General features: G+C 44.7%; 9 protein-coding genes and 1 non-coding gene across 11 annotated transcripts in view; 4 read left to right on the plus strand and 6 right to left on the minus strand.

Moving 5' to 3' along the window:
* LOC118791748 (B-cell lymphoma/leukemia 11B-like) overlaps nucleotides 1-16083 on the minus strand; it is a 36693-nt gene extending 20610 nt beyond the window's left edge. The window contains exons 1-2 of the mRNA XM_036549174.1: nucleotides 15710-16083; nucleotides 3626-4000 (exon numbers count right to left, since the gene is read on the minus strand). Coding sequence (XP_036405067.1) covers nucleotides 3626-4000; nucleotides 15710-15773 — 439 coding nt within the window. The 5' untranslated portion in view covers nucleotides 15774-16083. The remainder of the gene's footprint in view (nucleotides 1-3625; nucleotides 4001-15709) is intronic.
* A 12962-nt stretch (nucleotides 16084-29045) lies between these two features.
* On the plus strand, nucleotides 29046-36626 carry LOC118792487 (cyclin-K-like). The gene is made up of 11 exons (XM_036550344.1): nucleotides 29046-29155; nucleotides 30464-30722; nucleotides 30989-31070; nucleotides 31211-31342; nucleotides 31898-32003; nucleotides 32276-32333; nucleotides 32498-32667; nucleotides 33458-33651; nucleotides 34551-34587; nucleotides 34751-34822; nucleotides 35486-36626. Exons 2-11 carry the CDS (start codon nucleotides 30526-30528, stop codon nucleotides 36133-36135), a joined length of 1698 nt encoding a protein of 565 aa, XP_036406237.1. The 5' UTR covers nucleotides 29046-29155; nucleotides 30464-30525; the 3' UTR covers nucleotides 36136-36626.
* Nucleotides 36627-38425: 1799 nt separating this feature from the next.
* On the minus strand, nucleotides 38426-84264 carry LOC118792197 (coiled-coil domain-containing protein 85C-A-like). Of its 2 annotated transcripts, none has more exons than XM_036549964.1 (6): nucleotides 82902-84264; nucleotides 52522-52601; nucleotides 45621-45725; nucleotides 40722-40814; nucleotides 39797-39895; nucleotides 38426-39422 (listed from the first exon to the last, which is right to left on the minus strand). In XM_036549964.1, exons 1-6 carry the CDS (start codon nucleotides 83602-83604, stop codon nucleotides 39333-39335), a joined length of 1170 nt encoding a protein of 389 aa, XP_036405857.1. In that variant the 5' UTR covers nucleotides 83605-84264; the 3' UTR covers nucleotides 38426-39332. The 2 variants fall into 2 exon arrangements, with proteins under 2 accessions (XP_036405857.1, XP_036405856.1); XM_036549963.1 differs by having other exon boundaries at nucleotides 45621-45728.
* Nucleotides 84265-86070: 1806 nt separating this feature from the next.
* Nucleotides 86071-91658, plus strand: LOC118792198 (HHIP-like protein 1). The gene is made up of 9 exons (XM_036549965.1): nucleotides 86071-86445; nucleotides 87089-87735; nucleotides 87851-87994; nucleotides 88375-88703; nucleotides 88945-89071; nucleotides 89671-89816; nucleotides 90159-90240; nucleotides 90708-90790; nucleotides 90905-91658. Exons 1-9 carry the CDS (start codon nucleotides 86155-86157, stop codon nucleotides 91459-91461), a joined length of 2406 nt encoding a protein of 801 aa, XP_036405858.1. The 5' UTR covers nucleotides 86071-86154; the 3' UTR covers nucleotides 91462-91658.
* A 1938-nt stretch (nucleotides 91659-93596) lies between these two features.
* On the plus strand, nucleotides 93597-93669 carry trnat-ugu. The gene has a single exon. It is a non-coding gene; the product is annotated as a tRNA-Thr (tRNA).
* A 1597-nt stretch (nucleotides 93670-95266) lies between these two features.
* Nucleotides 95267-103450, minus strand: LOC118792521 (cholesterol 24-hydroxylase-like). Its single transcript, XM_036550393.1, has 15 exons — nucleotides 102919-103450; nucleotides 102441-102518; nucleotides 101979-102060; nucleotides 101743-101816; nucleotides 100026-100112; nucleotides 99111-99249; nucleotides 98690-98803; nucleotides 98441-98597; nucleotides 98066-98128; nucleotides 97859-97931; nucleotides 97651-97735; nucleotides 96864-96974; nucleotides 96277-96365; nucleotides 95692-95758; nucleotides 95267-95574 (listed from the first exon to the last, which is right to left on the minus strand). The coding sequence occupies exons 1-15, from the start codon at nucleotides 103065-103067 to the stop codon at nucleotides 95422-95424; spliced, it is 1521 nt and encodes a 506-aa protein (XP_036406286.1). The 5' UTR covers nucleotides 103068-103450; the 3' UTR covers nucleotides 95267-95421.
* A 12011-nt stretch (nucleotides 103451-115461) lies between these two features.
* Nucleotides 115462-126779, minus strand: LOC118791835 (isthmin-2-like). The gene is made up of 6 exons (XM_036549316.1): nucleotides 126750-126779; nucleotides 122954-123199; nucleotides 121398-121689; nucleotides 117261-117401; nucleotides 116801-116869; nucleotides 115462-115979 (listed from the first exon to the last, which is right to left on the minus strand). Exons 1-6 carry the CDS (start codon nucleotides 126777-126779, stop codon nucleotides 115462-115464), a joined length of 1296 nt encoding a protein of 431 aa, XP_036405209.1.
* Nucleotides 126780-127331: 552 nt separating this feature from the next.
* Nucleotides 127332-143760, minus strand: LOC118792291 (serine palmitoyltransferase 2-like). The gene is made up of 12 exons (XM_036550114.1): nucleotides 143507-143760; nucleotides 140454-140648; nucleotides 138836-138990; nucleotides 138364-138512; nucleotides 137650-137774; nucleotides 136214-136307; nucleotides 135441-135546; nucleotides 134248-134467; nucleotides 133437-133563; nucleotides 131676-131811; nucleotides 130390-130519; nucleotides 127332-129525 (listed from the first exon to the last, which is right to left on the minus strand). Exons 1-12 carry the CDS (start codon nucleotides 143663-143665, stop codon nucleotides 129406-129408), a joined length of 1716 nt encoding a protein of 571 aa, XP_036406007.1. The 5' UTR covers nucleotides 143666-143760; the 3' UTR covers nucleotides 127332-129405.
* Nucleotides 143761-160833: 17073 nt separating this feature from the next.
* Nucleotides 160834-162010, plus strand: LOC118792670 (SRA stem-loop interacting RNA binding protein). The gene is made up of 4 exons (XM_036550565.1): nucleotides 160834-160915; nucleotides 161537-161595; nucleotides 161683-161790; nucleotides 161873-162010. Exons 1-4 carry the CDS (start codon nucleotides 160849-160851, stop codon nucleotides 161939-161941), a joined length of 303 nt encoding a protein of 100 aa, XP_036406458.1. The 5' UTR covers nucleotides 160834-160848; the 3' UTR covers nucleotides 161942-162010.
* Nucleotides 162011-162235: 225 nt separating this feature from the next.
* On the minus strand, nucleotides 162236-173470 carry LOC118791836 (uncharacterized protein T27F2.1-like). The gene is given in 6 exon segments (XM_036549317.1): nucleotides 162236-162477; nucleotides 163137-163247; nucleotides 163817-163947; nucleotides 163985-164100; nucleotides 164233-164298; nucleotides 173312-173470. Coding segments are annotated over 6 exon segments (825 nt in total).
* Between the last annotated feature and the right edge of the window lie 89628 nt (nucleotides 173471-263098).

The following is a 263098-nucleotide window of genomic DNA, read 5'->3' on the forward strand; positions in this document are numbered from 1 at the left end:
TCTGTCTAAAGGTAGCAGTTTCCTGACCTAGCGAGCCTTGTGCTGATCTCAGATCAGGAGCGTTACTTGGAGAAAATGCAAAAAAAGTGACAAAATGAAAACTTGCTTGATCCTCATCATGTTCTCAACATTATGAACTAAAAAAAAGCACAGAAAACAGCGTCTAAATTAAGACATGCGTTAATCATGAAAATAAGTCCTGGTAATTTGATTAAGGCCCATTAAAGAACAACGCTTTTCCCCTGCGTCTCATGGTTATGGATGTCACGTGTTGTCGGCCACACGGGTCGGGAGGGACGCGGGGAGAGTTTACGAGATGCGAGACCGCCCGCCGAGACGGAGCGCGGCGAACAGGCTGGAGGGGGGCCCGCGCCGGCGGTAAATATCTATATAAATACAGCGCGTCTCATGAAATATTCACCGCTGTGATCTTGCGTCCGGGATGTCGGGAGTAATCTCCCCGTCGCCGCGCCCGCTCTGCCCACGGAGCTCCCAGCGAGAGCTGGAAGTGGAGTTCGAACCCGGGGGCATGAGGAGCAGCGGCCATGGAGGCCAAAACCTGCGGGGCCAGGCGTGGAGTTTAGCACTCGGCTGGGTGGAAGTGTGCTGGAGCTGTCTTTCCTAACGTGTGCTCTGGGAATTACAGTTCAGTTAAATCCGCCACTCGACCATCCCTGACGCCTCCTCAGTGCTGATGCAAAAGGGGAAGAAGTCCACGGGCATAAACAAGGCTGAGCGGGTCCAAACAGGTACAAACAGGTCTGAACCGGTCTGATTAGATCTGGACAGGTCTACATTTTGTTCAGCTCACTGTGGTGAGTTGCTTCGGAGGGGATGTGTTTGGGTCTCAGAGAGCAGTTTTGAACAGTGGTGTCGTGAGACAGACAGACTGATCTCTGTGTTACACTGAAAGCCTTCCCCTGGGACCCCCAACTGCCCCTTCCCCAGAACCAACCCATCAGAGAACCAGACTCAAACTCACACCAGCTTCAACCAAACTCAACCTTATTGCTCAAGGCCACCAACAGTGTCCATGAAATTTTGCGGGTTAGATGAGACCCCTGACCAAAAGTGGCACTAGCTTGCCTTTTATAAAAGCATACGAACACAAAATGAGTCAGAGTATGACCCTGTTCCTCCTGCAGACCTCGGCTCTGTTTCACCCCGGCACTCTTATGGCTGAGTGTGCAAAGCGAGAGCCTCACACGGGGTTGCTGCGACGGCAAACATGGTGACCCACGGTCGCAGCGAGCTTGCGTTCTTTTACATCGGCTAACCCGAGGAACGCCGACCACATCCTCAAAACGGTCTCTCATCAAAAACACCCTGCATCTGTCACCTGCTCCAGCACAAGAAAGATATCCTGAAAAATACAACATCCTTTGCCCTTTTCAATCAATTACAAAAAACACAGAGAACTGGATCTACATTTTTAAAACCTGTAACTTATGTGGTCATTCGTCTGGCCACAGCTCAATGTGTGAATTTTTCAGAAAACATTATGAAAAAAAATCGAGAAAGGACAAGGCTCATAGGTGGCCAGTAAACCAGCAATTTTAAGATGCCCAAATGCACCTGACAGCATCCATGTGACTATAAAGAAAGTCTACAGGCCGGACATGGCTGTTTGGACTCGATTTTGACCTATTAGCGACACCCCTGTTGAAAACCCCGCTGCTGCCTCCCCTCCCCTCCTGTGTCCCGTGTCCCCTTCACCTCACCATTCCCTTTAAGCGGCCGCTGCCACTCGAGCCTGGGGATAATGGGGATCGCACAGAGGGGGCCTCTGTTCGCCCCGCGGCGCCGCGCCTGCCCTGCGGCCGTGCCGAATGTCATGCTGCACTTAATTAGGCCCGATAAATGTAATCCAATTTGGCCGAAACCTGAGAGCGCTAAGCGGCGGCGCGGCAGAACACAGGGCCATGCTCCCACCGGGGGAAATTGGCGCCTGTCCTACATACTCGGGGATAACCTTGACTTTTCCCTCGGGCGGAGAACCAGGAGGTGGCGCTACCATGGAGCGAGGTTTCCGGTGGCCTGAGGCAGCGCTGCCGACACCCTGCTTAGGGAAGCATCCCGTCGTTTCTGTTTGAATTTTGGCTCCAAAACTGACAGCAACAGTCAAAATGTCTAAATGTCTAAAATGCTAAAACGTGAGCCAAAAGCTTCAGCACTGGTCTGCTTGTCCACTCATCACCAGACAGCAGTACAAGAAGCGGCTACTGTGGCACTTTTTTCTGGTTGAAAGGCTGTCAGTCATCGTAAACTAAGTAACCCATTGGTTCATAGAAATGTGTGGTTCAATCGGGTACTAAACGTCTATCACAAAGGCATTGCTTTACAATAAGTTGTAGTACTTATGAGGACGGTATATGAGGAAAAATGTATTTCTTCATCAGTAAATGCTCATACACATTGGCGCAGCCAGTATTCACCCAAAACCTCAACAAGAGCTACAGTAAACCTCTCTGCCATTATTAAATCTATCTGCGATCAAAAGCATGTCATCATAATTACTTTCAATCCATCTTCCCCCAAGAATATGTTTTCACAAGAAACCTCAGGCACTGAAGGAACTCCCAGCTCTGTGTTGTTCTTCTTCCACTAGGACAGTTTCCCATCTGGGACCTGACCGCGTGGCACGTTTGCAGTAATGCCACTAGGAGTAATTAGATCTCAGCACAGTTTTACGGATTAAGTCTTCTGTACCCATGTCACTGAAAACTTGGTTACCAGCTACGAAATCCGGAGCGAGGAAATACGAAATTAAGATGACATGCTGGTACCATCAGCCGTTTCGCAACGGCTCCCCCGTAGCCCCACGGTAACTTCACCCATGCCTGAACGTTATTTCAGGGGGCCGATATCCCAGCATCCCCCTGGGCTCCGTGTTCTGTGACGGCACTGTTTTCGAAGATAACTCGGAGAGTTCTCTCCCTGCAGCTGGTCTAAAATAAACTGCCTCTTAACACTACTGAATAGCTGGCATTTTAATCCCTGTCCCCCCCAGCCCCCCCAAGAGTATTTGAATTTTAATGAGCTTTCCACCTTTCAAGCAGATGGTTACGGCTGGATTTCTTCAGAAACACTAGGTGAGATGGTTGTCACGTTTTTTCACATTTCCTTTCGGCTGTCGGGGGCGGTTTTGGGGGGGGGGGGGTGGTGGTTGGTGTTCAGAGCTTGGTGCTCTGGGCGACAGGCTCCTCTCAGATGCTTTGCGACAAGCTCTCGCGGAGGTCTGGAACAGGTGTACAACAGCGTTTGGACGCACACAGGAAGCTTTGCAGCCAGCAAAAGACGATGCTGTTTCTGCGTGCGTATGCGCTATGCACGTGTGTGTATGTGATGCGTGTATGTGTGTGTGCATGAGCAAGAGAAGAACAACTTACCCCTGGTTACATTTTAATGCTCATATTCTTCTCGACATGCATATTAATGCAAGTTTTATTTTTTAATACAATTTTTTCATGCATTTCAGTGATTTGCTGAACATGCTAAAGTGTGTCTGGGAAGAATAGCTAGTGGCTCTTGCAGTTAATTGTGAGTCTAAGGAGCCATGTTGATTGAATCCAGGGGTCAGACCTTTTCCTGCGCCAAACTCTCACCCCATTTGCCTTTGACCCACCTGCTGGAACTCTCTCCTGCTTGGGACAGACCCCTCCTGCGGGCGTCAGCGTCGGCCGTCTCGCGTCCTCCTCCTCATCCTCGGGCGTCACCTGGATGCCCACCTCCACCGGCTCCTCCCCCCTCCGGAGCGAGAGGCGCGGGGACGAGGGCGGGCCGCCACGCCGGTCGCCGGCCTTGTCGTAGCAGCCGGGGGCCCCCGTCAGGCCCTGGCACAGCGCCCTCTTGTGCTCGATGAACACCAGGATGTCGCCCAGCGGGAAGTTGGTCTGGCACTGCCCGCAGGTCAGCAGGTCACGCTTGCCCAGGCCCTGCGCGGGGCTCGGCGGGGTGAGGTCCAGGGCGTGGTCGCCCTCCGACACATGGTCCGCTTCCGCTGTCAGGGAAGAGCAGGGACAAGCTGTTACTCATGATGTCACCACTGAACAGCAACCACCAATCACAGCATTGCTGTCTCCTCCAGTCTGACTCCATAGTAACTCATCCTGCATTAATACTATTGTTACTGATTACTATTACTACTAATAATTACTAATATTAACATTGACTGCAATTACCAATTACTATAACTGTTTACTATTGCTTTTGCTGACTTCTATTACCAAGTACTACAACTGATTACCTTTACTGACTTCTATCACTAATCACAATGACTGATTAATTTAATTGACTTCTGTTCATGATTAGACTTCAGACTTTTCTGTTCACCATGATTGACCTTTGCTGATTAATATTACTGAATGCCGTTTCCTGTTGCTGTAAGTGATTACTAATGCTGATTATTTCATGAGAATTGTGTGCTTCTCAGACAAACAGGATGTGCAGTGACCCCAAAAACATGTGGGGGAAAAACAGCAGCTATCTGCGGCCGAAACATCTCAAATTCTGTTTCACAACCCCACAAACCTGCTAGCAGGGATGTTTTTTTTACCGGCCATGTTCACACTTGCAATCTTTATTAATAATCTCCTCCTCTTGTGGCCACTGTGCAATTCTGTTCATTGAACCTTGAACTGCGACTGCCTCGTCACCAATTTTAGGTCAGTAGGATACCATTCTTCCCACAGCGTGGTATGCAAAATGATTTTGTATTACAAAACCAAACACAGAATCTTTCTGCAAGTACATTTTCCACAACGCGTGAATTTGGTTTCAAATTGTATGCACTGCCTGCCACACGGGTCGGGACAATGGCATGATCATTGCTCCAGTCCTTCCCTTGTACTTTTATCAAAAATACCCAGCACTGAGATCATAGCCTTAAGATTCACCATTTTAATTTCAGACAGTCAGTTGTTGAAGTTGTTGAATTTTTTTGTCATCGTTTCTCCACGAGAGACCAGAAATAGACATCTTTTTTTTTTTTTTTTTAACTCAGTGCGCAGGGACACTGGCAAGATCAGAAGCCGCTCCGAGAGTAAACACCTGAAGCGATCCTTATCGGCAGAGATCTGAGCCGAGAGGGTGCAGCCCTCGCAGCTGAGAAGCGCTCGGCGCGGTTTCTGCGCTTCCGCTCGTCTCTGCGCCTGCACACTCTGCACAGGGCGCCGGGAGAGAGGAGGCGCCCGCCAATATCGCATCGCCGGCATCACGCGCCGCCTTGCGCAAGCCCCGGCCCCAGGCGGTGCGGGCGCGGTGCAGGTTTGGGGGTCGGGGGCAAGAGAGAGCAGCTCAGTAGCTTCGCTCTCAACCGATCCGGGGTCAGTTTACCCGCCCCTCGGATCGACCACCGGTGTTTCTGGGTAGGAGGTAGAAACTGGCCCAGGACCAGTCCTTAAGAACAGAAACTATTAAAAGTCATGTGAATGCAGCAGATCCCAAAAAGAGTGCAGTGGATTATGGGAGTTATTCCACTGCAGACCCTTGGCAGTACAGTCATTAAGGGGACTACTAGTACTAGTACTGATAGTTGTTGTACTACTAGTAGTAATTGTATTAATATCAGTATTATAACTTGTCTTTGTTAATGAGCTCTTCCGGTGTGAATAATGCAGGTTGTTGGTCCTGGAGATGAATGCATCTTGACTGAGGCACATGGTTCCCTGCTGCCAGCCCTCTGACACTGCTCAGAACTAAACACACACACACACACACACACACACACGCACACACACACACACACTCTGTACACTCTGTGCAACAGCAGCCCATCAACCACCATCAGATAAAATTCTGCATTGGCTAAGTAAACACACACACAGTGGCAGGGATAAGGATGCATAAATGAGCCTCTGTGCTGCACTGAATTGGCGTGACGACTCCCCTTTATCCTGTACTTTTTCCCACCAGGTCCTGGAAACTCCCCGGCTGCAGGCACCATAGTGACACCCTCTTCCCCATCTGCTACTCTTCATCACGCCGTCACCATAGTGACACCTTTCTCATCCGCCAGTCTTCACCATGCTGTCGCCACAGCGACACCTTTCAACATCCGCTCCCTATCACCAGGCTGTCGCCATAGTGACACCCTTTCCCTTCAGTTACCCATCACCACACTGTCACCGTGGTGACAACCTTGCCCATCCACTACTCATCACCACGCTGTCACCGGTGAACCCCTTCCTCAGCTGATACTCACCACTCATCACAGCAACACCCTTCCCTAACTGCTACTCACCACCACGCCGTCACCTAGCTGGATACACCCTTCCTCCCACTACAGCTCATTCTTTCCTTAATGCATAAATAAACATGTCTGTCACTGAACAGAGATGTCTTTACTTAGTTCTCTCTGGCAAGATAGGGGGAGAGAGAGAAAGATTTACAGATGTGTGTTGTAAATAGTGAGCTTGGTGTTTGATCCAATAGACTTTAGTCTCATCTCAAAGGGACATCAAAATTTTTTTTTGGAGACAAATCTATGTGGTTTCCCATTATAATCAGTGTTTTACGATTTGTTGCCCAAGCACAGCGAGTTTAGAATAAGCAACAGAAGAAAGACATTTCAGGGGATTCACTTTTCTGATTGGGAAAGTTTACCCGCTCTTCAACTCAGCCTTTGGATCTTTTTTTTTCGTGTGCTGAAAAAAAAAAAGCATGTGTTTAAAATGCAGCTAAAGCCCCTTAACGGGAGATAAACTGACTCCGTTAATTTTGTTGGAACATGACCTTTGGAGTGAAACAAAAGATCGCCTCAGTCGTGCCAATCCCTGAGTTCACCCCTCAGTGGAGCGTCTGGTATTCCGTGTGTAGCTCAGGCCAACGAAAGTGACGCTTGCGGGAGACGCATCTGACAGACACATGGCCCGTTGCAGACCGCTGACGTCCTGCCGCCCCGCGAGAAAGCCAGACAATCGCTCCACACAGAGCGGAACGTGATAACGTTTAAACCACGGCGCTTTTCAATTATTTTTACTGTCAGACTCGGGGGCTAATTAGACAAAACACACAATTTTACTGATTTCATACCGTTTTTGAAGTGTGACCGTAAATTCTCCACTTAAATCTCGAGAGCCTTTATAATTCCGTCCAGATATAAATATTTGCCCGGCGTCAATTAAAGCCATCCACAGGGCGAATGTGTGCTTAATGTGCATTGAGTGGAAACAGGAGGTGCGCGTGAGACCGGGCCTAATGGTGGACTCTAAAACTCGGAGCTCACAGCCATTTCTGTCCAGCCTTTCTCTGTGAATCCTCTGGAGCTGTGTTCAACCTGCATCTGCACACACACACACACACACACACACCACCAACCATCTCACTCATCATCACTCAAAAGAAATCAGACACCCTCTCAGAAAGAGAAGGGATGTGGGTTAGTCTGTGGGATTTGCTTTATTAATCTGTGTGTATTATTTACCAGCTGACTTAATTCAACTCATTGTATACAAGTTTTTGCCGCTGTTTTTGTCATGTGCTTTCAAATGGAAAATCAATAAACATATCTGTCAACAAAACAAAACAGGTAAAAGTAATGCCCCACCCTTAAGCCTGGCCAAAATAAGATGGGGAAATTCAAGCTTCTTCTCTGAGCTCAGGCCAGTGAAAAGCCTCACAGGAAGCACCTTCACAGAGCCATATGATTGGTGGGTCCATAAGAAATAGGTGGGAAAAGAGGTCTCAATCAGGCCCTTACTGTCCAGCTGTGTCTCTGCCCTTTCCTCAGAAAGGATGACTTTATACACGCAGTCTGTATACCCTCCTGCCCCTCTCTGTGTCAGAATGAAAATCAAACCCTTTAAAAATTAAAACATGAAAATGAAAATATGGACCCTGCATCTAGGAGAGTTAATACAACAAAATAATTAATTTAGGATCATTTTTAAATTCAGTAAATATGGCATAATATCGATCTTTAAGAATATCTGTCAGAAATATGGTTGTAAAACTGTATGCAGACTGACACAACTGTAGATAACTAGGCCACCACATTACCCTTGTTAAGTAACACAGGCTCTAAAACAGAGGTATCTAATCCAGCTCCTACACAGCCTGGGTCTAGCAGGTGTCTTTTACACCCAAACCCCTAAGCACTTCAGCCAATCAGTGCTTTGCCTGAATGACGTGAGCCACGCCTACCTGATCTGCGATTGCAGAAGTTTCCCATGAGCGCTGATGTTGCACTCCTAATGGTTAAGGTTAGAATTGTGACTGGGGAATCTGGTCCTAGATTAGCACTTCTTGGGCAACCACCACCTCGAGCTCTGAGATCCTGGCTCATTTAAAGAAAGCTGGGAAACCTGGACTAGGTTCACACGGTCCAGGACCAGGACCAGGACCGGCCCTGCTGTAAAGCCCAGCGTCAGGGAGCACTGGCGGGTAATTAAAAATGAGGGATGGGAATCCTGGTGCAGCTGTAACAAGATTAATCCCACCCAGCATCCACTGAGCAATAGGCCTCTATCCGAAAATCTCATCAGAGAAACATTATCCAATATTTTCATTTGGAGCGTGGGGGGTGTGGGGGGGGGGGGGCAGGTTATAATGCAGCCTCCATAATCTCTGCACTGTATACAGCGTGGCGGTGTTCAGCTGTTTTAATGCCAGGTGCTCGCCTCTAATAGACATCCAGCCCCGCTGACTGCAGGGACGTCTGCAGCCCGTCTCTGTTTGACAATGGGGGGATTATTTCAGGATTATTCGCCACGATGAAATGCACACGTTTACATGCGGGAGCGCAGCACACGTGTGTGTGTGTGGGCGCACGGTGTCAAGGGTTTGCAGGCAATTCTCTGCACAAGGCCCAGAAACTGGGACATGTGTGCACGCGTGTGTGTGTGTGTGTGTGTGTGTGTGTGTGTCTGTTTCACTCCCTCTCTCTGTCTCCAATCAAAACGCATTTCACAGAGACTGGTCATGAAGCCACAAACGTCAACGCCATTTTTTTAAGCTTCTGCGTCTTAAAAGGAAAGATAAACAGTTTTGCTGCCATGCCAACAAACACCTATCCCTACACCCCCCCTCCTCCCATCCCACCACACAGAAAGATCCTGCCAGTTTTAGGTGTTTTCGAAGCACCTGGGCACACCCTGCAAATAATAAACACACACACCCACACACAAAATGAGGAGTTCTTGTTTGCATGCTCACAAAAGCACTAACAACACAATTGGCAAAAACAGGCAAGAGTGATCAGGAAGCACACATTTCATCATTTTACTGTTAATACGACATATTACTGTTTCATCACTTCATCACTGACTGAAGATTTTACCTTTCCTCATCTGCCTTTTCTGTAAGCTGCACACATGGCTTTTAGATAAACTTCAATTTTTAAAAATTCAAATTTATTTCACACACATCTGGACTCCTGTCAACACAAAAATATCAAATGTATATATTCCCAGGAAACTTGAGAACTGCTTTAATATTTTTATACATGTATCATAAATGTATACAGATGGAGATTTCTGGCAGCAAACATTCTTACACAGAACTGACCCTACCATTTTTGGGTTACAAGCCCATGCCTTATCCACTACTCCAGCTTCCATATACACTAGCACATGATCGCACTGATCACAGCCAAGCAGTGTCTCTGGCACTTCACTGGCAGTTGAAGAAGAGACTCCTCTCAACACTGCGACAGCGTATATCCTACAAGATTATCCACAAACCCAGGTCTGTTTGTCATGCCCCCTGGCTTCACAACTCTAATAAGAAGCTAATTAGATGGCTTTTCTCTCCCAGGTGAGAAGCGTTTTGATATATCTCTGAGAGCACGTTGGAGGGAGAGGCACAGAGAGAGGCAGGCAGAGAGAAGGAGAAGCTGTTTATACCATGCACTGGAGATCACACGCTGATGTGTAAAAAAAAAAGTCTAATGAGGCTACGTGGACCAGATGCAGTGCGGAGGTACAGACACATTTACTCCACACTCGAGATGCTGCTGCTGATATTATCTAAAACACCTGGGTGGAAACCTGTCAAAAGCCGCTGCCTTGGAGTTCCTGTACCCCACCCCACCACCGCCAAACCCCACCCCACCCCCGGACACAAACACAAACACACACACACAAACACACTCCAAACACATGACAGCATAGATTTTAGGACGCAAGTTTGCACAGTTTTACGACGGCAGACTTTCCCCAAACTCATAGACTGAGAGCGCCCCCTAGCAGGCTGAACAGAGCACGTCTCTTGTGAGATTCAGCTGGACCCTCTGAGGCAAGGAAGTTGCAACGGAGACACATTCACACACAAGAAGGTTAATAAATACTAAGGGAAACAAAGCTTTCTGCTTGTGAATAAGTTCAAAAACATTCATATAAAACATCTAGGTTATTGCGCAAAAGATGAAAAGGGAAACAGCACAAGGGAGCTCTGATACTCTGAGACCTGAGGCATTAACGACCGGAGGAAAATGGCCCTTATTTGAGCAGAATGGATTCAGGTTCAGACACGTCGTTTCATTCCTTTGTCTTTAGCCTCAATTATTCACTGGGCCAAGAAGGCTGCGCTGGTGTCTTTCTTCACTATGGCACAGTGATAGTGCGTTTGAGGGGCTGGAGGGTGAGATTTACGAGGAGAAATGACAGGGAGCCGAAAACTCTGAATACAACGAAATAAAACGTGAGGGTAGAATGAGTGTTGGTGCTCAAATGTTAAGTGCTTAAACCTTGGTCAAAATTAAACAAATACAAATATATTGCATTCTCATATGCCAATCACCTCCACTCACATGTCCTCATAACAAATGAACAAAGTTAAAATACTTAATTTCTTCTGCCTGTCCATGTTCCCCAAAAGGTATTAGCTGTTCAGAATCGCATGGAATCTTACAGAGAACTACATTAATTTTATAAATACAAAACAAGCCTGTGTTTTAATTATTAGATTAACTAGTATTAGATTCTATCTGTTCTTTTTCTTCTTCCTCTAATGCTATTAGGAGACTTGAAAGTGTTTTGAACAGTGAAAAAGTATCTTTTCATCGAAGATGTGGTGCATTTATTCAAAAATAAATGTACTGTAAATGCAACATGTTAGTTGATTGTAGAATCTGGATTATTAAGGGAACTCAGATATATTCCACTAGGAAAATTATTCAAATGAATATATTCCGAATTAGGTAGGAAACGGCTAAATTTATCTTTAGATTGTTATGCCGCGTTCGTTGCAAATTCTGACAGAGCGGATCTGTGAGCATCTCCGAATCTGTGCACCAAATGTGAGATATACCCAATCTAAGCAACGTGATTTACGTGAGCCTTCTCTCGCAGTCTTGCATATCATTTCACGTCTAGAGGTGCATCCACGAAATTCACAAAAAAGACCAAGGATAATCATTATCCGCCGGTGCGCTAAAAACAGACAGGTACTTCCAGAGCCGCTCGCGTCGAAAATCCGATGATATTTTCCACGTCAGGGTGGGCTTAAAGAAATAGCGCTGAATGATAATGAGACACAGTCTCTCTGGTTGCTCTGCCCAATAAAGGAGCTGCAGAGCGACGCGAATAACTCTGCAGCCGTCTCGACCAAGGAGTACATCCCCTCACAAACGAACTTCTGCTAACAAGCTTTACAAGCAACCGCCTCTGAGGCAAAGAGGCCTAACCCGATGACGGCACGAGTGCTTAAAAAACCCTACTCATCACAAAAGGCACGATGATCTTTTTTTATAAACAGCTTTAAAAATGCTTTCACTCAAACCTGAAGTTTTAAGGAAAGCAGGTCTGAACTTTTCTGTCGATTTTAAAAAGGGCACATTAACTGCAGGAAAAACCTCTACATGTCATTTTGACCATTCTGACGTGTGAACCATTCACATGAACAATTCTTACATATGCATATGAATGATACTGAAATTTAAGCCTGCCAGAGGATCAAAACTCATAAATGTCCGAATATGTGCCTGAATGTTGAGAATGAATAATTGCCTTCTTTCAAAGGACCACCACAGGCCTGCTCCCTACATACTGCCCCACATTATCAACACACTGTCCAATACAACACCTCCACACAGTTCAGGACAGTATCAACACACTGTTGAAAACACTGCGTCAGATGTCAAATGCACTGTTTACTAAATAGGTTAACACATACTCTCCTGTATAATGTACAGATCATTGCCCAACACACTGAGCCACACACTGTCTAACATTATGTCCACTCTACTGTCCCACATAGTGTCACAAGGTGTCCTACATGCTGTTTATGTGCTTCCTAACTTGTGCTGTTCCTCAGAGCAGACAGACTGGTTCTCCCTCTTCACCTTATCCATGAGTTTAGAGTATCTGCCTCTGGGTGAACCTGAGGGCTCCTATGTGCTTTCAGTCACCTCATGTTCACATACACGCACATTCTCTCTTCAGCACATATTCTCACATATGCACGCATGCACGCACATACACACACAAACATGCATTCACTCGTCAGCGCTCATTCCGCCAAAAGCACGCACACACACACACACACACACACACGCATTCTCTCGTCAGCACACATTCTGCCAAAAGCAGGCGCGCACACACACACACACACACACACACACACACAAAAGCACATACATTCTCTCTTCAGCACACATTGTAATGGACCCATGCACACACACACACACACACACACACACACAAACACAACAAATGTGCAAACATGCACATTTCCTCTTCAGCATACATTCTAACATACGCAAACATGCACACTTAATTTGTTAACACTTCCTGTAACCAATAGGTTGCAGGTTTGATTCCTGGTGAGACACTGCTGCTGTACCCTTGAGTATGGCACAGGATCAGTAAATATTCAGCAGCGTAAATGGATTTTACAATCAAATGCAAACTGTGCAACTGAACCTGGGTCAGTCCATCTGCTGGGAAAATCAGTAATGTAATGCACCTGCACACGGTGCAGGAATGGCAGGCACCGCAGGGAGACCCTCTCAGCTGGCGTGCCACTGCCCCACACCACCCCAGCAAACCAGAGTTTGGATGCACTGGTATCGGATCACCAGTGCATCATCCATGGCGCGATCGTAACATTCTTGCTGAAGCCCCGGCAGAACCTAACGTATATGTACAAATTGCACAGGAAGAGAGAAAAAAAAAAAAAACCTCAAGCAGACTTTGTGTGTGAATAATTTCATTTCATCGCATCTAGGAGTCCTGACCCATGTTGTCAGTTGCATCTGTTTGCTCTGGAACAGAAGCTGTGGGGTGGGGGGGGGGGGGGGGGGGGGGGACGCAAATAGAGGAATTTGCAATTAACAATAAAGCTAAAAAAAAGGTCAAATCTAAATTCTTCCCATATTAGAAAACTGTATGTCCAGAATGGGAGATGGTGGTCTGGTCAGTACAAAGGAAAAGCAAAGAAAATGATTACACTATAAATGAAAGGATGGAGGGGAGGACAGAATGTGCTGAACTCCGCTCAACGCGAAACAGATTTGTGAGGGATTACATCACACACTTCTGCAATGAATTAGCTGGATTAGACCTCTATAAGATTGCCTTTCGGCTTATGAGAACTGTGGGGAAAACTGGATTGATTTAATTGATTTAAAGTTGGATTTATGCTCGAGTGTTTTTGCTCAAACTCTTTCTAAAGCTGGATTAAATAATGATTTATAGCTAACTGGTTAAATGGTAGCTACACCAGTTAGGCAATAGTCACTAAATGCAATAAAGGTATACTATGAGCATAGTCTCATTTGCGTGTGTGTGTGTGTGTGTGTGTCTGTGTGCTACAGCAACAGATGCATGTGAATTCTGATATTAAAATCCTCGTTTGGTAAATGTTCATTGTTTGATTAAAAAAATGCATGCGATTCTGCTAGGGATTATGAGCTTCGCCGTGATTAACAAGGATGTTTCATATCTCGAAGTATGATAAAATGCCTGCGTGTCCTGACACCTTTTGCTCGTGCAACGACCTTAAACGCTTGCAAGGCCCTAGCGTTTATCCACGCGGCAATTTGGCTCTATGTCGGTCAACATCGCTTACATGCACAACTGGGGAAAGCAAACTGTCAATGCGTTTTTACAGATGTGTTTGGAAAAACAAAAATTAACTGATTTAACTGTAAGGGCACCTTTTAATGACAGTAAAATATGCATGCTGTTATCAGAATGTTAAAGTATTCTGTTAACACTAATGGCAAGCGTGAATGTGTCGCAGTTGAAAAGCAACAAACTGAAAAAACTAGTTTCGTTTTTAAAATAATATATATAGTGAACACAAATATCTGGAATCTATATTGCTCTACAGTGCAAGATATTCCGCAAGCCACGTTTTTATAATGTAAACACACTCCGTCTTAATTGATAATCTTATTCAGAATGAGAGTAAAGCATCTAAATAAATATTCTCAAATATATAAAGAATATGCTAATCGATATGCGACGGGCTGTGACGATAACTACGTTAATAAACATTGGACGAATATATCTTATAGGCAAAGCTATAGATAATGTGACAACAATACTGTCACTGACAGCCAGCAGTGAGCTTTTCTGCAGTTTTCTAAAGGGGCTATTTACGAGTCAAGATGAACACATCGTAATATTAATGTATTTAAATCTTCGTATCAAATAAAACATTTTCGGAGATACAGAATACAGAAGCAAGAATTCCCCAAACTCCATGCGCCCTACTCAGAGTAAGTCTGCTTTTCTCTGTTGCCCAGTGTTATTTTGTTTGGTTTTCTCTTTCTTTTGTATACCAGTGTTAAATATGTTTCCCGACTATCGTTTAATAAAATACAATGTGAAATAAATGTTCATGACTTACAAAAACATGAATTTCAAGTGTTTTAGGAAGTGCACGCAACGCATCGGCTGTCAACTTTAAATACACTTTGTAAGAAACCTCTGACATTCAATGGAACCACTGCATTCATTAGTGTTGTATTTCAGCAGCGTGTATTTGTGTATGCGCCTTAAATAGTTCATTACTGCATGCATACCCTGATAAAATATGAACACATATGGAAATGTATACCTTACAATGACAGCTATAGGCCCACACGCGTCTACTACACGGTCATCTGCAGCGAGAAAAAATCGATAGAAATGTGCAAAAGAATTAATCTCTTAATATGTCTCGCTCACTTAAGCGCTATTAGTTATTTTAAGTTCTATGGCATCATCAGTTATTTAATATTGACTAGAACTCATTATGTGAATGCAGTGCATTAATGTAAAGCTTTCACAATGGCCGCTTATGGCCTAATCTTCACACAGCAAGGTATAACTGCAACGTATTTTTACTAATGTCATCGTCATTATAATTTGAAATGTTTTCAAACTTTATTTCCCCTCTGTTAATTATTTTACAGGGAGTTAATTATCGATTTCTCCTCCCATAATAATGCATTCCAAAAGAGAGAACAAGGTTTCTCAAATACTAATACATATTTTCATATTGAGAAAACGGTGCTTTGTTCTCTTGAATTTTTGCAAATGATTTCACTTTCTGCAGATCATAACACCTATGTCCATCTTGTGCTCATAATGTGAATATGTTTACAACGCACGCAGAGTTAAAACGCTACGCGTTATAATTAACACCCGGACACCGTGAAAGTGTAATATCAGGTAAAGTGAATACCGTAAACATGATAAACTAAAATTATAGTAATCCTCCATTTCCCCCTGGTGTTTCGGGACGTGCTTGGCTGTTAGTCGTAATCAACGAGGGCACTTACGTTTTATTCTCTCTCTCGGTGACAGTGTCAAGTGCTGCGGGTTTCCCTGCTTGCGACGGGACATTGCCCCTGCATTTACACTCGCATCGCGCGGAGACCTGCAGTTGGACGAATCGGCTTGGTTCCCCGTTTTCCTTCTTTTTTTGTACACCCCTTCCCTAACTTTTCCTGGGACCTCCTCGAAAACTGGCAGTACTTCGCTGCTTGGGTGGCCAGTCGGAGAAATAAGGTTTTATCAGCTTCCTTGTGGGGGAAAGATCGAGTGTCCCGCGCCAAGCCTCTATGTCAACTCCTGTCCTCTTGCTGACCGGACCTTAGGTAGCCCGGCCTCCCCTCCAAAAAGTAAGACCATCTGACAAAAAATAAGTAAGAAAAAAATCTTCCCAGGTAAAAAAAAAAAAAAAAAAAAACGCGCGGAAACACCCCCAGTGTTTCACTTCTGTGAGTGACAGTAGAGAGAAGACCACAGTTTCACCGCTTCCTTCCAACGATTAAAACGAGGTCCCCTTAGCAGATCTTTGACATCGGGGGTACGTGGAATGCCACTGTATGTCCTGTCCGCAGCTCTGGCGTTTGACGGTCAATTATTTTCGGCAAGAAATTTTAATTAAAAACGTTAACTTATAACATCAAAATTCCGTGCTCTGTCGGCGTTTGGGTTTGCCATTTGATGGGCGTCAATCTCTTTTGGCACTGGCACTCGCGCGTGGAATGCCAACACTTGGCGTGCACCCCCTTGTGAGGCAATAACGAGATAAGGGGACAGGGACTGCCCCCTCGTTCCCAAATGGAACAGGACCAGATTGATTTTTTTTTCTCTCTCTTTAAACGTGAAGATGGCGGAGTCCTGTGTCTCCCGGAGCTCTCCGTGTGTGTGTGGCTAGGGTTGCCTATGTACAGTGGGATAACATTCAAGTTCAAGTGCGGACGTGACGTTAAGTCTACAGTGTGAAAGAAATATTGGAGACGGGGAGCCTGTTAGAGCACTGGGGGCGACTAGTGGTGGCGCTTCACAACTATCGGATCACCAGTGCATCAGCGCGGAGAGAGATACAGAACGAACGCACATGGACACCGCGCGCCCCTGTCGGGACCACAAAGCGCAGCGGTTTCACTACCGAGTTTACAGATGATATCAACTATTCTGATAAGTCAAGTCACACACCCCCTAATTGTGAGGTGCCCTTTCAAAGATGTATCATTGCGCAAGGTCACAAATTAGAAGCGATACGTGTGCGAAAACAGTTCAGAAGCGCAGCCCATTCAGATATGGTTTACATACTGCCTGCTGTTAAACGTACGGAGTTGCATGGGTTTTGCAGGGTCTAGGAACCTGCGACGTTTTGCATTGTTCTTCTACCTACAGGCACCTGATTTACATAGGAGAGGACGTTAGTGTGTTTCGCTCACTTTGGCGCGTTACACTATTAGCCTAGAGTGAGCAACGCCATGGAAATCACCGCCGGTCTTTTCCTTTGAAAGTCGTTTTTGTATAGGTTGTGACCCACGATCACCTTGTACGGGAGTGGGCGCGCGTTAGTGTGTAAGGAAACTGTGAATGACAAGTTTTGACCTTGTCTCTAAAATGTCTAAGTTGATGAACTCGAAAAAAATAATAATCCGCAATGTTGTGATAACAGTGGTAATTATTTCAGATGTACAATTATCGCTTCAAAGAGATGACAACATGTCCCTGGTGTTAAGCATATTGTGTGATAGCAGGGGAATATTATTAAAAATGTGGAAAACTGGGGTCTCTGCCATTCACCAAAACGTTTCCGCGAGCCTGTACTTTCTACGTAAGTAGAAAACCTGGTCGACCGCTTCGAATTTGGGAAATTCTGTGATGCTTAAAGACGTGTGGCTCAAGACAGGAGAAACAAGACATGAACGGAACCAACGATCTGTGCTTTAACGGCTGTTTATGAAGGGCGGAGTAGGGGAGCATTTCACGAGGTTCCGTCGCCTCAGAGTATAACAGGGGGCTCAGACATCACGCACTTGTCTACATTACAGATTTTTCCATAAGATGCCATGAGAAATACACAGTTGCGCGTATGAGCCAACATGTGACAGGTCGAACTCAAATGTCAGATCCTCTCATCAAGACCATGCCAGAACATGAAAGCATTTCATTTGAATGCTACAGGCACATAATTTGAAATCCACTGACTAAGTGGGGAGGGTTACTGGGCGTAGGGGTGTGGGGGTTGGAAGATGGGGATGAAGCCAAGCGTCAAGGGCGTGGAGCTTGGGGTTATGGGAAGGACTGGGTGTGGGGGCTGCTGGGTAGGGAAGACTGGAAGCAACAACCACTGCACATTGATTCATGAATCAGGTTTAAGAGGTGCCTATGGAGCTCTAACTGATAGTGGCCTGAATGAGTCAGTCTTTGACCATCCTCTAAAGCCCTTATTTCTTTCTCTCTCTCTCCCTCTGTTCCCTTCTTCCTCTCCTAGGCTACATGTCTCCGTTCATCCCTTTCCTCTGCTTCTTTCCCCTTCCCTCTCTCAGTTCCTTTACTCCTCTCTTCTGCACTGGTCCTAACTGCATCCCTCGCTCCTGGAACCTCCCCTGGCCATGTCATTAGGTTGTGAACACTCCACCTCCTCCCCTTTGGGGCACAGTCATTAATCCATGACACTGATAAGGAGAGACTGTGTCCCATTCTGATTCAGCTTGATCTGACACACCACAAGTCTGGCCTGCTGGATGCCCGACACTGAGAAAGACTGTGATCTTTGGGCTGACCGCTGTCCGTCCCTACTATTTCAGATTGGGGCATATCAAATAGCTCAGAGGGGCTCCTTTTCCTCCAGCTTCTACAGACACACTCAAACTGCTTGTGCTCACTAGTGCTGCCACAGCTGTCTGCCTGCATATTGACCCATAGTTTTTTGCAGGTCAAGCCAGGTTCAACGGTTTATAGGGCAAACTTGATGGTTCAGCCTCCGAGTCTGAATCATGGTGGACAACCACCTGGTCTTCCCGGTCTCGAGATCAAAGCTTGCAGCTTTCCCAGGCACTCACGGACCTGCAGCACATACCCAGAAAACCGGAGCGTCCGGAGGCTATCGCTGTTTTTCATGAAATGACTCATTTGACTAAGTTTCCCACGGCGGTGTACCCAAAAAGCCGCTTTCCCCCCTCCTTTCCCGCCTGGCAGGGAAACCCGGCTTCCGCTCCACTCGGAGCCGCCCGACCCACTCCGCGCCAGCAGCCGCGGCGGGCTGCAAACAGCGGCGCCGCGTTCGTTCCCGGACGCACGGCGCTCAACAAAAAGGTGGATCGTCGTCTGCCAAACGACGGATTCGTCACGCGCACAACAGACACCCACATCCACTCGGTAGAGAGTTTGGGCTGCTTTGTCCTCTTGAAAATTCCCATTAAACTCTGAAATTTACATGCAAATCCTGTTCTGCGCTGGGACATGAAAATTTGGTCAAATATATCCAGGAGAGAAAAGGAGATGTGCTCTGCAGCACATCTGAACCGGATGACAGTGATGTGAATCTACTCCCCAGTACCTGTGCACCTGCTCTCTGGAAGGGAGGACATGAGGGACGGCATTTCATCAATCTGCAGTTCTTTTGCATGCAGTTGAACCTGACACCTTTTAACACTGTTCCTGCATACTCCCCCTCTGTCACTTCCTCTGCATCACACAGAACCACGCAGGTTGGAATCTCTGCCCATGTTTCAGAAGCAACACTCCCACTAATGTCTCCACCACTACTCTGGGGGCCAAGTTCCCTTTGTGATGAGTGTCTGTTTTGAAACAAACAACATAATAAGTAGGAGGCAGAAGTCATTTTGGTACAATTGTATGACTGTGTTCATGTCTTTTTGATTTATCAGTTCGATAGTCACTATCATGTTTCAGTTTTGAAAGGCAGAGGGTTCTTTTTTCAGTTGGTAATTGGTTATTAACAGTTAATTTGTAGTTTTATGAAGTGTGAAGTTCTCAAGGATATGAATACGTAAACCTCACAGGAGTCGCATACCATTTAAATCTACAAACGGCATATGGTTTATGTGACGTTTTATACAAAGCACAGCCCACAACGCAACATGTTTCTAAATGTGTAATTGTATGACACAGTGCACTGTAAGGCAATGGCAGAGGGAGAGGCTTGGGGACGCATTGACTTCAGGGAGTGTTTAAGGTTTAAGTGAATCCAGCTGAGCTGGCACCCTGCTCACTGGCAGGGGCGTCACTGATTAGACGTGTTAATTTCTCAGCCTTCCTTCGTAATGCCACAGCACCACCTGTTGGCCAGTAACCGTCACATGCAAATTATGGTCCTGCGTTTGCCTTCGTGCTGAGTGGAGACAGAGCACATTGCACTGTTTCCTTTAACTGTTAGTGTAAGGCTATTCAGCCAGTAGCACAGGCGACAAATGTGGCCAGCTGTGTCCCCCGATGCCTCTTTGATAACTGAGAAGCAAAGGAAAGATTTATTAAGGTGCATAAAAACTTGTGACTATGTGAAACCCGTTATTGCACTTACCTCCTGCACACTGGCACCAAGTGTAAGTACTATCACTAAGTTTTCCAAATGGACCAGTCACTATACATGCTGAATAAATGGTTGGTGCTGATTATGATGAAAGTGATAAATTTGTACTTTGTATTTGTACTTTGTATATTTTTAAAAATGTGTTGACATCATACAAATACAGTTTGATATTTGTACATTGTTTTATAAATAGATATTGATAGATGCATGACCTTGGCAGCCTTGTCTTGCAGCCCCATATGGACAGACAGACATCCGAAGAAAAAAGGACAGACCTGCAAGCACCTCTGATGAGAGACTGTGCCAAAACTCTCACCCCACAGAACTAAGATCCATGATAGCTACACCAATCAACATACACAGCCATCTCTCCCTCATACACATGTGGACTCCATTTCATGGGTTAAATGTCACACTCAGAGAAATGGAGACAAAGTGGCCACATGACCAGTTTAATGAGCCCTGTTTCTGTCTAACAGTTCTTAATGGAGGTCATCCAGAACTAGACCCCTGCCCAACCACCACAACCCTAAAAGAAGGATTTTTTTGGTTACTACATTTTTTATCTTCAGACACATTCATTACATCTGTGGAGGAGGAGATTGTGTCTCTGATACTAAAAATCCACAGAGTTAAAAACAGCTGAAGCAGTCCCACAACCACTCACTACCCACATCAGTGCATGCAGTGAAGAGCTTTCTGGGGATTCTGAGGAAACGCAGGATATAAAGTGGCATGAATAGACGATGGAGAAGACTTAAGAGCATCAGCCCAAATCCTTCAGGCAAGGCTGTGGGAACTATCCAGACATTAATTATTTCTATAAATGAAATGTCATATTGGCTTGTGTATACACACACACATACACACACATACACCGAAGGAAAGGAAGGAGACACCTCATATTATCTTAGTTTACACACCGAGGAGACTGTTAGAACTACACCGAGCTAATTCTTCCCCACTGGCTCGTCTTTTGTATTGTAGGTGTGTGCAGTTGGTGTTTGCAGGTCTTCTACGTAGATTCAGTTGTGTTTAATAAAAAGTAAGTGTGAGCTGGATTCTACAGGGGTCTGCTATAGCTGCAAGCTTTACCGCATGCCCTGTGTCTGTTTAATTGCATCTCTGTCCCCCCCCCCGGAACCGTGAAACAACCACAAAAACACCCCCACGCCATGCCCACAAATTAACCAAGGCAGGAGATAAATTATACATGTGGTGGTTTCGCTGTTGCAAACTTTCAGTTGGCTAAAATACAATTAAAGAATTGAAACAATATTGACTGACAAAAATGATGAATATCTTGAACGTCGAAAGTTTCAACTCTACAGCTGGATGGCTCATGCCTTCGAATTTCGAAACCACCTTCCACGTGAGAGCTCTAAGAGTGGAATGGGGCTGGTCTTTCAAAATGTTTTCAAACGTGGATCATGATCTGCAATCATCTGCATTTCACGCTTTAACTAGCACTGCATCCCTCTCAGAGTGCCTGATCTGAAGAGTGCTGTGAATGTCCAACACACTAACACAGGTCATTGGCTTGTGCAGTCTGTCTCATATCACTCTCGGGCCCCTCTGCAGGTAAAATCACCCAGGTGCAGCTGTGGACGTCTGGTCCCCCGTGGTCCTCTTAAACAGCTGCAGAGCACTTAGGAAACCCTTTGAGCGAGAAAACACTGTTCCCACTGCCCCATTTATAGTGCTCCTCCTTTACAGCATAGCAGTAATACGTAGGCTTCTTCCTTTTTCCACTATCTTGGTTTTTTTTTCCCTCCTTTTTCCTTGTCGCTTTCATGCGATGTTAGCTCGTGACAGTTTTAATGTGGTCACGCTAAGTCGGAACCCCCCCGCGCCTTGCCCCTCACCCCTCGCACCCCCCGGCTCCTGAATAATACATGGGCAGCTCCATTCCAGGCCACGTTGCTGCCTCTAGGCCGTGCCACTCTCATGCGAGGCGGTGCCGCTGGCCAGCCTTGTCCTGCTCCCCGACACAGAAAATGTTTTAAAACTTCAGCGCCGCTTCCACCAGGCTGGCTGCACTTGTGGCCTGAGGGCCCACTCCGCCAGGGTGATGAGGCTCGCCCACTCTGTGGGGACAGAACACCTCTCCACCTCTCCAAACATGGAGCAGGGAAATGGCCCTTTCAAAGGGCAGTGGAGTAAAAGAGCAGCAATCAGGGAGAAAGGATCTATACTCCAGTGGGGAAATGAACAGAAACCTATGAAATATGTGGAATGTGTCACAAATACATCATCTTTTTCCACAGTCATAAACATTGCCTCACTTCAAAACACATCTACAGTACTGAACATGCATAGAATTGCCAAGTGTCAATATTTGACTCATCTGTATGAAATCTATGACATTTTATCAGATATGAACATGCCCCTTTTTCATAACAAAAACATGAAAGTTTCTAAAAGTAGGACCTACTGCATTTTCTGAATGGCACCAAAAGACATGAGTGCTTTAGAATGCTTTAGAAATGATCATTACGAAGCCTCAACCACCAACACACACGAGAACATATGAAATAACCTCAAATATTAACACTGGCATTTTGTGTGAATTCTTAAAAAAACCTGTTCACTTTCAGCTTTCCCTCTGGGATGTGTCACACTGTTACAGCCATGATACAAGCTGTCTGGTCAGCGGAGGCCACCAAGCTACCAAAAATATAGGTGCACATTCAAGCTTATGATAGTTGGCTGCATTTGACTGTTTTGCTCCATAAACGAGCTGTAATAGCTAACCCATTAACAGGTGCTTCCCTTTAACTTGATTGCATCAAATTTAATGGCATTACCATTAAGCACTTAACATGAAATCCTTAGTTACATTGGGAAAAAAAACTGATGCAATTATTGAACACAACCTAATCTATCTGTTCTAATTGAAGTTATTTCATGTTAAGTGACTGTTGTGCTACAGCCATAGCAAACACGATCAGGTAAAACAGCAGCTGATCAGTTATCTTTACTGAAACTGGCAGCTTTTTGATCATGACAAACACAGGGACCAACGGGGAAGGGTGCCTCACGCACACAAGCTAAGGGCACACCCGCACCTAGTTCCTGACTAGACTGCTTGATTCAGATGTAAGTGAGAATCTGTGTACTCGGAGCCTCATGTAAAAGGTTAACAGTGAGAGCAAGTGCTCCTGGATGCAAATTAAATCTACCTTTTAGGGACTGAACTTGCGTGTTTTCTAAGTTTGGCTCACTACAGATTAGCGCAATCTGAAACTGAATGGATTTGGGTTGGCTCAAAAAAGTCACCAGACTGTTACACTCCTGCCATCACTTATGCCTCCTGTGCCTCGGTTCATTAGATATGCATACAGTGCCAGTCAAAACTTTGGAAACATCTACTCATAGAAGGGCTTTCCCACTGTTACACTCCTGCCATCACTTATGCCTCCTGTGTAATCTGTCAAGTGCCAAAAGGAGAGACAGGTGTGGTAGTTTTTACTATGTTCCATTACCGGTTCAACTGTGAAATAGCAGCGTAAAAGCAAGAGTATTTAAGGTGTCTGCATTCTCCATCACACCAGAAAATTCTTCTGAGAATCTCCGCTGCAGGTGAACTGCAGGTGAACTGAGCACTGAAAAGTTGCAATGTGAAACCAGTTGAATCCCAGCCCCTGCGCGAGTGCAAGGGGACAGAGCAGACTTGAACTGTCCCCTGAGCGAGTGCAAGGGGACAGAGCAGACTTGAACTGGCTTGCCGATTGATGTATGCACTGCTTTTTTGTAGACCTGAAATGAAACAAATCTAAACTGGAATAAATAGTCACTTTCAAGGCGGATCCAAATGCAAATCAATCGTAACTGAACTCGGTTTGAAAGTGCCTTGTAGACAGTAGGCCTACACTTGACCTCTCCTCTGACTCCGTTTTAAGTCAGTTTCAAGTTCTCTAAACCAATGTAAGCGCCGAACATATGTGTGCAGGGCATATGTATCAGAAACCAATTCTCAAACTTCCTCAATCAAAAAACAAACACTCTTCCATAGGAAAAGGGACACCAGGTGACGCTGGTAAATACACGGCTCACAATAGGACTTCCTCTCCCTCCAGGGCCATTGTATATTAATAAATGCAGGGTGCATTATTCATGGTCTGGATTACTCCTTTCTGTTGGAGTGTCCTGGGCCTGGCCCCCCAGAACTTGCCGCTGCTTTCAGATGCAACGTGTATAATCGTAACAGCACCGGACATGTGCTGGCCCCCGGCGGCCCTCCCCCCTCCCCCACGGCAAGGGCCATTGTAATAATGCATTCGCCAATTTGGGGCTTTTCTCCTGGAGTTAATGAATAATGGATGCAGGATCTCAAAATTTAATTATGCCGGATTAAATGATTCAAGACAATGTTTCCTGTATAAATTTACAATGTGGCTGGTGGGCTTCGGCGGGCTGAGGAATGCAGGGATACTGTATATCGGACCAGAGGGAGGGGACAGAGTTCATAAGCTTGTAATTCTCAGGCCGTGCCAGGACTCACCCATATGCATATCTACACAAAACACAGAGGAGTACAGTGGCAGAAAGCACTGGTGCTTATGTTGCATTAAATGTGGACTCCTGAATTGCGTCCTTATGTTCGAGCGGCATATAAATGTCAAATGGAAAAGATTTAAAGGAAAAAGCATTAAAATGGACATCTGAAAACAATTATAAATGTTTTATACAAAGTGCTTTTGCAACTGCAGCTCAAATTAAATGCTCATGACTGACAGATACACTGGACGACTATTTCTTTTTTCCTGCAGTATTGTACACCACCTTTAGGTGTCTGTCACCAGCGCATCCTATTGTAGCCTCATACGCCTAGCTGGGACAAAACATGGGCTGACTCAGGCCCATAAAGTACAATCTTAAAAGGGAGCCTGGAGTTTGGAACCAGAACTAGAAGTAGGGTTTGTAACTTTGGTTTAACTAAACTTTAACTTAAGGTCTGGTTTGTCAGAACACTCTGTCTGGGCACTTTTCTTTGGCAGAGCAGGCATCTCTGTTGAAGGTCATTCACATAGTCTCAGGAAGCAGCTGACCAATTACTCAGTAGAGTCACCCACTAGGGGGCACCTCTGCTTTGCTGTACACACATTCACTCCATTCATTACAAGCAGATAAAGGCGCACATCTGCTCTGGTCATTAAATTCACTGTCACACACACACACAAACACACCCACACACACGCACACACACACACACACACACACACACACACACACACACACACATACAGTCAGTTCATGAGATACACACAGAAATCCTCTCAATTCTTTGGACACCTCCTGCACTCTGATTAGTTAATCAGTTACATACATATGCACTCAGTTCATTAGATACGCATACAGTGCCAGTCAAAACTTTGGAAACATCTACTCATAGAAGGGCTTTTCGTTATTTTTACTATTTCCACATTTTAGAATAATAGTAAAGACATCAACACTATGAAATAACACAACTGGAATTATGCAATGACCAAGTTAAACAAATCAAAACTATCTTATATTTTATAGCCAAAGTAGCCAAAAATATTTTTTTTTCAAATTGAAATTTGATTTTGGAAAGAAATTCATACTTAGGCGTCAACTTCACCATTTATATTTGCCTAACAAACATTTCAAATCTTTATATCAAGTAAATCTTTAGATCAAAATGTGTTTAAATGCTCGTTTCCCATTGTCTTAATCAGGTGTATCCGAACTTTTGCCTGGTACTGTACATCTACTCTGGTCATTAGATACACACTCATTCACTCAGTTCATCACATGCGTATACATCCACTCAAGTCAGTGACCATGCACTAATCTCCATGCTGTAAACCAGCCATGCATATAACCTGCAGGGACCTGTATGATCACAGCGCCGCGAATGGGATTGGACAGTTTGAAGAGAGAACAACACTACATCCACATTAAGCTCTGAGTCAGAGCTCTAAAAAGCTCTGGTGCGGAGGGGATCAAGCCGTTTCAAAATTAACATGAAATCTGAATATTATATCACAGGCTCGCAGACCTGGCGAGTTCTTGCAATGTTTATGAAAACAGCCTTGCTCCAGTGAATTTTATGACGCAAACGCATTCCGCACGTATGTTTGTGAAAGTCCAAGGCACAGGGAGTCGTTTTCCTCACCGCGGCTGCTGGGACTGCCACAAGATGTTCATCACAGTCACGGAGCGAGTCTTCTGCAAGCGGCATAAACGGCGCAAAACTCCTCTCGAACGGTTGTATTGAAATCACGCAGTGCAGTCCGTCCTAGGACGCTTTGATTTTCATGAATGGAGGTGTTCCAAATGAAGGGGTACGACTGACACTTGTGAACGTTGTTTTTTTTTTTTTTTCTCTTAATCGAGTGAAAAATGTCCATAGCCAAGTCACTTCGACACTTTGCTGCACTGCACGACGTTGTCCCAATGTTTCACATTCGATGTGTTCTGGTAAATAGCGCAAGATAAGAAACACGCTGAATTCATATGCTAATAGCTTTTTAATTAATTGTGCTCCTCTGAGTATTGTATTGCATGTTGTGAGTAATTAAGTGGGTTGCTCAGTTCTTACAACCAGATTACCCAAACATCGTTGGTATAGGAACGATTCTGATCCTGTGTTTTTGATCACTATATGCAGCATATGCATATATGCATATGCAGCTAATTCTTATATGTCTTATAACTGGAGGGCATGGTATTTCATTATAAAAACAGAGGGACATTGTTCTAACAATTTAAACAACTATCAATGCGACACAAGGTCATCAAGGATAATATTGTATGACTAAGGCTACACAACCAAGAGCACCGTCACCAACGGGCAGGTTTTAAAAAAAAGCACTTTAAAAGAATGCCTTTTTTTGCTTTCATCTGATTTACTACCATTCATCAAAAATGGCTTCAATTTACTTCATCTGCTGTCTCATTGCTTAGAACTATGATAGTGGAGGAGTAGTGCAGGTTAAACAAAGTATACCTTCCAGACTGGAAATAAAATTCACCTATGACTTCAGTCCCTGCATACAACACTAATGTGAAATCCAGCAGTGAGGTATTACTGCAACCACCTCGTCTGCTGAAATACATCTAGTATAATGTAATGCTACAATCCTGTATGAAAACAGGTTTCCTTTAATCTTTCCAGCCTCTCGGGGAACTCTTGGAAACAGACAAATAAAAAGATATGTGCTGACCAGAAGGCAACACAGATACAGACACAGCAAGACTTAGAACACAGAGCGATCAGAGTGGGCCTAGTGATCCCATGGCAACTGTGGCAAAAGGACTGCTGGGTTTGGCCCTGACACCTCAAAGGAAGGTGGCCCATTCAGGATGTTCATTATGTGGCTGTTAAGTGGCTCGTTCCAAGTGCAGGCTGACCCCTACGGCATGGGTTCGAACCCAGCTGTGTCATCACAGCAAGGATTTGTCAGACTTCCCTCATGTCCCACAACTCGTTCAGACAAAGTACAAAATAAAAAAGACACGTGTCTGGGGCCATGGTTGGACCATCTCACACAAGGACTGAATCTGTGCAAAGGTAATTGGCCTCCCATGAAAGGAAGGGACTCGTTTCAGAGCGTAGCCTCTGCATTGCAATGGGAGGGATATAAAAGCATCAGACTGACTGGGATAACTATGGACACGACCCATCATTCGCAGTCAGAAAACTATACCAGAATATTACAGTATAGTAACATACTGAATAGCACAGTACTACATCACATAACTCATCTGTGCAGGCTTTCGGTAACCTATTTACTGCAGCTGAATTTCACCACGGGAGCTTCTGTGGAAAAGTCGCTTCACCCATAGCACAGTAGATGTTTGCTCCACAGCCGCTTGGTTCCAGGCCTCAACCACCATTCCATTCTGTGTGGCACAGACAGCAGAAGAGGTATCCAGACATCAACATGCATGTGTGTCCAAACTGGGAATAACAACCTCTCCAAATCAAAGGATGATAAACGGGGGTGTTATTAGATATATCAGGCAACCCCTCAGGTCTGACGTGATGTTTGCTTTTAGTCAATGTATTATCAACAGTGTTCAGCATGTAAAAAGTCTTTGCAATCAGGAGCGGCTAAATGCCTCCCTCTCGTGGACAGTGTGTGCTAATGCTTCACACAACACTGTTTTTGGGGTGCGAGCACAAGGTAGAGTTAGCAAGTGAGAGCAATTTTCAAACTTTGCGTCCAGGGCTGAAAAAAGAACGATGCATCGATTAATTTATGGTGCAAAAGGCAATCAACCCAAACAATCCTAAGCGTTTATTTATTTTTTTAAATAATTTTTAAAGGTACTACCAAAAATCGTTATTATTATTTATGATAGTGATTGCTTGATTGATTTAACAGATGCTCTTATGCAGATTCTTATGCAAACTATTAACAACTAATTAGTGTGTTTGACTTCGTCAAGCTTGTTGGTCTACTGAAATGACAACTGCATGTTGGCTGGGTGATAACGTTTCTAATCAAAACATTCAAATATTCCATATTCTTTCTTACTGCTGTACTGTTACTCAACGTTTGTTGCGACCTACACCTCTGGATCTGCGCAACGTCGGCTGAATGCTGGGTTGTTTTCGTGCTTAAGAATGTGTTGGATATTCTGAGGGAATAGGTGAATCAGCACCTTTAAATTTCAGTGGATATATGTACACGAGTGTCAATCCACCACATGGGCTGATATAAAATAGCGACCAATCGGATGACGCATCCGTTTACTATGCAGAAGGGCGCCACCTGCTGTTCATGCTCGCGAACAACCAAGAGGACCAAAAAAAAAAATCTAGGCGTGATGACGTAGCTCGTCCTAATAATGGCGGCGCCTGTGGTGCGATTGGAAGTTGTGCTGAATTAAATCGCAGGGTTTTGTAAATACTTATTTTTTGTTGTGGTTTGGCGAGATCCACGTGATACAGGTAGGCATGTTTTCTTTTCGGCTTCTTAGTCATAAAATGTGCGTTCGTTAGCTGGCTAAACAGTATCCTATTCCAAGTACCCTTTCTTTCGTTTAGCTATGATTGAGTTCGAGCTACATAGTCAAGGCGCAAATAGCTGGCTTAACGGTTGCTCGCTAGCTGGCTACGTCCCCCTAGCAAGCATTTTAGTCCCGTCCAGGTTTCATTCAGTGTGCAGTGAGCTATTTATTCATGGCGGGTCGTGAATCATACTAAATCGTATGAAATCGCTGATTAGTTATCTTACTTGACACATGGTAGCGGTAGGCGTTAGCTATCTTGCTAACAGGCTACATTTGCTGTCTGTAGATCAATCGCTCGTCATCTAATGCAGTGATATGCTTCTGTAAAAATACGCCTCGGACTGCTCGGGGCTGATTCGGTGCTGAACAGTTGTGAAATTAAGAGAAATGTACCTGTCTCTTTATCGTCAATAACGTTACATTATCCATGTGCTTTGTGTACCAGTTGGGGCGCTCGACCGCTAAAAGGTTATTTAAACTGACACCAGAAATGTGACCAGAATAAGTCGTCTGCTAAATCTGAAACTAAGATTTTACGATCCTTTGATTCCTGATCTGAATTAATTTTTATATTCGAGTAACCTAGTCCCATCTTCAACAGAGTTTCCAGAGTATTTGAGAAATGTATGCAGTTTCTCTGCATGACAGATTAAAAGTGAGCATTTGAATTTAATTGAACTAAACTTGAAAAAGGGATCTTTTTTTATGACCTATGCTGGTAGTGGACGGAAGGGATTTGATTGATGCATCCAGACAATGTAAGGGTTTGTGGGTCTTTGTGGCACCTGCCAAAAACCCTGACCAGTCAGTGGGCGATATAGAATAGGAGGTTGTCTCAAATTGGGTCTAAGGATTGAACTTTCCAAAAGAACTGTGTGTGGCATCTTATATACCTTACACATTATACATAACTTAAGTGGCATCTCTTAATATGTTGAAAATGGGGATAATGTCTGGCCTGCTAACTGCAAGGTTACTCAGAACCACCCAGCTATACGTTGGCCACAGTAGCTTACTAGGGTTGGTTACCTGGCAGCGCAGCACCACTTCAGGAACTAGATCCTGTAAGGCCTCACCCCCTTGAGATAAGCTGTGCTCATTTGCTGTTTTGCTAGGACCAGATTTTGCAGAACAGGGGGTAAATGTCACTTCTTAGACACATAGTGCTCACTGTACTGTTTATTTCGGTGCCGCCTGTGCCGCCAGCTACCTCACCCTCAGCAGCTTTCCTAACTGCGTGTTTCAGGGCTTCTGGAAAGTGTAGTCCTGACGGTCTGTCCGTCACGCAGTGCTGCCAGCCTTCAACAGATGAAGGAGAACAAGGAGAACTCAACCCCCCACAATCCCACCGCAGCCCTGGACCACATCAAGCCCTGCTGGTACTGGGACAAGAAGGACCTGGCGCACACGCCGTCCCAGTCAGAAGGGCTCGACCCTGCCACGGAGGCGCGGTACAGGAGAGAGGGGGCCAGGTTCATATTCGATGTGGGCACGCGCCTGGGGCTGTATCCTTTCCTGTCCAGTCTCATGTTATCAGTGTACCATGCAGTGGGGGTGTGGCTTATTGCATCAGTAAATATTCAGCTGTATAAATGTGGAAGAAGCAAAAACATCAGCCGTGAAAGTTGCTCTGTGATAGGCATGTCTGTGGAGTGGATGCTACATAATAACAACCCAACGCCTGTTTCAGTTCATTTGCAGGAAATGAGTTGTGCTCACTCTGATTACCTTGCTGTTATGTGCAGGTGTTTCTCCTTAACTCAGTCTCCAGGCACTATGACACCCTGGCAACCGGAATCATTTACTTTCACCGCTTCTACATGTTCCATTCTTTCAAGCAGTTTCCCAGATATGTGAGTATTGAGTGCCGTAAGCCGTATGAAAAGGGAAACAAAAGAGGTGCTGTGGACATCACTGCATTGACGCGCAACGGCTGGCAGCTGCAGTCGACGGGCTCCTGCGATTGGACTGACCCTGCGTGGTCTCTCTGCAGGTGACGGGGGCGTGCTGTCTCTTCCTGGCGGGGAAGGTGGAGGAGACCCCGAAGAAGTGCAAGGACATCATCAAAACGGCCCGCAGCCTGCTGAACGACGTCCAGTTCGCCCAGTTTGGGGACGACCCCAAGGTGAGCAGCTCTCCGTGAAGCGACGCACAGTCAGTTGCGAATGACTCTCAGCGCTTTCAGGGATCACCACCACCACCACATTAAATGATCCCAGCTCCTGCGTTCACAGTTACTGTCAGATCCCCCTGGAGCAGTGGTGGTTGACCGCTTCCATTGTTTTTTTCTTACTTTTAAATGCATAAATATATGAATAATTTTTTTAGCTCTTTGTTGAATGAAGCAGGTTAGATAAAGTCAAATCTATCCCTTTCTCTCTTCTTTAATTTCTGTCTTTCATTTTCATTGCAGTTATCTGTTAGGATTCGTCTGTTTCGTTTTTGTCGTTAGTCTCTAAGAACACCCAGCCCGTCTCCCTTTCCCTCGGCGTGTTTTCGATGCAGTGCTCTTCCGCGCCGTGCTTGTGTCTCAGATGACCTCTGACCTTTAGGTTCCTTTGGAATTGATCTCAGACTCTTCTTTATGAAAGGATGTCAGCCTGTTGTTGACAGCACAGTTGAACATCAGAAGTTGCGCTTGGTACTGGAATCTTAATTTACTTCACTTGATCCTCAACAGGAGGAAGTGATGGTGCTGGAGAGGATTCTGTTGCAGACGATCAAATTCGACCTTCAGGTGGAGCATCCGTACCAGTTTCTGCTGCGCTATGCCAAACAGCTGAAGGGTACAGTAACTATTCATGTATTCACTTAGTTATAGTTACGGTTACTTCTCAAGATTTCAGTTTGTCAAAGTTAGTTACAATTCAAGGATTCAGTTAGTCATAGTCAGTATTCAAGAATTCAGTCACAGTTACTGTTTAGGAATTAGTTGGTTAGTTATTATTCAAGTATTCAGTTAGTTAGACTTTTCAAGAATTCAGCTGGTTACAGTTACTAATCAAGGATTTGATGTTTTATTACAGGTTGTTTGATAACGGGGTATTGTCTCTTTCAGGTGACAAAAATAAAGTCCAGAAACTGGTTCAGATGGCATGGACCTTTGTAAATGACAGGTGCGATTTATATATTTTCTTATCTCGCTTGTTTGGTTAGTGTGTGTGTATGCGTGTGTGTACTGTATCACCTGTTCTCTCTCACCTGTGTTTGTAATGCACTGGCTGCCTGCACGCGCGGTGTCACCGTCCCGCTCTGACCTGTCCCCTGTGTCCGGCCGCAGCCTGTGCACCATGCTGTCCCTGCAGTGGGAGCCCGAGATCATCGCTGTGGCTGTCATGTACCTGGCGGGCCGCCTGTGCAAGTTCGACATCCAGGAGTGGACCTCCAAGCAGTCGTCCCGCCGCTGGTGGGAGCAGTTCGTCCAGGACGTCCCCGTGGAGCTACTGGAAGGTGCGTATACAGCATTTTCCTGCGTGCCGCACCTATAAGTTTCCACTGGGTTGTTTCCAGCAGATACACTAACCTGTAGGTTGACAGCCCCAGTAGATATATCGGTCTAGAGGACAGTCCTGTATTTCCTCACATTACCCAGCTGCAGAAGGATTTGAGGTGTCTGCTCCTTTCCATCCTTTTACCCTGGTAAATACCTAGCAACCAGTGCCAACCACTTGCCGGCTAACTAGCTATCTAAAACAATAGCTCAGTCACTTGCTAGCAGCGAGCCCCTGCGTCATTGGGTCTGTAACTTTGGAAGATCAGTAATTCTATTTTCCAAAGCTTTGGTTGTAAATGTAGGTTGGTTGTATATGTAAATGGCACGTTTAGCATGGCCATGTGCTGTGGTATAAACTTGGATATGTGACAGTGGAAACAAGGTAGACGTGTAGTCATGGCATTTGAGCTCCTCACAGAAAAATTGTTTGTTATTTGATTATTATTGTTATGTAATTGTTGTTTAATTTTTAAAGACCGATAGGGAGGTTAAATTTGGACAGGTATTTTGTTTGTGTACAGGTTTGTGCATAGTGTAAGAACTGAATTGTTTCATTCCATCAGTAAGCCGTTATGCTCTAAAAGAATACCCAGTGATGTTGTGTGAAGACCGCAGTATGCATCATGCCTGTACAGTAATCCAGTAAAGCCCTGTGCATGTGGTCACATTGGAGCCACCGAGCTTTGCTAGTTGTTAATTTATGTAACATCCATGTCTTGCCTCCTCTTTTTCGGCTGTCTGCTGCAGACATCTGCCATCAGATCCTGGACCTGTACTCGCAGGGCAAGCAGCCAATCCCCCAGCAGCCCCCGCTGCAGGAGAAGGAGAAGGCCCCGCCCTCGGCCCAGCCCCCGCAGCAGTCCCCAAACCCTCCGGCCCCACCCCCACCCAAGAAGACCTCCCCCCAGGCCAGCTCCCCCCGGCAGCTCAAACGGCCACCTGTGAGTTTGAGTCATCTGGTGGGGGAATGGCATACAACACACATTACAGCATGAGGGAGGCTGATATAGAGATATGAGATAGGGCGGCAGTGTAGCACAGTGGTTAAGGAGCAGGACTCGTAACCGAAAGGTTGCCGGTTCAATCCCTGCTGGGACACTGTTGCTGTACCCTTGGGTACTTAACCCACAGTTGCCTCAGTAAATATCCAGCTGTATAAATGGATAACATTGTAAAGAACTGTAACCTATGTAAGTCGCTTTGGATAACAGCGTCTGCCAAATGAATAAATGTAAATGTAAATGATATGACAAAGAGGAGGAAGCCTGAAAACCAGCAATGGTTCAGCTCAGCTCAAAATATACTCAGCTGTCCAGACTTATGTTGTCACAGGTTATGAGATCACCAATTTTACATAAACCGTATTATCATACAAAAGTGTTTTTTGGAAAAGACAAGTTAAAGCTGCATAGTCTGGCTTTGTTTCTGGAAGGTGAAAGAGCGCATGGTTTGTTGCATTTAAATCAACTTGATTAATACCGTTGAGATTTTTATAATATTTGTGGTAATACATATAGTTTTACGGTATCCTAACAACTCAAATGGATGAATCAGTTGTATCAATGAATTGATTCAAGTGCACACCGGGTGACAGGACCATTGGGTTGCATTCTGGGTAACTTATTCCTAGGACGTTTCTTGCCTCTGAAAGTGCCACAGGTATGTGCAAAGTGCCACTGTGGCTGGCTATGCAGTTATGTTGGAGGTAATTGGTGAAGTTTCTGTAGTTGACAGACACAGAAAGTGACAGAAATTGGGCTGCCAAGTTCTGCTTTGACATGTCGTATTCACCACTGAATGCGGGTTGCCATATTTTGACTTGTTTTATTTGTTTTTGCAGCCGGCTGCATCCCCAAAAGAGGAGCCAAAACCGCCAGGTAGAGAATGCTTTTGGTTAACATTTCACTGTAGTTACCAAAGGTAGAACATGTGATCTAGTCACTCCAACTAAGTGGGATAATAATAGAAACCATTTGTACTCCCCCTTCCTTGGCGTTTTGCTCTCTGACCAAAGGATGGTTTTCTTTCCTTCTCTTCCAGAACAAGTGGGTGCCAAAATCCCTCGTCTGGAGACACCAATGCCTCCACTGCCCACAGCACAGCCCCCGCCTGGTGAGCGCCCCCTACTGAACAGTTTACTGTATCCTAGTAAAGGAACTAGCGAGGGTAGCTACTACGATGTGCAGTGATTACAGCGAGCAGACTAGCATGCTGGTTAACATGTTCATGGAGACACATTCTGGGAGCTTTGTCATTTCAAGGTCGCTAAATAGCTAACCTGCTATTTTGTTCAGTTTAGAATGTACACCTTATATTCATGTACAACATCTTTGTAGTGGATTTGCAGACAATCAGGCTTGTCGGTTTTGGACCCCCTTTAACCTGGTGAGAGGGAAGTAGTGTTCAGAGCCAAACGTAACCGCTGCTGGCTACACTACTGTGTACTCAATGGTCTTCCCCTGGACAGCTTCACCTGACCTCTACGATCAATGTGATAATCACATAAGCTCCTTAAAAGCATTCTAATACAAACCGATCTAGTGAAGGGCTTTGCTTTCAGCCTTGTTTGTCTGTCTGTGGGGACATGGAGTGTTTGTCTGTGGGTATGCGTACCCGTGCATGTGTGTGTACAGTGCGTGCGTGTCATTGTGCGTGTGTTTGTGTGTGTGTGTGTGTGCGAGTGCACGTGTGCGACTTTGTTGTTTTGTGTGTGTGTGTGTGTGTTTTTGCATGGATGGCAGTGTGTTTAAGGGTGTTTCCTCCTCCTGCATGCAGACCGCAAGCCCCCACCCACCACGCCTGCCCCGCCTGCAGAGGTAGAACCACCGCCAGCAGCAGCAGCAGTATCAGGGGGCGACTCCGCAGAGGTGCCCAAAGGTCCGGTGCCCCCTCCGCCCCATACGGCCCCCGTCCACCAGGCCCCGCCCCTCCCCCACCGGCCCCCGCCCCCGCCCCCGTCCAGCTACATCCCCCTGGGGGGAATGTCCACCTCTAGCTCATACATGTCCGGGGAGGGCTTCCAGAGCCTGCAGTCCATGATGAAGACCGAGGGCCCCTCCTACAGCGCCATGCCCCCCTCTTACGGCCCGCCCCTGCAGTACCATCCCCACGTCTATCCACCCAGCGCCCCGCCCCCCTCCTCCTACCCCCCGCCCAACCTCCCGCCCCCCTCCCCCGCATACCCGCCCCCAGGGTACAACCACAGTTTCCCACCCCCTCCGCCTCGTATGGGTCCTGGGATGGGCATGCCCCCCACCAGCTACCCACCCCCTGGGCCCCCAGGTCCTCCCGGCCCCCCTGGCCCCCCTGGTCCTCCTGTCCCACCTGGTCCCCCTGTCCCCCCCGTGGGGCAGACTCAGGTACCCCTCCCCCCGCCTGGCATGCCCCCTGTGGGCGGCCTGAACCGAGGAGGGTGGATGAGATGAAACCGCAGTGAGAAAGTGACAGAGAGAGAAAAGCTGGGCTGGCATTCGCTCCTCCAAGAGAGGACCTCACCCCTAAACCCTCTCTGGATCTGAAAGCGGGACAGGAGCGAGGCTAGAGTATCAGAGAGAGGGTGAGGCTTCACAAACCCCAAAGTGGGTGTGGTCATCACTCCCTTTGCTGGGGAGAGCAAAGCCTTCTGTTCAAAGTGAGTGAATGACAGCACATGGTAGTTCTGCCCATCATGGGATACATGAAGCCTCAGTCTCTAGAGAAACACCTCACCAGATGAGGGTTTGTTAATTCCACACATTTGTCAGTTCTCAAAAAAAATGTCAGTTCCATCTTTCCACATTAGACTCCATGTCTGTTGTCATGTTTGTCAGGGCCCATCATTCAAAAAACAGATTTGGAATTGATTGAAAAGGTGGAGATGCCCGATTGGCTGATACATGTTCTCTCTTTAAGTTGTTGATCACTGCTGGTCCATGAAACACACACAGCTCCAATTTCTGGAGAAATGTGAAAAAAGTGAGTTCTGTACAGTGTAAAGTGTATTTTAATTTGACTTTTTATTTTTTTGTTTTTTTTTTTTAAACTAGTCGTTGAGAGTTTTCTTAGCCATACTTATGCCTGTTTGCAGAAGAAAAGACACATGGTTATTTGTATTTCTGGTTCAACTGTTGCAATAGAAAGCACACATGACTAAAACCATTGTTACCATTTAGATGTAACTAATTTACAATCAGAAAAGGGCAGTCTTGTTAACAGAAAACAGTGAAAATGAGAGATGAATTTTGCATGGCTCCTATGTGCCTTAGCTAGTGTAGTTTGTCCTATAACAGGTCATTTGGGGGACATTAAGAGGTGTAATGTATAGTTATTCAATCCAGACCACTTTGTGTCTGCAAACAAAGGACCTGGGATAATAAAACCCTTTTCTGCTCGTAAACTGTGTGTTGTGGTCTGTTGGCAGAATGTGAGGACATGTCCATTAAATAATTATGTATAAATGTATGTATGTATGTATACACACACATATACATACAATCACTAATTGTAAAATTCTGATATATTGTCATAGTATGGCTCTTGGTGCAGTTTATGATTTCTTCAAAGAGCTACCCAAACTGGCACAATGAATTTGTGCTCATTCTCACACTTGCCAGCAGGAGGTACATGACAGTTTTACCATGGATATAAATCAGTACCTCTTAATAAATAAATATAGTAAATAAGTACAGTTCTGTCTCTGTAAATCACTTTTTATTTTCAAAATCATCTAAAAGTGGCCCATTACATCTTTTTCCAAACTTGCTAAAAATATCAATCTGCTTTCAGCTAGAAACAGCTTATGAAAAAGGTACATAGGCATGCTATAGTTGCTACAGGAGGTGGGAGTCTATTTACAAAGCACTGCAAACTCTATGCATTCCATTTGAACACGTAGCACATGTACATATGATACAAAACTTTTCATTTAATCCCAGTTTTATAATCAAAGCCTCACCCACAAAAGAAGCAGCATAGGTCAAGAGAGTCACATTTAAATATTCGAACTTAATTGTTATCCAAATCTGTTAATGGAAAGAAAGATCAATGGTAATGTTTGTTATCCATTATAAGGAAGGTCACTTTTTTCCGTTATTAGACTTTCTCAAAACCCACATGAGTAAAAAAATAGCTGGCCTTCTTTGTGATGTATATAATTGTTCCAATATGTGCCACATTATACCTGAAAACTGCCCTCTCAGTAATAAACAGCATATAGTTTTAGCCAGCATCAGGGGATAATGTTTTCACTGTGGAAAATAAAAAAACATTTTTTCTTTAATGATCTCTGCTTATTTTGTTTGGATGTCCCAACACAGAAAAGTCAACCTAAATACACACAAGGTGTCGCTTCCGAAAGCCACTTGCTGAATCCACAATTTCTAATTCGGCACTCCCTCCCCAAAATGATTTCCAGGTGTCGTTTTGTCTTAAAAAAATCTGAAATTTGTTAACCTTAAAACATGGTTTGGCACAACTAAATTCTCAAGAGGCAAAACAAGTTTAGAACAACACCATTTAGCCAATGGCATCCCAGAGAGCTTGAATGGGCCAGCACTATCGCTCCAAATTATGGAGGGCAGCTCCCAGGAGAAAAAGATGCAGCAAGTGTCTTTGGCCGTCTTTGACCTAGAATACCCAGAGTTTGAGGCCGTTAACACAGAACATGCAGATGATTGGCACCTGTCAATCATCATCAGAAAAAAAAAAAAACATGACTTTTTTTTTGCAATAATTAAAAAAACCTCTGGTCAAGAGTCCTTATTTTGTCATAAACGACATGGCCTTCACTTTTTTGCACATTTTTCCATACAAGACGATAATTTTTTTTATCTTTAGAAAATAAAATCGGAACCTCTGTCATCCAAAACCCTGCATACGGTCAAGCGACATGCTGTACAAACATAAAAATACCAAACATAATTGGTGTGACACATAATATGGCCGATCTAAAACAGAAAACATACAGTGACAAAAAAAAAAGAGCAGTGCTACAGTTTGGAACTTAACCGGTATTGCCACTTCAGTTTTCAGCTTTCAGCTATATGCTACAACGCTCGGAAGCGATCTCTACATTTATAATACACGTCTTTCTGAGGCAGAGGGTACTATTAACAGTAGGTTTCACAAATCAACCTGAAGCCATTTAGCTTTACTTTTACCCTGGAAGACACAAACACAACTGACTGTAAAACCGGGCCCGCATAATAGCATACTCCAAACCCGCAGGTGACGTTCTCACAACGTTGTGAGAACGTTCTGGTTTTGGCGCAAAGACTGTACAAACCACAACATGTACTGCTAATTAGAAACTGTTCAACACAAACAAAAAAGGTGTAAGTCCAAAAATACTTTTCAGCACTGGTATGTACCCAAATTCAACACAGGGCGTGGCAAAGAGTGAAAACTAGCTGCCAGTCGCAAATACTTGGTAAGTTCAAAACAAAAACGAAAGGATGTGGTTGGTCGGTTACAGTCCAGTGAGGGAGCTCTGGGGATGAAGCTGCCACCCCGTTCCGTGAGGGGGGCGTTAGGGGGACCGGCGAGTGGGGCAGGACAGGTGTTGGTTTTGGTTGAAGTCGCCCGTGTTGTTGAGGTTCGCGCGGTTCTTGCGGGTTTCCCCCGGACACCCCCGGAGGGCCGGGTCCTACAGGGGCCCTTTGAACTGGTTCCCAGAGAGGTGCTGCCGGATGGACGGCTTGGAGCCTGCTGCATCTCCCAGCTTGCGCCACACCACCTGCACACACACATGCACACGCACAGCGATTAGGAAACACACAGGGGACATTCACTACAGATCCCTGTACATACTGTAACGTACTAATAATAAAGGCTTATGCACAAAGGGCATTTTCACGACAAAAAACAATGCAATAATGCACTTAATTTATATGCACATTTACGTAATTATGTAATAAATCCATAGTATATGTAAAAAATAGATGTGAGAGAGGGTGAGTTTTGGAGCAGCACTCTATTCCAGAATCAGCGAGTGAAGCCATAAACATAGAGCATGAATGTTTTATAAACTGTGAACACTGAGAGCCTCTGGTACTTCCCTAGCGAGGCACACCTGTTGCGTATGACAGAGAGAGGGGGGTAGAGACTCACATTACACATCTCCCTAACGATGGCCTTCTCCTTCTCACTGAGGTCCTCTTCATAGTCATCAGGAATCTGCTTGTCCAGGTTTTCGTGAACTTCAAGGACCTACACAAAATAAATCACACGAGGAACATAAGCAGGTTTCACAGGGGCTTTAATTAGATCTGTTCTTATAAATCAACTGTATAAGGGTTCGTTCTATCCTTAAACAAAAGCCTTGTGTCTCTGGAGTTGCAGGGGTTATGACTCTTCGTGACTTATACTAACTCAGTTTTATCTCAAAAGTTTACGCAACACGGTGTACGTGTGAAATCTGTAAATGTAATTCCCTGAAGTGCCACATGGTGGCACTACATGTATGCTGAGAATAGCAAGCAATAATTCATATGAAAGAGACATTTCATTTCATTCTGTTAGAATGGGTTATATCAATTTGTTTACACACAAGGCAGATATATCCACAGTATAAATGTGAACATTAAATTCAATAAAAAGACTTATGAGAAAATCAATAGGTCTTATTTACTTCTATCCAAATAATGAGACATTTGGTAATAAACAAAATGGCTGGTCTTACATAAAGCGTCCATTACAAACATCGCTGTTCTTGAAACATCAGCCATAAATACATACATGGAGCTACATAAGCCTGCAATCAAACAGAAATTTACACAAACCCAAATCCTGATTCACATCAACATGTTCAAAAGTTCAAGTATTCTCGAAAGAGCATCTAACTCCCGCTGGACAAAGACCTCAGCCTCCAAAGGTTTAACGTCAAGGTCAAAGGTCAGCTTTCTCTAGTTAAGCTTGTATTATGGGGGGGGGTATATATATGCAAATACAGAACAGAAAGTGTTGAAATAGAAAATTCTTCAAAAACAAAGCTTTGAGCGAACTGTGTGAATTGTGGGGGAGGGTCCAAAAGTACCTTCATGGCGTGGACCACCGCCTCTGGCTTCTGCACTGGGGGGAGGTACCCTGCCGTGGGGGATGAGTCACTCGTCGGGATTCGGGCGGACCCCTGTGGACAGACAAAAAGCAATGGTCACACTTTGCTCTGGCAATTGGGACACTTCTCTACGTATGATGCTAACAAGCTACCACAGCAACAACACAGCGTAATATAGTAATACACTACTGTGTGATACAGCAACACACAGCTATGTTATTACAGTAGCACACTGTACAACACCGCTGTCAAATCTCAAATGAAATATGAAAGATTACAGGGGAGAAAAATCTCTGGGGCGCATCCACGATCTGAACTGATAGTCCAATCTCTAACTCTTGTTTGTTCCTGAAGCCAAACTGGGAATAAGGTAAAAGTCCGTGACATGGCCCAGACGCAGTCTGCCAGAGCAACCTGTATCCAGGAAGCAGCCCTCTCAGGCTCTGCATCAGCCTCCCCCTGCCAATCGCCTGTGAAGATTCCCGTCACTTTTCTGAATGGCCTCAGCGCTGTGACTCATTCTGCTGGCCGTAAACGGCACGTCCTCGTCTGATGCAGAGGATGCTGGGACACCGGGGAGGGGGAGACAGCTTTCAAGGCCAAAGCTCTGAATCTCCGACCGGGCCGGGGTGGATCCGCGCCAGGGCCGGCTCCCGACATCCTGTGTCAGTGAATTCCTCTGTGCCTCTGCAGTGCTCAGCAATACCGCTACACAACAGCCAGGCTCAGGGTAATTTCTGCCCCCAAACTAGCAATCCAAATCCCTAATCCTACATAACCCCAACCATTATGCAGGGAGGGAAAAAAAGCTGAAACTGATCCAGGATCAGTGCTCAGGGGAGGGGGGCTCTATGTCCACAGCTTGGGGGAAAACAATGAGACTGACGTTAAAAAGGCGATGCTGTTCCTGTTGCTTACAGCCTGGGCCAGGACCTCTGCTTCATCGGGAGATTGTTCGTGACCGTCTCAGTGTCACGGGCGGATGGATGCCAGCCGCCTCCCCCACCCTCTCGGCCCGGCCACCAGCGTCATGTTCTAAGCTGAATTAGAGGCATGTTTACATGACTCCAAACGCAGGCTTACAGATGTACAATCTTCTGAATGCACAAACACACGCGCGCATTTTACAAGCCTTCCTCTTGAGGACCCAAGTAAACACCCTTTAAATCGCCTCAGTATGTGAAACTGAACTCTCATTTCTCTTGTCACCAAAAATTAAGAAGAGGACACTTTCCACAAACACACACACCATTTTAGACATTTTATAAGCCATAACGATGTGGAGCCCACATAGATGCCATGTGTTTTGCGGCAGATTAAAATGAAAGCAGCAACACTGCCACCTGCAGGTTGAACAGTGCTACACGGCACAGGCGGGCCAGCCTGCAACGTAAGCAATACAACATTAAAGATTGTTCACGGGATAAAATGGCGGGAAAGCAAGAAAGTTCAGGGCTCGGCGGTCCTGTCCTGATCTTTGGGATCAGAGGACCCGCTTGCGTAATGGCAATAACGCGAATTCCGCGTCTTAAAGTATTAGGTCAAAGCATTAAAGTGCATGAATGAGACAAAAGGAATTCTGAGGATTGGAGTTGTGCAAGCCGCAATCTCCAGCATCTTGGGATGCAGATGAACGCTCTGTCTCCACATCAGATTAATCCAGGGAACTAATGAGAGACATTAGTGCTGAACAGCTGCAAGAGCTGTCCATTTAGGCATAAGCATGCCCATGAGATGTCTGTCCTGGCAAAAAGCCTCTACTCTGCCTGTACGTGGCCTTCCACTCAAGGCCAAGACCACATTTTTTATGTTCCTGACAGAAGTCGGTGGCCAACAGACTAGGTGTAAGAAACCTAAGAATGTAAAATATAAATTTCTCACTGGTCGAGGACTGAGCACAGTTAGGCCAGGCAGAGGCGTTCATCAGATCCAGTGAGACCTATTGCGGTGCCCTGAGGGGAGGGGGGTCAGGGTTGAAGAGGGACTAAAATATCTGCTTCCTGCTAAAGACTCTCAGGTTACCCCTGACAACTCTGTGAGGAATGGGTATCATCACTTCACTTGTTCGAGGGTATGGGTTGATAGCAGGTAACATGCGCATAAATTAATTCTCATTTCATATGGATGGGTCAATATAATCATCTCCGCCCACCACCAGACCACCCAGATACAATAAAGATCAATGAATGTACACAGCGCCCCACCCTACGCAGTCAGACCAGGGATATCAACGCTCAATGAGGGGTGAATTCTGAACACAGCAAAACTAATTTCACACATTATGCTAGGGCGGCAATTCTATTTATGCAAGTGAGAAAAGACAAATCGAGCTAATAAAATGCTTCTGTAGTGTAAGGCCGTCGTCTTTCACCTGCACATTATGCAACGGCTGCGTCACTGAAAAGCATGTGGCCTACAGATGGGCTCTATTCTTAGGTTCACTGCACACTGGCCCTCTCCATCAACACGAGCATACGAATGAATTCCTCTACTTCCAGAGGTAAAAGGATAAAAAAAAAAAACAGTCAGGACTCAATAGGATACCCTGTTGGCTGTAGCAATTCATGGAGGTCAGACACCTTTAGCCTAGCTGGAGAGTCAAGTCGAAACCTGCTTTAGCAGTGCCCAGAATGTCTGTAGTAGAATGAACTCCCTTCAGCCAGAGCGGAGGGCTTGTGCGCTCGCTACGACCCTTTCAAAAGACAATCGAAGATCTGTTTGGAAGGGATTTCATCTCAGAGAAGAAAGACTTAACATAATCGACACGAACAGCTCAAGTGCAGGGTAGCAGCATCAAATAAGTGTCCCTGTCAAGAGTGCTCAAGCAGAAAATATTCACAACACCTGTCTGTGCACTGTGCTGTGGTGGCTCCTCAAAGCGCTTAATAAATCAAACTTTAGCTGCCAAGTCTGATCACACACAGAGACTCCACGGCACTTCCTGCCCTGTCATGTCCCAGCTGCCACTGAACGGAAAGTTCCGGAACCTCTGCTAAGTCCAGACCAGGAAGGACGAATGATCTGGGAGTAATGTATTGCACTGTAATGTACATTGTATTGCAATGTATTGTACTGTAATGTACATTGTATTGCAATGTATTGTACTGTAATGTACATTACATTACATGATATAGCGTAACGTAAGTTACTCTGTTTACAGTTACTTTGCGCTGCAAAGTAACTGTAAACAGATGGGGGGGGGGGGGTGGAATCACTTTTGCCACATAAAACGGCCGCCCGAAAACACGAGGAGGGAGCGCCGTTTTTCGTCAGTGATTAGAGCGTAATTGGGTGACGCAATGCGGCTCGGGTCCGCGGCTCGACCTCAGGTGTCGTTAACGCGGGCCGTAAATCAAATCGCTTTGTCTTAATTGCGGCCGGCGATGCTGCAATCGGTCCCCTGCTAATGTGCGTTTCTGGAAAACAGGGAGGGAATTGTGAGCGAGAACGTTTTACGGGCGTGTTAAGAGCTGTGGAAGTGTCAACGTGGGCCGCGCTCGCTCCCGTGAGGGAAATGTGTGAGGCATGGCACACAGGGGGTCCCCCAGCCGGGACCGTACGGCTTTCGGGGACTGGTGTTTAACTCCGATGAAAGGAGCTGGAATGTGGCGAGCAAACACCGTGGCTCCGTTGAGGGAACAGGCAAACACCCCCCCTTTTCCCTCACTTCTCTCCAGCTGTGAGTAAACACACTCGCGGCGCTTCAGTCCAGAGCCGTTTCAGTCTAACACTACTTCCCAAATCTAGCCTAAATGCGCCTGCTCAGCGAGATCTCCCAGTCCTCTGAGGGACAGATGAGTCCACAGCCCAAAGCACTGATCCTGGATCAGAACCGGTTTTTAAATGAAATGGTTAGGATCTGTGCTGGGTAAGATGACCCTGGATCATGTGCTGGGGGGATAAGTGACTGCTGAAGAGAGGCTGCTCCCCGTGTACTGATCCTGAATCAGTATCCAACTCTTAACACAAAATGGTTTGGATTAGGATTAGGGGTGGATCAGGCAATCCCGGATGGGTTTTTGGGGATGAAGTGATTGGAAGCTGATACTATATTAGCAGGCAGCGAGTGAATTCTGTCATGCGCCTGTAAGCCTTTAGGGTTCGAGGAGACCCCTCGGACTGCCGGAAAACGGTTATCACCTTTGCCAATAGCCCCTGTGTAGCCGCAGTGACGGGATGCCAGAAAGCACAAACATCAGTAACCTGAGCTCTCCTGACGGACTGATCTCAGAGCAGTCGCGGCTTCCTCTCTGCTCTGACACATCGATTTTGTGAAGTCTCTCCGCCACCGGCAAGGTTCGCTCCTTTGGCAGTTTGTGAGAGAGCACAACTGCACGTCTCTCTCCTGCCCTCCCCCTCTCTTTCTGCCTCTCTCGCTTTTTCTCCCTCTCTCTCTCCCTCTCTACAAGCATCTGGAGGGCCAGCGGTGAGGGGCACTCTGTTTGGACGTCCATGCTAATTGCTCTTAAATTAAAATCAGCTCCAAAGAGATAAATCTTTTTAGGACTGACGGTTCTTTTTTTAGCCGCGGAAATTTACTCTTCAAAAAGCCCTTGAGGAAAAGACAGTGAGTTTGGTCTCAACCGTCTGATCGGTTACTGAATGGCTATCCTGTGGCAGTGTAGCACTGTGATCAGGGGGCTGCACCCACTAACTACAGGGTTGTAGGTCTGAAACCCAATCAGGGAATTTTCGCAAGGTACTTAACCTGAGAGCAAGCTGGATATAAGTGGTTACTTTTATCAAGCTGTATAATTGTAAGCTATATAAGCGCATGGACCATAAGACGTACAGCTCCATGTGGTGAGAGGTGGGGTGCAGAGAGGGTGTGATGTACAGTAGGTCATGAGGTCTAGGCTCCCCAGTTCGGGTACATACGTTGTGGAGGGTGTCCTGGTGCGGCGACAGGAGGGATGAGAGCTGTGACTCGGAGTGGTAGAGGGTCATGCCTTTCCGCAGGGTCCTCAGGTCTCCAGGGTTACACTGCTGAGAGGGGAAAAAGCACGTGAATGAAAAACGAGATCCTGAAAGCGGCCACACAGAGGACTTCAGGTCTGTCGCTGCAAATTACAGGCATCACGCTGCACATCTAAATACACATAATGACAAGTAAGAGCTGTGGCCCTGACCCCTCCAATTACTTTCCCAGTCAGGAGGTCGATTAGCGGACGGCTGCTCTCCTACAGGGCCCCAGAGTAATGGAGCTAATGGAGTAAACAGCCCATAAACAGCCCATAAACCACAGGCCGAGCAGGGATTTACACACAGAGTGATCTCTAAGAGCCCTAGAACCTGGGAGTATGTGTGTGTTTGTGTGTGTGTCCTGTACCTGCCTGTGTGTGCTGTGTATGTATGCTTGTGTGTTTGTGTGTGTGTGTGTGTGTGTGTGTGTGTGTGTGTGTGTCTCTATCACTCTCACCCCCTCATGCCCTCTCCTCACTGGACCCCAGTCACACAGAGCTGTCAGCCTCTCTTTAAACTTTTCACACCATCAGCCATAAACCTCTCAGGCAAATGGTAAACACACAGCACTCATCAGCAGCCTTCACACCCTCAGTCACTCATACACAGGCCAGCTTTAAAACTCTAATGCTCAGACCAGAACACAGGTCAGTCTTCAGCCTCTAACACTGAGACCAGCATCACAACTGTAAAGTTATCACACACAGGTCATCCCTAAACCTCTAACACTCAGACCTGTGTTACCTCCCTTAGCCACCCACACACAGGTCAGCCTTAAACACACAGACCACAAGCAGATATGCAGCACAGCTGTCTTTGAGGGGGGAAAAGGTGAGGTCAAAAAGATCTGCAGAGTCCTCCTTTATTAAAGTTGTCAGTATCGGCAGGCCCTGCGAACACAGCCCAGCTGAAGCCAGGAAATGAAACCAGCACTTTTCTTACAGCATTTCAAATGTCATGCACTTGAGCTTGTCCCCGTGAACCTGTCTGGTACTGACTGAGCGTAATACAAATAAACCAAGGAGAGCTCTGTTAACCAAGACCTCCACCCACCAAGAGCTCCATCCACTGAGAGCTCAGCCCAGCAACAGCTCCACCCATAAAGAGCACCACCCACCAATAGCTCAACCCACCCACCATCAACCCCATCCATTAATAGCTCCACCCACTCAGAATTCAGATGTGGGTTGAAAGAAATCTGCTTCATTCTGTCTCTCAGGTATGCTTTGTCCACACCCATCTCCTTTCACCTGAGTTACAGGCACAAAGGTTGGGGGCCGGGCTCATAACCAGAAGGTTGTGGGTTCAAATCTAACACTAAACAATGATGTCGAAAACCCTTCAGAAAGGCACAATGAGATGGTTCAGTAATTACCAAGGCTGTTCAACTAATTAAATGCAACAGAAAAATGTTTCTGGATAAGGTCACCATAGATAACTCTTGGCTACATGAAAAATAATTTATCATTAATAAAAAAAAAAACAGCATATGAAAATGACCAAGAAAGGGATGGTAGCTGTTTGTTTTGTCTTGTCTTTCAATACAAAAAGAAATGGAATTCTACATCCTAACGCACTCCCAAGTCAGCAAGGGACTACCATTTCCTATAAGTCTGCCGTTTTCTTATTGCTCAGGCATCACTAGCCGATCCTGGATCCAGCAGATCGCAGTCCCGGCGTGGGGGGGGGGGGGGCAGCAGTCACACGGCCTGTTTCCAGATGGCGGCCCTCCGCCTGGGCGCGTGGGGTGCAGCAATGCCTCCACAGAGGTCACCTTGCGACCGCGCTCCATTCATCACAAGGATGGATGGCGGAGGCCCCCTAACTCATTTAGAGTAATTGAATATTTTAATTATGAGGAATCGGCTTATCGGGACAGCCAGCCGGACGCTGCGAGCTGCGGTTGCGTAAGGTAGGCGCGCTGACGCTTCCGTTACAGGCCCTAACGCATTGCGCGGCGTCCCCCACCCGCTTGGGGCGACAGTGCACCATAGTGGTGTCTCCTAAATGCCTATAAGATAATGTAACATATAATGTCTGCAAGCTAGTTAGCCTTTTCTTCACAGTGCGGCTCATCGCAGTCAGGTTAGGAGACTTCATCAGCAAGCACCAGAGCGGTGCAAGCTCAGCATCAGGACCTGGAAAACGAATGCCACTCTGGTTTTTTAAATAGACCGATATGAATCCTTTTCAGAGAGCAGTGCCATGCGGTCTTAACTATCCCAGGCAATCGGCCTAGAAGCAAACTCCTACTGTGAGGCACACTGACAGCGTGTGTGCGGAATGCGCGATTCAGGCCATCTTTTATTTGTTGCAGGCTGGCCGGCTCCTCACTCTCCGCTGTCAGGAGACCTCTCCGTAAGTGGCAATTAAATGTGACCCAGCAGACGAGGTGCCATCAGTGATAAATTTCAAAGGCACATCTTAAAGACTGCTCTGGCCACGGAAGCACTGCAGAGTGCCTGTGTGTGTGTGTGTGTGTGTGTGTGTGTGTGTGTGTATATGTGTATGTGTGTGTGAGAGAGAGAGAGAGGCCCTTTATAATCAACCCCTGCATGCGCTGATGATATTGATGAGATAGTGGTACTGAATATGTGTATGCGTGTGTGTGCGTGTGTTCATGTGTGTGTGTACATGTTGTGTACACGTTGTTTGAGTATGTGTGTGTGTGTGTGCGCGCGTGTCAGTGAGTGCCTGAGTCTCTGGAGGCACACACACTGTTCCTCAGATATGACTCCTGACGCACAGACTCAGACAGGCAGCAGATGCAAAGTGTGCCTTTTATTTCTTTATTTAGCTGTTTCTGTGCTTCTATTTTCCTCACTGCTGAATCCCCTCTGGCTCTGCGCTGGGACTTGGAGGAGTCTGACTCAGCCTGCACTACTGGGGAAAAAGTCCTATCTGTAAAACAGAAACAGCAATTACACATGGCACAGAGAGAGAGACCCACTGACAGGGCCAGCCATGTCTGACACGCACCTTCCCCTCCGAAACTCCTGTCTGTGTCTCCGCCCCGTGAACTCGTTTGACTCGGGGCTCCAATGAGCCGTTCGGGACTTTGAACAGGGTGTGGGATGACCCGGGGATTGGTGGAAGGTAAAAAAACCCGCATGGGGGTTGGGTGGTGTGTAACTGTCCCCGATGGCACGCGCTGTCACCCTGTCCACTCCTGTTGTGTTTGCTGTCCCCCCTGCTGTCCCTCAAAGAGCCACAAGTGTGTTTGTGTGTGAGAGAGAGAGAGAGAGAGAGAGAGAAAGAGAGGGAGGAAAGAGACACAGAAAGGGAAAAGATACAGAGAGAGAGAGCAAGCAAGCAAAAAACAGTGAGAGAGGGAGGGAGACAGGAAGAGAAAGAGGCAGAGAGAGAAGCAGAGAGAGAGAGAGCGAGCAATCAAGTGATGAAAGACAAAGAGACAGAGCGAGAGAGAAAGAGAGACTACCCTGATGGCAGCTTGTTTTTCCTTTTAACCACAGGGCCAGACTTTACCCATAAACACGCCAGCCCTTTGTAAAGTGCATTCCACTGAGGATCCGCTTATGCGCTCTGAAATGCTGGGTGGTTCTCCTCATTTTCCTCTGCCTATATTGTTCCCTTCTAAGGATTACAGCTAACGTGAGATTAGACCACTTCATGAATAGCTCTCACGGTATACAGAAGCATTAAGATGCTATGTTATATAAACGCAGCATTGTACATTTGGCGATGTCTTCGTGACAAGAGCTCATTGTTGCATTATTCAGATATTTCAACAACTGAAAGCCATTAAAGCAAAAAAAAAAAAACATCTAAATGTCTGTTGTTGACCACCTACCTCTTTTAGCATTCTGAGTAACGTGAAAATTTGGCATTGGAGGACTGACTTGCAGCCCACATTAATGAACAACACTGACTATGACACCAAAACCATTTTACAAATAGACTGAACTGGTTCACTTTGTCAGAACCTTCCAGAAGCTGCACCAGACACATAGATAGGAAGGAGAGAGACCTGATGACTTGCTGACCAAGAGGTAAGGGAATTATGAGAATAAGTGTTTTTGTGACAACATAAATGAGTGCTCCTCTGAGTCTGTCAAAATTTTGTTTGGCAACCATTCTGTTTAACACTCTTTTAGATTAGCAAGCAAAAATAACCATTTTATATGCAACAGTAACAATAACTACTGTACATAATACTTAATGGGAATGGGAAGGCTGCTTGTATAAATGACTGAAAAATTATCCAACAGCAGCTGACCAAAGTTAGCCATTAGCTTTTGTGACATTTGGCCTTCCTACTTATCCACAACAAAATACAAAACCAAACCAGGAATTCATATGTAACATGAGGATGCCATCTGTACATGCATCATCGTCTGCAGTCTACACGGAGTGTGGAGATGGAACTGTGTGGTGGATTGTGGGAAGACGACATCTGTGTGAGAGATCCGTACTTATGGCGGGTCGCACGCGGCGGGCGGGGTTAAATCGACCCCGCCTTCTGTTCTCAAGGTCGCGACCTCCACCATTGATGGAGGGTGCTGGAGTCTGCCTGTGTTCCAGAGCATCTGTTCGAGGTCCCCCACAGAAAGAAACCTTCTACCAGCTCTACACCACAAAAAACGACTGTCAAACTGAAAATGTTCTCATTTCATTTAGCAAGTTCATTAGCATTACCTAAAGGGAAGGTGTGAGACTGTTTCCCTAAGGATTTTTTTTGTCAGAAAAATTCTTTAGTATGAGTTTCATTTTCCTCTCAAAAGATTTTTTGTCTCAGTCTTTCCTCACTCTGTCATGAGAAAAGAAGAATCGCCACCTTGGAGTCGACAGTCGATGGATATATGCCTCGGTATACAAATGTACCGCATCAGCATTACTTTTCCACTGTGAGAGGTATTTTTTGATTTTCAAGTTTGAAGCTGGACCAAACTCACTTAAAAATTTTCACCCTCAGACTTAAAAGTCATTAGAGGAAAAGACATCCTGACAAAGACGGTTTAGTTCAAGGAGACTTCTGAAATACAAGACTACATCTTCAAAAAAACACCCCCCTCGTGCTGTTCTGTGGCTGAAGCGTCTTTGTTCTGCGTAGAGTAATGAGGGGCTGGCTAACACAGCTCTGCACCAGCAGTGTCATGCTGGAGGAGCCTCTCCTTTTTAACAAGGTCTTGCCTCCGGTGGAAAGGGCCGGCTCGGCCGCGTAAGGCCGTCTTCTCCCCGGTCGGCCCTTGCAAACCGTCTCCAACCGCCCCTCCAGGGGACGGCACCGCCGCCTTTAGGATGCTTCTGAAGAACAAATATTTGCATCCCTTTCACGCCTGCGCGGTGCCACGCTGCACTCTAGATGAACCCCCGGTTCTCTCAAATATTAATCTGGGCCCGTCTATGAATTATGAAGGAGAGTGTCTGATCCTTCAAATGTAAGCAGCGCTTTGCTCAGCGGGGAGACGGGCCTCGTGGAGACGGGCGGGGGGGCGCTTGCTGGGGGGGGGCGAGTTGAGCGGGCACCTCGGGTGCCTCCAGAGTCAGTCGGCCACCAGGGTATGGCGTGTGCTAACCGGCTAAAGTCAATGTGTGCAAACGCACTGTCTCTGACAAGAAAGTTCACTTCGGTAATTATGACTAACAAGCTCGCCATTATCTTTTATAGAAGCGAGGCAGAACTTAAAAGGGCTAACTTTTTGATCATGCTGAACAACTCTGCCAGCCACTTCCCTGAAAGTAATTCTTAAGCGAGGGTAAATTATAATTGCTAAAATGAAATACCAGTAGGCGATTTCTACATAGTTCTTGAGAAGAATTAATAACACTGCACTTCTTTAATTACACATATCATAAAGGTTGCCAGGCCCTGCCTACACGCAGGCACAGAGGGACTGGAGGTAATTAGAGGCAATCAGAAGTGATGCCAACACAAAAACGCAATTATATTTCGAAGCTATTTTAGATCTGAGCTGAAATGTGCTCGGTGGATCTCTGTGCCTGTCTGCCCAGATGACCCGAGTCATACTAGTGCAGGAATATGTTATCACAAGAAGTTTTTCACATCCGCAATCGGTGCTGAAATTCAGCACCGGAAAGGTGTTTGGATCGAATCCGATCAAAGATGAAGGGTAGAGGGAGGGGGGAAACGAACTCACGGGGGCTTGGCTATCTTCCATTCGCAGAAATCACAGAGCTCAGCGGACGGGGTGCTGTGGAAATGGTCCGCTCTGCATGGCCCGAGGCAAGGTCACGCCAAGGTCGCTCCAGGTGTACTGGCACACCGCCAGCACCACCAGGGCCATGTTCCGTCTTAGTATTGCGGACAGACCGCGCCGCCTTACAGAAGAGCTGCTCTTTCAAATGACAGGACCGCACCCCACTTTCTGCTGTTCCTGAATCAGTTTATCCTGCGGTATGTGCGTAAGCCACAGGCGGCCACCCTGTCCTTTGCGCTCCGATAGCTGCGTCGTCAGGCTCTCTTCACACGGCCGGCTCTGCTTCATCTCGGGCTCTGTGCAGTGAGTCCCAGCACCGTTACATGTGTGCATTCCACATGACAAACACACCGTGTGCCTTTAAACTGCTAACAGTGACAGGGGACCAGCCAAGCTGCAGAGCCCACCCCACACATCTGCACGTGTGTGCGCACGTGCACGGACATGTGTGTGCGTGTGTGTGCACGTGTGTGTATCTGTGTGTGTGCACCTGTGTGTATCTGTGTGTGTATACACTCGTCTGTTTGTGTGTGTGCGTCTGTGTGTATACGTTTGTGTATGCTTGTGTGCGTGTGTATGTATCTGTATGCCTATGTGTGTGCGTGTGTGTGTATGTGTGTGTGTGTGTGCGGCCTTACCTGAGATAAGAGCTTGTTCTTGTCATCCTCTAAGATACGGACCTTCGTTTCCAGCTGTCGGATGTAATTTGATGATGGATCTGGGGAAGACATACAAGGAAATAGGTGTCAGTTTCATATTTGCAAAGAAAACATTTGGAAACTCATAATCCTCTTTTAAACTGATAAGCAATACCACAAACCAGTTCCTCTTTTTCCTCTGGTCAACAACTAAGAATGGTTTTGCTGCAGACATGAAGGTCTGTTTTAGTAAGTCCAAACATTAAATGACTTTATACATTTAGCAGGCATTCTAATCCAGAGCGATTTATATAGGTTACAGTTTTAACCATTTGTACAGCTGGTTAAACCACCAGAAATTATATGACCCTGACCCTAACCCCACGACCCTGACGCCAACCCTAACCCACACCCTGACTCCAACCCTAACCTCTAACCCCAATCCTATCCCTGAAGGGACACTAAACTTAAAAACAACATTATTTTCATGTTGCTCCTTACCCTCCAGTCTGATGTTCAAATGAAGTGCTCCAAATTGTCTCGGAAGCAGAGAACCCTCCCATTGGCTCCGCAGTTTCTACCTAAAGGCATCTTCATGCAATGTTCTCCCCTTCCAGGAAGACAAGTGAGTGGAAACCTGAGTTCTGACTACCTGTAATAAGCCAGTAATTATCTGAAACCTTAATCTGAGACCCTCAAAGCATGTTTAGGTAGCCTGGACTACACATATTGCTTTTATACTTTTACATGGAAGTTCTTCAACACTGCTGCTCTCTGCCTCCAGTCCACAGCAGACACATCAGGCTAGTCTGAGCATTTTCCTTTTATTGAAATGCAAAATGCATTCTGGGACTTTGATTACAACAGAGTTGACCATGAAACCATGGAATAATTGAGGATTATCCTTACTCGTTTCATTGTTTAATGAAAAAGGTAACACTCTTTGATGTGGTTCCACACTACGGTAAAGGTGAAAAAAAATATTTGTTTGCAAAACCGCTGCTGAATTATACTGTAATCTCACTGGGGCTAACTTGGGCTGTCTTTACAATCGTATAACAAAGACTAGCGCAGAGACTACATGGACGTCATTCACTGGGACAGAACAGGTAGGACGAGGTTGTTTTTTAGGACAGATCTGAGGCCAGCATTCATTGCAACAGCTGTAGACCATTTCTGGTCCAGTGTAAACCATTTCCCCCCTGGTGGCGGGCCTCATAACACTATGACCTTGGCTTAACTTACATGAATGGTATAGATCTCCCCTCTCATGGCAGCTTTCACTTTTAATCTCCAGTTATTTTCCATTGTCGCCGACCTCCCAATGCAATGAAAGGTGTCCAAAGCCTTAATCCTGAAACCGCTTGCTGTTCAATTAGCCACAAATCCGACATTTAATACCACTACCCAGCATGCACCGCTCCTGTGAAAGGTTATGCGAAAGACATGTGTCCAACTGATGACCCATGCATGCTTCAGTCCAAGACTGTCATACTTTTCTGGAGGCTGTAAAAACACAACAGGCGTTCTGGTTCACACTTTGCATTTATAGTGTCATTGGGTGTTGTGGCTTGGAACCAGGATTCATTTGTGTGTGTGTGTGTGTGTGTGTGTGTGTGTGTGTGTGTGCGCGCGCATAAGTGTGATGCTGTGTTCAGCCTCAGTCTCAGAGTGCAATAAACGTTATAATGCTTTATCTTCGTTCACTCTAGCGAAGCATTTTCCTTTTCTTACGTCCCACAGCCGAGGTAAAGATCAGAGTGCAGCTGGACGGTGGTGTCGAAGGCAGTCTGTCTGACACATGGGAGACATACACATCTGTGAGGAAAGCATTCAGGCTCAGAGAGGATCCTGGGCCTGCCTGCCTCCGCCACGGTGTGGTGCGACTCTGTTAGCATTCCCAGCATGCCTTTCTACCGAGTTATCTCAGGGTAATAGAAACCCTGCTCACAGAACCTCTCGCTACCCAGAAAGCCTTTGAACTGGCGAGCGGCGAGGAATAGGAATGAGCCCCGCAGCCTTCCCAGCGTGTGCCCAAGGAGAGAGGCACCCCCCCCCCCCACGCCCCCCCGCCCCCCTCCCGAAAATCACCGCCGAGAACCGGCCCTCTCTGAGGACGGCAGCACCCGGATCGCCGGCGCGGCTTCAAACAGCCTAGCCGCGCGTCGAGGAGAGCTTTCAACCTGAGAGGCTCCTTTGGAAACGAGACGGGCGAACAGGCGCGATAGGCAGAGCCTTTCAAAGTCTCTCCCCCCCCGGAGAGAGAGATTTGCAGGCGGGGGAGAGAACGCACAGCGCAGTAGAGCAGGGGCATTTCTTTAGGGAGCTGAGGTACGAAGGGGATAGAGGGAGGGACGTGCGGCAGACACACCTAACACAGCGGGATTACCTGTGTCACTGAGAGGAACAGAAGCAATGAAGGAGGGATGAAGAGAGGGAGGCAGAGAGAAAGAGAGGATAAGATGAAGAACAGAATTAGGGAGGAGCTGGAGGGTAAAAAAAAAGAGAGAAGGCGGGAAGTACATGTACCTCATGTTGTAACGCGGTGTAGTAGTAAGGAGCGGGGGCTCATAACTGGAAGGTTGCCAGTTCGATTCCCCACTGGGGCACTGCTGTTGTACCCTTGAGCAAGGTACTTAACCCAGAACTGCCTCAGTAAATATCCAGTTGTATAAATGAATAACACATAAAACTGTAACCTATGTCAGTTGCTCTGGACAACAGTATCTGCTAAATGGCGATAATGTAATAATACAATGTAATTTCGTCATTCAGCAGGCATGACTTCCTTAGGACATTTATAAAGCGCACCTAATAAAGCGGCAGGAAAAACTGAATGAAGTGAAATGAGTCAAATTCAAATTCTTATGAAACATAATAAAACGGCATGGAAGAGAAAACGAAGTGGCATGAAAGGCAGGCAGAGGAGGGTACAGACAGACACAGACAGGAGGGGGGAAGGAGAGAGAGGGACAAGAATGGGGGGGAAAAAGAGGTAAAAGAGAGGGAAAACAGGGAAGGAGGTGAAGAGGGAGGGGAGGGAGGGAGTGAAGGACGATGAGGGAGGGAGGCTGGGAGCAGCGGAGGGAGGGATGGAGGGAGTGAAGGACGATGAGGGAGGGAGGCTGGGAGCAGCAGAGGGAGGGATGGAGGGAGGGATTGGACGCACAGTCGCCCGCGTGATGGAGAGGGGCGAAAGCGCCCACAGGGGAATGAGTCAGCGCGCGGCACACGCTCCAGTGGGCACTGTCCTTCCGCCAAATGAGCACGCTCAGCCTTCAAACAGATCATCACCCCGCCCATTCGCTCAAACAGGCCCCTGCTGAAGCCAACACATTCCAGCAGCCCATCCCCACCACCAGGGGTCGCTGTTCTACAACGGAGTATTCCCAGTGCTGGACAGGCAGGCCCACCGCAGTGCACAAAAGTGGCTGTTCACTTCCTAATTCACCCTTTGAAGGTAATGACAGTGGAAAGAGGCTGTTCCAGTGAGGAGAACCCGGGACCGTTCAGAAGTAATGGCCCAGCGATCTGAGGCTGGCGGCCCATAATCCTCTTTCCCTTCCTTGTGACCCTCTAATCCAACTACATCTGGTCACCTGACCCACAGCAATCTCCCAATCCGATTAGGAGGCAGTTCCCCATGACCGGGCCCACCACAACCGTGTCAACAACAGAACCACGGTATCATCGCCAGCCAGAAGCGCACCCAGAACCACAACATGGGCCCCGACCAGAACCACAACCTGACCCACAACAAGACCACAATCAGGCATAATTTAGATCAACACCCCAGGTTACAATCCAGACCATAACCACAACTCTGGGTGTGTACCTAGTGTTGGTCTAGTGCAGCGTTTCCCAAACCTCTCCTGGAGGACCCCTTGTCCTACATGTTTTAGATCTCTCCCTGCTCCAACACAGCTGATTCAAATGATCAACTCGTTATGAACTCCTGAAGCTTCTTAAAAACAAACTGATCATTTAAATCAGCTGTGTTGGAGCAGGGAGAGATCTAAAACATGCAGGACAATGGGGTCCTCCAGGAGAGGTTTGGGAAACGCTGGTCTAGTGGGACAGAGAGGCAAGTAGGTCAGTAATGAAGCTTCACCTCAAGAGGTACTGAACTTCAGAATTTCCTCTAATGAACAAATACCCTCTACCCCCAGTCCTCACCAGGACCAAAGGCACTAGACCGAAATCCTGCTGTACGCTGGGACCGCGAGGCTGCATGTGGAAAGCATTCTAAAGGAGCTGCGTAGTGTGCAGGAAGGCAGAATCCAGTGAGATGAGCAGAGATTCAGACAGGGGATTATCTGCACATTGTCTAAGTGGCTCTGCTGTGCAGAGAGCTTAAACACACCGAATCAAGCTGAACACTCCCTCCAACCCATGCACACATGCATAGAACATGCACATGAATGCTCACACACACACGTGCACTGGTGCACGTACACCCTCATGTACACGGATATGCACGCAAACATTCTAATATATACATGCATATATAGACACACATACACTCTCATGCACACATGTATGCAAGCATGCATACATTCTTATTCACACACATGTACATGTACATACGTACACTCCCATTCACGCACAAGTACACACACACACACACACACACACACACACACACACACACACACACACACTCTAATGCATACAATCTCATGAATATATGCGCACATATGCCAGTATGCCCTCACACACACACACACACACACACACACACACACTTTCATATACATATACACATCCACGCACTCATGAACACATAAACACACACACCTCTGACACAGTCACATACTATCAGTGTGTTTTGAGAGGAGACAGCCTGGTCCCACCATCCCAATGCACCTATGGGCATTTAGCCCAGTAATGAGGTTAAACGCCTGATCAGTGTAACACCTTTAATGCCTTATGCCAGTAAGAGAACCAGACATAACGCAGCTGGCCAATCAACACTACCCCCCCCCCACCCCAAAGCCCACCCCACCCCAACCCCATCACACACATCCACACCCTGGGGGACCCCCACCCTTATTTATTTACTGAGTGCAGTCCTTTAAGCAGAGCTGTATCTGGAGAAGCAGCCCGTGTGTCAGTCGCCGATGTTCGTGGCGTGTTTCTGGGCGGACCACTCAGGCAGCATGAGGCAGCCGGGGGGGGGGGGACGCAGGACCGAGCGTGACAGAGCCCGACCCTCACGGCCTGTCGCTTCCGATCGCATCACCGCTGCCGCGGTGACCCACTTCTCTCGGCCGAGTCGTGAGCTCCCTCTCTCTCTCTTTCTCTCTCTCTCCCTCTCTCTCTGTCCTGGCTGCGGGATGGGGGGGGGTTTGAGGCCATATGGAGAGGAAGTGTTAAAGCTCTTCGAGGGGCGTCGGCGAGCCGGTCCCCGCACGAAGACGGAGGCGCTTCGAGACGGAGACCGATTAGCCAGCGGACCGGTCTGTCGCGCCCGTCTCAGGGTCTGGCCAGCTCTCGTGCAAATAATTACAAACGCAAATCAGCTTGTCACCCGTTTCTGAGGAGCGGTAAGATCTCTCACGTAATTAAGAACACAAATGAGTCTGTCGTCCGTTTGCAGGGCTGTACGTTTTCATATATGTAATTAAAACACAAATGAGTTTTACACAGGCATGGCCACACACACACACGCACACATGCACACACGAAAACATGCGCACACACACACACACACACACACACACATAGACACACACAGAAAAACCTTCACCCCCTCTGATTTCAATTAATGCCAGCTGTGAAGGAAATTATAAGACTACAACAGAATATAACGACCACACCCTCAAACAAAAAAAAAGATAAAAATATGAATGAATCCCCTGGCTCATACAAAACAGCATGATTGATTGAAAAGAAAGCCAATTCTATCACAGACAGAGGAAGCTCATCTGTAAGAGTGAAAGAATTAAAAGGGGTCCAAAGGAAATAGAGTGGATAAAGTAGCTTTCTTGACTTCCAAGAAGCAGATGGAGTGGGATTTGGAGAGTCTGTGAAAGGCAATTATTAGGCATTATCGTCATGATTATAATATTGTGCCAGATGTCAGCGGAGGGTTGACGTTCCTTGTGTTTGACGCACGTGTGGCAGGAAATGGTACTCTTTCAGCAGAGCGGAGAAGAGCTCTCTTGTGACATCATTAGCGTGCTCAGCCAATGAGAAACCCAGCAGCACACCCAAGACTGGTGAATGATGAGCGATTCTCTCCACTTATACATTCCTCTTTTAGATTCATGTTAACGCACATGCTATGTGTGTGTGCGAGTGTGTGTGCGCGCCCATATGGGTATAAATGTGGGTACATTAACCCCTTATTCACCAAAAACGCATAATTCTTCATCACATACAACATCACCAGTACATGTTATAAGTATCACAGTATTTAGCTGCAGAAAGAGAAGAGCTTACTTCATCAGTCTTGCAGGGAGATAGCAAGCTCAGTCATCTCTAATCGCTATTTATCATCATCACCGGTGACAATGGGTGTGCCTCAGCATTTGTCATTGTTAGGGACAGTGGCCATGGTCCGCATTTATAACTGTCATTTGTGACCACGGTGGGTAGGCAGCCGGTGCAGTGATGAAGAGATGCTCTTTGTGGTAATGGTAGAAACATTAGCATTACATTATAGCATTTACATTAAATATTAGTGTTAAAGGTGGCTTTTAGCTTGTAGTGTTACAATTCACGTAACTCTCTTTCATAACTGTCTAAACCTTCACATCCCTGCAAAAGTGATATTCTGCCAAATCAGCTTGTCAATAAAGATAAGTGCTGCACTATAGGTACTCTACAGTCCTGCAGCAGGCCCAAAGCCGCCAACGCGCCCTGTAAACACGGCCCACGCCATCAGGGTGAGCTGTTTGTTTCCGAAAAGCACGAGGCACGCGAAGTACCGCCCGCACCTCAGACGGCGCTTCGCGGGGGCGTTTTCCGGCTCACGGGAGAGGGGCGCGCCGCGTCGCGGATGAGCCCAGGGTGTTACGCTCTTTCATATCCCATAAAACTATCCGCCGCAACACGGGGGCGGTCACAAGAAGCTTAGCGGCTTGGAGTGGGCCTTGCTTCTGCCAGGGGAAATGAAAAAAAAGGGATTTAAACACATTCTTACACATTAACAAAAGGCGGAGAGCGTTTCTGCCGTTCAATCTTTAACCCGGTTACGTGTGCGCCTCCCTGGATCGACCTTGGGCCTCTGCTGTGTGGACACCAAAAGGCACACAAGAGGAGAGAAGTGACCATAACCCAGGGCCTGTCTGTTAACCCAGGCAGGGCTAATATAACAGGCAAGAATAACAGAATCGACCGAGACTACTGTCCTAAAACACTAAATTAGAAGAGGTAACTTTTGTAATGACGAATCTATGAAACGACACCAATGTTAGAGCGTTAAAGTATTTCTGATTACCCAAAAAACACTGCCTGGCCACTTTCTGTATTTATTCAGTGCTCTCAGAGAATATTTCTGATTCTGGTCAAAAACTGTTCTCTAGGGAAATAAACGACAATGCCTTGTTCTTCTGTTGTTTTGTTTGTTTAATTGGTTAAAAACTGTAATGGCGGTCCCTTTGCCTTCCACAGCTGTGCTTTTTTGTACTTTGTACTCAGAGAGATCTAAAAAAAAATCTCCTACTCAACAGTAAAAATGCATGGGATTTCTACAAGAACATCAATAGCAGATGTATGTAAAAAAAAAAAAAAAAAAAAAAACTACATGTAAAAACACAGCAGCAACGTTCAGTTTACTCGTCTTAGGCTCCAAAATAAAACAAACAGAATAAAATCCATACTGCGAGCGCCAGGATTAGCCGCACAGGATTGTAGGCTGTCCAGAACGCGGCATTTCCCTCCTAATCAAAGGATTAAGGACATGAGAATAAAACCGAAATGTGGTCTAAATATCCACGGCCGTGCCACGCGCTGCAAATCGCTTCGCCCCAGTCTACCTGCGGCGGTTTCCACGCCGGTGGGGAGAGGGAGTCACGCGGTTTCGTTTGGCGGCGGGAAACGGCGCGGACCTGTGGGTGTGTGGGGGGGGGGGGTTGTTTTGGAGGGGGCATACTCGGTGTGTCTGGTCGTCTTCTCTGGGACCAGATCACGTGACACCTTCCATGGAAAATTTAAATGCCTGCTCCACACTGCGTCCATTTCACATTGTGAGAGACGGGCGCGGCCGATCCCCTCTCAGCCTTGGGAGGCAGCTGCTGGGAACAGCGTGCTCCTTGAAATCGTCGCAGTATTCGAGCCCCCCCACACACACAACCCCCTCCCACCCCCTCCCCAGCCCTGTCTCTTCACGGTCCAATCCGATTTCACAGCTGAGATGCCATGCTCGCCGTACGCCGCGCCCAAGCGGGCAGTCAGTTTGTTTCCTTTCCCAAAAAGCCAGACACCGAGCTTCACGCTGTGCCAAGGCTCCCACTGCCCTGACAGCGGCAGGCCCTGTAATACGGGCCACAGCTTGACCAGGTGGCTGGAGACTCACCGACTCGCACCCAGAGGGTTGTGGGTTTGAATCCTGAGGAGCGAGACGCTGCTGTTCACCAGTCAAGTAAGGATGTTGCTTCAGTTAACACCTGGCAGTATTCAGGGATGATATGGAATATGTGTGTTATATAACTCGTTCTATATAAGGGTGTCTGGTCTGCCAGGCGGATGAATAATGCAATGATGAAAATGAAAGCAAAACGTTTCCCCCCGCAGCTCCTCTGGCTTCACCGTTCCTGCAGCTGGGAGGGGGGAGGGGGGGGGGACGAGAGTCTCGAAGCTCCCGGCCCTCCGCGGAGACAGTTCCTCCGCCATCCATCAATCGTTTCGGTTGATGAAGTGCCTGCGGCACAAGGAGACTAGGCTCGCCAGTCAGCGGTGACGCCCTGAACCCCCCCCCCCACAGCACTCCCCCCCTTTCTGAGCAGGACCTTCCCAGTCCGAGGAAAACGGCCTCTGCATGATCACGGTCTCAGATCCTAATTCGAGCAGCGTGTCTAATGTCTGCGTGAGAGGTGAGGGATCTTTCCACTGCTGCAGGCGCAGCTTCTTAGCATGTGGTGGGGGTACGACAGAGCAACACCCGTTTAACCCCCATTTTCTGATCTGTGGGGGGGGGGGGGGGGGGATGAATTATCTTGTTTAACACCCATTTTCGGATTTGTGTGTGTGTGCGCGTGTGTGTGCATGCAAGCGTGTGTGTTGGGGTGGGAGAATTGGAGCTTCATCTAATTTAATCCCCATTTTCTGTTTTGTGTTTTGTGTGTGTGTGTGTGTGTGTGTTGGGGTGGAAGGGATGGAGCTTCATCTAATTTAACCCCCTTTTTCGCTTAGCCTGAAACCACTTGGAAAAAGCTATCTGAACACATTTTCACCTTGGATAAATCTGTCCTGGTGCTGGCACTGTGCTGCTTATGTAACCACGATGTAAATGCATGCTGCTGACAGGGAATTCTGGGAAAACAGCAGCGAACACATCCGCTATTCTTAGATGATTACAGCTCGCGCATCCTTAGAGCCGCTGTTACATGTAATAAATCCCATTTAAAGGGCGCAAATGTATGTCACGGCTGCGCCCCTCAGCCAAAACTCTCCACCTTACCTCACTCTGTGACCTTCAACTGACCACCTTCCCTGCATGCGTCCCATTCTCGCAGCTTGCATTTTAACCGATCCAGCCTCCCTACTGCTGACGCACCACTGACTCCAGAACAGCTTCAGAGTCAAACTTTTCCTTTCATTAACAAAGAGATGGCTTTCAGCATTTGCGTGGTTGCTGCCTGGCTTGTGAAGGAGGAGGAAACCCTGACGCCTGCGCTGCTGCTACTCCTGTTTCGCAGGCACTGCGATGAAGGTTGCGGCGAACACTGCATCGCATTACATTATCTTAGATTATATCACGTTGCAGTACATTGCGATGTATTACATGACGTTACATGTTCGCTTAGCAGATGTCTGTGGTGACTAAAATAGCTTGCATTCCGACATATTATCCATCTGTACAGCTTGAATGTTTATTGAAACAGTCCGGCAGCATGTTGCTCAAAGGTGAAATGGCAAAGCCCCACCTGGGGCTCCAGCCCAACCCCTCAACCGCCACATCACACTGCGCCAAACAACCTACAGAGACTGGCCAAGACTTAAGGATAAGGCGAGAGCAAATCGCTTTTTTATTGCAGACCAACTCATAAAAGGAGCTGGGGGTTTGGGATCTCGCATAATTAACCGGAGAGAAGCTCTGCTCGCGCTCACTGAGTACGAAGGGCAATTAAATTAAAGGGAGGAACGGGAACTCAAAGAGAAGCGAGCGGCTCGGACCACCCCCCTGTAATTTACGCCACGTTCAGACAGCAGCCATTTCGGTTTAGGGGTAAGTATTCTCTGCCCACTCATATGACAATCTGAAATTACAACAGTGGAAAATTACAGGGGCGAAACTAACGAGACCCCCCACACCCCACCCCCCCACCCCCACCTCCACAATGATGAGTCCCAAGTAGCTACGGGAAAATATAGCCTACATTTTAAAATGTTTCACATCATACCCACCAGTCTAAGAAAGTCTTCCATCTTAACACCAGTTTAACAAAGTACCAGTCTCCTGTTGCTAACAGCTATTGGCTGAACAACCAAAATCAGGACCTGTGTGAGGCAAAGGGACTGGATCAAAACACAACAGCATTAACAGTGCAAAATCAAAGCACTTTATGACGCTATAATATCAGGCTTTCAGAAACCTGAGTACTGGAATGTATCAGCCATGTTTGCAGGAAACCGGGTCGGCAGGCATTTTCAGCAGAATACATTTATAAACACTTAGCGGTCATTTGGCACATATAGCTATAGCTTAGTTATCCTCTGCTTCGTAATCTGGTCCACCCCCTCCATCAGCAGCGCGGCTGCACATGGCAGTCACAGGCTGAACAGCGGCCCCTGACAGCACACACAGCACATAAGGACAGCATCAGGTAGGCTCGCTTCATAGGCGTCATTTTTCTACGCTTTTCATCATTTCGGACGCACGCTTCCGCTCAGCTTTTCACAATCCTGGCGGCAGTGAGGTAGATGCACCCCACTCCCCGCCTCCCGATCGCGCCGGCCCGCTCCCCCCTTTCCTTCGGCCTTCGAAAGGTCCATCACCGAGGGGCCCGAACGATTGGTCACGTGCCTGGAAATGAGGCGTCCCTCTCTTTCTCCAAGCGGTGTGCTGTACGTCTGACCACAATGACCACTGAGACCCCTGCAGGTGCAATGGCCTGCGCCGATACGCCCGCCTTGCAGGGGGAATTCACACCGTTCACACAGTGAATGATGGGCTGGCAGTCTGCCGCAGTGGCGAGGGACCTGGGACCAGAGGGCTGCAGTTTTCAAATCCCAGGCACACCTCTGCTGTTACACTGCTGAGCAAGTCACTTAGCCTGACTCGCTTCAGTAAATATTTGGCTACACAAACTGACAATATAAAGTGCAAGCTATATTACCCCAAGTTACACAGCCACGTTACCCTGGATAAGAACATGTCCTCCACAAACAAATTAAATGCTATATAATAATTTTGGCAACATGATAATGTAACAATAATAATATGGTTGGTACACTGCAGGGTTGTAGACATGACTGACAGCATGATTAGTAGGGACATGAATGGCAGTTCTTTGAAAGTCAGCCTGTAGTCTACTGCACAGTTGACATTAAGCAAGTTTATCTTTTTGGATCTTGATTAAAAAGCTCAGCATGTGTTTCAAAAAGCAGGAGGAGTGTTTAGTTGGATGTTCCAAGCACACGCCATGCCAGCATCCCTCGTGGGGGAAAATTTTTCAACATGTGGTACGTCCAGCAACCAAATGCTTTCCCTGGGTTTTAAAGGACCTTCGGGATCCTGCCCATGTTCACCTCTCTGCTCCCTGCTCCTTTCTGTCCTCCTCTTCAGACAGTCCATCTCTTTTTTTTCCCCCCGTGCTGACGGTTCCCTTAAGTATGGGGATCAGCAGAATCCCCTGGTTATTTTCCTTTCTAATTGCCCCACTTACAGCAGCCCGTCTGTAATTAATGATTCATGTGGTCAGGCTGTTCCTGGGATTGGATCACAGAATGCCCCAGTGACGGCATCTTTGGGTGAGTGGCCTGCCGCGACGGAATCATAGCGTAAAGGGGGATTCCGCTTACGTCCTACAAGGTCACGCATGCATCATGTGAATATGGAACTCCACACAGAGAACAAAACCAGCCAGGGGGTCTTTCGCTTAATACCTGCAAAATCATTACAGGCATTAAAGACCATTAACGATCAGTTATTGAACTAAAGTGGGGAAGAGGGGCTTGGATATTTATGGCTTTAACAGTTCACCTTTAATTGTATAAATTGTACATATCAATTATTCGAGTCATAAGGAAGGTCTTGCACATGAAAGCCATTTGTCCTTGTGAATCAATACTCCTCACTCCCACCCCCACCCCCCTTGTATTTCACAGTGTTACAGGAATTTCAGTGTATTTTTGCATTAGACTCCAACAATTCCTCTCTTGAAAAAGTTAAACACAGGGAAAGTGTCTGGTGGGGCACCAATAGATTTGACCTGCGGGAGTCATCAACTTGTTAAGCGCTTAGTACGCGAAAAACCAATCGCTCTCCTCGAGTTTTGTTTCCTAACACTCATTAAAGTACCCCAGCGGGCCACTTACACCTAATGACAATTCAGAGTGAGGCAAAAATAATGAGAAGAATAATGCTGGAACAACAGCTCAGGGGCACTCTGGGGCCCCCCCAAATCTCCACCGCCCTCTGAACGCCGAGGAGTGGGAGATGAAGGTGGTGGCACACCGGCTCGGGGACAGTGCCTGACAGCATACCTCAGCGGGAAGGCACGCGTGCAGACCCTGTTAAAACGAGCCCTCTCCAGTGGCCGCGCGGCGAGATTGGCCTAACTGCCGTCGGTAACTGGCTTTGGCCCGCGCTGCAGCCGTTTTAGCTGGTTTTCCTCCTAACAAGGCCTGCGCTGGCTCTCTAATCACCTTACAGTGAAAAGCTGTGGATTAAACGGGTGAGGCATATGCTCCTGTCCTATTCGAGTTTCTCGCTTCCCTCTCTCTCTCTCCCTCTCTCTCTCGGTCCATCTTACGCAGCTGTTGCGGTCTCGTTTCTCAAGGTGGTTGCACAGTGCCTTGGGTCTGTTCGTTGTTTCAACTCGGAGGGAGAGGAGAAGGTGATTCCTGTGCCGATCTGAACTCCAGGTACTGCTGGAGCTAATGTCTCCTTAACAGCAGGGTTCTGCCCCATGGTTTGGCACTCCTTAGATATGGCCCGGAAAGCTATGAAGGAGTCTGCATTTTTTGTTTCCTGCTTAACCCTCCATTATCCTGATGAAGTAAATCAAATCTCTCCCTGCAAGCATAAGGATTGGCTCCTAACCAAACATTACATCACATTATCTTATCTTATCCAGAGTGACTTACAGAGCTAACAATTTTTTTCATTTTATCCATTTATATAGCTGATTATTTGCTGAGGCAGGTGGGGTTAAGAACCTTGGGCCAGCTGGAATCAAGCCAGCAACTTTGGGGTCAGGAGCCCTGCTCCTAACCACTAGACCACACTGTTGTCCCCAAAGCATATTTCTGAGATTCACCACAACGTCCTTCGGTTATGTGTTGTACATGACCAAGCGCAACCCCCCCCCATGACTAACACTGACATACAACTGGAGGAATATTCGTGTTGGCTGTATCTTGTGGAATTACCCTGAAATGTACACATTCTCAAGGATCTTTCTTACTGAGAGTATGCAGAAACCATTTGAGGGACCTCTATAAGATGGGTAGGTATACTAAACATAAACACAGCCTGGGAGTCAGAGGGAAATATTAGTAAGTATTGAATTACAGGCCTCGGTCCTCTCTTTCCATCCCATTTCATTACACACCGTGCTTGTTACAGCTGTGTGCTGCTTTGCTGTAGTTCACTCTCTCAGGCTCTGCGATAATGTGTTTGTTAAGACCACCATACTGAGTGTATATTCCATTGATTTTTAAATCGATAGACATGTGTAAGGCATCTCTTTCAAAGTTGCTGCTATCACTATGCCTATTCAACTTAGCACAACTAAACCAAACACATAACCCAGAAAACTCTGTCTCAGAAACAAACAGCTACACAGGCATCACAGCATTAGTATTTTCCATGGATGATATACACTTCCTAGATGGGGTAGATGTATGGAATCGTTTGGTGGTTTGCGTGAACAGCAAAAAGTCCGGGCCATGAGGGGAGGGGAAAAAAAACAAAGAAAAAGTCACTGAAATGGTCCAGTTTGGTTCAGTGCTCACGTTCTTCTTTGATCCAAAATATTATGAAAGATTCAGTTTGCATGACTACATCAAAGCAACTCCACTATCACTGCTAAGACACGCCTTCACTTCATATCACTTTTACGCCTGTGCATGCATGCACAAACACGCACACGCATACATGCACTCACGCATGAAGGCACACGCAGACAGTCATATATACACATACACACGTGCACAGACACATGGAAGCATCCTTCTCTATCTAGTTACACGGAGACTGAAAGCTGTCCCTGTTGTCACTCAATCAGAAGAACATTCTGTGCTGGGCACAGCTGAAAATGTAAATGTACCCTGGCTGGGTTCCTCTCACTCTCTTGCCATTTGCTGGCCTTCCTGCCAGCAAATACTCTTTCCACATGTTCCTCAATGGCCTTCTCCACAATCATTCCTGTCAGCCCTCACCCTAATCAGTCCAGTGAAGCTGTAGCCCTCTTGAAGTAACTACTGAATGATGCAGTTTAACAGGAACACATGTTCCAGACCTCAGAATCTCTCTTTTCCATTGTTACTTTACTGAAACAAGGAAATTCAGGCTAAGGGTGTGTCTAAAACAAGCCTATGCTTGCTTTGAAGTGAAATAAACCATAACAGGACAGGGGGGAAAAAGTGAAGAGAAACTTGCGGGGGAAATGGAACGCATACCAACGTTGTAATAAGAGTGTTTCCTAGCAACAAGCTACTCTGTTTGTCTGAAATGCCTGCTTCTGCTGTACCTTCTCTTCTCTACAATCCAAGAGTGGCTCTAGACCGGGAGAGGCCCTAGAGGGGAGACCAGGGCAGCCCTTAAAGAGAAGCCTTCAGTGGCCCTAGGGGGGAAAAGCAAGAAGCGGCCCTGCAGGACACAGCAGGGGTGGCCCTAGAGGAAGGCCAAACAGCAGTCATAAAAAAGAGAGACCTTGAATAGCCCTAGTGGAAAGGTAAGGAGTAGCCCTAGATGAAAAGACCGGAAGTGTCTCTATTAGAGACGCCAGAGAACACCACAGTGTCCATCATTAAACAGATTCTAGAGGCCCAAATATGTGTAACCATTTGAGAAAAATACAAGGCCAACAAGCCATTAATTGTTACCCAAATAAAATTGCAATCAGAGCAAAATTACATTCATGAGCACTCACCTTAGTTCCTATCCAGAGTGACACAGATTAACATTTTGGGTTACAAGCTCTCCTCGCTACCGGTACACCACACTATTGCCCTTTTAAAACTGCAGCCTTCCTTCTGCTTTATCTAATTTAACTTCTGATTATGTATTCTCTGAGACTGTGGAACCAGATTCAACCACTGTATTGCTTCAGGGCTGATACCAGGTATATTAATGCATATTAAAAAAACAGGTATGTGGAAAGGGCAGAGCAGTCACCCACACGGAGACATTAGCACACAAAAAGCCATCTTGCAGCATCTTATCCTGCCACTTCAGATAAACCCACATTGCGCTTGGGACCACATCTGTATCTGTGTTTTTTTTAAAGCTCTTAAGAATGCTTTAGCGTCAGCGGCCAGACGTAGAAAAAACTGGCAAGAGGGCTGCCGATCAGCGTATCAAATGCACCGCAAAGCGTAGCTAAATCACGCGGGATCCGGCCTTCTTTCGAGAGGATCGCCCCTCAGCTCTGTCCGCTTAAGAGGGTTATCGTTTAGGAAAAAAAAGGCTCGGCTTTTAACAAAAGCATAAAGCATCGGGATCGCTAGCCTTTAGATAAGCTCTTTTGTGGTTTTTCACAGAAATTCGAGCCAAACGTTTATGTTAACACGATGCAACACTGCGCTTGCAGCACTCTACCTTAACGGTAAAAAAAAAACTAAAGCTCTGTTCAAATGGCATGTCCGTCGGTGACACCATTTGGATTTGCGCTGAGTAGAAGCAAACATTAGCCAACCAGTTTGTTTCCTCGGCATTATTCGTCTGAACTTGCACGACTCAGGTTCGGTTGTCTCGTTCAACTACAGGGTCCCAGCACAGATCTGAGCCTGCAATCTTAATAGCACACTCCTGGGAAATGATTAGCGGCTAATGCTATTCAATAGGGGCCCGCTAATGGTTACAGCAGCATCTTCAGGTTGTAGCACATTTTTTTCGTCCTTCTCATCAACTGCACACAACCTGTCTGTTAGTAGCACCAGAACGAACACTTATATATATTATATAGTACATTGCCAGCCCATCCCATCACCAATAAGGCCAGGGCGACTGACTGCATGCCACCGCGAGTACAGACACAAACACGAGACCTGCTGTCTCCCACTCCCATTTCCTGAAGCCTGCCGTGGTAATCCGTTGACAGCTTTCTTTGAATCGCACGCCCTCGGATCGCTTTAAGAGAAGGACAGGTGATGCGAACAGACAAGCTGGGATTGCCTGTGAAGACAAACCCATTTCCTGTATAAAACACGCGCCCCGATGTAACGTCTAATGGATCGCACTCCATCTCGGAGCCGCACTCCAAATAGCTTAAATGGCTCGTAAAACTTTAATACGGACGAATAAAAGGAGGCTGCAAACTCTCAAGGGCTTTGGCGAGGCAGTGAACACTCTGAACTCTCGTTAGGGACCCCACTTACCCCCAAATGATGTCACGCAAGTCAGAGGTCAGATGCCTGTTGGGAATAGATAATGGAAGGCTATACTGTAGTTTCTTGCACCACAGTCAACAATAAAAATTCCAGAATTTCCCTGTAACTCAGCACTTCTCCCAGTCAGTGACGAGCCTACATCCCTCGCACCAGGGCCTTTCTGGGTGACATGAAGGTCCCATTCATGGCTGAGGTCTTTAAAGGACCCTCAGCCCCTTTGTGTTGCTAACAATACTGGCGGACAGATGGCTCTGGGTTCACAGGGCTCTTACTGTCACCCCCCATACAATTTTTTCAATCTAGATGGTAGTCTGAGCAGCCCTGTAACCCCCCCCCCCCCCCCCACCCAAACACACATTCATACAACCCCCCCCCCCCCCCCCCCAATGCTCAACCTCTTGAAAGAATACTAGAGTATCTTGGAAGGCTGTGCTGAAATACTGCCAAAGATTGTACTTTGTACATTCTCTTAGCCTCATTCCTCATCTCAACATTCTTCTGCAATGCTGGACAGGAAGGAAGTGCTGTTCAGCAAAGCAGGATAAGACTCAAAGGTGATGGAAGTAAGCATGCTGTGGGCTCACCGATTCTCTATTTTATAAATTAACATGTCTAATGACTGCAAAAAACACAACAACGCATCAACAATCACTTATTTACTTCAGTCATTCATATTTCAGCCTCTGGCCTTTATGTGTGTTAAGCTTTGCAGCCGATTCTACTTCGAGCTCTCTTTACTTTCAATTTCCACCACAACAAACCTTTGACAGAGCAACACACCAAAGATATTTAAAGTATTTGAGAGCAGGAGTTTGAAAAATAGTCAGAAACCTAACGATACTGCTGTCCGTTAGACTGGGAGGTTTACATTCTCAAGGTATTCCCCCTGAGGACCAGTGTGACCTGTGTCCTACCTGTAACCCCTACTCTCACAGGATCCTGCTGCTGGGTGAATGTTTCACAAGAGAGAATGGTCTCATGTTAACCCCGGTCAAGGTGTGTGGACAACACCGCTAGGTGTTCCACTACATGGCAGGAGTGGCCATGGCAGGTCAGGCCTTATGGGAACCCCGTCATGGGGGGCGTGCCTCCGGCGCTCCACCGGATTGCTTACCAGTCCCGCTTGGCCGGTTCCTTCTGGAGGTCACGCGCCGCCTGACTCGGCAAGATGGGAGACGAGCAGTACTGCTGACACGGCCCTTTTTGCAGGAACGTCAGAGCAGCCACAGTCCCGGGGGGCTTCACGTCGACACCAGCGCGCTCTGCGAGGATCATCAGAATTCCCACCAGGGGTGCGGCAGAGCTCAGACAACTTCCACGGGCGAGGAGATTAAAAGCGCACGGGCGGCGAAATAATTCAGCTCAGGGAGAGCTCTCTTTCAGCATTGCCAACTGGCTGCACATTCGCAGCGCTATCCTCTTTGTTGCCTTCATTCTGAAGGAGGTAACATGTGGAAACAGAATGACTAGAACGGGTCTAGTCATGTAATGCAATGGTCAGAGGCTGTTGAAGGGATTTTGACATGGCAGACAAGTGGATGCTTTACTGAGTGCGGCCGAGTAGCCATGCAGAATTTACATGGCTGACACGTGCAAAACACATGAAATAACTCATCAGAGCATGACAAAGATGTTCCTGTTTGACTTCTCAGCTCTGATATCTAGATTATCATAAAAAAAGGAAAATGTGCACTCCAGTTACCAAGGAGAAGACTGGCAAAGCCCTAAAACATATGGGGTTTCATAATGTGGTTTTGATCTTTTTGAGCATGTAACTATCTCATTTGAATTTTTGAAATATGCAGCCATTGAGCTCAGCACTAAGAGAAGTTTGAGGCATATATGTTATTCTGTCTGCAGCTGGCATTTACACCCTAAGAAAGTGCTCAAAATAAGTGCATCTTTCACGCTACCATCCGAACCACTAATCTCTGCTGTTCCTGCAGGCAGGAAATTGCTAGCAGTACAGATGGAGGTATTTTTTGGATGGATTCCCACCACATCCAGAACACTGCTTCCCAGAGCTAAATCTTTCAGAGACACACAGTGATCTCTAAAGGGACGTCGCTTTTCACAAAGCTGTCCTTCGGCTATCCCCAAGCCCTGGTCACCCCCACAGCCCGCTTCTGCTGCCTCCGCTCTCCACGCGGCCGCCGCTGGCATGCTGCACGTGGGCGGGATCGATCGATCGATCGGACGAGAGCCGCTGTTGCCATGGCTCCCGGACCCATCCCCGTAGCCCGGGCCACTCGTCTCCCCAGAGGGCGGGCCAATGGGAGCGTCTCTCCCGTCCCAGGACGAGGGACTCACCCGAGCCTCACGTGGATGAATAATTCGGTGCACCCTGCACATCGTTCATCCACAGAGGTCACACTTGCGTCCGAGTTATGCTGGTCAGCAAAGAGACACATATTTAATACCAATCTCGTTTTCCATCACACTGACTCTTCCCTTATTGAATAAGCAGCTCATCAATGCTTAGCTTTTCTGCACATGCTGCAAATGTCCAGCCCACTCAGGCGGCTCGGGGACAGTACGTCCTGACCCCATGGGCCGTGATTTATGCATACCATTCATGTCGAAAGTGCCCTACTTCTGCTATTGTTTGTCCAGGAATGTGGGAAGTCCTGACTGGCTGGCTCTCTGAAAACACACACAGCTGCAGCATTCCCACGTGGTACCTTCCTCATCCCCACAGCCTCCAGATGAGACCTTTTAACAGCTGACAGATGCTGAATATGACACAGAAATCCCTGGTCGTTTATCCTTTCACTTATCAGGCTGAGACCTTCCAGGAGAATTCTCTACTTTGGGAAAATGTGGTCCTTAAAACGCTTTCTAATCCCCTCCCATTAACAATCAAACAAAGCAGCTATACTGAGTTTCGAAGTGACCCTTTAAAAATCTTAACTGGTTAAGTTTAAGACAGGCTACATAAGGGAATGAGGTTTTTCCCTCAAGGCTGGTGAGCTTCTAAACTGACACCTGCTCGTTGCTAATTGCAATATTATATTTGACTCTATTTTTACTCATGAACAAGTTCAAACTGTGGGTAACTATGCCATAGACTATACTATCCCATAGTCAAGCCCTCACATACTGATTCAGATGATCATTATCTTGGTCAAAAGAAACAACCCCCCCCCCCCAAAGTTCTGTTTGCCCTGGCGTTTCACAGAGAGCTGGATAACCAGCTGGACTTGTCAGGGTTAACTCATTTGTACTGTAAGCCACGCTAGATCTGCCAAATTTCCATTGAAAAACATGAGGCTTAATTATTTCACATGCAAAACACAGTACATGGTCAGGGTGTCAATGAGGTCACCAGGTTGGAAATATTTGCCTTTTCCTTGGAAAAATGTTCGACTGAGAAAAAAATGTACCACAGAAGTGGTACGGATTCCTGCATGGGGAACGTGGTTCATGAGCTGCAGCTGTGGCACAGATCCGCTACGCTACCAGGTCACGGCAGAGGTTAAGGGACCCTCGGGCAAAAGGAACATCTTCCCCCTCGCCCTCCCCACGTGACCAGGTCAAGTGATCAGTTCCAGTGCGTTCATGCCCTGACTGGCCCAAGATTTACTTCCTGGGAAAACTTCCTGTGAGGGGTGGGGGGGGGGGTGGTGTGGGAGACGTAGAGCTTTGGCAATGGTGGAATGCGCATGCCTTCATTATCTTAGCAATGTGACCTCGGGGAGCATCATTTGAAACCCGCCCCGCCCCAACCTCTCAAACCCCCGGCTGCTTTCTGTGGCTTTTCCGAGGGGGGCACTGTAGGCTTGGTTTGAAACAAGAAGGGGAGTGTGGGGAAGGGTGGGAGGGGGGCCTGTCTGGAGTGAAGCTTTCCCTCCATTCACACTCAGGCCACAAAGACCCCTCTACACTTCCCCCATTAACATCACAAAGGATGGTCGGCTTTTCTTCTGTCTGACAGAGGCACGCTGGCAAGCGGAGCGCTCCCACACCGACGGGGCGAGAGAGGGGCCGCATCGGCACGTAAACAGGCCTCAGAGGGGGCGGCTGAGAGCTCGTTAATTAGGCAGGGAGGGGCGATGCGGGCCCGAGTAAACAAGCGATCAGAACAGCAAACTCCCTTTTCCAGTCAACTCACTCACGGAGGCAGGGAGTGGACGAAAATCTCCATCTCCTGTCGGTGCCCTGCGCCGGTTCCAGCTGACGTCAAAGAATGTGGCAACATAATGAAGCGGAGGTCACGCTCCTCGGCTGGCCTGGTTTCAATGGCTTCCGATAAAAGGGTACCTTTACAAGATGGCATTGTGTCACAGATAAGCGAGAGAGACGCGGCCAGGGTGTGACATCGGTACGAGGAAGTGCGAGTGAGGCTCCGTGACCCTTCTTTCAGGTACCCAGCACTCCTTTATTCAGACAGTGAAAGAAGCAGGAAGAGCATCACGCATTCCATTACCTCCCTGAAACACACTGACTCAACGCCTCAGAGGGAAAGAACTCTACACTCTGTAAAACAGGGAAATCCGGTTTTACAGTATCTTTCAAATTGACATCACGGGTGTCTGCTTCACCTGTCTTCACAAAAGGAAAACCTATCCATTATAAGCCTTAGACCCAGAAAGCCTCTGGACCAGAATGGCACTGCTAAGATCAAAAAGAAAGCCCCATACTGCTCACATTGACTGTAAGAAGACAGAGGAGAAATATCACCTGAATGTGGTGAAGGTTGCATCAAGGCCGCAGCAAAGCTATGTCAGGCATTAACGGGGTATTTTTGTGTGCCGATTCAGCAGAAAACCACTTAGCAGTCTGAAAAACAATGGAAAATTCCATTTCACTTACATTTTATTAGTGTATTCAGGTGCCGGGGACACTAGGGATGGATAAAGTGAACTGGTATGATTTTATATAAATATTTTGACACTGAAAGTTTCACACAGTTAGGGGTGGTGCTAAACATAAGCTGAGAGAGCAAGCACCTCCCCCCACCCCCTCACCCCCACTCCATCTATGGAAGCTGCTACACAAATGCAGTACATCATTATCACAAAATTCATAACAATGATAATGTGAAAGGTACTAGAATATAATACTACTAGCTACATGGGGCTAATGTAAACCATTTACTCTTTCATTGACTGAACCCCTCTGTCTCTGAACCTCAGAGGGCACCTACATCTCTACTCTGCAGCGGTATCAGGATGACCTGGTGGAGCATGTTGCGGAGGAGGTGAACAGTCTCTCCGTGCCGGGGGTTGTGGGAGGGGTGTAATCTATCACTGTTCCTGACAGGCCTCTGGGTTCACTCACACCCCTGCCCGCTCCAGGGTTATCTCTGCCCTCCGCCATGCTCACAAAGGCTGATAACGTCCTGCGGAGAGCGCGAGAGGACACACCCCAGGACTGAACCTGGACGGGGGGAGGTGTCCAAGTCCTTTAAAGCTCAAGCAGGGTGACCAAGGAGCGACCAAGGGCAGGAGTTAAATACAGTTCTGCCTCAGCATGTCTCGTGATGTGGTGTTAAAGGTCCATGTCAGGGCAGTACTATGGTTCAGGGATAAAACCCTGTTCTGTCTAATGGCAGTGTTGCAGTTCTCTTATAGGGTAGTGCTGTGTTTCATGTTTAAAGCCCTGTTCTGTCTAAGAGCAGTGTTGAGGTGCATGTTTGCAACCTTGTTTCATCTCAGGGCGGTGTCTCAGCTCCGGGGTTAAAAAGCCTGGATGTGGTGTTTGTTCAGCCAACGCAGGCTCCACCCACAGCCAGGATTCGGGTGGTCAGGACCGCGGGAGGGGAAGCTGCCATTCTAATTAGCACATGTAATAACGCCGACAGTGACCAGAGCCGATAAACAAACCCTGTCGCTCGTTAACTTTAAAGCACGCTGCTCCACATCCATCTTCTCTGAAAAGAAAGACCCCACCATCTCCTTTACTATGATCTTTGAAGATGCATTATCTAATTGGGGCATGAAATTAATTACGGGACCCCATTAATTCATTACGAGACCTCATTATAAGTTCCATTCAAGGCTGCCTGCTCCACGCATGGCATATGTGAGCAACGGTTAAGAACTCCACCTTTATTAGGGTGTTGAGTTGATGTAGCAGCGGCACTACAAATGAAGCATTTTTTTAAAAATCTGAAGCGTTAGTGCATGGCAAGGGATCTTGAGTTCCCGCTCAATTCAAAAACAGTGATGTCACTTCGTTAAAAAAAAAACACACTTGTGTTTCAGGAATGTTCCTGAGGTGAAGTTAGGCCAAGCTGCATAACGTGTTAGAGGAGCTGTAACTTTTGACTCTTAACTGCAAACAACCGAATACAGACACCCGATCCTAAAATAGCCACAGGTCACAAACGCCAGCATCAGGGATGAAGCTCTCTCCTCTGTGCGACTTCAGGGGGTTCTGCGTCCGTGCTGTTACGGCTTGACTTTCGATCTGTGCGTGAAGCCGCTCCATCCTGCCCTCCCTGCCCCCCCATGGTGCGTGGTACCAGCTTTGCTCTTCATTGATTGGCTCCTGAGCACCAGCAGTCAGCACAAATCCAATTACTCAGACCGCAGGATCCACCAGCACTGGCCAGCCCCACCCCCACACTCCTGACCTGGGCTGACCCTCTTTTTTTGGGCCTTTTGTTTGACTCTTTGCTTAGCGGCTCTACGCTGGGAACCAAAAATAACCAAAAATACATGTGGGGGTGTGTGCCGGGTCAGGGGTGGGTGTGTGTTTAAAATACTGGTAGCTGCAAAGAGGGGGTGCAGACTGGAGCGGGACACAACACAAAGGACAACCCCATAACTCAAGTGTCTGGACCAAGGACACCAAGGCCAGAAACACAACCTTGCAACGAAAGACCGGGGGAGCACTCTGCATTAGGTCAGGACCCTATGTAACCCGATACAGTGAGAGTTCAGAGGAGGGTCCTGCTTCAGGTCTGGACCCCGTGTACACCACCAAGAGGAGAGTTCTCGAACTTACCTCCACACAACCAGGGGTAATCTCATGAGTCCCAGGCCCTACAGAATGGAAGCATTCCTGCACTCAACACTGCCCTGTCTAAACCCCTCTCAGCCTGCAATCATTATACAGTAGAGGTACGGTTAAAGACACACCCACAGGCATGTCGGGTGGCAGAGTAGAACAGCAGTTAAGGAGCTGCAGGTTCTATTCCCTGGTAAGGCACTGTGCAGGCTACCTGAGCGGAAAGCTTTCAACAAGCACATACACAATTTCAATGCAATCTGCAGCCTTTTGCTGGAGTTACTGCAGCGGTATGAAAGTGACATTCATTAGCAGATGTGGATCAGGATTTTTGTTCTGACATCACTGCCAAAAGTAGCAATTACCTTAATATCATAGCACTCATTGTTTGAACAGTGTTTCTCTCATACAAAAGGTTCTCACTGCACTTTCCAGTGTGAATTATACATGCAGGCACGCAACTATAAACAAAGTCAGAGCCAAAACACAATTTTAAGATTAAGAGAAAATTATGGAAGAGCTACAAAGCAAGCATAACGGCTTCACGGAAAGGGCTGGAGAAGACTGGGCAGGGACACTGAGAGACAGGTCCCAGTAACAGTGCATAAAACACACTGCCTGACAGGAGGAGACTTTTATTTTGAAAGAGCTGCCGACCAGCTACCCAGCCAAGACCAATGACCCTATATATTTTTTTCCACCCTCTGGTAATCAATTAATCCTGGGGATTTATCGTTTTGACAGGTGGTAGCTTGTCCCTGCTTGTGCATATCCATAATTAAACCAGTCAGACCGGAGCAAAACGAAACAATTTTCCTCTCATTGAATTAATCATATAGAGTGTGCAGGCAAATCACACTCACGTGGACGCCTCCCCTCTCACGGTGACATTCGCCCCCTGACGCCCATGTCCCTTTGCGACACGGTGACGTCCAAGGCATGGACGCCTCGTACGCTGCCGTGAGGAAATGCAACCTGCGCGGCCACTTCAGATCCCCGGAGGTCGAACACCTCGTTAAAAAGGAGTCACATATTCACGATTTCTGTGCAGGGGGGCTTCAATCAGCCTCTCTCGACAAAGCCGCTTTTCTTGGCAAGGGTCGCGGAAAATCCCAAGCCTTACCGGCAAAGCGGGGCATGTAAAGGAAGGGGTGGGGACACCGCAAATCCCTCACTTCCACTCGGTGAAGAGCAAAGGAAAGTAAGGATAAAACACACATATACACAAGCCTGCCTGATTACAACAGGACAGGAGGAAAAACAGAGAAAAGAGGCCATGCACGCTCTTATCCAGAGTGACTTACATAGGGTACAATTTTGCATGTTATCCATTTATACAGCTGGATATTTACTGAGGCAATTGTAGGTTAAGTACCTTGCCCAAGGGTACAGCAGTAGTGTCCCTGCAGAAAATCAAAGCAGCAACGTTTTGGTTAGGAGCCCTGCTTCTTATCACTACGCTACACTGTGACACTATGACCTAGGGATTGCAAGTTTGAAAATTGCAAGGTTGAATTCCAAACAGGACACTACAGATGTACCATTGAATAAAGTTTTCCTTACCTCAAATAAAACTGTTTGTTTAAAAGGCTGATTAAAAGGTTGGATGAGGTGCACCTCCTAAGCAAACAAATAGTAATCACGTTCTGTAGTAATTAAAGAGGGTCCTAATCTTTCCTGACCCGGTCTTGAGGTGAGAATGACTGAAATGTTATTCTCTGAGAGTGTGGGTGCAGCTAAGCGCCTCAACCTCAGAGGACCGGCCCAGGGACCCAGAGAGCGTAAATCCCCCCATCAGGTCTGAACACGTGCGGCAGGTCGGTGGTAATCATGGCAACACCATCTGTGCAGCCGAGCTGCCGGGCGGAGCCAGGTCCAGGGGTGGCGGGAAAACCAGGCCCGGCGGGTGAGGGGCGGGAGCCCGCAGGGCGTGGCAGTGCGAGGGGCTCACGCTGTGCGCTGATCCGGGATCAGCTAGCGCTGCCTCTATTCCAGGGAGGGTCATGCGCTCTGGGCACTCAGCATTTCACCAGAGACTGAATCGCTTGCATTCATTTAGCATAGTAACTGATCCAACTGCCTCACTAAAAGCTCAGATGGAACAAAACTGGCACTCCAGGGCCAGGGTTGTCTGCCCAAGACCTAATCCAAACCCCAATCACTACGCAAGACAAAATAACAACTGATCCTGGGTCAGCTGAACACACATATTTCAGACAGTGCTGTAATCGGCAAGTAATATGTAATCATGAGGTAGTATTAGGTTTATGCTCAGAGCACACTGTGCCCTAAGGCAAATAAGTATTTTACCAGGGTAAAAAAAATGGGTTTTAAAGGAAAAAATTGCATTCTACTCTAGTCAACAGCGTTGCAGACACTAAACTGCTGCCATGTGATTCTCTCTCAGCAACGTGATCGGCCTGTTTGGTTTGACTTTTGTCGCTTGGCTTGGCAATTTGGACCCTTGTCAATTTCACCCTGCCCCAACTTGCTGCTCCAATTGACTGTAAAAAAATATGGCAAACAAAAAACTACATCATTCAGAAAATAAATACAGAGAGTACCAATGTCTGTAGAATACTGCAAAGTGACAAACTATCGGTGACTGAAAACAGTGCAGCCTTAGTGCTACTGTGCAAAAGGAAATGAAGCACTTTGTCCTGCCGGCCCTGCCCACGGACCCACCTTGAAAACACTTTGTATTGTGCAATACTGATAGGGACACAAAAGTGAAAATCAAAGCCAGAAAAAACAAATCACTGCATGTTGACTTTGGTTTTGAGGCCTCAAAGGGCTTGCAGAAGACAATTAGCAGGTCCGTGCTGTTTTCGGCAAGCGTCTGCAAACTCTGGGCCACCCCTCATGGATAGGGATGCGGGGGACGGTCAAGTGCATTCAACTGGCACTGCGCTACATTCTATCTCCATGTCCTGGAGATCGAACTCCCCTCCTGAGGGCGAATGAGAAAAATTGTGATCGATTTGCATTTTGCCATTTAGCCCTCGGTCACACTGTGTGTATGTATGTGTGTTGTGGGGGGTGGTTGGGGAGGAGATGCAACACAGGATATCAATAACTCCCCCAGGGGGACGTTCGGTGGTGTGCGGGGACATGTAGAACGCTTAAGTGTGTGTGAAACCAGTTCAGAGGTCAGGAGGGCAGGTGTGGGGAGGAGCTCGTGAGCCCGCAGGAAGTTCAAAGTCCGTTTGACAATGACTTTCTCAGCTGGGCTTTCACGTGTCCCAGCTTACGATGTGAAACCACTTCAGCAGTGGCTGAGATGTGAGACACCGACTGCGTACCACAGCAGGCAAACAGGTGCATCTGTGTTCAGATTAAACTCTCAGAATCTATCTCCCGATTCTAGGAAAAGCAATAGATTTAAGATTTCAGAGTTCCTGGAGTTTCTGTGCAGGCATCAATTGTGCACTACAGGGAAAAGGTCTTCTGGAAAACAGGTCACATAACAGCATTAGCATTACAGCTACCATCCCTTCTCTATCTTTTAAATTGCTGCTGTTTTATACCCTTCAAAAGGAAAAGACTTTTCAGAACAGACTAATATCCCTGATCTCCTTTTTTCATATCTGTATCTCTGTTATAAAAGCAGACTCATTACAAATACTCATTACAAATATATTGATTTTGTTTGCAGAATTTCTTTCAGGTTATACACTCACCTGCATATTACAGACCAGGAATGAAAGCATTGACTTCCTACTTGTTAGCATTAAAAGCTTCTCATCCAAGTCAGGTAATCTCTTTGAAAGCCACAAAAATACTGACCAGCCACACATCCAAAATCAGTTGCTTGATTTTGTTTTGAATGAAAAAAACTAAGAAGTTCTTCCTTAAGCAGCACAATACAAGCTCACCCCATTAGACTGAAACCTCAAATCAATCTTGGAAAAACAATATAACTAAAAACTCTCTGGTTGAAAACCAAACTATAATAACTTAAGTACAAAGCACACTGCGGATAGGTACCACAGAGACTCTGATCAAACTGTTTATGGAACATATGCGATATCATCCCAAACATTGCTGCCCGGAACTTTCATAAGGGGAGAGATGCCAAAACATTTATTCACAGGGCTGTCTAGGGAAAGCCATGAGACACAAATCAGCTGTCCCAACAGCTAGCGCTAAGCACTCACTGCATTCCACAGTGCTGTCTGAGACGTAAGATCACACTTTGAAAATGAACCACATAAAAACGAGTCTTTATTTGACTGTAACATGCCACTTTTATCTTGGCACTTTTATCATGGCACTTGGTCAGTGTACTTATCCTTGCCATATATATTTTAATTTCCATGAATGAGATTTATGGTCTAAGTAAAGTTTAACCTAATGTGGACACAAGAACAGGGCCAAAAGAGCCAAGAGAAGCCTAAATCATACAATACAGCAGGCCAGAGAATCCTTTAGGCCACCTTACTAAATCAACCTAATCTGGGAGTATGTTCGCCTGTCCTAAGGGAGGTACGTATACACAAGTACCAGACGCCCATGGTAAACACAAAGGGGTAAATTCAGGACGGTGCGATAAATCTGATCGCAGGGCAAATTGGATCAAACCTGGTAGCAGTTAGACCGGGATCTCATGACCGCTCTTCAGTAGGCAACCACAAGATGACCGCTTCACCTATGCGGTTGCCATCCTGAAACCACAGGTCTAAGTTCCTCCTCCCACTCCTACTAAATTCCAGCACATTCCTTTCTTTTGATCAAAGCAACGCCCTTGTGAAGCAACACTTTCATTTTCTATGCGTGGCCATGAGAGGACAATAAGGTGTGCTACTCGTTAACTCTTTGGTCACCGCCACGGTGTAGTGGGTGTTCTGAAAAAGTGAGGCATGGTGCATGTTTGACAGTCATGGAGGTCCCCTATTTAACAGTGAATGGGGACCTTCAGCGGGCTGTGCAGAGGCCATCCATCCTATTCCTCAGCTCCTGTTGTTTCAGGGGTGGCTTGAAAACGGGCGCATGGCTGGGCTTTGCCGCCCAGCTGCATTCCAGGACACAGGAACCTGCCCCCTCCGGTACAATACAGCTCTCAGTCAAACCTCGACCCCACCGCGGTATCTGCCCCTCAGGGCACGCCAAGGGGTCAAAGCACGCTCTCACCCCAGCAAAGGTGAGGCATTTCCACCTCACGCCCCCCTTCCCCAACAACAACAACAAACACAATCCACACCCAGCACTCCTGTGAGGATCCAACAATCACACCTATTCCAGGTAACTTATTAGTAAGTCATTGCCTCAGGTGTGAGTGCTGTGGCAGTTTGTCTGCTCTGCCGTGGATTTTTTTTAAAAGTGGCGGTGCTGCATGAACAAATTGAGCATAACTTTGTAATCACTCTTGGTTCAAACGACTGCAGTTTTATGAAGCACACAGCAGCTAGTATTTGCATGCAGTAATTCAGCCTCGTGCTATAATTATGGCAGCTCTGACACAAGGACCTGAGAGCTTCACCAGAAGGTCAATGTTCAGCTGTCACCCTGTCTGTCACAGGGAACCTTTGGTGTAGATAAGGGCAGTGGTTCAAAATTTTCCTTTTCCAACTGCTTACTCTTTGAAGGAAAGCCTTACTTTAGTTTTAATTTGTAGAAGTAAATCAAAGTATTATTAGTTTGTTCTATGGGCCAAAAGAAATAGAAAATTAAACTCACGTGATGAGATAGGAGTTGAGATGAGATAGGTCATATCTTGACCCAGCCAGCCAGTCCCACTGACCTGAACATCTCATTTGACCTCAGACCTTTCCTCCCTAAATAATGAATTGAATAAACACACTCCCCCAATTGCCTAAACCACTGATTCTCAATCCTGCTTCTGGGGCCCCCCTGCTCCGCACGTTTTCCATCTTTCCCTGCTCTACCTACCTGACTGAACTCATCAGTGGCACTTTTGATTAGCCGAACACACCTGATTTAATAAAGAGCATGTTAATTATTTCAATTAGGTGTGTTTGGAGCAAGGATAGATTGAAGATATGCAGGACAGGGGGGCTCCAGGAGTAGGATTGAGAAACACTTTAGGCCCTAAACCTAACTGGACCTTGTGGTCCTGGCCAGAGGTGGATGCCCCCCCCCCCCCCCCCTCCCCCCCACCCCACCCCACCCTTTGAGCTGGGTTCTGTGCAAGCTTTCTTCCCTTTAGTTATGCGTTCTTCCTTGCCACTGTCACCTTAGGTGTGCTCTTGGGGGTTCAGGCTTGGGATCTCTGTAAAGCTGACTTGTGACAATATGCTTTGTATAACGCACTACACAAATAAAATTGCATTGAACTTGATTCCATGGTTAAACTGAATGCCTCCAAAAGAGATTTGAAAGCCATCGCAATGATCACCGCCCGCTCCTTAAATGTTTTTTTAGGCAACCTTACTGAATTCCTCGGGTGGCCGCACTGGCAGCATCCCGCTCACGTGCGATTCAGGTGTGCCAGAGGTAAAGGCTAATTGGTAAGTGAGACTCACCGTTAAGTCCGTTGGGGATGCTCCGGTGGTGGTGCGGGGCTGACAGATCATCCATAGACCGCCGGATGGTCCCGATCTTCGCCTCCGCCGGCTTGTGCATATGGTTGTTGTGGTGATCCGGGCTGCCGGCGCTGCCGGTACTCGACGTACTGCTGCCGTCCCCGACATCCCGAACGGCGCCGGTGCCGTTAAGATTGGACAGGCTGGACTGGCTGTCGATGGAGCTCCTGGATCCGGCACCGTTCCTCTCCTCGTCCAGCATGAGCACGATCTCCTTCAGCTCCATGTTTTCGCGCATCACCGTCTCCTGGTTGGCCTCCAGCTCCTTCAGCTTCTGCTGGTACGTGCCCACCTCCTTCCACATTGCGCTGGCCGTGTACCTTCCGAACCGCTGCCACTCCCGGGACAACTTCTTGCCCCTCTGTCTGTCGTCGTCCAGGAAGCAGCACAGCTCCCTCAGCTCGTGGTTGTCGTCCTGTAGTTTTTGGTTGATCTCCTTCAGGCCGCGGATCTCGTGGAGGTGGACCTGCAGTCTCCGGTTGACGTCCTTCATCATGTTCCCGTGCTCCACCATCAAGTTCATCCGCTCGTTATCCGCCCTCCTCAGTCTTTTGATTAAATCCTCTTTGCTGCATTTGAACAGCTCCTCGTCTGAAATCTGACTCAAATCATCATTATGTCCGTCCAGTGAAATTTTTGCCATCTCTCAGCGTTCCACCTTTTTTTCCAATTTTACAGGAGATAATTCACAGAAAATTTGCTAACCGAGCCTTAACGGTGTTATATTCAAATCTGAATGCATGATAAAGAAAATAACTCCAGTGACACATGCGTTTAAATTGGCAGACTAATTAAACGGGAAAAATACAATAAAATGAAAAATAAGTGGAAAAAACGCTGGCACTCAAGCGGGCACGCAAAAGATGAACTGCTAATCTCTCTGAAACGGCAAATAGCAAACAGTGCCGTTTCGATGCGTTTGCTTTTATGAAATTGTATTATACGGAAGAAAATAAATTCAAAATACCTTCAATGTATGTGATCCCTTCCTCATAAGAACAACACATCGATGAATGATGAGAAATTATCCCCGTTCACATGCAGCGAAAGCTGCTATTTCTCCACTGTCCCGCGGTGATGTAGCTAGTTTACCATGAAGGAAAACTGCGAAGGCAAGTGCAATCCACAGTGATTCAGAACTACAGAGGTTTCCAGATTTCATTCAACGGAGATCAGATTTCAATCCAACTTTTAAAAATCCGATAAAACATGAAAGACCCAAGTCTGTGTTACACGTCGCTCTGATCCAGTCAGGACTGAACCGCATACGAACAAACACGCTGATCCGGCGAATGGATTTTGTTAAGCGGTTGTCGGATTGAATCCTCTCGCAGGTTGAAATTTGCTCTGCCCTCCTCTCCTTCCACAGGCTTGCCTCAAAAATATTCAAGAGGATTTCGGTCAAGACGTCCAATCAAGACGCCGGAAAACGGACTGGGCAGGTGACTGTATGGTCAAGCCTTTCAGGCGCGAGGCACTGCCCTCTTAAAGGGCCAATAGCAGCGCAGCTCTCCCAGAATCTCCGCATAAAAAGGATTTTAATTAGCAATTTGCCTGTGTAAATATATATTTTAGGAGCGAAAGGAAGCTAAAACAGTTATACAGAAAACAACATGGATTTATGAAGTTAGTAAATTACGGCACAAAATGAGAATCTTTGATTTACAATGACAAATAACAAACCAGTCTTATTCTGAATCATCGTGTACCCTAATAGTTTTCTGTCTTGATAAATATGTATTACATATATGTAATTTATATTTTTTAAAATTTAAAAATACAACGCTATGTATGCATTTCTGTGTTTCGTGTGTCCTATCCTCTTGCAAGGGAATCCTAACACAACGAATGACGAGTGACTTATCAATCTGATCATTTGAATATGACATGTGTGCTTCCCTTTGGCGAAACCAGGTTGCAGCTGGAAGTAGTGTTGACGAGCAAATATAGAGCAGTATTCTGCACCAAGTAAATTCAGTGCCACAGTGCAATAACTGGGATACAGTGCTTTGGGAGGTGCTGTCTTTTGGATTCGGAGGTCCTGACTCACATGCAGTCATTAAAGCAATATAGCACTTTTGGAAAGAGTTGGGTGTTAACACCAGTGTCCTGGCCAAATTTCCAGTCTGCTCAATCTGGTCAACTAATCACCCTCCCCTCTGGGTAATTGGCAATGTAATCTAGTAAAGAGGTGGTGTCTCTGAAGGCAACTGGGAGAGGGCCATGGAAAACCATGCTCAGAATGAGAATTTCTGCCATTTCGACTGGAACATTAAGCTAAAAAATGCAAATATGCAAAGGCAAGAGAAAGGACGCGTCTTGGTTGCATTTGTGAACGACTCGAAGACAACAAACTCGGAACCACGAACCATGAGCACCATCTTGTGGTCAAATAAAAGCAATCCTCGCTCTTCTTGACGAATCTGTGTATTCGATCATAACTCTCTGTAGGCTCTTGGTCGGGCTAATAATGTAACAGAGACCAGAGAATACACGTGAAAAAAATCTCAATGTCCTACAGTTATTAAAGCAGTTATAATGGGCTGCGTTTCATGTTAACCAATATATTGTTGCCTGTGTTGTCGTCTTGTTTAAATCTGTTGAAATCAGATTTAAATATTTTTCACATGTTGAATAAAATACGTCACCAGTACTTCGGTTGTTTGTTGCGATTTATTTAATGGTCACCTTAGTTGATTGCCACGACAGAAGCACTGCTTTACCACATTAAGTGTAGAATATTCTACTTTTCTTAGTTTCAGAGACGTTTAATGGAAGTACCGGTTCGTAGTCTGCAAAAATTGCTACAAAACAACAGACGATAGGGTTTTACTTTCCACTTCGTCTGGTATCCTGATATGAAATATAATACTGAGGTGAGCATGATGTGCGGAAGGAGCTATTGCTACACAGCAGAATTCGCAAATTCCAGGCGGAGACATCCTTAACGACTGGATTTCGGTACACAATGAATTACAACATATCGGTGCGCTGTAGCGCTGACTTGAAATACGTGACAGTATATAAAGGCCTAGTCTGTTGCCCGAGGACAAGCGGTTGATGATTTCAAACTGGGCAAAGTCCACAGCTCAAAGATCAAAAACAGGAGGCAGCAGCAGGTCCCCTGTTGGTCGATTTACATAATTTACGCGCAAGTGAAAGTTGTGACAGTTCTGGCAGTCCGAAAATAACAATGCGGTATAGCTACGACAGTCTGAGACGTGTCTGGCATGCTCCGTTTATTCTGTTATTCTTTTTGGGGGTTTGGATAGGACCCGTGCGTTTACACCCACAATGCCTGGATTTCAAGCCCCCGTTCCAACCTGCAGAGGAGCTGACGTTCTGTGTTATGTACAAAGATTTCGGCTGCTGCGATTCTGCAAAGGACCAGGAACTGATGTCGAAATACTATCGGATCATCGATAATTTTGATGATTACGGGTATGCCACCTGTGCCGGCTATATACAAAATATCATCTGCCAGGTATGACGGCTCGACTGATGTTAATAGTGGGTTGATTTTGCACTTCACTCTGCAGTCCTATTTATAATATCTGCACAAAAAATAACGCTGTCAGTGCTCACTTTCATTTACTCTTTGGATACTCTTTTAAGCATTTATTCTTTATAGGTTTGTCGCAACAATGGCAAAATGAAGTCAAGTTACACTAAACAAGCTTGGCCTCGTGGCCTCACAGAAGGTCGAAAAAGCATCACTCCAAAATAATGCTACTCGTTTTCAAAGCTTTTTTATGATACTTTTTCTTAACCTTACTATGTTAAGAGAATGTGATGTGATGACGGAAACATTTGCATGCTTATTATATGTACTGCAGGAGCAAAATTTAAAAAAAAAAATTAAAAAGAGAGACTGACAGTATTCATTATGGACTCTGATATTTTAGGTAGTGTTTTCACACATATGGTTTAAAAGTTCTTTCTTGACATTTTTTAAAATGTGCAAATATTTCAAATGCACCAATGCATCCAGGCTGTCATGGTGAGATGAGCCTGATGTTTGCAACTGGCCATCATCTAATGTTTGGTGATAAAAGGAGCAGAAAATGCAAACAGAAAACTAAAACAAAAACCGTCTCTTCCCTCCCTCCCATTTTGGCACTGTTCAGGAGTGCTCCCCTTACGCTGCGCACCTCTATGATACCGAGGACCCCAGCACGCCCATCCGAGCCCTGCCGGGGCTCTGTGGAGATTACTGCTCCGACTTCTGGCAGAAGTGCAGGTCGGCCATCCCCTTCCTTACCGACGACAGGCACCTGGCCAAAGCTGGGCGGGACCGGGGCGAGTTCTGCGGGCGTGCGGGGCTGGACGACGCAGACTACTGCTTCCCCAACCTCGTCAGCAACGAGCGACTGACCAGGAACCTGGGCCGCGTGGGCGCGGACTCCGAGGGCTGCCTGCAGCTGTGCCTGGAGGAAGTGGCCAACGGGCTCCGGAACCCGCTGGCCATGGTGCACGCCAACGACGGCACGCACCGCTTCTTCGTGGCCGAGCAGGTGGGCGTGGTGTGGGCGTACCTGCCGGACCACTCCAGGCTGGAGAAGCCCTTCCTCAACATCACCCAGGCGGTGCTGACCTCACCCTGGGAGGGCGACGAGCGCGGCTTCCTGGGCCTCGTCTTTCACCCCAAGTTTAAGTACAACAGGAAGCTGTACGTATACTACTCGGTGGAGGTGGGCTTTGATGAGAGGATCAGGATCAGTGAGTTCCGGGTGTCGGCCAGCGACATGAATGTCGTGGACCACAGCTCGGAGAGGTACGTGTCCCTAACTTAAGGCAGTCTACAACCCCAATTTGCTCATATATTTCCTCTGCTGTCACCTAATCCAGGAGTGTTTGATTGCCATTTCCGTCCTACCTGCTCCCTCCAGGATTATTCTAGAAATCGACGAACCAGCATCCAATCACAACGGTGGGCAGCTGCTGTTCGCCGATGATGGATACCTGTACATCTTCACAGGGGACGGGGGAATGGCAGGGGATCCGTTTGGGAAATACGGGAACGCACAGAACAAGTATGAACGAAAACCGCTTATAAAATATGCCACTATCCACCTGCCACCTTTTCCCATGTGTTTTGTAGAAGAAACCCTTGCTTTTGTGACACCAACTCAATTGGCTGATATGATATGGTATTTGCCTTTTTCATTGAACAAGGGCTCAGTCATTGATTTAGAGCAGGAATAATTAGTGTGGAGGAATCTTACTGTGACTCCCTCTGTTGACTTATGTCTGTGACTTCTCCAGTTAGAGTTTCACTGTAACTTTGCTGCCTTTTATGGTAACCGCCTCTGATGAATTCCATGCCCACAATTTCCAGGGTAGCTTTGCAGACATTCATTGTGCCTTTGTCGACTTTCACAGCAACGTTCTCTGTTGAATTTCCTCATCCCAGGTCTGCCCTGCTGGGCAAGGTGCTCCGCATTGACGTGGATGACAATGACAGGGGCCCGCTGTACAAGATCCCACTGGACAACCCGTTTGTGCACGACCGCGAGGCGCGGCCCGAGGTGTACGCCTTCGGGGTGCGGAACATGTGGCGCTGCTCCGTGGACCGGGGAGACCGCCACACCAAGGAGGGGAAGGGCAGAATCTTCTGCGGAGACGTGGGGCAGAACAAATTTGAGGAAGTTGACATCATCGAGAAAGGCGTGAATTACGGCTGGAGGGCCAAGGAGGGGTTCTCGTGCTATGATAAAAAGCTCTGTGCCAACAGCTCTCTGGGTGAGTGGAATTATGGCTTCTAATTAAAATAAACCCCTGTAAAAAATAAATGTTCTTTTTCCACCATCAAAATATGCATCTTTATTTTCAAACAATAAAAATGTACTTTTTGCATGGTTTTAAAGAAATTAAAAAAAACAATCTGTACCCTTTGAAAAGACAACGATCAACTACTAACATATCTAAAAAAAAATAATAATAATAACCAACAATGCTGTAACATAGTGCCTCTCTTTCACAGGTGATGTGCTCCCTATATATGCTTACTCACACAAAATGGGCAAGTCAGTCACAGGGGGGTACATCTACCGTGGCTGTGAATACCCCAATTTAAATGGCATCTACATCTTTGGAGACTTTATGAGCGGGTAAGACTCTGTCCATACTCTTGTGGTGTCTGTTATTCTGGAGCAGTGTTTCTCAATCCTACTCCTGGAGGCCCCCTGCTCTGCACGTTTTCCATCTTTCCCTGCTCTATCTACCTGACTGAACTCATCAGTGGCACTTTTGATTAGCTGAGCACACCTGATTTAATCAAGCAGCAAGGACAGATAGAAGATATGCAGGACAGGGGGCCTCCAGGAGTAGGATTGAGAAACACTGTTCTGGAGAAATAAAAGGACTTGCATGCCACCTAGTGGAGCAACAACAATCAACATACTTCAGTCCTACAATATCTGTGTTATTGCTTGATGATTCTGAGTTTGATTCACAGTATTGTGGGAATTCACCATTAGAGGTCACCTTGGGCTGCACTCAGAAATTAAGCAGTGCTTTACCATACAGTTATCATTTAACAGGCACATCTGAAAGGACCGTGAAAGAAAAGTTCAGCTCTGGGAAAGTGTATAGCTGGAGACACCAAGCACACATCAAGCTAGCAGCTTTTACAAAGCTCACTTATAAATCTTTATAAATCTCCTGTGCGTGTCCTCCCTACAAATACCCTTTATGCACCCTTCTGCAGGAGAATGATGGCACTCCAGGAGAACAGGCGCAAAGGGAAATGGGACTACAATGAAATATGCATGGGCATGGGGCAGACATGCGTCTTCCCAGGGCTTATCAACAACTATCACCCCTACATCATCTCCTTTGGGGAGGACGAGGCTGGTATGGCAGGATGCTCAAACCAAAAAAAAAAAAAAAATCAGCAGGAACTCACCATTCCAGAAACCATCAGTAGTTTACCATTACTGCAGACTTTTAGATTTGTGTTAGAAAGAATAGAGAGGATATCTAAACTTATGTGTTTTAAAGATTGACATTGGGCATTGCTAGTCTCAGCTTCGTCCGGGTTCATATCCAACCAGGGGCCTAACAAAGTGCATACTCAGTCCCAGGAAGAGTTAAATCCTTCATGTGTCCATGTTCCATGTACCTCCATCTCACTGTGTATTAGTATGCCTATGGGAATTACGAACAGCTCACTGGCAGAGTTGCTGTTTTTAACAGGAGAACTTTACTTCATGTCAACCTCATTTCCAAGTGCAACGTCTTCTTCTGGTGTGGTGTACAAACTTGTGGATCCTTCACGGTAAGGAGCGATGGTAGTCACTGATTGTTATAAGGACCAATTGTAGACAACTGCTGAATGGTAACATGGATTCATGTTGTTGATTATATGGACACAAAACAGCAGAACAGCATTTGGCGCCTTGGTAAAGATTTACAGCTCTTAGTTTACACTGCAGAAAGTACAGATCAGTAGAACTTTAACACAAGAGTGAAACTGTGACAGACACATCTGAGGTGTATTTAAACCCCTCTAAAAATGAACTGAAAGAATAGTAGCCATGCTAATGATTTTTTGGACGGACTTTGTTCTCTGCCAGTCATGGGAGATGGATCACATTACATTGGAGCAATCCTGTTGAACACTGTCAGAGATTACAATCAGCATGTCTGTAGAAATCCCAGAATGTAGACTATAGTGATATAAATTATGTTTTTTTCTGGTATTGCCTGATTAAATGGCTAATTACAGATATATTTGTTTTATAGACGGGCACCACCGAGACAGTGTCATTATGACCCACTGCCAGTCAGAGTTAAAAGCACCCTGATCAAATTCCAACCAAAGGAGAGTAAGTATATATTTCTTTTGGACTGCAGTTCTACTCCAGGCTTATTTCCTAATCTGAAATGATTCCTTCCATGCCTTACAGCCTAAAGTCAAATTGATATATTTCATCCAACAGAATTGATAGGAGTTGAAATGTCACACAAGCAGCCAAAACTGGCCAATAGGCAACAGACAACCAGTTCTAGCTCGACAGACTGGCTTCAGGACCTGATGGACCTCCTCGGGGTGCAAGTGAGTGCCCTAGGAGGAACCGCGCCCGCGCCCAGCCCCGCCCCCACTCCTGCTCAGCCACATACAGGTCAAAGGAAGAAAGGCAAGCACGGCTCCAAGACCCGGCCCCAGAACGGGGCCCTGCGATTGGCCGGGGACGAGGAGGGGCGGTCTGACAGGGGCAGGGTGGAGATCTACGTCGACGGGGAGTGGGGGACGGTGTGCGATGACCTGTGGGACGAGAAGAGTGCGGGTGTGGCCTGCCGGCAGCTGGGGTTCCACCATGCGCTGAAGGCCTCCAAACAGGCGGAGTTTGGAGAGGGCAGGAGCCTCAGGATACTGCTGGACGACGTGCAGTGCGAGGGGGCGGAGCAGACCCTCCTGGACTGCCGGCACACGGGCGTTGGCATGCACAACTGTGCACATTACGAAGACGCCGGTGTCATCTGCGGAAATGATTAACTTCAAGAGCTGAGCCATGTAATTAGTGTAGTGTAATTAAAGCTTTATTTAAGTGAGGAAAATAACAAAACCTATAGAGAGTGTCCTCTCTGATTTTTGCTGATACTGGCATGTAGGACTACCTCTCCTGAAATTTAAAGTCAGACTAATTGTTTTGGTTTTACATCTTATTTCTTTTGACAAATAACCCACTTAGATACTGGTCCTTAACTGGTTTGTCTGGTTAATTCACTGGAAATTCTGGAAACAAACTATAACTTTGTCCACAACTATTGCTTTAATAATATTTATTATTTTTAAATGATTTAAAGGTAAACTCAGTGCATGTCTCAAAAATAGGAAAAAGGCTGTATATTTTAAAATCTAAACACTTTAATAAAAACTCACGGTAAGTTAGTGAGTTTGTATGTATGTTGTGTGGGACGTCCTTCTTTTTTCAGTGTTCTTAACATGCATAATTGCTCCCAGTTCACTCTCATTCCTAATGAATGAGGCTTATGATAAGAGAAAAGGATGCACACACACAGTAGAAATACTACAGAACTAGGCATTTTTCCATGTGCCATTTCATATCTCTACAGTTCAGATCATAAAAAGCATTGTTTTAGTAAAAAGAATGTCACTTTCGACAGACGCAGTAGGTGAATCATTTCTGGGTAAGTTACAGTCGCACTAATGTAAACCCAATCGTAATGGTATTTTCACATCAAGTTCACTTGCAATTCATATCCAGGGCGCCTTAAAACAAACTTGTCAATTCGGGTTTTGTTCACTCGCATTTTCTGTATTCTCTGCGGTATTGTATTGTCCATCGGGCCATCTCATCAGGTTTGCTGGAGAACCGATACACTGCGTGCTGTCTTCTCGCTTTCCCTGCATGGATGATTTCCTAAAATTAACTGCCTTGGAAACTGAGCATAGTTAACATTGCTTCATCTGTGTATGATGTGTCTGTTTTTGAGGGACAGGGACACGCCGCAGAAGTATGAAGTAAAGAAATAAAAAAAAAAGTTGTATCTGGTCCTTTTAACCGGCCCTTTTTATGGACCAAAGGACCACAAACACCCCGAGATCAGTTCCAAACGATTGTGTTGTTTTAATTCGCGTCCTGGTGTCTAATGGCGCACCTCAGAGGCGCAACAGAGGAGCACCTCTTTCAATCGATTTGTCTAGGATGCCCCCTTCAGTGTTCTTTCTTTTTGTTGTACGAATGCTTCATTGTAGACCATAAAAATGCAAACTAATTTAATGAATTTACGTCCCCGTGTTATGTCTGCTTGATGCTGCATTCTTGAGCCTATCGGTTTTATGCTGCGCCTTTTACAATGAGCTCGGTTTGCTTGTCATTTACCTTGAAGGGAGGTGTGTCGCTCTAACACTCTTGTTGTCCTGTGTTACTTTGCACTTTCACCGCTTTATAGCAGTGGAACCTCAGCGTTGCTGCCTTTTGTACAGGCTACGTACATGTCCTTGTAGACTCAAACAACACAAAAGACACACATCTCCACAACAATCGTTTGCTACTGTTTCTTAGCAATTGGTGTTTAAAGTTGAATGTGAATGCATTTTTTTCGTAGTACAAATTGCAATTGACAAAAGTTGACCATTAAAAGGTCTGTTTTTGGCATCCTGGTCTGATTCCGTCATAGAATCACACCAGTCAAACGAAACCAATCAGTCAAACGAAATTTATGTGAAGGTGCTCTATAATGGACTCGCTTGGTTCGGCTGTTTGATCCGCACAGAGGTGAGATTGGGCTCCCTTGGACCAATGAAACATTGACAGTGAATAATCAGACCAGGACGCGAATTGAAACAACTGAACCGAGACGTCGGACGATTTGTAACTGAGCTCGGCTCGTTTTTTTATTTCTGGTATGCTTTTGAGCTCGTTGCTGTTGATATTAGCGTCCTCACCCTGGCCATTTTGTGGGAGTCTTGACACCGATCCTAAGGCTGGCGGTAGTGGGAACTACTACCATCTGTACCTGTGCAAGCATTTGAATCATCGACGCGGAATTAAAAACTTCGGCAACATCAAATGTCATCTAATATTTGACGATATTTCATAGATGAACTGGTATACTGTACAGTATGTTGTATTCGTAGTTGAAAACCGTCCATGTTACCTGCATGGCTCCATAGCTCAGTGGTTAGAGCACTGGTCTTGTAAACCAGGGGTCGCGAGTTCGATCCTCGCTGGGGCCTCGTTACTTCTTTGTCATTTTCAAATGACATAGATCATCAGACATAAATTTAGTCAAGCATATTATAGTAAATTTGATTCATAACCTATATAACATACGTCTACCTTAGCAGCACGATTGTCACGGTTAACAGGTAATTGCCTTCAAATACATATAATTATGAAGTGTTCTACAAACAACAATACATTTTGATTAATTTTCATTGTGTCGCCTTAAATCTTCGCTTTACAGCCTCGGCTGAGTTTCTCTGCGTGTTGAAAATGCGTTAGGAAACAAAATTTTGAAATGCTTTATTCCAGAAGAGGGTGCTACAAACCAATCGCTGCAATTTTTACAGCAATCATTTGCATACCAACAAAGCACATTTTCAGAGATTACTTTAGTTGTGACACGTTGTCTTTGCTGTTTGTAACACTTAACAATTGACTGTCTTTTTGCTTTATATTACGAGAATGCACAGTCTAACACAAACTCGTGTGTTTTTATTCCTGTGGAATAAAAAAAAAACATCATTGTACGGTACATGCATTAAAATAGCAAATTAAATTGCAGAAAAATGAAAGTGTAGCTATTTATATACATTACTTTGCCAATTCACTCAGTGTTAAGTATAGATAATTTATGTCTGAATAACATATGGCATCAACATGTATCACATGTATCACTGTCCCAGCATCCTGCTGCTCAGTTGCAGAGTTCGACCCAGAGAAACAGCGTTACATGCTTATAATCATCTCTGCCATGTAGAACAAACATGTGAAATTAAGCAGGGTGTGATTTTAACTGGTTTCAAAACAATCCAACCTTGCTACCATGCAGGAGAACAAAAATGTGAATCTTATATTACATTTAGTTATCTGACAGACACTTCTATCCAGAGCAACTCTGAATCCTATGTGTCTAGTGTGTGCATTTTTCAGGCGAATAAAGACAACTCATTAAACTGAACATATTTTATTGCCATACATTACAGTATTATATGACAATTTATTACTTAAGTCCTATGACTTCAATAATTATGTAGTGTGCTCATCAACTGTTTCATCATCAATTATTTACATACAGCACAGAACTTAAGAGCAAGTAATCATTTCTCAGTCTAAAAAGCTTTAGGATCAAATAAACAAAAAGAAAATACAATACAACTGCATATTTATTGTAAAGGCAAACAGAAAATAGACCCCTACCAATAGGGGCACTGTTTAAGCTAGACTGCTTGTAATTTTGAATGAAACACAATGCTAAAAAGTAGGCAGCACCATAAACTTATGAAAAAATCACTGTTATGTGTTAATTTAAACTATAACTGCCTCTTTTGAGCTTGTTGCTCTATTTTCCCATATTGACCCTGTAGATTCAATTGCAAGACGACTGAAAGACAGATTGCTTTGATTTATCAAAATGTTGTTCACAATGTTTATATATATAACTATGGCATAATTGGTTATATGTTTATATATATATATATATATATATATATATATATATATATATATATATATAAAAACTATGACATAATTGGTTAAATCATATGGCGTAAAACCATATATTCATAGGTTAAATGAGCTATAATTGACTGCTCAGAAGATGACAGTAAAGAAGCGTACTGGTGATATTAAATTGGTCCAATTAATACTGAAGCCAAAAGTGGTTTAGGAAAAAAATGTGTCATTAAGAAGGCTATTGTATTGAGCAAGGTAACGTTAAACTGGTTTATATGTATGCAAACATTGTCTCCCGCTGGGGGAGGCTATCAGTCATAACTCTGGCAGCGAGCTCTCACAGTGCAGACCACGCCTCCCCGGGGCCTGAGGGTTCCCATGTCCTGGACATCAAACAACTGTCCCGGCATCAGCTGGAACTCAAACCTCTGCAGTATTTTAGCCACCACAATCTTTGCCTCCATCTGTGCAAGGGATAACATTTTATGCATATACTACTTTGCAAAGGCCTTTTTGTGTGTCCATCTGTGTTTGTGTGTGTGTGTGTATGTCTGTGTGTATGCATCCATGTTTTCTCTCACCTGTGAGAAAGTCTTTCCCAGACAGGACCGTGGGCCCAGGGCAAAGGGGTAGTAGCTGAAATATGGCCTACAGAGAGAGGAAGGACACATTTCCACACCTCATTTAAACAGCACATGAGGCTACAACAGCAAGAAAAAACCCTGATTATTCACTCACATTATTGATCTTCCAGAATGAAAGTGTGACTGAATCCACTGAGCTGATGTTTACACAGAAAGAAGGGAAATACACTGGCTAAAGTGCATGCCGAATAGCTCAGTCAGCTAAGGAACTCGCTCCAAACACAGGCTGAGAAGCACAGCAAACTGGCCTTGTTGCTAGATAGGTTGTTATGGTGAGATGAGCCTGAAGTACAACTGGTGATATCCAACATTTGTGGGAAAAGGGTGGAAAATACATAAAAATAAAAAAGATAAACCTCAGTGGGGGGTTAATTATTGTAATATTTTAATGAGAACCATATATTATTGTAATATTGTATTAATCAAATGCTTTTCGCCAATCGTCGTTCCTCCACCCTTTCTTTGTCACAGGTGAATATAAACTGGTCCAGGGACTCAAGAGACTTAGAACAGGGGACTTACTTCTCAGCATCGGGGTGGAATCTATCAGGGTCAAACTTCAGAGGATCTTTGAAAAATCTTTCCATCCTTCCAGTGACATAAGAGCTGACCTGATTGATCAAGCAAAAATCAGTTATGACAGAGCATTACAATGACAAGAAAGCATCAAAGTGCACATCAGCCAATCACAGAATCAGATACGTTATGCCAACCAATTACAGAATCAGAAATCTATGCTACTCAGCAACAGAATCAAATCACCACCAACCACCACGTACCAGAGTCCGAAGAACATAGTAAGTCACCAAATCAGAAACATCAACCAATAAATTAATGAGAAATATACAGCAGCCAAACAATGGGGCTGCAGTGTAGCATAGTGATTAAGGAGCAGGACTCATAAGGTTGCTGGTTTGATTCCCCACGGGCGCATTGCTGCTATACCCTTGGGCAAGGGACTTTATCCATGATTGCCAGCTACCAGCTGTATACATGAATAACACTGTAAAATCCTATAATTGATGTAAGTCAGTTACAGGTTTGCTAAATTCCAACAATGTAAAGTAATCAGAACACAACTCAGATATTGAACAAAATGAAAAACATACAAAAACTGCCACACCACCCGGGACATGTATCCCATCGATGACCATGTCTTCACTGAGCCAGCGAGATGTACCAGGAGCTGGGGGATAGAGTCTGAGGGACTCCTTTAAGACCTGTTAAAGTGAAGCCCATTAGCCAGCTGCACTGTAACATGGGAGATAATTCATCAATGCTGAGATACCCACTTTGCTGTCCTTCCTGTCCTGGTGAAAGAGTCTTGATTGGAACAGACAATGGATATACTCATGACAACATCACAAAGTGCTGGAGACACTTGAGCATGCTGGCCATTTAGGTATGGACTGGCAGGCTACATCCTTTTGCAGTGAGGAAGAAAGCATTCACAGTTTCGTAGACGCAGGTGATGGTATGATCTAGCATTGAATCAAACCTGAGTTAGCAACGGCTGCTGAGAATTCACTTCTCTATGGAATCACGTGATGCTGTCAGGTGTCTGCTTAAATCTCTCGTCTTGACAGCACAGATTTACCATTCTCATTCATGAATACTCACGAATAGGTGCACACTTTACAAAGGAGAGGCTCTTAGAAAAATACTCCACCCATATCTACCCATATCATAGTGACTGGAATAAAGCACAAAACACAAAAGGTTCCTACTTACACGTATCAAACAGTCACCACTGTCCTTTAAAGATTCAACAATGTTGAGACAAAAAATTAATTGTCAAGCACTGAGTCTCTAAAACCTTGTAACTAGCCCATCTGTGTGTGAGCAGCTCATATAATAAAGGTGCCGTATTAATGCTTTGGTTCTTTTTTACAGCACCTGAGATAAGTAGGTCAGCTTCCCAAGATCTTCATACTCAATCTCCTGCTTCGACCCAATGACTTCGTCTACCTCCTTCCTCAACCTGAAAGACAAATCCTCTGAGGATACCATGACCTAAACAAACAAAACATCTTATTTTTCAGATGGCACCAGTTTATTAGTGTTCATTTCAGCTGCTCCATTGTGATCCATCTTCTTAACTTACTTAGCTAGTATTTCTGGATGCCTCCCCAGTTCCATTAAAGTAAATGCAATCTGATTGGCTGTTGTCTCTTGTCCTTGTAAAATATAAAAAAAAGCATGTGTCAGGGAACCCCACAGGTGTTGAACTTGGGCTGCTAATTGTCGGTCCTGTTTTTGTCTATGCTCTCATTTAACGCTAAACTCTAAATGAACTTGAAGGATGTCTCACCGGCGATGAAAAATGTCACAAAGTTGTCCAGCATCTGCTCATGGTCATCGTCCTTCTCCTCTTCTGTAAAGATCAGTTTAAAGCATGGCCATGACATAACTTCACACAAATCCAGAGTTTACCTTGAGTGTGTGTATGATATATATAAGTATAAAGACTAATTGTACTAAAAGTACAAACATCTCAACTATTTTGGACAAACTGTTTTGAGTGGACATATGAGTTGGCTCTCTCCACAGAGATTCTATCTCTAAATCCAGAGACATTTAGAGCCACCACATACATAGATGTTGTCAGATGCACTTCCACTGGTTGAAAGCCCATGAACGGCTTGAGGTTCGCTCAAATTTGAGCGCAGACAGAATGTGAGCCTACCGGCGCATTGGAGGATCTTGGTGAGGATGTCCTTGGGCACATCCTCCCCCTGAGTGATCGTCCTCTTCCGCTCCGCGATGCATTCCGCCCCGGTCTTTCGCAGCAGCTCCACGGCCTTCTTTACTTCCTTCCTGAAGTCCCAGTTCCAGGGAAACAGCTGGACATGAATTGGCAACGCGTGTCTACGTGTAAGCGGAGTTGTCCACTGTTGCTTTGCATTCTCCAAGGAAAGGAGATGTCTGTGCTTACCTCCATGAATGGATTTCTGAGGTACTCAACCATCCCCTTCAAACACAGGGTTATGGCGTTGATAAAGGGTGACTCAGTTTGGTTCAACAAATCTAAATCCATCCCAAAAGCCACCTGTAAGAGAAGCAGGAATTCAAACATCCTGTCAGCTTTGAGTGGGGTTAAAAACCCATCCTGGCGGCAACAGTCCTTGCAGGGCCACTCAGACCTGGTCCTAGAAGGCCTGCAAGGCTACTAAATCCTAGTCCTGGTGGACCACAGTGTCTGCAGGGCCACCCAGACCTAGTACACAACCAGTGTTTCTGCTATCTACACTCCTGTATGAGTCATTGCTGTATAAAGTTCAGGGAATCTTGCACAGCTACAGTCAGCCAGGACTACATCTTAGCAATACAAAGAGGAGCGGTGAGGGCCAGGACACCTTAGCGATGACATCGAGGGTGACGCAGTTGACCAGATGATGCAGTTCCGCAAGCTCCTTGCTCTCCGCCTTCTCCTCCAGCTTCTCCATCAGGCGATCTGCTCTGTCATTGAAAGTGCCCACCAGCCCGCGCAGGTACCTGTCAATCACAGGATTAACCAAGCTAGCCTGTGAACACTGGATGCACATAAACACGTCAAAAACATTTCCACATATCTTTTCTAATGTCTCAAAACATTCAACCAACAAATAATAATCACAAGAAATAGTCTTACTGAGAACATCTTTTCACATTTCAGGTCAGTTGTAAGTGTGTGCCATTTTAAAAAATGAGGGAGACTGGGGCTATAACATCTAAGATTACCAATAATTTGAAATCTTTTTTTTTTTAGAATTTCTGCCCAAATCAGCTGAGTAATTTTGTATTCAATGTGTACAATGATCTAAAAATGTCACATCAATGAATAAATGCATTGGGAAAACTCATATCACAGTGATATTACAATTGAATATTTTACTATTAACTATTCACAAACCTGTCTGACACCCTTGTACATTCTAAAATCGACGTATTCCCAGGATTTGTCAGTTCAGAACCATATCATTATACTTGTTGTGGGAATCTCCATTTCCCAGAAGTCTGTTCTACAATCTTCAATGTGTTGCACAATCCACTGGACCCATATTCATAACAAGGAAATCACTCTGATTGGCACCTTGGATTGTTTCAGGATTTAGCTGCATGCCTGATACTCAACAATAAACAATTTGGACCTTTTCAACAATTATAACTAATGATTACAATAATAACCACAACAATAATAATACCGATAATAATAACAACAACATAATTAAAAAATAGGACTTTTTAAAGCAATTGAAGATCACCTCAGGGAAGATTAGATCATCACTTACGAGTTGCTGAAGGCGGGGTCCATGATGCGGCGCTGTCTGTACCAATGGTCATGGTCTGCGTCCGTCACCAGGCCGCTCCCCAGAAACCTCAAAGAAGATGTTATCGAACACAATAATTAAGATAAAATACAACATGAAATAAACAAAAGAGTACGAAATACATCAAAATACACACAAAAACTACTCCACCAAAAAATTATTATTATTAAAGCAACGGAATATATTTCAGGATGAAAACGAACCAGACACAAAACCTCTGTAGGCCTGATTGGCTTTTGTCTTCATGCAAACACGACCTCCTTCTTGTAACAAAAAGGAGTTCGCGACACCTTTGTCCACATGAAAACACATGATACAGCATTAAATGGAAAAGTTCACAGCAAGTTTGGTTTGGAGTCCAAGGAGGGGTCACACTTGGGCATTTAGTTGAGGTGGTTGACCCTGTTCCCCAGAGGCCATTAGCAAACAGGTATGTGAAGAGGACAGAGGTGGAGACAAGAAGAAATAAAGAAAAGGTGAACATGCGGAAAAGGACAGATAAAGGGGATATGGAGATGGGGAACAAGATCGATGGGGGAGAGGTGGAAGTGGGGAACGGGATTGACAGAAGAGAGATTTAGATGAGGAACAAGACTGATGGATACTAGGATACAGTAAATATGGATGTAGATAGTGGAACCAGCTGGAAGAAGTCAGTGTAAATGTACTTTGGTGACAAAACCGGTTTAGTTGGTTCTAAGAAATTGCGTGAGAGAGGACAGACTGAAAACCTCTATAGAGCTTTGGTTACAAATCCAGAAGTGTCTCAAATCAGCACCTGCCTGCAAGTGCAACACACAATTTACAGTTAGACCATGGCTAAATTAAACTTCAGAAAACTTTTAGTCAGGAAACTCCTTGATGGCACTTCATCTCCATGGATCCACACCGATACACACAAGCCCTTCTGTGGGAGGGAATTCCTCCTTACTCTCAGTACTGGCACATCAGGCACCGAGACGTGTGGGCACTGCCAACTCGCACATATCCGTCTGCCTCCTCCCACCAGTCTCCCAATGGGCGTCCCTATAACTTCGGATTCCACTTTTTCCGGTGCTGCGGGTCACGTGTTAATGTGCCAAGATAACGGATACGTCAAACGGTGCCTCATTCGAAATAGCTATACGCCTACAGTGCTAACAACTCAACAAGGCGCAAGCTTATTGTCAACCAGGGAGGCTGATTTGAACATTAGCTTTCACAGCACGGTGCTTCTTCACAGATTTAAGCCTGCGTTTCCCATTGAAATGACTGCACGAAGCACAAGGTGAGAAGGGCTAAATTAATTCCACAGGAGCAGAGGCTCTTTTGGGGAGGTTTATTCCACATATACCATGAGTTGATGTTAGCCTTAATTTGATTTACTGCATGAAAAAGTAATATAGTTTTTTTTAATAATTCTAATGAAAACAGTTCATGCACTCTTTACATGAATCCGCAGATTATTACAAACTATTTTTAATGAGATGAATCTAAATCTAATGTGGGAGAGGCTGTTTATTGGCTTGTGACGGTAAAGCAAACAAATCAGTTTTGATTAATTTCTACCTCAGAAATGCCTCTCTTACATTCTTCCACAGGAAAGGAGGCTCCATTTAAACTCTGTATGAGTCATGATGGTGATGTAACATCAATGTCATCACATTCTCACCCCTCACAGGAGCTACTGAGGAATTACCTTGTCCCAAACATGTAAAAAAGGCGTTTGTAGACTAAAGGATCCTTGGGGTACTTCGGAGACATCAGGAACTCCTACAGGAGGTAACAATAGAATGAATTGGTCACAGGCTTCCACAAGATTTCCTGTTTCATGCATACAACAATCTTGATATATATATATATATGCAAAAATATCTACATGATTCTGAAGTTCATGTTTAAAATCATGGACAGCAGCACAAGTTTCCAATATACTTTTGTGGCCTCTGGACATGTGATGAGTAACACAACAAAATGCAGTGAGTTGAGCCGACAGACAGGTCCATATTTTTCAGCCCTGTCAAAGAAAAACAAAACACAACTCACATTAAAAACACTTATTCAGGTTTTCTTAGGCAGTTTTTCACAGTAGTTTCCTGAAGTCCATCTGCAGTAGAATTGCAATCTACAACCAACTGGGTTAAAAGTCCTGTTCTTTTGTCACAACACAATGATGCAGTAAGCTTCCAAACAATCTAAAAATCTAAGACATCTAAAAAAAAACCCTCTGTCAGACCTTTTTGGTAACAGATGGTTATTTAAGATGAGAGTGGCAATCAAAACCCTGAATTTTTAGGTGAACTCAGTAATTTATTGAAATGTAGCTGGGTCTATGAATGACGTATGTGGGTGCTTCTGTATTAAAATTTGAGTCCGTGGAGGGGTATAACTGCTCACCATTCCAAAAATTTGTCGTGCACGACTCGGTCTTCCCGCATCTCTCTCAGGATCGAGGCTGAATGTCCGAACAGAAAACTACAGAACGTTCAGATGAGTTTTCAGTCACAGCAACGCAATACGATGTTTGTTTGATATTTCTTAAAGTCTTCTTACATAATTCTTTACCCTTCTGTACTATGGTCTCTGTACCCGTGTTAAGGGGTAACTGGGCGAACTGTGATCTCCTCAATATCAATTTTATCATAAACCTTCGACTGCACTATAACAATCAAGTACCCTTCATTTGAATGTTTTAAATTCAAATAGATTTGATTCGTGGAGGTAAGTGGTAAAGCAAGTCCTTCCATGAGACCATGTATCATTCAGAAAAATCTAAAGACATTTAAAAACAATGCTAACTTATATGTTTGATTTTTTTACTTTGATTGATCATATCAAACTCTAAATACTGACTGCTGAAAGAATATTAACTTACCTGTCTCTCGGAGGTCCGGGTATATGATCATACTTCATATGAATATATTTTATGTAGAGACAGTAAACTACAAATGCAAGCACGAACACAATCGATATACCGTACAGCGCCAGGCCAGCCCATCCAGCAAGTGTATACAGCAGGGCCATCTTTTCAACAGATTCTCTTTTTTAACCGAAAACTGCTGTTCTGAGAACTGTCTTAGAGGGAGCAACACAGCACCACGAAACGTTTACCCCTTCCGGGTTCTTTAGTTGTCGAGCTTTCTGTCACAAAGGTAAAGCTGACAGATCACGTAACGGTAGCCAGGTGCAGTGCCCACGAATCCCAGCACTCCGATGATCGCCAAAACGAAAGCAAATAAAACATTAATAATTAAATAAGACCTAGTCCATGTCGCTTTAACTTTTTGTGCAACACAGTGGCGCTATATATGTTGCATATCTTCAGATTGTACGTAATCTCATTTGTGGCGACTATTTAAGAAACAGGCCTACGTGCGCTGTTGAATTGTGTTGTCTAGCGAAGTGTATTAAACAACAGCTAAAGTTTGTCATTCATAGTTTCGGGTTTTTCCACCAGAGGGCAATATTGTAGCAATGCAAAATATGCTCTACTAGTTTTGGCAAGTACAAAAGTCCAACACCGGTATCTGGGCTACAGTGCAACGTAATGAGGTAGCTGTACCTCTGAGGACACGACCTCGGTTATGTTTAGTGTGGAATAAATTTGGTTCGATTTTAAGAACGTCTTTATTAGTTTCTGTGGGTCAGAATATACTTGCGTATAAACCAATTAATTCAAAGACAGTTCCCAAACTTCCTTATTATAACATAGCATAACATTATCAAGCCTTACCATGTTTGGTCTTTAAAAATTTTGTCAGCACATAAACAGCAGACCAATAGAGTGTAATATCGGAAGCCCGACTACCAAATAACTAATTTATCAAGGTCTCGGTATATCGGTAATATTTACGGTTTCTGTTTAGGAGGTGCAGCCTAAATGAATTAATGCAAATGTAAATTTGTTTTCGGGGAAAAAAATCAAAATGATAGATATCCATCCCCCATACGAATCTTGTCAAATTTTAGCCGGCCTAGCGGACAGACATGATGTATAGGACATTTGTCCTGTATAGGATAGTGTAGTGTAGGATATACTATACTGTAGGATAGTATAATATAGGATGCTTTGTCCGGAACAATTGAGCCCCATCCTCAGACACTGCATGGTAATAATGCGCACCTTTTGAAACGATCGTGTGGCTTACGATTCCCTCTAGTGCCATAATGCTACTAGTTGTCTCGCCCCCACACCTCTAAGAGCGTGCTGCGGAGGTATTTGTGTAGGCCTACACTCTTTGTCCGTGCCACATTAGTTGTAGCAGGTCCATTATCAGCTGCCTGAAAACCTTTAATATTTCATACGTTTCAATAACGTGTAGTAAACATATAGGATATTTTATTAGTTATTTGGTGATCAGGTTCAAGTTGTGAATCATCGACATAGCCTGAAGAGTGCCATGGTTAGAAATAATTCCTCATCTTGTCAGAATGTCGGCATCTATCAAGGGTACTCATCACTATGTCTCTCTGAACCAGATTACTGATGCTATCCTGCTTCCAAGATCCAACCTTTGTGTTCTCAAACTTTGGTCAGTTAGAGTACACTTGATATTAACAGCATCTGTCACCTTGAACTGATCCTGTACCTTTGAAACTGACCTGCTGGGATGGTAAGCCATTTAATGGAAAGGGGCATTATGATTTAGTGTATTGTGTAAAATTACCATTTCGTCATCTTTGCTGAGGTGATTTGGGGTAAATACCATGCCCAAGGCTGCAGTGGCTCACCAGGGATTGGAACTGGCAACCTGACACCTACTACCATGCTATGATGAGATGTGTAAATGCCAGATGGCTGCTGATAGCTGGTGTTGAGGCTACAAGGCTCACTGTTCATAATTACCCAGAAATAATTAGTTATGCAATTCGTATGAAAAGTAACAAATAGTACTTGATGAGTTAACAATTATTACAAAAGTATCAGTCAGCACACATGTCATCGGAGGTGTTTTAGTGGTGTTTTTGAGCCTAAAATGTTTGAGACTTGTAGCATCAGTAAGTAGTACATTCTGTCTTCTGTGTATTGGACAGGATGAGGGAATGGGTAGAATTTGGACTGAAGGAATGTGTTCTTAGAAACTAGAGCTATTGTTGTGAGATATTATTCATTGTGGTTTTGATTGATTGATTTGGCAGATGATAAAAAATGACAGATGCCAGGCAAACTTGCAGAGTATTAGAGATTTCAGTGCAGGATACAGCATACCCCATAAGAGGCAAGCCTCTAAAAAGCAAAGCCAGATCATTCAATTACAATACAAGTGTATTTTGCAAGTGTAACTCTGGCATAAATCATTATTGCAATTAGTTGTGGCCTATGAGTGCAACTGATTTGGTGAGCAGCTGGACCACACCATAACTCTCTCCATCTTGATTGTTGAAGCTAAGCCAGTGATGGGTTTGGCTTGTACTTGGATGGGAAAGACCAGGTTCCTGCTAGAAGTGGTGTTTGTGAGCCAGTAGTGGGCAGTCTTCCCTCTGGACCTTACAGGAGACGCTAATTTTCAGATGAGATCTTAAACTGATGTCCTGACTCTCTGTGGTCATTAAAGTTCCTGTGGCACTTCTTGCAAAGAGCAGGGGGTTGTGGTTGTGGGGTACTGGTGTCCAGGAGAATGCAAATATGACCATTTGCCCCAGCTTAATTGGCTAAATAACTCCCTCCCTCTCCACCTCAGCTGATTTGTATGTGTTCTCATACAAAATGGCTGCCGTGAATCACCTATGTGGATGCTACACATTAGTGGTGGTTGAGGTGCCCCCCCCTTCACTGCGAATTGCTTTCAGAACATTTAAAGGTGTGATATAAATGTAATCTGTTGTTATTATTTTTCATTACCTAAAGAGTCAACAGGCAGGTGTGTTGCAGATGCCAAAATACTGACTCTAAATAATGACTCCAGTGCTGAATTTAAGACTGATGATACATATGCGCTCAGAAGTGCTTGCAGTGAGGAGGAGGGCAGATCAGAACATCGTTCTTGTATAAACATTACCATTGGCTGGATAACCCCAAACGCTTGGAAACCCATGTCTCGAAGGATTGCGGTCTATCCATTGACATCAATTGCCATACGCTTGTTTAAATGTTCTAATCATCCTGATACTAAAAATACAGTTGACGCACATTGTTAATACAGTGAGAGGCATAGAGAGCAGTGACGCATTTGTTTGGTTTGAATCGTGTACACAGAAAGCCGTCATGGACGCAGTCTTATGATTGGCTCTAATGAGACACTAACAAACATCTACGCTGCCTTCTAAACCAGCATTGTAAACGGTGCATGTTTTCTGGATGTTGACTCCAGTGGAAAAGGCCATGAAATGATTGACAGAATTAACCGCATTCAACTGTTTAATAGGCAGAATGAGTAGTTATGCCAACAGGGTGGAGAAACCTAGTGGAATGACGATGTCTGTCACAGTAGTCTTGAATCAGACAACACAGTGAACCTTACATCGGTCACTGTCAACGTCTGATTTTTCTTGCTGAAATGTTTCATTACCGGGACGCTGTCTGAGGCTGTCTAACAGCAATGGAGTATTATCATCAACATTAGATGTGCTGACCTGAACATTCCTTTCCTCTAGAGACTAGTGACGTGGCATATAAGTAAACATACGCACCAATCGGTCACTCCACAGGACATGTAGATAAATTTTAGCCCCTCTTTTTTTCCATCTGATCTTGCTTCAAGGGACAAATTGAATCATAGACCACAAAGAGAATTAGCATTGAACTTTTTGATATCCAAGGAATTCTGGAATAAGCAATTGCTCAGACAACCCTTTGATTGATGAATTTCAATGCAAAATAGTGTGTGAGTCCCAGAGCAGAATTATAAAGGTGTAGAAAGGAAGCTCTATCACTGACATGCAAAAAAGTGTGTGAGTCCTTGAGCAGAATTACAAAGGTGTGGAAAGGAAGCTGTATCACTGACATCCCATACAACCTTCGTGTCCCACATAAGACAAGACCCAGAAAGCATTATATTGGACTTCAATGGCCATGAAAAGTTAAGGACATACAGTTTCTGAACAAAGACAGCCTTGCGCTAACTTGGCAACCTCTTGCTCGTGTTCAATGAAGAGCTCTCAGCCAGAACAATCGTAACTTAAACTTGTTGCCTTTGTCACTGTACCATACCATCCAAATTTAGGAGGTGAGTCATTATCAAGTAATGATCTCTATCTGTCCATACAGCGAAAAAGAAACAAAAGCTCACTGAGCTTTTCGATCCTTGTATCGAAATGAGTTTCATCGCTTTTTTTAAAATGAATTCGACCACTCTGAAACTCCTCCACCGCTCGTCCCTCTCCAGCCTGACTGAGGTCCTCGACGTTGTGATTCCCAGCCGAGTGAATGACTGCTTCTGAAACTGTGCACATAGGGAGGGGAAGTAAAACAGAACAGTGTATCGCTGTTCAGAGCAGAGAAGTGTGGCCAGCATCTGGAAATGGATGTTTGTTTCTTGTTTGTCAAATCGACAGATCTGTTTCCAGCTCAGCCGGATGAGGTGTTCGAAGGCTACGCTCTATGTCTGAAGACGGTGGTTAGCAACATGCTAGCGGGTGGGTTCTGGGGGTTCATATTCATCTCCCCCTATTGACCTGCTCCACGATACCCTGATACCATATTGGGCCAATCAGGGGTCAAGTGAAGAGACTGATCGCATGACTGACTGAATATGATAGCATGACATATTATATATGTGGTAACAGCAGATGGCGCTGTATGTAACTATTACTTCCTCACCTTCTTTGCTGTGCTCCAGATCTGCTATCTGCTTGCCTTCTCCTGGTCCTAATCCAAAGTATGTAGAGTAAAACAGTGATTGTCATCCAGGATCAATTTTCTAAGAGCAGAAAGCTTCTACAGTAAGTTTCTTCATTCATGGCATGCATCCTGCAGACAGTGATATAACGTGTCTTTGAAAGACACAAATGAACTAAACAGGAGCACTCTTTGGGTGTCATCTGTGATTAGCGGGAATGTATGTTAGTTGAATGCACTCTTTTCCTGACTCGCAACAGGCAAGCTCATCATTTGGCGCATTTGGAAAAGGCATTTCAAAAGCTGAAAAATGTGAAAAGGCGTTTGATTGAGCTCAGATTTTCAGCTTTTCAGAGGGGGGATTTTGGTGACAGTCCTGAAAAATCAGTCTCATCTGAAGTCCCCTTGTCCAGCACCTGTTGTGCAGAAGGTAAAAATCTTCAGCATTGTCATTTATCTCACCAGCCTGAAAAAAATTCTGAAAAGACCAATCTGTATTTATGTATCTTTTTTCTCAGTACATGCAATATTCTACATTCCTGCAGAAAAAAGAGAAAAGATTTAACATGAAGAGGACTTGGCTCGCAATAAAAGACAGAAGATATGTCCTGTTTATTTTTCCTGGCTGTGTGCCCTCCCAATGGCAAAATCTTTCCTGGCAAATTTCCTATTGATGGCCAAAGTTATGTTTACATTGAGGGGAAAAAATGAATAATGCTAACAAAACTGCAATTGAGGAAAGTTTTGCTCTCCAAAGTCGACATAAAGAAAGAAAAAATATTCGTTTTTTAATGCTGACAGCCATTGTTAGTAGACAAGTTCACTTGTCCAATTGTCTTTGTGCTTTTAAGATGTGTCTACCATGGACAGAGGCAAGTGGTACATCTGTCATGAATCCAGCGCTCTGTTTGTGATGTGTTTTAGGATCATGTGAGGGAAACTATGTCTCACAGTTATGTCATTGAAATGAGGATGAAAAAGTTAATGTTCTGGTGCTTAGTCAGCGGCACACAGAAGTGAACTCTGACTGTGGAGTTAAAACAGTCCAATTGCAGTCACATTTATGTCTTTTTGCACACTCTGGTGGAAGACTTTTGAGTCCTGTCATGAATCCTCTGTATACAACAGAGGTTTTGGTATACAACATTGGTTTCTGATGTTGAGAGAAGAACTAAGTGATCTTTTGCTTCTCTATGTGTAGGGTGTGCAATGAACTGTTTGTAAATGCTTGCTGTATATACATTTGTGCTGCAACTTGAGTGCCATGCATGATCCAAGTCAAGAGGCGACACATTTCTGGGGGAGATAAGTTGCTGCACTCAATTCAAAGCAATGTTGTGGGAGGAAAGGGATGAAAATCCTTATATAGATACAATTCCTGCATTCTGTAATTCAGAACACAATGCACTGACTGTAACTAGCCAGCAGAAATGAACTTGTGGGCCCAGCACTGATTGTGGCAGTGAGAACATTGGCATGCTGTCATGAATCCTACTCTAAGCTAGATATGATAATGACTTGCATGGCCAGTTTTATCTGGGCACAATTCACACTAGTAGCAGAGCAAACCCTGAACACTCTGACCCAGTGTGGAGGCGAACTTTGCCATGAATGCACTGGGACAATTCAGCCAATCGCCTGACTGTCTAGTCTTATAATTCACCAATGGGAGACCTCTGTCTCCCAATGGAACAAGCGGTGTGGGAATGTGGTCAGTTGTGAAATTTGCAGAGCCTAAATCTGACCTAATCAAGATGAAACCTCATGTATGGTTAAATGCATACAGTGTTAGTTGGCCAAGCACTTGCATATAGCATGCTGAGGCAAAATACACATCTGCTAATTTGTATCTCCTTTTGCATTGAACACTATGGCTGCTAGTTATTGTATTGTGCTCAAAGGATATTGCAAGAGATCTATATAGTGTCATACATTTTGCTTTTGGTAAAAAAAAAAAAAACGCCCAAAGACAGACTGATTCTAAGCCCTTTGACATTAAAAAAAAGAGTTTTTTTGATTCATTTTCCACTTTCCATTTCCATTTTCACTTTTGAAAATTACACACTACTCTGGAAAAAAACAAAAGCCCTGGTGTGCATGGATTTAGGTGGATGAATTGCAGGAGTTTAGGAAGTGCAGTTGGCTGAGGGCACATGCTGTGGCCAATCAGCTGCCCGGTTTAAGGGTTTCGACAATGGGGCTTGTTACCTGTGATCCCTGTATGAAGTGGAAGAGATGAATGGTCAGTGTATGTATGTGTATGCATGCATGTAATGATATGCAAATGGTGGAAGCATGTGAACATACTCCCCAAAGAAACAAAAGAAAGACACAGAGCATCTTCCTTTTTCCATTCTTTTTTGTTACAGTGAGTGTTCCCCCTCACTTGGTGGGGGCCAGTGTGTCAGGACCATCGAATCTCCAGTGTGGAAAACTACAGTAGAAGCAATGAGAGAACCCTCCAGTGGACCACATGTGGCCCAGTGTAGACAGCCGTGAATGGCCCAATGTTATGGTCCCTTCTGGCACTGGCCCTTAGTGGGTCGGTGCCGTGGGGTTCTACTGTCACCGATGTGAAAATCTGGCCCGGTGAAGTCTGGCTGTGTTGAAGCTATGCTATGGCTGCCTTTGAAGCCTGTCCTCATTAGGCTAAAGCTATACAGCACGCATGACTTCAAAGGTATTGCACCGGACCAATGCTGTGAGGTCCCTCTGGGGCGTCCTGTGCTGGGCCGATGTTGCGGGGACCTTGTGTCCCAGAAGTGGAAAAATGCAGAGGCCCAATTAAGCCTCTTTATTTGGGGCCAATAAGTTTGCCCACAGCAGCCCCTTCTGCGGGCCCATACGTCCCTGCTTGCGGGGGACCTGCACGTTAACAAATCAAAGCAGAGCAAAGCTACCGTGAAAAGATCTGTCCCAAAATGGAGCCAAGAAACAAAAAGCTTTTCCATCCCACTGAATTCTCATTCAGTCCGGTGAAAAGAGGGGTGCTCTCCCCTTCATTCATTTTTCTGAAGCATGGTGTTGGCTAAACTGAGTCAGAGATCACTCGGTCAGAACTGCCTTCCTAACCGGCATTGAAACACTGGACCGCACAGAGCTGTCGACACTCCTACACAGCTGCCTTTTGGTGAATGACCTGATGCCCGTGCCGTGAAGTTTTCTCCAATGGTGCTGTCTTCCCTGTGAGAATGGGGGAGGGGGCAGCAGGAAGTAGGTGGCCAACTCAGGATTCCTCTTGACTAAGAGGCGTGTTATTTGCTGGTGTCTCGCAGGACACAGAGGAAATCTGGTATTCATGTCTGCTGGGGAGAGCACACAGGGCCCTGACCAATGGGAGCTGGCATAAAGCCTGGACAGCACTGTGCAATGGCCAGCACTAAACCACAGTGTTCCTCTCTCAGGGCAGCGTGTCGTCTCTGTCCTTCCTGTCAGGGGGAGAGGGGGATAGGAGATCGAGATGGAGAGAAAGACAGAGAAAGAAGATGACAGATAGAGACAGAGTGGGAAGGAGAGACAGACGGGGGATAGGGAGGGTGACAGATGTTAGCTTATAGTATGTTTTCAATGTATGTGGATTTATAATAATGGCAATGACTGATTTACTCATTATCAAAAAGGGCAAATAAAATGAATAACTAATTTTGTCAGTCATTGGTAAGGTAGCAACTTATTCCCATTGCTTGACACTGTAAATAATTGCCTTGGAGGACTGTTTGAAAGGCTTTTTAGTTTTTTTATCCAATTAGAATCTGAGAGTGTTAACTACATGGATTTCAATTTGTTGTTGTTTCAATATAAAACATGAGTTTTGGTAGTTATTTATCTATTAGTAATGCGACATGCGCGCTAGCCTGCTAGCTTGTTAACCTTGCTTAACAACAATAAAGACGAGGTAGCACCAGTAACAACCTTAGCTTGTAATGTGATATTTGATGGCTGATAAGCACTATTAAACATTCCAATTAAGGGTAAATAGCAAAAGAAAATATCTCTAGAATTACCTTGGAACAGATGTAGAGGAGTTTTGCTGAAATGCTTTGTTGTCTTTCCCGGATTCAACTGTGAATGCAGTCTTCCACACAGCTCAATCCACTGCAAACATTTCTCTAAATTTCTTCAAACAACACCCTTCCCAAACTCTGGGTACCCTGAGTCACTTTTGCAAGCATCCCAGCACACTTATCAAACACTTTTTCTGATGAGAAGTTATGCCTTGGTCTTTCACTTTTTTTGACCATGACCAAGGGGAAGCTTAACAGCTAAGCATTCTGATTGGAGAAATGCTGTATGTGGGCAGGGCTTTGAAAAGGGTCATTTATGTTGTCCCCAATTCATGATAGAGGACAAAGCAATGGCATTCTTAAATACATATTTCCTGAAATGACATGTCATTTTAAATATATTCTAAAAAAAGAAAAATTAATGTTCTTGAAGCCCGCTTTGTGTCCTCGGCTTGACATCTTCCGCGATTTATGTGTTCGCGGGTATGCTTGGTCAACATGTGGTTGGGCATGGTGTCCAGCTTGAAGCCGATGTCCCATAAATAATGTAGTTGCTGGTCCCTCATGAATTAATAATGCGACGTCAGCGGACTTCTACCTCACTGCCACGTCACTAGAGTGCCCACTCTCAGGTTCCCTTTTTACAGCACTGGTCTTACCACTCTAATATTACACAGACTCAATTCTGGATTGGTCACATTTGGTAACGAATAACAATTGTGTGCTGATGGGAGATAAACAGGATATCAGTGTTTACCAAATTTTTTTCTGAAAACCCAAGACCCATCCTTCAAAGATTGTCATGGTATCATCACTTCACTTTTTCCTACTTAACTAGGAAAGCTAAGCTTCTATATGCATTTCTCGTCTCAGACAGAACAATAGGTCAAGCACGTATCCAGAACATGGCTGAATACTTCGCACAGCTGTCCTGGTTAGAATGTCAGACTAGCTAATAGCTGCATGACAGAAGTGAGCAGTGAGTCAGAGTCACATGTTGAATCATTTGGTTGAAGTGTTACATCCAAATATAGCTCTCTTTATAACGGCTGACCAGGTGCCAAAACTAGAAGAGTATGTCATAGGGGTTCTGATGTGGTATAGCAGACTGAGCAAAGAGTAGATAATGCGGCTCCAATTTCTCCATTATTTTTTTTTTTCACCAAATTCTTGCCATACTGAAGGCTTGCATTATTGAACGCAGAATGATATAATAGACGAGTTGCAATCAACCATCATTACAACTTGAAACAAACACTACATCAGTGGAGTCACACAATAAAAGCACAGGCAAGTGTGTCAAACATCTTTATATTGTTTGTCACAGATTTTTTTCAGCTTGCAGAAAAGATTGAAATACAATTGAAAAGAATACATTTTTACTGGGTATTGTGGTGAACTGCAGATGAATTCCCTTTTGACAGAAGAGAGATCCCTTTAGAGATGTATAGGTCGGTTTTAATTGAGCACCTTCCGTATCATTGAACTATTTGTACATTTCTTTCAAAGCTTCAGCAACAAGCAAACAATACTTATAATAGACAATAAATACTGTACAATAATATATCTAATACCAGTTTTTACAAAATATCACAAAAAGGTCATGCTAAACCATACTTGCTTTTAGCATTTTTTGTATGTGATCCCTTTACAATAACAACACAAACACAAATTACAAAATGTTGGTACAATATATATTTATATATACCATATATTTATCCATATATTTTTTAAAATAAAGTGCCATTCTTAAAAATGTGATCTGCAAAATGTGAGACGTTACCGCACACATTTTTAAAGTTTTCCTGAAAAGAAGTTTGTGACGTAAACTTTCAACTTGAACTCAGCTGTGCACATAGCACAGAGGCCATGTTTTACAGAGGCAACACAAAAAGTTTCAGAGTTGAGAAACAGGGAATTAACTAATTATCAGTTATACACACTTAAATAATTTGCCCAAAAGAAGCACCACAAATGTTTTTTATATCTTAAATATATCATAACTATACGTTGTTTCATTGTTCCTTAGCCTTTGTAGATTACGGTTTATAAACTAACAAGTCCTGAATTTCACAACTCCTTGTTTTAATGTCTATTGAAAGTCACACTGGTAAGCGTTACCTGCTTGGACATGTGGCTATGTGAAACATGACACAGTTCCACTTGGACTTCTGTACAGGGCAGAAAAAGAACCACCATCCACCTCCAATTCACACCTCAGCAAGAGAAATAAGGACTTTAGCCATTTGAATGCTGTCAAACAAGAGCAAGTATAAATGTGTACGATGTAGGACAGATGTCTTCACTACAATCCCAGACGCTTTTCTGGGTTTGCGGTTCTGGAGAACAGAAACACCAGCCCTCTTAGGAGAGACAGCATGAGGCCTTCTCTAGGGGAAAGGGGGAAAGGGTTACAAAACAGTCGCTTTTGGAGAACACCGGCCATCACTGAAACCTGTCACTATATGCGGGGAGAGCAATGTCTCTTTCCCCCCTACGCAGCTTAATCCCTCGCTCTGAAACTTGAAGTAAAAGTTCACTCTCAGTGTTGAAGTCAGCGTTAGAGTCATCTCAAAATCAGTGTTCGAATCAAGAATCAAAGGTATCAAAGTCATTTTCTGAGTCAGAGTTAGTTGTCACAGAGCTGGAGTCACTGTTGGAGCTATCTCTAAGTCAGTGTTGGAGTCTGACTTATCAGAGTCAGTGTAACAGTTAGAGTCAGTCATCACAGGGTCAGTGTTGGAGTCAGAGTTGGAGTTATCTCAGAGTCAGTGTTAAGAGTTAGCCACATTTTTCCCATTGTCCAGCATGCCACATGTAACACATCTAATTTCAAACCCGATGCCCCAGTTACACAAACAAACACACGAGAAAAACAAAACCACATTTGATCTTGCTGGAACGAACTCTGCTTGGACTGGAGCAGAGCCAGGGGGGCTTTAGGTCTGGGACAACCAAGCTAGCATTCTGTTCGAATTCATTGAAATTTTAGCAGTTTAACCGGAAATTCCTTTCATAGAACTTCAGGGTCTCTGAAAAAAAAAAAAGCAGAAAGCGAAAAGGCCCATATGAATCAAATAAATACAGGGCCTGTGTTCAAGAGAATGCACCTATCCCTCTCACCTCCAGAACCTGGTGCAGCAGCACACATACACAAATATGGAGAGAGACCATCTGGGAAGCACCTTACATGTTGTCTGTTCCTGGGTTGTTAACCAGTATCACACATTTATTGAACATTACTAAGGTGCTGAGCCCCCAAACAAGTCCAACATATCTGATAAAATCAGTCTTGTATAGATCCGCACCATAGTCTTTCCAATAGAATCAAATGAGGGGAAATATGGTGCCACTGTCAGCCACAATAGAGCTCGAACACAGACACAAAAGCCTTCAGCAAGACACAGCACTTTCACGTACACAGACAACAGCAAAGGTCTGGTCCCATGCTGGATGATGTTGAGGTTGGTAAGCATTCGGAGAGCGTTATGCTGTGTAAGTGTGTATATATGTGTGTGTGTGTGTGTTTGTGTGTGTGTGTGTGCTTGTTTTCCTGTCCTGTGCTGCATTCGCCTTGTAGGACAGCAGACGCGGGTAGGCTTGGTTGCGGTTCTGGTCTGGTTCGCTCCGAGCGGGCTCAGTACTCGCGGGCCTCCTCCAGCTCGTTCATGAAGACGTCCTGGTGGGGGTTCTCCGTGCAGCGCCGGCCGTTGTTGGGCGGCCGGACGGCGTGGAAGCGAGTCCAGTCCCCCTTGCAGAGGATCCAGGGCAGGATGTCCACCTTGAAGTGCAGCTCGGGGGAGAACTCGGTGCTGATGAGGTCGGGCGTGCCCGCCCCTTTCCCGCGCGTGATCAGCCGCAGGCGGTCGTCATAGCAGCAGTGCTGGGCCGCCAGGGTGCCGCTGTCGACGGCCAGCGAGGAGCGCACGCAGAATCGCGCCGTGGGCTTGTAGATGTCCAGCCGCTCCTTCTGGGAGCTGGCGTCGCGCCAGCGGTAGGTCTTCCGCAGGGTGTCGTCGAAGATGTCCACGGAGCCGTAGGCCACCTCCGAGGGGAAGGCGCAAGGGCAGCTGGGCAGCTCCGTCAGCACCTGCTGGAGGTAGCGCTGCAGGAAGTCGCTCTTGCAGTTCAGCCATTTTTCACAGCTGTCCACATCTGTGAAGGATTATTTTCAGATCACAGATCAGATCATGATTTGACTACTAAACAGGAACAGGAAAGCAGAACTTAAAGTGGAATTATATGGATGTGTTCCACGCAGTGGGCAGCAGTGTGGCTTAGTGGTAAGGAACACAGCTGTAAGTAAAACTGCTGGTTCTTCACTTGGACGCTACTGTTGTACTCTTGGGCAAGGTGCTTAACTCAAATTCCCTAAATAAATATCCAACAGATAGATGAATAACTTTTTTTTTAAGTAAGCTATGCACGGTGATCTGGATAAAAGCATCTGCTAAACAATTATTACACAATTCAAAATTCATTTTCTAAAACGTTCATAACAAAATAAGTGCTTATGAGAGCACATTTCATAGTTACAATGTGTTATAGTAGATACAATTTGAAAGAAAGAGGAAGATCCTTTGGTTATGGAAAAAAATCACACATAATGACACACTTGAATAAAGAAATTAGTCTCGAGAAGGTGGAAAAACTCACATAACTAATTCTTTAGTGAAGAAAAAAGTGTAAAATGTCCATAAAGACAAGAAAATCCAATGGACTTTTTGGTATGAAAGTTGCAAAAGACACATTCAGTCATAATGTCATCAATTATGAACAGCTGAAGGAGAGGACAGCAGGCTTTGATGTACAGCCACATGTTTTGGCACCCTCTTAAGAGGGCCCTGTTCTGCTTTAGGTATGACAGCGCCCCCTACAGATTGTGTTACAGAAGCAACGCTTCTACACATTGGTGGTCACCTATAGTCTGCATGCAATTTGAGGCGAGATGCTTCACAGAAAGACACTGCACCTACCTGCGCTCAAAATCTCTGTGCCATTCTCTGTCTCATAAGGAATCAGCTCCGTAACAGCATTCGTGTCATCTACATGGTCAGCCAAAGGAAACGAGACACGGAGGTTATGACTGATGCAGTGCATTGAGTGAAAGAGATAAGCATACAGACTATGGTCAATTACTGAGATATTGTAGTTTATGATGGATATTCAGACATTTTATTGAAAGATGGAGATTACTGTGATTAGTTTAAATGGAGATTAGCAAGATGTTTTACAGAGATGGAAATTACTGAGACGTTTTAGGATTAAATGGAGATTTGTAAAATGTAAAATGTGAGCAAAAATGAGCCGAACAATGAGATTAACAAAACATTTTAGTGAAAGAATGAGTGAGATGTTTTAGTGAAAGATGGAGATGAGTGAAAGCAGTTTGAGAAGCTAGGCAGGTGAGAGGCGGAGTCCAGACAGAAGCGTCACCTGGACATCGCTGAACGTCACAGGTCTTGGTCTCTGTCGCTATGCAGGAGTAGCCGCATGAACGGGTGCGCTTCTGGTTGCCTTGACCACAGGTGGCGCTGCACGGTGACCAGATGCTCCACTCCTCTTCGTCCTCATCTTCTGAGAAGACCAAGAGCACGAAGTTAAAATGGTGACGTTCAGCCATTAAAGGGTCAGCTCCACTTTCATCCAAGACTAGCTGTCTTCAGCTGGTAGGTGTGGTATACAATAATGCTACAGTCACAAATGAGTTAAGAGGATCAGATCAGGTCTAATCAGATCAGGTCAATTCAGTCCAGAATAGATCAGGTTATATCTAACTTAGTTAAACAGTTTAACAAGACTCTGAAGAGAAAAAAAAATGTAAAGAGGCTGACAAGGGTGTAGAGAAAGTCTCCACTCCATACAAAAAATTAACCTTCAATCATGGTGCAGTTTGCTCGCTAGTACACTATTTGGCATTTTGGCAGGACTAGTGTGTGAGCTGATGGGACAACAACTGCAGAAGCAGACACCTTGCCTTGGAAGGGCAATTTATCTCCACCACCTCGAACCTAAAGTCAGCTCTCTTCCATCGGCTCCAACCTACAGCCTACTCTCCCCTTAGCACCTCCAATCTAGTCTCCTCTTATGCATGAACTCCAACCTACAGTCCGCTGCACTAAACCAACTCCAACCTACAGTCTACTGTCCTCCACCAACTCCAACCTACAGTCTGCTGCACTAAGCCAACTCCAACCTACAGTCTACTGTCCTTCACTAACTCCAAGCTACAGTCTACTGTCCTCCACCAACTCCAACCTACAGTCTACTGTCCTTCACTAACTCCAACCTACAGGCTACTGTCCTTCACTAACTCCAACCTACAGTCTACTGTCCTCCACCAACTCCAACCTACAGTCTACTGTCCTTCACTAACTCCAACCTACAGTCTACTGTCCTCCACCAACTCCAACCTACAGTCTACTGTCCTCCACCAACTCCAACCTACAGTCTACTGTCCTTCACTAACTCCAACCTACAGTCTACTGTCCTCCACCAACTCCAACCTACAGTCTACTGTCCTTCACTAACTCCAACCTACAGTCTACTGTCCTCCACCAACTCCAACCTACAGTCTGCTGCACTAAACCAACTCCAAGCTACAGTCTACTGTCCTTCACCAACTCCAACCTACAGTCTACTGTCCTTCACTAACTCCAACCTACAGTCTACTGTCCTTCACTAACTCCAACCTACAGTCTACTGTCTTCCACCAACTCCAAGCTACAGTCTACTGTCCTTCACTAACTCCAACCTACAGGCTATGCTCTACCTCCAACTTCACCCTACACTCCTCCGCTCGTACAGTCAAACTCTCCTTCTCCAGCTTGAACCTACAGTCTACAGTCTTTCACCAACTCTAACCTACAGTCTCCTCTTCACCAACTGCATCTTACAGTCTGTTTTCCTACACCTACTCCAACCTACAGTCTCCTCTTTTATCTGCAAAATGCTTTATTTCCAAACAGACAGTATAATGGAAGCATTTTTGACTCAGTACAAGCCTAAGGGCATCTGGAACCAGTCAAAGCTTTGTTCTGATTCTGTTTGCTTCACGTAATTCAGCATCCAGTTATTATTAAAGCATTTATTCAGTTCATAGGGACGATGCTGCCCAGCTGTCGAGAGCTCGATATCCAAAAAGCCTCCAGTCCTCCAGGACCCCGTCAAACAGCGCTGGAAGTCATATCTGCTTATCTCTCTGCATATCAAATGCATTTTCTAAAAGCTTTAAAACGTGTGTAAGAGGAGTGCTTACACAATGAGAGCAGCTCCAGCACTGTATGCCAATTTTGTGCGGAATGCGAGCGCTGGCCGAAAGTAATGATGGATCCAGCTTCTGTAATGTCGCCATGACACACGGGCATTGTGTTCATGTTTATATGAAAAATTCTACCATGGGAATGCTGACCTGCATCTACATTGCCTGTGGCTGTATGAGACTAACCCAACCATCCATTCAGTTCTAAAACCGGGATTATTACAGCAGGGAGAATGGCATGAAGATTAGAGATGTATGTCATATTTTAAAACAAAAAAAGACACTAATGGTGTATGGAATAGAAGCATCTACACTGTGTTATATTCTCGTCAGACAGAATGTCTCCCTTAGTCCTTGGTGTGGCTGCCAGTCTGCCATGTTGGTCACATTGGAGCAGACTCTCAGAAGAAACATAATTATAGGAAAAGGCAAAGCTGCAATAAAAGCTTTATGTTCTCCAGGCTTTCAGCCTCTCCACTTATGAGACACTGTCCCTTCCACTCTGCCACAAATGTAATTCATTTGCACACACTTGTGTGTGAGCATGTTCATGCGTTGCAGTGACACTTACAGCGTACTCTCATTCATTTTGCAATCATACCCAGAATTCCCCTGGGATGGAAAATGGCAGAAACCAATTTGTAGTGACTCTGTTTTTATTATCTCGGGCTACTGGACCGTGAGCCGCAACAAAGCAATAGAGACGCGGTGTTTGCAAGCGCGATCAACCCCCACAACCACTGTAGCTCTGTGGGCCACTCTGGATGAAAGTTTCTCCCTGGCTGACCAACCTAGTAGCTGAAGTCTATAAATATAATGCAGTGTTTTGCAGTAGAGATATAAAACATAAAGAACACATGGCTGCGTATGTCTTCGTGTGTGACTAACGCAGAAAAAGGAAAATGATCTCTAGCACTGTGCAGAGTCTTAGAGCCTACTGCCCACGTGTCTTGTGGTGAAAGTATTTATAAAGACTCAGAGAAACTGGAATTTTGTTGGAGAATACTGCACCACATTGTTAGAGACCTGTGGCAGTGATGGTGCTGCTTGGCAGTGGGTACAGATGGCAAGGACTGACCCCAGGAAAGAACATGATCTATAAAATTGTTAATGACAATGTGTATAATAAATCAGTGAACGTGATCAAACAAAATGAACTTTAAACCATATAATCTCTGTAAGCTCCTTCTTCAGACAAAGATTTTAATGCTTGTATTTTCCCTTAATGAGTGCGGGGCGAAGTATAGGCTAGCAGAATTATGCGGGCTGGATTTTCCAGTTTAGCACCCCTTTTAATTTTGTCTGCTGTTAATAAAACTGCACAGCCAGAAGGCACGATGCGCTTTTCCCACCAGAGAGAGAGAGAAAAAGAGTGCCGTAATTTTGTGCGCGGCCCTTTAAAGGCCCAGGAATTCTTGAAACGGCTCAAAAAGAATGGGCTGCACAGAGCCGAGCGCTGCCAGGATCTGGGGGCTGGAACGAGAAGAATAGCTGAGGCTTCAACTGTCCGCCCCGGTCAGCCACTGCTCCTAATCTGTCCTCTAATTGAACACAAATATGAGCTGTTTATCCCCAAGACCCGCCCCATGCCGCTATTAGCGGGCGACTCAGCCGGCACTTCAAAGGGGCAGTGTCAACTTCAAACGGGATGCGTACAATGCCCTGACGGTCGAGTGCGCTCTCTCTCTCTCTCTCTCTCTCCCTCTCTCTCTCGCTCTCTCTCACTCAGAGACTAATGCAGAGCAGCAAAACCTCATTCTCTCTTCCTATCTGTGGCTCTCGCTTTCTCTCCCCCCTTTCTCTCACTCCCCCCACTTTTTTTTCCCCCTCTCTCTCCCTCGCCCCTTCCCCAACTCACTCTCCTGCACTCTCCATCACTCAAACCCTCTTTCTCTCACTCCACTGCTCTTTCTCCCCTCTTTGTACATTCCTGTCTTTTCCTTTCAGCAATGGCATTTTGTGTGTGATGGGCATGTAGAAATCACCCTAACACGCTGGTGTGGGAACAGCGGTCAGTTGTCTCCCTCTGATGTTAATGACTGAGCCGGAGAGGCTGCTAAAGGAGGTCTGTTATCCCCCCTGTCCCAGAGCTGTGACTGTGAGGGGGAATGCTGACTCAGGAGGGCATCTCAGACTGACCTGCAGCGGTAAAAAGCATAAAATGTGGAGAGAGAGATAGAAGGAAGCCCCAAGAAATGGCAAAGAGAGCAAGGGGAAAGGAAGAGAGGGAGCAAAGGAGGAGAGAAAGGGGGAGGGAGGAGAGAGGCCTGAAAGAAGCTGGGGCAGGGGGGAGGAGTTTGCTGTCTGCTTACCGTAGCTGTCCTTGGGCTCCCACCCCTTGTTCCACTGTCTGTCCCAGTCTCCGCCCACCCCGCTCAGGGCCGACTCCTCGCCGTCGTACTCCAGCGTGTAGTCCTCCGCCGTGTCCTCCAGGCTCATGCGGCCCGTCCCGTCCTCGCCGGAGTCCGAGTACCCCCAGAACAGGGGCCAGAACAGCTTCCTGTTCCCCACCCAGAGCTCGGACGAGCGCGGCCGGTCCCTGCGGCTCTCGAGCAGCTCCATCCCGTTGTCCGTCTGGGGCTCGTCCACGACCTCGATGGTCACCTGCAGGAAAGGGGAGATGGGTCACATTGCAACGGAGGAGCTCTCAATTGGCGTCGTGTGAACAACACCTGATTCCAATGACACGTATAGCACCTCATCCTGTTGGTCTTCTCCACCCTTCTTCAAAACTTATGCAGTAGTGCTTTGGTAGTGCTGATAGTTTTACAGTGCACATGGGTTTGGCTATAGACAAGTTGCTACTGAAACTATTGCCAAGGGCCATATAATTTGCAAGTCACTACCCCCCCCCCCCCCCCATGACAATACTGCCAGAAATGCCTGTATAAGAGGCATGATTTTGGCCATCACAGTACAATGCTGGCAGCCACAGGAAGGATGAGAGGGGGGAATTAAAAATGTTGTAGAGTTCTGTTTTCAACCAGAAAGTCATACATATATGTTTGTAGCAGCCTGATTTCTGCAGCGTCTACACAGGTGAAGCATGACTCCAAGACAGGAAGCTCTGATTTATGAACATTGCAGACTACACACTTTATGTATGAAGCTGAAGAGATTCTTTGAAAATCTCACTGTATACTGCACACCACGAAGCTGCTATAATGCATTCTGGATCTTAACCTATGAGATCAATCCACTTCCTATAATATCAAACAGGCACAGGGGAAAAGCATTTTGTGACAGCGACCATGTGCTGCTTGTGAGCAGGAATGCGTGAATCTTGCATATTAAATTCTGTTAGCCACATTTTGACACTCAGTCTAAAACTGGGTAATTGCCAATATAAAGTTAACCTGAAAAGTTTTAAGTTTTGCACAGAGGGAGGTTATTACAGCAGCCACTGAGCCCAGAGGAAAGATTTGTCTGTTACTATCTGTGTCTATTTCATATGGGTTCTAATTCTCACTGTGTCTCACAATGTTGTTTGTAAATATTTGACATAAAATATCTATATCTACAAAAATATCATATCTACAAACTATAGCTTATTTGGTTTTGTTTTACACATTTATACAGCCAGTTATCTATGGAAATGATTCAGGAGAACTACTTGGTTCAGAGATCTGAACCTGCAATGTTCTAGGTAAGACCAATTTCAATATACTAGTCAGTAAAACTGAAAATGTTCCTTTTGTAGGCAAACCTCTTTCCCCTTTGGAATACTCTGGTGTACCATCCCAAATGGTCAACAACAACACTCACAGTAATGCCACCATCCCAGCTATGCTTGCCCCCCTTTTCAGAGGTCAAGACAAACAAGTGAGCATTTCACGTTTGCGTGCAGTTTGGGTTCCCCTCGCCCTACCTGAATGTTGGGATTCTGGGAGCTGAGGTCTGCACTGGTGAGGTCCGGAAAGTTCTTGAGGTCCAGGAGGAAGGGCTGGGTTTCTTCCTCAGGCTCGGGTTTGGGCAGAACCCCTGCCGGCCGCTGGTGGGGCCACCTCCTCTTGTGGCGGTGCAGGGTGGAAAGGGCGCTCTGCACCTGGTTTTGCTGCTGGAGGACACCCAGCCCCTGGTGGACACCCTTGGTGGGAGTTTGGGCTTGCGTTTGCTGAAAAAAAAACACAATACAAACAGACACATCAGACCGTGGACTAAACCATGAAAGACATGGGGCCGTGAAGAGAGGCACTTTATTTTAACTCCTCAGTATCACACATTTCCAGAAAATGTACCTTATGGCTCATGTTTGTGGTCTGTGGCACTCACAGCCAGTCTGCACACATATACATGCTGTTGTGCCACAGATAGACAGGAGCCTCACAGAACCTTATCTAAAGCCTGGCGACTGAAGCCCCTTTTCAGTCCCCTGGTTACATAAGTGCCTATTAAAGTGCTGTGCGACCCACAATCAAATTCCAGCTCTTCTTCATCTCACAGATGAAAAAAAAATATGCACGGTCACTGATGTGCTGATTTAGCTTTTTCTTTTCTTGCTGCAGCAGTGTTGCTTAATTTTGCTACTGTGTCAGAATATACACCAACCCTGACTCAGTATTCATTACATTAATATTATCAATCACCTGCCAGAGAAGCCATACAGGTGCCATACTAAGCTTACATCATACATGCTCTGATATCGAATTTTACAGCTTGGGATTTAATGAGACAGTTAAGGCTAAAAACCTTGCGTAAAGGTAGAACTGCAATGAATCGATGGCGAGTCAGGTCCAGCATTTCTGCTTCTACCGCGCCTCCAGAGATGTCCCGCACTGTTCTTTCCCTGCGGCTGGCTTCATTTCGCGGCTCCTTTTGATGCCGCGCGCTGCGCCTCATTTGGTGGCCTCGTCTGATCTTATCTGTCCGCATTAACGGGACAAACACCCACTGTGTTCTGCCTTAGCCAGGGAGATGGGGCAGAGACCCTAAGAGGCAACAATGCTGAAAGACTCCCAAAGACAATTCGACGTCCTAGCGGCCATTCAGAATCCCACCCGCTGACCCCAGCACCACTCGGAGCTGCGGGGAACAGCGACACTAATGCCTCCGCTATATTTGGAAACAGATTTCTCTGCCGCCTTCACATTAAATTACTTTCCTGCCCTGAGACGGACAGAAAATGGGATCCATTATTGTAGAAAACTTAATGGCCATTCATAATTTCATTAAATACACGGGTCAGATTTTTCACTGAGAAGCGGAAAAGCCAAGTTCCCCCTACTGCTTTGTATTTATAACTGTATCAGATCCCTGTACTATTATTTATCCGCTTGGCAAAGGGTCTTATCCAGGGCAAATTACACTGCGTACATGCATGTATTTTATGCAATATCCACGTACAGGTGGTTATCTACGATACGTTATCACGTTATCACATATGGATGGGTATCACTTCAAAAGGATTTCGTTCTTGGCTGGGATACCCACAAACCTGAGTTCAGATCACATTTATTATGTGATCAATACCAATCATCCTCTGCTGACTGGAACATTGAATTATCTCTTAATGTCCCTAGTTAAGGAGAGGATAACAAGCTGGTGAGGGAAAGCTTTTGCTGCCGTTTTCACTCAAATTTGCAATCTGGACACAGAATCTGATGGTCATGCTACGTGAATTACAATATTCCTCTCGTTACATCAGAGCAACCGTGTACAAAGACCAGTAGTATTGTAGGGACATTTCTGTATGTCAGTCATACTGTCCAGCGGTAGCGTACCGCGCTTTGGAATACTGACTCCAAAACTATCGCAAAACAAACAGAAATATAGATTTGCACTGCATTTACAATTATCCAGCCCTCGCAGTCCTTGTCTAGACCTGCATACGCGTAGCCTACTTATTCAACAAGAAAACGTAGGTTAATCATTGTGGCTTCTCTTGTGTGGCACTAGATACGGTTTAATAAGTAAAGCCGTTGCTTTACTTACTGATACCACACGTAGTAATTTACGCATTTGAAGTGTCTTTTATTTATTTATACATAACGCGTTATATCACACCTAGTCTGTCATAAAGCAATGTAAGCGCATGTAACATGTTTACCTGTTTGATAAACTACTGCCCTTCATAACTCAGCAAAGTGGATGTGAGTGGTCTTTGTAACGCACCTACACTAATGAATATAGCTGGAATAAAGTTTCACTGGGAGGAAGAGCGACTAACCATCCAACATTCAAAGACTCGCGTGGACCTAAGAAAAACAGTAATTCAGGTATTCCACTACTTTGGTCTGCAGACGTTAAGTGTACGAATATAGAAGAAAACTTGACCTATATCAAACAGCACGCACTTGTACGTGTGCATGTGGCTGAAATAGTGTTGAATGATAAGCAGTGCTCCATTACGAATAAACTTCACTTGCAAGGTTATGACCAATACGCGCTGTTACACATTCAAAAGAAAGACAAGTGGACCAGCGGTTCAATTCTGACTTACCTCCAAAAACACACCGCTCCTGAGTTGTGGAGGACTGTTCATGTGCTGTTTAGCCGGGAACCCGGTGACAAACACCAAAATAGGTGTCACTGAGGCTAACCACAGAACCAGCGCAATTGCCCGGACTTTTATCATTCTTTCAAAAAATCAAGAAGCTCGCCTACAAGTGATGTCTCTTCGCGTACTCGAACCAGTCCTATGCGAGTTTGTACCAGTAGTTTGATATCTTCAGAGCTGTTACTAGTCCCTGTTCTTTTTTTGCAAAGATAACGCTGATGGGGTTTCCAAACCTTCGGGCGCGTTTTGTCCTCCACACTTCCGTGGCTTCGTTGCTTGTGGCAGTTCTTGATCTCGGTTGAGGACGCAGTAACATAAGAGAGTATTTTGTCGGTTTTCAACAGGTGGCGAAATAGATCTTTCAGATCTTTCGCTCAGGTGTGCGTTCAATTCTCATGTGCTAACAGCTTGCGCTTTCTCTCCATCGCAAGCGCCCTGGAGATAAGTCCAATTAACTCTTGCGCTGTTATTTGCCGATTTTGTGTCAGTTTATTCCCATATCATAATCTCGACGATCTTAATAATACGGCTGTCTCGAGCGGTCTATGGCGCTGTTTGAAGCCCCAAGCCGCTGTTGCAAGTTTGGCTTTAAGTACAGTATGTCACAAGAACGCCTTACCCACGCACTCCTTTTATGTCCGACAGGCGCACTTTTATGCAACTACCTTACAGAGCGCGGTATTACTAAGCATGGGCTGTTCTTGCCAGGGCATGTGACATCTAGACTTTAAACTGGACGCAACATACTCTTAACCTCATTTTTGTATCCAGAATCCATCTGACAAACCTCTCCTAACTGGTTCCAGAGGTTTAGATGACTCGCTTTGTCTTCACTGTCCTCTCTTTCAAGACACACTGTCGGTCCCCTCTTGCGCTCTTTCGAGTTGTGACAGAAGTCCAAAGCGCTGGACATCGTCTCCGCGAGACTGCGTGACGCTGGGGAGGAGGATCTCAAACAGTAGCCGCGCAATGAAACGAAAAATAAAAGGCCCGAATGAACGAATTGTCCAGTGGGGAGGACGGGAAATGGGACAATTAGCGAGAAAAATGGTGAGGCCGACAGCAGGACAGCAAAGAGAGCAAATGTTAACAGTTGCATTATTCAAGGGAATTGCGCAAAGACGCACCAAAGCAACGGATTCCTTTTGGCTAGTATGAGGTACCTTACTCTCACAAACTGGCTGGACTGGAAATACATTTCTTAGACCTATTCTTATTAACAGTGTGGAACAATGGAATTAATCCATTTATTCGGCCAGGATCACACTGCAAGATTCATTTGAACGTTGCCCTATCCCCATTCCCTTCCCTAATAGGCCTACACCAGTTGCCAAATATTTTAAAACACACAGACACACACACACACACACACACACACGCATACACACACTTGGCTGACAATAATAAGACAATGACTCTTATTAACTGAGGCGTTTTCGCTGCATTGTTTCAATTCTGGCGGCAAGCTGTCACGTGTGTGCTTGTGTTGGGCGGGGACCTTGAGCAGGGATATTCCAAGTTGAAAAAAATCAACTGTCTGCATAAGGATTGAAACTTATGCTGTATTTCATATTTTACTTTTAAATTCAGGAACAAACTTTTTGCACGCACAGAACGATTAATTTTCTCCACTATATATGTTTCTGTTTCCAGGTTTCTGCAGTGCAAAAACAACCAATATCTGGACAGGACTCTTTCACATAAGCTCAGCATGGAAGACACATAAACCCAAAGTTGACATTTTGGTCATTATACTTTAATGTTCTCAAGGAACTGAAAAATTACAGAGGTTTTGCCAATATGTATCAAATCGTGTACTTTCCTTCCAAAAGTCTACCTTTCATATGCCCCACTGGGAGCAAATTCAAGGTCACATTTGAATACATACAGAAGTCATAGTTTCAGAGTAGTCAGATATGTACACCTCCAAATATTCATCCGTCTGTACACCTCTCAGTGTTTCTGATATTTGTAAGCTCCGCACTGTTGACACTAGTGGTGTTTGTGTCATTAGCAGGGTGTCACCTCAGTGTGCAAAGATATTACAGGCAAATTGAAGATGCATACATTCACACAAAAGTACAGTCATACTTTGACATTGTTTACATAAAAAAAATGTACATTAAGACAACTCAATTAATTTGAAGTTCCGTATTCAACATATTTATAACCTTGCATATACATTTTTGCAGTTGCTGCATTTCTAGCTTTCAGCTTTAACTTTGTCTTTCATTTTCACCATTTTGTCTTTGATGGTCACAGTTCACACATCTTACGATTTACGATTTAAGAGGTGAAAGGGGGAAAAATACAAGCAAACAAATGTTTGACACATATGATGTACATTCCAGTAGCACAGTCCTGTACAGAGGCAATTAGGTGGAAGAGTATCCCATACTTAAAGCTGGTAATTATAGGGCTGATCCTGGAATGCCTTCTAATTTTAAGACAAACCTCGAAGAGTAAGGGTGTGTAGAACATGTCGTTCAGCACCTTTTGCTGGAAATTAGCATCTTAAGTGACTACGTCATACGTGCATTTTAAAGAAATCGCTAATGCTGAAGAAAAACACTCGTCAGTAGTACTTGCACTTCACGCATGCAATGTCAACATGCATGCGATTTCCAGGACATGTTTGGAGCTGCCTTGCTGAAATAAATTTCTTCCTACTAGTAATAATAATAATAATAATAATAGCAATTTGAATAAATAAATCTGGGAGGCAAAGTCATCCCACACGCAGCTAAGCAAATGGGTGACCTCCTGACATAAGCTGACAGACAAAGACTCCAAAGACTAGAGAAAATACAGAAAACAATGTCTTCAATAAGGTCAAACAGTAAACACATTAACCTAGACGTTTAGAGAGTGCAAAGTTTGAAAACAAAAATGGCAGTATACAGAAATTAAAAAAAGGACACTGCCTAACAGCAGAGCAAATTCAAGCGTTAGGTGGACAAGACTACAATTTGGACTCATTTGTCGTCACAGAAAAAAATCGTTTCCAATTCACTCTGATCATCTTTTGGAAATCTAGACAAACGATTTTTAACAATTTCCAAGAAGATGTCCAGAGTGGCCTGGAGGACCCTTTCTCTGACAGATGAGCGCAGCGCTGTGTACACCTCGCAGCGGGGAGGCCACCACTGGGATGTCACTCCGTGTGTCTCTGCTCTGGCCTAAGACAAAATAAACCTTTTTTTTGATAAAGTAGGAAACCAAAAGGCTCCGTTCAAGTAAGACACTGGTCTGACGGACTGGCATTAGTAGTAAGTTTAAAAAAACAAAAAACAAAAAAAACAACTGACGCAAATTCCTGGGAAGTATCCCAGATCCGATGTCCCATACAGTAGCTAACTGAGGCAAGTGTATTTCAATAAAAATAAAATATTTTGGTGTGTGTAGATATTTTAGTCTTATTTTACAAGAGCTTGTTTTTATAGTTTTTGTACTGGTCAACTAAAGATGTTCCAAAATATTAATATTGAATATTGCACAAAAGCGAGGGTGGGGGAGAGGTGATGCAGTGAGAGGTACATTCAAGACCTGAACGCATCTCGGCATCCGTTTGCCTCATTTGCCGAGGTTTTTTTTAAGTAGCAATGAGTCAAGAGCAAACTTAACAACTTCACTCCTCAGAAACGGAAAATAAGAGAGAGAAAAACAAAAAATGACAGACCCACTCCTACTATCCCTGCCGCATAGCAGCGACGCGCTCAGCGTGTTAGACTGAGGAGGAAGGTCGGTCACGCCCCCCCTCGCCCCGCGACCCCTCCCCCCGAGGGCGTCCCGATGCAGGGCGTGGCCCGACCCGCGCAGGGCGTTCAGTCCTCCTCTTCCTCGTACGTGGTCTCGTCAAAGGGGCGGTCCAAAGACGGAATGGTCCTGTGTTGGGAATACTTAATCTGGAGCAGGTCTCCCACCTCGCTGATCACACTCAAAGCCTAGGGGAGAGACAAGAGCGTCTTCTAAATGACAATAATGTAATGCAACACAAAGGCAATTGCTAAGCACACACTTATCCAAGGCTATAGAATAATCTATGCAATTCAGCTATCTATGGCAATTCCCGGCCAAGGAATCAAACTAATAACCTTCTGATTACAGGCCCAGTTCCTTAAGAGACCACTCTGGGAGCTGATCCCCAGTCAGCAGGAACCAATCACAAACCATGTTCACACAGCAGTCACAGATACAAGAAAATAAGACAATGATTTCGTCCCTTTGTCAAAGCCGTGCTCACCGAAGGCAAGCCATAACTTCATGCCTCCTGTCTTCAAACCGTGCTCATCATACAGATGGATCATGGGTAACGGGCCTGCACTAGACTGGTGTTCAGTCCAGGGGGGTGTACTTGCAAAGACTAGGATTAACCATCTCTCTGCGAGCCACCCTTCCCGCAAGTGTTACAGGTCCAAGAACACTCCAAGTCAAATTCTTATGACGCCTAGAAGCATCTTCGTAATGTTCATTGACCAACAACAAGAGTGCCTTGTTTTTTGAGAGATCAAATTGATTATTCACCGAGAAAAATTGCCTTTCTTTGGGTTTCCTCATAAAACAGAACTTTAAGAGGAAATCACCGAGGAAAATGATCACGCCAGCAGCGGCACAAATCCAGTCATTCCAAGAGTAATACTACAACATATCAGATCTGCTTTATACACAGCAGACAATGCGCCAATGAGGTCCTGTTCGAAAGGCATCCCTGAAACCTACAGAAGCATGGAACTCTTGGACCAACGGTGAACGGCACTTGCACGCCATGTGACGGATGATCAGTGTGGAGACGGTCAGGCCAGACTTACTGTGTCGAGCATCTCTCGGGTGTGGGCCGCGGACACGCAGAAACGGGCCCGGGACTCGATGATGGGCGTGGCCGGGAAGCCCACCACCACCACGCCAATGTTCCTCTTCAGCATCTCCCGCCCGAACGCACTGGGGAGCAAGAAGGGGCAACATTAGCACAGTGACCAACTAACTTGGACCCATGGACTACCAAAGCAATAATATAACCAATGACTCTGAAGACGAGGGATGGAGCTACAGCGCTTAATTATAAGTAACGAATGTGAGCATGTTAACAATAACAACATTCAGAATAAATAAATGGAACCATTCTAACAGAATCGAACTCTTTCTTCCCAGAATTCTCATTGAACTTATCTAAGAATATTGTGTAAGTGCCAAACTCTTGATGAATTCTAAGAATTGAAAATTTCTAACACTTAGGGCAGATTCAAAACTGACGACAAAGTCCACGGAGGCAGGACCAAATGGCACCCCTTGCAGTCTAATTGAGCTGCCTTGTTGATACTTGAAAAAATACTGCAGGAGACTGCATTGAATTGCGCTGGTCAAATTATACCCCATGTATAAATATGCTTTCTGAATCACTATTAAACAGTGCCTGTAGCGCTTTTCCTTATCCATTAAATGTGACATCTAACTGGAACTTAAAAGAAGAAAGGCACTGACTGTATTGAAGTTTGACTCACACGTAGTACCTGGTGTCAGTCAGCTGCTAAGGGGCACAGGCATGGAAACATTCACCGGATTGATTTTTCTAATGGTCTTACCAATTTTTACCCTAAAGTTGGAATGGCCACTACAAATTAAATCAATCAAATAATTTTTATTTGTCATAATGCATTTTTACAAATAAAGCTTGTCTCACTGCAGCACTATCTTCAACGCATGGTGAAGCATGAAATCTTCTGAAACTCATCTGGAGCCAATGCCTATTTTTTCAAAAGCCCCACAATGAAGCAGAGGAGAGCAAATGCTGAACAGAGTATAAGTGCAACCCCAAATGACATTATCTGAGGAACTCATGAGTGAATGCCAAGTCCCTAGAGGGCGCTACTGAGCAGTGTGACGAGGGGACCCTGGATGACGTAACCAACCCTACCCCAGTGGAATGGATTCCACCATTTTCCGCCGCCGTGGACTCCTGGTCATTGTCAGCTCATGACACTGCTCAGAATCAAGGCTGGGCCAATACGTTGAAAGTTTAAAAGGAAAAAGGCCATGATTGTGTTTTCCCGAAGGCCTGATTCGCACCCATAAGCACTTCTGACCTCACTGCACCCACCCGATCTTAGCAGGCATGTAGAGCATGACCGGGACGACGGGGGAGTCGTTGTTCCCGTAGATGATGAAGCCCATCTCCCGGAGCCTCCTGCGGAAGTACGTGGTGTTTTCGGCCAGCTGACGGACACGTTCCTGACCTGAGGGAGAACAAAAACACAGGCACGCGTGCTGTGTTAACGCTCAACATTGCCATTTAGTCATGTCGTTAACTGCAGTCCATGCTTGTCTATAATGACTTAGGAGGCTATCAAGGAATGACGCATATACAAAAACAATGCAAGTATACCATAAATGAAAAACAGTGACCATTTTAGCGCAACCTCCTCCTTCAAGAGAGAGGACAGCAGTTAGGGAACGAGGCTGAAGTGCTAAATGTATCAACCCGTTTTGCTTCAGTAGACATGCAATTAGTAGATAATCACATACCCTTACATGGCTTCTGTGTAAAGAGCAAGCTAGTAATGTCAAATGACTATGCACAGATGTCCACAAGACATACAAATGAAAGATTAAGTCTAAATTTTAAGCTCTGTAGCCCAGTCTGCGGCCCAGGTTTACATTTTTGATCCGAGATCTTGTTCAGGGTCAGCTTTTCGGTAGCGCTCATCCTAGCAGGATTTCCTATGCACCAGTAACTCCAGGGCTGGAGTCCCTCTTACAGTGACTTATTCTAATTACCCAGGATTAACCACCATAAATTTCAATAGCTGGGGACTGAAATATGATCACACGCTGGCAGAATTATCTGCTCAGGGAAAAGAGCATTATTAGGAGTGAATTATGACTGAATTCATATCTACCACCTGTGCAGTATGGCACAGCTGACAACCGGAGCTGACAACAAACAGACACCTGTTCCTGTGGCAGCTGGAAGATACAATAAGCTCAGCTGAAAAATTCACCCCGCTTATTAACACTTTAACACTCAAGCCCAGAACCAAGGAGGGACAACCTTTAAATGTCACATACATGGTAAAATAGCAGCCCTGAAACTGGGCATGGTGAGAAGAGCACCAACGGAGTCTTCGCCACAAATAAGAGTCGCGAATCTCTACTGCCATCTGGTGGTTATTCACACAACAACCGTTCATAGTAGTGTTTACTGTATTCCAACAGCTCCCAAACTTTATCTGTGGCACCACTTAGAGCTACCTACATTTTGAATTCCTTTACCAACATTCAGCATACCCATCAGCTTCACTCTAAAATGAATGCCAGTATGAATTTACTTAGATCTGGGTAAAAATAGTGCACAGTGACTGCATGCGTGAGGTTTAAAACATGGAAAAGAACGTCTACCCATACTAATGCACTGATGAGAGTAAGCAGTTCCAAGATATTCAAAAGCTTACTATAAAATACTGATGCAATGAACAAATTCAACCATTACAAATATTTATACCGAGTAACCCCTGAAGACATTGTGAATGCCTAGACACAACCACGTGTGTAACTGCCAACCACAAGAGGTCATGGATCACACTTAATTGCTGGGAGGAGCACTGCGTATTATCAACCAACCTGTATGAGTAATACACCCACTGCTTTTGATTGCTTGGCCTCTCTACCTATATACCTCAGTTTAAAGCATCGCTGTCACCGGGTGTGCAAGGACTGACACACAGCTAAGCAAAGCACTCCTAAGTTGAGGAACCACTGCTGTATAGATAGCATCACTTACAATCTTGTAATTATTTAAAAAAAAAAAAAAAACAGTGCAGCCAAGGGTAAAAGCAATGGAGCTCTCCCCACCCCCCCTCACCGATTGTGGTCCCATCCTCTCCCATGATGCACTTCATAGAGGCGATGATTTGCTGGGCTACAGGGGGCGACATGGAGGTGGCGTAGGCAGCACTGTGGGAGTGGGCACGCAGGTATTCTATCAGCTCCTGGGGAGAGAGAGCATGTTTTTACAAGAGCACTGATTTAAGTAGCATCACACTCTTCTGGAAACGCAGAAACAGTTCCGCTATACATGTTAAACTATAGTGTAAGAGCTTCTTAAAACATCTTACAGCAGTAATAACTTACTCAGTTATGTACTCACAGCTTTACTACATACCGGCTGGACTGTGGATAACATCTGCATTTTACATTTTCATAAAGCTGGTGCGCTCTGCATCTGGTTATTTAATGGGCTTTCCTTAATTTTTTCCCCATTACTCTGCACACCAACTTCACCATTTACTCCACAGGCTGAAGATCAACTAAATGCACTGTCCTCCTTATTTATACCCCTCATCAACTGAAACAAAACAATATAAATCAGATCAATTTTTCTGCTCATATGGTGCAAAGCTATTCAGCTTATAGGATAACTTCTTTCATTTCTATGCAGCATAAATGATATGAAACATGCATTTTCTGTTATATCGCATTCCTTTTGTAGCTATTGCTACTCCTAAGTAGGGGAATGAGTAAACGTATAAGGCTCTGTATTTTGTGTGCATAACAAATAAAGCAGGCCTTAAAGACACTGTGGAAAGCTGAAGCCTCTGTGCTTTGTGATTTGATTGAACCAGCCCCACTCACCCCACACACACACACAACAGCCCCCCGCCCGTTCCCCTTACCCTCTTCCCTCCGATGTACCCTCCCGCTGCTCCGAAGCTCTTGGTGAACGTCCCCATCATGATGTCCACGTCCCGCGGGTCCAGGCCGAAGTAGTCGAGCACCCCTCCGCCGTGGGGCCCCAGGGCACCTATGCTGTGGGCCTCGTCCAGGTACAGGTAGGCCTTGTACTTCTTCTTCAGGGCGATGACCTCCGGCAGCCGCACGATGGAGCCCTCCATGCTGTTAGGGAGGTCACAGGCACCATGTGACATGTGGCACGTGTGACGCTTGCGCGCGTTCACCTAGCTACACCTCCTATGGCAAAGCCATCCCAGATGGACACCGCCACATTACACAGGGACTGCTGAAGCCAACTGACTAAACTGTTAAATCGTGGTCATGCACAAGAAAACAGAACAGTCCTGGTCTCCATACTTAATCAACCTTGCCACATAACTCCCACCCAGAGGTGTGATCATTCTAAGCATGTTACAGAACACCTGTAAATGTAAACATACTACACTACTTGTAGCTGTCCTCTCATTACAGTATTTGTGTAGCCTATTACAGACAAGCTGTGGAGGCAAGTCATATACACTGGGGTCCAAAATTATCGGGACATTCACTTTTTTTTCTGAAAACCCACAATATTTTTGTTGCATATTCCATCAGACATTGGGAAAGTCATATTTATGTCAATGTCAATTTCAGCTTCATCTTCTGTGACCATGTTCCAACCTTGTTAGGTTTATATAGGCTTCAGTATGAGTGCTCAATTAGGGGGCAGGGCAACGTTCAATCAGGCCTAATTGAAGTGATGGTCATTTTTGTTCACTTGTCTGCACTCAATAAGTATGTAGGTACTTATTGAAAATTAATGTCATGGAATTGTCACTTTGGCAGAATTTATGTCATACATATTATTAAAATGTTGGAAATAAGGGTAGTCATCAGGCAATTGTGTGCCAACCACATAAAGAGATGTTTTGAAAATAGTTGCCAAAACATGTAACTGTTTTCGCCACACCATAAATTAGGTTTGAGTGATAAAACTAATAGCTACATGGACACATCCACACTTAACCACAAAATGCCCAGGTGTCCCAATAATTTTGGACCTAAGTGTATGTACATACATTATACAGCATCTGTAGGATCTCTGACAGTGTATGTTAAGAGTACACTCAGTCAATATAAAAATCATATACAGTACCTGTAGATGCCCTCAACCACTATGAGGATCTTCTTCCAGGGCCGGTGGGTTCGAGGCTGGCCGTGAACGATGGCGTCTCTCAGCAGCTTCTCCAGGCTCTGCATATCTGAGAGAGAGCAGAGGGAGAGAGAGCTCCTCATTAACACCGGCCCCACTGTCACGCTCATACATCACAACACAGCCACAGCAGCGAGCGCTCTCAGCCAGGCCACACCTGACCCGCGTACAGCCCCAACGTCCACAGTGCGGCACTCTCCGGCATTTTCCACGTGTTATGGTGATTAACCTAACCCTTCAGTGGGATGTGGGTGCAGTATAGACTAAGAGAATGTGCATGCGTTCCTTAGTGTGCACAAGCCACACACTGGCAACAGACTACCCCAATGTAACATCAGGCCATTTATGTTTCAGCTTTTCTCTTCTGCCCTCCAGAGAACAAAACAGCTCAATGTACTGGCTTTGTGGTTTATGTAGAACGCACTGTGTTAGAGATTATCCAAGAGCCAGACACCTGACTCAAGTTTGTTTTTAACCCCAAAGAGCGCAGTGGTGTGGCTTGCTCCTCGGTTTCCCTAAGCAGGAAACATTCACACCAATTCAAGAATTCCAAGGGACAGGATCACTGACACCAGTGAACCCCAATGAGTTTGAGGTGGTGACAAATCTTTTTTTAAGCTCGGAGCCAAAATTCAGCTCCCCACAGCAGTGGCACAGGTGAGCCATTTCAGTGTGACGTCTCCGACAGGTGCTGGCGGCGTGGGATGCGGCCTCACTGTTGTGCTTGAAGACGCGGATGGTGGACCCCGACAGCCTGGCTCCCAGCACCAGAGAGGCGTGGTTCAGCTCGTCACTCAGGATCAAGCAGCCCTGCGCAGGGGGGGAGAGCCAGAAGGTCACATGATGCAGCTTACAGACAAGTCCCAGCTTCTTACTGTGGCTTATTCTGGTTATGCTCTAACCACAGTCTATGGCACAGAGCTCCATACAGCACACAGCCTATAGCACAGAGCTCTATGCAGGACACAACCTTCAGCACAGACCACTGAACTCTCTACAATGACAGCCAGTGAACTGTAAACAATGGATAGAGAACTTGCCTTTATTCTCAAAATTATTTTAAACCTGCATTTAACTGTTCTGCATGATTAATAAAAATGCGAATTTATAAAAGGATAACTCATTAACAGCTGATTTTGCTCAATTTGCTTGCATCCGTAATGACAGCCTTTTGATTGAATCGAAACGATTTAATGCAATCTAACCCCTCTGTGAGAATAAAAATCATAACATGAGGTACGCAGTTGATGAGCAGTTGATGGTGAAAAGCGGTTTCAGAACCGCTGTCGCTGTAAGAGCGAGCTCTCCGTCTCCTCCCTTTTTACAGCCCGCCGTCCTCCAGCCTCCCGCGCGGCACCGGGGACAAGGACAGGTCAGCGAGGACACGTTCGCCCAGCCCGGGCGTGTGCGTCACCGTGCGGCGTGCTGTATACGCACCCGAGCACCTCTACCCTGCCTGCCTGTTCCCGCCGGGACTCCGGACCCTTCCAGAAGTCACCGCCGGCAGACACGCGGGAGGCTGAGCTGTGACATAATTCACCCCGTGACTGAGCCGGTGTGTGGGTGTGTGTGTGTGTGTGTGTGTGGGTGGGGGTCGGGTATGGCATTTCCTGTGGCGGATCCTGAACTCTAACCCTGCTCTTCCTGTGTCAGAGCCAGCGCCTTTGCGGACGTCACGGGAGCCCTACGGTTCGTGATGTTTTTTAGAGGATAAGCTGGGGCCGATAGTTTGTGCAGCTCGACCTCTCAATGTGCAGTGACGTCCATTCAAAAAAAGAAAAAAAAAACACCTTTGGACTGCAGAAGAACTCTGCATTCCCCTCTTAAACACTCAAAGGTCGATACGACGTCATTTGTGGAAAGGTTAACCACAGTTACGACCTACTACAACAACATAAAACTCAAGGCCGGGGGAGGTTAAGACAGCCAGGTAAGGAGAAAGAGAGGAAGGGAGAATGAATAGAGAGAAAAAGGACAAACCATATGGCATATGGCAAAGGTAGGAAAGAGGCAATGAGACAGAGAGAGAACAGGAAAGGGAAATCAGCTGAAAAAGCCAGCAAGAGGGAGGCTTAGAAGAAAGAGAGTGAAACAGTAGGAGAGGGAAAGAGAGTCAAACAGTTATAAAGTGTCTGGGAGAAGGCTTCCCTACCTTGCCCGTGAGAGCGGGAATGTTCATGGAGTTGGTGGCGAAGCCCATGCCGAACACCATGGCAGACTCCACCCCCAGGAACCTCGCCACCAGCTTCTCCAGCTCCTCGTGCTTGTCCAAGTTGCCTGAGAAAATGCCAGCAAATACAGACATCAAATACAGCAAACACATCTGTCTACGGCCTTCTGCTTTGAAAGCAGAAAATACCAGCAAACACAAACACCACAAGCATGAAAAGGACTGTGGCCTGCTTCTTTTAAAGCTTTTCTCTGTCTACAGTCAACAGAGTACTTGAGCTAAAAGGCCTATGTGTGCCACACAGCAAATAAGTAAATAAAAACTTGCCATTGGCAGTTGTCAACCTCACATCACTTCTTGCTGCACTGCATTGGCCCTCAGTCTTAAGGGCAAAAGCCCAGCATAAGATGGGAGTCAAAGTTTGTAAGGAAGCCTTATTGCGATCAGTCGTGAGTACCTTCAGTTTTAAAGAGGATTTAAAATTAAAACTCCTCTTTACATGGGAAAGGTGAATATTTACAATCAAAGTGCTCACTTTAATGGACCATGGTTGTTAGATTTTGGTGGGGAGGTAACATGCACCCATTCTACAGAGTCTCTGTTCCATGTGGCATGTCTTGCCGTTTGAGCGTGCGATCAGCAGTGGGCGTGCGATCAGCTGCGGGCGTGCGATCAGCTGCGCAGACTTGAACTCACCCATCTCTTGCCTGGTGCCGCTGACCCCCACGCCATACTGCATGGTCACCTCCGCCGCGGCGTCTGCGCACGGCCCGGAGTTCTCAGCGAAGCCCAGGTAATTATACGAGCCCAGGTTAATGACGTCCTTCACCACTTTCCCCGTGTAGCTGGACAGCAAAGGACAAAACACGAGGCTTAGAAAAAAGGACCTCCGACCAATAAGAACCTGTGCTGAGCTACTGATTCAGTGTGGCAGCCGAGTTACTAATTTGAATTCCCAAGCCTACAGAAGTCTGCAGAAAATTGACTGGCTGAGTCAAACAGTGTCCGTTCAGGTTTGCCGCTTTGGGAACCGACGTTTTCTCAATTGTCCTCATGCATATTCATTGGTGCAAAGTCTGTGGCGTGGTTTGGTTCTGATTAACACTGCCGCGTGAGATGTACGTGGCTTATTTTCTGGGAATGTTTGTAGGAGCTTAGCGTCACTTACTCAAAGGTCCAGTTGTAGTCATGTGACACCCGCTCCACAAGGTCCATCTTGGCTCCCGGGACGCTGCAAATTGGCCGGTTCCAGCTGTCCCGAATTCGCATGTACAAATTCCTGGTGTAAAAGTTCTCGAAATCCTGATAAAGGGGAACGAACTCCTGTGTACAAAGACATTTTATAACTGTTGAGGCACTGTGACCAGAAACAATACGATGAAACAGCTTTTGATCTCTTTCTAATGCTGTCCCTAATGACACAGGAAAGACATCACAGCAGAGTATCACCCTGTGATACAATGCAGAGCCGCCCATTGCACTCTTGCAACTCTTTATAGTTTCAAATTAACCACAATAAATCCGAGGGCAACTTTCTGGATAACCTGGAAAGCAAAGAATAATACACTCTTTTTTCCAGATCCATCCAGATCAACATCATCTTCGGCAAAGCTGACTAAACAGTAAAGGCAATCTAATGGTGTCTCCAATGGCTTAGGGAAATGACACACACAACATTAAACCGTGAAACAACGCAAAACTAATAAGCTATGACGATCCGAATTAGGTATAAGGTAGATCAAAGTGAGCTTGTAGAAGACAGCGTGCTGGAAAATCTGGAACACAAAGCACCAAACATTTCTTTTTCTTATCTACCTCGTCAATGACAGCTTCTGCAAAGATGACTGAAGATTTAACGCACACACTGGCATCCAAAGAATGTAAACTTGAGACAAATGGAATGCAGCCAGCGCGGGGCAATGGTACATTAATTTGTGTGTGCAAACATTTATATTAAATATAAACACTGGAGCCCTACCAGACAGGAGCTACACAATTCAACTGCTTTTAACTGCTCATTGTCAATTGCTTTAGTTTATACAGCAACAATGGAGGGACACCCTAACTGCTAAGGAAAGAATCTCTTCCCCTCCAAACTACAACCCTAAAATTTAAATGAGTATAGAAGAATAATATACATGTCACACAAACACTTCAAACACAGGAACAAGTTATTGCAACCCAAAGGGTACTCAAAAAGTACTCCAATAACAGCAAATTCAAAGGCTGAGTTGTTCTGCTCTTCATACGTGGAAAATTACAATTTACAAAAAATTAGGTGCAAAAAACCATAGGTGCTTAGTTGACAAAACATGAAAGCAATCTATATTTTTTCCACATTTTCTCAAGTGTTCTTCCCTCTATGCTCAACATCCTTTTTGGGATAAGGCTGTAATTGAATAGCAGAATGCACATGTATCAAGAACTAAACTAGTCTCTCAGAGGAAACGGGCTCAGCGGTCGATTGTCAGTGATGGTATGTGAGGTTTCCTGAACCACAAATTGGGTGGGGTATCCACATGCTAACAGATTCATATGAACAAACCAAATGACTTCGAAATGAGCCACAGATAATCTATGAAAGCTCTACCTGTTTTGGGGCCTCACAAATTTGTCTCAGGCAGAAGCTGCCTGTGGCTGCTGATCCAGGACCAGCATTGCTGTTTACCTTATACTCATTCAGGTTATAACTGTGGTTGGAGAATTTTTTTTTTGGATCAGCACTTGTAGGAAACCCCGAGCCACGAATGCTCACTCGCCCATCGCTGGTTTTTCACCAGGCTCACCTTCTGCTCCTCCCGCTCCCTGGCGATGTGGCACTTCTCGATCTTCCACTCCCTCAGGAAGTCCCTCAGGTAGCCGAAGATGGTGAGGATGCCGTAGCCCATGTACGTGAGCACAGCCACCAGCATGGGCGTCTCCTCGAACGACTCGATGAAAGGCCTTTTGTAGAGCCCCCCATTGCAGGGCGTCTGCTGGCCCTGAAAATTACAGAGCAACAATTACACGACCACAACGTCACACTGCAGGTCACTGCGACACCAAGGGGGTTCCAAACATTTGAAGATGTGGCCTGGACTGCAAAAACATTGCAGCTTGGCTGCAAAATATATTCAATTTTGCCATTCTCCAACAACGGGCAGTGAGAATAACAAAACGTCAAGGCCCCATCCAGTAATTTCATATCTATGGCTATGAACAGGGAAGTCAGGAACAAGGTCATAACATTCCTTGCCAGTATTGATGGGAGATCAGTGAATAGGTTCACTGCATGTCTGGACTTCACCTCCCAGCAGCAGCTGACGTGACAAGTCATCTGTCATGAAAGATTCTGCCTTGGCTGTGGAAAACCTGATTTGGTTTGAATGAACGAATCAACACACCAATGTATTTTGTGTAAATTTCCAGTAAAAAAATCTTCTGAAATGAATCAAGTACATGTCAAATACAGACCACATGGTTTGTAAATACGCAAAACACAACACTTGCATTCCAAAAAAGAGACAAACAAACCTAACCCATGTTCTCTGGCAAAGACTGGATTATGTATAAAGCAACCACTGATTTAATCAAAAACACTCTGATAAACTTTACAAGGTACACATATTACTTTCAAACATCTTGGGCATGTGAAATTAGAGTATATGTGTGTATTTTATTTTCTAAATAAGGAGCATAACCTCTCCAAGGAGTAGGCTAGCTCTTGCACATAAGGTTTTAATGGGCAAAACTATGGCCTGTTTGTCCTCACCTTCAAATCAAGTCAGCCATACAAAACTCGCCGCTTAGCAACTACATGTGACTAGTCATGCCTTGCACTCAAATACCTCTGTGGAGAACGACAGTGACATCCATGTGCAGGACAGTAATCTCAGGGCCAATTAGACCGCACCCAATCCCTCGCTCCCAACCAATGAGATCCGCCAGAGGTGACTAAACCACAGCAATTAGACCAGCAGCCCTGGAACGTCTTAACTTAACCGACTTAATATTAAAGGACACAAAGCTGGAAAATCTAAATGGCACCAGAGGCTACTAGCAAGGCAGACTGAGTTGGGTAATGCATTTTAGGCTTTTACTGAGAGAGCCCCGGGTTATTGCGCTGACTAAAAATAAACACGTCATATATTTGCCTACCTTTTATAGCTTCTAGTTAGCATAGGCCTGTACAAAGAAAAGCCTGAAAGCTTGTGGGAAACTTACTGAGGGAACTGACTATCCTTCTTCATTGGCACGTATCTGTTATAGTACAGCACAGTGGTGCCTAACACTGTTCCTGCAGGAACACTCTGTGCTGGTTCTCTGTCCAGCCAAGCTCTCAACTGATCAGCCTTAATTGAGCAGTCAGGTAAATTGCTGATCTTCGACATCTGTATATTGACTGTGCTAAAAATCCTTTGTGAAAGAGCTGCGGGGTCGCAGGTGCAATTGTGAGAGCAATACCATGTTTATTCAACATGCCTTTGTTAACATCTGCTCCTTGAACACATCTGAGGCAGCTACCAAATAAATAACGAGCTGTTTAATTTGTCCAGGCTGAACTCAGTTACTAATCACTGTTGTAAATAAAGTGGAATACCCATTGGGATTTGAAATTAGTTTAGGGGGCCGATGTGTATTTAAACAACGAACTGAAAGACTTTAACTTGAACTCCCCAGCTTAAACGAACGCTTTTGCGTGAACCTGCATCCGCAACAAATAACTAAACGCTTGCTGGCTAGGTGATGTAATATCCTCCCCTGGGCTTATTGCCTCCCTGAACTTCAGAGGATCATGCGGAATGCACGTGGGGTATGGTCCCTAACCTAACCAGGAGGCTGGATCTTACAAGATCTCAGAGATCTTACGGCTCTACACGAAGCGGTCACATTAGCGCAGTGAGGAGCCTAACCCTAGCTTCTTACAAGGACCACTCCCCCCCTTGCTTTTCGCTGACCTCGGGCAATTCCCCCAGACAACGGCTCAGCTCAAATTCACACATTCCACAAATGGGCTGGTGCTCTCCAGGTAGAGTCAATGTAAACAACGCCAGGTATTGTCCAGAGTGCTGAGAACTTAACTATAGCCCGCAGGCTCTTGTGCAAAGGGGCCAGGCTGCCGCTCAGTCCTCTTTCGAAACTTATTCCTCCACCTCATATTGCAAACATTAGTGCTATAAACCTCCGAAACTAGAAAGTGCCTTAATTCTATAACCTGAAACAGCCTCTGAAATCCCTGTGATGGAGACAACACGCCATGCAGTTACACAAGTAGTCTTGCTGACCACCAGAAGTGTTGGAGAACTTGATCCCAGACACTGACATGATTTCCCATAAGAGGACAGCGATCGGCGTTCGCATGTATCAACGGCTGTACTCCCGCTATGCCTGGTGTTTTAAGTGATCAACTGCACAGTTACTAATGGGCGACCACTAAGCTGGCTATTTACCTGGCACTTTTTACAGGCATTCAAATATTGACACCCCAAAATGTCATAAACTAACGACACCCCGACCATGTCGCAATATTTGTCAAAGTTAACGCTGTAAATGGCAGTTAGCTATCAGGAGAGGAATTTTTCTTTTGCTCTCAAGCGATCAAACTAGCTAGCGTTAGCTAAGCAGGTAGCTAACGTTAGCCCTGTTTAGCCAGTCAACTTGCAAGCTAACTATCAATGAAACTAGCTAGCTAGCTAGACGGCACGGAAGATCTCGGAGAGATATCCTGCGGACTATGTAGCCAGGTAGCCAGCTAACTGGCTTACTAACTCCAGGCTTATCTTGACAGTTATGTTTGCGGAAACGCATGCTGTCCCAGCCCTACCCAGGAGCAGCCGTGTGGCTGTCAGCAAGGCCTCACCTTCTCCTTGGGGTAGCAGTACTTCTGCGGCTGCTGGTGGAGATGGTAACCATTCTTCACATAGCCATTCTTCCCCGGTTTTCTCCCGTTCTTATTGCGGTGACAGACCTCCCCATTTGCGGGCTTGTTTGCCGAACACTCCGTCATACCTAATAGCATATAAAACACTTATCCGAAATATTCCCCCCCGGATTTTAATAACTTGTGTAACGGAACACAGGCGCAAAGAAAACCTCCTCCAGGGCTGGCCAACGAGAAAATCTACTACAGTAAGAAACCTGAGAATACCGGAACTTTACGCCCCTAGCAACTGGCGCAAGCCAATGAAACTTCTTGACAACGCTCTAAGGGCGTGGTTTAAAACTCCATATTAAACAAGGGAGTGGTTGACGGTAAAGTCAATGGAAATGTCCTGTAATAACCTTTTAATGGGTGTGGCTCACCGCGGACTTAGGCGGTGTGCTGTTAGGGGTGGTCTCGAAGGAGAACGGCGACGTCCGAATCCATTCTGTTAAACGAGGGCACATTTTTCAAATAATATTTTTCCAGATATTTTTTTTTTTTCATAATTACCGTCCAGAAAAGTTGTCGTTCTAAAAAAGCAATCATTGTGTATAGCGAGTATGCGTGAGAGTGAATACAAAATAACCATGTTTGAGATTTTTTTCACTTTTTTAGACTGAAATAAAACGACGGTGAGTATTTTACCTCAAAGACAACACTACACGAAGTCCTCAAACAAAAGAAAAAAAAAAGCAAAAAACAGTACTGCCTTTTGATTTTCAACAGGTCCTACTCTCAAGTTATTAAGAATAAGAATAAGAAATACTTTATTAATCCCCAAGGATAGCTCATCTGAAACAAACTTAACAGCTGGCTGTGGGAAAAGGGAATGAATATACTAGTCCATATAATTCTTTAGCTGACTGTAAGCGTTATGGTGACTTTCTGGTTTTCTTGCAGTGTTCGTCAGCAGGGGTGACTATCACAAAATCTATGCCATCATATCAATAGCTGATAATCATTTGAAAGCCAAATGCTTTAAATAGTTCAACTGTCAACATTTTGCATCATTGCACATTGCATCACGCATGCCACCTCGCAGTTACGCGTGACCTCTGCGCGTTTGCGGACTTGGAAAACAAAAGAGGGAGTGCTCATACCAGAGAGGATAGCAGGATTCACGTCGATATCCTTTATGCCTGTCTGCTTCTTAAATACCTGTAAAACTGTACCCTGCAGCTGGAGCTTGCCCTGTTCGTGATACTGTGCGATATCAGGCACTGCTTTTCATGGTGACATTTAAGTCTAAACTGAGCAGGAGTTGGACGTACTGGGCGTTTTGCAGCCTGTCTGTGTTGTTACCGCTGCAGGGCTCGTGGGCCTGCGTCTCAGCTCCAGCACCGACACAAAGTAAAACACATAGCAGAAAGCAGGTCAGACAGAGGTCAAACCCTGTGTTTGGTTTCCCCATGAGTCACCCTGCGATTTATCCACAGAGAGGACAAACAGTCAGATTGAACAAATCTAAAGCTTCCAGAGGCTCCATGTTCAAGGTTAGAGATAGATCTCTGTCACACACGCATACATTCGGACACTTGTACAGACTGATAAATATGCGCACACACGTGCACACACACATGCACACACACGCACACACACACACACACACACAAACACACACACACACACACACACACACACACACACACACACACACACAAACAGTCACCAATCAGTTCTGCAGTCCAGTACTTGGCCAGAGTTAAGGTTTTTTTTCTCTTTCCCATCTGAGAGGAAACAAAGGCTGGTCCTAGCTCACCAAATGTGGAATGGAAAAACACGAGGCAGGGTTTAATGTACACCGTGCCACCTCAGGGGGGTTAATTTAAGAGCCTGATACATCTATTTATCTAATGAAGCGAAGTGTTTATGACTAGTACAGCGTTTTCCACCTGAGACGCACAGCATCCTGGCCTTTGTTTCAAATTGCTACATTACTGGAGCTGTTAATTGACCTGGTTGTTTCAGGTTCCAACCAGCTGCTGTTGGAAGGGTGTCTCTGACATCCAGGACTGTGGATATCCAGGATCAGGACTGGACATCACTGAGCAAGTCAGCAGTTGTACCTCCTTTCATATTTAATGTTGGGTAGGATTTCATATTCAGCATCATCAGAAATGGCTGTTGTTTCTGTCACACCTGATCACAAATGGCATTCAGCACCAGGGCTCTAGCTTTTCGTTAATGAATGGAAACACCATTTATGCACATATTTTTGTTCAATTCAATTAATTTACCCACGAACAGGCACTAATTGTTGGTGAAGAAATTACTTTCCCAAAATATGCTACCGTACCCTTTTACCAGTGCATACACAGAGCAGTTCCAAAGGGGCAGGCTCAGTTCCAGGAACTCGAGTTCTGTTTATTCCGCACCAAGAATTCTAGGAAATCTTGATACCATTGTCTTGACTCACTGCCTCGGTGCACAGGGAGCGGGGTGCTCAGTGGCTCCCCCTGCTGGTCAGAGAGGCAGTCAGTAAGAGTCCTGCTCAGCTGCTGGTGGAGAGCAGGAGACCAGGGGAGTGAAAGGTGATGTGGCGGATAAGTCCATGACCCTGAAGGAGGGAGGTAATGGTTGCTATGAGAATCAGATGAAAGGGAGGGGTGCTGCCTCATCCTCTTTGAGACAGGTTTTCCTGTCCAGAAGGGGAGGGGTAATTTGAGCCTGTGGCCAAACAGGACGTTCCTCTGTCAGTCCATATCATTAGCGAAGGTGCTAGGCCTCAGAGACCCACTGACAGGTTTGGAGTGGTGGGAGGGGTGATCAAATACTGGATAACTCTGCAAATAGAGCCCAAACATTTCAATGTCTTGTATGAAAGTGTATGTTTACATGGTTTGCTTACATAGGCCCATCACCCCTATATATGCACCACACAAAAGGGGAAAACATTAATGTGTAATGAACATATGTGTTAGTATGTGGCCCACCACACAGAACAAACCAGCTCATATTTCAGAGAGAAAAACAGCCTGGGGAAGAAAACATGGCGTGTGTCCATGGGGGGACGGTCACACCCTATACCTGACTTTTCTGTGTGTGTGTGTGTGTGTTTGTGCGTGTGTGTGTGTGTGTGTGTGTGTGAGAGAGAGAGAGAGAGAAAGAGAGAGAGAGAGAGGGAGAGAAAGAGAGAGAGAGAGAGAGAGAGAGAGAGAGAGAGAGAGAGAGAGAGACAGAGAAGATCCCATGCCACTGACATTTGTTTTTCATGGAAATTCATGAAAAGTGACACTGTTCTTTTTCCAATGAGCACACATCTAAAGAGAGCTATTTTAGCATTCGATTTCTTCTGTATCTTTATTTTCTATTTTCAGTTTATGGACATCTACATTAATCCAACACATAAAATTTAAATTTCAGGCATCTTCAGTTAAAAGGAATTTCCATTTGAAGTACATATATTTAATGTAAATGCAGATATTTACCACATCATTGCAGGTATCTTTCAGGCATTTTTAACAATCACCTCAGAAAAATTATATAGAAATTAGTAACAGATATCTGAAACTGATGTTGTGGATATTTATACTGGAGTTATGCATCTTGGAAGACTGGAATTACATATCTATCTTGAACAAAGTGGCTAATATCTATAATTCAACCACTGGTTGCAGAAAAACAAATTGTATGTAAATGCATAACAAGGAAGAGGATATCTGTTTTAAAGCAGCTCCCTGGATGATGTCAGAGCTTTCCCATGAGCCCCCTGTAGTCAAGGTGATAGTTGACAAAGCTCCACCACGCTGGAAAGATCACCAACAATCATCCTCCCTGGCCTCTTTGCCATCTATAACGCCGGACTGTCGGCTTCACAGACCATTTAGAACCTTTGTCACCACCTCCAGCTGGCCGCTCCTCTTCTGTCACTTGCTGCTGGCAGCTTGAGACAATGTGGCAGTTTTCACGTCTCACATCTGTCTTGGCTTGTGTAAATAATGGTTGTTGGTTTCTTTCGCTGCTTGTGTTGATTGCTAATTTTCTATCGGTGTTGCCAGCCACCCTGGAAGTTGTGACAGAGAGAGAGGGAGATTCCGACAACTCTGTTTTAAAACTGACATTCAACTCACCTGTGAAATCAGCTAGTACTACAGCATTGACACACCTGTATTTAAATTACTTCAAGAATAGTATTGTCCCAAATAGGAAACTCCCTGTAGTTTTGTTACCTTAAAAAATTACAGCAGAGGCTGTATTGCGTAAGTATTGTGTAAGTATTGTATTGAGTAAGTATCGCTGATCTGTCGCCTTCGGCTTGCCCGTGTCAGAAACTGTCACTCCAATAGCACTCTCAGTTGTACATATCGGGAATTCACTGCTTAGCTAAGCACAGCCTGACAATAACTCAAAAGACTTTCCACTAGCATCAAAGTCAGACTGTTTTGAATTCTGGCGTGGTTACACTGTTGTTCTAAGATCTATGGATCTATGATCCATGATTAAAATTTGGAACATAAATCAATCAGCACAAAACTCTGTGCAGGGCCTGGATAGAAATCAAATGAAAACAAACATTTTCCTTTTCCCCTGCACCAACATTCACAGACTATCTCTCCTTTCCATTTCAACAGGCTTACTCAAACCATTAAAACAGTTCAACTCTCTGGTGTTAAACATCTTTCTTGTTTTAATTACACAAAACAAAGGGGAGAAAGAAAGAAGATGTCCTCTTCTAAATCCAGAATCTCTTTCTTTGTGGGATTGATTGACTAACCTCTCCCATCCTGGGCCGTGTGTACGTGGATGTCACTCTCGGAGGCGGGTGCAGGGGACGATAAGGCCCCCGGAGTGATCGGAGTCGGAGATCCCGGTGCTTAATTACACGGCCGGTCTCGGGGCCCGGCGTCTGGGCGGGAGCGATAAGGGGCACCGGGGATAATCGCTGCGGAGCAGGCGGGCGGGCGCGGGAGACCCAGCCAAAGACACTTTGTCTCCGCCCGTTCCCTCTCGTCTCCTGCCGCGGCTGGATCCAAAGGAGCAAACGGAGGTCTGAGGAGAGGAGCAGTACACCGATGCCAGTCCTGCCGCAAGCCACCAAAGCAAGGTCGTGACCCGCAGCGCACGCAATATTATCATCCTCCAATATTACAATGAATATTATTTATGTATCTCCTTACTCAGGGGAATTTGTTGTATGCATTAGAGTGATTCTGATGAAATCCCTCACTTGAGTGTCTGGAGTGCCCTGTCTGTCTCATAAAGAACAGACAACTTGTTTTCAAATGTTAAATCTACTCTAAATGGAATATATCTCAATATATATCAAGCTGTACATGACTGAATATACTTGATCTCAATTCTTGCCTCTTTTATTTGTAGTTGTATGTAAAATATGTTTACCTTGTAATCAGCTTATGTGTGTCCATGGAAATGCATGTGTATTTGTAGCGAGTGGACAATTGGCACGTGTGTGTGATAAGTATTCTGTGCACTAAACTAGTCACCTGCTCCTGTTCCCCCTCGGCACTTTCTGCAACAAGTAGCTCAGTCTCAAACACGGCTGGGAAACTGTATCTGCTCTGACTGTTAACCCCACCCCGCGGGCTGAGCACACAGCAGGCTGCAGCACACACCTCTGATCCAGCTGTCACAGATTACAGCGGCTCCCCCCAGGATTCCCCCTCTTACATAACAGGAGGGGAACGTTACGAAATGCACCGCGCCCGGAGAACAATGCGCCTCCTTCCTGCGTTCTGACACGTAGCTTCCGGGACGGATTTCCCTTCTCCCCCCTCCGTGTTTGTGCAGCACAAGGGGGTGCTGTTTTCTGTGGTGCAGCCTTCCTGTAGCAGACATAAGAGGACAGAAAGTTTCAGACAAGAAAGAGATGACCACCCACATTCACATTTGCCTGTGTCAGACAATTAAAGATCTCACTGAACCATCTGCAATTAACTATGGAGACACTAGGAACACGTTGGTATTGTGTTGGAACGGTACGCTCCTTCTGGCTATATTGTGTTTACATTTGTGGTCTCAGCCTTGTGTGTTTGACACTGACTTTTGTTCACGTGTCTGGATGAGAGCATGGGCTATGTGACAGAATGTAAAATAATGTAATGATCTGTTTCAGGACAGCAGCAGAGGTTATTATATGTGGAAGCTTGGATGACACATAGGATCCTCAGTTTTGTACTTCACCAACAGCATCTCTGTGAAATATAAGGCAAGCACTTTGGCCCTGTTTTTGTCAGATCAGTTTTAATGATGTATCACAGACTCACTGTTATTTTTGAGATCTGGATGGCTCACCCTATTCACTGAGCCCAGAGCCCAGACCGATCCACACAGTATAAAGATCACTGCATCTGGATAGCATTGATAAAAATGCCATTTTTGTCCTTTGTATTTTTCTAGTTCAATTTGGATTTTGACAGCCCCCTCAATTCAAAGGCCCATTATGTGCCGAAGGAAATATTCTTACTGAAGGAAAACATCTCTTGTCTGCTATTGCACTTCTTCTTTCAGTCCCATGGGTGGCACTGTTGGACTGTAACAGATACTGCGAGAAGCCCTGCTCTCTAGAAGACCAGAGCCTAAAATGCAAGCAGCTGCAGATTGAGACCAGGAATTTTAGCCAGATGGGTGCAGGTTTGATGCCCTGGTGGGGCACCGCCATTGTATCCTCAGGCATTTTATATCTGAAAGACTCCGTTCCTTCCAGAGAGAGGATAAGAGGTGCAGAGTTAATAGGATCAGGGGCAACAGATGAAACGATGGTGTGGATCTAGTTCACACAACTGTGGCAGACTGGGGATCTGAATGTTTACAGCATTTTCCTCCTGGACCTCCTTCCTTCTTGGGCCAGGGTAGTGATATCTGATCCCTCTCCAGCTGCCCCCTGGCCAAAATACAAAGTTCAGTCCTCAGGTAACTGTCTGCAGCCCTGCTACTTTACAATGTCTCTGTGGGAGAGGTTAAAACATGCAGTGAAGCTTCATATCGGCTACAGCCAGAAGACTGCAGATTTGAATCCTAGATGGTGCTTTGCTGTTTCACTCTACAGTAAGGCACATACTTAACACAAACCGCTAAACATCCAGCTGTATGAATGCATGATGTGTAAAGTGTCAGCTATTTAAGGTGCATAGGATACAACTGTTTTCTAAGCAGATGAATACTGCAAATACTTTTCATCTTGTCCTCAGATATGTACACCTCTTGCTTCGGACGCAGTGGTTATTTGCTTCAGGCTAATCAAAACAGTTTTAAGAGACCCCTCCACAAGACCTGTCTGGCTAAATGACAGGTAGAGGCACCATGGGTAACAGTACAGATTGAAAAAGAAAAACTGTGGCCCTCCAACTGTGTGCACTGAGCTGTGGCATTAACCCCCATCTCCATTAGCTTCTACGCTTGCAGTGGGGGGGTGTTACTTTCATTATTGGCATAAGCCCTGTCACTTCTTGGTGTCACTCTGACTTCTATTTGCTGTAACCTTGTGGCTCCCAGAACCCAGAGAGCGTGACGGCTCTCAGGTACGATGGACCCCCCCCCTCCGTTCCACATTTCTTCCAGCCTCCCACCAAAAGAAGCCAGATGTGGAAATAGAATAACACCATCACAGCAAAAAGTGATGCTGGTCAAACCTACAACAACCTAGCAAACCCATCAAACTGCGACAAAGAGCAGAGTGAGCCCAAATGCAGAGAGAACTCGAGACACAATAGGTTTGGTTCACAGGAAATGAAGTTACCTTTACTGGAGACTCACAGGATACAAAAGGGGCTTGGGCAAGTGTGCATGAACGCATGCTGGACAAACATATCAAACACATGAACAAAGGGCAGGACAGAGAACAACAGAGAAAACAGGTATAAACAACATAAAATTGTAGCATTTGTTGTTCTATTTATTGTCCTACGTTTTATGTTTATTTTATGTTGTGTACCTCTGTTCCCAACATGCGTGACTGTTGGCAAGACAATTTACTTTTTGGATCAATAAAGTTCTATCTATCTATCTATCTATCTATCTAATCAACAAAGGTGGAAAACATTAATGAAATGAGACAGAGAAGCCTTGAGAACACAGGAAGTTATGTGGCCATCTGGTGGTTTACACGGGAAGCAGTACCTGCATTCCTGGCACAAACGACCTGGTCACATTTGAGGAATGCACATCAAATGTTTGATATGTTAAATCAGTCACACTGGTACCTACTGAACATAAAAAATGTCTCTGTTCTTTGGGGGCTCCTAAGGCGCTCAGCTTGGGGCCTGAAACCAACCTTTTAACTTTCTGACAGTGACTGATGCCACAGCAGTGTTGGGCACTGGGGGGGAAAAGTCTTAGCGGTACTATTAGTGATTAAACTTTAAGCCTTCATACTTGTGGGAAAAATATCGAAAGATCTGTGCTGTGGTAAGTTATTGAAAATTGAAGAAATGTTGATAACACTCCACGTAAATGGCTAAAACCTGGGGAGGTCCTTCTGTATAATGGTGTTAATAACCAGGGTGGAAACTTCACTAGCTATGAACTGAAGACTTCATATTAAACACATTTGACCAATGATGGAACATCCAGAACCGAGCATCCAATAAGCAAGTGATCAGGCCCTGGTTACAAAAACAGATGGTGAAACTGTAATTTTTACCAGGGAGTGATTCTTTACTCTTCGGTGAAGCTCAGCCTAGGGTCTGTCTTTCAATTGATTTGTCTTAAAAATTATGTAGTCAGCTTGCTCTCCACCTCACCTCACTTCATTGGCTTCCTGTTATCGTTTGCATCAAGTTCAAAACCTTAGTGCTGCCAAACAGGACAAATAACAGGACAGCTCCCTCAAACCTACAATTGGTCATCAGACCGTATATTTCGGCAAGATCACTAAGCTCTGTAACCGTGATGCAACTTAGCGTCCCATCCCGACAGGGTCGCTCCTCTCAGACACAATCTCTGTCTGTATTGGTCCCTCAGTGGTGAAATGAACTGGCCACAGAGGTTAGGACAGTAGAATCACTGGCCCTCTTCTGGTACAGACTGATGACTCACCTCTTCAGATTGAATCTGGGTCCTGCATCAGCCCCCACCCCCTAACAGATGCTACTTGTATTACTTGTTGTTTATTTTACATGTAGTAACACAGTGTGTTTTGGATTCTGTGTTCTAGTGACTGATGTATGGTAGTATACTTGGCTTCCCTTTTCTAGTCAGATTAGCACAAATTAACCTATGGAAGGGCTTGAATAATTCTATGCTCACACTCACTGGCTGGGAGTGTTGTTAGCCTTGTCTGACACTGTTGCCCATTCAACTTTAACAGATACGTTTCTGTTCTTTTGTACTTGAAGTCACTTTGGATAAGAGCAACTGCTAAGTGAATGTAAAGTAAATAAAGTAATGCTTTTTTTTACTCCAGCCTTTTAAGAAATATCCCCTCAATGAGGTTATTAACATTAATATGCCAGTGGTCACATGAGAAGCTTTTGAAATCAAAATCTTGCCTCTCTGAAATGCAAAGCAGGGGTCAGATGTGTTGTGCCAGGTTGCCTGCCCTTAACAAAACCAATTAGTGTAAAATTTTTAATTCTGATCCAGGATCCCCTACACCAAATGATTATATAAGCGAGGAGGAGAAGCAAAGTTCTAAACAATAACTGTGTGGGAAAAAACACAACAAAGAAGGCCAAAGAATTTACAATGGCAGGTTCCCTTGACAGCAGACCAATAGCTTGCAAAGGATTCATGCGAACAAATGTAAACCATGGATATAGTAATAGTATGGAAAGAGAATTAGGACAAAAGAGGGGAATCACTGGTCAGGTAGTGATCCTCTCTGAGACACAGTTCATCCATTCATTTACCCCAACCTTTTATGTAGGATGCTGCATGTTGATGCTGCATGTTACACCATACAGCTTGGTTCAATGACACTCACTCCGTCCAGGTCTGCAAGGAACCTGGGGGTAGTGATTGATGACCAGCTACTCTGCACCTACCTACCTGAACTCACTACTGCAAGCCTATGTTCCCTCCCACCATGCTACACTGCTACCGAAGGGCATCTGGTGCACCCGTTGCATCCCGGTGCAAAAACATTATCCAGAACTTTCTCAGCCATTGTCCCCCAATGGTGGAATGAGCTTCCGTACTTCATCTGTACTGTTGAGTCACCTTCATCTGTTCTGTTGTACCTTGTCTGGCCAACCACTGAAACCTGGTCATGCAGTGCTTCTAATATTGTGGGCTCCTCATGGTTTTTTGCTTGTGTTGTACTCTAACTCACTTGTACGTTGCTTTGAATAAAAGCGCCTGCCACGTGAATAAATGTAAATGTTGCATTTTGCTTTAAGCAATGACTGCTAATGACGCTGATAGCAAAACTGACACTGTGAAGGCAAATTTTCCCCAATCCGCAGACCTAAACGGTCCCTCATTATCACCAAAATGAGAACCACGGAGATCATATCTACAAAGCCAGAGAGAACCATATTTCTCCCCATTGCACACGAATGCCAGATTCTCCCCCTGCCCTGGCAACACATTTTGGAAAGAACGTTCATGCAAACGAGGCCTGAGCATGCTCCATGATAGGCAGAAATGGCTTGATGCAAATTCACATCACTCTGATGCCAGGATCTGGCCCATGGCATGATGGACGTGTGCAATTAACTCCCCACCCACCCCCAAAGTCCCTGCGCCGTAACTAACAGCGGGGTCCCATTAGTGTGCTTCTAACTTTAGACAGGGGGGGTGGGCGTGGCTCCTGCCTGTGATGCGTGATGAGGGAGCAATAAGAGCGGGATGGGGTGCGCGAGGGTGAGCCGGTGGGGCGCCCTGATAAAAGGGCAACAATAAAACGATATGCTGACATACATCACCCTGACAGGGCCGGGGCTTATCTGGGAACGCAGGCCCTGTATGTGCATTGAAATGGATATGAAAGGAGAGGCCTGGCACCGACAAGAACCGCACTGTTATCATGTTTGAGGACGGGTGAAATGTTTCGCAGGGAGATGTCACTTTCACAATAATAACCAGAGGAGGAAGATGAAGACGGAAGGGGAGAGAGTACGCTTCCTTTTTTCTTCTCAGGGGTGGACGCAGCCCGATGCCCCCCAGTGCGCGTTTGGGTTTTGGTCCGATTTCACCGGGCGGTTGAGCAGAGTGTCGAGAACGTGTTTGAACTGTCTACGAGATCTGAGAGCAGACAGCAGCGGTACAGAGCCCTCACATTCTGAGCAGACCTCTCTTGCTTTGCTTGGCTGAACTGAAAAGGATGAGAATTCAGACAAAATTTGCTCAGCTCTCCCTTGCCTTGGAGGGTCTGAGTGCCAGGCACTGTCCCTGAGGCAACGTCACCTAGAGCGTTAGACTGAGAGAATAACCCCCGAGACAAAAACAATGACACGAAGACAATAACACTGAGGCTGTAACACTGAAACAATGACACCGGTGAAAAAAGATGACATGATAGCACTGACACTACAACCCTGAGAGAGGAACACTGATAAAAGCAGATACAAAGACTCTGATACTACAACACACCATGAAAAGGCTTGACAATATCTCTCAGAAAAATAGGTTTTGTTTAAAAACAAAGGAGTGGGGATGACAAAAATGTTTAATGTATACAGGCAATTGTAAAAGGGATAAAATGTGTAAAACCAAGGTGTAAAAACAACTCCCCCGTTTTTAAATTTTCTCCTCCCAACCCACCTCTCTTTTATTACCTGGTGGGCACAGCTAATCAATTAAGCAATTACCCAATTACTCAATGCCTTTCCAGCTTTCACACACACACACACACACACACACACACACACACACACACACACACACACACACGTTGTCATGATTTGAACTGCTGAAGGTTAAAAATGCTGATAAAACTTAATATTGCAATCTTTGTACACATGGCTCCTCTGTACGCACTAATCTCTGACTGCACACAAATACACATTCAGACCAAATAAAAACAGGATGAAAAAGTGTCCAGAGTGAAGATTGCATCTTTACGCACACGGAGACCACAACGCAGCTTCAATAACACCAAGACAGTAATACACTGAAATAACAGTTACTGTTTGCAATCTCCTCACGTCTCATGCAAGCATGCTCCCGGTCTGATATGTCAGAGCTGGCACAAAGAGAGCTTCCTGAATGTGGAATAAACCTTTTGAAAAGACTGAGGACCGGCTGATTCTGTCTCCTGTTTGTCATTATTGCTGGCGAGCCAGCCAGGATAGAGATGAGGGACAAAGGATGGAGATCAAAGAGAAAAGGAGGGAAAGAAACAGCTTACAAACAAACAGCACGCCCCATCCATCCATGATTTCTGGAACCAAAGTAATCCTGCCTCATCCCTGTAACACTTTGAAGTGAGGTGCATTAGGGGAAAAATGAACTGGAAAGAATGAAATAACCTGCACGGGGTTAATACTGACTATCAACAGTACTGTTCCTGTAGAGCTCTGCCACTAACTGTGATAGGCTGGGGAGAGCTGTGCCTGAGAGCTTCCTGTTTTTATACTGATGATATCAGTGAAACATCTCATGTAAAAAAGCATTGAATACCCCCATGCCAGAATTTAGGAACTGTTGGCAGACACTGATGGATCAAACAGACAGATATATACATAAGATATATTTTCTGTATCCTCTCACTGTGTATTTGTGTCTGTGCATGTGAAAGTCTGTATATCCCTGTCTACAGTTTGATAACGGGGGTATAATTTTGTCAGTATTTTTGTTAGTATTTATATATAATAATAAATATAATAATAGTATAATAAATTAGTTGCCAAATGTCCTGTATGCCCTTCTCATTGCAAAAATGTGCCAGGGACCTCTCAATTATAACAAAGAATGTAGTGAGAGAATGGCAGTGAATTCAGCAATTGCTGTAGTCATTCACTGAAGTTATTGTGGGGTAACAGTAATGCTTTGCATTTCAAACTTTAAATGACAGTTTTAAAATTCTGGGATTGATTTTATTTTGCTGATATGTTTCATAAGCAGCGGGCAACAGGAAAGTCCAGATGTAGCCACAGGAGAGTAAACACTATTGAAGTGGTAAAGGGTCACCGATGATTTGGAATGAAGGTGTCTACTCAATGATCATTTCAAAAGAGGGATCACACTTAGAAAGTACTCCTTCCTGCTTTCTTTCCCCTTTTCACACTCTCCCAATATTCTCCAAAACCAAATTAATTTCAGAAGCGTGGGCTGTGTAGGGAAGTGCACTCAAAGCCTTACATATTCATGTCCCACAAGGAATTATAATGAGCAATTTTTTGCATTAAAAAAAATGTTCAGAGTTAGATTAATCATTTGACGTGAGACGTCATCGTTTGCGAGGCTTGTACCATAAGTGACGGTGAATATTCCCAGCGGACCTGTTATTACCCCTCATCAGACGAGAAGTGCTCCATCGCTGTGGTAACAGGCCACCCGATGCGTTGTGGCCTGTCGACCCTGTCAGGCTGCGTCTCCCGGGGGGGCCTGTCGGGGGCGATATTGCTCCCGATTTGACAGGCCTGACACCATTGGACAAGATTAAAGAGATTACATACGGTCTCAACTGGCCTCTCACTGAGGCCCAGCGCTGATTCCTGTCAGTGCCAATGATAACCCCAGATGGCAGTGCGCAATGCGTCCGGAAGGTCTCCCAACCTTACCTGTCACTCCAAAGGGCAAACAATCGGAGTGGAGCAGTGGGCCGGTCCTCGGAGAGCGTGCGGTGAAATAAAATATGACTAAAGCAGCACTGGTTTGAGCAGCCACCTTCCGGTCTTCAAGGGTTTTTTGCTCCTTAAAAAATCAAATATTCTAACCCTGAACCCCCACCATAGATATACTTAATTTCCTCCATTTATATAATGATATGATTTATATGATGTCCATTTGGTTTGAAACAGTACTGATGTGTGCAGAAACTGAGTGTACATGAATGAGTGGCTTAAAGTACCTAGAAAGGGGTTAATTAATGTCCATTAATGTCCCTGTAGGGGAAAATGGAGAAAGGCAGCTGTTAATAGTGTTGCTTTCAGGTGTAGGGGACAAGGGAGCTGTTTCATCAGTGTTACCTGAGGCTATGTTATGTGGGAAAAGGGAGGCGTTTAATCATTATTGCTGCAGGGGGCAGGGAGCGAGGGAACAGTTTCATAAGTGTAGCCATAAGGGACGGGGAACGAGGGAACAGTTTCATAAGTGTAGCTGTAGGGCTTAGGGAGCAAGGGAACGGTTTCATTAATGTTGCTGTAGGGGTGTAGGGAGCGAGGGGGCTGATTGGAATACAACAGAACAGTTGGAGGGATATTCATCAAGCAATCTCTGACACCTGACCACAAAGCCCAGAGCAGAGTTGATAAGACAGTCATACTCTGCTTTAGACATTTCCTGTTTAGCTTTGTTAATTTGGTGTAATATAAGTATATAGTTTGCACTGAGACACGAACCCATGTTCAGGGAACAATCAAACAGCTGACTGACTCAGTAATGCCCCTGGCGTTAGCATAGTCTGCACCCTCTCTGCCAAGAGCACAATTCATAGACTCCTGTCAGACATTTTGGCAATGTCAAATGGAGATCACGGTTAATGAATCCGGCATGGGATTTCTGAGAGATTTAAAGTGGCGGGAGACTAAACACTTCCATAATTAGCATTTAAATGAGACTGGTGTCAAGGCTGTGCAATTACAGATGAACTGTCCCATAAGAAGCATACAGTCAAAACAGGATTCATTCCCTTTAAGAAATGTGCAAAGGAAACAGGTCTGTTAGTATTCATTAGAGTGGGTGTGATTCATTTACAATCATGTGAGACAAAAATGAATATGTACAAGCTGGTGAGAAATTACCTGAAAAGTTGACTGCAGTTTTCCTTATGTAAGTGTACGCAGAAACTCCAGGCTACATTTGAGTGTCTCCTGTTGGATTATTAATATACCTTTTCTGTAAAAAGTGACAGCAGCCTGCCAATTCATTTCTGAGAGCGAATATTGATGCCTTTTTGCCCACACCAGAATTACAGTGTAACCCTGAAATCCAAATGCTTTCCAGTCTCTGACTGCTGAAAGTTCCACTGTCTGAGCATATCTGTGACTGACTGTTCTGTTCAACAGGGAATACCATAGCACACCAACAGACTGTCAATCATTTTAGTTTAACCAATCACTGCAAACCAGCTTCAGTTCCACTGTGGAACTACATCAGTTTGTAGATTATTAAATAAATTCCATACAATATGTAACTAGCCTACACACTCGTTCTACAGTCACTGGTGTCATACAGTTCTGAATACATTTGGATGCATGCAAGTTGCCTTGGATTGCCTGCATAATAAATCTTCAATAATGATAATTAATGGAACCAGTTCTGTTTTAATCAACACATACATCTCAGACAAAGTATTCCTATCACAATAATGCTGCTAATGATTCATAATTTATTACACTGCTTAATACTGCCTGCCTGTGGAATGCATAATCATACAGGATATGCAAATTACATAGTGGTGGAATTTATCAAAAGTTGTGACAGGATTTGATTAGTCTTCCAAACAACAAAATTGATTTTTATTCACATTAGCTTCTGTTCAGGACATTTCTTATTTGACTGATGTGCTTTTATAAGGCCAAACATTATTTATTCATCACAATGGTTTAATTTATGAAAAATGTGTGACCTCTTTGAAAGCAAACCTTTGATTCTTTGCACACAAATAGCAATAAATCTGTAATAGCCATCCACGACAAGAAGTCAATTCAAATGCCATAGTAACAACAATGACTGTTTTTTTTAATCCTTTGGGTCCTAGGGCCACTCCATTGGCTCTTTTGTTATTATACTTAACAAACTTCTGCTGTTTGTAACAGCATGTTACTACTCATGTGACATAATTGTATTCCAAGAGGCCCTGGCCAGCATTTAGTGAATTTCAAAATAAATCCAATAAGTTAACATCTTGCTTCATAGGTCTTACTCATTTACAATAAAATATCAAAACCCATTTTATGAAAAATATTTTTTTTCTGTACCACACACCTGGTTAGGCCCTTAAACATGTCACTTGCAGAACCACCTCACTACAGCCCTCTAACAATGGATCCCAATCCATGTCATACACAGTTCTGCCAGACCTGTCTCATTTTTTTTTTTACCTCTGTCCAATGCCTTTGAAAAAATTAAATGCCAAATGAAGCAACCAGACACTAATCTAATGCTAATCTGTGAAGACCAAATGGTTATCAGAACCCTGCCAGAAATGAACTCTGTGTTTGTTTTCCATCAGAGATGGCTGGCCAAAAGAGGAAAACTCTTTGTGAGGGCAAAACTTGTGAAAATGAATCCCCATCCACCCGTGGCGCTCTAGCAGATCATTTGTCAAACGGTCACTGTTTGGTGCTCTGACAAATGGCCTGGCACTGGGTATTCCGCTCGGCTGCTGCGTGTGCCATGAACACAGCAGACAGACCACACCTTCTGCAGCTGATTTACGAGCCCAGGTGCTGCTTGTTATCCTGGTGCCTCCACAACGCATCAGGTTTCATTTCAATTATGCAGGAGGGACATAGTTCCTCTTCACAGTGGTTGAAGAGGGTTGAAATGTCCAATGAAAAAGTATGGGTGAGAAGGCATTGGTCTCACAAAGGAAGGTTCATTATACAGTGGAGCAACCAGAGCAACATCTATCAGGAGGTGGGAAAAGCAGATGCTGACAGAAATGCAATTTAAAGACAAAACAGTGCAGTATTGATTACCCTAGATCAGCAGAAAGAGAAGTTGATCTATGGCACTGATGAATAAAATAAACTGGCAATCACTGGTTCAGCCATACTACCCAACTGCCACCACACCAATGTATTGTTGTCCGAAAAGCAGTTTTGTCCAATGACTAGCATTATAAGCAAAAAGCTTTTCTTGGTGACCTGTCAAAGCATATGGGCACAAGAGCACATTTCCTGCGTTTTTTTTTAAATAATAATATTCAGAATGTTTGTTATAACTATATGAGACAGTGTCATATGAGATACATATGAGACTGGTCTGACTCGTTTAAAAAAAACACACCAATAATTACACCTATAATATTGTCAGAAAAATCATGGTGTGTTTTGTGTCTATTATCTTTAACAGAGCGTTTAGACGATTCTGTTCTGACGATTCTCATCTGACAATCATTTCAGCTTGCAGTTTTCCAATTATTGCCCCGACGAGACCACTTTGCAGGTCCAAGATTCGAGCGCCTTCGATAGAGAGAATACGTCATTAATGTACGACAACGTACTATCACGTGGGTTAAGGTCAAAGGCAGCAAATTGAATAAGGAGAAGATGGCTGCTTCCTCAAGGAAGGTGTTTGAGGTGTTCGTTTCTAAAATACCATGGACCATAGCAAGCAGTAAGTTTTCCTGTTGTTTATACTGTACAGTTAATTATAACAGAACGGTGCAATGAATTCGATTTTGTAAGGATCCACATTTTTTCAGTAAATGCGGTGTAAAAATGCTAAATGCTAGCTACAGCGTGTTAGTTAGCTAACCGGCTAGCATGGGAGGTTAATGGAAGGTGATAAGGCGTTGTGGGACGGATAGTTAGGTAACTATTCAGCTCAAATGTACCTACTATCTGTCATGCGTGGGGAATAAGATATACTTGATGCTGGCAAGCTTGTACCTTGTTCGCGGCTGTTCCGTCAGTGTAGGTGGCTTGCTCACTGGATAAAAGTGCAGTAATTCTGAGTTATGATAGGTAGAGGCTGCTATGTACCGTTAGCTATCATGTTTATATTGTTTTTGATAGTAGCAAGATATCTAGTTAGTGACGCCTTATAGCCTGCTATAGCAAGCGCTGGCAGGTGAATAACGATCTGGTCTAAGTAAATCATGTTTGGAGTGTATTACGCCAGTGTGGTCTAGGACGCACAAATCCGACAGTGGCGAAACGGAAGAGTATTCGCCACCTGTTAAGATACCTGACTATAACAGCTTGGGCAACATATTAAATGGATTTCTTGCTCTAGGGGAAGTGAAGGAGTACTTCTCGCAGTTTGGCCAAGTCAAGAAATGCCTGCTTCCTTTTGTAAGTACACACTTCGCTAATTCAGCGAGATTCCGCCCTTGAGGATGTAGCGTGTGCAGATCTGGTTCTCATTGTTTTGTGTTGTAGGACAAAGAGACCGGTTTCCATCGGGGATTTTGCTGGGTTGGCTATGCCACCGAGGAAGGTGTTCAGAATGCGCTCCAGAAAGAGGCACATCTTCTAGAGGGTTCGCGGGTATGTTCTTAACTCGCAGGCCGGGAATAACCTTTTGTCACATCATGGCACAATAGTAAATGAACTTTTTTGTCTCTTTCAGCTTCAAGTGCAAAAAAACAGAAAACCAGGTGGGACCCAAAGACAGAACAGGGATAGTGATGGCAGCTGAACCCTGTTGGAATAGATATGTTTGTGTTGTAAAACTGTGACATGGAATAAATTATACACTGTCAAAACATTACTGTGTGAAATATTTATTGAATAGTTATACTGTACAGGAGGTGTCAGGTACCTCAGCACCAATTAGGAACTTAAATACAGCATCAAAAGTGCAAAGTGGCCATTTTAGGTTATAACATGAAAAGTCTAACCCATATAACAAGGTTCCTGAAAATACATGTGGGCTCTTTTATGGCATGCTGACCGCATGCCAACACCTTTCAGACTGAAAGCATAAACACATTCAGAAATAATTGCACACCTCTCTGATGTCCACTGCTTGTCTCAAATGCCAAGGCAAAAAAAAGCCTCCAAGGCACTTCTTGTCATGGTCGTAGTCGTTGGAGTGCCTGCTGGTGGATGGCCTCTTGGTCCCCCTGTACTGCTTGGCCTCCTCCAAGCACTCGTCCAGACCGAAGGGGTTCTCCTTGAACTGGACCGGACCCTCCCTGCACGGGCTGTTATTGGTACTGGAGAACACCCGGTCTGGTACAAACCTGAGCAGAGTGAGAAGGGCTCTTGGACTGCATGCATGTCCTGAGACTGCTGGAATTTGCAATGTTTAACTCCTTAGCTGAGACCCTTTTCCAGAGTTACAGCAGACAGATCAACCATTTATGCACCTGAACATTTGCTAATGCATTTCAGATTAATCAGATCATTGTTGTACATGTCCTTGCCTGCATTCTTGCTGGGCCTGTAGATGTTCTGGGCCACCTGAGAGGACAAGCTAAGATATGGTAAGTCACAGCCATATGAATATGAAAGTACACCTTTACATAAGGTCCTTCCTTCACCAGCCACAGCAAGAGAAGCTAGACCAGGGGGTCATTACATGACAGTGAATGAACACCTGACAAAGCATTACTGGGTAATTATTTAAATTACAGTTTCATTGGGAGCAACCAATGTATGCAAGTTAGGGGAACATATCAGTCAGAAAGGTCAAAAACATAACAGTCTATATTGGATAGGGCTTTGATGTACAGAATGACACCATACTGATTATGTCTTTAACATGGTAATCACATCCATGAGGAATATGCCCTCCCAGCAACTTAATAACCCCAAGTCTCTTAAATAAATGAAGCAGTATGTCAGAATGTGAGGTCTTCCAGAGTGTGGGAGAGTGGGCAGGACCACACCTGCTTGTGAGTGATTGGTAGAGGCTCTGGAGATGTTCCGGTCATGCTGTCTCTCTTTCCTCCCTTCATGATGGATCTCGTTGTGCTCCCTTGCCTGGCTGCCCTCAAAACCTGGGGAAAAAGGGAACCAATCAGCAGAGGGGACCGGCATCATGTTTCTGGGCTAGCACTCTACTCTGAACATATCAGCACTTCCTTAATGTTTATCTGAATGACAGTAATTTCATGGTAGACCACCTATATCATGCATCTGCAATATGTGATGTATATTTATTTGCCTCAGTTCAAGGGTGCTTTGAGTCACCATCACTTATTTCATGTGCACAATTAACCCAAAAGCTCCTCTGCCTGTCATACTTCTAACAGTGCAATGACATTACAAAGTGCCAGGACGGCGGACCAAGCTGGATGTCACTTTTCTATGGACGAGCATGCAACTCTGCATTCTGTGCACGGTCCCAACTGCAGTACAGGAGCACTGAAATTGACTTGTGTTCCATTACCAATGCATGGCTGCAGTGATGTTGCAATACAATTCCATGTGAAGAATTTACATTTAAATTGCTTTGAAGCTGGATCTACAGTAAGAATGACTCGCACCATTCCCAGGGTTTCTGTGCTCTCCCAATGGTTAGTTAAAAAAAAAAAAAGTGTAGGTGCTAAGGGAGTGCCTGACACACCTCTGTCCCCATGGCCTTTGATTCCCGTCCTCCGGTCTCAGGCCATCTGCGCCAGCTCTCTCAGCTTCTCCTTCCTCTCCTTTTCCTTCTGCGCCATCTTCCTCTCCACCTGGCCTCGCACCTCCACCACCAAGCCTACAGCTGAAAGAGAGGGCACAGAGACCTTAGTGCCCCGTCTTGGTGTAGAGGGCCTCCGCCGGTTTGGCGAAGTTCTCGTTGATGTGGAAAGTCTCCATGCCCTAGCTGTCAGCCGCCCACCGCTTGCCCAGTGGAATGGTGTAACCCTAGAGAGAGGTTAAAGAACCAAGCTGAATGCATCTGCCTTTTACAGACCGTAAAATGAGGTCAGTGAAGAGCTTCCACTCCTCTCAGCATTAAAAGATGAGATTAAATGCGGAGGGGAACCTGAGGTGTACCCAGGCATTCTTCCAGTTTGAAACGCATGGTTGGATTTTCCACTCTTGCTGCTCCTTTATGGTCATCTGAAAGGACAGAGAGCATTGTCGAGCATTGCTCTGGGTTATAAATGGTCACTCTCTACCATTGACTTTCGTTTGACAAACAAACACAGAAATGGATAGAGAAAATGTTTCAAAATACCACCAGGCTTTTCACAGTGGTGGTTTGTACTGTGGAAATAAGCCAGTGTGGTGCCCTTCATAGGAACTTTAGCGGGCACTGAACCACCTCTGAGGTTCACATCATGTACTGTGCCCGGGCCTGCTTATCTGTGGTGTGCACTGGCATGGCTGCCGCTATGTTCTGGGAGATCACCTTCTTCAGGGCCGCTCAGGTCAGAAAACAGACCGGTTTCACCTCCATGCCTCCCCATCCTATGATCACACCTCACTCACTGCCTCTTCATCTAGTCTCTGTAGGTCTGGTGCATCATCAGCCAGGATGTCTTTGGAAGCAAATCTGTGTACTTGCTGAATATGACCTGCAAAAATTGCCAGAAAGATAATGTCATATTGTTTCTGAAGAAAATGGCAACAAAAAATAATTCTCCCAGTTAATTCAGTTACAGCAAGTTTTGATGGCCACAAGCACATGTGGTCAGCTTTAGTGACGGAGTGACATAAAAACAGCCCAGCAACTTTCTTCATGGTGCCTTGTATTTCCCCTGGCCCTTTCCATTTAAATGAATACAATTCATAAAAAAAACAATTACCAAAGTTAACTTCTATTAAAGTTAAATTTAAAGTTAACTTTAACACAAGTTAACATTGTATGTAGTTAAACAATTAGATAATGGTTTAGTTCCACTTTTGCTTCAAATGTATTGTGTCGAGTAGAGGTTTTAAGGTAATGAACTTATGTGCAAGAGCTGGTAGCAAACCCTACTCTCCCACTTTACAGTGCATCGGCATATAACTTAAACTACCAGTGATACCATGCTTCCTAGCAGGTGTGATTGTGGTATAACAATCTCCTTTAATCAAGTGCATCCCTGTGCTCCCACCAGTGAATGGGAGGTTTTTGTGGAGGCCATGAGCTTATAATAAGGTACTTATACTTATTTAAGGTACTTTCTGTATAATCATAGTTCCGCATGGAACTTTGAACCTGCTTTAGAATTACATCAGAGTTTTGGTCAGTTTGGTTCCAGCACCAAAGTTTCTCCCTCACTCTCAACACATAAAGAACTGTAATTTCAGCAATGAAACTTTCATTTAGCTTTGTTTTAATTTAGCATCCAGCCAGCTAGCATACTACGAATGAATTGCACAGCGTGTGATATGCAGTAAAATGTGGTCACTTCACAGAAGCAAATTTGCCTGGGCAAGCTAGCAACGTAATTAACGTCAGATGATGAGCAACCAAGATTAGATGTCACATTCGTAGAAAACTAACTTTAGATACCTTAGTTCATTATCTATCTATCTATTGTACATTTGGCATTACAAATAAGCTTACTCTACCGACCAAGTTAGCTGCCTTACTAACACACCGGTCTGTCACCTTTAGGAATGGCAAATATTGTTTTTAAATTCAACATTGCAAAAATCAGCGTTAATGAAGTGTCTTGAACGTGTTCTAGCCAAGCTGATTAGAACGCCGTCGCTTGCTGGCGACCAGCAGTATCTTTACCTGGGAACACGTAAAAGCACTCTTCTCCATTCACAAGCCAAACTAGGGTATGGTATATAGACTATATATACCATATATAGGGGGGGCTGGGATTGTGGGTGAATCCGTGCTATGTTTGGAAGGTGCTTAATTAAGTGTGTCTTACTTTCCTTTTCTTCACATTGTGCAGTTAGGATTAGGTGATGAAGTGCTGCTGTCTCATCCACTTACAGACTGTGGTGTGAATGCAATCTGTGCATTCCCGGTCACCAGGCTGTGCTCTCTGAGTCTGAAAGCTGTCAAACATTGTCTTTGCATGATAGCTTTCTTTGTAGACAGATAATCATCTATATTATACTGTCTTTCTCAGGCCCCATGGAACTCAGGTGTGCTTTGTGTTGTGTGTGTCCCAACAGGTCATGCAGTTTTTCTTGTGATATAATTTGGTTACAGATGCTCATATTGTCAAGCAGACACAAGTCTAAATTATGTCATGCTTAGTTTGGGGATCAGAACTAGTCTCACTGCCAAATTTAAGGAGATAGAAGTATTATCCCATATGTGTTGTAATGGTAAACGACCTCCAGGATCAGGGCTTCTAAACCCTGGTCCTGAAGGGCCACAGTATCTGTAGGCTCCCATTCCAGCCAAGCACTTAACCACCTGATTCAGCTAATCATTGATTAGAGTGGCTTCCTTCCCCAGATCTGATACAACATTAGTGGCTGAGAGTGAAAAATCAGCTACACTGAAACCCCTCAGGAGCAAAGCTGTGTTATCCTGCATTAGATAAGAAGCTGAATCCCAAAATAGAAATGTGTTTTTTAAGTCATATCGGGCATCTCTGGGCCATTAGTACTGGGAAACTGGAAATGTGTATCAGTGAGCGCTGTCATGGTTAAAGGCTCTGGAGGAGAGGTGACGGTCGCAGCGGGATGCTGGAACTTGCACAGCTGTTGTGCTATTGAATTCAGTGATGCGTATGGGTCTCTGTGTAATTATGAATGTTCCTCTTTGTCAGTCATCTCTGTGCTCCCCAATGATTGGACCAGCTGTTCTGTTGGGGTTCATAAGCTTCAATTATAGGGTGATGACTTTTGCAGTGCATGAGATTATCACGTTCACACAAGGTAGCATGGGGGACAGATCTGAGGGTCCTTTTTCAGTCTGTGCTTCGAAATTTGAGCTGAGCTTTAGAGTGACTTTTTCTTCTTTCCTCCTCAGGTCCGGTGTTATCAGCATTAGGAATGTGCTGTAACTGAGTGGTAAGCTGCTCTCTGTTCTTGTTGGATTACAATAAATGTTTATTTTGAGAGCCTCCTGTCAAATTTAGGGAAGATAACATGGTCATTTCCACAAGCCCCCTGAACAGTGTTTTTATTGTTTTCATTTTAAATGCTTTTTATGTATCTTTTCATTTTAAAGATTTGAAAGTAAGAGAAGTAACTTTTTTGGGGCGGGAGTTTGACTCTCCCAGCGTGTGAAATGCCAGACTTGAATTGCTTTGATTTTGTCATTTAAATCTCAGCAGTGGCCGCGTGGGATGTGGTTTCCGCCTCGAATTCTTAAAACGCGCCTTGACGGGTGAAGTCGATAACTGACGCCGTGAAGTGGCAGAGTGGAGGCGGGGAATGCTTTTTGGAGATGGCGAAACCGCTCCTCTCCCCGCCGGTGGCTCTCAGCGGTGCCCGCTCTGGCCCTTTTCGCACCGATGACCCCACTGCTGGCCGATCGATTGGCGGGGCTGCTTTACAACGCGACAGGAGAGGCAGTTCTCTGCTGCGATCGCACCGTTTCCAGCCACCTGGGAGACACGAAGCGCCGCAGTTAATGCGGAGAGGACATTGGCCATTAGCCTCCGCTAAAGCAGCCACAAGAGAACTGCAGTTATCCCGCAGCCTCACCTTACGTGCCTGCTCCCTTTTACCACAGCGATGCCAGCGTGAGGTACTTCATTGTTCAGAAATAATCGGCTCCCTCCACGAAGGAATATAATAATTCTCAAAGCACATGAATACCACGTCAGAAACTTTCAAGAGATGCATATAAAACGGCAGCACTTTACAGCTAACGCTGCTGAATTTCAGCGTGATTGTTGCTGTGCTCTTTGTTTCTTTGTAATGAGCCACACTGAGGAAAGTTCGGGTAATTATTTTTACATTGCCATATTACCACATTCTTACAGTATCGTTATTCCTTTATCTTTCGCTATAAAGCACATGCAAAAGATGATTCCTCACTGTTTTCACCTTCCAAATGGATGGCTTAAAATGGATTATGATCGTAGTCCACACACATGAAAAATGCAACAATGAATGAAGGTCTGAAAGAGAAAATTTGGTGGAAAATGTGTAAGGAACAAAAACATACTCTTCTGATACGAACCATATGAACCTGTTTTCTCAATGACCTTTTATTTATTTATTTATTTATTTATTTTTTACCTTAACTGGAAAAAGCAGAGTGATTTACCTTAACTGACAAAAAAAAACTAATAATCCTCTTGTGAAGTCAGCTGAGTACCTAGATCTATAAATGCCAGACCTAGTGTACATTGGTCAAGACATCTAACTTTAAATAAAAATACTTATTTTTGGAGGTAAACATCAGTGTACAGGTATTTATATTGCCGTTGTCCACTTTCACCATGTTCCCATCAGAAATTTGGATGTGCATGTGTTTTTTTAAGAAGCAGTCATTATTTTAATGAGGGAATATTGCAACCTTGAAAATCTGGCTGCATGCCTTGGACTTCTGAAATGGCAGACTAACGTGCTGTGTGGGGAAAAGATATTATTCAAGTGACAGGTGTTAAAAGGGCATGCCATAAATGATCTGTCACATTCGTGTGGAAGAGTAAGAGAATAGTTTTCAAATACCCAATCATCTTTAGATCCTTCATCCAGTTTCTTTTTAACTTTTGGTATGGGGTGGCAGTGTAGCATAATAGTAAAGAGCAGGACTTGCAACCAAAAGGTTACCAATTCACTTCCTCGCTGGGGCACTGGTATTGTACCCTTGGGCAATGTACTTAACCCAGAAATGCCTCAGTAAATATCCAGCTGTGTAAACTGGTAACATGTAAAAAATTGTAACCTGTATAAGTCACTCTGGGTAAGAGTGTCTGCTAAATGCCAGTAAAAAACTAAATGACTACTCAGTTTTCATAGAATTGCTTGAATTTTTCTGAGTGGCTTTGCAGAATAGCAGCCACGGACTCATGTGATTGTAGATATCATTAGGGAGTAGTTAATAAGTTTGTGGGGGGTAGTTTATAAGTACCTTTATATCAGCCCTTTGATATGAAATGTTGTAGGGTTAGATGTACAGTATCTATGGCCTGGTACTGTATAAGACCCCCTATGGTTCCCCCATACTCCCCCTTCAGGAGTGAAGAAAAAGTGCATTAAGGCGGCTCTCTGACATCATTCTCTCCTTGGAAGCCACCTTTTTACGCACTGTCAACATGTGGCTTTGATGAGAGTCGACACAGAGGTGGTACCGCCGCGGGCGATGTCAGCTTGAGAGCTGGGAGAAGTGTGAGCAGAATTAGGAAACAACAACAGCATCCTATTCGTGGGTCTTTCAACGACGTCTCAACATCCCGGAGGAGCTGCTGGATCCAGAAATAGGAACGTGAAGAAGTCACTTGTGTAACTTCCTGACGCAAATCTGCTGAGGCAGTTCTTGCTCCACCCCCCACACATGAACCCCACAAATCCTGTTAGCGACAGGAGAGTGAAGCTTCATAATATGCACCCTATAATGGGCGGAGCCATCACTCCCTGTCAAGGATCCCTTGATCTGAATCAATTGTACTGCTTCTCTGTGGGGAGCCTTTTAATTGGTTTATACCAATCATTAGATGATAGCATATGGATGCTCCGCCCATTATGGGGTAATCTGCACAAAGTCTCACCCTCCCTTCCCTAGATCCTGCTGCAGTCCCCTGTCCTTCTCCTGGCTGTCATTCAAAGAAATACCTTTTCCTGTTAAAATATTTGCTGCCATCAGGAAAGAGGCATAACAATAATCACCTCTTTAATGCTCTTAAAATGGTTGTTTCCTCAAAGCCTGCACTGCTTGGACCATTTCCCCTTATAAGCATTGCATACCTGCCCCTTTGACCTGTGACAGGTACCAGGCTAGCCTGGGGCCTGGTGGTGCAGCACCCTTGGTGTGAAGCTTACAGACAGAGAGACCTTCATTCCTGGTCATCCTAGGTGTCTCGTGAGGCCTGACTCTCAGCAGATTAAGATGGAAACATTGCTAATTTGTTAGGAGAGGCAGTATTTTCCTGTTGGAGAAATATTGCTTGAGCTAATAATGATATTGTCCCATTCTAGATTGTAACATAACACATAGAAACTCAGAGCACTCTACGTTTGGAATTAGTGAATCAAAACCAAGACTTATTTGAAAATGTTTAAAAAAGCAAACACTGATATCTTTGTGTAGTTTTATTTTCAAAACTGAGATAGCTTATACCAAGTACACAATGTTATCACTTACATCACTTACATTGACGTAATGAAGAAATTGTCTGTTTTGCTTGAGTAGACCAATGGCTCTGTACTTCAGCTTTATAGAGCATCCCTTCTCCTTTGAGTGGAATCCTGCTTTGCCTAATGTAGAGGCCACTAATGTGTCATACCATAATGTTTGTGCACTAAATATTCTCCCCTCTTGACTCAGGCCCTGGGGTTTTGAGGAAGCAGAGGCTGGCAATTGACTGACAGGAAAACACACTACCCTTTGTGTGTACTAGCATTGACAACAGCCACAGCAAGTCCCTATGTGCCTTTGAACTCTTTCCACCTGCCTAAACAGTCATGTAATTTCCACTTCATAAAAGGCCAAGGCTTAACTTAACTCAACAACTGGGCCAGAGTGACCTTGACCGTGGCAACTGGGCCATAGCAACTGGGGCCATATGATTTCCCATTATGGTAAGGGATGGGCTCCAGGGAGATGTTGTTCCCAAGCACAGATCCAGGATCAGGTGACCTAGCCTGAATCTTGGCCCCAACTCTTTTTTATTCTGAGCTCAATACAAGTGTATTTTTACCTGCATTATTACCATTTACATGATCATTGTAAAGCTGATGAATTTTCTGAATGTGCAAAATGCATGGTATTTGTCAACAGCACCTGAGTGTTTCAATACTTTGTTTTCAGTCCTTTTAAAACTTAACATTATAACCCACACCATCAAATAGTATTTTCAGTTTACACATATTATGTAGGACTATTGCATATATATTCCAGATATTTTAACATATTTGCCTGATTCATGACTAAATAATACTCTTAATCATTTGTATTTTTACATTTTAGTAACCATAATGATTTCATGATATTAGATATTTAATTCTTTCTTTCCAAACCTCAGACAGAAAGTTCCATTCCATTTGTCAGTTGTTTGAAACCATGACAGACCTAAGCTAAGCCTAAAATAAAAAAGAGACAGTTTCTTCCTGTTTTTTTTTCTCCCTCTGTCTCATGATCTTCCATTCTTCTCTGTCGAGAATGATTAAGTTCTTGTTGTCGCAGGTTAGTACTCCAAGGAAGCGAACCTCGTGGCCTTCTGGGGGGGTATTTATGCATGAGGGGGTGGAAGGGAGAGAAGAACAAAACAGCAAATTGGGTCATCTCTCCTGTCTGCTGTGGTATAGCCAGGCACAGTGGGGCACTGAAGATACATTAACAGAACAACAACCACAGACTCGAGGAAGGCATCAATTTTCTGGGCCCATCTGAGCACACCTGACAGTAAGTGTGATGTGAAAATAAATGTGTGACCTCCTGAGAACTTCATGTGTCCAGGCTAGGGGGTCAGGGATTCCTCTCTTCCCTACAAAAAGTTTGCTGGTTTGTCTGAAGGAACTTATTCATATCTGTTTACCTTTAAGTATCACCACTGTTCCAGGTGCAAATCGGTGGTTAAAGATACAGGTGGGAAATGATTGCTCTCTGTCGCACATATCTGCTGGTTTCATTTCCTGCACAGTTTGGTTTATCAAACAGCTGTGTTCCTTTTCTTTTTGTTTTCTTTTTCTTTTCTTTATTAAGAATATTTCAACCTAGTTTGGAATCAGCAAATGTACATTAGTCTTTTCTCGCTTTGGAGTGAGACAAGACTCACTCAGGAGTGCTTATGCGACACAAATGCAGTCCTCCAATACACTCACATGCAGCCAGTGCCCGTTTTTCACACCACAAGGCAATGTGGCCAATGAATGAAGGATAGGTGTTACGCGACTGACGTCATCTGAGCAAAATGCAGGTGCCTGGGTAATTGAAGGATGCCCGAGAGTGGTGACATAAGGAAACCCTGACTGACCTACCCCTATCCTGGGCAGAATGAAGTCAATCTGTGGGCTCCCAGTCCTTGGTGGCAAGGCTGGTTTCACATCGGGGCTGTAACGCTGTGCCTACACTCAAGACGGGTGTCTTGCCAACTGGAGTACTTCAGAGGCCCCTTACCTCGCCTTTTTCCACGCGACGCACTTGTACAACTGGTACAACTGTACCAGGATTTTATATTTCATATATAAACTGACCCCTCACCCCATCTGTATTCCTTAACCATAGACAGACTGTAATTAATGATTCTGGGCTCTCTCCCTCAGGTTGGAGGGGGACCTGTGCAGCCGAGCTGGGAGCCAGCCGGTGAAATAGGTGTTGTTTCTCAGCGTGATTAATGCTGAAACCTACTGAAAGGGCGATGACCGCTCTGATTCTTCTTTCTTTAAAATCATTATTAAAACGAATAGCTCTTGAAACCACAAATTAATCAAGGTTTTCTCTGTTTGGAATTTTGGATTTTTGGATTCCTCTCTGGGCTGAGCCATTCCAGCTTGTTTTTTTTATTATTTTTTAAAAATTGTGTTATGTAAACAAAGGCAGACCTAGGCCCAGATGGCCCAGACATTACATCTAAAAACATGCATAATTTTGCCTGCACAGCTAGAAATCCCTTGAGAACAACTTGTTTTTGGAACAAAAAAAATGAACTTTAAATGACTTTTACCCATTTGCAGAGGTTCTGGGTACAAAATTAAAATGTAGAGTTCCTTTTATATTTGGTAAATAGAAAAAAATTATATTCATGCATATATAAAAGCAACTACTAATGAGTAAATTATGTATCAATAGATCAGTACTCACAGACAGCTGTGCTATACAGCCTCAGAAAACAGATCTTAAACAAATGACAGCCTTTAAACATATTTTTACCTGTTGGGTCAAAGACCCACAGGGGTTAAACTACAAATATATTCTTAGTAGAACAGACATATTTTCTGTGGTCCTTTTATAAAGCTTGTTATGATGCAACCATCACTTTTAAAATTGAAACCCAAGGACACTTCATTGGTTTTTGCTGTGTTATGTGATAAATGGTTGATGTCCTCGTCTTCTCACCTCTTCCAAAGTCACAGAAAGTGTCTCAAAGTCCTGGAGAGTAGAACATTTGCCGGCGTGGGCCCACCCCCTTTTGGTCCTGGCCTGTTCTGGATTGGTGGACTCCATCAGAGCCATCGGTGAACCCTCCTCCAGCACCTGGACCTCTCGGCACTCCATCCAAAACGAGCGGTTTGTGGCCCGGCCGATCCATCATGCTCAGGTAACGGGACAGGATCATTTTTCCACATTTCGGGTAAATTGTGGCTGATGAGAGACGAGGAGCGCCGCCGCCCGCAGACGGGTCATTTCCTCCACTGCCCTCTACTGTGGTAATTTACGTCTGCCGCTGGCACGCGGGCGACAGACTGTTTCCAACCGATCAGAGTTTTATGCCTTGGGAGAAAATGTAGCTTAGACTGGCCGCAGACTGAGCGCTTTCCTCCTCCCTCGATTGTCCTGACCTCTGCGTCTTGAACCTGCCACGTGGCGGCGACTCTTTCTCCGCTGTTGCTGTGAGAATCAGTGCGCATGTGACGGAGAGCTTGACATCCTGGCTACCTGGAGATGCGTTGCTCTGGAGAGCATTTGTGCAAGACGTTCACAACGCTCTGCACAATTCCATGCAAAATGATTGGTATTCGCGGGAAATATGCAGTGGTAGGTGGAGCCATTTTTCATCCCAGAAGGAGGCTCGGCCACACGTCATGATGGGTAATTGATCGATTAATATTGGCTTGCATGGCGGAGTTGAATCCCAACTTGACAGGGCTCCCAGGAAAGCATTAGAGTGGGGCGTGTTGTGGGTGGGGGAAAGAGAGTCAGTTTATTACTCAGACTTTCTCAGATACCATTCCCTCCTCTGGAGAACAGCGGGTGAGCACACTACCACATAAAGGTAGATTAAAGGTTTCCTCAGCACAGGTTATCTCTTGTTTTTCTGGTGGCTTACTTTTTCTATGCTGTGGTGTGCCAGCCATAGGTCCTCTAGAAAATGTTGCCAGATAACAGAATCATCCTGATTTCTTCCAAGTTTCTTTTGTTCTGTTTTCATTTTACAGGACAAACATTCAGTTCTACAAACAGCATGGTAACCAGAGCAAAATCTCCTCAGCAGGTTTAAAATTACTGAGGATGCTCAATGTTTATTTTATATCTTTTTCATTATTGAGCAGTTCAGCCTACAAGACCATGCTGTGCCTGAGTAAATGGGCCTGCCTCAATAAAGTGATAACGATCCAGGCTGGTTTTCTGCAGGGTGCAATGAAGTCACTTGCAGATGATATTTTTAAATGGCTGCGTTTTCTCCCTGAAACAGGAGCCATAGCCCATGGCCACTTTCAGAGCCGCACTCCTGTAGAGACTTTGGATGCTCATACAGGAAACACAGAAAAGCGGCCCTGGAAGCGATTACAACTCTTACGGTCTCTTTTCGACCCTAGAGTTTTCCAACAGCCAATCAGTTGTTGGAGCAGGAGTTTTGCACCAATCAGCTGTTTGAGCAGGCGTCTTATAACCAGTCACTTGTCATTCAGCTGCTTAACTGCATTTGAACAGCTAACATATTGACCACACCTGTCGTCTTATTCAAATAAATCATAAACAATGATCACCATTGGAAGGTCTGTACATTATACATCTCTCAATATTGAGTACTTTTGTGGGGTTGTGAGGTAGACTGTGGTTTGTGTTAGAGTTATTATCCATCAGTGCTGCTGCTAAAAAGCTCACTATATGAGCTAAATAGCCATTACCAGTTGGTTTAAATGTACAGATAACATGTTGTAGGCACTGACTGGTGCTACACAAAAGTCTCCAAAGAGTAGCCCAAGATGGACAGAGATGCGCAGATATTCCTTTTTCCCTGATGTCACTTCCTGTCACATGGTTGCACACATCAACCGTGGCAGCACACTTGCCCTGCATCAGCAGTTTCCTTAGGGGGTGAGCTGAACTGAAATAATCCCACTGCGGTGCCGTTTGGGGGATATCTCACATCCTAATTGATGGAGTTTTCCCCAGAATATGGAGTGAGTCTTTCATTCGTCCCGTGGGCCGGTGTTATTAATGAGAGCCATTAGACGAGGGAGCAGGCTTAGAGGGGATTTCTGATTGTAGGCCTGATTTAGTTGGCCTCGCTGTCTCTCAGGGGTCTGCTTATTCCTCAGCCTGAGGTGTCTCTGTGAATAGTTCCAGATCCATGCACTGCACCGGGGAGAGTGTGGCTGAGGGTTTGCCTCACCTGAACCCAGGTCCACAGAGGTGGTTTGGGGGGGGGGGGGGGGTGGCTGTGTAAGTCTGTGTGGTGAAGGCACATATTTGTGTGTGTGATCATAAGTGTTAAACTCATAGGTATAGGTTTAGAGGGGGACAGGAGTGACAACTCCCATCAATGCTGAGAGAATGTGATTAACCAACCACACTGTAACGCAACATTTACATGAACGCTAACAACAGTGTCTTCTCTGCAGTTCATATGTCTACCAGTAGATGACACCAAAATCCTCTTGTCGATGAGCACAGCTTCAGACTGAAGAAGTCGTTGAAGTGCACGATCATGCGCGTTCAGCTCGCGCGTAAACCTATTTTCCTGGAGTAGGATTTAATCTTAATTTAAAATAGATTAATTTGAAAATTTTGTATTCACCTATTCACCAGCTTTATTTAGCATTATTAGCATTATTTCAAAGTGATATATATACATTGATATATGTTGATAGGCGTATTAAATTAAATATACGACTCGTTCTTGTTGCCTCAATTTACCAAATATAAACGTCAATTGAAAACATTGTGGTCTTGCGAATTGTAATTACTGTGAATAATTTGATCACAATTGCATCAGATATCAGGGGGAAAGTCGCAACATCGCTTTCTCTCACCCCAGGTAAGGACACATAAGGCTAAAACTAGCAGGGGCAGTGAGACTCTTACCACTAGCTAACCATTACCTAAGATTTTAAAACTTGGCCTGCTTGGATTTCCTAAAGAAATTTAGTAAAATATAATTAATCAGCTGAATTATTCTTCAACGTATTGATTAATAAAATGATTCAATGCAAGATCAATATTTTACATTTTATTACTTGTAAAATATCCCAAATTAAAATGATGATGGGGTTCATTTAAATTTATTTTTATTCATAGATTCCAATGGTAGCAATGGCAACATGATGCTATGCAATATTGACGGTATTACTGACGTTTAAAGAAATATAAACTACAAAATACCGTACGTATACGAGATGAGTGATAAGCTTGGAGTTGTGCCGATTTACGCCTTTGAAAATAATGGTCAAGTGAACAAATGCATTAATTTATTGTTAGAAATGGCGGTTCATCGTATCCGAAGAACGCACGTTCAGACAGTTTCCAAGGATACAGCACACGCAAACTTCTGCACACCTAATTCATCACGCAGACTAAGTCCTGGACCCCACAGGAACCTCTTCACTGTGGTGTAGCTCAAAGGGCAGGGCATGAAAATATGACTTAATTGCTCCTTCTGCTTTTACCCCTGTGTGCGTCGCTACCCCTTGCCCTGGCATTCCGACCGCAGCGAGCCTACACCGCCTCGCGCTGTAATGAATGGCACGCGCATCGGGGGAAATCACTCATTTCATAATCGACAGAAAATTACTTTATCACCCGGCGCGCGCTCATTACCAGACGACGCGATGGCTAATTAAAATGCTTTCAGCAAATGCAAAAAGGGCTTTCCGCAATCACTCAGATGCCGCTCGCTATTCTAATGATCCACGAAAGCATCCTATAAGTCAACATGTTTTTGTGTTAAAGCGGAGGCTATAGATTTTGAAGCCCTCCCCTCCGTCTTATGCTTGTGGATATGGCACATTTTAATTTTCACTGCAGATATTTGGAAGCCTTTTTCCGCAGTTTTTTTTTTTCATTGGTTAATTTATGGAGTCACGTCAAACGTATGTCGCTTTTCAAAATATTGGTTGCAGTTCCTTAAATTCCTGCTTGAGCACACTTTCTGCATTCTGTTCTTTCTCAATTGCACCTTGTACGGCAGGGAAAAGTCAATCGCTTCCAGCTTGAAGGGCCTGTGTCGGAGTTGTTGACACTGAAGTGATACCGGTGTGAACAGAGCCCGTGAGGGAATGTTAACCCTTACAGTATTTGAAATGTGATGCTAAGTCTACATAAATACAAAGATGAAAGCATGAGTGCAGTCTCAACGGGAATATTAACACTCTTGCAGTATCGATATAAACACTACTATCAGGCCTATTCCAGTAACAAATATTAAGCTACAAGCAGTAAGAGTTTGGTCTATTCCAGAAACGAATATGACTGAACTGTAAGGAAAAATCAGCTCTCTCAAAATATTCATTTTTATAAACAAAATAAAGGTGTTCCATGTTGCTATTTGCATTAATAGACAAAGGGGTCTTCTGTCAAAATTTGAAGCCTTCATGAAAGACAGTTGACAATCGCAGTAACAATAAGTAAACTGCATCATATACTGATTGTTTCCTTTCTATTAATGAGTTTGTTGCTATTGTTTTGCCAGAAGGAAACTAAGCTGGCTAAAATGGAGGGCCCAACTGCTTACCTCCAGTGGTCTGTTGCTCCACAACTGAATTTAATGTATTTTCACTTGTCCTATCAAAAGAATGCTGAGGTTTTATCTTTTTAATTTTGTTTGTAGAGATGTCTAGTTGGCTTGTTAAGGCTGTAAAGGTTCAGTGATAGCTAGATATTTAGCTTTCATAGCATTAGCTGGATATGTTTTTAGATTACATTACATTTACCATTTACATTTATTCATTTGGCAGACGCTTTTATCCAAAGCAACTTACATAGCTTACAGTTCCTTACAATGTTATCCATTTATACAGCTGGATATTTACTGAGGTAACTGTGGGTTAAGTACCTTGCCCAAGGGTACAGCAGCAGTTCCCCAGCAGGGAATTGAATTGGCAACCTTTCATTTACAAGTCCTGCTTCTTAACCAGTATGCTTCACTGCTACCCCATAATAAGCATAATCAGCATGCTTATCAGTATTACTAACGAGCTATAGCTATGCGGCTAATTGCAATGACCTTTAAACTGCAAGGTCACTGCTTTCTTTTAGAATTAGAACAGGTGTTCTTAATGAACACGATCAGGAACAGCTGTTCCAGGCATCAAAGAGTTGAGTGGTGCAGTGCAGCGTTTCCCAACCCTTTCCTGGAGGACCCCTTGTCCTGCATGTTTTAGATCGCTCCCTGCTCCAACACAGCTGATTCAAATGATCAACTCGTTATGAATTCCTGAAGCTGCTTAATAACAACCTGCTCATTTGAATCAGTTGTGTTGGAGCAGGGAGAGATCTAAAACATGCAGGACAAGGGGGTCTTCCAGGAGAGGTTTGAGAAACGCTGGTGTAGTGGACTAACCCTGAGGTTTTGACCCCTGCTAAGGTAGAGGAGATTTCTAAGGACCCGTGTCACTAACAACTGAGTTAGCCAAATTCAAACCAAAGGAGATATTTGCTAGATAGCCAGCTAAATCTTTACTTAAACTTCAACTTCAGCTTAACCAAGGTAGTGGAGACACTGAAGATGACTCATGACACTGCCATCAACCATGTTAGTGTCTCAGATGTATCTGACAGCAGCATGTGGCTGTTAAAAAGGGGGAAATTTTTAAATAAATAAAAAAAAGAATAAGCACATAGCTATTAGAATATCTGAAACAGATTTTGTGGCCACCTGGGTATACATTTTCTGGGTTTAGCAGGGCCTGCCCTGGGAAAATTCCGACAGGTACTGGATAATATTCCATATCAGCACACACTAATTATTGTGTCACACTATGGCCGATTTGGTCTGCAGCTCTCGCTTAACCAGTGCTTTGTGAGTCTCTCCAGGGAGAGAGACTGCAGGGTATTATCTCCCAGCATATCTGTGCCCTGGAGCTCCTAACCTCAAGCCCTCCTCCGGCAGCATCCGGCCAGAGAGCGATTTTATTTCCTCAGACTCTCCTGTTTACTTTACACTTATTTACTGAGGTGGACGTTCTCACTCACAGAGGCCTACATGGCGGTTGTTGACATGGCTCGACATTTGCTGAAGCGACCCAGGTCAGACACCGCGCTCAAGGGCAGGACAGCACTACCGCACGGGGAAGTCTTTGGGTTACAGCCCCTGCCCCTTCCCATCATGCCTCACTGCTGCAGTCTCTCAGTGAGAGAGAGGAACAGTGGGATTGCAGCTCCTTAATATGTGTGTGCAGTGTGCCTGCGCTCGTGTATGTACATTTGGTCCTCTGCTGGATGTGTAGTGTGCGTGACCTCACTGATTTGGATTGGACGCATGGTCAGTCCCCTGGCAGGAAGCAGTGGGCCGGCACTCGGTGCCAGTGGGCTGGGTTGCTGCCAGCGCATAAATACATATATTTAACGTGATAATGTGCCGGCGCCCCGCGGGGTCTGAATTTATGCCACGGAGTGTTTTGCCACTTTAGGAGCTGTCCTTAGGAACGTAATTGATCTGACTGAAGATTCTTGTTCCACTACATGAGGAGGCCGTGAATTTCAATTGACTGCGCTCTCGGTAATAGCTGGAGAGGACGGCGGCTGTGTATTCCCCCTGGCGTGCGCATTCCGAGCCCAGATGCTCTGGTGGATGAACAAAATGAAACCTACTTTTATGGGGAAATTAGAAGCACTCCTCATTCTAATTAAATGGCTTAATGCGCACCAAGTACGCCCCTGCTTTTGGGTCTTGCGGTGGCTATATTGCGGCTTCTCCAGTGACACGTGCATTTTCCTTGTGCAGGAGGGAGGGCCGGCGAGGGAAACTAAATTGCACTTCAATGCACTGTGAGACTATGCTGGGCTGTTTTATGGCAAGGATGTCTCAAACTTTAGCTATTTCGCTAATGATATTGTCATGGGCGAGAGGAACTGTGGGAATGTGCAATGAATAGATTGTGCCTGCTTTTGTGCCATGGCTCCTGTTAAGCCACTCTTCTTTTTGAACTGCCATTCAAACGGTGTTATCCAGACAGAACCAGTGATTCAGGGGATGGAGATCCTCCAGCATAAGGCTGTCTGACTACAGAACAAGAAAGTGTTGCACTTTACCTTACATTGTTGTCATTTAGCAGATGCTCTTACACGGAGCCACTTACGTAGGTCGCAGTTTTCCACATTATCCATTTATACAGGTGGATATTTACTGAGGAAATTAGGGGAAGCAAATGATCAACTCCTTATGAACCCCTGAACATGCTTAATAACAAAATGATCATTTAAATCAGCTGTGTTGGAGCAGGGAGAGATCTAAAACATGCAGGACAAGGGGTACTCCAGGAGAGGTTTGGGAAACACTGATCTAGACCGTGATAGAGTGACAAGCATGAGGTAGCCGCATATTTCCAGTAAGAGTACAGATGTGTAATGAACGAGGCAGACGTTATCACTCAGTGGCGGATGCTGATACATTTTTTACGGGTTGCGCTGTGCGTTGTGACTGTAACAAATTAAGACTGCATTGACCATTGTTGTGGTCAATGCATTCCGCCGTGCGGCACTTTGCCGTATCGAGTTGTGAATGTTTCCTCGACCGAGCGAAGTATCCGCTTCCCTGCCTCCTGCGAGCCATAATCGATACGGCGGCCTCGGGGAGCGTTTTATTTCCTTTTCGGAAACGAACGCGCCGTAATGTCAGGATTGAATTAAAACCGCGCGGTCCAGCGAATCCCCGCCGTAACCTTTCATCCACCGGGCGCCGCGGGGTGCGTAACGACCCGGTCGCCTAATTAACGACCCCGCCGAAAAGAACCTTTCGTTAAAGAATGCGTTTACTGATTTTTTTTTCCTGCCCTTCAGACCCAGGTATAAAAATGAACATGCGAGCAGAGCTGTGGGTGGTGAGACATGCGGTAATCCCGTGTTGAAATGGCCAGTTGCCATAAAACGTTGCATTACCATTAATACAATGTAAATCACCCATGTAAATTAAAGGTTATCAGACAGCCTTTGCTAGTGTATATAAATTAGCCTACATCCAGCATTAGTTTTAGGATTAGCAGTAGACACACTGCAGAAGCACCTTGGGCTGTGTATGCAGTAGCCTATTTCTGATTTGTACATTAATTTTTCTACAAGGAAATTTCCAGAATACGTGTTTCATCATTTATTTACATTCAGGGTCAGCTCGAAATGCCAGTTGATGTAGTTCTGGATGTGGTTGTAACTGGACTCCCGCCACATTTCATTCATACATCGCCCAGACACGATGGTTTAGTAATATTGCCGCCGTTCTGGCGAATTCACATTTCTGCGCAGAAAATACGGGCAATTAATTGCGCGCTGTGGGCGCGAGTCTCGTGCAGTCTTCCGTTATGCCTTTTGACCTCCGCTCATCCTCCCCATCAGAGCTATTCCCTTAAGCCAGTGGGTCGAGCAGGCTTGTTATCCTTTCCACGGAAGCGCAGGGGGTGAGAGAGAATAAAACGAAACTGGTTTAGATCTGAGTATAATGAGGCATATCGGCAAATATCACAGAACTCCACTATCAGTGTATTTTCTGCAGAGCTGATGTCGAGCTCATATTACAACGAGCACGCAAAGACCCAGGGATTCTGTCTGATGCATCCGCGGCAAACATCAGACATGCAAATTGCAAAGTGTCCGTATCCTCATCCAATAAGACTGTACTGCCTGTGGCGGTTTGGAGTCCTGTTAGGCCCAGTGGGCCTGAGCCACGCCAAAGGCTCATGACTCCACCTCCATGCTCTACCTGCTGTGGATCAAAATCACCCTTTATAGAGGAGATGCACTCAAGGGCTCAGAGGGCAGAGACAGAACAAGGAGGGCAATAATGACGGTGTTAACTGCTCTCCTTCCTCTTTTTAAAGTGTGTTTAATTGATCTTACTCTTAAAAACACTGATGAAGGCCACTTTACTGAAACACTTCATTTGCAATTCACCTGCACTTGGGCACTGTTAATGAAAGAGTTTATCTTACATCTTTACTTCTCCCACTACTTTTGGTGGGATGTTTTAGTCCCAGATAATAACAATGTGTGGGTTTACTTAGCATCCAGTAACACAATGCCAGAGACACTAATTTATTGGGCAGCTGTATAGAATAGTGGTAGTTCACTGTGGATAAAAAACATCTGCAAAGTAAAAATGTATGATATAATAAATAATAATGAATGAAATCTTATGACCCAAAATTCAGCTCGTAGCTATGCTGCCTATTGACATTCTGTATTAGACCACACTGCCTCAAGAATGTTCATAGTGTGATAGTGTGCCAGCGAATAAGAATACTCATAGCTTTAACCATGGCAGAGACAGAACTGTTATTGTGAAAGCATACAGAGCTGAATATCTGGTCCATGTGTAGAGTATCTGTGGTAATGCAAAGGCAGCTGGGAGGACATCTGTGTGCCCTGTCTGTCAGGGGCTTTAACTGTCTGGAGTGCGTGCGCTCAACATAACCCCTGCTTTAGCGCCATCACTCATCTTTCCCTTCACCTTCACAGCCAGGCCCTCCTAGACCTTTAGAAATCTGAATCTGCCTTTAAATTGCACCCAAATCATTCTGATTACGCTTCACTGAGTCGATGTACAGAACAGCTTTTCTCTGAACAGATCGTTTTCACTGTTCCAAAAAAAAAACATTTCTGTCCTTCATTCTTCTGGCATTTTACAGTTGCCATGGAAAACCTGCACTTAAAATTTGAAGATAAGAAAGTCATAATCACAATACTGCCAAGAATTCATTTTTAATGGTAGACATTAAAGTTTTGCCCTCTTTCCCCCCAACTGACATCAGTGGAACAGAAAGCAGTTCTTGGCCTGAGACAGACACAAATTACAGCGTCAGCACGTGTCCAAACGGCCCCCTGTCTTGCATCACGGGCATGCTCACTTGAAGGGAACAGGAGAGGGGCGGTGATTCCAGCTTGAATGCACTCTGAATTGTAATGGCTCAGCCTTACAAGTCATTTGACTAAGTGCTCGTCCTTTTCGAGGTTACTCCACTGGATGCGGTCAGGCATTATGCCCGCATGTAACAGATGGATACCTTTCAGGTGAGCAGGGACTGCTGTCTGTGCTCTGCTGAGTTATTTAAGTCTCCCGGGATGGCATTTCAAGTTCGCTCAAATAAAGAGCACAATCTCTGTGCCTCTCTGACGAAACCCCTGTGATTGTCGAGGGAGGCCAGTGCTTTTCAGGCCTGGTTATTATTGACTGCTACGTGTGCTGGGGTTCATGGTGGACTGCTCTTCAGAATAAATCTTAACCAAGAGTGGAAATGGCAAAATCTGTGTGTACAAGTCAGGGGAATTAAGACAAGTGAATGAATGAATAAATCTCTGAGTCATTCACATCAATCCATCTGAGGTAAGCCAACATAACTTTGATCCCACACCCTAGCATTATGGTGAAATGTGCCAAATCTGATCCATATCTGGGTATACAACCTATTGACACTCATGTGACACTCAATGTAGACATCTGAACTTGATGTATATAGATTTGCCACTATTGAGTGAAACTTGAGAGATTACTGTTGTGTTATCGGCCTTTTAAAAGACCATTGAAAAGACTAAATTAATTAAGCAAATTAATAATTATTCTCAGCCTACCTTTGCCACATTGATAAACATTACATTGACACATTCTCAAGGCTCAGAAAAATTAAATAATAAAGTTACTTACTTAATTGTACATTTTGTTCTGGATGAGTTATTAATAACCATAAATGGAAAAACTTTATTGAATTTGATTGACTACTTATTAATTCCAGAGGCATTTCTTCTTTTAAAAAAGTAACAGACTGTGTGTAAATAAGTGTTATTGAATTGAACACTTCTACATGCATTATGTTATCTCCCAGACGCTAATCTTGCAATTAGCCAAGGCCACTCACCTTATCTCTGGGAAATGTCCTTATTACCAGCCAGAGGCATTTTCTGCAACATTTCTGTTTTGGAGTTTTTGGCATCTCTGCCTGATAATTGTAATCCTCAACACATTCTGACTCCTGTCTGACAATCTGAATTTGATTACTGAGTGTCACGTTTCCTGCCAGATTGCCTATAGCTGACCAACGAATCTGTTCTCCTGTGTTCTGGTCTATGACTGACCAAAGAGTCTCAGTTCTCTCATGTCAGATGGTCAGTCTTGTGTTGAAAAATATGAATGACAGGCTTTTTATAGACTGTTAACAGACTTTGTCTGATCCATGAGATTACAGCTGAACATTCTTCACCTCGCTTGGGGGGTGAGGTGGTGGGGGGGTGGGGGTGTCATTGTCCACATGTTGCAGCAGGCAGGGGAAAAGCAGGAGAGCGTTGCCCTCATACCCCTTAAGGTCAGCATGACCACATCACTGTTGCCTGCATCTGCACCACTACCCCCTTGTGGGAAACTGTGGGTCTGCATTGGCTGTGGGGGAGGGGCCTACCTGGCAATCGCTTGTAGGACTGATGGACAGAATTCTTCTTCCTCCTTCTCCTCTTCTTTCTCTTCAAAGTTATTCAAAACTCTTTTTGTCCTTTTTAGTTCTATATAGCACCAATTCTGCATAGTCACTGAATTTTTCTACCTTGCGGATGGGCTTGTGGATGGGCACAGGGAACAAGATGCCCTCATCCACGTGGTTTTGATTTAGAGCTCAGTGAACATGCACAGAATCCACACAGCATCTGCACAACCCCACAGGCTCAGCAGGGAGAGCGTCCACAGCCAGCTCCCTCTCACATGCACTCAGTGCCCTGAGAGCAGCATAATTATTGTCATTAATGCCCTCCTCCCATCTCTTTCACTCTCACAACTTTGGGCCTTGGGGGGTTGGCTGGTTTTTCAGTTGGGATTGCATGTTCGATATCTTTAATGATAAAAACTCTTCTGCCACATCCTTCATCTGTATTTTTGTCGCACATCTTTACCCTCTCCTCTTGGTGTCTGTGGCCTTTCATCTTTGCGGGATGTGGAGGGATATTTGGTCGATCTGTTTTTCTTTGTTTTTGTGTTCTCAAAGACATTGAAATGGTTGCCTCTTTCAATGACCTATTGGTCACTCTAGGCTTTGAAATAGCAGGGGAAAATCAGCAGGGTGTGCAGGTACCACTGAACTATGTGTATGTGTGTCGCTTGGGTTCAAGGGGTTAGGAAATTGTTTTTAAAATAAGAGGCCTCAGTGCAACTTCTCAATGCCCTTCTAATCACCATTTTGCTGCCCTGTCCGTTTATCCCCTACAGGCCAGGAGAATCAATTTTTTCTTATATTGAACGATACATCCCTGTGGATCTGGGCACCGTTTGCTGTGTTTCCTATTGGGGAAAAGCTTGCAGGACAACGTACAGATCCACTATGCACCATACTGCAGGATTATGTATAATTCATGCAGGCGAAAATGTGTGTGTGTGTGTGTGTTTCACTTAGTATGGTGTGTGTGTGTGTGTGTTTCACTTAGCACTCCTTAGCATGGACCCAGAAAGAACAAGAACTGACAAGTGGGGCTAATGGCAGCCATTAGTAGGTACCTGAAAGGTCACATAGCTTCTCATTTGAGCGTTTAGTTTCGAAAGCATATAGAAAACCAGCATGTTACCAATTCTGTGGCAACATTTCTCCTTCAGCTTTTCATGTTGTCGCCTCCTCCAGGAAAGCGGGAACTTCTTCCCTTTGCTCACTCGCATCCCACAGGGATGCAGAACGGTGGGTGCGAGCATCTGCCTCTACATCTGCTGAGGAGATGAGCTCACCCGCCCATGAAACGATATCGCGCCCGACGGCCCCATCGCCAAACACAGTCTTACGATGAGTGAGTTTGCAGTGCCCCTGTTTTTCCCTCACGATCCAAGCGACTGCCTTCCACTGCGTCCACTGTGAGATACAGCATCTGTGAGTTAACAGCTGCATTTATGACCAGGAACGCAGGAAACTCAAAGCAACACAGAGATTCATGTCTAGGTCTGAAATGCATAAGACTGCAATGACACATAAAACTGTCATATCTAGTACCCATAAAACATCCCCCACAAAAGACATATGAGGCATTATCGGCGTTGATTTTCAACAGGCAGATGTTCTGACTAGCAGTGTGAAACCAACCAAAGAGAAAGACGTGAACAGAAACCTATCGTGACCTCTGAACCCACTTAAATGCCCAAGGGAAGAGTCTGTGCAGGATGTGAAAGGGAGAAAATGAGCCTCAAAAACAACCCCCCAGCTCAGTGTTCTGCTCTTGCCAGAGAAGCATTTTGGAAAACGTTTAGTCTAAAAGGGGTGTTCTGACAGGCTTTTAAAAACTCTTTCATCCAACGGGCCCCGTTTCATTTCTGCACAAAGTAATCTGAGGGCAACCTAAGATCCCTTGTCAAATATTTTACAGCAATTGAGTTGCTGAAGACGTTGACAACAAAAATGCATAATCACCCCAAGTTTTTCCAGCTCTTTCACAGCCCACAGCTCTTTTTGCCAATACTCTGAAGTTACACAATAAATCTGTTCGGCACTTTGTGGGGCTGGCAGAATTTATATTTCTTATATTTCTGAACTAATGTCTTAACTAATTCAGGAAGCTATGAACACCACACAAGCTTCTCTGTAGACCCCTCTGTAAATTGGATTTTTCAGAGAAGATGTGCAGTGTATAATCCTCAAAGCAGTCCAGAGGACATGTATAAAAGAAAAGTGCAGAGCTGTATAAAAAGTCCTTTAGAATTGTTTCAATTTTCGAAGCACTGTATTTTCACCAAGTGAACATACACAAAGGATAGTGGGAATGGCGGTGAAGGCTTCAGCTCCTGAATATCCCAATGAAATGTTTAAATGGGTGGGGCTAATGGTCCTTTTTGGCCAAAATTTGAAATATCACCTATATGTAGCACAGTCCACCACTAACAGAGTCTTCTATAATGGTGACCTTGACCAATCTGAAAGCAAGCCCTTGCTTTTGACTGGCTGGTGGCCCAGCTTTGAGTCGACTCGTGCTCTCCCCCCTTGCTTACACAACATGGCTTTTTTTGTTGTTTTGATTATAATGTCTCTTGCATCACAACTGCTCAAAGGCAGGGAAGGAGATGATTAGAGGAACAGCATCATTACGTAATGCATTAGCTGGGCATGTCACGATTGGCTCCGGGGACCGAGTTTCCTTTATCCAATTATTTATTTATTAGAGCAAATAAAAGCCATTTTCAAAGGGTGATGCTGTATGTGGCGCCAGGAGCTGAATTTGGGCATGTATTGCCAAGGGAGACTTCACAAGAGGTGGGGAATAATCTTTCTGCCCACATCGCAATAAGAATTGCCTCCCCCAATCCCTGTCCGTCTCCTGCTGGTTGGTGTGGGTACGGAAGGAATCTGAGGGTGATTACTTTGGGTTAGGACCTGCTCTGTACCGAGCAGGAGGACTTTCCCTTTACAGCCCCTAACAAGTCAATATGGCTGCAAGCGCTGATCCTTTCACACTGCTGCCCCTGGTGGGCAGGTTCAGAATTACATAGGATGGTCAGTTATGGACAGTCAAGGCTCACAGATGTCTCCAGGTGAGATCAGTATCTCCAGTACCCCTACCGTTCCTCCTTATCCTCCCCATCATCCTCTTCTGCTGGAGGTGCTGTTTTATGAATAGTGGAGTCACGTTTTGGTTCTTCATAGACTGTAACTTTTTTCTTTTCCTTTTTTTACGCCTTGGATAATCTTCAGCACCGCCTACATGTTCATGTTTATTCGTTAAAGCTGGCGAGGTTGTAAGGAAGGCGAAAAGTGTTACAGGCAGGTCTGGATCCATTTAGATAAGAAATTATTCATATCACACAGAGGCCGGGAGGAGTGAGAGAGCTTCTCAGCATCGCCTCTTCCTGTTTCCACAATTCACTGAGGGCTGAAGTAATGTAGCCATAATCCGGAGCAGCAGGATTAAAGAAAAGACTTATCCAGTATAATGTATTCATAAACATTTGACCAATCTGTGGCAGTGTTTGAAAAATGGCCATGCATAATTTTTCATATTTCTCATCATTGTAAAGAAGTGCTGATGGAATAATGTCAGAAAAAATTTTCAGAAAAACCCAGCAACTGTGTTAACAGTTCCCTAACTTAGCTCCACGTTACTGCTTGTGACACCCAACCCTGTTTGTGGTTAGCCTGTCAGAGGGCTGGGGTTGGGGTTGCCAATGTATCAGGGGTATATTTGGGCCCTGAACCAGTTGGAACTGGTCCAGGATGCGGCTCGGACTGGTATGAGCAGGATGTCAATATTCTATGCTGTCATTGTCTTCCAGGACAAAATCAAACAAACAAACAAACAAACCCAGACTACTTCACGCCGCCAGTGTGAACTATCCTGCCAATTTACCTGTGGTTTCCTCTCACCAGCTCCATTTAACTGTTGCTCTGTCACAGCTAAGCATAAAAAGCTGTGATTAGTCAAAACTGACCTGTAATAATGGAGCAAAAATATAACTTCAAGCTACGCTGAAACTGAAATGACATGAGGAAAGGTCTGCAGGTCAGGTAGGGTTATCTGCCCTGCTTTTATTGGTTGCCGCTTAATCTCCTCCCAGTCTTTGTTACCTTGTTGGATGACAATTTCAGGCTCAGGCAGTTTGTCAAATTTCTTTAGACAATGTATCTGTCAGGTCAAGAAGCAGGAAGGCACATACACAGACATGCATGTACACACACACACACACACAGTCACCCACACACACACAGAATGTATGGCTTTGCCTGATTTCAGCATGTATTTGCTGTGTATCTACACCTCTGAATGGACTGGGGGTCTGCAGCCTCTTGTTGCTCTTGTTCAGTAATAGACTCTGTATTTGTGTTGTTTTGTGTCTTGTGTGCCGATCCAAAGGCAACGAAAAAGCCGTTCGTGCTGCATCGGCTCTGTGCTCTGTTTGTTTTCAGTTTGCCTAAAAGAATAACGGTCAGAACAGGTCGAGCAGCTGCCTTCACTGAAGCCGGCCTTCATCGCTTAGCGCGATGTCAAAGGACAGACTTTCCAGTTATTTCCAATCAAGACCATCGGCTCTTGGAGTCGGATTCCCATTACTCTGCCATTATCGTCCTCTGCTGTGCGGCCGTGTCGCGTGTAATCTCAGCATTAGAACTGCGCAGCCCTCTGTAAAATCCCTTTAGCTGAAATAACATGTCCTTGCTGCTGAAAGCGCAGGCCTTAACCAGGGCTGATCCTGCTATATATAGAAGCCATCATCGACTTCCAGAGCCCTCATCTTTTGCCTCTCTCTCTCTCACTTACTCTTTTTTTTATTAAACGCGTCAATGGGTTTCTTTCCTAAAAGTGTAGCGTTGTCTCTCCTCTGTGCTACCCTTGAAAAGGTTGTAGTAAAGCTGTTGAATTGCTCTGGAACGCAGTAAATTGGATACACATGAGCACAATGTTTTCGGTTCTCCAGATTAATGGTGAGGGGGCTGTCAGAATGAAATTACAACCGGTGCTAGTGGTATTGATCATGTATATCCCAATGAGATCATTATATACCAACACACATTATACCCAATTGATTTCATTATTTGTTCCTAATGACCTCATTATCTGAGATGGTGTGTGCCTTGCTAGCTGAAGATGTGTGGGTCCCTGTGATCCAGACGGACCGGGGGCGTGACATAAGTCTTGACATGGAGTCCCTGAAGGTGTCGCTTCAGGCCAGCAGGTGGCGAAGTAGAGCACAAACTAACGCGGCTCCCTTGCTACAGTGTGAGAATGAAGGGTGCTTAGCTCTAGCTCCTGCTGCATTACTATATGAGAATCTGCCTGGTGATTTCCTGGAATGTGTGTGAATGTGTGCCTTTGAGTAAGCGTGTGCGTGCATGTAAGTGTATGTGTGTGTAAATGTGTGTGTATAAATGTGTGTGCGTAGATGTGTCTATGCGTGTGTGTGTGTGTGTGTGTGTGTGTGTGTGTCTGTGTGTGTGCATGTGTGGGTGCATGCATACGTGTGCGCTCCTGTGTGGGGGGCGCGGTTGCTTCACAGACATGGACTTTTCCATTTCAACAGCATCAGACCATCAACACAAAGGTGACACATTGACAGCTGTGGCAGCAATGATTTATTTATTCCCGCTGCCTAGATTTCCTCTCTCCTCTCTCTCTCCTTTTCTCTCGGTCTGTCTCTCTCTGGCGCCCATCTGATACAGTGCTGCAGCCCAGCTCATCTGTAAGTGCTTGTGCCAGCACCATGCTGATAAGGAACAGAACTGAAGGGCTAGTTTATATCCCTGTAATTGCTGAAAGGGAGGAGGAATTCTGGAAAGTTCTTTTTTAGCACTCCGTTACTTAGAATATATTTGTTTGACTAGCTGTGGTATTTGAATGAAAATATATGAAGAACCTCAGATGCACAGCACACAAGTATGCTTATGGGTTACTTGATTTCAGCATTTTCCTGTCTTCCACTTGAAACGGCAGAGCTTTTATAATTAGAAGAGAAAGTCACAGCAGTCGCAAAGCACCTTTTTCATGTTTTTGCGCTTTGTTTTTTTTACAGTCGTAACACGTGTAGGGGCATATGCAGCCCCTGCTGTGCGTAGCTGTAATGTGTCTGATAAACTGCCCCGCAATCTGTTCGCTTCGGCTCCGTTATTGAAAAAGCTGAAAATGAGAGAAATGTCAACTTCGGTCGATCACAACAAAAGAAATGATCTTTTTTTCATGCTTTTCTTGCATGGGGTTCTGTGAACTGGAAACAAAGCAGCAATAGCACGCATCCCAGGGAAGGTTTATTTATTCATGTTTGTTACAGGTTGGACAAGGTAATAATGAGCCTAAAGCATACACGAGTCAGTAAAATGCATTGTTCAGCAGTCTGTCCTTCATAACTTCAGTACAAGAACTCTCGCTGTTTTGATTTAGCTTAAATTACTGCAGGGCATGGAGTTACAGCACAATGTCATACAGTCTTACCACTCATTCTACTTACTGTATTACCTTACTACCCATTACTACCTTACATTATTATCATTTAGCAGATGCTCTTTTCCAGAGCAACTTACATTACAATTTTATCCATTTATACAGCTGGATAATAACTGAGGTAATTCTGGGTTAAGTACCTTGCCCAAAGGTACAACAGCATTGCCCCAGTGGGGAATCAAACCTGCAACCTTGTAGTTAGAACCCTGCTCCTTACCACTATGCCATGCTGCTGCCTTTATCTGAGAGTTGAGAGTGACTGGCAAGCTGACTGTGCTATGTGCATGGGAACAGTGACTCTGTATGAGTTTATCATTGATTAGCTCTGGCTTCCGGCTCAGCCCATGGGTGTGTTAGCATCAGGATCAAACGGGTTAAATGTTGAGATGACATCGTGCTTCTGGTGCTGAGTGGCTGTCGGGCTGTCTTCCGCAGAGATCCCCATCTCAGCCCCCCGTCCCGTCTGATCAAAGCCACACCCCTCCGGGCTTCTTGGTGGTTTGATCTCGCCCCGCGGCTTTTATCCGCTCGGTCCGGGTCACGCTTGTCAGGGCGCCTCCCCGTCGGCGCAGACTGTCACCTGACCCCCGGGGCGAGTAGACCCCGCTGTGGCGTTTCTGATAACACCGTGTTCCCATAACTAGCGTGTCTTCAGACGCATTTTTACGGTCAACACAACCCTCCCTTCGATGCCTCTGTCTGAACCTCACACTCTTGGAGCTGGGCACCCAACTGCACAAAGGAATGTGAACTTCATATTTGAAACATGTATGCTTTTGAGATCAAGGTGAAAATATTCATGCAGACACATGCATATTCCTCAGTTCAGCTGTCAATGACAGCAGCCATAGTGAACCAGCCATAGTGTTTTGGCTCAGAAGAGCAAGTCTTTTTATTGATTCACACAAGTTGGTGATTGAGGAGTAGGTGGTAGCTCCCGCATTCATTATGGGGTTCATGAAGCCACACTTTCACATGAAGAAGGGGAGATGGGACACCTGGTTTTGGCAGTACCCCCCTTTCACAGTGAGGTAAATGGAGTGGCCTTCACACATCACTGCTGTTCTCCCCTGTGGACTGAAAAGGATGAACAGCCAGAGGTCAGAGATTGACTGCATGCATCCACCATGTTCACTGTATGTTTCATACACAATGGAGGTGACACGTGATGGAGAACCTGGAAAACAGATGGAGCTGGAGATGCTACATCAGCTGAAAGGGGAAAAACCTTATGGATGTTTGACATTATTTATGACATCACCACGTTACTGCAACAGCATGTTTCTCAGGCAGTCCACATCTGAAATGAGTAATGTGTCCACCCCAAGCGTAGTAAGTTAATGTACTGAGGCTCAGGTCATGCCCTTGATAGCTAGAGGTTTTGCAGGTGTTAGAGTTATGTTCCACTTTGCTACGAGTTTAAACATTTGGAGTGTATGCTTCCTGTCCTTGTAATGGTGTCTGCCATAAAGAGCCGGGGCAGAATAAGAACCAGATGATCTAACAGTCTTTAGTAGCTGAAACTGATCCAAAGTTGGGTTCTGGTTAAAGATCTGCTGGGTCTTGCTGGTTTTTGACACTCCCCTGTCAAAGGTAGCTGGCCATGACCCCAAAGGCCCCAGCCAATGGCATGCATCACAGGCGATCACGCCTTCCGCACAGACCGCGAGAACTCTGAGACCGACTCCCTTTGCGCGCATAATAACTCTTATTTTCTTTTCATACTTTGATTTTACAGCACATCTTCATCAGTGCGAGAGAGAGAAGATGACAGTGAAGATCTCTCCTCCAACACCCCCCCCCCCCCCCCCCCCACCACGCTCTCTCTCACCTGTGCTCCCGCCCCTGAATTAATGCTATCTTAAGTGTGTGAGATTTATTTCACACAGTGAAAAGATAATGTTTAATCTTTAAAGGGACTAATCTGCTCCTCGGCCTGATTACGAGTGCCCTGGCAGGGTCTGCTCTACTATTCATAGAGCGCAGGCTGTTTTATGGGCTGTTTGGAGAGTGATTTACATCCCCAAACAAGCGCCTCTCCGTCCGTGAGTAGGGAGACCGGGCTCACCTCTCCTCTTGGGTCAGAGGGACACTCTCCCTTTGGTTCTCCGTCCAGATCTCGCCTCTCCGTCATTCCAAGCACCACTCGTTTTCTCCCTGTAATCTGATCCATTTCCTCTAAACCTGGCGTGATGGAACAGCAGTGGCTGGAGTCTTCTGAGGTTAACAGAAAAAGGTTTTTTTTTGGGTTTGAATGTAGAGGCGCTATCACATTCTGTTAGAGGTGCACGTTTCCACAAACGAGCTGTTATCAGGGTTTGCTTGTAGCAGTGCGGTCACTGGAATCTCCTCGCAGCAGATGGGGATAAATATTAAATAGTTGCGTTGACGGATTGTGCGGCGCTGTTTTCTGTGCACAGAAAAACATGGACTGTGAATTGTGCAGCACAGCCCATGGCCATCATTAAAACAGGTTTGCAGTTTAGAGCCTTTTCCTCACCCTGTTAGGTGAATACATTCCCACCCGGCCAAATTAGATTCACATCTTTTTTTCACACCCTCCAGGTCTGTAGCAATTATAATATTCAATTAGCACGCTCTTTTAGAATATTCAAATGTAAAATGTGTTTTGTTCGGTGCTTTACTGCAAACCATCTCTCTCCGGCTCACAGAAACGTCGACTCCAGCCGATATCCTCGTCTTTTCTCTTCTTTTGACCACCTGCCGGGAGGAAAACGCAATCATCCAGCCGTTCCCCCCGGTGGGTGTTTTGTGCGTGTTTCGACCTCCGAGCGTGACGGAGCGCGCCTTAACACAAGCCACCACGCCGCTTTTCGTGCCGGTGTCATTTGTTCCCTCAGTGTGAAAGCCACCAGCCCGTGGAGTCTGTGGTGTCCGCCATCGCCCCTCCATCATCCGCCCGCCTCCCACAATGCACTTCACCACAGTATTTTGCTGAACTGCTCTGGGTCTTATTCAGGTGATGTAATTCCCAATGTTTTCATTGCTGTAATGGCAATATTTGATGCCTTTCAGAGAATCAAAACACTCCTGCCCATGAAGGTAGTGCACATCCTGTACAAGCAACCCCCATATTACTGGGAAAAAGAAATCACTCATGATTTTCCCATAGGGAAAAATCTCATTGTTTCCGTAAGACTGCACGGGTCACATTGTCATGAGCTGGCAATTATGTGGGATTGCTTTGATGAAATGTCCAAACACAGTTGGAATTCCTCCACAAGGCATGTTGTTATTTTGTTTTCAGGTTGTCATTGGGTGAGCTGTGCTATTCACCCCCTGCAGGAGATCTCTGTAATGTTGTATAGAGTTTTATGAGTATTAATGCACAGTGCCTTTGGGCGAATCTCTGATTTACAGTGTGCTGAGTACAGTATCATCAACCCTCTTAACCCCAAACTACTGAACAATTTCCTTTGGCATACAGTACTAACATCGTTAGATCACTGATGCAAAGAATTAATATTTTTCAAAATGGCCATTATGTGCAGACCAAACAAAGCGTTTGAGGATTGTTGATAGGGGAGTGTAAATCGCGAACGGGGAACATAACGTTCCTTTCGGCCTCGAACGTGACTGGCAATTAAATGTTTCAAACTTCATCGCAGGCTCGAAGCTACAAACACACCCCGCTGTTGTTGCGGAGAAGGTCCCCTGCCGCTGGATTTATCCAGAGTAACAAAGCAGAGATTATAGCGTGTTATGGTTACAGGACGGACGGAGAGGGGAGGAACGGGAGCGCACCATACCCATTAACGTGTCACCGACACCGGCGGGAGCGGCGGCGTGCTTCTCGCTGTGCCGCAAACAGGCAGAGGAATAATAATAAACACCCTCGGTACAGCCCGCGCCTCCCTGTCAAAGAGGTGTCTTATTATCCCCGTCGTTTAACTCTAATTACAGGAGCCTTGCACACGGTCTAACGCTGCAAGGACGGAACAAAACGTCCCGATCAAGAGCGCGCGGAGAAAAGACAGCGCGCCCCACCGGAGCATGGCTCACTGTTTGTAATGTTTAGCAACAGCTTTCAGGAATAAACAGGATGCATTAACAAAAATTTCAAAATTTCCACCACTGTGATTTAAATGCCTGTAGGCTTGAACCGAGCTGAAAAAGGAAAGAACATAAAGAACAAATAGGCGAGCTTTTGTCCTGGCGTAAGTCCTACCAAAAGCTGCCGCTGTGCTAAGTGGTACAGCTCTGATTGGGGTGTTTCCGCTACCAGCGCGCTGGTGGGTCAGCGGGTTGCATGTAATACGAGTCAGATCAGGCTGGAGTCCGAGAACAGCACCATACACATCAAAGACGTTATGTTCGGCTTTGTGACAAAATTGCTCTGTACAAACAAAGTAATGATTGCAGCTGTCGTGATATTATTATGGCCATATGTTCTGGAATGCCACCCAAATCCCACCTGCTTTGTACATAAGCTCCATGCGCCCATATATGTTCAATGAAAGATTGATGCTGGAGATTAAGGTAATTTAGTAGCCCTGCAGCCTCCAGGCAGGCGCTGTGCATGACATCAGTGCGGTGTTTAAGTCTGACCAGGCCCCAGAGCGGTGCTGCAGACCATTGAGAAACCCAGGCGCACATGAACGCCCCAGGAGATTCAGAGCGTGGGAGAACAGCGGGATTCTGGGGCAGCGCAAGGTGAAGCCACGCTTGAGCTGCTTTGAAATCCCTGAACGTGCCGGGTTTAGGCCGCTGTGCTGCGTCTCCAGGGGGCGCTGTCCCCCCGCCCCCCCCCCCCCCCCCCCCCATGACAGCAAGTGGATGGGAGGCCAGAGGGGTTACTGGCTGGAGGCTTGCATTGAACATGTTTACATGTTGTCTCAAGCTCTGGAGCCACTGCTAATCATGTCCTGCGTATATATTTGCATGAAATTTGCTTACAATTATCTGCATGGTGCATAATCATTTGATGTAAAGGAATTGCTTGGTATTGTGAGAGTACTCCCACTGAGTGCGCCTGGTACTGTCACATTTCAGACACATTTCTGACGCATAAAGAAGACTGCGCATTGGAAACAAAACACATATTTTTAAACTGAGTTTTAAACAAAAGGAAAAGAACTCTTTGAACAAAAGTTCAGGGACAGAGCTTTCAGACAATCCATAAGTCAATCAACTCATAAACAAACCCTGGTAAATTGTTTAAAATCCCATGATTCTCTGTCTACCCTTCTTGTGTTAGCTGCTTTCCAGCATCTCTGCTCCTTGTACATGGTGTACCACATCCTGTGGATGGGGGGGGGGGGGAGGCTTAACAATACTCACCACATACTGCACTGATCTGTTCACCTTGTACTGAGTACAGTGTCATCAACCCAAGCTGTACAGCTCTGTTCATAGTGTACTAAGTACAGTATCACCAACCCTCTTAACCCCACCTTGATTTCAGTAAACCTTTCAAGTATTTCATTGCCTGGCCTGCATTTGATTGTCTCTGTCAGTGATGATGGTGAGCTGCTGGACACTGCCCCCTTATATGGTGGTGTAGTAGCCTGCATCTGGCCTGTGTTTTTGGGTGTGCTGCAGCTATGTCTCACTTTCCCCAGGTCTGCGCCTCTGCGGGCTCTTCCATCCTCGGCTGCGTGCAGCACGGAGTCTACCCAATGTGCTTGCGAGCACTCGGGTCGTTTGTCACATACAGGGGGAAGCCGACGTCATTTGATAAACACCTTATTACTTCCTCAGATTGAATGTCACATTCGATATCAGAAATATAACTAACAAATTATACCGAGGCATGAGGCGGATCGCAAAACTGTAAATCATAATCTGCTTCAGGCGGGACAGTGAGGAATATACCGCATCACAGTCCATTGCCTGATTGTTCTCTTTGTGGAGTCAACAGTGCTGCAGTGTGCAGGTAGCATTCTCAGTCATACTTGCACAGTCACATATTCAGATTCAGGAGTACAGCTAGGTGGATTATCACGGTGCAGCCGCGCCGTGCGGATCGCATTCCACTCTAGTTGGAAACATAATTTAGCCACAAAATGGCAGCAATAGATCACCGTGACAATGATTGACAATCATTACTTTTGAGCCCTTCCATATATGGTGCTCAGCTTCAAGTCTGTTGCCTCCTGATGTGTCACCTAGGTGGGAAATGAGGTGTAAATAATGTGTTTGGCTGCACATCGGTTAAAGGCTGTTTGTTGGTTGCCCTAGTGATACTTGACACAGTTTCTGTATTGAACAACATTTCCCAGCATGCAAATCAGTCATGCAAAATCATGCACCATTACTCCTATGAACACAAGAAAGATAGTGTTTATTTCATTAAAATGGGACAACCAAAACCCCAATAAACAGAGGAACTACATTCAAAATTTTGCTTTGTGTCTGCTGTGCTCTGTGTTTCTGGGGTAGAGCAATACTGCCAGGTCACCGTTTACCTGTACAACCCCAATGCTAAAGGTTGGGAACTGAAACTAACAGTGCAATAGTACTCAATTACAAATGTCTTCCATTCTGTTTTACTGAATTAATTCAACTGGATAATTGAATATCAAATTATTGTTGAATACTATTTAAAAATCCAACCCACATTTGCAAGAGTTCTAGGAATGGTCTTTTTTTATGCAAACAAAAATGTATTTCAAGAGACATGCATCATCATTAGGAAAATGAGTGGAGGAGCCACAGCACCTCTATCAGTCACAGATTCTACAGGCAGATCAGAAATATAATTCTGCTTACCATGTATCAGTACTGTACTTCCTATCAGGGCTGGCACTATGGGGGTGCTTAGGGGTGAATTGCACCCCCAGACGGACCTCATTGCACCCCCAGTTGTCTTCTTATATCCTGATGTGTACATAGTATTTATTATGTTTTTACGAGATATGACATTCTTGTCCCCCCTCCCGTGGATTGCAAGTGCACCCCTCTGTATTTTCTCCGGGCGCCGAGCCTGCTTCCTACCCAGAATACACTGGGTTCGCTTAACAATTCACCTCTCCTGGAGAGAGCTAGCCATCAAACACTGGGTTTATTTGCTTGGGTTTCGCACAGACCCAGCATCTGCATTCCGAGTGCAAACAGATAAGCTCTGGAACACTGTGGGTAGACACAGAAGAAACCGGCGTTAAAAACAGGCAATTTATAATTGCACCATGCTGGAAACAATCTCTCGTGTAATATTGCATTCGTACCATTGCGGATCGGGGGACGCTTGAGTGGCAGTGTACAGGTCTGTTTGTAACGATTCGCCATTTTGCAGGCCCATCACTGTGAGCTATTTTGCCCGAGGTGCGTGAGCCAAAAGTGCTTTCTTACCCCGGCTGAGTCCTGGAGCCCCGCGGGAAGCGGGTGATTTATGGATCTCCATCCTGCAGTTCTCCTCGCCTGATCAAGCTCCCCTGCACCGGCAGCAGCCCAAACCTCATCCCCATGTCCCCAGTAGCCCCCCACCCCCCCCACCCATCCTGTTCTTCTGCTTTTCCTGCAATGCCTTTTGATTGGGATTTGAGTGCAGTGTGGTTTGGTGGGGGGGGGGGGGGTCAAAGGTCAGATGACGTTATCTGGCCATCACAGGCACATGCAGATCTGTAGCCCCAGTCATCTGCAGCTTCAGATAAGCCACTTGCTAAACACGGATTATTGAACGATTTCAATACGAGTGGAAGGGGTCATAATTCTGGGCCCTCTGTGAAAGGACGATAACATATGAAAAAAGAAAAACTGAACTTTTTATATGGGTACAAGAGTTATATATTATGCGTGGTTATATTTATCTGAAACACATTTTGAGAACCTGTAGCTGGTGTAAAATTGAAGTCAATTAGATGAAACATGCAATGAATGCAGGATGGTATAGAATCTCATTCCATGTGACACGTAGCTGTACATCACCCACCAATATTACCCTCTCACCGTGACACATTGGGACCTGAACCTTGACTTCTAGAGATCTGCTAATCATTGTTCATTTTCTATTAAATGTGACCTTTGCAGTATGGACACAGGAGCCAATCATTAGTAATTGTAAGGGAGAGCAGTCAGGTCAAATGTAGTTCTGGATTATGCTGACTCAAAACTTCTGTTTTGACGGAAAGAGTATGTGGTTGTACTTTGTGTTCTTTGCTAATATTTACAGTGTGCCCAGGGATTTTTAGATATTTAAGCTATGGGGGTGAGCTGGAGTGCTCTAAAGTTCAATTAACATATTAGAAGTGAGGGTAATATATTTAAGAGTTGAGACATGTAACAGACCACAGTAACGGAAAGGATATAAGCAAAATAGAATTTAAGCGTCACAAGCAGTGTAGTGTTATTAGAAGTTCGTTAAGAAGTAATGAACTCGAGTTACCGTAAACAAATCCCTGTATGGTGTTTACGACATTAAGATCTATTAATACCGCTGCTTACACAAGCAGTGATTGTGGCGGCTCAGTCCCAGGGAGCGCAGTGGATGTGCTGATCAGTGTGTCAGGCGTGTTGAGTCTTAAGTCACAGAGAGTCCCCCAGCACCCAGGTCGCAGCATATGCCAGGGTTTCCCCTTCTGCAGGTGAGAGGGTAACCCTTCAGATCGCGGGGGTGGTGGTGCATGCTGGGATACAGGCCTGGAGAACAGAAGCTGGCGCGGTGCCTGCCTCACGCCGGTCAGGTGGGCGGGGGTGTCTGTGTTCTCCACCAGCGGGAGCCCCTGGTACCTGGCACCGTAGCCCGGACACAGATGCCGGCACTGCCGCCCACCTCGGCAGGCCGGCTTTCTGATCCACCGCAGTCGATGCAGACGGCAGGGTGTGAACCCTGAGGCGAAGGAGCTGCCCAGAGAAAACCAAGAGAAGAACCAGGCTGGCAAAAAGAATTTTTGCATTCCTGCAAAAATGAACATACCCACAATTACAGAAACAGGTCTGCAAAAAGAAATATGCCTGCAAAACGTGACATGCCCACAATCAAAGAAACAGGCCCTCAAAAAGAAACATTCCTACAATTAAAGAAGCATGCCTGACTGCAATAAGAAACATGCCCACAATTAAAGAAACAGGCCTGAAAATAGGAAAACAAAGGAAACAAGTCTGCTAAAAGAGATAGGAAGACAAAAAGAAACATGCCCGCAAACAGAAATAAGACTGCAACAATAAACAAATAAGGGGCCAAGACCGTGAATGCAAACGTTCTCACCAAGAGGCAAGCTGGCAAATAAAACAATCCCGCAAACTGAGACGAGTCCACAAAAAGAAAGCAGCTCTCAAAGTTAAACATGCCCGCAGAAGTTACACAGCATGCAAATCAAGATCAAAGGAATGGAGCTGATCATATCTACTAAAATGATCTCAAACGGTGAGAGCAGCTATTGTTGGGATCCCTTACTGTGTCTCAGCAGAAGTTTAGAACAGCTCCTGGGGTCGGGGGGGGTTGTTTTTGTGGGTACAGGGGGCTGAATGTCTCCCCGCGACCCTCAGGAAATGGCAGTCCGGGACGATGGATGGCATGTCATCATAGAGATAGCATTAGACACACCCAGCGGTTCAGGCAGCCCTATGATGGATAAGGGGAGGCAACGGAGCTCACCCAGCCAGCGGAGAGGGTAATGGCACATTCACGCTACCCCTTCTCTGGCATACTAAGCCCAATACCGGGTCAGAGACCACGTCCTCTTTGGTTTTTATTTAGCCTCTTTTTTATTAAGGAAAGGTATCATAACAAGGCTGAACATCGCCGCTTCCTCTGTGTTTTCAAAGACACTGGCAATTTGTTGTCCTGAGGACCATTGTGAGGAACCTGACAGCCCACAATTCAGAGTAATAAAAAAAAAAAACCAGAATGACATTATGCGACCTTCACAACTGGCTGCACACAGCAGCTGAAATAGGAACTGTGGGTACCGCCTTGGTCTAGTGACTTGGAAGGCTACGAACTTGCTGGGGTTTTTTGCAATTAGCTATGCCTGTGCAATACTTATAAACAAACTAGATAAATAGACCTAATGACCCTTTTTGCAGCAGAGCAGCTTGTAGATCTTCTCCTTCAATGGGCACAAGAGCTCTGTTTTTCAGTCAGAAGCCCACCAAATGATGTCACTTCCTCCCGGCAGAAAGCCTGCCATCATGCAGATAATTTGTGTTGTGTAATTTTCATGCAGCAAGGCTTATAGATGGATCCAATGCTGCGTGTGCACGTGGCCTGTGTCTCAAGATCTGGTGCCGCAGTTTTATAATGGGCTATAATGGAGTAACCGTACGCTTTTAGCACCAACGCGATGCTTTAGCGCTTATCTGTTAGGCACTGCCGTACCCTGTATGAGAATGAGGTGTTTGTTGATGAGGTGTTTTGAGAGCTTTGCACGTCATTTGGTTCACTCACAATTCCGCTTGCCCCTGACATAGAATTATGGCTTGTGCGACCATGAAAGCTACACTGATTAACAGAGAGCATGAATCCAGTGTGCTCCTTTCATTTCAGGGACAGAGACTTGTTCGCTGCCCTGTTAGCTAGTTTAAGACATTTGTTAGCTGAAACTGTATAGACTAATATAGCATGCTAATATAAAATGTTAGCCAGATTTCTACCCATGTAGTCCATGTTTGCAGCCTGCATGCTACAAGATTAGTGATACATGTTTGAACAAGACTGTGGCAGTCAAAGCACTGGTCTCATTTTCCCTTCTCTTCCAAGGTAATTTAAATGTAACTATGTGAATGAGGTAGTTTCCCACCTGTTGTAAGCTCCACTGTAGTCAAGAAACAGGTGGGCAGGAAAAGGCATCTGTGTGTGTTCTATGGGGAGGTCAGGGCTGACTTTGCACTGGCCTCATTGATGGATGGTATGGTGACTGTCTGCACTGAGGAACAACAATTTTCCTCTCCTTTATTGCCAGGAGGACTATCCCACTCTACTCTGTAAAAGCTGCAGTTTCTCTATAACCATGGTATAACAACATGGTCAATTTTGCCCATCAAGGTGGCTAACAGCACTTTAAGGATGGAACACTGGATATATACAGCCATTCAGGGACAGACTGGAGCTGAACCCTGTGGACTTTTTCTGGAAAACACATGAAGGATTTCAACCACTTAACTGCCCCTCCATTGACCAACGCGACCGTATGAACACAAATTCAATGTGTACGCAAAACATAGACATGTCTGTAATTCCACTCCGCTCCGCAAATCCATGTAAGACAATCTGAGGTCTTACAGGAGAACGGATGTAACCCCACCACAGTGGGATTGAAGGATCCCTTTGACCACATGAGAGAAGAAGCCTGAGTGTTTTCTCACCTGCTGCTGGTTGACATTTATATCTCCCACTCCCCATCTCAGTAAATTCAGCCATTATAGGGGATTGAGTTTCCCTGCGGTGAGATAAGGAGATTGACCATTAGATCAGTGAACATTTTAATGGGGGGTGGGAGGCAGGTAGCTGGTGTTATGTAAAGAGGAAACATTAGCTACCCCCCCCCCCCCCCCCCCCCCCCGGTGTCTCTTTTAACACTCCTGTCTCATCACGATAACCCTGTGTTATTTAAACCTGCCCTTCTCCTGTGCGGTGAACGTAAAGCAGGTATATTAATGAGGTTGCCAAAAATCAACCTCTGACTGCTTTCTCATAATTACTCTGGGGTGAGAAAACGCCCGCAAGATCTCTCTGAAGGTTGCCCCCCTCCCCGCCTTTTCACCCCCGTTGTCTCAGACCCTCGCAGGCTGATCCCAGAGCTGTTCCTGAGCTTCATCCGCCTAACACTCGCGGTCACTGCTTATGAATATTAATCTCACAGATGTATTTTCATGTATGCAAAGCTCTGCGCTTCAGCGACTTGCTAACTCAGAGTCCCTGCTTCCGCTTTTATGCAGATGAGCTGTCCAATAACACATTTCAGTAAACGGACAAAATTAGCTATGCCGTGGCCTGGGCTCACCCAAGCTGACAAAATGGCACAGTGGCAATGTAACCTTTAACATTATGAAAACATGACTAAACCTAATGAGTAATTATATGCAGCTTTCACTTGCCATTGTGTTTTTGTCACCATGTTGCACTATGATTGCGTGAGAGCTTTTTGTACAGTACTGAATTATATAGGCAATTTTACTAAATAGTATACTGTTGTAAAATTGCATATATTACAGTGGTAATGACTCATGCATTATACCATATCAGTATGCATGCTGTTTTTTTGTTCCACCTACCAGAATTTAATCACTAGTTCATTATTTGTATAAATTCAAGTGTGTTCTAAAAGAGCATTACCTCTGTGGTGAAATTACATTTTAAAAGTAGAATTAAGTAGAAGGTGCTGTATCAGCAAATGTTGTATTGCTTATTGATTTCTGTAGTGGTACCCTGAGGTTATAGAATTGTGTTACTTATTGTAATGGAACTTCATATGTTGGTTAATTAGCTGCAAACATTTATGCTGATACATATCCCAAAATGCAATGCAATGGACACATGCATGCTCTGCTACTGTTATTTATCATCTCTTTATTGCCAAATGTATGAAATGACTGGGTAATTACGTAATAATTACATGTTTGTGTGTGTGTGTGTGTGTGTGTCTGTGGGTGAGTGAGTGAGTGAATGAGTGAGTGAATGAAAGAAAGCACTCCTATCCCTATGAAGACATTGACAGTGGGACCAGACAGTGCAATCTGTAATGAAAACAGAATGGAGCATTCATCGAATGTTCCATCAAGAGACTGAAAGTGTGCTGAAGTAGATTTGGAGAATATAGGCACCATGGCACAAACTTGGAGTATATTGAAAAGCCCCAAATACCTCTGAAACTGAAGAACGGATATACACTGGAGACATTCTGCATAGCACTGATATCGTGAAAAAGCTGCACCTTCAGCGTAGGAGTGCATGGGTGTGTGTGTAAGTGTGTGTGTGTGTGTGTGTGTGTGTGTGTTATTCTCCCTCCAATGCTGTTCAACACATGCTGAGCAGGCAGGAGAAATCAAAGGGATTATTTTTCATGCAAGAGAGTGATCTACATTCTAGCTGACACTCGTAGCTTCTGGCAACATTTTATATCTTTCCCCCTGTTCTCTGTGACTAGAAGGAAATACCCTGCAGCAGTCTGAATTCTACAATGAACAATGAGATTGCTTCAAAGACAAACTGGGATTTAAATGTACTTTTCACCTCCAGCTTCCAGTAATTCATTAGGTGTGCTGCTCTCGCAATGATGATATGACGATTTGATTTGCTGCAGTTTTTAATCTGCTTGCTTTATATATAGGGCGAGAAAGACAGAGAAAGAGGCGGTGAATATATCTGTTATAGGCTCTACTCTTTATGCAGGTAGCGTTTGTGATGGAGGAATTCCTTTCCAATGATGGCTTTCTCCCTCCTATAATACAAGGTCTCTGCTTGAAAAATAGCCCTGGAAACATTAATAAATCTTGAGCTCTGTTAGGAAATTCAATTAAGATAGCAGGCCCCCATTCACCGGATAACCATCTTTTCTCCTTTCACAGTCAGAGGTGGAAGTTGGGTGGACGACTCGAACACATGTGCAGACACCTGTGAGAGCTCTCCCTTTATGAACTGCAGGGTCCTCAATGCAAAAGGAATGTAACTCGCGCCACCTTTGGAGGTTAAATTATCAAATGTACAGCCATGATGCATCTTCATTCCTTATATGCACATACACATATACATACACAAACACAGACACACAAACACACTCATATACTTGCCCCTGAGCTCTGAATTATTAAAGTCAAAAGGCATTAGTCCTTGGAAGTTCTCTCTAGCTTTTTTTCAGGCAGCTGATAAGAGATGCTATCAGAAAGAAACGCTCTACAAATTACATTACAAATAAAAAGATCAATAGTTTCGTTAGTAAGTGCTTAAGAATAAAGAGATCAATAGCTTCTTTAGTAAATCCTTCCCTCTAGACTTTTCCAAATATTTCTTTCAGCCAAATGGGGGTTCATCCAAACAGGAATGGAAAGCTGTAGAATGCATAAAGTGTAGTACCTGCTCAGGGTCCCCTCAGGGAAAGATTATGAGACCTTATCCTAGTAATCAAATATCACGCATGACAATTCATGGAAAATACCACTGTTTGCCAACAAATTAAGCTGTAAAGAACTCTCACTGTGTGTATGCGTGCGAGTGTGTCAGAGAGAAGAACGGTTCTGCATGAACGTGTGTGTTAGTGTAGATACGTTATATATGTCCATCTGTGCGCATGTGTGTCTGTGTGAGTATGTGTAAGCCTTAGGCCATGAGCTCAAATCTCTGCAAAGTTTTTATCATAAAGCCTCTGCAGTTATGAACTTTCTGAAGAAGCCGAAGAAAGGCATTGCCTTTCTTATTTAAATATATTTAAATTCAAATCTGAAGTGAAGGTTTATTTGAAATGAAATCATTTACGAGCCAAACTGCCAGAACTTGCTCACAGATAAATGACTGCAGGTGTTCATTCGCTCACTGTCACAGGTGCGTGCTCCTGTTTGGTTGTCTTCTCCTTCCCTCTATCATAACAAACAGAGACAAGAAGGGTCAAAGGTCAGGAAAGCTGGTCTGTTCACTGCATCTGTGTTTGGACTCGCGCCTACCTCGCGCTCTCATCTTTGTGTGTTTTGACAGCGCTCTCTGCTCGATCTGTTGAGCTGCTAAATCATTCGGAGGGGAAAAGGGCATACTCGCAGTGCTTTAAGGCGTCACTGAGGAATTGGAGAATGCCGAGCAGTGCTGATCACAGCAGAGCCTGTTGGAGCAACAGCAATGCCCCTGGTAGGGCTTTAAATCATGAGTTTAGACTGCTCATGATTTGAGATCTACCGCATCTGATTAGGCTGCACCTAATCTGTAGGGCTGGTAACAGCTGTTCCGGTTCTAATAGAGTTCGGTGCTTCTAGCAGTTTAAACTCTTGGTTCAAACCTCTGAGGTCATTGCAGCCGGTTCTCTGTTTTTCTGGGTGTTTCGCTCCTGGTTGCCATGTTTTCCATTGTAACGTGTTTCAGAATAAGAAAGTGCCCTTACATGCACCTAAACTAACGAGTACATAAATGTTTAATGAACACTTGGGCTGTCCACATCATAGCCCCAAAAGTGAATGCTTTAAGCTTTTGCAAAAGGGGAAAGCCCTTATTGGTTACTTCATTTGTAATAATCTGTAAGTCACTTAGAACCAAACTTGGAGCTAAGTTTATTTCAAGGCATTTTTACCAGTTTTTTTTTTTTTTAGCTCTGGTAGCTGTGTGTCTCCTGCCATAACAATTCCAGTTTTACTGCAACAGGCACTGACCTACAGACACAAGCCCTGATGATGTTTACCAAAGGAAACACTGAGCCAGTAATGGGCTGTTGATTAAGGAGAAAAGAAACTGACCATCCACTTAAGCTTTTACTGAGGACGTTGCCTGTGAAACTGGTCCATAAGTGGACTGAATAAGATGAACACAAAGCTCTGTGATTGTGATGTGAATTATATCACCCGCCAAACTGCAGAGCCGCTCTGCAGATGGGTTCTCCTTTCTCATTCCTACATTTTTTTTTCCTCCTCCCCGTCTGCTGTTCTAAATTCATATGTCGCTGCGCCTTCAGCTGAAAGAAAAGCTATTAGCCTGCATAGCGGCTCGCTTCATGTGCTGCTTGGAAACCGGCGCGCTGGTGTATTATGCGGGGAATCCTAAGTGTGCGAGGGCTTTGTCTGGGGAGTAAATGGATTCATTTTAGCGCCCGCTCCGCTCATTTCAGCCAGATACTTTGTTGAATTAGCGCGTCCGTCACACTGTCGCGTGTTTTGCGGAAGGCAGGAGTAAGCGGAGACTTGCCTGATTATTATACAGACAGCTCGTGTTGCGCGACTCAGAGTATCGGAGGGTGGTGTGATCGGCTGGTCAGTTATCAGCACTTACCCTGATAGGTTTGAATACCATGTTATACCTTCTCGTGACACCCACCACATCTTCAATTCATTTCCTGTTTGGGTCAAAGGTCACCAAGCTTAACTGAAAGCTAACACCAAACTGCTTGCTAAATCTTCTAGCTTAAGTCTCCGAGTAGTGTTCTTTTGCAAAGGCCAGTGTTACACCAGTATTTAACCGTAAAGACAATGGTGCTATGTGAGAGTATTTTAGCATGGAGAGAGATTAGATAATTCATTAGAACAAAATGAATCATGAGGTCTTTGCCAGAAAACAAACAGCACGATTACACTGGCTGCGCTGCCGCGTCTCTGAGGCTTTATTGGCGAGCTGGAGTGGAAGTAATCAAAAGATTGATGATAGCACCAAAATAGACTTTTCCTTCCACAGGAGGATGTGCAGAGAATTGGGAATGTGACATCCCCATCCCCCTCCCCGCGACCCTTTGCCAGCCAATTTTGGAGAGTAACTAACTTTTTGAGTTAACTGTGAGCTAACTGCTGAACAGGGTCCCATGGGCAGAATGTGGGGGGCACAGATAGATCTTGTTAATCACAAATCTCTTTGATAGGAGCTTCAGGGTTTTTACTTAATGTATCCACAATGCATCTTGCAATTTACTGTAATAAAGATTTTAGGAAAATTTCAGACATTTTCTGCACTCCTTATGCAACAGTTTTACCATCACTGAGATGAATTAAACACATTTTGCAAAAAAAAGTAACAAAGAAAGGATAAAAAGCTTTATAAAGGACTTAGTCAAGTTTGTTTGTCAAATCTGAGAACAGAGCCCATTGCAGATGTACTGAATAGAGGCACTATAGTCTCTCAGACAAGCACTGCACTTGCTAAATCCATTCAGTCTGAATTCTATTTAGTTATGTATTGATTCAAGGAGGTAGATATGTGATTACAACAGAGTCTACAGAAGTGCTGTGTTGTATTTCAATTTCAGTGATTTGCCAATACAGAAAAACATCTCTTTATTGGAAAAACAAATAATACTACAGATTGGTCTCATATGTGAATATCTCTCTTTTCAAGTCACACAACAATGTTACTTGTCATAAATATTTTAAGAGTGGGAGCCTTTATTTAATGAAATATGGATTCAGATATCCTTTTGAAGGTAAAGTGACAGAGAATTGCCTCCACCCCCTCTCAAAAAATGTGTAATTTATGGTTTACATATAGCAGGTGATGTTAATCAATCAATCATTACAACATCATCAAAGCTCGAGGGACCAGGAGTGAAATAAATTGCTCTGTCCGACACACAGCTCCACTGCGGGCATATGAATGTGAGAGCAGTACTCCTGTTATCATGTAAGGATAACTTGCACACTTTTCCTGAAAGCATGAAGCCTCATTAGCAAGAAAAACTCAACCAGCTCAACTCCAGTTCTTGCCTGAAAAAATGTAAAATAGCCCATCTGTGCGCATGTGTGTGCGTGCGTGCGTGCGTGTATGTGTGTTGAGAAATGCTCTAAAGAGTGATCTAAGTGCTTGAGAAAGAGAAGATGAGTGATTCTCGCGTTTCTGCTGTTCCATTGTTTCCTCGGTTGAAAATCCCCTCAGGTGGAGTGGTGGGAGGGGGAGATGTCACAATCTACACAACTTCCTTCTCTCCGCCGCGTCCCCTGAGGAGTGAGCAGGCATTTCACCACTCCCACCTCCACGCTTAAGAGTTGAAAAAAAAAATAAAAACGAAAAAAATCCAAATGTTAATATGAATTAGCTTGTCATGGGGCAAGCAGTGAATTCTAACTGGACTGAGACTGAGACTGGAAAATCACATTGAATGATAATTGGATTGTGTCCATGGCACTGAGGAAAACTGTGTTCTGTAAATGGGATGTTTTCCTAAAACCCATGGTCCACTTCATCCTGTACACCCCACCCTATGTTCCACAAAAGAAAACATCACACTGGCCCCCCATCAGCTTAGCCTCAGGTACCTGTACACCTTGGTGATCCATCGACACCAGAAAGGTCCTCTTCATCTTCTGGCATTCTGCCAATTTGTTGCTGTTAATGATGGGATTATATCTTTGAACGATGTGAAGAATATAGCTATCAACGCCAATGTTTGGTACACAGCTGTCGCTGAACCTTTGCCAGCTTTCGAGAGCGGCCCACGGCAGTGAAGTGAACGTTTTATAATAAAAAATACTCAAAAAATCAATTACGTTTCTTAAGGAATGGGGAAACCCTTTAGAGTACTATTATGAAATAATTAGCTTGCTCAAATGATTATCATGGCTATTGTTATTACCCTTCACGTAATCGCTGTCCCCGATATAGCTATGTAACGAGCTCATCACATTCCGTCGTTCCCTAAATAAGAACAAGCCGTTTACAGAATCCGCCGCCGCCTCTTCTCTCTCCTTCCCCTCCCACGACATTTTGGGGACATCTGTTCCTCCATCTGCCTCACTTTTAATTCCACTCCGGCCCCCCCTCGCTAAAAAAAACAGCTCGTCTTCTTTCGGGAGGTGAGGCAGCGATGGGAGACCGCCACCGTTTCTCCATCAGCTGCAGCTGAGATACGCCGAGCCGCTGCCGCCGCTGCTACCACCTGATTGCAGAGCCGCTCGTTTCCAGCACTTCGCGGCCCGGCGTCACGCTGAGCCGGGGGAAAGCTCCGGCGCAGACGAGAAATTGTTCAGCGCAGACTTCAAAGCAAATTAGCTCCCATTAAACTTAAGGGATCGATGTACATTCCTGATTCGGCGCAGCATGTGTGCAAAAGTGTAATAAAGGGGTATTGACGGAGATTGTTAATTGCTGCTGGAGGTGCGCTTTTGTTAGCCGTTATTTCCAAATGGCACACTCTTGTGTTCTTGAAGGGCAATGGGCAAAAGGTCAAATGATGATTTTTCCCACTCTGAGAAACTGCTTTCTTTCTTTGCTGGTGAGGGAGGGGGTGAGAGGAAAGCATCTCTACCCTGTATAGATCTGTGCCATCTCGCCCACAGACCGGCCTTGTGTACATATGCAGAACCAGATTGGTTCTAGTACATCCAGATTGTCCTGGAAGCTGACTGGCTATTTGCCACCTCTCTTGTCCGAGGGGCCACTCGGTCACACCTCAGTCACGCCCTGGTCACGCCTCGGTCACACTTGCTGATTATTGCAGAAGCCCATCTATCTGCGTGGGGTCCCTGGGGATGGTCCCTCCCTGGGCCTCAGTGCCTCGGGTTGGGGTGAAAAGGGTTCATCTCAGTTAAACTCACATAATTTGGAAGTCCCACCCGGACTCGCTCATTACGTCACCCTCCAGAGGGATGGTGACAGTGACAGATGGCTGTCACTGAGACTGCAGCGCCTTGAGGCCTGATGATGAGGCAGTCCAGTCGCCATGTCATCAATGTCATATAAAGTCGCCCTACTCTGTATGAAACAAACAAATGTGTATGCTGTGTATTGGTGACAGGAGTAGGCTTCTCATTTGTCCATACAGTTCAGGACCCAGTTTAGCCAGGGAGCCAATCATACTGTTGTCCTGTCACTAGGTGCTGGTGTCATGTACTGTGTGTGTGTGTGTGTGTGTGTGTGTGTGTGTGTGAGATGCCAGGAGGGATGGAGAAGGACTACAGAGGGCTGATTTTACATTCTTTTTTGGCCACTGTCAGTCCTCTCTGCCATCTCCTGCATCCTTTAGGACCTGGGACAGCAGCAGCCTAACAGACAGGCGCCTGCACAGCTGAGACTGATGGCAAATAATTGCTTGTTTCCTTTGTTAGTCTGGATGCAAAGACAGCCAGCAGTGCTTGTACAATGGAGAGCAGCCTGGGCACTGCCCGTCAGTGCAGTGTGGTTTAGTGTGGTGTGTTGCGGTGCCTGTGTATTTTCATTTGGACTGCTATTAAGCATTAGGGGTTTCGCTGTGGTTATTTTTGGTTGGACAGCAAAGTTATTTGTTTTGCTGTTTTTCCATTTCCCCGAAAATGCGCGGATGCTGGCCAAATTGACATTCTGGAAGCTATGTGCTTGCCCAATCTCTGCCTGGCGTGGCAGCTATCTCTGCCACCCTGCCAGTTTGTGTATATGTTTGTGTGTGTGTGTCTGTATGTGTGTGTGTGTATGTATCTGTGTGAGTGTGTGTGTGTCTGTCTGTGTGTCTCTGTGTGTGTATATATCTATGTCATATTGGCTTGTAGCCATTGGATGGAATTTCACTGTGCCACTGTGGCATTTACCCCTAATATTCCACAGAAATAAAGAGGCCTTTCCCACTTCTTTTGTTACTTTCACAAAAAATGCTTACATTCGGGTGCAACACAAAACCACAATGCACTCACAGGGTCAAGGAACCCCTCCCCTCCTGGGAACAGTAACAGACAGCCTGAGCGGGTAGGACCAGATGAGAAAAGATAGTTAGTCCACAACCGGATGGCATGGGAATAGATTGTACCAAAGATTCGTGTCGCTACAGGAACCCAGTCCAAAAGCATTAACGTTACCCTCACAATGGACTGCGAGCGGGCACTTCCAGAAGCTGGACTCAGTGCCGCAGTAATAAAAACACTGCTACCTTAAGGCGCGTGCTTAATGCAGTTTCCCAAAGAGGAGTTATTTTTAGATTAGTCTCTGTTCTTTGGCTGATGATCTGTTCTGCCGCGGTTTAAGCAAACTGCTTCAGCGGCTGTGGGAGGGAGACATGCCCAGGGGTTCATTAAAAGCCATTGTTAAAAAAATGATTGCTGCGGGGACGTGAAAGAAGGGCCGGAGAAGATATATAGACCATTAAAGAAGGTGGCATGCTATCTCCCCAAAGATCTACCATTTCAGCCAAACAGTGGGCAGAATCTGATAACAGCTCATTAGATTTAGTGCCGCCCCGGTTTAAAAGGGTTTCTCTGTGCCTTGCCCAGTATTGATCTGTACGACTGGAATCTAACAGGAAGGATTAGATAAATTTATCTCCAACTATACTCAAAGATAACCTAAATCACCCTTGCTTTTGTAGACAAAACTATTAAAACAAAGTGCAAAGTGTGCTTTGGAGTTCCTTAGAATTTCCACCGACTTTTTGAACGTTAATCACGAGAATATTGAACATGTCCTTGTAACGGCTCGAGGAGTTGTAATTCATGCATTTTAAACACATAAAGCAATTTCACAAATTGTGAAATTACAGCACAACTATGAAGAGGATTGTAGATGGTAATTCTGGTTGTGCATTATTGATAATTCAATTAATATTACAATGAATTTCACCCTCGCTTGTCAACTGGGTACGATGGGGGTCACGCTCTGAAATACAAACTACCATTAAGTGAATAATTGATGGTGGTGAGGGACTGGTTTTCTGTTCTATCATATTTTACATGAAATTCCACTATTGCCATTATGAGGTGTCATCCAGTCACAGTGGCATGAGAAATATATGTTCTCTCACACCAGTGTAGACAGAGCAGTTTGGCAGCATACATAGAAGCATATATACCATTAAACCATGATGCTTATTCAGCAGTGTAGTGTATTAGTGTAGGCAGTCATGGCATTTTGGGATCTTTGTGGTCCTCTGAAGTGCTATGTTACAGTACTTTGAGAGGCATGAGCTCTTATTTGTGCTTAGTGTCTTAGATCGATGGTGTCTCCTTGCGATCCAGTCATGAGGGCTTAAGGCACTTCTTTCAACCACTAGCTGATTGACATCTGGAACAACAGCCGGTGTAAGTTCCCATCCAATCAGTGGGCTGAAATCTGGGCTGGAGCCTGGGAATCTTTAATGGACACCGTTGTATCAGATGCTATACATTAGTGTTGGATATTTGCATGATCTCACCAGTAAGACAAAGGAAAAGTACAGATGCCGCACGTTTAGTGATAAAACCAAGTTGGCAAAATGTTCGATCTAACACTGCACCTGTATTTTGTATCACATTCCAAACTGGAATAAGTACACGCATGCCAGGAGCCCTCAGAGTCTTCACCAATGTCAGAGCTGAGTATTTTGTGATTTTTTTCATGATGTACACTGGACACTGCAAGGATTTTGCAAGGAGTCCTGTGTGTGTGAGAAATAGCTTTCTGCTTCTCTCTTTCCACTGATAACTCCTGATTGATACTGAATTCATTTTTCCCCCATCGCTGGCAGGTGACAGAGGCAATGCCAGGATGCCAACGGCAGTTTGGTGGCAGCCTTGGGGCAAATGGACTGAATCACAGCAGGTGTGGTTCTATTTTGGTCAGGCGCCATGTCATATATCTATATTGTCAGCATATCCGAACACATTCGTCTTAGTCAATGGCAGAGACAGAATTTTTGACATTAAAAACATTAGGCTGAGTATATCTTCAGGAAATAAAATGTCTGTGATAGACCTACCATCTTCACAGACTCCAGGCCACCTTGTTTTACACCAAACATGCGCACACGCGTGCACACACACACACACACACACACACACACCACCTTCTCTCCACACTCTCCGGCCACATTTTCTCTCTCTCTCACCCCACTCTCCAGGTACATCTTCACAGAGCGTGAACGTTGCGCTCGTTTGCTGGCTGGTGTCGGGGGGGGGCCCGAGCCCTCTTTGGTATTCCGCAGTCGTGAATCTGTCACCGTGCCAGCGCCTTATCTTCTCTCGATCTCTGCCGGTCGCCTCTGCCGAGGGAACGGGCTCATCAACCCTGCGAAATGGGACAGAAAACAATGATTACACCCCCCCTCCCAAACACCCTTATTCTCTGCCGCCGCAGATTTATGATGTGGAATTGCCTGAAAAGCAGGAGAGAAACCAGACCTTCAGTGCTCCATAAACCCTTTCTGCTCTCCTCTCCCATCATTCCACTCGCCACAAACATTAGCGCTTACGCCTTCTCTTGCCAGTCGGAGGCACATGGTATGTACTTATGTGCATGCGTAAAATATACACATACATACACGGAGTGGAAGCAGGTAAGGTATTTAATTTATGTCATTTATTAATTTTATTTATTTTAATATATCAATGATTAAACTAAGAGACTCACCCTCTGTCCTTAACCTAACTGGACTGTATGGTGCAGGCAGAGGGGCTCCCCCTTACTGCTGGGCTCTGCTCAAGGTTTCCTCCTTTTAGCTGGGGAATTTTTCCTGGCCACAGTCACCGTAGGCTTGTTCTTGGGGGATCAGGCCTAGGATGTCTGTGAAACTGCTCTGTGGCAAATGTCTCTCATAAAAATTGCTATGCAAATACAATTGAATTGAACTGAATTAATATCTTCCCACAGTGACCGGGTTTATTTGACTTCTACGTCGCGTATGAGCTAGAGCCTTGAAGTACCAATCTGATTTAAGCGGTGAAGCTTAGACGACAAGCGTTACTGCTTGAAGTGTAACCCTATCACTGCAATTAAATGCGCTCATAATCAGTGACTCCACATGCTGCTTCTCCTTGACACAAATGAAGTCCCCAAAGATGTTGTGCAGTTATAGAGGAGCCTCAGTGGTGTGAGTGAGCTTGTGAGTGTCTACTACAGAGTATGACATCAGCCCTTGGACCCCGAGCAAGAATACGATTGGCTGAGGACCTGGGTATTTTGCTCAGCTGGCTAATCGGATTTCTTTTTGTGCTGTGCCAACAGCAAGGGCCATGGCTGAACACCCACAGCAGACCTACTTTAATTACGTGAAGTCTGAATCCTTTACATTTCCTGTCATGTTCAGCAAAGAATTATGTCTGTGTATAATGTTCCATTACACTAACAGCAGATGAGGGCCACGTAAATGTACATGTGTTAGATTGTCCATTCTAACTCTTCTCCAGAATTATGCCTGCTTCAATCCAGCTTGTCTGTCTGTGTTTTCTCCCACACCCTCGAGAGTCAACTCTAATGGAAACATAGCCAATAATCAGTCATTATCTTTCCCAGCACCCTCTCTGTCATGTTTGCTGGAATGACTTGTGTGCATTGCCTCTTGCTGGATGGTGTTCCTGGCGTAGCTCTAACTGGGTCATGAGAACAGTTCTGTGAGCCCCCCCCCCCCCCCCCCCCCTTTATTTTTTGACTGGGCTCTCTCTGGGCCCTGAAAGACAGATGTGCTGACACGTCCATGTCTTATTGAAATAGGATAGCACCAAAGAAAAAGGCCCACAGATATCTCTTCATTTTCTCTTCTCCTCTGCAAACAAGGATGATGTATGATAGACACACAGGTAGGAAAAAAAGAGACTCTATCCTAGTCGGCCAGGCAGGAGACTAGATATAGACACTCAAATTTCCTGTGCGGAGTATAACATGTCACATACATGTAACATATTTTTTCATGTAACACAATCCGAATGTGATGTGAAGATTGAGACAGGAGAGGACAACAGAATTTTAGAATTCAGTTTCTGACTCCTATCTAGGCACATATAAGGGACTACTGTTCCTTCGAAAAATCTAAAAAAAAACCTCTTTGAGGGGTTCCTGAGTGGCTCAGTTGGTAAAGATTCCCATTCTAAGACCAGACACGGCAGTCCAACTCATCACAAGCTTGAGTGGGTGCTGTGTCATTCACCAACAGTGATCATAGCAGCAGAAGATACCTGCCTGTGTTCTGCCAGGGTAGGCTGGGTTACGTGCACCAGGGTCTCCTCACTGCTCCACTTGATAGACCCTTCAGTGAGCTGCTGAGATGATGTCAGTGAGAGATCCCATCCTCCAATCAATGTTTGCTTTGCTGTAGGGCACTGTGACACTTGCAGTATTGAAAAAAGCCACTGAACATATGAAAGCATATTGAAGCATTGCAGTCATCATGCTTCAGTGAGCAAGTGTGGAAACAGTGAGGTAAGTTTAATGTACAATTGCCAATTTCAAAGTATAAAGGGTAAAGGTATAAAAATGGAGCACCTACATCCCATAATGTACCATTAATTCCTGAATAACATACTGTTTATTAACATATATACAATACAATAAAATATTGTATTTATGACATTTTAATAAAACTGTAAAAGTAGATATTGCATTCTGTTTACATACAGGTGAGATGGGAACAAAAATGGTGGGTGGAGAAAAAAAAAGTTGACAGATTCCAGTCATAGCCTAGAATCCTCAGTTACCATGTTATAGAGTGGGCTCACACCTCGTAATTAACTGCTTATTGGAATTTCCAACATGGCCTTTCCTGTTCTCCACTACCCTGTATCAGGCAGGAAAGAGTTGTGTTTTTTCTGTGAGGCTTGTATATCTCCACCCCCTGCCTTTGAGTGACGGTTCTAAGGAATCCTGTGGAAGCAGATATATAATGAAGGTGTTTTGAAGAGCAGTGACGCTTGCCTGGGTTTCTGTTCTCTGCCATGCACTGGGTGGATGCCTTTTGGAGCTTAAATCTTTATTGGGTGAACCCACAGGTCTGTCTGATATAACTGTATGCATAGAAATGTAATTACAGGAACTGCGTGTGTGTGTGTGCATGTGTGTGTGCGCGTGTGTGTGCGCGCGTGTGTGTGCGCGCGCTTCTGTGTGTGTGTGTGTTTGACTGATTGGATGCCTGTTTTCAGAAAACTAACATTTTGGAGGTCTATTTGATAATGTCTACCATAAATAGCACAGAGGAAAATTAATCATTGCTGGATATGTGTTGTAGCTTCTGTCCCTCCAAATTTTTTATCATTCACATCCAGCACAGTGTATTAAGTGACTCTTTTTTCCAATTATTCTGTTATTCATAGGGGAGTTAATCTACTGAGGAGCAAAGTGGACGTTAATTTCTTTTTGTCCTCTTTTTTAATTATCATTTTTTAATTGGCTTGGCTTCTGTGTTGTTCAGTTCCAGCGCATCACGCAGCTTGATTTACATGTTAAACACGCTGTATGGAGGCATGTTGCATCTTTTTGGACAGCAAAGCCGCTCCGTTCTGCCCTCATGAACTGCTTTGCGCGCATCAAACGTCATTGATTGACGCACCGTTCTGATATGGTCAGAGACTCGTGGGCGGTTTTATCTCGGTAGGGGCGCACATGGCAGTGCTGTGTCCTTCAAAGATTGCTTATAACTTGGGAAACGCGTAGAGCAAGATGATATTTGCAAAGAATTTTATATACGTACACATATGCTTAATATGCGCCTATATCTATTTATATGACCTACTTCACTATATATGCCTATGCTATGGTTTACTATATATGTATCCTTTACTCTGTTTTTGCTGTATATTAATATATGTAGTATAGTATCGACTCAAGTTCTTTGCTGGAGAAGGAGGATCCAATAACCAATAAAACATGTCACTCGATCGGCTAGTATCGCCATTATAAATCACCAAAGACTGTCGCTCAAGGCGAGATCAACAGAATTAACTCTCCCGTTATTTCTTTTCTAGCGCTTGGGCCAAAACTTAATGCATTCACGAGCCTAAACATAAAAAATGCCGAGTGAAACTCATTACAGGGCGTAATCTACAGAACAATAGCCATGAAAAGCGGAGTGATAACCGGATACCAATTTTGCAATGTGCCGTCAGATTCCATTAACACGGCAGTCGTTTTTGCTCGGTAAATGAATTCGTATAGAATACACAGTTTGCGAAAAACACGCACTCCTGAGGTCCCCCCCCCCCCCCTTCACCCATTATGGAAACAATTTGCAAGTAATAACTAAGGCATTTTAGCGCTGTTTCGCTTAGAATTCTAATTATGTAATACTCTATAGAATTATTTGCCATGGGTTCTTGCTATACGTAACTTCCATATTAATTAAGTGGAAAGCAGCTTGTTGCCTGAACTGCATGTTGATGAAGCTCTCTCTCTCTCTCTCTGCCTGCGGCAAATAGGTAGCCTAGCTGCTATTTAACATTAAAGGCTAATTAAACAAGGAGGAGGTAAACCGTTAATGTATCACAGGGTTTGTGCGTTGACACCGTTCGGGATCCACTCCAGTCCACATTAATCTGATCGTATCCGCAGCTGTAGGGGTAACTGAATAAACACGTAATGTTTCAGCATTGCTATTGCAAGTAGCGAGGCGCTAGGATCTTCCAGCTACACTTTCCAGTAGATGCCCACAGCAAACAGTGGACACCACAAGGCATCATAAAAACTGATCTTTAATTGACATCTTTTGACCGAAAAGGAGCTGATAAAAATGGAACCTCTTCTGCTTTTCAGTCGTTTCTCTGGTTTTTGTGCAAAGAAGTGAGACCCCCCTGGAAACATGGGGGCTTTAAGAGCAAGTTCCAGAGAGCAGTGTCCCGATCACACTTAACTCTTGGCCAGGCCATGAACCAGGACCCCCCTGCTGGACCGTCGCTGGCTGTCACAGTCTCTGAATAAGGAAAGTGCAGCCTAAACACCCACTGCTTCTATCAATGCTGGTATCCGTCATATTCACGGCACAGACTCACACAGTGGGTAACTAATGTGTTATTACACAGAGATGAGGTGTATCCACCAGCACCATCTGGCAAATAAATAATACATAATCAAAATAATCAAACTGTTGTCCATATAGCAACCTTAAGATAGCAAATTTCTCAGGCCCCCGAGCAGAGTGCATGTCATACCAAACAAAGTGAGTGAAGATGGATATCACTAAAAAGGAAGGGTGAGCAGCACCTAAAAAGGAAGTTTAGGAAACAGCAAAGAAAGTTACCAAGAGTGATAGCAATGATGTGATCAGTTATACTTTATCTAAGTCCTAGAAGCGGTGTAGCATAAGTCAAAACCAAGAAATCACTGAATGTAAAGACCTCCATGACTTTTGTCTTTTTAACATATTAAGGCATTTTAAGCTACCACCTAACAGACTGTCAGCACTTTGGCATCGTTAAGCACTGGTTCATCTGATGTCTGTCATCTGCTAGCAGCTCAGTGTTGGGCACTATGAATGTAATCATTTACACAACCATGCACAATCTCACGGTTTCAGATCAGAGTTCCTGGATAGCTTTAGTCTAGTCAGTTTCTGGATAGTTTTTGGTGAAGTTTTAAAATGTGGCCTATGGTAAGAGATGGGGCAAAAAAGGATTTTAAGTAACACTTTTGTAGTTTTGGTTAATGCATCAGAGTGGGGCTGTGTAACCAAAAACGTGTGTAGTTTTGGTTAATGCATCAGCCTGGCCAGTATCTAGCTGGTATCTTCATGTTTGCACTGTCTAGTATTTTTTGGCAAATTTTAGTCATGTTGGTCAAACGCGGTTAAATGCTAGTAGGGTGCAGAATCCTTGTCTCTACTTCGTTATCTTATTCTGAGGAAAAGTATTTGTGAAACAGTACTGGCATCTTTAAGTGAGTGAGTAAAGGGGATTTTGACCTTCCATCAAACAGTGAACATCTCAAAACATACAAAGAACCCTTACTGCTAAGGATTAGAACCCACTGGATTAGATCCAACACATACAGTCCAAAACCGGAGAAGTACCCAACGAGAGAGTGCCACGCACACAGTCAGAACCTGTATCATTGGAAGTCATACATACTGTGCAATACCTGTGCTCTTAGAGGCCAGACACAGAGGACAGCTCCTTTCAGCTCTTGTGTTATGGATGAACTCATGGCATCAGGGGCTCACCAGCTGCACCACTCTCTAAAGAACTGTCTGCCACTGAATCACAGCCCTGCCGGCACTGTGGGCAGCAGGATACACCGCACCACTTCTCCCTCAGAGTAACAATGCTCCATAACAACAGGAGCTTTGCCTGAGGGATCTGGCCTTTGACAAACAAGTCATCCATGATACACACACACATGCACATGCTCACTCACACACGGATGCACACAAACACACACATACACACACACACTGTTCTGGTAATTACATTTCTATGCATACAGTTATATCAGACAGACCTGTGGGTTCACCCAATAAAGATTTAAGCTCCAAAAGGCATCCACCCAGTGCATGGCAGAGAACAGAAACCCAGGCAAGCGTCACTGCTCTCAAAAACACCATTTTAAATTTGCTTCTACAGGATTCACACACACACACACACACACACACACACACACACACACACGTGGATATAGATGTGTAATTCTTATATGCACACAAACACTTGGGGTTCTGAGGTTAAAACCGCACAAATTTGCATTTATTTTAGAGCAACATAATTACGAGTCTTTGAAGCCTTCGGTCAGAGAGGGAGAAGGAGGAAATGTGGAAGAGAGAGGGAGGGTGAGATTCAGAGAGAGTAAGAGAGGGAGAGAGAGAGGGAGAGAGAGAGAAAGAGACAGAGCGTATCTTGAAAGATGATAAAAGTTACATTACAGACAACATGAAATTGGAAACATGCATGAAATTATCCTGTCACTCAGGCCTTCCCACTGCCTCATGAACGTCACATTAATTTCTCTGTACAAGGCAGAACCACTTCGTATTGTCTGTCGCATGGTTTAGCGTTCTAATTCCCTGCTGTCTCACCATAAGCAAGCTGTTCTGGTAAATCACTGGAAAACTCCTCCCTTTAGCCTTAGTAGTTTAAAGCGGATGGCTCAAGCAGCAAGTACAACCAGTCTGGAATCAGTGGCATACCAAAGGCAGCACCTTCTAGCAAATAGCCCAGAATGCCTCTCTCTCACTTTGCATGGCTGTCTGTCAGCAGCAATTCAAATAAAACAGCATAAAATAATGCCCTGTTTATGCACAGGCTCCTGCAATGATCAATCATGATGTCAGCATGTGCCGTAATGGTTTAGAGTCATGGGCACCAGCTCACAGAGTTGCAGGTTTAAATTCTGGATGGGATGGGGCCCAAGCAAAGCAGTGTGCTGGTAAAAACCCAGCTGTGCAGGTATGAACATGACTGAATGTGTAAGTCAGAAAACCAAGCCTGTGTACGCAGATCACACAGAGCAGGGTGTCCTGCTTACTTTGATGTAGCTCTTCTTAGCTCTTCTGTGCTGGACTACAGAACCTATAGTACCCTATACCCTATAGTAAACGATTACCCAAATTTAAGCTGTGAATCTCTCTCATCTGTCCTCTGCATTTCCCTCGGCCTTTTTGTGGTTGCGATTGACACCATATATATACACACATCATTTCTTCTGAACATACATTCACTGATATGTGAAACGGGTATGCATCCTATATATGACTTGTTTGCCCTTTAACTTCAGAATACTGCAGTCTTAAGCATAGCCCGAGGTATTTGAAGACTGGATTGCTGCACCAACAGATCGACTTCTGTACTGTGCTCTAGCTCTAGTTCGCTAACGCAAACACTAAAAACGCCTCTGTGCCTATAGAATCAGATGGGCGGCCGTGGAGCCGTGGGAAATGCGAGTTTCCCAGGTCCCCAGGGTCTGTTTTTCGCTTGCAGTCTCATCAGCGCAGCGCTCCATCGCAGCCGGCAGAAAGCCTCTCTTTAAAACTGACCTGGCTTCTTGCTGATGGAGAAGAGGGGCAGAGAGAAACACTCCGCTGAACAGACACCATTGCCTCAGAACTCGCTATCGTGGTCTCGCTGCCAGCGCCTTCCTCAGTTATCTGAAATTGGGTTTATGCAAAAATTAATACTACTGCAACTACAACAACCGTTACAACTAATATTACCGTATTATTATCGCAGCGCATGCAGCAAACCCTGAAAAACAAATTAACACGTGTTTGCAATCGTATCTTTATTTATATACTTACTTACACATCACCTCAAGTGGCTACATTTGAATTTACCTTATAATTTACCTGGATAATAGCGTGTAAAAGCAACACTGTAGTATTAATGAGATTTATAGCACAACAGATTCATATACTTACAATATTTGGATCACGTTTTCCACTCTGAGAAGGGAAGTAGAAAGAAGTTTCTGTTGTTCCATTATTGTGCAGTCATATTGAAGAGAAACTTTCCTTAAACACGACAGTGTTATGTTCTAGCAAAATTGTGGCCTGGTTCTGGGAATAATTTAGCCACATTTATACCTATTAGCCTCCGACAACACTTAACAATGGTAAAATAATAGTAGAAATCCTCATGACGTCATGATGTGCGTCATACAACGAAACCAGATGCATCTCAATTTTCTCATCTGGGCTAATCACACTCAAATAGAGATTAAGTGAGGCATATAATCAAAGCGCTGTAGCGCATTGTCCCCAACTCTGATTATACAATGCTACTTAATGACACCCCACTTCTAACACGTCATCAGGAGTTCATCAAAATTACCGGTCACGAAATGTACCGTTAAATATATTGTAAGAATCGAGGGAAATACGGCGCGTGCTGTAATTTGTTACTGATAGTTAAGGATAACGTGTCAAGCGAACAGACCCTTGAGATATGCCTACAGCTATTATCGACAAAGCCAGCAAATTTCCAGGAAATTTCCATTTCAATTTATCGAGAGACGGTTTCTTTGCTGCTTTCTCTACACCTCACCGCTTCTGTGTTTGACCTTCTCCGAGGCATGATCAAGCGGCGATTCGCAAACGCAAAATAATCGTTCTTTATGCGGTCGTTTTTAGATGTATTTTTTGTTTATCTATTTTATTTATTTTGTGAGCTTCTACCAAGCCCGCGGCCAGTTACAGGCCTCGGCGTAAAGTGGTAGTCAGAGCGGTCTGAACTCCTAAGCGACGTTTAGTCTGTACGAACCTGGGCAGATTAATGACATCTTTCATGTGGGATGAACAGTGTCGCCTACAGCGAAACCCCATATTGTGTCATTGCTGCCTTTTGATATTATTTTTCTTTTTGCCTCAGCAATCTGCTTTAGAGGAAAACAGAAATGACTGTCAGTGAACCTTCAGCGAGAGACACACCTGAAACAGGTTTACACTGATAGAAAGTTACCTATTCAATCAGTTAATAAAATTCTATCCCTCTGTGATGGAGGATAAAGTAGCCTACTTCATGGTAGAGGGAAATTATTGACAGCATATTTTTTTGGCCCCTCAGAAATAGAAAAAGGTGAATGTTACTTAGCATTCATTGTGTTTACAGAGTCATGAGACAGTCTGGGTGTCCTCACAAGTGTTTAGTGTGATAATGGATGAAGTCAATGTGACAAAGTGATGCAAAATATGTAGTCTCTGGTAATTACATTGGGTGAGGAGGGTTGTCTACTGCAACAAATCAAGCCATTTACCAAATGGACATTGGTCCAAAATGAATATGTGAAAATTGAGACCAAGGTAGTGGCTCTCTGGTCTGAACAAACCCTCTGTGATACTGGTACACTGTCCTATGATGTGGACATAACAAACCCCGGGAAAACATTTTAAAAATATGAATCCAATTGCTTTATAATCCAGAAGGGATTAAAGGGGGAATTCAGTCCATTGTTTTGTTCATTTTGTGCCTGTTAAAGCCTCTCATACCACCTTTCAAGTTTTGGTTCACCAGAGTTAGAAAACCTTCAGCTTGCTTATTGATTTTTGTGATACATTACCTCGCTATTACAATATGAATGAGGATTAGACCCTAGAGTGAAGTATTCAACCTGTATTACTCTAGCAAATACACAGCTTTATATAAATGGGTATATAAAACATGTACACAACTGTATCTAAATCACCCAGGATAATGTGTGCGTGTATGTGTGTGTGTGTGTGTGTGTGTGTGTGTTTGTGCATCTATCTGTGTGTGCTTTTGTGTGTGTGTGGATCTATGTCTGTGCATGTGTGTGTGCGCATCTATGTGTGTGTGCATGTGTTTGAGCATCTGTGCATGTGCTCATGTGTGTGGTGATGAAAGTCAGTTTTTGGCTCCACAGAACTTTGCTTTCTCCCTTTGAGGTGTGGGCTGCAGAGAGCTAGCTCGTGCATGTGCTGCGGTGTATGGATTACTGTCAGAAGGCCTGCCTGAAACTAATTATTTCTTCCCTTTCGGTCGATGCAGGTTTACAGTGAGATGTAAAATCAATTTCTGATGAGTAAAGAATTAAGTTTTCTCTCACCTCTTAAAGGAGCTCATTTGTTGCATCTGAGCACTATATCCAGGAAGACAGCCTATACCTATATAAAAATATATGTAACATATGTGTGTGCATGTGTGTGTAGCCTTTTGGCAAAATAACATACTGTGGGGCTACATAATCCAAAACTAAAGTTGTTTGTATCCCTTCCCGTGTGTGTGTGTGTGTGTGTGTGTGTGTGTGTGTGTGTGTGTGTGTTTTAATCTGTATTATTGATAGGTTCAAAAAATTGCCTTTTTGAATCCCTTAAGCCCTTGCTGTTTACTAGAAAACCTCAAATAGAATCATGTCCCAGAGTCCCAAGCAGTCTAACAAATCAGCACATCAGTTTCAAACATGCAGCTACATGGGCCTTTATCATAAAGCACTGACTCACTCAGCCAGTACAGCAACAGGAACCAACTTGCTCACCCAGTCCAGCACCAGAACCCGACTCACTCACCCAGTCCAGCACCAGGACCTGACTCACTCACCCAGTCCAGCACCAGAACCCGACTCACTCAGCCAGTCTAGCACCAGAACCCGACTCACTCACCCAGTCCAGCACCAGAACCCGACTCACTCAGCCAGTCCAGCACCAGAACCCGACTCACTCAGCCAGTACAGCACCAGGACCCGACTCATTCAGCCAGTACAGTAGCAGTACCAGACTCAATCAATGATGTACCTTCAAGATGTAAGCCAAATGTACAGGATGTGTTGTACTTCACATCCTCAGAACATGTGAATTCAACTGGAACAAGCCATATCATCTATCTCAGAGGCAGAGCTGTTACATCTGCTCATGCAGAATAAGACTTGTGATAAGGCTGGGAAAAAAAAAAGTCTGTTTTAACTGTGAACAACCACAAGAACCAAATGTGGAGATTACTGAAAAAAAGCATGACTGTTATGCTTGCCCGGGGCATTAACTCAAGTAAAGAAAACAGCGAAAGATATTTTACTCTTTTACTGACGTCACTTAACCCATGACAGGTTTTTCTCCCAGCTGTCGTACTGTATACGCACCTGGGACTTCTAATGTGCTTGCAAGTCACTGTGGATAAGAACATTTTAGCAAGGTGACCAGTGGAGGAGAGGGAAGTGAGCGTCTGTGACAAATGACTGTTTAAAAGCACCAGCTGGCTTATCCACAGCAGAGTGCAGTCCCAGAATCTATTCCAAAACATACAGTGGATATAAAAAGTCTACACACCCTTATGAAATTGTAGATTTTTGAAACGTAAAGACAGTTTGACAGGCTGTAAAGACACATTACAGACAGAAAGAATCTGACATTTACATTGTTGTTATTTCTGTCTTTACATTTCAAAAACCTGCAATTTCATACGGGTGTGTAGACTTTTTATATCCACTGTAACAATCTGGGTGCAGAAAAGTTTACAGTTAAAGACAAGACACTAACACATTTTGATCGATAGCTAAAGCACAACAAAACAAACAAAAATAAGAGCAGGTATACACACAGGTGATGCCCCTATGGGCTCTTGAAATATTTAACTACCAGTGGAAGTCAGCGTGCCCAAACTAGTTCACCACTCAGTTCAACAATATGGTCTGACTCCCCTGTGCAGCCCGACACAGGCTTTTAAATACCTGTAACCCCTCCGCCTCGATCAAACCATGTACAGGTGCGAAGTTCTCTCTATAAAGAAACACTCAATACTCAAAATTCACATATACTCCACAAAAGGCATGCACATCATACCCACCATGATGTACACACAATGGTGCAGACTGTAACTGAGCTGTCAGGTGGTTCCACAAAAATACCACTGGTGGAACCTGTGACCCATTTCCCCCTGGAAAATCCTCAGACAGACAGACAGGTAAGCAGACATCTCGCTCTCCATCTCTCTATCCCATCCAACAATGCCAGAGCATTTCCTGACAAAAACTCACAACTCAAACCGATGTTAATAATCATAGGGACTGATATCACTTTTTTAGGGCTGATGCCAATATCCGCATTTTAGGGAACAGGTTGAATGCTGCCTGATACGGGCTGATTTTGCACTCTGATACCATATCTGGCTTCTGTTGGTTACTTTTTGTTTTCATCCACCTGCAAGAAATGGTAATGAACCCAAAAGCTGAACACTCTGCACTACAACTAACAAACAACTGTAGGAGTATTAAACAACACATATTGTGCAGTGTATAGTATAGCTTTTGTATTTAGACTTTGAAAAATGTGCTTTGTAGCAGTCAACACTTCATGAAAATTTGTTTTTGTTGCATCGCATGTGACTGTTGGTTTTGACTTGCCTTGTTTCAATGTTTCAATGTTTCAATGTTTTTTGTGTCAGGCAACCGATGATGACCAGCACTTCATCTTAACAAGGAACTGAAAATATATTTTGCTCAATCAACAATTTGTCTGCTTACTTGTGTTATTTTGTTGTACTTTCTGTGTATTTTTACCCAAACAAACACTGCAGTATACTTCATAGAGGCCTGCAAGTTCCCATAATGCAATTTTGGACTTAATGCTCTAACGGCATACAGATGGGGCTTTTGATTTCTCTATCTGATCAAGGCTAAAAGTACCATAGCCAAGTGAGCAGCCAGTTTGAAATATGCAGTACATCAACATACAGACTGTTTTCCCAGTTAAAAGCAAACAAATGTTTGTTTACATTAACTTAATTAGCACCAAGTGGGTCAAAATTTTGTAAAAATTGAAAGTTGCTCAATTAAGCTGACAATATCTTGATAGTTACATGCAAAAGTGACTGTTTGGTTACATGATTTTGCTTTAGGCTACACTCAGAGCAAGTAAGAACCTATAATAAAGTATAGCCTACTTTCTACTGCCTTTAAAATCTAAATTAGACTGCCTTCAACAAAGAGAATGAAAGTGTTTGTCTTCATTTTATGATGAATACTATTGTAATTAAATAGTGTGTGGTAGGATGCTAATATAGCTAATTGTGGATAAAACATGTTTTTGCCCCATCTGAATGGTATAAGATAGAGCACGTGTAAAAGGCCCAGTACACGAATCCTGTTTGTTGTTACAAATGAATCGTTCAGGACAGACATATTACTGTATCCAGCCAGACCTGACCCAAATTTAACACTCCAGAACAGGAAGATTGATTTTTTTTTAAATTAGTTCATGGTGCCTCCTTTCATGTTTAAGGTAAACAAAGACAAATGGAATTATCAATATTATCTCTTGCCCTTAATTCGACTTTTGAGTTCTATTCCGGTAACTTCTAGTAACAACTGTTACATTGTGCCGTATAACAGTATTTCCCTTAGTCAAAATCCACCAAGTCCATTTTATCACTGAAGCTAACATTCATGCTGTTTTTTCTTTCTTCTCACAAATCAAACTCAGGGTCCAGCCGAGGACTTGGTTAACCAAATACACAAGTGCAGTGCTGTTCTTTGTTCTGCCTCTGTATACTTCCTGGTGCTGATGTGCTTCCTGGTGCTGAGTGGTCACACACACTGTTTTATAGGTGAATCACACGACCAGTGGTATTAATAAGCATCAAGACAGCAGAGCAGTTAAGCCACAGGGAGTGCCGTGTCAGGTCAAGAGGGAGAAAATGCATCATTGGCACATTGTCAGCACAGATCACAATAGAAACGCATATTACTGGCCAGCTGGTACAGAGACCTAACATTGGGTCTCAGGAGAGCTGCATGTTTGAGCCGAAATGTGTGAGAGCAGCTTGCCACCTCATTCCAATATTGGAAAAACCATGGCACACCCGTACTATGACCACATCCGCACTGTAACCACACCCATACCATGGCTACACCTACACCATGACCACACCATGACCACACCCATGGTATGACCATGACCACACCATGACCACACCCATGGTATGACCATGACCACACCGTGACCACACCATGCCCACACCATGACCACACCATGTCTGGACTGCACTGCCCAAGCTGCTCTAAAAAAGATCACCAGGGCCTAATCTTCTCCTGCTAAACCCACTGCTGCCAGTGATGCTATTCACCAGTTCAATAGAGGAAAGTGTTTTACTTCACATCTAAGCAATTTGCCACTGAAGGACCTGAGTTGTTTGTATGATGTTTCTTTGAGTGGAGCTTAGATGAATCGGTTGGTGAATGGCACATTTAGGCTACCTGTGTCGAGATGAACTTGTTCAATAGATATTTTCCTTTTTCACACATGGTTTACAGTTACAGTGACGAAGTTAACTAACTTTGGTAAATATATTACCATGGAAGTATTACCATGAACATACATATTATAATCGGCAAAAATGTCTCCGGCATACGTGAAACATATTTTGACATAAAATGGTATACGTTGGAGAAGGTAAGGGAAGGTATTGATAATTATTCATAGAATCGACCCATGGATCCTTTTGAGAGTAGTAGTCCTTTGAAGCTGTTCTTTGAGATTTCTTTGAGGACAAACTTCAAAGAGAAAAGCCGAAGAAATGAGGACAGAAAGCACATATGCACAAAAAAGCAATACAGTTTTAATAGTAATAATACATGCAAGACAACATAACAATAATGCATATTCTGAAACATAATGGTAGTGTATACAGAATACAGTTATTGCAGTTTTTTATTTTACATTCACACTGATAATGGATGTACAGTATAGGTTTTAAAATAATGTAATCAATGCTGTGGAAATCTGAGGACCAAGCAGTGTGAAAACAAAAACAAAATGTTTGCCACTTTTTCATGTCTCCTACACTCACTCCACTCCCTACCACTTGAATCAACTTGATTTACCCTCTAATCCTCCTCAAATTATGGGCACAGAGATTTAGGGATTACAGGATAAATGCTGTCTAAAATGTTGCCTTTGCGTGTTTTCTAAACTCCTGAGTCATGGCACCGCAGTCATGGTTACCAGATGAAGGGATGACTTAGTTGGAAAACATGACCCCACAAGGAAACTGGGAACAAAATGGCCCCTGTGATCCTGCTGATATCAATTTAATGAATAATGGTGTCCTACTGCAGGGGTAAAAATTGTTGTGCATGCCATTTTAAATGGAGGAAAAATATTATGCATTCATTTTTCCTATCAACAAATAAAGGGCATCAAACATGTGCAAAACTGTTATGAACAGAACTTATGACCACAACTCGAAGTCATTTAGGTAAAATGAATATGAAGATAATTTATGGGATAAAACATATTACAGGAAATAATAAACCAAACCATAGGTAGATCAGACACCTAAAAATAGACGTAAGTAAAATAAATGGAGTGGATGTTAATACGCACATTACTTCAGGCAATTTTCATAAGTTACTGAGATACAGCATTGCTTGTAGTTGTGCCAGCACTTTCGACTGTGGTTGTGGCAGTGGACTCTGACACTGCTTTGTGCTGAATTTTTTTGCCTTTCAGCCCCCCAGACACAGTCCTAATCCGAGACAGCCCATTGGTCTGCTCCTGCTCTGACCTTATCCTTGTGATTAAGCTCATTGGCTGGAAGTCATGACTTGCCTTTTTAAGCTATTTTATTCTAGGGGAGAAATCAATGTGCAGGAAAGAGGCTAATTTTATAAACCATTTTACCCGCTGGATCTTTGATAAAATGGGATATATAAATACATTAGTTGTCCATTCTTCTGTTGTTTCATTATAAATCCCATCTTCGCGCTGACATCTAATAAGTGTAAAAGAAATTAATTCGTCTTTCAGACCAGAACCTCTCTACTCTATTTTCTTGCATAGATCCATATTTCAATATGAGGAAAAAACTTACAAAAAATGCCCTTTAATCCAATGACTGTCATCTTAGATCACAAAAGGATGGCTTTAATAAAAACAATTGAATTACGGGTCTTCACTTTCTCCTGTTTTTCCTCCTTTAAGCGCCCTGCATAGGTCTACAATTATGCTCTATTCCTCCCTGTTGCTGGGTCAGTGATTGACAGCACATGGAAGTTTCACCCATTACAGTGTTTGTTTTGCCTCTCCGTCCCAGTACTACCTCACATGCAGCACAGTGGGGGCGGGGGGGGGGGGGGGGGGGTTTGGAGGGGGCTGAAGGCCCCATCTCTCATGCACGGCTTTCCCTTCTGCTCACTAGGAGGCTGAAATGCTCTGCTGAGCACTGCGGGTGGGGATGTTGAGTTTGGGCAGGTGGGAGTCGCGTGCCAGCCCTTCCAATCTCTTTACCGTGCCTCCCCTCGGAGGCCCCGGTGTGTTTCAGCATGACTGTCCACACGCACAGGTCTCAGATCAGCGCACTGGCGCGGTGCAGTGGAGGCCCACCTGCTGTGAGCCCGCGTGGGGGCCGCCTGGACCCGCCGACCGGAACCGCAGAAGGAGAGGAAATTAAAATGCGGCAGCGTGAAACCCTTCCTTTCAAACCTCCATCTGATTGAACCTTTTCCTGTAGCTTCCATGGCTGCCAGCGACAACAATCTGCTGGCCTTAAAATGCGGAACCTTTCAACTATGTGTCGACGGGGTGCGTTGGGTTTGGGGGGGCTGGGGTTCCGTAGTGGATGCTCTTTCCGCGCTAGTTCGATTTTGATGGATGTTGCAGCAAAGTCAGAGCGCAAGCGAGCCCTCACCACCCCTGATCCTGGGTGTGCCTGTTGGGGGCGCAGATGGGGAAGTGCATTGTGGGAAGGGATCTGATCCCTGTTCCGCACAGTGCTGCTCCCTGCAGATGGCACATACACCAAGCTGATAACTATCTGCGCATAAAGGGCTTTGTGGCCGCTGAAAAACACTTCTACCACTGCTCCTCCTGAGAGAGGGAAGGAGAGAAAGTGAGAGAGTGAGAGTGAGAGAGACAGAATGAGAGAGAGTTTGGGAGAGGAAGAGGGAAAGAGAGTAGTGAGAGTGAGGGATGACAAGAGTAAGGAGTAGCTGGGAGAGAATGAGGGAGGGAGAAAGAGAGGGAGAGTCACGAAAGGAGAGAAAAAGAATGACTAAAATATAGACACACACAAGCATGAACACACACACAGACACACACACACACACACACACACAGCTTATGTTACGTCATTCTATGTTTTTGCTGAACCTGTATAATACTTTTCTGTATTCCTTTATGGAAACTTGCCATGGAAATACAGCATTTTGAATCAAATTGAATTAATTTAGTGAGGGAGGAAAGGAGATGGTGTGAGAGAGTGAAGGACGGAGAACGAGAGGTAGGGAGAGATGATTAAACACTGTCAACAACATGGATGTCAAATTTCTTTATGGAGATTACCTGGTGCTGATGACCACAGCACAAGAACTACAGCAACTCCTGGATATGTTGGAGACAAATTGTAAGAACTGGGCATTCAGAGTAAATTTTTTAAAGTCCAAAATAATGATCTTCCAGAAAAAAAAACCCAGATTGCAGGGAAGCAGACACTGGCTTACTCTAGGCAACACCGCCATAAAGCAGAGTGTAAGTTACAATTGCCTTGGCCTAAAAGTCAGTGCCTCAGGGAACTTTGGATGGGCAGTGAATGCATTAAGAGAGAAACCCTGTCGAGCCTTCTCTACAATAAAAAATTTTACAAACTAGAATTTTGTAGAATTTTGCCCATTGCATTACAATGGAGTGAAGTATGGAGTCTATTCAGTCAGCAAGAATACACTAAATGAGACAAGCTCTTATGGACATCCTGCATGTAAAGGTCTGTAGAAATACATTAATTATACAAAGGAAAACACCAACCAGTGCATGCAGGGCAGACTTAGACCAATTTCTTTCGGTAATAGCAATAAGATTTTAGATGCATCTACAGTCAAGTCCCCATAACTCATTGCAATTTAAGACACTTCAAACCCTAGGCCAAAAAGATCCCCTCGGTCAGCTGACTCTCAAACTAACATACCCAGTAACAGCCAACACCGGTTTCAGAACAGCACTGGTAACCAAGCACAAAGAGTAACCCAAGTTATAAAATAAACAACAATATCACATCTGGAACACTGGGATAGTGAAACCAAAACACGAAATAAAATTAATTGCTATTAGACCCTAAACCAGAATAAAAAAATCTCTTCGCTATGAGAAATATAGTGCAGAGGTAGGTCCTAACCAAATACAGGCTCAGTGACCACACCCAAGAAATTGAAAAAGGCAGACACAGAAAGTCCTGGTTACCAAAAGTCAAGCAGATGTGGTCACATCTGGTCACTGTGAGACAGGCAAGGTCGAGACAGAGATGCACGTCCTCCTACATTGTGAAAAATATTCAACAGTACAACATTTATATTCTAAAAAGCTCTTGAAAATTATCAATAATTTAAATTTGATGGCAAATAATGAAAAACTACAAATCCTGCTGACAGCCCTGCCGGTGGTGCAGCACATTTCTGCCATAGCCTGAGGGGCAATGAGTAACCACCAATCATTAATTAATTAATCATTATTAATGAATGTAGGACCAGTTTAATCAATAGGCCTATATTTTCAATGGTTGAGATTTGTAGCCATTAGTTATTTATTTGTTTTTTTTTCCCTCTTTTTTTCGTATATAGAATATATGCACGTATGTATATGTGCCTAACATATGCCAGTATTTATAATACGTATTTCACACTAATAACGCGAATTTGAATTTGAGAGGAGATGGAGTGAGAGAATTGGGGAGGGAGGGAGAGGGAGAGTGCACACAAGCAAAGGAATGAATGAGCAAGCAAGTGAGCAAGCATTCAAGTAAGAGAGTGTGTCAGTGAGTAAGTGAGCAAGCGAGGAAATGAATGAAGGCCCGAGCGTACAAGCAAAAGGGAAGGAGGGAGGGAGGGAATTCAGCGCCACATTTACATACGCGGAGGGGAGAAAGAGAAAGGAGAGAAACCGCAGAAATGCCACAAGTCGCATCGGCGCAATGCGGTGACAGATGGAGAGAGTGTTCGTTAATATGCTCTGGAACTGCTGCCCTTGCAACCCGTTCAGACGTGGCTAAAGCGACTGCCTGTGCCATTTGTGAATGCGAAGCGCGGGCCGGAGTGAAAATTACAAGCTCGGCTGCTCGCGGAGCATTCGCCCTCGGGCCCCAATCTCAGCATCGGGGCTGATGTTGCCCAAGTGACCAAGCCGAGCGGCTGATCCGCACGGCGGCAGCGGCAAGGTCCACGACTGTCATATGCTCGCTAAACCCGGTCATTTGCGTCTGGAGAAGTTACGTGCCGGCATTCTGCCGCACGTAAAACGCTGCTTGTTCCTCTTGTAAAGAACGGTAAGCGGCAGCTCTGACTATGACCATGATCGTGACACGATCGGCGCATTTTTCCGCGCTATTTGAACGCCGTGTGACAGACAAAGCCCAGCAGGAGGGATTGTGTCGTTGCCTGCATCTCATCAGGGGATGGTGGCAAATTAAATCCCGGCGAGAGAGAGAAAAATGCCTTTGCACACACGCGCGCCAGCAGTAGCAGCAGCTTTATTTTTTGAAGGGATAAAAAGCTTTTTGACAGCTTCCCTGCCCCTAAACAACTCAGTTTAGACTTAACGGAAAATTACTGCCATTGTTGTACAGGCGCCTCTATCTTACAGAATAATGAGGAGACGGGCTACAATCCCTAGGTTTGGGGCTGAGAGTTCATTTCTGTCATTTCTGAAAGCAATGTGGAAGGCAGTTGACACAGATAGAATGAAGTTGCCATGCAAAAAAAGGGTAGGATGCTGTTAAACGGTCTCTATATGTTTGGAACGATATGGAACATCCTTGTGATGCCTGATCATTCACAGGATTGAAAACACTAATCTTCTCCTGTTTCCTGCTGGGTGGAGCCTCCCTGTCGGTACTTACTTCTTAACTGATATACCAAATCATCACAATATATTCCGCTCCTATCCTCCATACTTCCTGATCTAGGAGGTTGCGGTTGCTAACAGGAGGTTCTGTCAGTGTTGCTATGCCAGCAACACTGTTTTAGACCAGGCACCTTCAGGAATATTCGTAATGATCCAGCAAATCCGAACATGTGTAGCTTCAACAAATGTAGATATAGGGCTATCGATATGAAGTACACATAGCTGACTGTCTAGCCAATACATATGTATGATGTCCATTTCCTGCTGGAGGTTTGCACCTCAGTGTCCAATCACCACACTCAGACCGTCTTAAGCGCTCGTCTATTCACATGGGCAATCCCCTCACTCCTCTCAGTCATTGCAGATTGCGAATGACTCACCTGGGCTCTCCTTTTCTGTCGTGCAGCTCGTGTCTGGATGTGGGGGAGTCGGCGTTGTGACTGTGATGTGTGTCATGCCGGTGATGAAAGATCACTATGATCCACCGAACAATACAGGTGCTCATTCCTGCCTGCTGTGGGCCGAAGTCTTTTCTCACATTTGTGTCACTGAATAATCTGTTCTTCTAAGGCCTGTGTACGTGTGCTGGATGCTGGCAAGGAGCACACAAGCGCCATTGTGATCTGTATAAATAAAGGTGGGAATGTGTGGCTGGAAAGCAAGATTGGCTACCTAACTTGTAACCCTATTTAATGTAGACCGCATGGATTTCAGCACCTTGGAGAGCGACCACGTCTACAGCCAAGGTCTCCCAGAAAGAAAAAAAAGGCAGGGCCCTTTCTGCATATAGTTTTGATTATGAATGACATGTGTCAAACACACGACTAGTACAGTTCCATAATCAGGTCGCTGCATTTAAGGGATCCCGTCAGTGTTCTCCGTCTGCAGGAGCCGAAGCTCACGTCGGGGTTGTCCTGCACCACTCTCTGAAATATTTCACCAGAAACACTGATGCAACATCGCTGATCCTGCAAGCGAAGATTCGTAAAGCCTTTTTATTCCCTCCTGTACTTTCAAAAATATTGAATGGCTGCAAATCTCTTAATAGGCTTTTTTCATCTTGAAAAAGGAGTGCTTTACGTGTCCTGGTTTAAGCCCGGCTTCTCCTCCTTTATTAGCCTGCAGCCTGATGTTTACAAAGTCCTCCTCAGCGTAATGGATTTTTGCAGCGACCAGCTCGGGCCCGGCAAGCTTGTATCAGATAATGAGGTCACGGGTCGCTCTGAAGTTATTACAAGTGAGAAATATCAACGCGTCCGGGCAGGGGAAGCGCTTTGGTGTTTGCACTCGCCTCTCCGTCGCGTGTCGAGTCATTTAATGAGAATGGGATAGAGGGGCACCCTCTTGCCCTTCCTGGCTCACACTTGGTTTTCTCAGAGCTGTGTTATAGCCGGGGTTGCCGATGCCTGTGGAACCAGGCTGGAGTGCGCACAGATCCGTCATCAGCTCCGTTCAGCCTTCTATCCAGAGAGCGGCCAGTCACAATTAATATATCCATTCAGTCTGTGGGACCACAGTGTGATTGATGGACTGTCTGCAGAAATGAGCTGTCAGCTACCACCTCTTGATAGCAGCATTATTTCAAAGGCTTATGGATTGAATTAATTACGATACACAGGAGATTCCAGTGGACTGGATTGGGACAACATCTGATAGCTCATGTTGGGCTTTCAATGTGTAGAAGAGACTTAGCTTTAAGGAATGGTGACTCAGCTGTGCCTTCAATGACGGTTGAGCGCAATTTAAAGTATGAAATCGGAAAAAACGTAAGCTCTCATTATTTGTGGAAGTAAACAAATAATTTTTTGTAGTTTTGTGCTCTACCCTCACCCTTTCACATCTTCGGTTCAAAGCAGGATAGGGGTGTGGGGGGCACTTGACCATGTGGACACATCAATGGCTGATTCTTCTCGCTTGGCTGAATACTTAACACCATCATGATCATGATTCCACTCACTGTGAGTTCACAGACTCAAACTCCTTTGACTGTGATGAGTATGACTATGACTCAGACTCTACTAGCCATATCTTCATTTAATTTTAGTCATTTGGCTGAGGCTCTTATCCAGAGAGACTTACAAAAGTGCAGTCAGTATTTTAGGGCATGAACTGCACAGATACTAAAACATAAGTGCCATCCTTGAAATGTAGTGTCATTGTGATAAACATTGTCATAATAGTATTAGTTGCTGTCAAGAGACACGCAACTTTAAACTATTACTGTCTAACATTAAGATTAGACCTTGCAACCTTGAACCTCACAGGTTTAGATCATCACATCACATTTACAACTGAGCTGAAACCACTGCAAAAGCTTGAGGTGCCACCGGGTTTTTATTTTTTTCACTGACCACAATTCTACTGACCGTGAGTCCCATGACTGTGACTGTGTCAGCAGTTTGGTCACTGAGTCACTGCCTTTTTAGACCGTAGTTACATCTGGACCGCCTCATCTCCACCTCATTTCGTGATTCATACGCTCTGCTGAACAGGCGTGGTGACAGCACATAGTTTCAGACATTTGTAAGAGGTTAGAAAATTGGTGCTTTGCCGCCACGGGCTTCAGTCAGCTGAGATCAAATGTGTGTCTGAAGGGTGCTATGCTAATCAGAGCGCTCTCTTGTACTGCAGTGATGAAGCTATCCACTGTACATGTAATCTCATAATCTAATCATGCCCATCAGTGGGGACAGCCAGTCTTGCTGTGCTTGCGCTCCCCAGGGATGACAAGGAAGCACTGAGAAGTCCGCCACATTGACATTCACCACATCATCATAACCGTTTCCCTGTTTTGGCACCAAGCTACCTGACCACTGGGCTGGGTGTATATCAAAAATGAGAGTATGAAAATTCAGGGTCCAAATTTCTGGTAATATATCTCAGTGAGGTGGATACATCCCCCCACCTTGGTCTTGCCTGATAGGCGTGCGTGCGCACATTTGCATAATCCTGCACTTTATGAGGAGGGAGATACGAAAACTGAAAGAGACAAATGAGATTCTGTGCGCTAGAGGAAAGCCGGGACATGCTAAATTACAGAGAGGTTCTGTGTTCCAGGGCGTCAACCACTTACCCCACATATCCCCCAGCGAACTTGCAACCAGAAGGTTGCAGATTTGACACTTAGCAGCAGGATGCTTCTGCTGAACCCTCCAGGTATTTCTTGTGACTTGCTAATGCAAATATCCATCTGTGCAAATTGATAGGTAAAATGTGACACGCACAACTTGCCCGAGATAAGGGTGTGTTCAAAGCAAATGAATAATTTAAAGAACGCTTAGATCCCCTCAATCCAGTCTTTCCTCGCTCTGCTATGTATTTAAATCATCTAACACTGATCAATGCAACAGAAACCTGTCTCAATCCAGCCCGAATTGCTCATTGATTGATGCCAACGGAATTCCGATAACAAAGTTACATCAGGGATGCGGGTTTCTTTGTATGTGCTGCTAATGCAATAATTTGCTTTCTGATGAGCAGGCAGTTGGAAGATCATTTATGTAGCAAATTAGAAGGTCGCCTTAATTACTTAAGACTAATTGCACAAGACGACTGGCTTGCCAGGATCCTCGGCAAAACAGATCGAAGCAGAAGAGCCGTGTCCGCGGACGGTAAAGATCGGCTCCATCAAACCCTGAGCTGTGGCTGTACCCTCCGAGAATGCTACTGAGCAGAACTCTGGCCCAGCTTGAGAGATGTGGGAGCACTGCAGTGCACATAGCTGGCCCTCAGCGAGCCGTGGAGACAAGAGAGGGGGGGGATAGACAGGAGATTTTCTGTGTATGAAGGTTGACCTCCAGGTTAGCCATCAGTATTTTTTTCAGTTCAGTTCATCCACCAAGCTGTAACAAACATGTCCCACCATTGCGGGCCATTAGGAGTAACGTTGTTAAGCTTGCGAAACCAAATTCACAGCAGGCCTGTGAATTAGGTTTAGCAATTACTGGGAGCCCAATACCTTATTATGAGGACAGTCACCGGGAACTAAGAACTAATCTGTTTACCATTTACCGTATCAATATGAGAGCATAGATTTATTGTTCAATGTTCCTGGCAGCACCTTTATGACAACTGTCACACTGGGCGTTTCAGATGAAGCACTGTTGTCCTGTCACATTTATCCAGCCTACATTTATCATTCTGGGCTATATTTTCCACATGGCATGGTTCTTCTTTTTTTCCCCAGCATTATTCTCCGAGCACTGCTGAATCACACTTTGGAAGAGTGAACATTTTGCATTGCTGGTGTGATTCAGCCTTGGCCCCTGAAATCCAAGTTTGTTGTGTTTTAAAATTTAGCGAGTGATCTTCGGTGGGACTGGAAACTGGCAAAATACCCATGTCATTCCCCCTCATTATGTACATGTGCATATATGTGCTTGCTGCACAGAAATCAGATTTTTCACCACAACATATTTTTAATGATATGAAGTTAAAATCAACCAATTAAAAAATGTGTGATTGTTTTTTTCTAATTAGTTTATTTTCCCTTTAAAATGTGCTCTAGTGAAAAATCTGATTTCTGCGCAATACCCAAAGGCTTAAGACTTACAGGAGCAAATGTGTGCATGTAAGTAGCTTTAATGATATATTGGCAATTTTAAATCCTTATTCTAACTCTGGGGAAGCCTTCTGTACATTGCGTGTTTTTGTCTGAAACACACTTAAGCCTTCTCCTCTGTTCTCAAATCCACAGTAATAATAAAAAAAAAACAAAAGTATGGCTAGTCATGAAATATTGAAAGTTTTCCATTAAGGCCAGATTGTTTTCATAACTGGTGTCGAGCAGCGAGAAAATCGGGTACTCTTTGGAAACGAGAGTCCAGGAAAGTGCTCTTACTCTTACAGTTTGACCCTTGGAAGGCTGAGTACTCTAGGGCAGGACCGGTAAACTGCCTCCTCTCAGCTGAATATTCTCGGCAGTTTACTTAAGCGTGTATTGGCCCCCTCAACTTCCTGGCCCCGTTTTGAAAATGTAAGTGCATTCTTTTTTGGCACGAATGCAATGTTGAAGCACAATTCGAAAGGGGTGGGACCAGCACAATTGTGGTATTTTGACAGCAGGTGAAATGTGGTTCAAAGGTCACCATGTGGCATCGCTACAACTGCAATGTAATATTGATCACAACCTTTGACAGGGAATCAACAGCCTGAGAAAGACAAGTACGAATGAGCTAGCTGTTGCATATCTTGTGTTAATTAAAGGCATAGAATAATGATAATATTATTATATTGTTTTGTTAAACTTATGCAATGACTCTGGCATCTTGGCTAGGCTTCCACCAGGGTGTAAGGGTGGCGTAAATGTAAAAAAAGGACTATATACAAAAACATAACTGCGTGCTACATATTCACAACTGCAGTCTAAATTGGTAATCACCCCCCCCCCCCCCCCCTTCTATAGCGGCCAAAGTGTCAGCACTATCAGGAATATTACAGTGTTTGCTGACTGCACTGACATGAAATCACAATTTAGCACCCAGCTCTATGCCGAAGCTAGATTGCTACAAGTGTAATGATATTCATATGTAACTATGAACAATAAAGCAAATTTCTCTGTTGCTCAACCTTCATCATTACTCCTGTTTGGCTCAACTTCTCAGCATGCACAACAAGGTTTCCCCATTCAGAGACTGAGAGAGATGGCAAGGTGCAGTCTGGGGTTTGTATAAGACTTTGATTGCTGTGAAACCTCATCAACATTTTGAAATTGATTTTCCATTACATTTGAAAGAATTTCAAATTAGCTTGTTCTATGCATTTAAAAATTAATGGCTCTTTGTGGATTCCTACTCTACTGAACATGAGGAACCACATGTACGTGTATATAGCCAGGTTGAATTATCCTTAAGTTGCACCATTTTGACTAGACAGTTTTTAAAACCTATTTTTTGGGGAAAAAACCCTTGACGCAAAGTTTAAAAATCAAATATACCACTAGTGCTATCGGCCTTCAGACTCGAGCACTTTGTGTGTGTGTATGTGCGCGCGCGTGCGTGTGTGTGTGTGTGTGTGTGTGTGTGTGTTTGCCAAAAGCAGCAGCAGGCTGCTTGAGACCTGCAGGGTTGTGTCAGAGAGCCAAAAGCAGCATAATCTGTATAGTAATGCCGCAGTCTGGCCTTAAAATGCTCACTTTTATTTGCTGAAGTGCTTTGTCCCTGATACCATGATAAATTACTTTTTATGCCCCCTTTTTTCCTAACAAAAATGTCACTGCTTGCCAAGCGCAAGCCAGCGTCCCACCCATTAGTGTTCCTCCTTTAACAACCCTCAGCGAAGTCCTTTTTTACTGCTGCGCTGCTTGGAGAGAGAGGAGTGCCCAGGATCGATTACGGAGACTTTTACTTTGAAAGCAGGTGTTTGGAGACTGCGATGGTCCTGGGCTGGGATCGATCAGGTGACTTTTACACTGACAGTTTTTACAGTCATCGAAAGGGATACCTGCATTAATAATACACGGCAACGGGAGACGGGAACGCCTCATTACCGTTACCCCAGGAACCCGCCGAGTTCCACTGGCCCTCCTCTGACACACATCAGAAGATGTGCGCCGGAGAGAACGATGTCGTTGCAGCCTGACATGTGCAGACTTTGCAAAGATTGTGATATGCATTATGTTAATCAGTAGTACTAATGCGTAGTACACCCTCTTGCCCAGGCGATTTACTTTGTCTACATCTTACACATATGGATTAAAACAGCAAGAAATTTTACTGGAGCAACTAAGAATACTCAGGGGTGCAACAGGAGTTCCTCACCAGGGAGTCAGAATTTCATTTTACTACCTAAACCCCAACACTGCACTTCCACTGTGCTGTACTGTATACATGTGCTAGGGAGTGGGGCAACATGGGGTTGAGATGCTGTGGAACTGAGTGGATCAGTCATACTTGAAAAGGCCGTGTTAGGAAGGGAGCTGCTGGATAATCTGCAGGGCGGTGACGGATGGGCACGGGGCGTGCGTTTTGTTGACGGACGCCACCGAGCTTCTCCCTCTGTCCGCTCTGCACCCCTCGCTCCGTCAGGCCCTCTGACGCGCCCGTCTCCTTCGGTTTGGCCCATGCATTTTTCATGGGCGTGAGACAGCACCGATGAAAGATTAATACGAGCACTCAAACACAAGTTATAGGGTGTCCTTTGCAACGGAGCCAAATTGGAACACGGCGTAGCAGCGGAGGCTTGCTCCGGGGACGCCGAATCCCTCTGGGGCTGTGAGGAGCCCCGTCGTGACTGTTAGTGCCCCCCTCCCCCCCTTACCCCTGATCACTGTCAAGCCTATTTACCGCACGGGAGAAGACAAACTGCATGGCTCAGATGGAGGCACAGGGAAATCTGAATGGCCCGTGTCCAACTGCAGGCTCTGAGGACTGCAAAGTTGTGGTTGGCTATGGGTGGACTAAACCAATCCCTGCCCTTACTTGGTCTGTCAACTCACACAACATGCCAATATGTCAGAGTCTGTAAGGTTCTAATGGTGTTGCAGAATTAAAACAAAGGTTTCCACCCCGACCCTCCAAGCGGAGAGATAGAGCAGACAGAAGACCTTGCACCTAAACTTTTTTGGCACACAGTCTTTGTTGTGTTACTTGCAATTCTGTACCTGCGTCCCTCTCCTTGTTACCCATGTGCCGCGCGTTTAATGTACCGCGCCTCGATGGCCTTGTAAGTCGCTCCGGATAAGAGCGTCTGCCAAACGAATAAAAAGTGCGCTCCTGAGCTGTCTCCGGAGCTGTCTCGGGCCTGAGGAGTGTTTGAGATGGGAGCGATCCGAGGACGGCGTGAGTGGCACCACGCCGCAGCAAGCTGTCTCTCCGGCGCGCTCCCTCTCACGTCTGAGGAGCTCGGGAGGGGCGCTGGCTTTCATGTTGCGGGCCTGACGGATCTCCCCTCTCCGGGGAGCGTCTCGGAGCGATTAATAAGGAGACAGACAGGGCTGCCCACAGGGAGAGAACACAAGCAGATTTATTTTAGCCTTAGTCTGTGGCGCTGGCAGGCATTCACGGAGGGAGGGTGACCGGCCAAGAACATTCTTAAGCCGATCGAAATGTTATCTGCTTTAAATGGTGCTTGTGTTTTTTATGAAGGTGTGGCCAGATGCAAAGTACAGATCAACTGTCCTGGCACGATTAATTAATTGATTGATTAATTTCATTAGTTAAGTAATTTGCCTTTGCTCGTATCTGGGGGGTATACATTTATTACATATTATATGTAAATAAACAGTACCAGTTAAAAGTTTGGACACACCTGATGCATTCAAAGATATATGTATGTATATATATATATATATATATATATATATATATATATATATATATATATATATATATATATATATAAATGGTGAAGCTGATGCCTATGGATGAATTTCTTTCCAAAAAATAAAAAAATTCAAAAAACTTGACTACTTTGAAAAATCTAAAATAAAAGATTTTTATTTGTTTAACACCGTTTTGGTCACTGAATAATTCCATTTGTGTTATTTCATAGTTTTGATGTCTTTCCTATTATTCTAAAATGTGGAAAATTGTAAAAAAAAAAAAATAAAGAAAAACTATGAGTATGTGTGTCCAAACCTTTGATTGGTACTGTATAATTATATATCATATATGCAACTGGATATGTTTACCCAGGCTATGTACCTCAGCTCCGGCCCACCCCACCTGCAATTGAAGCAGGATATTGACTGAAAGTACAGGGCTTCTTTATGAAACAAAATTATATGGTGAATGAAACCACCCACCCACCAAAAAAAGAAAAAAATCACTTTGCTATGTGTTCCCATCATAACTGCATTCATCTGAAATTGCACTGAGGAGCACCGGTCTTGTTTTGATCAAAGCAAAAACACTGTTATACATGACCTAGAGAGCAGCTGCTAGCTATGTTCGAGGTGCTGTACCGCAGACATCGGGAGCAGCAATGCCAGCTCATCAGAGCATAAATTAGCTACACAAACTCTGTTCTACTTTCCTGTAGACAGATGTAGCTAGGGGGTAGGGCTCGGGGGTTTCGTGCAGGGAAATTTGAAGATTCATTTTGCATGCAAGTGGCAGCAAATTTCAGGGCATTACTCTGGCTATAACAAATACCTAATCCGTGCCTTGAGTTTTAGTGCTTTGTTTTATTTAATAACTTGGCAAAAAAAAACTCAATAGTCAACAGCTTCCATATGTCACTCAAAATGTCTGGTGACCAAATAAGTTAATTGTCAACAATGGCAAGTGCTCAAGCGTATAACCTCACCATGTACACCATGTAACTGTGTGATGGTGTACACCATGTGACCATGTGACCACCCCCCCATGTAATAAATACAGTGGTACCACACCCCCTGGTTTGAAACAGTACTCCTGCCAGGGGCTCTACATGTGCTTGCATTTTTTACTCTAGTCTGTTCATTCTATCTATCATATCAGTCCAATTTTATTTGATATAGGGCCCTTAACAAAGGAAATTGCTCAAGGCACTTCACAGAGCACATTTCATAGAAACAGTGGGAGTCAGTGTGGATATAACTTGAAAGGAAGCATAATGCTGCTTTTGGCAACAGAGGAGAAATAAACGACCAAGAGTGATTCCTTTGGCTTAATCGGTCCAATTAGGTAGCATGCATTTAAATATGCATTAACAATCATCTATTTCCCTACCTCCGTGAAATGCCCTGCAGTAAAACATTCCTTGGGTATGTGCCGGTAGTGCAGAATCCAGCAGTGCTGTGTCATTTGTAAAACTGTGGGCAGAACAAAAGTGCAAACCAAGTGGGGGGTATGAACCCTTCCCACCCCGTGCTGGGCGTGTGCAGAGGCCGTCCTTTATTTGTAACGGTGAAGACCGGGGTCTGGTTAGCGATCGGCGCGGGCCGGGTGCTACCAAAAGGCTAAGCTGCGGCAGGGGGCAGGGTCGCCTGATTGGCGTGGCGGTGCCGCCGGCGCCGCGTCGCAGCGGAGCTGACAGGCCCATTATCTCGCCTAAATGTGCGCCGCTAAAGGAAGGGAGCGAGGCGCGGTTCCGCCGGTGGAAAAAATAACACGAGATCTGAGCACGCGCCGGGTCCAATTTGGACCGCTGCCGTCCGCTACATTGACGGCTGCTTTGATTACGCACTCGCCAGGGCTCAAATTATGATGAAAGGTAGAACGGGGACAGCATGCTGCTGTACAGGACACAGGGCAGCTGGGATGAGGGCTGCCATACGTGCAGCAATTTGTGTACACACTGAGTAAAATCCATTATAAACATCAGCCATTGCTCTCAGTTTAACTTTCCTTGTGGATCTGAACATTTCTGATTAACTGGAAGCCAGTCTCTATTGTCTAATCAAATCGTTTTCAATCCAAAAGTAGCCAATACTAAGCTGACAACAGGTTTTTTAGCCATCATTATCATCATCTGATAAGCAGCCAAGTTCGATTTTCTGAAATGTGACAGTTTAGAGGAATGTTGTGTGTTAGTAGACTTTACGATAGAGGTAACAATGTAGAGGTAATGTCTGTGAGTACCACTGTCCCTCCAGACCAATCACAGACGTGTTTATGTGCCTTAGGGGACCATTTGCTGCTGCAGACTCAGAAATGTTCTCCTCCAAACTGCTAATTGAAGAGCTCTGCATTTCTGCTCTGGCGTGACGCTGATTTTGATTCATGGGATGCTTTCTGCGTTATTGTCATTGCTGCAGGCCATTCAGAAGTGAGCAACGCTACGGATCAAAAGACCGCAGAAGCTCTCACGTCGTGGCCATAGACCCCCACTGTGTCTGTCCGTGTGTCATGCAACCTCCGTTGAGTGATTGGCAGAATATCACTTTGTGTAAAAAATCAGTGTGTGGTATTTCAGCTTTAATACATGTGGTGAACTTCACAACACTTTACAATCAAGTCAAGTGGTACATTACAAAGACTTGAATTGGCACTTTTAAATATGTAATATTAATCTGCCCTACAGAAACCTGAATTGGCACTTTTAAATATGTAATGTTAGGTTACTTTACATAGAATTCAATTGGCACTTTTAAATAAGTAATGTTAGCCTATAAATCCAGCTGTATTTGCAGGGCACTTTGTTAGCCTTGCCTGTATATGCTTAATGTACAGATGATGTACTTAATAGTTTGCACTGTTGAGGGTGTATTTACAAGCTCTTGTTCACTTTTAAAGTATTACTCATATTGTTGTGAAATGACTGAAACAGGTGTCAGTTTCATATGTGACTCCTGACCAAACTCGATCAAACTTAATCAAAAAGGATCATTCATATCACTATATTTGGTATTTATTTTGAGTTTGACTAAGTAATCTGTATCCTTTCGTAAAATATTCCAATATCCCTTTATGTTTGATTCAACTGATTGTGGATAAACACAGACAGAAAAACTTGTGAAATACATATTTTGATGAGAAACATAAGAAATAAAAAACTAGATATTTCCTTGTAATGAACTGGAGTGAAGCATTACTTTCTCAAACGAAAGAAGTATTTTCGCTCTTCAAAGTGCCATTGTCAACATTTGTTCTGTAGTGATCAAAGTACGGATGGAAAAATGAAATAATTAGATCCATGAATGTTTTATGAACATCTTTCTTGTGTTCCACAGTATATTTATATATTTTACATCATTGTATATTTTGTAATTACATGCGCATCTCCCATTTGCCTACATCTAAGGACTTCATTACAGAAGGCGCGCAGAAAACATGTTTTACATTTACATTAGATGTGAAAAACATTTCCTCCACTGTACTGCTTCATTCTACTGCTTCATCACACCGCTGCACTGTACTGATTCATTGTACCGCTTCAGCATGCTGGTTCATTGAATTGCTTCATCATACTGCTTCATTTTACTGCTTGTTCATACTGCCTCATTGTTCTTCATTGTTGTGTTTCACTGCAGTGCTTCATCTTATTACTGTATTGTATGGTTTCATCATGGTGCTTGACTATGCTGCCGGGGGGGGGGGGGGGGGGGGGGGTCTTTGCTTTGGAGTAGGGTTCGGGTCATAGTGTACTCAAGTGATGGTGGGAGTGGCCACTGTGCCAGGTGGTGATTGGATAGGAAGAGAGCATGAACTTAAACTAGCCAATGACCATTTTAATTACTGCTTACAGGTTAAAAGCCCACAAAACCAAAAGAAATCAAAGAATACACAAATCATGACACAGACTTATTTTCTGCTGGTTGCTGAGGTGTTGGTGGAGAACTGCCCTCTCAGCAGCTGTGCCCATTGGTCTCTCCCTGAGCAGCATGGGGCTATGCATTGGTGCACTGATGAAAAAGTAAGAAACGCCTGACTAGCAGTAGATCTCAGCTGAACCTGTCCAGGAGGCCATCTGCTCCAGGTTCAGAAAGCTTCCAGGGCTTTGGGAGACAGAAGCAACAACTGGCCAAATAGGCTAGCCAATTAGATAGGTGCTGGGCAGAAGTAACCCATCGCCAACAAATAAATTGCTTATAAAAATGGTAAATAAGGGCGACTTTATATCAATTCAGGTGTCACCCAGGGTGTGAAGCGATGCACTTCATGTAGCATCGACTTAGCAACGGTCACAACCACATTGTGTGACCACACTTTTTCTCAGTGACTACTTGCAGCGACTACCTGGATTAGCTATGCCCACGGTCTGCGTGTGCAGTCAGATCCTGCTGGATCAGGGTGAGGCTCGGACCCGTATGAGATAAATTTAGCTCTAGGTCCTGGTGGGGTTGGATTCATCTGTGAATGTTTCCTCCCTTGCCTCCTCTGGAGTCCCCTGGCCCGCACAGAGCGTGCCTGCTATGAGGCACCTTTAATCAGCTATCTATAGGGGACTGGAGCCAGCAAAATTTGTTTGGCTGTTTTCATTACAAATTACAATGCGTCTCCAGATCCCAGGAAATGATGCCGCTCTATTAATCTTTTCCTTCCTTCTTTTATTCATTTGTTTATTTATTTTTTATTGGTCACAGTCCATTACCTTTTGATTCATACTTATTCTGTAAGAGTCTATTGTAAATTGCACAGAAAGGTACTTTGCTTAAGAGACTGGCAAGCATGCGTTGCCCTGATTATATTCTAACTTTCAATTATTTCTGCATTTTTAAGGCTGTCTTGAAATTCCATCTCTTGTGCTCTTTGCCTTGATGAGCAGGCACCTTGTGTGTCGGATAATGGCTGTCAACCGTCGGCACAACGAGGTCAAACAAGGACAATTAAAGTAAAGCCCCCATGAGAAAAATTCAACACCGGCAAAGAGAAAGTAATCTCAAATTACTGTCTCACATGATAGGCTTTTAAATTTTGAAATGTGTGGACAGCCAGAATCACACATGCAAGGATATATCCACAGTTCCCAGAGTGTAATTTTCTGTAGCTTTTGGGGAAAAAAACTGGGGTAGTTAATGAGATTTCGCATTAGCAGATTAAAGATGTCTTTCGTAGATGCTCTTCAGCCTCAGCGTGGAGCTAAGCTTAAACCAGGGCTTCTTCACACCTAACCTCAAAATGTCAAGAGGACCATAATTATATCATGTGTGTTTTCTGTTTTTTTCCCTCTTTCTCTCTCCTTTTCAAACAAGAAGAGAGGGAGATTGAATTGAGGGGGGTGGATTTGGGGCTGACAGAGAGGGGGTTTTCAGGTTTATGTCCCCGAGCACCTCTGTGAATCTCCTCCTATCGGGGGTGGGGCAGTGTGCTGGGGACAGCTCACTTTCCCAAGGACTCCTTATTTTTAGAGGAACTGCCTGTCACATCTGTACTTGCTTGAGCCCCCGGAACGGAGCTGCGGAGGGGGTGTAACTTACACCCTCACAGCCAACTTCACCATCGTTGTTAACACCAGCTTGGCTCCTGAATTCACTCAGCATAGCGTCGCACTTGTGTTGGGATCTGGGCCCAGACAACTTCACACGCTCTGCTACGTACACCGCTATAGCACTGCAACTGTCACACGTGTTGCACCTCAGTCAATTCAGAAAACGAGCAATCAATCAGAACCGTTCACTTAGTTCAGCACGCTCCACAATGGGATTGTAATAGAGCGCTGTAGAAAGCGCAACCCAAAGCTGTCCTGTAAAAGGTTCTAAAATAGTCTTATAGTCTTATAGTAATTGCACCTTAAATCAATCTGTGTAAAAATGCCAAGATAACCATATGTTAAAGAACCAGTAGTTAACAGAAGCAGTAAATAAAAGCAGAGGAGGTCATTGATTGCCGCAGGCAATGTTTACTGCAGGCAAGTATTTATATAAGTGTCTTAGCTGTGGCTGTGGTTACATGTAGCTGTGCGTATAGGTCGCTGCGGGCTTTGAAAGTTGCTGCTGATGCCAACTTATGAAAATGTGGCCTCAGGCAAAGGTTCTTAATTAAATTTACCCAAAGTACACAAATGTGGCTGTAGAAAAAGGTGGCTGTAGGTTATCTTAGCTGTAGGTGAAGTGAACTGTGGGTAAAATTATATTTCCAGAAACTAACTAGATTGACAGGGAATGTAGACAAACAGAGCTACAGGTGAAAATAACTGTAGATACATGTTGCAGAAAATGTGTGTCGCCACAGGAAGAGATTTTTTGCTGTTGTGAGCTCAGACATACATGTTACACTGGTTTTTAAGGATTTCACAAAGGAAGTAGGAATAAGAAGCCGTGTATCCTAAAGTGACACACTCACACCCTTCATTCTCATTCTGAGGCTCAGTCTCAGGTGCCACTCTCTGCTGCGGTGTTCGACTAATCAGAAGTGTTATGAGGCTTTGGGTGCACAGAGTGAGCGATTATTGCCTGGTGCCGTTTCCTAAACTTCTAAGTCTGTGCTCAGGCTGAGTCCATTCAAAGGCCACAGTGAGAATGCAGAGAGATGCCAGGATCAGCTGCTCAAACTTTGGAGTGCCCTCTGCAAACCAAACAAAATCCGCAAAGTCAACAGTGGGAGCTGTCCTCGGGCCTCTGTTCAGACGACCCCTGCTCCGCGTCGCCCCTGTGGGGAGGGGCAGGGTCACTGCAGCCTCTCCTCGCTCGCCGCCCTGCTGTGGGTTTAAGCGCAGCTTAGACCGTGGTGGTGTCGAACGGGGAGCGTATCCCAGGGCCCATATGGTCACGTTGATTGACGCACGCCCCGCCCACGTGACCACCGGCTTTGCTAAGTGAACGGAGTGGCTTAGCTTCCCTCTTTAATGGGAAGGGGTGAGTACTCCCACAAATCTGACCAGAGGTCCATGGGGGCAGGCTACCAGATGTGGGGGTGGTGGTAGTGATATTAAAAATATCTGCTGAATGCTGCATTGTGGTGCTTGCTGAGAGTGAATCTTGCAGTAAAATGGTGGCTGTAAAGATATATTTTTTTACCACGGTGCCATCATAATGTATTGGGATTATTACGACTTATTTTCTGCAGCACTAGTAGATTAGAAATGAGGGCGGAACTCTGTGTGTGTGTGTGTGTGTGTGTGTGTGTGTGTGTGTGTGTGTGTGTTTGTGTGTGTGTGTGTGTGTGTGTGTGTGTGTGTGTGTGTGTGTGTATGTGTGTGTGTGTGTGTCTGCATGAGGTTGATAAGATAATTAACAATCCCATTAAATGCGTAGCAGCCCAAGACAACAGTGATGAGAGGAAGTGACAGGAAGAAGACAATTAGAGAGGCAAGGAGTGCTATAATGAAGATGAGCTCGAAGAGTCTGGAGGAGAGACACTCAAAGTGTAGATTCACAAAAGGGGTGACGCATCTCTGACTGGAATCCAGCAAGTGGTTGAGCTGGCACTCTGGACTGGGCTTCCATTAAGAAGGCCTCTCACATTGTGACTATGTACAGAAGTACTGTGTCAAGCTCCAGTTCCAGCTCTGAGATTCTTTGATAAATGTACATTATTACATTATTGATTTGCTTGTCACACACCCCTATTTGGAGTGGCTTACTGTACATACAACGTCTTGGAGTTGACGTGGTTTTTCTACCTCTGAAGCAGTTCCAGTTCAGGGCTCTTCCCCTGGGAATGGTAGCAGAGCTTCACAGTGGACTCAAACTGGCAACCCCTTGTCAGTCCACTGGTGTCTGATGTGTCACACACAGCAAGAATCCGTGAATGTTCTGGGAATGGGGATGCATGAGAAATGAGGCCCTAACTATCAGTAAACTGAATGATGAATACCTCATGTTTTAGCTCTTTTGCTTTTCCCAGCAGTGATGAATTAAAGAGCAGATTATTATGGGATGCTGGCTGAGGTTCAAAATCAGCTGAAAGCAAAGCAACTCATATTTCTCTTCATTCCAACCGTGTATGCTAACACATTGTCTCTCGACCTCCTCAGCCTGTCTGTATTCTAGCCTTAGTTCCCGCGGGATCCAGGTAATATGGGTTGGTTGGGCTTTTTACATGAATAGTAGTACGGATTTCACATGACTTCCCGTGTTTGTCCACTCTCCTCTCCTCTCTCTGGCCTGCGTCTCTCAACACATGCCATGCTGCCCCGATCCTGTTATCCTCTTTGTACACTCATGTGAGCATCTCTCTATCTCTCTTTCTCTATCTCACTCACCCAGAGATCTGAAGATCTTTTTCTTTCTTCGTTTCGCCTGAAACAGAAGTTTCCCCCCTTTTTTTTCCCCTGACAGGCCTGTCAGCCGAAAACAACGCGCTCCCATCTCCTAATCTTTCCCACAAGCCCCCGGAGCGAGCGCTTTTCACTTCTCGGCGCGTCCGCCGGCGGCGCGGGTGCGTCGACGGAACTACAAAGGGGCGACCGTCAAACGCTTCGCAGGGATGACGGCAGCCGCGGTGACGACAGCGGCCATTTTTTGTGTCACCTCGTTATGTTCCCCGTTAATTCCTCCCGCGCCTCCGGCGCTGTCAGCGTCGTCTCGCAAATAATTGTTGGCTTTTCAAAGACGTCCCACACGCCAGAACATGTCTGTATGTAGTTAGGTCAGCGTTGTGGATTGCTTTTCCGCGCTGTAAGCGATTGTTCCTTCCTGCCAGCATTGCAGTCAATCAGTCATCCGACTCAGCCCGTCTCCCTGGCTCTGCTGGGAGAATAATTAACCTTACACCTTTTGTCTCCAGCTCCGGCTGAGAAGAATGGAACGTACCGAAGGGGGGCGTGATGCAATCTTTGTCTCTGCGCTGTCAGAGCAGCCACAGACATCACCGCCAACATTGTCTGTGCATCTCCCAGACCCTGGTTTCATGTGTCACTCCTGTATTCGGATCTAGCTTCTAAGATCCCCGCGCTCCGAGGCTTGCCTGCCTGTTGTGGAGATGGTGGTCCGTGCTGAGGTGATTTTTGTTCATTCAGGAGAGCCCCTGGGCTGCGTTGAGGGCTTCCCCGTGCCTTCCCTCGACACCCCGAAAATCATCCGGGGGCTGGGGTTAACGCGAAGGCCGAGAGAGGAGGCATGCCAGGACCTTACGCAGATCCCGCTGCGGCCTGCTCGAGTCTGCCAGAGATGTGCTGGAGAGGCACCCAGCAGGAGGCTAATAGGGGCTGATTCGACCAGCCAGCCGGCGTGAGCTAACAGCTCTGACACGAAACACAGAGGATCACATCTGGCCTCATGAATAATTCCTCCCCCGTACCTGCAGGGGGCAGCGTACATCTGAGCACAATTGGACTCACTGTGACAAGACAACATCACTCTCTTGTGTTTTTCAGTGATATAGGTCATAGTGCGTAAAGGTGCTAATTGTATACCATTACTTGTTATTTACTTTGCCCTTAAAATGCCCTTATCCAGTAGATTACACTGCTCACAAATCTTTTTCTACATGGGGATATTTAAGTAACTAAGTGCCCAGCTCAAGGACACATTAGTGTTACCCCACCCAGAAACAGGACGTCACCACACAAGGTCAAATATTTCATAAAAGCAGATCAAGTTGCTGATATATAACTTGAATGAATAGCAGTGTCAGGAGAGCAGCTGAAAGAAAATAATCTCAAGTGGTGGGTAATGGGACAGATGAGGTGCGATTAGACTGTGCTTGATAGACTGTGCTTGGGGTGGTTTTACATATATGTGTGTGTGTGTCTGTGTGTGTAAGCGACTTGTCCCCTCTCAAGGGATAAGCGCACATATACGTGGTTTGAAGTAATCCTTGCAGCAATGCTGTGCTGATTATCGGATGTCAGCGCTCCCTCTTCTGATGGAACTGTTGGAAGAGTGTCTGGAGGAACCTCAGGGGATGGGTTAGATCTCCACTCTGCCTGATGGAAGCTTCTGGTAATTAGAGAGGAGCGAAGAGGGCTGGCTTGATGATTTCCATTAAGTAGCTATCTGGAGCATCACTTTCCCAGAGCAGAAGAATGACCTGTGTGTGAATGAATCTGTGACACAAACTTACGAGGCTAGGTGTCTGTCAGCAGCCATCATTATTACATGTTACATTGTTGTCTTTTAGCAGACTTACTACTATCTACAGCAATTTGCACAGTAAATTACATGAAAAAGCATGAAAAAGTTGCACCAGGACACCACTAATCAAACATGAAAGAGTGTCAATGCCAAACAGTGCAGAAATCACATATGTGTGCCTAGATTTACAAGCAAAAAGCAATATGTACAACTTAAGGGCTATACCATTCCAAATATAATGCTAACACATATCACAACCATGCAAGCAAACCTTGACATACCCACTTACACAAAATCCTGAAATATACTACCACATATATGGTATTGTACATAACCCCAGCATCACATTAACATCACAGTTGCACTGGAGATGCTCATTTCTTCACATGGGGAGCTATAAGCATATGGAGTAACTCAGCACTGTGATGGCTCACTTAAGATTATAGTGAAGTACCAAGATAAAATGTCCCGAACGGCCTTTTTCTCATTGCTATGCGGTCTTAAGTACCTATACATTCTACAGTACATTCTCAATGGTGCCATAGAGCATCTGTCACTGTACAGGGCCCTGTAATTTGGTTCCATGTTGCTACGATGATGATTTGACATTGCAGAGCCCTAGAGCTCGCCGTCACCCCTAAACAAAGACACTTGTAATGCAGAAACCCGGCAGCACAGATACTGACTGCCACTGCGAACACTTGGCTACCGTTCACGACTCCAACCGGGCCTGCGCAAACAGCAGCTGGGGGCGTCAGACAGCCGAAATCACCCGGGCCGGTGAAACGAGCCCGCGCGGCGCGAAGCCGCTAAACCGTAACGCGCCGGGGCCGCGGTGCCTCACCGCCGGGGCGCGACAGACGGCGCGCGACGCGGCTGCTCAGGTGAGCCGGCGGGGGAGCGCGGATCAGGTATCAGGGCAGGTGGCGGAACGGCGGCCGCGACTCTCTCCTTACGCCACACGAGAAGCACCGGTGGTAAAGTCCAGGCCGTCTGCGCTGCAGATCGAATAACGGAAGCCAATAGCAACGGTCGCCCCTACATGCCATTTGCAAGGGTCTGGGACAGCCAAGTGACTTGTGCAACGTTTGGTTCTGGGTCTTATGGTTATGCATGCAGGAGGTGCCTGAAGTGTATCATAAAGAAGAGCTGTGCGCTGAACAGGTAAGACCCGGATTAACATTTAACTTGTAGTTGTGGGGTTGTGTTTGGCAGTAACTCTGACACCTGAAGTGTGAGACTGGCTCCGCTGTGTAAAATACCTCCAGCTGTCTGGATAATGATGTTCAGTGGAACTTCACAAGACTTTGATGTTTTCCTTTTCTGCTTTTTCTTAAACAGAGAAAACGCTTGCGTCCTGTTTACAAGATAATGTAAGAGAACATCTCTGTCACTTCAAATCATCCATGTCCCCTTTCTTTCAAAGCAGTGTTGATGTGTAAATATTACAGAAACAGCAGAAAGAGTCTGAAAAATTGTGAAGAGAGAAATTAGGAAGATTTGATTTTCTTTTCCTGTTTCCTTCCTGGTCTGAAATTTGTCTGACTGATCTGACTGACTGATAAGGACAGATCCGTGTGTGTGTGTGTGTGTGTGTGTGTGTGTGCATGTAAGTGTTGTGTGGAGAGAGTGTATGTGTGTTTGTGTGAGAGAGTCTGTTTATGTGTGCATATATGTGTGAGAAAAAGTATGTACTTACAGCCAGACAAGGCATTTCCCTGAGAGTTAAGTTGGGTCAAATTCAAAGTCAAACCCAGGGAAAGTGCTTGGTTGGATGTGGCAAGCATTTATAAATCTGTATTATGAGGGCTGTTGACTTGGTGTGTGCTTGAGATATGTTACTTAAAACGTCGCCTGTGGTTCATTTCCACAATTATATAGATTTTTCCCACAAAACATGACACATGGATAGCTGGAGCTTTAAACTGAGTCAAATAGTCATTTTTAAATGAAACTTTTTTAATGGAAAAGCTGTAGATTCCCCTCAGGCCCTTGTCTGAGGATACCACACTGTGTATTGCATTTTTCATGTGGAAACTTGTAGAATAAAACTAATAAAACTACAGTTTTCAGTGGGCATGTCAAGGTGAGAAATTCTACACAAATCTACTGTGTCTCTCCATAGGGAAGAGAATGCACTGCAAATAACCTGTGCACTCACAGAGTTAAAGATTTATTTGATCATTGGAGCATATTCCTTAGGAAAACCAGAAGACACAGTTAAGTAAGATTGTATTCCCAAGTCTTCTACACAAAAACTAGAGATAGGCACATGAGGGATTCACACGCAGGAAACCAGCTGCGTTAATTAACGACCTAATTAATTATCGAGTTCTAGAGTGCCAGTTGTATCCTCAAGATAGTCCAACAGGAAGCAGGAGTTTGTTTTGATATCACTGGGAATTTCTGTAATTGCAATAGAACATATACTTTTGGGTGTAATTAACATACATTTGCGGATAAGTGAAACAGCTTTCATTGTTTCGGGGATAAAACTCGTGTCATGTCTCTGCTCCTGGAGAGATGCTGTCGTTAGCGCACATCCTTGCTCGCTACGCCAATAGTGGAAACTCCCCAGAGCTTAAGACGGTAGAGCTGTTTACCCCGAGCCCTTGAAAGAACCTGCGTGTCAAAGTGATGGCTTCAGAGTTTTTGTGTTTTTTTTTCTTTTTTTTGTGGGTGGGAATAGTTACTTGGTTCAGGATGTAGATTTTTCTTTTACATTTTGTCAGTTAGCAGAAGTTGTTATCCAGAGCGATATGCAAAGCAAGAGAACAAAAATTGCACCTAATGAAGTCACAGGAACAACAGTACTTCCAGGGCACAACAGACCAGATTTAATCACTTGTCATTGTTATGTGCAATGGTAACTAATGCTATCAGAAATACTTAAGTAATAACAAGTATAATAAATTAACTGCAATACAACATACTCTACAGTAATACAAAGAATGCATAAATGAGGGTAAAAAGTCATAACTGGCTGCATTTTTTTGGCTAATATTTCAAATGTCAGGCTTTACTTACGTAAAGCCAATGGATTTGTAGCAGTTTTACACTGCAGTGTTTTAAATTTTTAAACTTTGGACAGCAAACAATGGTGGTTATTGCAGGCTCCGCGCTTGGGTATTGAATATTTCAACAAAAACATTTTCAACGTACAAAACCGGCAAGTACCTTCTGTAAACGAAGCACATCTCTTTATATCAGAAAAAAACAACACTTGCAAAAATAGGTCTGGCATTAAAGTGAATGTTACCAAAACGAAGACACGTTACAATAAATAATTTAGGCCACATTATCTCATATAAACTTTCCAAGCACTATTCCAGCACAAGACAACCGAATGAATCTAAATTCCCCATGTGCGTCATTTTGCCATGTGATTCCGACTGCATGGGTCACCACAGAGTGTGTGATGCAGGAATTATCATGTCATGAGTGCATGTGACAAGCTGGATACCCAAACCCGCTGGCCGTTACCACTAGGCTATACCTTGCAAGTAATGTTGACTCGCTCTTGGCAACATGATAGTTGTTTCTGACTAGCAGGTGATGAAGATAACTCATGATTTTGAGGAGCTTGCAGTCTAATTTAATCAAACTATTTAAATTAGGTACCTAATTTGTCTATTGATCATTGTTGCATGCACTATCATGGATTAATGATTTTGTTACTCAGGTAATTGTAAGTAATAATGTAGTAATTAGTGACTTATCTGAGTAAGTACCCAAAATATTGGCTAACTAATATATATCAGAAGGATGCTACCTTGTCCAGCTCTTGCTGAATGCTCTGGCAAACCTGATTAGCAATGGGAATAATGTAGAACAGACAGTTCAAAATAGTTGACTTCAAAGTAGTAATTACTACCTGTTAGTCTCATAATTAGCTACAGTTTAAATGTTAATATTCTCTTTGCTGACAAGATGCTGCTGTCCAAAGTAACACCTTAGCCACACAGAATGAGCACACAGAAATCAAAAATTTAGTAGGGTGACCATGGTTTAGAATGCCAAAACTGTGTTACCAGTGACTTTTTTATGACACTGGTTAAAAAATGTGTGTTCCTGTAGCTGTAAGACGGTCAAAGCTATGGCGCTGATTACAGGAAGTGCTGGAACAAACAGACCCTTAACAATGCACGCCCAGTACTCCTGCTGCCTCAACATGTGCAGGCCTTGGCTTAAGCCATTAATCAGCTAATTGGACTCAGCTGCTAAATTACATGTTGGGTTGTGTTTCTCAGCAAATGTCACCATCAATTTGAATGCAATCGATCGAGCTGATGAAGCTTTTTATAGTATTGGATTTTGGGGACCCGTGTGCCAAAAGGTTCGGTCTCTCAGGGACACCCCTACCCCTCTTCACTGGCCTAGTTTTGATGACAGGAGCTGAATTTGGCTCTCAGGAGGCATCATGGAAAATTGTGCTGTTTGCTCGTACGCTGAGAATGTTGACCTCCCGGGTTATACCTGCTGAGGCAAGCCAGTCAATGCACTGAACGCGTACAAACATGCACACCTTCATGTGAAACAGATGTAAGCGAAGGAACCAGTGTCATTCAGTTAGAGAGCTGTGCTCATGACACCATCATGACTACTGAACTGAAATCTCAAGCTATACTCCCTCTGTAAACATACATTATTTCTGGACAACACTATGAAGCCAAGGGGAAATAAATTTCTGTAAGTTATATCTCTGTGTTTTTTTTCCATCAAGTAAAATTTCAAACAGTACCTTCAATGCATCCACAAACTAGTACTATTATCTTTATTTCATTGCTTTAATGGTAACTACTCTGTGATTTGTTCTCTGTTGTCATTGTATAATTGCAATGTTCTGTCCATCCTTTTCATGTTGCGCCTGTCTTGACTTTCTTCTCTGTAGTACATTCTGTGAAGTGCTCTCTAGCGATTCCATTACTGGCCCTAAATTAATTACAATTTGATTGCTCTTGCTGTTTGGAGAACAGCAAGTACAAGGCCTCTGTGTGTGTGCACGTAATGTCAAGTTGTCACTGGAAATATTTTGTGAGGAATCACTGGCATCTCTCATGTCTTAACCACTTCTGAACTGGATTCCGTGCCAACATGTTGGTCACGCGAGAAATGCACGGCATCAATGTTCTGACTGCTGCCCTTTGACCTTTAGGTTGACCTTCCATAAGGCCAACATCAGTCACCTTCTCACGGCTTCACAACACTAATACAAGTGTTCCTGCCCTGTTACTTTGTAGTTGCAATTTGGAAATATTAAATCCACACAAAAAAAGACCTACACTGTAAGTTCATTTATGATTTTTTCCCTTTTTAAATTCTTGGATACATGTCAGGAGGGCATGAATACTTTACTGGAACTTGTGGAGTTCCTTTTTTCATTCTCTTTTTCATGCATGTAGTACTCACAAAATAGAACAAGTGCAATTATGTAATGACGACATTGCAACAACATTTATTTTGAGTGTGTTATTTCATGCATATGGGTTCGTTATAATTTAAAGCTTCACTTATCTTAGACCATGATCGTAGCACATTCTTGATCATCCTTAGCATCAGACCCTCAAATACAGCGTTCTTATAAGCAGTGTCATAAGCTTATGTTTCTGTCTGAACCTCTATGTGTCAGTGCACTCTGAGCTCTCTCTCACACACTTTGAACTTGTTTTTATTACAACACTGTGATTTGACATATTTTTGACACCACTCAGATTGTTAAAGTGAGGTTACAGACAGGCTCCTACAGCCCAGAACTGATCCCTTCCTAAGACACCAGATAAAAGGTCGTAGTTGCCTGTTAATATTTATCCATTTGTTTGGAAGAGGCTCAATTTGTAAGAGTTATGGCATGAAGCAAATTCAGAATGTCAAAAGCCAGTGAGAACAAGTGAATAGTTAGAGAACTGCAGACAACATATTGGTGATAAAGAGTCAGGCATTGTCACACTGTCACAACAATCTACAACAATAGTGCTTAAAAATGATAATAAAAAATACTTTCCATGTCATAGCATAGATGGTAGTACCTGACAATCCATAGTTGTAACACGACCTTAATGTCACAAAAGCCATGCTAACAAGCCCATAATATACCCAGAAATGACCCGCTAACCCGGTGATAAGGATACAGGTTAATGTCATGTTAGAAGTTGAAAGTGTCATGTTCTTGTCCTTGGAGTGATCCATTCATTGTGGTTGGTGGGGTTGTGGGTGGTGGCTAAATCAGCCCAGATTGCTTACCAAATCAATATCAATCTGTACAGAGGGTCACCAAAGTCACTGAAGAATGGATTTGAAGAGGCATCTAGTCCCTAAGGGACTGACAACTGCCCAACCCCGCCCACTCAGACACACATATTTCTAGAGTAGAGGCATGAATGTCATAAATGCAAATGTAATGTTTCCCATTCTCCCATCATGCACTTGGCATATGCATTTATCCCCTTGCACCCCATCCCCTATTGCTGAAAAACCATGGAACACAGTTCATGTGTACTGAAAGAGGAGCTTGAATAATGTTACATTTACAGACTGTTTGGAGAAGACTGAAAGTTACAGAATGTAAGTACAAAGGTGGTAGGTGAGATGTGCAGTATCATGTGTCAGCTGGGACGTGATGGAGGGCATCAGTCCAACTCAAATCGTAAAGTAGTGAAACATAAAGGAAAAGGGCTCCGTATCTGTTTAGCCTGTGTTTTCTTTTTTTGTGATGTCATTATTAATTATTCCTCATCTCTCTTATTATTTTGACCCCTTTCCAGAACCTGCTGATCTAACCTCGCTTGACACTTCAACCAATGCGTAATTCTGGCTGTTTGAAGTTTGGCAGAATTAAGCACTGGGCTGACTGATCCTAATGCAGGTGTGTGTCTCTTTGTTTCGTTAGAAACACTGCAGGAGCAGTGTGAAGCAGTGGTAAAAAAAAAACAGGGCCTGTAACCCAAAGGTTGCCTGATCAATTCCCCAGTGGGCTGCCTTGGGCACGGCAATCAAGCAAAATTCCCTCAGTAAATTTCCCACTGCATAAAAGGACGGTGTATAAACTCATAAGCAACATAAGTTCTGGATAAGTGTGTCTGCAAAGCAACTGTACTGTCACATAGTGTAATGGTCACTGCCTGTAACAGTGGGGCACAGCAGATATTATCTCTTCCTCTGAAGCTCTGCTTCAGAATTCTCCCTGCAGTTGCACAGAATGATGCAAGCATTGATTCACAGCAATTTACGCTGGATGCATATTCTGAGAGCGGAGGTGGTTAACCAGAGCCAGATACATCAAAGCAGGGATGATCTCAGCATCTGATATGTCCTCCGTCCTCGACAAGGCCTGGTATTATTGCACCCCTTCCCAGGGGGAATGCTCCACACGCTCATTAATTCCGATAGTGATATTTTCATTAGTTTTCCGGTGTAATTAGCCTGTTAACCCACCTTGCGTGTCATCCCCAGATCAGCTTTGATCTCGCCGACAGCAGCTCCCATGTGATGGTGGGATGGGGTTTTGTTCACGCTGGAGGTTTGAGAGGGGCGGTTGAGGTTTGTCAGCATGTGCTGTGCAGGGTTACACTGCCAAGTGTGTGACAGGGATCCCTTTATTCCGAGTCCAGTAGCTGACGCTGTGCACTAATTGGCACAGACAGATTCCTTGGGGCTAGAATGATGTGTGTCAGACCTGGTGCTCTGCCTGTGTGCTTTTAGTCTTGGGATGGCGGTGAGGAGTTGTTCACATCATAGTTGTGGATCAACAGAAATTTTAGCCAAGATGCTGCTCATTAGTGGGCTGCTCATTAGTGCCCCCCAAAAGACATTAGAATTGGTATATGAAATTATTTGGCTGTCTCTCCTTTGTGAGTGTTTGGTCGGGGCTTGTAAACCTGTTCTGTTTATTGTTGTATTATGAATACAAAGTTTTCTGCCTTTCAAATGTCAGACAGATGTCTGTGGCTGTATGAACAAGGACTGTTTTAGCAACTTATGTCCTCACCAGTATGTCTCAGTATATATGAAGACCCACCTCTTTTGACTGTGTCTTGGTATATCTATTTGTTAAAGCATTTCATTCTTGCTTTTTTGTCTAGTGTTTTAGGGTGTCATAATTAATTATTGTTGTATCTTGACAAGTGGTTGAACTTTTAATCATAGTAGCACTGTATTTAATATTGATGTCACCCTTTACTGTAGCACTTTGTGACGTATTTACACATGTTCAGATGTGTTCTGGCATTTTTGTATGTTTTGTTGTTCATATTGCTTTATTATAACCAATTGTATACATTTACTTTGTAATTTTCACCGGATTAGAGCGTTTACCTAATGACGAATGTGTCTATCTAATGATGCAATTCAAACGGTTACTTGCACGAATCTTTCGCCATCTTTTACATGGAGTAATTGGTATATAAACATGACGGCCGTTTTGTGAGTATGAGAGGGTGGAAAAAGTCTCGCACTCAAGACGAGAACATAACGTGAACTTCTCTGTCTAGATCTATTAAATGTGCAGAATTAAATGCACACTCCAGGTAATAAATTCTAAATTGATCCGAGAGAAAGAAAATCTAAATATAACGTGTGCTCGCCTTCACTCCTGCTTCGGATAGAGAGGTGTCGCTTGCAAAAATCCTGAATCACTAAGAGAGTGAAGTCAGAACCATGGACAGCGCCATGAGCTGCGCCTCATTGCCTTTGGTTATGTCCTGTACCAATTTCACCGCAACGCCGTCACCCTACGCCACTACTTTTTCCGTTAAGTGTAGGAAGTAAAAATAATTTCATGTGACATTAGAGCCCTCAAACGTTAGCACAGAATAATCGAGTGGAGGCGTTTACAGACATAACTGGAGACTCAACTGTTAAGGTGAAACAGAAAACAGACTACACGACAATTATTGCTGTTTATTTAACCATCGCAGATGGATACACTAAATATACACGTTTCGATGTGTACAGAGGATGTGTATCCCTTCCTAAAAATGGTCAATGTATTGTAAATTACAAGAAAAATATCTGACGGTGAAACGTGAGAGAAAATGGCCTTCTCGAAAGATCATTTCGTCTCTCGGTTTTGACCACAAAGTTCTCCACCTCCGGGAAGCCCTGCTCCGTTCCTCCTGATGAGAGTCCTGCCCCAGCTACGCCTTTAAATGGCGTGTTTCGGACTGAGGAGGGGGGGGGGGCGTGCGACTCGTGGGAGAGAATCCGGTGATTGCCCATCAGTTGCGCGCTGAGCGAGCGGGCGCTCTGTGATGTACTGCAACAGACACGGAGACGGTGAACCTCTCTACACCCTGCGACGCCGATAACCTCTGCATCACCGCAGCACAGCTCCAAACGCGCGCTTCGGACCTGGACTTAAAAAGCCTTTCTGCCCCAGGAATTTATCTTCGGTTTACTATGCGTTGGAAATTTTGCGGTACTTAAGGTAAGGAGTTGTGTTTCAAGAGGAGCCGTTGACCCAAAACGGTGAAATTGCGGACAGACTCGTTCCTCATTTATTTCAACTTTTATAGGAAGGCAACTACAGTTTGAATAATTTATGTGACAGACAACTAGATGGATATGGCGTTAATTGTTGGAATGATTGTCTTTAGTTACCCTAACGTTTTATTATAGTATGGCTTTGATAAATGACAAGATATGCATTTATCTGTAGTTGAACAAAATGAGTAGGTCAGATCTAGGAATACCCTACCATTTTCCTTTCGGAAAGTGTTGAATTTTATTCATGATAGTGGATTTCCTACTTCGAATTACTCTTCAGTACGGGTAGGATAGTAACGGATAAGCCCAATGGGGAGAGGGTTTTTCTTTTTATTTTATCACAGTGATGCTTCTGGCAGCTCGTGCCATTTTAACGCTGTTGTTAAAATAAGTGCAAATCCGACAAAGCTAACCTACATTTTCGCCTGTCCGTGTGTCTTCCCTGTTGGCTTTGGACACCCTTGGGTCAAACTGCTTTTTGAGCCTATTACTACATTTCTATTCGTACCGTTGTAAAGCTCCTATGATGAATCTGCGTACGGGGCTCTGGAATTAATGTCATATGCCAAAATGCATGAGACAACATGTTAATGTGGTCAGTATAAGCAATAACACAAACATTAGTTGGTATGGCGCTGGCCTTGTAACCCGATGGTTGCGAGTTCCATCCTGAGGTGGGGCACTGCTGTTGTACCCTGGTTGCATTGATCAATATACTAAACCCGAGTATGTCTCGTGAATACCCAGCTGTTTGTAGGAATCATTTCTGAAAACAAAAAGTGGCACTATGTATGCAAATAGTGTTCTGATTAAAACATTAAGCACTGTTAAACACCCAACAGCATCAGCAGCTCTTTATTGCCGATCTTGCTCCCCTCGGACATGTTGACCAAATAAATATTACAATAAATAAAAACCCTCTTTATCTATCTACCTATCATCATGCAGATTTATGTAGACGTTTTCATTCAAAGTCCATAATTCGTTAAATCGACCCGCAACATATCTGTTTAAATTTGCACGGCGGAGTTCAGTTTGGGAAGTTCAAATGCACGGTTTCACGTACGGATGTATGTGTCAGTAGCATGCTTCGTAAGAGCTGATGTAAAATGAAAGTGAAAATTCGCTCGGTGCGGAGCGTGCAGTAGACCGAGCTCTGCAGGAGGTGGAGGGAGTTTGTCACGAGCTCAAAAGCAACGAGGCAGACGCGGGAGGAAAGCTGGCATCAATAAATTAGCTACAATAAAACCGCCTGAATTATGTATCAGCCAGCACATAAATTTCCGAGTGCATTTATGTCCCTGAAAATATATACTGTGTATGAAATACACTTTCGTGTGTTCAGAGAACGTTGAACTGATTTTGTGCACAAAATTTACGGAGTGTTGATTGCTGTGTTTTTTTCTGAGCTTCAGTTTGACTCTGGAGAGAACATGTAGTAAACTGTTCCCAAGCCTTCTTTTCTTCTAATAATAGTTTTTGTTATTAAGAGGACAGCTTGGTCGCAGACGGAAAATGTCAGAGAGGAGATAAACCCGAATTCTGAAATGGCAGTATTAACGACCGTTTACGACGGAGGCTGTACGATGAAACGAGGGGTGGTAGGGTAAA

Source organism: Megalops cyprinoides, chromosome 17 (genome assembly GCF_013368585.1).
Source record: "Megalops cyprinoides isolate fMegCyp1 chromosome 17, fMegCyp1.pri, whole genome shotgun sequence".
Taxonomy (NCBI): Eukaryota; Metazoa; Chordata; class Actinopteri; order Elopiformes; family Megalopidae; genus Megalops; species Megalops cyprinoides.

Coding starts and splice junctions, on each gene's coding strand:
- LOC118792487 (XM_036550344.1), top strand. CDS start 30,526: ATGAAGGAGAACAAGGAGAACTCAACCCCCCACAATCCCACCGCAGCC. Junction 32,668..33,457: donor CCCCGTGGAGCTACTGGAAG/GTGCGTATACAG, acceptor TGTCTGCTGCAG/ACATCTGCCATCAGATCCTG. Junction 34,588..34,750: donor AGAGGAGCCAAAACCGCCAG/GTAGAGAATGCT, acceptor CTTCTCTTCCAG/AACAAGTGGGTGCCAAAATC.
- LOC118792197 (XM_036549963.1), bottom strand. CDS start 83,604: ATGGCAAAAATTTCACTGGACGGACATAATGATGATTTGAGTCAGATT. Junction 52,602..82,901: donor CATCCCCAACGGACTTAACG/GTGAGTCTCACT, acceptor TGTCTTCCCCAG/ATCCATCATCAAATTACATC. Junction 39,896..40,721: donor CGGTGGTCCACGCCATGAAG/GTACTTTTGGAC, acceptor TATTTTGTGTAG/GTCCTTGAAGTTCACGAAAA.
- LOC118792670 (XM_036550565.1), top strand. CDS start 160,849: ATGGCTGCTTCCTCAAGGAAGGTGTTTGAGGTGTTCGTTTCTAAAATA. Junction 160,916..161,536: donor ACCATGGACCATAGCAAGCA/GTAAGTTTTCCT, acceptor TTCTTGCTCTAG/GGGAAGTGAAGGAGTACTTC. Junction 161,791..161,872: donor ATCTTCTAGAGGGTTCGCGG/GTATGTTCTTAA, acceptor TGTCTCTTTCAG/CTTCAAGTGCAAAAAAACAG.
- LOC118792198 (XM_036549965.1), top strand. CDS start 86,155: ATGCGGTATAGCTACGACAGTCTGAGACGTGTCTGGCATGCTCCGTTT. Junction 88,704..88,944: donor CTGTGCCAACAGCTCTCTGG/GTGAGTGGAATT, acceptor TCTCTTTCACAG/GTGATGTGCTCCCTATATAT. Junction 89,817..90,158: donor CTTTGGGGAGGACGAGGCTG/GTATGGCAGGAT, acceptor TGTTTTTAACAG/GAGAACTTTACTTCATGTCA.
- LOC118792521 (XM_036550393.1), bottom strand. CDS start 103,067: ATGGCCCTGCTGTATACACTTGCTGGATGGGCTGGCCTGGCGCTGTAC. Junction 98,598..98,689: donor TCAGAAATCCATTCATGGAG/GTAAGCACAGAC, acceptor ATTCATGTCCAG/CTGTTTCCCTGGAACTGGGA. Junction 97,736..97,858: donor CATCCAGAAATACTAGCTAA/GTAAGTTAAGAA, acceptor TTTGTCTTTCAG/GTTGAGGAAGGAGGTAGACG.
- LOC118791835 (XM_036549316.1), bottom strand. CDS start 126,779: ATGTATTTCCAGTCCAGCCAGTTTGTGAGA. Junction 123,200..126,749: donor AGTCCAGCCAGTTTGTGAGA/GTAAGGTACCTC, acceptor TTTTTTTTTCAG/CAAACGCAAGCCCAAACTCC. Junction 116,870..117,260: donor TGACGTTCAGCGATGTCCAG/GTGACGCTTCTG, acceptor CTGACCATGTAG/ATGACACGAATGCTGTTACG.
- LOC118792291 (XM_036550114.1), bottom strand. CDS start 143,665: ATGCTATTAGGTATGACGGAGTGTTCGGCAAACAAGCCCGCAAATGGG. Junction 134,468..135,440: donor GTGGTTGAGGGCATCTACAG/GTACTGTATATG, acceptor CCTCCCTAACAG/CATGGAGGGCTCCATCGTGC. Junction 131,812..133,436: donor AGAGGATGGGACCACAATCG/GTGAGGGGGGGT, acceptor GTTCTCCCTCAG/GTCAGGAACGTGTCCGTCAG.